This window comes from Acanthochromis polyacanthus, chromosome 4, assembly GCF_021347895.1.
Source record: "Acanthochromis polyacanthus isolate Apoly-LR-REF ecotype Palm Island chromosome 4, KAUST_Apoly_ChrSc, whole genome shotgun sequence".
NCBI classification, from domain to species: Eukaryota; Metazoa; Chordata; class Actinopteri; family Pomacentridae; genus Acanthochromis; species Acanthochromis polyacanthus.
Genome location: NC_067116.1, coordinates 43,429,866 through 43,668,170, shown reverse-complemented (window position 1 = coordinate 43,668,170; position 238,305 = coordinate 43,429,866). Strand labels below are relative to the sequence as shown.

Genomic DNA, 238,305 nt, shown 5'->3' with positions numbered 1-238,305 from the left:
AATTTGTTCTCTGGTGAAGTTGTATCAAGATGGAAGTCAAAAGAGTTGAGATATCTGCTCTCCTTCATGCTGGCCACAAGTCTGACAGAGCCAACCAGCTGAACATCAGCCGGATGACCGTCCACAGAGTCGTGGAGAGGCTCAAGAATGGTGAAGATCTTTCAGTGATCTATCAAGAATGGTGAAGACCTGAAAGATCTTCACCATTCTTTAGCCTCGCTGCAACTCTGTGGACGGTCATCCGGCTGATGTTCAGCACAAAGGAGAGCAGATATCTCAACTCTTTTGACTTCCATCTTGATACAACTTCACCGGAGAAAAAAAATTGTATTTATGACACCTGCCTATAAGGTAGAACTTTCAGTTTGTTTAATGGAATTTTTCACGCCGACATGTAAACGTCTCTAAAGATCATGAAACCGAGTGTAACAGAACTTTTGCAAAGCCCGGTATATGAAAACATGCAGCTCGGTCAAGAATGGTGTGCTGTGATTTTTTTTTGCAGCATTCTGTCTGATCCTTAAGTTTTTGTTTTTGTTTTTGTTTCTTTTTACAAAATTCTTTAAAAAACTCCCTTAAGGATCCCCATTGAAATGAATGGGAATCAGGCTGTGCAACTGCTAAAGCCAGCCATCTTTAGAACCCTGTAGCTTCAGCATATTTTACAGTAGAAGCTTCATTCAAAGTTTAAACGGGTCACAAGGCTCTGAATGTTGTTCATCTAAATCTGTGTTTTGATGTTTGCGGTTTTCATGCAGTTGCTGTTTAAATTTCCAGAATTGTTTTTGAGAATCCAAAATTCTTCTTAAGCTGAAGTGGATGCTGACGCTTCATGTGTTCTTTGACCATGTTCCATTCGCAGTAACATCAATTCTTTTTAACTTTTTGCTAATCAGTGCATTTGGACAGAAATTTTGAAAGGCTGATTCTTTAGCTCGCCTATCCTGACCTTTTACACGGCTCACTTTGACTTCAAAGCGGCTTTAAGCGAGGTTCCTGGGACCCCGTCCCAGACAAAAACAACCCGGCCAGACGTGGTCCTGATGTCTGGCGAGTTTCCTGGACGGACGATTCACAAGAGAGGAAGTCCGCTAACCGGGTGGCCGACTGACTGAGTTGACCCAAATGCAATGGTGAGAACAAAACCAGATGAGCTTCTAGTTTGTCGTCACTCAGCAAACTGCCAAAAATGCCGTATAAAGCTAAACAAAAGTGTTTATTAAATCACAATAGAAGGCTGTAGTGTGTCATTCAGTGGTTGTTGTGGATGGAAGGTGTGGTCTAGTGTGGCAAAAATGGCAAATATTCCAAACTCGGGTGGAGACTGAGGCTTTTATAGTTCCCTCCATGCTGCCAGGACCAAACTCAGACTCCCACACCTCCATTATGAAGATACAGACTGTGAGATATGAAATCCACCCAAATGTGGCCACAGGATTCCACTTCAGGGTCACAGTCTGGACCTAATTAAGGCTGGATGGAACTGACAGTGCAGGAGATGGGAGGGGTAAACACTGTGGCTTCTTTAACAATAGCCCACATCCGGATTCAGGACTTGTGGTTCGGCACTTGGCACTTTGTGGAGCTGCTTTGTTGGTTCCCTGGTAGAGGTGAGCTCATGAGATTAGATTCCCTGTAATGTGCGAGTGATACTGAGGAAAATGTGAGCGATGACTCAGAGGTATCCAGCTGAAGTGTCCACTTTCTTATTTTCTTTGTAAACAATGAAACAGCTGCACAAAATGGCAGGAAGGAGATTTTTCCTCTGATTTGGGTCCCCAGGAAAAACTTTTACATTTGAGAGAATTAAGCTGGTGGGGATGGTGAGTGAGCGCTGTTTCATGATAGATTCTTTTTTAAAACTCAGCACGAACAGCAGGCTTTCTCTCATGCAGATGAGGTTTGTGTCGCAAACAAAAGTCACACACTCTAATATTTCCGTGGACCACTTCTAGCTTTGAGAACGACACACATTCACGGTGACATCATTTCGATAAGCTCCTGCAGTGTCACAGCATTTATTTCTGTCCAGAGTTGCGTTAATTTTCTACCAAGACCTTGACTCGGACCACTGTGCAAAGCCTCCTCCAGAACATCCCAAAGATCCTCAGTGGTTCTGAGGTCTGGACTCTGTGGAGGACGATCCATCTCATGCTCCCTGATCCACTCATTCTCAGTGTGAGCCTCATGAATCCTGGCATCATCTTAAACATGTCCACATCATCGGTGAAGAAAAAGACCTGGTCCTTCAGTATCTTCAGGTATCAGCTGACCTCATTCTTTGGGAACAGAACGCTGCTGAACCTGACCAACCCCAGATCATAACCCTAACCCCCACAGTCTGGTAGGAACTAGCCATGATGAGTGCATCACTTCATCCACCTCTCTTCTTACCCTGATGCCCCCATCACTCTGGAACAGGGTAAATCTGGACTCATCAGACCACATGACCTCCTTCCATTGATCCATAGTTAAATCTTTATGCTACCTACCAAACTGGAGCCTTTTCTTTCTGATTGGCCTCACTGATCAGCTACAGCTGTTCAGTCCCAATCCTTTGAGTTCCCCTTGCATCATATGTGTGGAAATGTTCTTACTTTCACTATTAAACATAGCTGTGAGTTTTACTGTTGACTTTCTACGGTCATCTTAGAGTTTGTTTCGACCACATTTGTTCCTCAATGGTTCTCCACTATCCTTCAGGTTTTAATAATCCTTTGGACGGTTCTTAACCTGATTTTAGTCGTTTCATCTCCTTAGTTGTTTTCTTTGCTTGATGCAGGCCAATAATTTGACCCTTCAGAGACAGATTAACATCCTTTCTACGACCACAGGATATGTCTTCCAGCATTTAAGAAATGAGAAGCTCCTCACTGCACCAGCTAGGGTTAAAGAAGTTGCTGTCATCACTGCAGTAGTGCAAAAGAACGCCACTGCCAGCGATGTGGTTGGTTTCCTGTGTGGGCAGCAGAAAGGGAAGAATTCAATTTGTAATGCTCACAGATGGGACCGTCACATGATCTATAACTAATAAAGACTCTGTTTGCTACTCGTATGACTTTGTTCAAGAGATTCTGCAAGAAAGTCAGACATCTTCTCGTCTTTCTCCTCGTTCCTCAGAACTATTTGCGTGGGTTTAGTTTCAGAACTGGATGTTTATTTGCAAGCCAGAATTCCTGCATCACCTCTGCAACATGTGGATTTATTTGATTACATATAAGCAAGAAATGTGCTCTTTTCTCAGACATGATTGTGAATTTAAGTTTTTGTGAACTAAAACCATCTTGAATTATCATGCCAGTGTCTTTTCATCAGTATTATTCTGCATTTATCCCCAGTTTTTTTCTCTGGATTTCCTGAAGAGCTCAGAAATGAACCAGCCGCAAAACATTAGCACTGGATTTTTCAGAATGTGGAGTTTTTTTTAACTTCTCTAAGAATGTCTTAGCATTAAAAGTATAGATATATTTGGAGAGGAAAATGTGACAAACTAGTCCTGCATTTATGTAAAACAAAGCAAGTCTGAGTCTGAAATAAGGATAGAATGCGCCGACCAGACAAACCACTGACAGGTGGCGTTCATAGCACTGATTAGCTCGTTGCTGTGACACCTGTGAGTGGGCGGGATTTACCAGGAAACAGGTGAGCAGCTAAAGTTGGTGTGCTGGAAGCAGGAAATACAGGCAATGTGAGGATCTGAGGGCTGAATTCTGATGATTTAGTGAGAGAATCTTCAAAAGGCCGATCTTGTTGGGTGTTGGCAGAATGCAGCTGTTATCAGAAATCATGTGGACAGACAGGAGTGTGGTTTCCCAGAGGAAGGAACGGAGGCTGGATGGGAAGAAGGCAAGTCAGCAGAAACAGTCTGATGATTTGTTTCTGACACAATGAACTGCTTGTATTCTGTAATGTACATCTGGGGCATGTTTGCCAAAAAATCTGATGTGTTTCAGGTAGTCTTACTTCCATTTAGGTCATTTACTTTGTTCCTTAAAGCAAATTTACTCAATAAATGTATGTGTGGAAACAAACCTGCTTCAGATCAGCTTAACTATCAGTTTTAACCCAAGTTGTTGCTAAACCAGAGCTCCTGTGATACTGACATGACAGGAAAACCAAGTACTACACTGGGAAAAAATGCCCCTCTCAAAATAAGAAGAAAAAACTTATTTCAAGGAACTTTTACCTTGAAATAAGTGAAAAAAATCTGCCTGTAGAACAAGTGAAAAATGTCTTGGCGAGATTTCTTGAAATAAGATGTGATATTTAAACTACTGAGATCTTAAAATTTAGCTGGAAAAGCTGATTTTAAGCTTTATTTTAACAGGATTGTCAAGCTTAGGTGTCTTAACCCTCCTGTTGTCCTCATTTACGACAGCAAAAAATATTGTTCCTTTGTCTGAAAAAAATAAGACAGAAATCACCATAAAATTCCCCAAATTTCTAATATATATATATATATATATATATATATATATATTACAAAATCTTCAGGAAGAAAATTCCTTAAAAGTTTCCCTTAAAAATTTTTATTTTAAAAAAATCCCAAATTTGGCAAGAAATAAAAATAAATAATAAATAAATAAAATAAAAAAATCTAGACATCATAAATATTTTTTAAAAAATGAATAAAAATCTTTCAAAAAATCTTAAAAATATCTAAAGTGATTACATACATCAGTAAAAGTTCTATTTTCTTTAAGAACATTCAGAAAAAAATCAATTTTTTAATTTTTTTTCTGAATGTTCTTGAGAAACCTTTTTTTTTTTTTTATTCTTTTTTCCACCAATAACTGTACAAAAATTTCCCCCCAAAAAATGGAAAATGTGGAAGTTTTCTCTGTGAAATATATATATATTTTTCCACATTTCTAAACTTTAAACCAGATCAGTTTGACCCGCAGGACGACATGAGGGTTAAACTTATTTTGAGTTTTCTTTTTAAATACGACTCAAAGCAAGATCATTTCAAGATTGTTTGACTTAACAAGATATTTAAGATGCATTGTCTTAAAACAAGTCCCTCCATCTGCTGAAATGTGACTTGTTAAGTGAATTTATCTTAAATCAAGTGGGATGAGACATTTTGACTAAAAATAAGACAAATAGACTTGGTAAGATGTAGAGTTTTTGCAGTGTGAGGTTTAAGTCTAAAACCTGCTTTAGGATGACACCGTTGTTTCAACTATTTGAACCGATATCAAATATTTAACCTGACTGAGTGAACGTAAGGGCACAAAATACTCCATTAGTCGTGCATATGTTGAAATGACCTCGTTGTCTAGCATGTGTCAGACAAACAAAACCGTTTTTAAAGATTAGTTTTTGAATATAAGACTGCAAAGCTTACTCAACACCTATATTAGACTAATGCCTGACATCATCTACAGGCTCTGTGGCATTTTTCTGCCATAAGATTCGACTTTATTATCCAGTGTTGGTCCACAAATTGAAGTCTACAGAAAACAAACTTTAGAATAACATGATTAACTTGACAGCTTCAACCAATATTGAACGAGCCTCCTGTAAACTTGACTTAAGGGCAAAAAATATCTCATTTAATCCTAAATCACCTATAGCAGTGCACATATTGTGTACATGTAAAAATCACTTTGCTGTCTAGCATGTCAGACAAAAAAGAAACGTCTTTAAAGATTTGTTTTAGAATATAAGATTGCAAAACTTGGATAAGACTAATGCCTGACATTATGTACAGGCTCTGTGGTATTTTGCTGCCATAATATTTCACTTTATCATCCAGTATTGGTTCAAAAAATGAAGTCTACACAAAATAAACTCAAGAATGGCAAGATTATCTTGACAGCTTTTATTAATATTGACTGTAAACTTGACAAGCAGGCAAAAAAAAAAAAAAACCTCATTAAACCCTTCATTGCCTGCAGCAGAGCACATGTAGTGTTTCTGTTGTGGTCTAGCATGTGTCGGACAAACAAAACCATCTTTAAAGAGTTGTTTTTGAGCGTAAGCCTGCAACTCTTACACTGAATGTGACTATTGCCTGGCATTCTGTACAGGATTTGCAGCATCTCACTGCCATAATATTCAACTTTATTATCCAGTATCAGTTTTAAAAAAAATGCAGTGTACAAAAATGTTGAAAATGAGAATGTTAACAACTTTAACCAATATCGAACTAGCCTGACTGTAAACTTGACTGAAGGGCAAAAAACTCTCCATCCTCGTCTGATGAGTGCCGGACAAAACGAAGCCAGCTTTAGACATTCTGAAGCTCAGGGAAACCTTTGGTCCTGCATTCACGCTGCTCTGACACCTGCTTAAACACTGTTTTACATGAAGTCCACCCCCCTCATTATTGCCTCATATCCTCTTCCAGCAGGCTAAAAATAAACTTTCTACCACACCGCAAAAAGCTCTTCAGGAACAAATTAGAGGATATGACACAGAGCTGGGCCGTCCCGTGTGCTGTCACTATGGCGATTCCCCCTTTCACGCAGCTAACAGCTTACAGGAAGGCCTCGCCTCTCAAATGACACGATTTTAACCGTCTGCTGCCAACGTCTGGATGTCTGGTACCACCTTCAGATGGACCATCTCTGTTCCAGGTATGTTCTTTTTAATGTTGGAGTTTGTTGGAGATTTTTTTAAATGCATGTTTGAAGGATAAAACTCTGTAAACCAGTTGCAAAGACAACATTTTACACTCGGCTGCAAAAAAAAAATAGCTGACAATAACCTGCATGTGTTTCTATTAAAGATAAAGTCAATAAAGTGAAGAACGACCTTTTGCCCCTTTTTGTATAAACGTCAACAAAAAAACGGAACTTCGGTCTGAATTCTCATTTCAGGCTGAACTTCTTTCGTCATATTACAGACAGAAGACTCAAGATGCTTTGGTACTTTTAATATTTTTTCATTCACATTAAACAATTAGCAGCAAAATACAAGAGACACCACTCAATAAAATGCAGCAGAGCAGAGTTAATGAGGTTATAAAGTTCATAAAGACGGGATATATATAGTTTCAGATTCAATTCACAGTTTGTGTCTCAATAAGAGCAGTCTTCCTCGTTTTAGGTGATTAGGGGAATTGTTTTAAGAACGGAACCATCACAGCATCTGTTCAGTATTACTGTTCTCTTTTTTTTCTGCTGACAAAGTGGTTCATTTAGATTTTGCTTATTTGTGACTGTGGCCTCAATGCTCATTTTTTGCACAAACCACTTCACACATCCATGCACCGGCAAAAAAAAATAAACCAGAAAAATCCCCCAATACATTCTCAAATGAATCGGCGCACATGTTTTGTACTGTATGTGCTGATGCACAAAAAGAACCATAAATCCGCCTTAATCAGAGAGGAATCTCTTGCTCACTCGTCTGAATGTCTCTCCAACCAAAGTGGGTGGTGGAAGGTGCGAGCTTTGTGATTATGAGGGAATTCAAAGACGGTGCGGTTTATCAGGAAACCAGCAGATACTGAAGAGAACACACGGGAACAATCTGAGCATAAGACTGTAAAAAAAAAAACACACAGCTACTGCCCTACAAGGCGAACTAGCATCACTTAAAAGTTCCATCTTGTGACTTTCTTTTTAGCAAATTATTAAAAATCTCACATCCCCGAATTGTCTTTTAATTCTTCAGCTTAAAATACTGCAAAAATGGTTAGTTTCACCACAACTCTGTGTTTGTAGCTTTAAATGCAGCTGCACCGCTGCTGACCCCGCCCCCTTCAGGAAGAAGACTCTCTCTGTATGTGACAGGGCATGTGAAACTACCTCTGATTCTTCTCAGTTAGTGTAAGTGATTTTCTTCAGTTTTCCTTTTCAGAGCTCAGCGTTGAAGCGTTTGTGCTCCACTGCATTGGACAGTCTCTCCAGTTCCTGCTGAATCCCGATGTCGTCCTCATTTCCTCCTCATTTAGTTCAAACACCTGGAGATTCTCCTGAATGCACTGCGGCATGATTGGCTTTCAGCTCACGATCGTGTTTCTCTGGACCTGGTAGCGGATCAGGACCTGAGCAGGCGTCTTCTTGTATAAATACGCCTGAATTTACATCTGTTTTAGTTTGTCAGATGGCGTTCTGGTTGTAAAATCAGGGTTTTAGTAGGAAAAAGCAGCTTAGAGACGACTTCTGGTTAACAGTTAGTCTTAAATGGCTTTGTTTCAGTCACTGTTTCATCCTAGTTCTCTTGTTGGACAGCAAAAGTGTAAAATTATGTAAATGAAAGGAGCTCTATTGGGAATTCAACTGTATGAAAATACTGAGCACAGAGAGCAGGAGAGAAGCTAACGGAGGTAAACAACAGCAGAGTTTAGACTCGACTGAAGCTCAGAAGTCGACACTAACTCACACAAGTCCTTGTTTACTGCTTTAAATGAGTTTCCACCAGCTCTAAGCATCTCTGTGTTAGTTTCTTTTTCGTACCTGTGGGCAGATAAGCGAAGCTAGTGGTAGCTAGCAGCTCTACAAAGTAAGCTCTACAGAAGATCTACTTTAGAATAATCCAACTGTTTGAACCAATATCTAATTAGCCTGATTGTGTGAACTTAAGGGCAAAAAATGCTCCATTAGGACTGTATATGCTGAAATGGCTTTGATGTCTAGTGTGTGTCGGACAAACAAAAAGAGTTTTAAAGATTTGTTTTTGAATATAAGACTGCAGTAAGTGCACAAAACTTATTTAAGACTGTCTGACTTTATGGACAGAATCTGCAGCATCTTGCTGCGTAATATTTGACTTCATCATCCAGTATTGGTCCAAAAATTGAAGTGCACAGAAAACAAACTTTAGTAAAACGTGATTATTTCAACTATTTGAGCCAACGTTGCCTTAACCTGACTGTGTGAACTTGAACTGACTGATTTATTGGCTTCATTCAAGTCACGTTAGACTTAAAATCGCATTTTTTTTAATGGAACTGATGTTAAATAAACAAATTTGTCTCATATCTTTGTCCACTTGGACTCTAATAAAGACACAGAAGTGTCTGTTTGCACAATAAAAAGTGGATTCTTCTGTGTTTTGCAGGAAGGTGGACATGTAGCTGCAATAGTGAACATCCCTGAATGAGTGTGAACGCCATGTCTGCAGCTGTGGCACAATATACTCTAACTGGTGCTCATTTTGTTAGGTACGCCTCTAAAATGGAAAGCTAGTCAGCCGCCAATAGTTCTCTCAGATGAATGTTAATTTCCATGTTTACTATTGTGATCATAACACTGTGAGGGTTTTTTTTTAACACATTTCAATAGATTCAGTCCAACACAAATGTTCACATTATTATCACAATAATAAACATCTAGTGGAATGAAGTCAACAAAAAAAAGATTTTACAGGTGAAAAACGTCTCTAATGCACCGGATTGTCTTAAAACGTACGAGTGCATCAAACTGTTCTAATCATGGATGAACCAAGTGTTGTATTTCATTTGTGCTCTTCCAAATTAGCATTTTCACTCCTAAATCTGTTTGAATTTAAACCGTCTCTAACTGCAGGAGTATGTCAGAAAGGTTAAATGAAGCAAGGAATTTTAGAGAGTATAGAATAAAATATTAATGTTTGCAAAGCAGAAGCAGAATCCAGTTTCTTCTTTTTGTTCTTCCTCTTGCTTTAGTCTGTGAAGGAGAAAAAATAAAGAGTTTATGACTTTAATGTGACAAGAAAGGCAAAGTGAAGCTCCTAAAAGGTCAGATAAAACGGATTTATGTGAGAAATACACATTTTACAGTGGCACCAGGGCGGTCAAGACAAAAAAAAACCTGATGAGTTTATCACAAATCCAGACCTACATGGGGTTTAAAAATCTGCCTCCTCCTCCTCCTGAATTGGCATTTCCTTTCGGGGAACATACCCGCCCACAAAGTGATCCACGCTCCTCCCCACGCAGTCACACCAGGCCTCGGTATTAATGCTGTTTTTTGTTGCCCTTGTTTTGTTTTTGCGCCAATAAGACCCACTTTTACGCAGCAGGAGCGCACAGCAGCCGCGTTTTTATTTTGGCTCCGAGTAAGGAAATTAAAGATCCGCAGTTTAAAGGGTTAAAAGTCACGAAAATTCATTCAAACGTTCTGACAAGCGTCCATACAGACACATACGTGTTGTAGATTTATCAGCTCATTCTATTAAGATATTTAAAAGCATATGCTGTTTATACACAAGTGAAAGAATAAACTTAAAAATGACGACAAAACCCTAAAAAATGGATAAAAACTCAACAAATGATATTTAAAGACGGGAACAGGCTAAAAGTCTGCATAAAAACAATAAAATAAAGTAAGAAATGTCTTAAAAGTGACATTTGTTGATGTTTTTCTTTGTGACTTAAGGAGATATTTAAAACCATCTGCTGCTGTTTTCTGGCTTCAGCATGAAGAACGTTTGAGTGTTTTTAACGTTTTCTGTTCAACTCTGACGGATTTCCATTACTTTCTATTACTGCTATCGCTTTCTGCTTTCAAACTATTACTAGTTTACAGTATTACTACTCTTAAATTCTAGTAGTATTCCAAATTATTACTAGTTTGCAGTAGTCCTTTCTCGTAATTTTCAGTTTCAGTTCTGTATGCAATACTTCTTTATGACTTGCTTGGTGCAATATTACGTCACTACTTCAGTATCGATGCCGTTCTTCTTATTTTTCTGTTATTTATTTATTTATTTTTAGTCATTTCAAATCATTCCCACAGCGCATTTAAAGCAGCAGTATTTGTGCCGAAGAGATTCAGTGAAAATTTTAATGAATGACGTTTTTATAGAACCTAACAAGTGTAAATATTGAGGTTTAAAGTTATGTATTTTGTGAATTTAGCTGAATAATTTACATATTCACCATTTAAACCCTGCAAAATTCATATTAAACGGTGTGTTCCGTGACTCTGGGGCTGTCTTTCCTGCATTTATTCTCATTTTGGCACAAGAATTCCAGGATAATCTGGTATTTATTTTAATATATCTTGCAAACTTGTGTAAAACTGCCCATAGCGTATCTTTCTTAACACGTTCATTCTGCTCTTAAAGCTGTTCCTCTCAGACTTTTCCTTTGCTCTGCGCCTTTTTGCGCTTTCAAACAGCATTCCCTGGTTTTGTGCTGTTTGCTAACGACAAAAAAGTGTGTTTGATGTGATTTGATGGAAAAGCAGCAGGGAATTTGTATTAATAAATAATGATCTTTGACTGAAATGATTAAAAAAACAGCGCATTCTGGTTTATCTGTGATGCACTTTCAAATAGAAACATCAGAAATCAGCAGGAACTGAAAGCTTTGCTCCGGAAATAAACTCTCCCACGAGCATTATGGCTGGTAATATTCTCAATATAATAAATCTTTTCATGAGGTCAGTGCAACATCTGACTGCATGATTGCGTGCGCCCTGTACATGCGTTCCGGTGTTGTGCCAAAACAGACTAGAGCGTGTAGCGTCATGTTCCTGCCTCGTTTAACCAGTTCTGTGCCAGAAACCGATGTGGTGTTTACCGGCTTCATATCCGTCCACTGCTGCTTTCATCTGGCTCAAACGTGCAAAAAAAAAAAAAAAAGCGCATCATTTAATGTCTGTGGTCAGAGCAGAAGTGCGTCATATCACCAGGCCTGACATGTAGGTTGATTATGGACACTAATATAGTCAGTTGGGGCTTAGAATTGTCTAATATCCTTGTTTAAAATGAGGCTTTCATAAATATAAGTACAGAAACGATCTGTTTTGTAGCCATTCTTTAGGCTGTAAGCATTAAATATGAATGAATCCGTCACTTCAGTCACATTGTAGGAGCCTCACTCACTGTTTGGCAAGTGGGAAATTACATTATAGGAATAAAACTGGTCCTTTGAATCTAAAATCTGATAGCAGCCTGTAGGAAGAGATGCATTCTAAGTCTTTTCATGAAGTCACTGTGTGCTTGAATGTGTGGAAGGATCAGGATGAGTCTTTGGTGCGTTCCGGTGTTGTGACAAAAGCAGCATGGGAGCAAATATCGTTATGTTTCTGCCTCATTTTGAGTTCATTTTTCTTTGTCTTTATGTTGTTTTCGTGTCGAAAACCGATTATTCATGATACGGATGTGTTTCACGGTTTCATATCCGTCCACTTCTGCTTTTTTTTGGATCAAATGTGCATAAAAGGCGTATAATTTTATGTCTGTCTTCAGAGCAGAAGTGTTTTTTGTAAAACCTCGGCGGCGTCTAAACGTAGTATCGCCAGTCCTGATTTTCAGGTTGACTATGGACAGTAATATAGTTATTTTTCTGCTGTTGACGCTTGGAATGTTCAAATATCCTTGTTTAAAAGGAGGCTTAATACAGAAATAACATTTTTTGTAGCCATTCTTCCTCTGTAAGCATTAAATATGAATGGAATCACTCATTTTAGTCACATTGTAAGAGCTTCACTCATTGTTTAGTAAGTGAAAAATGGGAGTAGAGCTAGTGTTTTTAAACTAAAACCTGATGGCAGGGAGGAGGAGCAATCAGTGTGTCTCTGCTTCATTTCTGAGGCCTACATTATAACCAGTGCAGTCATTGTTCACCAGTTAGTGCTTCAAAAGAACCACTTGGACTTGTATAGTGCAGGTTTCTATTTGTCAAAAAGTGATAGTGATTAAAATGTTCTAAACGCATCAAGATAACTTCATTTTATTTACGAGGGTGACAGTTTAAAGAATATAGCTAGTAGGAATTTTTTGAGAAACTGTCAATTTCTGTCAATTTCTATTTAAAATCTGTCAGAAAATCAGGTTAATTAAAGTCCAAACAAGGAAATCCTACACGCCGAACACATAAACACCCCAAATAATGCTGCAGTATTAGCTGCCATCCTCCTAAATGCCAGATTTATTTGTATTTTTTGGTTACAAGGACAAAGACACGCTTGTACTTTGACCACAGACATAAAGTTGCGCGTATTTGCACATTGCAGCTGTAGTTGTTTATAAACGGTGCGCCGCAGCGCCGGGAAGCGCAATCAGCCTTTGGCACGACAGGTGTTCAGATATCTGCGCACGTCCGTTATCTCTGTTACCATGGCAACGACGAAGGCTGCGTGGGGTGTGGGTGGACTGAAGGAAAGCACACAGACAGAAATTAAAAAAAAATCCAACATGTCCTGGGCTTCGTGGAGGCGGATTGACTGAAGATGGCGCCGCGGCCTGCAGCGGCTTCAGTCTGTCCGTTAGTTCTGTAAATCCATGCTTTTAAATAGACGCTTCACCTTCATCTCATTCGGCCCTTTATGTTGTTACTGTCATGCATTCATCAGGTCAGACAGGTCAAGTTCATTTACCGAAACCAGGATGTCCGAGTGTCAGTGAATGCAGCTTTACAGATGATCACAGATGTGCGTCCAGACAGTAAACAGTTTGTGACTTCAACGCATGCAGGAACACAAAGGTCTGAAAACATTAGCAGGAACTGGATTTAATTTGTAGGAGTTTTCCCTCTGAGTTTAATAATAAATGCAGAATCACACAGCAGCGGATCCACAGGAGCCTGTCCGAAAGTGAGGAAGATGCGCGCATTACGCACAAAACAGCACAATGCTGACTTCATTTATGATTACAAACGATCCCCAGAAAGTAGACCTGATGGATCAGGATCAAATACTAATTCTTTAACTTTCCCTTACCTCAGACAGCTGAGCTGTCACACAGATTTGCAGTTTAAAATCTACAGTTTGCCACAGCTCGGCATTATTTTACTGTAAAAGTCTGATTTGTTTACTGAAATACACATACTTTTGTCATATTTTCCGTTTAGCAGCAGGATTTTTGAATCCTTGTGTACAGAACTTGAAGTTTCTAATCATTATACAGCTAAATATGGCAACGAATAGTTGAGTAACACACATGATAGATTCTAATCAAACGTGAACAGATTTTTCAGTGTTAAAATCAGAAGCAAAGCAGAATTTTGGCCTTGGCGTGAATGTCAGCGTCTCTTTTCCTGGACTAGTGTTCGTCATCATTCATGGCGCCGTGGCTTATTTGGCAAAACGCCTGCCAAAAACAGGAGATTCTGGGTTCGAATCGCTGCGGTACCTTTTATTTGTGACGAAGACCAAGGAGATGGTGGTGGACTTCAGGAGGAACAAGTCAGTCCAAGTCTAAATAACCAACACCTATTAGATAATTAATGGCATTAACCGTAAAATGAGATACAAGTCTTTCAATCTCAGTTTTAAACTCTTCCGCATCTCTTTTCTTGAGATATTTTGAGACGATAACCAAAAACGGACCAGTAATGTTACCTCTAAAAAGCAGAAATCTCAAAGTTCTGCAGTTCCCCAAGTGTCCACAGCAGCTTAATAGATAACATGTGGTTGTCAACACTCTGAATCCTCATTTGGTGGCTTTGAAAGTCTCCTCTCACTGAGTTTTATGAGGCTAAAGCAGAATTAAGACACCATCTCAGAGGAAGCGTTTGAAATTCACTGCAAAGCATATTTTTTTCAAAAATAGCGCCAAGTTGTCCTAACGCATCAATAGGCAACACCGAACCTGTTCTTCCAGCTTCCTTAAAATGTGGTTTTATTAATACATGCCCATTCATGCAAACGTTAGGGCTGTGACAAACAATGACAGGGTGGGGTAACATAAACCTCCTCCAAGAAAACCAGAGAGCCACACGAGTGCTGAAGCTCTGAGGTCAAAAGCAGTGTTCATCTGGAACCTGGAACAGCAGCAGCTCAAATGACAGAGGCCACACACTGTGAGAAGCAGAAGCTCGCTCAGTTTCATTTCTGATTCTCACACTGCAGCAGCTCAATGTTTTTTGAAACTGCAGAAAGAATGTTCTCATAACGCTTTTTAAAAATTATCCATCGTTTAAATAAATACATGGATTTATGGACAGGAATAGACTTTCAGTTCAGCCTTTTCACAGAGGAGGCCAAATGGGGCAACAGAAAACAAAATGCACAGCTGAGTTTCAGGGATTTTAAGCACAGAGTTGAGCTCAAAAGCGAGCCTCTAAGAAATCCCCCCCCCCCCCTTTACTATAACAGATGATGCTGTCATTCTACAACAACAGTTTATTGCTGGGAATAATACTACAGTGTTGTGTTGTTTGGAGTTTATGCTTTAAAAGTCTGTTGCACCAGTAGCTATCTTTTGTGACATTTTTGGGGGCATTTTTGATCATTTGCATTCCTGCCCTGACCACATCCATAAATCCAGCTGTTTTCTCAGCCCGTTGCCCACCATCACCTCAATCATGGTGACATCAGCCTGAAGGCGGTTTCTGATGAATCACGGTGAGAAACAAAAGGCCCACGTTTAACAGCAGCTGTGGGTGCCGGCCTGTATGTAAAACATGCAGTTTATTTATGATTTAAACACTGAAAATTCTGTCCATGATGCGAATTTATCAAACGTCAGCAACGCGCGGTGCTTTAAAATGTGTTTTTATGATAACGCGGATATCTGTTGCCATATTCTTTTAGATTTAATGACTAGAGAGGTCAGGTTCTGTGCACAATAATGTCATTTTTGCAAATATCATGCACTGAAATAATAATAATAAAAAGTTGATATGGCCGAAAAAAATGCATTTTTTCTTCCTTTTGTTGATGGGCCTCGCTGCTGATTGGCTGCTGCTCCACACCGTCGTCACCTAATGCTGCCTTCACGTGCGCTCGGACACTGTAGGTGCATTTCACAGAAACTTCGACACCGGATAAGCTACTCACTCTGGCCCAAATAGTCGTCTATGTACAGGGCAGTTTCCATCTTGCCGCTGCGCTCGGCGAGCTGCCGCGCGGTGAGGCCTTCTCCGTTGGCGGCCTCGGGGTCCGCGGTGAGTCCGATGATCCGCTGCACCACCTCCAGGTTGCCCTCCTGAGCGGCCAGGTGCAGGGGCAGGTTCCCCAGCTGGTCCACCGAGTTCACGTCCGCCCCGTAGTTCAGCAGCGCGCACACCGAATCCCCGAATCCCGCGCGTGCCGCGTCGTGCGTCACGGTGAGGTTTAAGACCGGGTCGCGCACGGTGACGTCCGCCCCAGCCCAGAGCAGGGCCTCCACCACCGGGGTGCAGCTCCACTTCACCACCTGAGAAACAGAAGGTGAAGAAGATAAATTACCCTATTACCCCCTGATAATCAATAATCAGACTAATCAATGACTAGAGCTACAGTATGAGCAAGAAAGTAGATTTACGGAGCAACTTATCACACCCAGAGGTTAGGCAAAGTGCTTTAGAGGCAAAAATAAAACATTAAAACATGCACGAGATTTTTTTAAAAAGTTAGAAAGAAATACATTTCAAAAAAGTTGTTGTAAAAAAAGTGCATTAAGAGTAGACCAGACTTTAGAAAATAAAAGTGATTAATTTCAAGCAGTGGAGAAATAGTTACTTTTTTAAAAAGGGCTGCAGTTTTCACAACATTAATACAATTTATTATTATTATTGTTAATTGTAGCAGTAGTAGTAGCAATAGTAATAACAGTACTACTACTAATAACAATAAGCCTCATGGGGTGTTAAAGGAACGTCTACTAACTCAAAAGCAGTTCCTGAAAGATTTTTAAAATGCATTTCTTTATTTATTTTGGTAGATTTAGATCTAAATGACACTTTACAGCTGCATGTGGAATTAATTCCACTAATTTTAATTCTTTTTACTTAAAAGAATTGAAATGAAATGTTTTCAAAAATTGAGCAATAGCTGGAAAATGAAATGATACAAATAAATTACAAGAACACAACCTCACCAGGTCAGTTTTGACCCACTTTTGCATCAAAGGGCTGAAGAGGAGTTCACTGACAGGAAATGAACACGAACTGCACTCTGAGGCTCAGTGTGGTGGAAAGGGGATTCCAGCAAACACATGCTGACTTACAGTGTTACTGCACCTAGAAACCACGTTATGCTCACATTATTATCCCAATAAAATAAGTTTAAAAGGGGGGAAACAAAAAAGAGCTGCTCTGCTGTTACAACAGTGAAGTCTCTGTTTTCAGTACACCTCAAACACACAGTTTGATTTTTAAAAAATACTTCAGTTTCACTTCTGCTCGTTTGAAATTCTGCCTCGAGTTCAGTGAGACATTTCTGAGTGTGTTTACTGCACTGCTGCTGTTATATGCAGTGATATCAGTAGTAGAACCACAATATGTGCTTTTAAAGGGAAATAATCAGCAAAAAATGTCACAGAGCCATTGGTTCTGCTGTTTAAAGGTCAGTTATTAGTTTTTATAATACGTAAGTCATCCACGTCTAATGCCTTTCTTTCTGTCCTTCCACTGAAAAGAAGCAGCTCCACCCAGAGAATTATGTGTCACAATCCAGTTAAGGAAAATTACAGCCGAGTGATTGAATCTGTCAGTTTTTGCTTCATATTTTAATTGTTTGTTCATTCTACCTTTAGCAGAGCGTTTTAATTGCTGCCAGTGTTTGGATTAAACAGTTTACTTTAAATTAAATAGAAAATCAGACGCAGCAGCAAAATTTTTAACAATCAAAATGCCAAAAGATGATATAATAATGCAATTTTAGTCACGAAAATCATTTTCCCAGTCTGTGATTATTTTACAGTATTAACAAAAACACAATGAATTATTATATAGACAAATACAGAACCCCATTACTGTCATGAGAATTACAGTATTTTATAAGTGCTGTGATTAAATACACAGAAAACATACACAGAGACTGCTAAACACACACAAGCACTAATTAAATGTGCACTAAAGTCACTTTTACACTGCTGCTACATTCTACTTTTACATGAATGACTCTGTTGCTGCTTTGGCCTGATTATTTTAACTTATTTTAACCTTTTATTTAATAATGATAAAGCTTCTAATTGTTAATTTTAATGATCAGAGATGAGCCAAGCAGAATTTCTTTATATCTGTGAGCAGAATTACAAAAGAGCTTATGCATTTATTCTTTCATTTTTAACTCGGGAGACTAAAAAGATGCAGCATTAGCAACAAAGCTAATCATTGTTGCTATTAGTAGCTTTATAAGCAAAGATGAGATGAACTATATTGCCTGCAGAGCAGCAATATTTATGAAAACTGGTCATTTAAATGCATCCAGGACACTGCAGAGCTTAAAGCCAGTTGCTTATTGTTTAGCTAAATGTATAGTTGGATATTCAAATAGAAATAAAAGTGCATGCACAGCCTCAGTTCCCCTCAATATAAACTATCAGTGCATTTTTTCATGTGCTGAGGAAACCTTTTAGTGTTAAATAATTTCTATAATCACTCCGGTGAAGAGAAAACGAGCTAAATTCCTCAGCATGTGTGATTACATGCAGGTTTCAGCAGCCTGCACTCCTTTCTCAGCCACCATTTCCTCATCAGCCCCACCATTTTCCTGCTTCTGTCTCTCTACTCAGTAGCCTCAGACATTACAACTGCTCTGCAACAAGCATTTCTTTCCTTACAACCCTTACAATTACAACAAAACCGGATTATTCTTTATTAACTCAGATTCTGTGAACCTTAGGCTCTAAAATAGAATTCATCACATGGCTGCAGAGCTGCTGAAACTGAAAGTGTTCAGAAAAGACACTGAATGCTCCATAAAAACACTCCAAAAACTAGAAATAGGCCAAGTGTTGTTATAAGCTAATGTTAAATAAATAATTCGAGCAAAATTACGACATTTTAAAGAACCGTTTGGCTATTTTCACCTACTTAGATAACATATGCTACAGTTAAACACACACACACACATTTATACACACACACACACACACACACAGGCACACAGGCACACAGGCACGCATCTGCCAACACGTGTCTTTATTTAAAAACATCAATTTATCTTTTTAGGACGATTTAGCATAAAGATGGACACAATCTGACAAACATTTAAAGACAGCACATGCTAAGGCCTTCTGCCTGCAGCAGCTCAGGCAAACAAGGAAGACAAACAAGCCACTTCAACAGACCAAAAAAACCGAATAAGTTCTACAAATTTCAAACGTTTTTCACCGACCTGCAATGGAGTTCTGCCGTATCTGTTACATCCATTGACATTTGCTCCGTTTTGCAGCAAAAACAAAACTGCTTGTAGGTCTCCAGTGGCTGAGGCATCACAGAGCTGGTCAGACAGAGACCTCTCAGCCATTCTTGTAACAAAAGAAAAAGAAAAATAGACTCAGGAATAAAGAATCCGGGACAATCAAGCGTTTCAGGGAGTATTAAGATGCTCCACAGTGGCAGAGGGTCCCTTATAGGCTTTCTCATGAGGCGCCTCCTTGCCATACCCCTCCCCTCCCTCTTGCATCATCTAAGCCTGGAACTGTACTTACTGCTCTGTTTTTCCTCCCACGGTTAAGACAATTAATTACAAAGTCAAGTCACCTGTTGACAGTGAATTTGGGGTTTTAAACATGTGACATTTGTCATTTTATTCCACATATTTCAGTGAGGAGGAGGAGTTTAAGAGCACTATCTTCCATAAGTGGTCATCACAACTCATACTTCCAGAGTTCTGCTTTTCTTCAGTGCAAATGCAATAAAAAAATAATAAATGAAGGTTCAAGATACATTTTTGCTTGTACTCATCCTCCACCAAGAACATGCAGGCATTAATTTTGCACAATTACAGGTGATTTCACTTGTACACATTCAGATTCTACTCGTTGCATCATTAATTTGAAATAAAACGTGCAGTAAAGCCCTACAGATCTGTCATCTGCACCGTTTACACCAAATTCAAATGATTCACTAAAGAAATGTCAGTTTTAAATGAATTTTATGTGTCAGTTGTGCAATCTTGCTCCTAAACATATCCTGCCACCCCGTGGAAACTGACCACACTCTGTGTTTCTGACTGATTCTGCTGCTCTTCATCGCTAATGCACTAAACAACATTATATTATGGTTCAAGATTCATTTTTAATCTCCTCCCCCAAGAACATGCAGGTAGCAATTTTGCACAATTGCAAGCAATTTAATGATATATTTTCACTTTTACACCTTCGTGTTGTCCCTACAGCATTTTATTTTGAAGTAAAATGTGCATTAAATCTCAACAGATCTGTCATCTGCACGCTTTACATTGAAATTCAAGTGATTTACTAAAAAAAATGGCAGTTTTTCAATGATTTTTATGTGTTAGTTTTGTTATCCTGCAGCAAAATGTATTCTGCTAACACTCTGTCAACTCTAATTCTGCTTCTCTTCCCTTCTAATACAGCAAAAGAATAACATACTATGGTGCAAGATTCATTTTTACTTTTGCTAATCATTCACTAAGAACATGCAAATATTAATTTTGCACAAGTACGTTGAATTTAATGATATATATTCCACTTTAACACATTCATAGTCTACTTATAGCATCATTAATTTGAAATAAAACGTGCAGTAAATGTCTACAGCTCTGTAATATGCACATTTTACATATAAATCCAAATTGCTCACTGAAATAATGACAGTCTTTTAGGAATTTTATGTGTCAGTTGTGCACTCCGGCTCCAAAACAAGTGTCACCATGTGGAAACTGACTGAACTCTGTGTGAGTAATTCTGCTTCTGTTCATTGTTAATACATCAAACAATAATATATCAAGCTGCAAGATTCATTTTCACTTTCACACATTCATAATCTACTTATAGCGTCATAATTTTGAAATAGAATGTGCATTAAATCTCTACAACACAGGAATATGCAGACTTTACATTCAAATTTAAATTATTCACTAAAATAATGACAGTTTTTAAATGATTTTTATTTGCTAGTTATGCAGTGTATCTGCAAAATAGATTCCACCTGCTCTTGGACTCTGCCGTAACTCTGTGTTTCTGACTAATTCTGCTTCTCTTCATCGCTAAAACATCAAACAATAAAGTATTATGGTGCAAGATTCATTTTCACTTTTGCTCATCATCCAGCCCATAATGTCACGGTTGACTGTGTCACAGTCAATAAAACAGAAATCTGCACAATTTCAGTAAAATTCTGATTATTTACTGAAAAAAATGAAAGTTTTTAATGAATTTTATGTGTTAGTTAAGCACTTCTGCTCTAAAACATAGACTGACTTTACCGTGTTTGACTGATTCTGCTTCTCTTCACTGCCAATACAGCAAACAATAATAACATATGGCTCAGTCTTCAGTTTTACTTTTGCTCATCCTCAACCAACAGAAAGCAGATATTAATTTTGCACAGGTACAGACAATTTATTGATTTATCTTCACTTTTACACCACCATAGTCTACTTATAGCATCATTATTTATGAAATAAAACGTGCAGTAAATCTCTACAGCTGAGATATTTGCACAATTTAAGTCAAAATTCAGATTATTTACTAAAAAAAAGTCCTTTTTAAAAACTGAATTCTCTGATTGAATTTTCACTTTTGCTCATCCAACATTTAAGAACCCAGACATGAATTTTGCACAATAATAGTCCACTTAATGATCTATTTTTACTTTTACACCTTCATATTCTTCATAAATTCAAAATAACACGTGCTATAAATCTCTAATTTAAGTCCAAATTCAAATAAATGACTAGAGAAATGACAGTTTAAGATTTTCTACTTGTTTGGTTGCACAATGCACCTGTAAAACCTATTCTACTCCCTCTGACAGACTCACATAAGCAGGTTTTATTCCCTTTTTTTGCACTCGAGGTCATAATTGCATGCAAAAAATGCAAAAACTACAATTATTTTTCCACCTGGCAGCTCTGTTGTCCTGTAAGTCGATGTTATTTGGTGCAAACGTTGAATTTAATCTAAAAATTGAAGACTTGTTGTTAAGATTTTAGCCCTGTTTGGTGTAGAGGCAGTTTATCTGCACCTGTAATAACTTCAATTTGATATTTAAACGGAGAAATAAGCAAGAAATAATAATAAAATAAACGTACCTATCTTAAAAGAGAGTCAAACACGAGCCTCCCTCCATGACAGTAGGTGTCATCCTCCTCCCGGAGCTGCACACGCATCAGTGACAATAAGAGTAAAAACGGCTGAAATGGAGGAATCAGCCAATAAAACGTGATATATTTCGAAACATGTGATGTCATTCACTGTGTATTCCCGCTCGTTTTTTAAAGAAATGTACCCAAATAAAAATAAAAAAAAGTGCGTCATTCCTCGCATCAGAGAGGAGAGTCGAGCTGCGCAAAAAGAGCGCTCCTTTCATTTTCAAAAAAACATCTTGACCTCGAAGATCCTCCACGAGCCGCCGCGACGCCACACTGATTTTGCCCTCCAATCTATTTTTAGTATTTTAGATAATACAAAAAACAAAAACTAAGCATCCGAGCTCAGAAAAAACATGTCCTCGGTGAAAATGCGTCCCGAAACAAACAAACAAAAAAGCAGGTTTGACGCACTGCGGCACAATTGGTGCCTGTCCGGCTCAGCTGACAGTTTAAATTTTTTGCCCAAAAAGATGCGCTGCTGTGATTGGTTGGACTGACAGTGACTACGTAGCTAACGGTGACAAGGTGCCGCTGAGAGACGGGGGCTGTGCCGGTTTCTGAGTTCTGCTCTATCGGCAGTTAAGGGGAAACCCGAGAGATAGAGCCACGTATGCTCTGATTTTTGTCACATTTAATGATGTAAGCAGTGTTTCAGTATTTCAGATAAAGCCTTAATACTCTATTCATACCCACTGTCACATGACAGCATGAAAAGCATTACTCCTGGATCGCATTAGAAACGGTCCAGATCAAAACCAACCACAGAAAAAAAATGTGGTCTGCACTGACGTACAAAAAACAGTTTCTGATTTATGAACCTTTTATGCTTGCCGCGAAAATGCAAAAAATAGGAGATCTCCCTTATTTTCCCCTTCACTACCGCATCGGAAGCAGCTTCAACGCCGTCATCATCTTGCTTTGCATAGGCGATATCCCTGTTCCCTCTCATATTCTGCCCTCTAGTGATGAGATTTCGTAACGCCTAAGCAGTCCCTGTTTGGTTCAGCAGCGTCGAGGTCATGGAGGCCCGGTCTGCTGTGCGCTCATGAAAGGCACACATGCGCCACTTTACGCACAGAAACCAAGAGAGCGCCTCCATCCATGACCACATAACGTATACACCAACCGTACATAGAGTTTTTAAATCGAGATTTTTAAAAAAAGAAGTTATATCAGGTCATATGAGGTGCTCTAATCAGTAGTCGGTCAATAGGATGTTTTAAGTACACAACATAGTGCGTAATGGCTGTGCGTAAAGACACAAAGGTTGGTTTTGCGCGTTTTCTGTGCCAAGGATCGAACTAGACTTGGTCCAATCAAGGAGAAGCAGGCACGTGTCGGAGTCAGAGTTACAGGACACCTCACGCCTGACAGTTCAGGACATCAATAATCTGACCTTTTATTTTCCTCGTTGGCTTTGCTCTTAACTCTAGTGTTTGTTTGTTTTTAACTCGATCCCCACATAAAGCCACCATTACTGTGAGACAATATATGGCGCAGGGCTTTGTGAATCTGGAATCAGCGCATTTTGGCACACTTTTGCGCACACATCATGTCCGCCACACTGTTGGTCCAGCGGTTTTGATTGTCAAAATTAAGATTAAGAGCTTCACTTTATGGACAAACTGAAACCCCAAGACCGTCCGGTGGGTTTGAAATGGAGGTCATCTTTTACACCATTTATCAGAGTCGGCGGGTATAAAAACTGAAAGGTTCGTTGGATTATCAACTTTCCCACAGTCCCTGAAGTGACCATCTGCGACGTTCAAGTCCGTTAGTAAACATATTAACATCTAAGTTTAAAATCTTGAAATTTCATCAAAATCACTCTTCTGTACAGGTCTCATTTTAAGATGTGTCATGAATACAGTATTTGTTCAAGGAAGATTCTGCCATAAACTAAAAATTCTGTGCTTCTCTGAGCAACCACGACGCCTCCAGTGATTCAGCAGAAACCAACAATCACGTGACAGAAATTCAGGGACTTTTCAGCTGAACTTCAGGCTGCGTTTAACAGAGCAGAGTGTTGGTGACACCTGTGGGCACTGTGAAAACTTACATGCTGATTCCATGTTTTTACATTTTTAAAAATAAATGGTCTCAAGAAATTCTGCTTTCTTTCTTTGATTTATGACAACTTAACTGTCATATTGACAAGTAGATCAAATAATTCTCAACAGAGCTTTAACTCCACTGAGCTGGTCTTCATTGTACTCATCAGACAGACATTAAAAATTTACTATTGACAGTTTTTTGTCTTTAACAGCCCTCAGGTCATGTGGAGTCCCACAGGGTTCAGTTCTTGGGCCTGTGTTGTTCTGTTTCTTTCTGTTGTGTTGATCTTTCCCTTTGTCCCACCACTAATGTGCTGATGACTCCCAGTTGTCTCCTGGATTCTCTGCAGTGCTGCTTTAATGAAATAAAGAGCTCTAATTTGCTACAACTTAATTCAGATAAAACGAATGTCTTGGTTATTGGCCTTGATTGTTTTTCAGTTATTGTATTGTCATTATTTATTGTTGGGTGTTTGATGTTGTTATAATTACTGTTTCCGTCTGTGATAGAATGACAAAGAGAAAAAAAAAATGCATATTTTAATGATTATTTATAGTTGTATTTTTTTATTTATTCATTCATTCATTCATTTCTTTATTTATATCTAGTTTTATTTTTTTTTCAAAAGTTCATAAAAAATGAAAACAAAATTCTAACTTTAATTTTGTTATATTATTGTTGTTGTTTTTACTTATTTATTTATTTATTGTTGTGTATTTGTTATTGTTGTAATTATTATTTCAAGCTGGGATAAAATGAAAAGGGAGACATATTTATAATGATCATTTATTGTCCTAATTAGTTGTTTTGTTTTTACAAAAATACATCTCTTCTTCTTCTTGATTATTGATGATGACAATAATAGTAAATCCAGTGACTATGAAATGAAAAAAATCAAGAAGAACAATAAAAAGAATATTTTATTTAATTGTTATTTTTGTTTTATTACTGTTGTTCTTTTCTCCAGGAAATTAATTTTCATTCTATTTATTATGTTGAATTTATTATTGTATATATTTTTTATATATGTATATATCTATTTATTTTTATTATTATTAGTAGTAGTGGTAGTATTTGTAGTAGTAGTAGTTATTTATTGTTGTGTCTTTGTTGTCATAATTGTTGTTTCCAGCTGTGATAAAATAAAGGGGAAAAAATAATTATTATTTTATCATTTATTGTTGTATAAATGTTTTTATTTTATATGTACATATCTATTGTTATTATTATTGTTATTAAATCCAGTGACTATAAAATTAAAAGGAAAAATGAAGACTATTTTATTTATTTGTATTATTTTTGTTTTCCAGGAAAATGATTATGCCTATTAGGTTATAATTTATTGTTGTATATATCTGTTTTTTATATGCATGTATCTTTTTATTAGTATCATTATTAAATTCAGTGGCTACAAAATGAAAATAATCATAAAGAAAAGTGAAAAGAATGTTTTATTTAATTGCATCATTTTTGTTTTTATTATTATTTTGAAGGAAGCTGATTTTGTTATTGTATTTATTGTTGTTTATTGTTTTATGTTTCTTCTTATCCTTAATTTTACTCTTCGAATTTTCCCCCAGTGGCAATAGAATGAAAAAGGAAAAAATAACTGCAAATAGATTTGTGAAGATAAAATAAATAACATTTTTTATTATGCATTATATGCTCATCATCATCATCATCATACTTATTATTATTATTATTATTATCATCATCATCATCATCATTATTATTATTGCTAACAGTATTAGTATTCTTTCCAGTGGGCGACAGAATAAAAATGGGGGAAAAAAGATTTTGGATCAACTTTACGTCCTCGCGTCGAGTGTTTTACGACAGCTGCAGCACTTTACGGCAGCAATGGACTAGCTGAGAATAATGATACGAGATAACTGAACACTGTAGCGCTACTTTACTGAATTCTGTCCACCTGAGGCCGTTGAATCCCGATAAAGTCAAACATTTCCAACTTGCCGGCCTTTCTCTCCGCGTCGCGTCTGAATAAACAGTTTTATTGATTCCCAGTGTCCTTCTGTGAGGCGAGAAAGCGACGAGAGCCAGTGGAAGAAGCATCGCTTTTAGCCAGTCATTGCCATGGCCTCCGAAAGCGGCGACAGCAACATGGACAGAGAGATGATTCTGGCTGACTTTCAGGTATGTCTCCTTCTCCTGTCTCTGTTATTATGCTCAGTAACATGCCGGTGATGGGCGAAGTTCTCCGGGCTGCTGTCAGCAACAGCTCACAGGACCCGGCTGCCGTCGTAAACAGCAGCTTTCTGGGGTTAGCACGGCGAGCTAACACACTGACAGCTCACCAAGTGACTCTGGACACACTTACTAGCTGCGACCTCGCTAACTAGATAACGGCCTCGCAAAGCTGCCGACATAAACTGCGGGTCAATCAGTGTTTTCCACCGGTTTCCAGTTTCATTGCTGGACAAACGGTTAGATAAAACAGAGCTACGTCGGCGCTCACGGTGACTGTCAGCTTGTTTACACGTCGTCTGTTGTTTTGTTCTAAAGCCTCATCAGAAACTGTGTCAGCCTCGAAGACAACAGGTTCTTTAACCCAGTTTGCAGTTCAATTCTGAAAATAATCCTCTCCGAAATAGCGGTAATTTAGCATCCTGTTCATTTGGTGTCTGCACTAAATCAAAATGTTCTCTTAATATACTGCTGGCCTCCTCTTTGGTGCATGTCATATTATTGTGGTTTTGTGTTTTCAACCAGTAACTTCACTCTAAGAACGTTTGACAACAGACTTAATAAGTAACCAAGCACAGGTTTTCCGCTATTAACTAGTTTGCATTTGATTTGAGAAGAGTTTGGATGCATAAAAAGGCTGCAACACTTCAGAGTTTTCTGATGGATATTGCAATTTCACTTTATTATGCAATGAGACACTATTGAAAGGAGGATGGCATGAATTTATAAGATAAAACCCTGGGTCAGACAGACTGCATAATTTATGAGGTGTGGCTATGAAATAATAAGACTGAGTAAGATTAAAGGTTGGCTGAGTAACATGAAATTCACCTTGGTTGGTACATGTCTTATGGGGTATATCATCATTATAGTAACTTATGCTGAAGCAGCTTATGTTTGAGATAAAATATCAGTGTATTTAGAAAGACAACCTACTGACCAGTTGGCTCACTTGGAAAATAATATGACTGTTCCTGGAAGATCCCATGGAGCTTGGTGCACAGATATATAGAGAGAAATGCAGAGTTTTTAGACTTGCAAAGCAATTTCAAGGCCGTTGTTTTATTTGTAGGGGCGCCGTCGGAAATGTTTTGTACGGGTGGACAGATGGGGCAACTGAAAATCTCTCAAAAACCAGAAGGTGTAACTGAATCTGAAGAGTCGTATTGTGCTCTTGTAGTGTAGAGGCTAGTTGAAAACAATGCCGGTAAGAGAGAGAAATGACAAACTGATGTACTGGGGGTTCTTATTTTATAGTGAAATTTACCTGTAAGCGAATGTGTGCGTGCACTTTTCAAAATACAAATTGCAAAAAAGATAAAACAGATATAAATTTATCAGATGTAAAATGCAGATGAAGCACAGTAAGGAGTGTAAAGCCAACGCAGTGTTAGAGAATGTAGAAAAATATGTTTTGAAAATAGCAGAAAATTCAGAAGAAATTATAACTGAAATAAAATCAGGGAAGATTCACCAATAAAAGTATGGCTGTGTTTGAATATCTGTAGAGGCTCAGCCGATGCTTGACGCCCCCGAGGCGCTTCATTCACCAGGAGGTAAATAATCGGCGTGCTGACAAACTTTTTCGTATCTGATGAAAAGAGCCTGCAGGCGTAACATCAAGCTTATTCATGATTTCAGTCGAGAAAATTCTGTCCTTATGTGATGACAGTTTGTTAAACTACAACTAGTTGTGGTGCAATAAGATGTGTTTTTGTTGTGACTCTGCCACTCATTGTCACATTTTGGTTGAATGATTAGAGAGGTCACGTTCCATAAATTTATCTATACACACAATAATGTCACTGCTGCAGATGGCAACACCCCCCCCCCCTTTAAACATAGCAGCAGTGTCACTAATGGCTAATGTCAGCCTTTGCAATTTGCTAAATGTTTTAAATTTTGAGGTGAAATCGATTAATTTTTCAGCAATATTATGTGAGTCATTCAGATTCAGACAAGCCACAGCAGATGCATTGTTGAATTAAAGTTAGGTGACATGGCATCAACACCTCGTCATTCTTTAAAAAGCCAGTTTATAGAGCTAAAACTGCAAAAAAAAGTATTTTTGTTTGTTAACACAACACTGGAATTGAGTTTCTGACGGCTGTAAAGGAGGCACCACACTTTAAAGTTGCCTTAAATCTCATGCATTATTACAGGGCTCAGACAACAAGGTAATATTTATAATTTTCTCAAATTGGAGCCAGTTATTTCCTCCTTGGTTGGATATTTCAACAGTTTTATATTGCTTCTTGGAATGTGGTTAAGAATTGGACCAGAGTTGTGCTACATGAACAGAACAGAACCTGCATTAAAATGGATAAATATTATTTTCTTATGAAGCATCAAGTACCTAAGACATAATTACAGGCCCTTTAAATGCCAGGCGAGCGTCTGAGCAGCATGTTTTCCCCTTCAGTGTGTAACCTACGTTTTATCTCTCTCCTTTGAATCAGCTATCAGTAAGAAACAGAAGCTTGTGGGTGTGATTTTAAAGTATTACAGACAACACCAGTGTCAGCAGTGGGGTTATTTTGGAGATGATGCAAGCTGTTTTCACCTCCAAAGGAAGAACTGAAATTCTTGTTTTACAGAGGGGTTTAAATAGGCACAATAACCCTGGTTTTGTGGAGCACTTGTTGCTTAAAGATGTCAAAAATTTAACTCAGTTTGCCAGGTTATCTACTGCTCTGTTTTACAATAAAAGCTGAAAACAATGAGAGCTTGGAGTCGTCAAAAGACTGATAAAACTACAGTTTCTGTACCTACATTTCAACATTTAATCTTTGTGTGATAAAAGTCCGTGTTGTTTACAGATATGGCCAATGTTGATTTTAAACTCTCGTTATCAAAGTTCTTGTGATTGCCTCCTTCTTTTGAGCTTTAACTGCGGCTGGAAGGGATGTTACTTTCCACTCCATTGCCTAAATTAAATCATCAAATCCTCAGCTTTAACATTGTCTGGCTTGATGAGTTCATGAAATCATCTTTTGCAGCTAAATAACAAAGTTGCCTTCCTTTAAAGTAAATCTACATCAACAGTATCCTTCAGGATTTGTCTGTTTCACTGCAGGCTAATTGTATACACTGTTAAAATAAAATAAAAAAACTCTTCTGGAACAACTGTGGCACAGGAGCACATGCATTTTTATCATTTGGAGTAAGGTTAAATGATTTAAAAGCTTACATCACCATCTTATCGTTCCCCTTTGACCAGCCTCTTGGAGGATTTTATGAACTGATCGAACACCGTTCAAGTACTTGCATGTTCTTGGTATTGATACAGAAAATGCTCTGCTATTTTCCTGAAGGTTCATCTTGCTTGAGGCTTTTTGACATTTCAATGAGTGATAGGTTTTTTTGTTTAGTGATGTTACAGCTCCAGTTTCTTGTCATGCGGTTTATGTGTTGCTTTGAATCTGAAGATGTGTTTTGATTCTGTTTTGGATCAGTCGGCCTCCCTTATTTTACATTTCAGGAAGAAAACAAACAGATAAAGCGAAGATATCATGAAAGCAGCAGTTGGTGTCGGTGTGCCCCGGTGCACTTTTGGCACTGTAATCCTGTTACGCTTTAAAGAATACACTTTGTTTAGCCCCTTATGCAAGCTTTAGAAGTTTAAGGTGTCTGTGTGTAAACAATACAGCTACCAGCCGCTGCTTGCTCACTACTTCTAGTATCAAAAATGAGTTTTCCTGAACCTTTTCGTGTTTCCTCTCTCCTAGAAAGTTCAGTGTTTGCAGAACTCGCTTTGATCGGACGCTGCTGAGTGTCAAAGCAGTCAAAACCCTCCTTTTGTTTTCATTCTGTCTCTTTCCTTTTGTTGTTGTGGAATGTATTTTTTTATGCAGCAGCAGATCATTTCATCTAATAAACTGCAGCAGAACGTCACACAGTAGTGCATTTTTCTTTTCTAATTCATTCTTTTGTTTTCTCCCCGCAGGCTTGCACAGGAATCGACAACATTGCAGAGGCGATCACTCTGTTAGAGCTTAATAACTGGGATTTAGTGGTAAGTTCATTATCTGCAAGCTTTGGGCCTTACTCTCGGACATGCAGGCTTAGTCCATCGAGTTCAGGAGGGAGGTTAACATCCAGTTGCACACACCTCAATTTTGCATTCATTTTATCCACTGGCTCTTATCAAGCATCGGGCCAAAAACGCCGCCCTTTACGGAGAATGTGTCCTGAGAGGCGTGGCTGAGTGTTTAGAGGGACACCATGAGAAGGATGTGTCCTGCCAGGTTCGTATTAATTCATGATGAGCCCCTCACAGCGGAGTGCGTATCAGAAGGGGTCAGTCTATATTTAGAAAGATGCTGGCAGGAGTTCAAAGCAGGCGGCGCAGCAGCAGCAGGACAGACGGCGAGGACTGGACCCGCTGCAGCTGTAAATCTGATGACTTGCAGTTCCTCCACAGCAGGTGTTAGGTTTTTGTAGAAACGGGTTGCTTGTGTATGCGAGTGGGACAGCAACAACAGAGCTGAAGGGACGCACCCCCCCCCAAAATCTGCAGCACTGTTTCCTCCAAAAAAATCTTTAGAAGTGCAGAAAATAGTTAACCTCCTCAAATCCTGACTCACCGCTTTTTATTTTAAAATCAATTTAGAAAGCAGATGATGCCCTCAACTAACAGATACTTGCATTAGATGTGGCATTTACCGTGTAAATTGCTGCTTTTGAGCTCCTTGATGCTAATATTTTATCTTTTATAAGGGAGGATGTGTTTTATTGCAGGCAAGAATTTAGAAATAAGCTCAATAATTGCAATAATAATCTTATTTTATAAAACAGACAAATACAATCATTAGAATTCACACAACATGATGCATAGAAAACCCAGGTAGTGATAGAAAATGTAAAAGAAAAAAAAAGTTGAACTGGACAGCATTTGAAGCTCTAAACACTGGCACCATGATCACTAGCCCTGGATTGGTTGAAACTGTCATATTAAAAACATAAAATGTAAGTTTGTAGATGAAATAAAGATCACAGTCAATGCAAGTCTAACTGGACAGAGATCTCCCATTGAAGAGTGCCGCTTTAAGTGCATTTATCCTGGAGTCTAAGGTTGCTGCATTCGTCCCAGCGTTCAATAAATTATTGATATTTCGGCGTTAAATGTGCCTGATTCGGTGGACAAACCTCTGCCTTATGGTTGCTAAAATATAAAGTGAGACATAGTGCTGGGAAGAGACGGCTTTGTATGACGGTGAAGAGGAAGAGTTGCATTTCCTTACTAGTCCTGTGCCCAGGTGTGATACAGGTGCCATGTATGTTTAAAAACAAAAAAATAAAAGTTAAAAAGCACTCAAAGAAATATTCAAACCACTCCTGAAGTATAATCCATTTCTCCACTGGCCGTCTTTATGGTCAGTGTGCTCAAAAATACCCCTATTTTTATGATAATATGGAGCCGAATACATCTACACCCCCTGTCAAAAGTTTTGAGACGAGTTCTCATTCATTTGAATGAGAACCCGGCTCAACACTTTTGACAGGGGGTGTATGTAGAGCCTACTTCATGCTATTTAAATGCCACTATTCTAGCTGTCATTAACCATATTTCTAAACCTACTTCAGTTGCTTTCTTTGCACTGAATCATTGTTGAGTACTGATGACAAACACCACTGCTCATCAAATTTACTTAAATTTTCACTTTCATTTTACTTATCTTTATGTGGTATTGTAAACTTGCATTTTCTGAAACAAATCCCAGACGACTACACCCTCTTTTCTCAGCTGAGAAGCAAAATATTAACTTTTAACGGGAACTTTACAGCTCTACAGTGACTGCAAGATAGACTTTTGACACTCTAAATTTATTTCAGCGGTTTGAGAGATAAACTAAGTGGTTTTCTTAAGCTTTCAGTGCCTGTCTGTACAAAATATCCTTGCTGCACAGCATACATGTTGATTAGTCATACAAGGAAAGGTGTATGCTGGTAATAGCATTAATAATAGCTCTTTTCTATTAAAGTGTCCTAATACATAGGGCTGGACCCAAATATCCGAATATTCGTTCGCCACTGCGGTATCCGGATTTTAATTTTGGTATACGAATATTTTTACCACCACCTGAATGGTCGGGTTGCTGCAGACTCTGACGTCACGCTTCACTTCGTTGCATAAACACAAGACAAGATGCTGAAGACCTCCGCTGTTTGGGAATTCTTCAGTTTAACTGAAAACGAAGGCAAAATTTGGACCCGGGAGACCAGACGAACGTATCCGAATATCCGGGCCGTCTCCGCCACAAGCCCCCCGCACCCCTGTCGGATGTTACGGGGCGAAACGAATATTCAGATATTCGTCTTTAATAGGGCCCGAATATTCGGAGGCCAGAAACCACTATTTGGGCCAGCCCTACTAATACACCAGGACAGTGTGACCCTACGTGCAAAATGCCAGAACCTCTCATTGATTTTTTTTTTGTTCTGTTTGTTTAAACCTGTGTGTTCTCCCTTGTGACATATCAAAGTGGTCTTTCATGAAGAAAAAGCCTCTCCTCTCTCTTAAAAAAAAAAAAAAAAAACCTATACCATTATGCATTGATTATCAACAGAAGCCACAGGACAGAAACTGGCTCATAATACAGAAGTGAGTTGAGAAACACAGGGACAGTTTTACCTTCAAAGCCACAGAATATTTACCCAAAGCAGATCAAAAAAGTGGAATGTTCAGTGATATGACAAAGACTCCTGTTCATGAGACTGTGTTTAGTCTGGTTGAGTAAGGAATGTTTGGCATTTGGTACACCGTAGACGTCAATCCGGTCAGAAGATAGTTCTGCATTAGAGGTCACCTCTAAGATGCTTTGCACTGTTGGGAGGATTGTTATTTAACTGGATCTTACTGTTTCTTGAACCCTTTCTTCACACACAGAGCAAGAACCATTATCTCGTTAAAAATTAGCCCCACAAGTATGAACGCTTTATTCATGCTGCAGATCGACCAACTGCCTGATTGACCAGAGAACCTGTTTTAATCGTAACTTTAACTCCACTGATGAGACATTTATTTGACGATCCCCAGCGCCTGGTGGTCAATCGTTGGCACCATGAATGCTGGTTTCATGTTGTCCTGTAATATGAATCACTAAAAGTTTTCCTCCAGCTGCTGCCTGTGAAAGTTTCTCTATAAAAACAAAAGCCAAAGAAAAGAAAAACTGCTATAATATCCATTAAAAGGCTGTTTAAATTGTTCATTGCTTTATTAATGCCAATGTGTGAACAGACTGTAACGTACACCACCGTTTAAAAGTATGGAGTCATCCAGAGAGTTCCATGTTTTCCATGAAAACTCCCACTTTTATCCATGTGCTAACAGAACTGCACAAGGGTTTTCTAATCATCAATGAGCCTTTCAACAGCATTAGCTAACACAATGTAGCATTAGAACACAGGAGTGATGGTTGCTGGAAACGTTCCTCTGTACCCCTATGGAGATATTCCATTAAAAATCAGCTGGAACATTCATTTACTACATTAACAATGTCTGCACTGGATTTCTGATTAATTTAAGGGGGAGTACACCTTATATGCCTTAAAAAAATGTCAAGTGCTTAAACTATTCATTAGGTATCAAAGAAATGTTTAGTTAGTGACGTACAACAGCTTGGCGAGTACTTGTGCATGGTTCACAATCTTTATCTGCCATTTTCTCAAAATCTGTATGTTTTGGGACAGGCGTTACATAAAACCTAATAACTTTTAAACTATTTGAGCAATCATGCTGATTTTTTTCACAGATAGTTCTTAAGACAGTACTTCTTAAAATAATGGATGCTTTTTTAAATGCTTTATAATCTGACCACTTAAGACCATTTTCATTCTGGGGTAAAGAGGTATTTATATTGAAATGGTTGCTGTGGCAATCAGAAAAAGAGTGATCCCCAAAGCACCCATTATTTGTTTTACAGTAGGTTACTCTATCAAAAGGTAGAATAGTCATTAACCCCAAATTTATGGACTCTGAGTAGATGGCATCTAAAGATGGGTCACCGGGAAATGTTTATTGGGATGTTTATGACAAGATTTTGTCCCCAGGGATCACTGCATGTAACTTCGAACTGTGAAAATGATAATTTGCAACTCTTACGCTTTAAAATGATGTACAGCATGTTAAATTGGGTCATATCAAACAATGTTAAGATACAATATAATGGCTTTGTGAACCTGTGAAATAAGGTGTACTCCCCCCTTAAGTTATCTTCATTTTTTTTTAAAGTGCTTTTCTTTCAACAATAAGGACATTTCTAAGTGACCCCAAACTTTTGAACGGTCGTGTAATTCTACAAACCCCAGGCAGCTTCTGGACCATTTTTTTTTTATCCTATCACATTTTTCTTCACTGTGGAATCCTCTTTTACTTCAGTATAGATCGCAGCAATGGAGTGAACAATAATGAGGAAGAGAATTACAAAGAGGAGGAAGAGGAGGTAGAGGAGGATACAGCTGGTGGAGACAAGGGAACCAATCAGAGGGCACAAATGAAGGACGAGCGTGAACATTGACCAGTTGCAGAGCTTTTTTTTGGCTGCCTATCGAATAAAAAAGGAATAAAATGAATAAAACCAGCCATCCATTCACAATTCCAGTTAGGAAAATCAGAATATCTTGCTTTGAAGATGGGGATGCTATTCCAAACGGTGTGGGGTTGGAACGGATCAGCTTACACTGTGGAAAAGGATACGACTTGTGGGGTGCAAAGGGGGTATATTCTGTATGCATTCTGCTGTTTCCATCGATTCCTGCACCTCTATGGAAACAGCATAAGCATAACTACAAGCGGAAAAAGCTCAGAAATGTCTTCAGTGCCGTATGACACAGTTACAATGCCAGAAATCTGAAAAAAATCAAAAGTTAAATTTCAGTTTTAACAGAAGACCTTTGTCTTTGCTTTTTGCCGTCCCATTTTTCCTTCATTCAACACAAAGCTAAACCTGGATACCAGCATACGTAACAACTAAATTCAGTTTGCTTGTTTTGCAGACTAGAATAACGAGTGTTCTGGAGAAAACCAGCCGATTGTCCATTCAGACAAAAGCTCACTGCACAGCTGACAGCAGCTGCATGTGTCAGTGCCGTCCTCTTTGTTCCCATCGGTCACTCTCCTTGAATAATCCAGCTCGGTCACGTTTTGACAGCGTTTGTTTGGAAACTTTGTGCAAGCACATGCCACAAAATCAGATGTTACATTTTTCTTAATACATGCAGATTTGCTGGTTGTCACTTTCAACTTTGCAGATAATCAGTCAACATTTATGTCCCTTATGCTGAAATATACGAAGTTTACGAACCACAAAAGGCACATTTTTAGGATCATATGACATCGTAGTAGCTAAAAGTCATCATTTGGGGATTGCTCACTGTTTTTAAGGTTGAGTTTTATGATTGGTTGTCCTGTTTAGGATGCAACTTTTAAGGAAAATGTTTGGTACAATATCTAGAATTCTGTAAGAAGCTTTCCAAATGAGTCTCTTTGAAACCTACTCCTTGTATATCAGCTGCTATGTTTTGTCATGGTGTTGTTTACTGATGTAGTTCTTATTATAATTTTACCACCTATTTAGAGATGCAGCAACAGCATCTTCGTACATCACGGTGTCTGCTTCTGCTTCCGTTACAGGCAGCCATCAACGGGGTGATACCACAGGAGAATGGCATCCTACAAAGGTAATAAAAACGCTGCTGCACGTTCAGATCACATTTGATCAGAGGAGATGTTTCCGCTGACGGTGGAAGGAATGTCACCTGACCACCATATCATGTCGGACTTTTCAATGCGCCGTTGTGCATTTGTCACGCTAGAATGACCTTGCAAAAAAAAAAAAAGCACAAGAAATATGAGTAGGTGGACATGGGGGGTGTCTGTCCTTTGTGCCGAACGGCTTCCAAAAATCCTGAAGTTTTAAGCAAGATGTCGTTGTATTACCAGTAAATTGAAATCCTCACCCAAGTAATGAACAAGCAGTGTTAACTTTGCACAGAACTGGTGAGAGAAATTTTCCATATCACCTGCTTTTTTTTGTTGAGGAATTTAGGATGTTAAATCTTAAACTAAATGTTGCTTTGTAGACATATGCATTCATATCCACTGCGTAACACTAACACAGAGTTGGGGTGTGTTGCTCCTGCTATGGTTTCTGTTCTGCTGTTTAATAGAGGAATGATATAAAAGACTGCAACTGCAAGGAAACTTTCTGCCAAGAATGGAGTTGTACACAGTTTCTGAATAGAAAAGGTTTCTTTAAGAGGCTTTGTGCCCTTCGCTTTCCCTCAACGGTTAGCTGACACTCGTGAATGCAGTGAGCTAATCTAAACCCTCTCAGAGTGGCGACGTTCTGTTAAACCGTTTCTTATTTTGTGTACACACTCGTGCGCATGTGTGCGCTTGCATGCATGTGCTGCGGTGTGGTTAGGGCCCTTGGGCCATGAGAATATCGCCGGTCTTTCTTGAGGGCACACATTGCTCTGAAAGGAGGCTGGCTGGCAGTGTGACCAGCAGCCAACACATTTACTAAATGGCTGGCATTGGTGTGAGTAGGCTGGCGTTGCCCAGTAAACAGACTCTGATGACGTGACCTGAGCTGGGGCCAGTTGGACGTTTCGCCAGCACTCCTGTCGCACATGCATTTCCCTCCTCCCTGGTGTCCTCTTCGCCAGGCAGAATTCTGAGAAGCTCGAATGTTGCAGAAAAAAAGGATTTCCTTGTGGAAGCTGATAGAAATCCTCTGAACTCTGGCGTAAGCAGATCGACAGGTGAAGGCCTCGACAGTTTCTCCTGCTTTGGGACACCTCATGTCGTACACGGGAGAAGAGCGCCATCTAGATGTTGGAAAGCTCACCACTGCACCCAAACAGCAACAACAGACGTTCTAACGGGTTTTAGTGTTACTGAGCCAAGTTTAGGTGAAAGTTCACTGTTTCAAAAGTTGGGGCAGGAACACATTTTTACAACATATTCAGGAATTCTAAGGATCATCTTGGTCAGATCTCTCACATTTGCCCTATTTTTTTTTTCCCTGTTGCTCAGTTTTCCTCGATTCTATGTCATCTTTATCTCACTGTCATTTACCAGAACATTAGTGACATGACAGCAGTCTCCTGCAATTACTACTACAGCCATTAAATCTATATTCCACTCATTAAAAAGAAGACTTTCATTGGTAAAATTTGTGTAATTGCATGCAGACGTACAAACGTCACACTTGTCTGATTATTTTATGTCACAAAGGTGGATTAACTCTAATTTTTACAAGCATTCATTGATACACACTTTTCCAATGTATATAATCTCAGAACGAATTGATCAACGTCAGCTTTTTGGAATTACCAGTTTTTCTGCATTATTTGGACATGTACTGTGATGTAATCTTCATCTATGTCACAAGTAAAGACACACATTTCATGCCTTTTTTGAGCACGCCTTGTTCTAAGATCTGACTCACTAATCCGGTCATCCGATTCTAATATTAGAACAAATGTAAATCTTTAAATAATCAGCGGTTTGAAGTTAGTTACTGGTGGAAGAGACGGTTATAGTGTGCTCCCGTAGAGTTGGGTTAATTTGCCTCCCTATTGGTGCAGCCTGTTTGTGGAGGTTTTGTGTCAGCCGACCTTCGCCTCAGGACAGTGACCTCACCAATGTTGTGGGCCAAATAAAATAGAGCCTTTGTCTCGACAGCCCGAGTTTGGCACTCAGCTCTTGCAAGACAGTTGCTGCTTACACTTCAGGGAACAAAGGGCACACTTTGTTCATGGTTACAAGGGGAAGAAAAGGCATTATTTGCTGTGTTGTGTGAAACATGGAGCATATGCTGAGAACAAAAGCGCGTGAGGGAGCGAGCCGTTTCTCAGTTTCCCGCTGGTTTCCGGCTTTTATCAAGCGTGATATTTTTAGTTGATCATATGAAGTCTGTACAGTCACACCATCAGTGACCTTTTCACCTGTGTGCAGTAACTTTTCCAGCGAGCCGAGCCAGGCCAGCATGTACGGACCTCCCAGCCACTCAGAAGCAGCCGATGCAGCAGCAGGAGGCGCGGTTCCTCCTCCCTCTTCTTCGTCTTCGTCCTCTTCCCCTCCGTCGTCCTCGACTTCAGCCTTCTGCCCCCTCAACTCCTCCTCCCGACACATCGTAGAGCGTCAGCCCCGGATGCTCAACTTCAGGGTGGAGTACCGGCAACGCACTGTAGAGCTGGTACTCGAGGAGGGCAGCACAGTCGGTGAGCTCGCCGATTAGTGTGATGTGCCCGCACTGTAACGCAGAACACGGCTTTCATCCTGCCTTTTAGCGCACTGAAAGTAAATGTTCCTCTGTGCTTTCTCTAATCCACCTCACAGGGGAAATCAAACAAATCCTCGAGACAGAGCTCGGTGTCCCAGTGTCCAAAATGCAGCTGAAGGGATGGAAGAGCGGCGACGCGTCTGATAGTGTGAGTTAATGGTGTTTATTTTTGTCACAAACGTGCAAATCAGAAAGCACGGTCGATATAAGCTATATCTTCTTTTGTTTTGGCAGTATTTCTTCGACTTTTAAGAAGCATATGTCGAATTCATGTCTGTAGCATTTGAATCCAAAACACACAAGTAGGGCTGCAACTAACGACGCGTCGACTAATCGTCTGAGCACGATACGTCATCAAAAGCTGAAGTTGGCGCGCAATGCAACAGAAATCACCATCCGACCGGAGCACGGACGGACATCGGCGCTGCATCGGTGCATATATTATGTATGCACGATGCAGCGTGGACATCCGCGATCTATCGTAAACACGAATGTCAGCGTTTACTATACAGCTGTATCTAAACGCGGACATCCATCGTGCATACATAATACATGCACGATGCAGCGCCCATGTCCGTCCGTGTTCCGCGCTCCGGTCGGACGCTGATTTCTGTCGCATTGCGCGCTCACTTCCGCTTTTGATGACGTATCGTGCTCAGACGATTAGTCGACGCGTCGTTAGTTGCAGCCCTACACACAAGCACCACAGCATCGACAACAGTGGACTTGCAGAGGAGTCTGTTAGCTAATTAACAGTATTTCTCTTTCCAGCCTTGTAGTGCAAATTAGAGGCTCCTCTCAGAATATTCATAAATGGACTTAGGACATCTAAATCCATCTAGACGGACTTAAGTGTGCTTTGTAATATGGTATTTTCAATTCTCCCAAAACTGTAAAAACAAAAACAAAACCTTCCTTTTGTGTCAGGCTTGGAAAACAAACGTCAAAACACTGCAGCTATTCACACCTATAACTATATGTGAAGGTGCCGTTAGAAATAGATTCAATTGTCTTTGAGTAACAGAGTAATATACGCTTTTAATCAGGTATGATCATACACTGAATAGAGAAATTAAGCCCTCCTTGCAGAGGTAAGTGTGTGCTTTTCACTCGCAAATTTTACAGATGTTTCTTCACTCGGACTACAGTTCATGTTGGCAAGCACAGAGCATTGTGGGAGTTTACCCGACAACAGGCACCATGACAAAGACTCCTGTGGTGGTTAATGACCTCCAACGTCGCTTAACTAAGACGAAAAGAGAGATAGTGTTGTCAGTGTACCTAATTAAAAAAACAAACTTATGTCCTAGGCACGATTTCCCTTGCTTCGCAGCGTATTGCCTTTACCGTTACGGTTCCTTTTGCAGGGAACGGAACTATTTTGATGTTTGTGTGTCTCTGTGTTTGTAATCAGACGGTGTTGAGAAGTTTACACCTGCCCAAGAACAACAGCCTGTATGTCCTGACCCCAGACATCGCCCCTACTGCCAGCACCAGCAAAAACAGGTATTCAGGCACTCCAGCTCTTCTTATTGTTTTTGTAGGTCATCACCATAATACAACACCTTCCTCTTCTTTTGCAAGTGCACATACTATCTCCCAACCTGACTGTGCACAAATTCATATACTTTCCTTCTAAATTTATAGTGTGCAGACAGTTGTGTTCATACTGCAACATCTCTGACTCGGTGTACACCACAAGACGGTCGCATTGTCCGTCACATCGAACACCGAAGGGCTGTGACTTTGCCCTTTTTTGCACTTTTTAGCAGCTTCTTAAAGGTTAAACAGCAGCATGAGTCAATGCGATTATTCCTGAGGTGTCCAGCACGGTGCACGGACATAACACAAGGTTTCTGGAGAATTAGTAACTTCCTACAATGTTTGGATGTGCATAAATTAAAGCACCTCCAAAGTCCAGTAGCCTTACAGCTCTTTTAGTTATCATTTTAAAAAATTGTGGAGGGTGGAGAATCTTCTTCTTCTCACACAGCTTCTCCTCATAACAAGCGTTTGTTGTAAGCAGCATTTGTTTTTCTGGCGCATGTGCACACAGTTTGTGTGGTCACAGATTTTGGACTGGGTACAGAGAGACTGGGATGAATGAGGAAACTTATTATTTATCCTCTTGTTTAACCTTACGGACACTGAAAGCATAAATTAGAGAAGGTTGGGTTGTCCTGCTGTTGAATCTTGAGGTAATTGCAGCATATCTGATTTCCATAAGTCCACTTTTCTGCAGACTTTAGCTGAGGGAATCACCCACACTTTATAGCATTGTGATGTCAAACACTGGGTTAGAAAGGGAAGAGTTTATAAAAGCTGATGGGAAGAAGCAACTATCCCAATATCATAAGAAAAAAAGGAAGCTTGCATCTGAGTATTAACGCATAGTTCACTGGCGGTTCATAGCCAGAACTGTGGCCAAATGAGGAACTCCAAATAAACTTTCCCTTATGATATAGAATGTCTCAAACCATAAAAGTATGAAGCGTGGACATCTCAAATGAAAGGGAAAAATTAGATAATTGTGGCAAGTTATAGATGTATGTGTGTTGGATGTTCAAAAAAAAGTATGAAGTGTGTCTTGGCATCATCAAGCATTTACACCCCCTGTCAAAAGTTTTGGGACAGGTTCTCATTGATTTGAATGAGAACCCGTTTTGACAGGGGTTGTATTTATAAGGCAGCAGATCATACTCGGAGCTTATTGAAACTGCTTTTAAAGCATTTATTTATTCATTATTGCAGAGGAAAATTCAATAAGAAAAGCAAACTTCATAGAGTAATTAAAACCAAAAAAGAAATGAAAACTTTAAATATGTGAATAATGAAATAGAAAGAAACTCTTATAATTATGTAAATAGAAGTGCACAGTACAAGTACTGGCAGTTTAGTCAAGATTCTAACTGAAACTGATTTATTAGCAACAGTAATTAAAGAACTGTCTGTATATTAATTTTTAAAATTGCAGAAGCAGACCAGACTTCAGTAGCATAACGACTAAACACCATGTTGCTGTGTCTGGTGTGAACTTCCAGGCTTCAGCCAACATATCTGTGCTGTATTTTATGTCCAGAGCATTCAGAGACTTGCAGACAATAAATAGGGCCTTACATTCAGTTTTATATTTATCTGGAAGCCAGTAGAGAGATCTAAGAATCCGAGTAATGAGGTCTCTCTCTTTTTTGGTGTAGCAGCATTTTGAACGAGCTGTAATTTTCTAATAGTCATGTGTTATAAAAACTATCCTAAAATCTTAATATTAGCCGTTTGCAATTAATCTATAGGTAGTGGCATGAGTGCAGTACCCTTGAGTGAACACCAGGTGGCGGTGTGTGTCCACATACAGAGAAGGAATCCAGCAAGTAGCTTTTTCATTGGTCTATTAAGACACATTGACCCGCTGGTGAACACTCATTTTCTCAGATCCATTGTGACATTTTGAGGAGAACGCCTGCTGCCACAATCTCTGTGTGTTGTGTAAATAATCATTTCCACCTGGCGTCTCTGTGTTTTTCAGCACGATATTGTTGCTTGCTGAAGGTTCTTTTACTTCTTCAGCGGTGGCCTCCATGATAAACGCGTCGTGTGTGTTTTATTCCTTTTCCTCCCGTCTACCACGTTAGTGACGCCGTCCGGTGATAATAGAGGCCTCGTGAAGCCGGCGTTCTCCGTCTAGAGGTTGTTCCGGTCGTCTTAGCGAATGCACGACAGCATTAGCAACCTTTCCCTCTGAAATGTCAGGCAGCTCGGTGCAAAGTCACAGCAGTAATTTAATCACAGGTGGCAGCTGAACATGGGATTGTCTTTTCATCAGTATCAGGTAAACATCATCCCGAGGAAGAACGTTTCTCCTCTCGTTTCACCTCCTGGACAGAATGCTGCAATGAATGAAGATAATTTCTGTGCACATGCGTTAATTTAATTCGGCATTTAGACGGTCGGACGGCTTGAATTTGTCGTGTTTTTATGGGAGTGTTTGCTTGTGTCACTGTATCTTCGGTTTGCAGACATTTCTAGGCCAAGTGAGGGTGATGAGGATGCACCGAGTGATTGTTAAACGGACGTATTTTTAGAAGCTTGTTTCTCCCGGGACGCAGTCTATGAGTCAATGAGCAATAAATGAATGAATTAAAGGGAATTAAGTAGTTTTATATTGCAAGCAGTGCCATTAAACGGTGGAATTATACACCGTAAAATTAATAAAGTGGAATTTTTTTTTTAAATTAATGTTTGATCTGTGTTGTTTCAGATCCTGTTTTCCTCTTAAAGCTGTTTTTCGAGCAAACGTCACCATTGTCGATCGTCTTCAAGGGCTTCTCTGCCGTATAAGTGGTTAGCTGTGAATCTCAAGTCTTAAAACATCTCTGCAATCCTCTTCTGTTCAGGAAAGTTATGAAGAAGAGAAAGAACACTCGGGGACACTTTTGGTCTAACATTCTGTGAGCCAGGTTTACTGTGTCTCACGGAGTTGTTTATTGAAATTTCCCACTTTATCAAAAAGAAAAGCAGACTTGATCTTTTGACAAATTCCAGCAGCCCTCCTTCGCAGATTCATGTGTTCAGGAGTTTTTCCTTTTGCGGTGTTACGTACAGTCGCCCCAGTTTGTTGACCGTGGATTGGAAATAAAGAATTGTACTCTAGCTCTCCCACCCCCGAACAAGCATCCACATGTCGGCAGAACACATGTAAAAGGAGTCATTTGGCAGTTTGCCGCTTCGCCTGCTAGTTAGGCTAAGTGGTAGTTATATTGTGTTGGCAGCTAATGGCCCTCATCTCCCCAGTCTTCCCTCCCCTGCTCTGCTCTCCTCTGCCTCCCCTCATCTTCTCACTCCCCCACTGACTGCTGTGTCTTTTTAGCAGCACCGTTGCCATTTCTCCAAGTGTCATCGATATCATTTTGGGTGTCGGGAGCTCATTATTCCGTGTGAGCTATTTCAGTGGTGGACAGTTGGGGCTGAAAGGAGTGGGTGGGCTCCTGGGTGTATGCACATGCATTTGTGTGTATGAATGTGTGTGTGTGTGTGTGCGGTGACTCTGCTGTCATACTGGGAGGGGATAGGTGACAGATCACAGAATACGAGGGGAGCGGTCCCCCCCGTAGCGAGACCAAACAAGCTGTTAGCTGGCAGTAAAAATAAACTGTGGTCGCACCGTTATACGTGCAGTTTGTGTGTAGTGTCTGCAGATTTGTTGCTGTAGACAGCGAAGGCATCCGCCCGAAGTTTGCAGGAAGCACACATTATCAGCAAAGCACCGACTCAAGGTACTAATGTGTTGTGATAGATCCGATCTGGTATCCCTGCCCTCTCATTTGATTAGTAGTACGGCCATAATTGAATTCCCCTAATGCTTCTTTTGTGCTCACTTTTAGAGTCTGTTTATGACATGCTTGTGATTTGTTGTCTCATTACTGCAAGAGTTGAGTAAGGTCGTATGTTTCTGGCGTCATTCCTGTCTTATTTGCTTATAATTGCAGCTACAGTTCTTACCCAGAATTAAATTTCTCCTCCTAAATTCTCTGCAGCTTTAATGCAACGTTGATGCTTGATTTTAATACATTTTGCTGCTTTAAGTGGAGTCTGTCACCCACATGGTTGTGATTTATTTTGTCTTTATGGGAGGAATTTATTAATTCCTTATATTTCGGGTATCACTACTGTCATATTTGCTTAATTCACAATTAGATTCAACTTCCTAAATTTCACTGTAACTTTAATGCAATGTACTTTTTAGAGTCCGTTTATGACATGGTTGTGATTTACTGTCTCTTTACTGCCAGAATTAAATCAGATCTTATGTTTCTGGTATAACTGCTCTCTTATTTGCTTATAGCTACAATTATTACCCAGAATTCAGTTTCTCTTCCTAAATTCCAACTTCAATGCAACTTAGATGCTCACTTTTTCCCCGTTTAGCTTCTCAGAATAGAGTCTGCCGCCCACGTTGTTGGGATTTATTGTCCTTTTAGAGCAAGAATTAAATTCTCTTTTGTTTCTAGTGTCGCTGCTCTCTTATTTGTTCAATATTACAAGCACAACTATTAACCTAAATGCCTACTTTAACTCAATTTATCTGCTGAAAGTAGAGTCTGTTACATGTAGTTGGTGATCTACTGTCTCTTTACTGCAACAATTACATAAATTTTTCTACTATCTTCAAACGCAGCTCCAAATATATGAAAATCTTGATTATTCTGTGCTTGAGTAAACCTGATCTGTCTCTTATTCATCACAACAACAACACAGCCGTGTATAGTATTGTGTGACTTTTAACTAGTAAAACACACTGCAACACTGCTGAAGTTCACATTAGGGCAGAGGCCAGATTTAATTAGTTTTTTGTCTGCGTTCCTTCGAGTTTCATGCGTGGACCAGTAAAACCTGCCTCTCAGCTTCTCCTCCCAGCTTGTGATGATCGTCGTCATCTAATTAACCACGATAAACCCAAATATAACAGAAAATCTAATTAGTAACATTTTATAAAACTAAGTTCATAATTTCCGTCTAAGTTGCCTGTTTGTTTGTCTTAACTTGGATGGATTTTGCACACTCCAAAGCCGTTTTCAAACACGCATCCGGCAACAATGTTTGCTTCAAATATCCACACGCTCAGTCGCCTCTTTATTAAGTGCACTTGTACAGTCTCATGCAATTTGGTGCGACAGCTCTGCCGTAAATTCTGCCTTTTATGAAGAGAGAATGATGATGGCGTTGTGTAAACTCATGCGTATGTTTGTTACTGAAGTCACAGTGAAAGGTGGAGACAGGTGGCTAAAATTTTTAATGACAGAATATTGGAAAACGACTAAAACATGATGCTGTTTAGTAGAACATTTCAGCTAATTATAAGTCACCACTAAACACCTGTGTTATTATCAGCATAAACTGAAAATTCTGTGATTAGAAAGGCCACTTTATGGCAGAGCAGTTGCATTAGATTGCATTGCATTTTGTAGGTGTGTGTGACAAAGCAACTCCGCATTCAAAATAAATCGTCAATTAAGAATATCATCTTCATCTTTCACTCAATTAAGACCAGTTTTGCTTTCAGGAATGCACATCAAGACACACCTGAGTGGGAAAATATCAATTATGCAACATTATAAATCTCTAATATGCGTTTTGTTTGATCCAACGAGCATTTTTTTTTTTACTTTAAATAAAGTAAAAACACTTTTAAAATAACATTTTGGTTCACATTTGTTTTGCTTGTTTGTTCCAGCTTTGTCCGTCTTTGCGGTTTTATCAAAAAGGCAGCAAAACGCACAGCAAAGTGCAACCTAAATATGACTCACAGAGACGTGAAGTTGCTTTTTGATGGTTAGAAATTGTGGTGCATGATCTACTTTTACTTACATTTGAATCTGTGGTTGACAATTGAGGATGAAGTGTGACTCTAGGAACATCATGGTAATTCTGTGTGTAAATATCTAAATTATTAATTGTGTTATTGTCCAATAATTTGATCCCTATTGTTGGATAAATGGGTTACCTTTAGTATGAGTGAAGCTAATGAAACAAGCACTTTCTCCTGAACTATATCTGCTGGTTTGTGGGAGACTCAAAAGAGAGCTATCCAGCCAAATTTAATTTCGCGATGCTTATTTGCTTCAAATTGTTGCTGAGTAAAAATGCAAATGTCCCATAAATGGTAATATCCCTGGCAATTACTTTGTAGAGCTTGGCTGATGCAGTGCACGGACCTAAACCAAACCGACTGATTAAATAGTGCTGCACCGTCATTATGATCCCGCTGAGCAAACTCCTCTTGGTTGCCTTGTTTGATTAGAAATAAATCTTGAGGCTTTGGGAGATTTTCCTTTGAGCACCAATCTATCTCCGGTAGTTATTTAGTTAGTGATGTGATGTGAAGTTAGTGCTGCAGTGTCAAAGCCTGGTCTGGAGAAGGTTTGTTTTTTTTTGTTTTTTCTGTGGCCATGTTGGTGACTGCCTGTGAATACAAGAGGGTGTTGAGGAGGAGCTAATCTCTTGCATAAATGATGAAGGCCTGATGAATATTTCACCGGAGCCTGTTTCCTTTCTTGTTTATTCTCCGCTCCAGCTCCCGGCAAGCATGTTTGCCAATGAAAGGTTATTTTAATTTGAACTCTTGACGAAATTTGAAATTGCAAAAATGATTCATTAGGTTTTGTGTGTGTTTTTTGTCTCCCTTCCCTCACCTCTCCCCCTCTGTGTGTCAGCCGAAACACAGATGCCTTCAGGGAGACGGTAGCTAGCCGGTTAGCTCAGAGCAAACCTGATGGGAGGACTCCAACAGTTAGCATGCTAATTAACTTTGGGACAAGATGGCAGACCAAAACAGAGCGGAGCCCGAACGGTTTCGCGTTTTTCTGCTTTGTTGTGGATGCAAAATGTGGAGGAGGTAAGGAGACCGTGTGTGTGCCACATGACCTCCTCTGTGCGTGTTAGAGGCGAGGTCAGTAGGCGTGTAATCTCCTGGTCAGCGTGCCTTCAAGTGTTCCAAGCAGTTAAAACACGCATTATGGTATATGTTGGGGAGCTTGTGTACGGGACAGTGTGTGCGTATGGGTATTTGTGTTTTGCAGGCACATGTCACATTGTGAGCGTGCGTGTGCATCTCTGTGTCTGGCAGTGCTAGTTTAATAAGGTCTAGAGTCTGCTCTGCGCCGCGGGGACTCGCAGCTTAGGCGATGGGCTTACCTCAGAATGAAACCAATCTGTTTAGCCTGCTCTTCTCCCCCTGCAGAACGCTCCGTTTTTGCTGTCCATAAAGTTAAATGACATTTTCCTCTCGGCACCCTTATGCCGTGTCAAGCGCCTCCAGAGATGTTGCGGGCCGACCTGGATGTCACCGAGTGTGTGTGTTGAGCGAGAAAGAGACCTCTGAAGGCGGAAGCAAACACTGAGACATCCACATTCAATCCCGTGCTGCTGGAGGGGCCTGCTCAGAAGGCAGCAGCTTTGAAAACACCAGTGGTGAAAGCGGTCCAGACAAAGGGATATTAGACTTGAAACATGGTTGTTCTGTTTATATATGAACCAGCAGGCCTCTTTAGACAGATGGGAAATGACAAGGAGATGACTCACTGTGAATGGCAGCTCTTCCCCCTCCGAGTGCATTTGATATTTTAAGTAGCTATATTTGTACTATAGAGCACAGCGAGTGATCTGATTTTCCAAAGTAAATCTTGAACAGAACTCCACCCACGCACACACCAAATGGCTCGTCGGCCTGCCATAAATGACTGATAAGATGTTCCTTCTTTGCTTGGAAGGACAGAGTAACACTTCCACTCAGTTTACCCTCTATCTCTGCCTATTTAGGAGTCCCGCTGCCTGCCAGCAGCAGCTCGGGACTGTGTCCAAACATAATCGTGATATTAGCTAGATCCTTATTTATGTGTCCCTACCCCTTCCATTTCTCTCTCCTCTCCCTCTCACGCATGCACACACATCTCCCTCATCCTTCTGCTCAGCCCCATTACATATGCATCCATCCTTCCCACTCCACACATTTCCAATCTTCTCCAGTTAGCTACAACAAACATTACATTTACATATTGATTTCGTAGTTTTAGTCAATGTAAATATGCTGTCATTACAGTAAATTTGAGCTTCTGTTAACATAAGCTCGTCCAGATCTGCGCAGATTAAGGGTGTGATTGCATAATTAATGTGTGCGCTACATATTAATTCCCTCATCCCTCTCTTTTCTCTCAACTCTTCCTCCTCTCCTTGGGTTCTGAGCCCTGATTAAGTGCCTGTTTCGGCCTTTAAGCCTCCCATTGCTATTCAGCCTCACAGACCCAGCGTTTGCTCAAAACGCTACTTAACCTCGCAGCTTATTGTAAATGAAGCTTCCAAAAGTTGATTCCCCCCCTCCTCTTCTCTGACACTGCTGTAAGTTACCGAGTGAGCTGCCGGTGTCGGTCCAGTAGCATCATGTTCGAGCAGTGGTTACCTGTAAACACCTTCTGTCTTAGTTTTTCTACTCGTGGTCATTGGTCAGGCTTTAAAGAGGAAAAAAATGCAAAATATTGCCATTTTATCAGATTATGACGGACTTGTGTATGTTGATTGTTAGTTCATCAGATTGTTCACTCATGAGATGTAATTTTTTTTCTATTAACAAAGCTTCCTTGAAAGTGTCTTTATTCAGTTTCCTTTTATATAATCTATTTATTGTGCTTCTTTGTGTTAATAGTTGTTTAAAAAAAAAAATAAAATTCATGGAATATTTTTGCTGAAATGCAAGCTGCACGACTGCCAAAAGTGGATCGGTTTTCAGTAGCCATGTCTGCATCATAGAGTGTATGAAAAAAGATAGATGTAGTGACCCGCTTTGAAACGTGAACCCAATTCCAAAATGTTTAAAAATGCAATACCACTTAGTGCCACTAGGCTGTAACGCTCCGAAAAACTCTGGCTCCCATAGACTGCCATTCAAAAATCATCACCAAAAGCTACATAAATTAATTTTTCCAGCAAGTCATTGTGATTTTTTAAAATTTTTTTGGTTTAAATGCTTCCTCCTTATCAGTCTTTCAGCAGTCCATCTGTAAATAATTCCAGCATTAAATGGGGAAAAAAAGGCTACAAAATGCCTGACATGTTAAGGTGTGTCCGGTTTAATGGTTACTGATTATTAGTTTTGCACGGCAGGATTCAGGCTGATATAATCTAGCAATTTCTTTTCCAAATATGGTCACTTCTGGCTCCAAAAAGATGACACCCAGGAAGTAGCACAGAAACCAGAGGGTGATGTCACAGTGGCTACGTCCATCTTTTATATCCAGTCTGTGGTCTGTATTGGCATGTTAAGGACTAAAATTTGCTGGCTGTGACACGACTGACTTTTTTTGTTCAGGAAAATGAACAATGTGAGCGTGGGACCCCTCTATAAGACAGGAGGGATGCAGCAATGCTTTCAGCCAGAAATCCACCTGACGAACTAATCATGAAGTTGTTGCTATTCAGGTGCAAATTTACTAAATCTCAGAGAGTTTGTGCAACTGTCTAGCAGTAAAATCCTGCTTGCATGTTTAGTTTTTGCAGTTGGGACGGTGCTGAAGGCTCTCCTGGGTCTCCATAGCCTCCAGGTTTGTTAGCAATCAGGCAGACTGATGGACTCCTTGCTGTTTTTGTGCAGGTGGTCATAGCTGTGGAGGCCTGCTGTGCTGAGTGCAGCTCTGGCCAGGCTTGTTAAGACACAACCAGTAAAGTGGGCGATGGCCCCCTGAGGAGGCACCCACCTCCCCGTGGGCCAGCAGGCTACCACTACTTGACAAGTTTCAGCTTGCCCTGTACTTGACTGTCTTAGTGATAATGTTTGTTGTGCGTGGCCCGATTCTTTTCGTCCTCTTGCGTCGTGATTACATGCCTGCATCAGTCTCTCTGGTTTTAATTTCCTTCACAGTGTTCATCCCTGTTTCTTACTGTGTTTAATTTTGTTCCCTCCTCATTTAGCGCTCTCCAAGAGTCGTTAAACCAGAACTTCCTGCTGGTCATCAGCCACCGTGAGGCTCAGAGGGACTACAACCTCAACTTCCCCGGCTCCAGAACCATACAGGAGGTATGACGCCGCCGCAGCATGTAAACACAGACCGTACAGTGCTTCACAAAGTCACTTTCTACGCACCGACTCGCACAGAAGCGCTGCACCTCCCAGACTCTACATAATATTACCGTACCTGATTCTGGTTTCCCATAGCACGGCTTTCATTCCATTGGCCAAACATTGCTAGTCTATCTCAGCCATCGATTCATTATTCATCACAAATGATCACATTTCAGAGCACATAATTACTCTCACAGCTGCGGTTTGGTACAACCCCCTCTTTTGCTTCCCACTCCCTCGATGCTGCGTCTTCCCCCCCTCCCGCTCTCCCAGTAGTCTGGAAGGCAGTTTAAATGACTGAACATTGTTTGATCTAGGAATGCGGGAGCCATGGAAAGAGACAGAGTCCATTCATTTTCGCCATCTGAAACTGAACAGTAGATTTGGTAGCATATGAAATATTTATAGTTACTCATCCTGGACCCGGAGTGGAGGCAGTGCACCGCTCTGTCCAATGGTTATTACTATCACAGCTGGAAATGGATTAAAGGTTAAGGAGCATAGAAATATAAGTGTGTGCTCGCTTGCCTATGCAGATGAGCGAGCTTGCGTGTGTCTGTGTCAATGTTTGGGCTCGTATGAGTTCAAAGCAGCGCTCGCCCACACAAAGACACATACATTACTGCCCTATGTTGTACGACTCTAACCCCCCATGAAGAGGGAGACCTGAGCAGGCGTCATTTATTATTCACAGCGTGTAGCCTGCTGTCACAGGTGACAGGAAATACACTCCCCAAAGACTGATCAGGTAGCATAGCAAAGCCCCTCAATCATACCTCACTGTGTCAGTTCAGACAAATTCAGGAGAAATGTTCCTGCACCGTATCATGTTTTGTTCAGTCTTACTGGGGCCAAGTTGTATAAAACATTTTGGCAGATTTTTGAGAATTACATATTTTTATACACCTGGGGAATTCTGTAATTCATATCAAAAGCCAGGGATGAGAGTTCAGTGTTTTTTTGGAAATAAAATTCATCAGTTACTCTGCTCAGTGTTAATTTAAAATACAAACAGGGAACTTTCAGTAAGGCTAAATGAGCCTTATATTTTTTTTAAATATCACCACAAAGTTAACATGGAAGCAGCTTTCGATTTTGCACATGTAACGACAATATATACACCCCCCTGTCAAACGTTTTGGGACGCTTTCTCATTCAAATAAATTAGAACTTGTCTCAAAACTTTTGACAGGGGGTGTAGACCTTGTTGCACACCGTTTTCTGTCCACATCTACATTTGTCGAAATAACGAAGAACTGGAACCTTTGCTTGCCGTACTGGCCACGCATCAAATCCAACTGATGTTAGAGGACTCAGAAGTTGGCGAAATGTCGACCAAACACTCCAGTTTTAGTAAGAAATGGGGATAAATCTGTATATAGATGCATTTACAGGAACTTTGTGCTTGTTTTCAAATGTTGTGCTTATTCCCATTGTCAGGGATGAGTTATTGAATATTCACTCCGCTGCTTTGATCTGCTGGAAACAGTTTTGTCTCAGTCAACAAATTGAGTGAACTGAATTACTGAACCCTTAAAATGGATTTTCATGGTGTTTTTGAGAAGGTAAAATACAGAAATTTCCAGCTCTATAAACTTTTCTATACAGAATATTCTCAAAATTGAACTAAATTATTTTACAGAAGTAACTCGTGGCTTCCAGTTACCTGATAATAAACTCTGAACTGAATCTCAGACAGTGCAGCAACGTCCCCATCTGACCTAACACAGACTGACTCCAGTGGCATAGTGAAGTAGTTATCATTTTCACTCGATGCATTGTCTGTCTCTGTCTTCAGTTGTTCTAATTCCTGAGGCATCTTAGCATCATTTTGATCTCTCGTCTTTTAGTTTGGCAGTTATTTTACATCAAGACCAATCATTTGCTCTCAGGCAACAGTAAAATGCATTTTTTCTCTCTGTCACTTACTGCAGCGGCCGTGGTTCGGTCCTTAGTGCGGGTGAAGATTACACTAATAATAATCAGGCTACTTGCAGGGCTTGTAATGGTGCTAATTGAACAGATTAGTACAACCAGCATCTGATCTGGAGGCTGCTCGCCTCCCTGGACGTCTCTTCTCTCCTTCCTCGCCCTCTCGTTTTCCTCCTCCCTCCGTCATCACTCCTTTTCCTCTCTCACTCTCTCCTCGGGCAGATGGTTTTGATGAGCGCCCACTGTGAACCTTAAGTGTTTCTGCTGGGATTACAAACACTGGGGAGGGGTCCCTGTGGTGTGGGAGGGAGGAACCATGGACACAGAAAGGAGGCAAAGGACTGTTGGCTTGGTGGGGGTGCTGCAAGAGGCCATAGGGGATAGACGGGGGACAATGTGGGCTTAAACAGGCCTCCATGTCGTGGTCTTTTCCTTACACATGCTTGTCTTTAGGCATCTCAAGGCCCCCTGCAGTGAAAATGAGACCCACAACTTTAACCTGCATATACCATATGCACACACCATGTTGGGACTGCCTCAAAAAAGTTTATTTTCCAGCTACAGGTGCCAGTAAAGTCATTAAAGTGAGTCGAATAGTTGCTGTGGATGACCAGAGCGGTGTTGCTTTGGGTTGAGAAATAAGATTTGGTAAAACGCTGACATAAATACAATAATAAAAGACACAGAGAAGAAGGGGAATGCATTTCTGTTAATTTAAAAAGACTTACGAATGCAACAAAGAAGTAACACCATATTCAGCCCGTCTGACTCCCTTTCTGCTCATACTGTGTCCACTCACACATATGGACTCCACTACAGAGCACCTTTCTCTCCCCATTCTCGCTTTTGTCTTAGGTGAAGACTAACCGATGGTCCCTGCTTGTGCATATCAATGGGGATAGAGTCTTGTCTTCTTGTTTGTCTTTGCCAAAGACTCTGGCTTTGCCTTGTGGCTCTCAGGGAACTGCCCTTACCCCTCCCTTTCTATCCCTTCATTCTCCATCGCTCTCTCCCAGTGCCCCTTTTCCACCTTCTTTCTTCTCCATCTCTAGAACTCAAGGCTGTGTAGACTCTGATTGGCATTACCAGACAAGAGTGTGGGGGTAAGTTGCTGGCTAGCTTCTGAGCTAAGCTGGAGAGCAAATGTTTGCCAGGGAAGTAGAGGGTAGAATAGGGATGGCTGCTGGGTCCTGCGTTGTCCGTGACCAGACCAGTTGTCCTGGGGATTTCCCTCGTCTACTGCCCCCCGGGGCTGGGCCTGGGCCCCATCCCTGCTCTGCAGCTGGGAGACATATAGGAACCGAATGCAGACAGGGGCTACAGAGCTGAGAAAAGGAAGGTTGGATCGAAAAGGGAATGAAAGAAAGGCATCTGGTGCCTCGGGGAGATGAAGAAAGAGAGCAAGAGAGAGAGAGCTTGTGACTGTTTAACGGAAACCTTTCCTTCTCTTTGATTTGCTTCCAGCCAGGGATTACAGGCAATTGGCATTTACAATGATTGGATCATTAATTTTGCCGTGAGGCGTATTGCCCAGCAGCTCAGCGCCACAGCCAGGCTCGCTAATGTTGTGTATAACTGGCTCATACACCCCTGCCTCATCTCAGCATGAGCAGCCACGCACGAATCAGCAGCACCCGTTTATTAGACTTTCATATAAATCCCACTCTGCTGTGTTAAAGACATCGCCTTTATATTTTAGCTTCTGTATGTACAAGTCAGCTTGGTGGATACTTTTCACGCTACTTTGTCACTGAAATACACTCCAACCGTTGTTTGAGGTAAAAAAAAAAAAAAGAGTTTAAAATTAAAAATGAGAGTTTGCGATTAAAATGTCGTACTCAGAGTCAAGGATTAGATCTGATTGTTTTAATTTGTTGCCATCTACCTTATTAGTGAGGTGTCTGTTCTGGTAGACAGGGGGCAGCATTAGACAGTATTGCTCCCTCTGTGGTGGCTGCTGTGGCCAACACATGCAATTCTTTATAACAGAGGGCTGCAACAAGAAAATTCAGCTACCTGGAGAAGTTATGGCGAAGCGTTTTTCTCACCCCGGTTTTGGGCCGCTTTGTGTTCTTTGTTTTTCTTTCATATGGCTTCATCAGATTCTCATAACGGCTCCATGTTTTTCACGTGTCCAGAGAGGCTCGGTGACTCTGCCGGTTGTAGTTTCAGGTGGGCAGGCCTGCCGTGTAGCTGTGTTTTCTTTCTGCGGTGAGATCACACGAGATTGTCCTCGGCCAGGTGTCTTTGGCTGTCTGTCCCCACTCTCCTCCTTCTCCACCTCTCACCTCCACTCTCTCTGTGGTGGGCGTTAGTTTGTTGTTTCTCTGATGCTGCTTTAACCTCTGACTGCAGCCTCTTCATTACTAGTGTTTATGCCTCTCCTTTCCTCCCTTTTCCCCTCTATTCATCGGTCGGCCAGCCGGTCAGTCAAATCCCTGTAGTCTGGCTGGTCAAACATAGATATTACACTCTGTAATAACACTGGCCACCCGCTTTGACCCCAGCCTGCTATCCTGGCCATAGCTTCTCCTCATAAGGATAGGCACCGAGCGGTGTGGTGTGGGATTTATGATAGAAAGACAAAGGATGGACTGTGCCACTCATTTATTATTGTTCTTTTATTTTTTTCTCTGCTTGTTTGCACTGTGAATTGCTTTGCTCTGCTAGGCCCAGCACAAATAAAATATAATTTCTGGATAGGGATTGATAACTTAGATAAAATATTTACAGTGTCCTTGATTTTTTTTAAAAAAAATAGAGGATGAATTTAAATGTAATTATTTCTGTTTGACAGCCACACGAGTACATCGAGTACATACAGACGCAAAGTGTGGTAATAAAGGAGTAAAGTCTGTCCTCCTAATCTTCACAGTTCGGCGTTTTGCAGATGCTTTCCTGCTTTGCCTGAGATTGGCTTTGACTTTGTGTTTGTAGCGTTCTTTAAGTTTCCACCTCCGTGATCAGCAGCCGTGAATATGTCCAAGGATCCATCTCTCCTCAGTGCTTTTTACAAAGACAGGATTTGTGCCGTGTATGGAGGGATCTCTGCTCCACAATGGACGGTTTTCTCAGCATCAGTGTCCAGCCCCGCGGGCCTGAACGGCGGATTTCTGCCGAACAAATGCGCTAGAATCCATGGCCGCCAGTGCTCAGACGCCGACGGGGCTTTGATCACCTTCGACTGGCGCACATCAGGCTGGCGTTAGGGCTTTAAACCAACAACCCGCTGGACGGTGTAACACGGCGCTTGGTGGGACAGGCGCTGCTGGCTGCTAACTGTTTAAAAGCGAGGAATGTTATTAAGTGATGCAGATACAGCGTCCGCGCATGAATGGGAGAAGAGAAATACTGTTCATTTCAGAGCGTGGGGCTGTTGTTGCTGGGAATTAGCCGTGGCATCTGAAGAATGCTGATAACCCTGGCTGTCTTTTTTATTTTTTTTCCTTCTCCTCCCTCCTTTTGACTCATGTCCTCCTTCATTCTCTGCCTCCATCCTTTGCGTCTGAATAGAAGATAACCACAGAAATTTACAACATTGTGTTTACTTCTACTGAAGCAGATGTGGAGTATTTTCACAGTGAAGCGATGATATTAGTCCTCCTAGTTGAGAGTTAGCTATTTGTGATTTTTATTTGCTTTCCTTACCTTGTTTCTATTGTAAAGACGCAGTCGTAATTTTGCTTTTCTGTTGTTCGCAGGTGAAAAGGAACGTTTCAGACTTGACCAACATCCCAGTCCGGCATCAGCAGTGGGAGGGATGGCCTGCATCAGCATCTGATGATTCTGTAAGAAGCACACAAACACTAAAATGGAATGAAAAATTCACACTTGTTGACAAATATCACCTCTCTTCCCTTTTCTTTTCTGCCTATTTTTTGCCTTCATTGCTTCTTTGACACAACACCGTGGCCTTAAAGATAATCACAGATTCAAGCAAAGAATTTACGCGTCATTAATTTACATTATTTTCATAATTGCGAGCTGCAGTGGAAACTGTTCCGCACCCTGTAAATCCGTGCCAGAACCATCTGTCAGAAGCCTGAGAGTAAGATGTTGAAGCTAATTAAGATGTCAAAGACGGTTCCCATCCTGTGTCCGCTATGTGTGGACTTTAAAGCTCACATCATTGAGTCCCGCTGACCTCTCCCATCCCAGGGTTGCTCTTCCCAGCCATTCACGCCGCACACAGTCAAGCTGATCAGAGGCGGCCCTCATACAGAACCTTGAGGAACCTCTGACCCCTTTTGTCTCACCCCTTCTTTGACAGCATATGTGTTCCCATGCTAATTGTTTGGGATGGTTTATCATGCTACATTGAGGAGCTGTTGGGCACACATTCTTGTGTTAACCCCCAGCTAACGTTTTCCTTTTTGATCTATGCCATTGTTGTTTAGTTTGAAGTACTGGTATTGACTTTGTTTCTCTTTTTTCATACACTGGACATGTGATTAATAAGGATAAACTGTTTTCTTTATGCTGTGCTACGATGGATACAGTCTATTATGTCCGTTACTCATATTTCAAAAATGAACGAACAAAAACTGCACCTGTTTTTACGAGTCCGAGTCAAGCTTTTAGGATTAGCAGTGAAAGCAAATACAATTTAGACATTAATGTGCATAAAGGGGCGCCGGATAAAAGGTTATGTATCCTTTTACGCTACAGAAGATTGTTTGCTTTATTTTGTTCCATGACAGCTCAGAGCAGCCAATTGTAAAGCCAGTAACCACCGAGCAAACCATACTGCTACGACGCAGATTTACCATTGTTAGCATTATCTTTGTAGACTTCCAATTATGTGATGAGTAAACAGCCTGGGATTGCCACAGAAATACAAATCTTACTGCAAATCTGAAAGCACATTGTGGGCATGTGGCGCAATGACTGACCCCAGTTTGGAGCGAATGAGCTCCCGTAGTACCGCAGCGAATGATTTACCCTTCAGGCTCCCAACCACAAGATCCAGCTTGTGCTTTATGACTTCCTTGTTCACACTCACAGAGGAAAAGAGCTAACCACAGACAGTTTTTACAAACTGTGTTCAGCATGTTAGGCGTGTCCTTCTGCAGTAGATTGAACTAAGAATTTATGGTTCTTCTGCAAAAAAAAGAGAGGAGAGGGAGCCAATCTTCACAGTTCATTCAATAACTAAGTACTTGTTGGGGGATTATACACTATGTGACCATCGCCTGAATACATTGTCACTTATTTTTTCTATTTATCTAACACTGATAAGGAAAGCGTTGCATCAAAATGTCAAAATATGTATAGAATTTTTGAGCTACATTGCCTTTTCCTTTATGCTTGTCTTTGAATATGATTAAATTTGCAAAAAAAAAACAGGTCATCTAACCACTTAAAGCTACCAGTGCATGCTTTATTGTGAATTCCATCACCAAGGAAGCCTCACCAATCTCAGTTTATTGTTGAGTTATATAGGGCTGGAACCGAATATCCTGAATATCCGAATATTCGTTCGCTACGGCGGTATCCGGATATTAATTTCGGTATCCGAATATTCACCCCCCAACACAAGACAAGATGCTGAAGACCTCCGCTGTTTGGGAATTCTTAAGTTTAACTGAAGACAAAACGAAACCAAAATTTGAACCCTGGAGACCAGAAGAAGGGATCCTAATATTCGGGCCGTCTCCACCACAAGCATGACCCCCCCCCCTCCCACACACACACACACACACACACACACACACACACACACACACACACACACACACACACACACACACACACACACACACACACACACACACACACACTCTTTGGGAGGTTACGGGGCGGAACGAATATTCGGATATTCGTCTTTAATAGGGCCCGAATATTCGGAGGCCAGAAACGACTATTCATGCCAGCCCTAGAGTTATATAAGAATAACTTATAAATTGTGATTTTTTTTTTCCTTTGCATTTTCATCATCTTGCTATCAGTGGGCCTCGGCTCGTCCCCAAAGGTTGCCGTGGATATGATGTCCAGGGCTCATGAATAGATTTCAGCTCATTGTGGCATCACAGACCCGGTCAGCCCTCGGCGAACACACATCTGCAGCGTCTGTGTTTCCTGTATGAGGAGATATTAAAAAGCATAGAGAAGAGACAGAAGTGTAATAATGGCCTCTGCACTCGCCATAGCCCTCTTATTGAAACGTCTGAAGGTATTAACAGAGAGAGCCCAAGTCTTGGCTGGCCTCGCGGGCGGCTAAGGGAGCCAGTGTTAGCGTCTAGCTCATTAGCCCAGCCTCATCTCCTGGGGTTTGGGCCAATAAACATGGCAGCCAGAGGCCCCAGATTACGTTTAGCTCCGCGCACTAGCCCACTTGCGGCTCAATCGATTACTACTTAACTCTGCTTTGCCTTCGAGTGTGTGATATCACTGTGTTTACCTGTGCATTTACGGTTGTGTGTGCGTATTTGCAAATGTGCCTGTCTTTTTGTACACACTCTGCAATACTTTAATACTTCCAGCTGTGTCCGTAGCACCAAATTTTAAAAACTTCGCATTGAGAATTGGCATTTTTCAATTGAATTCGTGGCGAAATTGTTAGTCTTGTGTTTTTTATGTCACATCTTTCCTCATATATGTCAGTTTTGTAAAATTTATTTAAGTAAAGCTCACAACGGCAAGCAGTGAACATATAAAAATAGATGTTTTGGTAGAAAATACGCCGAAACTCTGTGCTGATAGCAACCAGAACCTACTGCGACCCTGACGGTGTGTTCTAGTGCAGCTGCTGTAGCGGAGTTTGTAGCTTCTTCAGGCACTAAGAGTTCACGTTTTGTGTCATAAGTTCATCTAATTGCTCGACTAGCTCAGCGGATCGGTTTCTTCAGTTATTCTTGTGTTCTGAGAAAGTTATTCGAGTTGCTGCAATGTTAGTTCAATCACGTCACGTATTGTTGGAGTGTAAGAAAATAGTTTGTCAGGCAAAAATTCTCACCTTTCAGGGAAAGGCCGCCCTGATACCGTCCACTCATTGTGCGTCATTGTTTATTGTGTTGTGAATTATTTAAGGCCTTATGGAGAGTTGAAACTGGATCAGGATTTGTCATGGTTAAGTGAGAGCATACAGCAGGTCAGTTTATTCAGTGCTCTGTTATTGTGTGGAGTGTTAAAGAAGGTGAAAGGAAGTGGAAGTGGCACAAAGCAGTAGCAAAGTGAGGTGATGCTCATTTTATTGCAGGTAGATTTTGTTAACATAGTTCAGTAATTTGATGACTTGTTAGTGTTTATGCAGGGGATTTAAATCGGGATGCGCTAAACCAGGGGTCGGCAACCCGCGGCTCCGGAGCCGCATGCGGCTCTTTCAGCCCTCTGTTGTGGCTCCCTGTAACTTTGGAAAATAAATTGCTCTGCCTTTCAGGCGCGTTTCAATGCATTTTAATATAGAGCGTTTTATTGTGAAATTACCGCTCTTATTTTGACGCGTCACTCCACCGGATGTGCTGCTGGGGTTTTCCTCTGGCTGGGACATGACTATGCATGAGAGCGCAAGGTTGATGCAGAGGAGATGGAGAAGCAACACCTGCAGTTTCACATCGTTTTGTACTCAAGAATGGCAAGCCTGTATATTAAAGCTCCACTCCAAGAAAGACACGTCTTGTCTTTGATTCAAAAGTACTCGTGATAGGGTAATACACGTTACTCGCAAGAACACGGCAGCAGGTCAGAGAGTCAGAGTAGTGTCGTCTTGGAAAATAGGGCAGCGACTTACCGGAGTAAAATTATTAGCTTAAGATAAATAGATTTTACAAGTTAAATAGACATTCGCAAAATATTGATTTCCAGCTAACATTACGTAACATATGAGGTCCAGGAGCAAAAATGACATTAACCAGGTAAGATAAATATTAGTGGAAGGACACAATTAAAAAAATGAATCTAATTAGAGGCTTTGTAATTAATTAATCACGACTGATTAACAAGGGCATAGAGGTAAAAAAGCGATATATGCAGTGTTGTCTTCATTTTAAATGCCAAAAGGATTTTGCGGCTCCCAGTGTTTTCTTTTCTGTGGGAAACGGGTCGAAATGGCTCTTTGAGTGTTAAAGGTTGCCGACCCCTGCGCTAAACACTGTTAGCTTCAACAATGCTTTGTTCTGTGTTTCACTACATTTTATATTTAATAACTTCAGAACGAGTTGTGCTTTTGTTTTTTTAAGTGTAGCGTTAGATAAAATTCATGAAATGTTAAAAAAAAAGTTTCTATGTTTGCTTGAGATGGTTTTAGCCTGTTTAAAAAATAGTTTTGTTGAAAATAGCAACACTTTTTTCAATAAGTTGTGATGCAGCAAACCGTTACCGGACATAACTGATCAGTGTCTTGGGTTTTCTTTGAAAGAATAATTACAGCTTTCTCAGCTGGAAAAAAAATCCTGAACGTTTCTCTCCGTTTTTCACTCGTACACGACTTAAGTTTTGCTTGTTTCTTCTATTTCTACATCTTTTTTGTAGCGGTTGGCAAACAGTCGGGTTTGTTTCCGTCTTCTTCTGCTCCGTTAATTACAGCCATGCATAACACAAACCTATACGGCCATCTTCTGATGAAATTCAGTTTTTCTTTTTTTATAATTTTTAGCTTCATTTTAAAAGTTTGTTTTGAATTTGTTTAACAATTAAGTAGACTTCCTGCTACTGTGGCTGTCCAATGTAAACACCTTCATGTTTAAACCTGTAAAACAATCCCAATTCCAATTTTTGTTGTCTTGCTCGCTTAATATCTGTCTATTGTCTATTTTTAACTCTACTGACTCTATCATAGAGAGGCTTAAGTGGGGTACACTTTGCACAGATCCTCATTCTTTCGTAGGGCTCCTTGCTAAATGTTTTATAAATAATTTAAGTGTCCCAGTCCCTAGTGTGACATTTATCGAAAAGTGCAGCAGTCTGGGTTTTGACCCTGCGATTTTAATATACCTTATAGCTTTATGTTAATATATAATGCCAGAGTGGATTTTTTTATTTTTTTTTGTCTTAGCTTCTGTTGTGATTTTCTTCGGGTTCACTGCATCGCTCCAATCTTGGCAGTACTGTAAAAAGTTCCCAATCAGCAAGAAGTATGCTGGACTTTGCTATAGTTAAAACTTGATAGAATCCGTTTTACTCCAAGTAGATTAAAACAAATACTCTGGCATTATTTCCAAACACCATAGTCTGGCTCTGCCGTTCCTGATTCTTGTGGCTTTGGCAAAGCTGCTCCGAACAGCGCTGAGGATGATGGCAGAGGTCTTTGCAACAGTTGATTGAACAGGCCAACGGGACATTCGCTTCCTTTGCTGCCGGAAAGATCGAGCCTCCTTCCTTTTCACACCAGCGATTCAGCTCTCCGGAACGGACTCGTCTCATTGGAGCGGTTTCGATCGGCACTTCTTCCTGCACACCTGTTGGCGTGATTGACAGCCGGTGGGACATCCTTATTGCATCCCCCAGTCTCTGCACCCCTCCACCGCCCGCCCCGCCCCATCCGTCCTTCCTTCTAGCCAGTAATTGCTGACATTTATGCAGTGTTTCATGGTGTTTGCTAATGTATTAATGCCGCAGAGCCTCCGAGGTGCCTCGCCTTGTAGGGCAGCACCTCCCTCCATTTCCCAGCTGGCATTAATGGAATCCTCCTCTACCTGATAGGGGCCTATGCAACCAAGGGTTTATTGATGGTGGGGGGAGACGGAGGTGGCGGCATGGTTTCCATAGCAACGGGGCTCAGCAGTAAGCTCAGGCGGAGCCCCCTCCCTCGTACAACTGGCCTCCTTCAGGTGACATTCAGAACTGAGTCAGTCTGTCTTCTATTCTGTCTCTTATCTTTCTGTTATTTTTTTTTCTTTCCGTGAAGCTTTCGTCTCGCTGAAGATGTTTCTCTTCATTAACTTTTAGCTGCTGCAAAAGTAATGCCACTATACCCACGGCTACTCCATCCAGCAGTCATTTATTTAGCCTTTTGCTCTGTATTTATTTTTAAAGTACAATTGCTGTTGAGGATTGGGTTCATCCTGCGACTCTTCTTTTCTGGATTTCTTTTCCCTCTCAATGCTGCTTACACTTTTTCTCCAGAATATGATCTTTCACCTTCTGCTTGGACAGACCGGCCTTCTGTTGTTCACCGGTCTTCCTGCCTAACCTTCTTTTTGTTAATTTTTTTTTAATTCATCCTGTCTGTAAAACAATTTCGGAGCTTTGTTTTTTAAAAGTTGCTATGTAATTAAAGCTATTATTAGATAATTTAAGATAGGATACTACAAGACTTTATGGTTCCTGAAGGAAATTCTTGTGCCAGATGTTGCTCAAAAAACCCAAATTGGTATAACATTAGAATAAATGCAGTGCCTAGTAGAAAAGCAATAAGATATAAGTACGATACGTTACTGAAAAATAAGCTAAAACAGTACTATACTCGAAAAGTAAAAAGCAATGCTAATTGATTATGAGGTAATAAGTAATGCCACACGTGATAATGAAGTATTGCACCTGGAAAATGAAAAATTGCATGTTACAGTCACAATTTTGCACATGTGATCAAAATATTGCACATGAAAATGAAATGTAATGTTTCACAAACTACTGAGAAAAGTAATAATGCAAATAGTATTGATTTTATTGTTTAAGTCTGAGATGCTAATCCGTCATTCCTGCAGAAAGAGGAAAAGTTATACCCTTTCTTTGGCCGGTGGTAGAAAAGATCTGCTGTGCTGTTTCCTCTATGCTGCTCTTTTCCGTTTACGGTCTCATTTTCCTCCTCTAACTGTTCCTGCCGTCGCTCTATAAGTGACATAGCGGGGTAAGGCGGTTTACTGTGGTTGTGGTTGCCTTCAGTGCAGCTGTCAGTGGTAATTATCTCATACTCACAGCCAGACACCTAATCCAAACACTGCCTACACGAGAAAAGAAAAAAAATGAAACACAGAAAGAATGAAGAGAGAGAGAGAGAGAGAGGTAGAGGGAGAAAAAGAAGGCTGGAGAAGGGAGGAAGGGTTGAAGGGGAGGGAGAGAGAAAATTCTTTCCCTGTATCGGCCCCTGAATGCTCAGAGCCTCAATGCAAGTGTTAATTAAAAGAATCCAAAAAAGAGGAGCCAGTTCTTTTGTGTGGAGATGTGGGAGAGGGTCATTTGGGGGGGGGAGTTAACCTCATCCCCCCGGACCTCGTGCCCTGCGGCGCTTCAACCTTGTTTCCACGTTTTACCGCTGAGCCGCCAAGCTGCACTCATGTACCTCAACATCGGGAGAAGCCATCGGGTCAAAGCGAGGAAGAGGACTGAGAGGCACTCAACTCGGTCTTCTTTTTTTTCTTCTTCTTCTTCTTCTTCCTCCTCCTTTTCACCTCCCCTCCTTGCATCCATGTCAGCCCAAACCCCTCCAGGCTCTCTTTGACAGGGGAAGTGATCAACTTTATTTATACACTTATTAGGTCCTCAGACAAAAGCCACTCATTGTGAGTAGCGGGGGTAAAGGGTTTATGGGGATCCTCTCGGCGAGTCGCTGTTAAGATTCTCACGTTTGATTGCCACTCGATTGGAGGATTTGCAGAATAGACTCGGGGGCCATTCCTTCACATTCTTAAAGCTTAGACTCTGTATGTCTTTCTAAGGCTCAATACCTACAGCTTTTCTCTCAGGCCTTTCTCCAGCAGCAGAATATTTTTCTGTCTTTTGGTAGTATCGCACATTATTCTAGACTGAAATAAAATTCTCACTTCATATCCGCCTTTGGTAAGGTCTCCAGCAAAGGAGATTAAAGTTGGAACATCTTTAACACTAACTATGAACATTGTTTGTTATCCTTTCTTTTGTAATGTTCTGCTTCTCTGATGTTATTGACAGCTATTAAACAGTACCGCTGAGTGTTAAATTAATTGGAGTTGAGTTACATGAGGCAATTCAGTTAAGTGTTCTTCGTAGGTGTTCCTGGTGGACTCGGCTGTCCTCGACGTGACGCTTTTCATTGTCAAGAGTACACTTGCTACTAATTGCGAATACACAAGAAGGACAATCTGCTTCTTCTATAATCCCTGTGTCTGTTTGTGGCCTGTAAAAAGTACAGATCTTTCCTAAAGTGTGAGACGCTTTCGCAAACACACCTGGAGCGTCCCTTTGCGGTGAAGTCATCGCCGGTTCATGTGGATTCAGTATTGCGTGGCGATCCGGCCGCGGCTTTTTTGAGCTGTTTTCTGTGCTTAAAACAACACGGAGGAGGAACACTCGTCCGTCAGGGGAGATACCACGTTTCTCATATGTCCTCTCATCTGTTGCTGGAGCTTTAAACACAGTAGTCAGTATTATAAGTGGTTTCAGTATATCCCTTGTCAACTGTTTGAAAGCTGCAATTAATGGTTGTTGGCCTCCCGGGGATCAGTCAGAGGTAATTTTCTTCATTTAACAAAAAAAATCAATGTGTAAACAGCTCGTATAGTTTGAAATCTATAGAGGTGTGAATGGCCACTCCAAATGGACAAAAAGATTAATTGCATTAGAGTTGAGCAATGTGGATAAATAACTTAATTGTTGTAAATTTTATTTGACGTTGCAGCTTTTAAAAAAGTTCTAAATTATTGTATTTTTCTGGATAATCAAGTGACTGAGTTTTTTTTGGAGGCAGTAAGCAAAAAAATCTGGCTAATCTAGTGAATTAAACACTTATCGTTGATTCAAATTTAGAAAACTTTATTCGTCCCCAAGGGGCAATTAAAAAGTCACGTAGAGCAGTCGGTGCAACAATGACAAAGTGAAGAAATAGGGATAAATATATATAAAAATCTAGAGCGAGAAATAAGAATGAAAATAAAAACAAAAACAGAGAAATAAGACAAAAAATGCAGCTTAGTATTAAATTCCTATTTAATAGCGTAAAGCACTCAAATGCATTGATATGTAGCATTGCCCACAATGCTGAAAACCACTATATGGGAATTATTTACTACAGTATTCACAGCATATATTAATACAATTTCTGGTAGTGAATGTGTATTAAAATAATCTGTGCAGGTCGACCACTGTTATGCAGATATTGTGGTCCAAATATTTACATTTGTGGCTGCGGCACATTTACTTTCTAACACTCGAAAGATAAGAAAGTGTGAAAAGACAGACGTACAATAAACCGCTGGGTACTTTGTCCGATATTTATCAGTGCCAGGCAGCAGTAGACTAGCGAGTCCATGTTGCTGACAAGGTCTAGTGGTTCCACTGTTGTCTGCTGCTGTAGAAGCCGAGGCCAGCGTGAGGAACCGGCTCTATTTTAAGGGAGGCACAGAGAGAGAGAGAAACTCCCTTCAGTCTGTGCAGCCCTTTTCAGATTCAATTGGCGTTGCATGTAATCGTCTCTTGATTCAAACACGTCCAGCTGCTCTTTGTGCTTCTTAGCACCTGACAATGGAGCAGATCACAGGACCTCCGCGGGGGACGAGCAGCTTCTCGGTCTCTTATCACACCCAGCTTGCCCGCCCAGCCTCAGCCCTTGCTGTTTAGAGGTTCACTCTCCCAGAAAGGTATTTGCATCTGGGCTTTCTGCTGGACTCCTAACAATTAGCGTGCTGGTGAATTTATTGTTGAATTTTTGTCAAGTATCGCTACATAAAAAAAAAAGTGTCTTCACGCTGAGAAAATGTTGCAGTTTGACGTTATATTTACAGCTCCACATTATTGGTAATCAACCCACAACCTGGTACACCTCTCCGTAAAGAGCGAGGTATCTTTAGTTTCGCGTCTCCATCCTGCAACAGCCTTGCCTATATTGTTGATATCCCTCGGGGTCTGAGCCAGGAGACACCAGCTGTAATGAGTCCCCGCTGAACGCTGACATTTTCAGTCCAGGCTTTGGATTTGGGAGCTCATTAGTCAGGTGTTCTTTCACTGTGTACCCCCACCACCAACACACAAACGACCACTGCAGGTGTACAGAACGCTCACGGTCTCCCCTCATTAGAGAGCCTTTGTTCAAAAGTCAAGAAGTATCTCACGATGAGGGATAGGATCCTGCGCCGAGGGAAACCCGGCCCTAAATAGGCTAACTGAAGTGGGGACTGGTTGGACTTCTTGTCTTTGTCTGTTCAGCTCCTTTCAGTCTTCAAGTCAATTTAACTTGATGACAACTCTGAGACTTGAGCCAGTAATCACACATGATCACGCACAAGTAGACAAGATATGACATTATTGTTGCTCTTTTCTTATGTCTCCCGTTTCTAGATGACACTAGCTCTCTCCGGGATTAGCTACCCCTGCCATCACCTCAGTGTTTGTCGAAGGTCCTCACCAGCCAACGCCCAGGAACCCACAGAAGAGGTATTCAGGCCTACAGACATCAGAGCTGTACATTACTTCCTCCTGGGGCCTACTGTACATGCTATTTCATCAAAGGTGCTAAAGAAATGCTTCCTTTAATTGAAATGTACGTTTACAGTGCGCAGATGTCCATATGATCAGCGACAGCGAGGGGGATGACTATGAAGACGCGTCAGAATTCGGTGTGGACGATACAGAGATGTTCGGAATGGGCTCCTCAAGCTGTCGGAAATCACCCATGAGTGCGTAAAGTCAAGCAGTAGAATAATGTTAATTCAGAGCTCAGTTATAGCTCCGGACATAGTAATGTATTCCAGGTTTGCACACCCATCTTTTGACCGCGTGATGGTTTTCGTGCTTCTTGCAGTGCCAGAGAACAGCGAGAACGAAGCCGATGCCTTACTTCACTTTACTGCCGAATTTTCTTCAAGGTGAGCCATGTGTTCGGTTTTCATTCGAAGGGCTTTGAAATCATGCACAGCTGGAAGGTAGCAGTGTGTTGATGAACTGTTGTGCTTTTTTGTGTTCTTGTTTTTTTAGGTATGGAGAGACCCACCCGATGTTCTTCATCGGGTCTTTGGAGGCAGCATCTCAAGAGGCCTTCTACGGCAAAGCCAGAGATGTACGTACGCTTTCGGGCTGTTTAGGGCCTCACGGGGACGTTTTTATTTCACTGAGATACAGTGATGAGAAAAAAAATCCTTATTTTTCTGTCTGCCTTCATATATTTTCAGTTTCTTTGCGAAAGATACGAGTTATTAATGTTAACACTGATTTCATGTAGTCTAGTCGCTGCTTTTTTTGTGCTGTTTTCTTTGCTTAAGATAACACGGAGAAGGAACACAAACTGAGCAGGATATTATCCTTTCTCTATCTGTCATGGGAGAGCCTGCATTCCTTAATGTCTTTCCTTTCATTACTGAGCTGGTGGGAAGTTAAAACACAGTGGTCAGTATTATAACCGGTTTCTGTCGTCAGCTAGTCGAGGCTTTACAGGGCTGCAATAATGATAACGTCGTCATTCTGTATGAAATCAACCAGTTTTAAGAAAACTTCCCACCTGACCCTCTCAGATTTTGCTAAGTTTTTATGTACATTTAGTACATTATATATGATGGAAAATCCAAAATTTGAATGCTTTATTGTCATTAGTTTCAAAGTTATGGCCATTTGAAGTAGGTAGGGGGTTCGGATATCAGCATGTGGGATAGGTGGTATCAAAAAATAAAAGCCATCATGTGAAATTTCAGGAATTTCCCTAAATTTTGACACCAAGCACAACTTGCTTCTATAAACCCTTCTATGTTTAATGTCGACCTTTTAATCCGAAGGTCGGACCGATATTTTTGATTTTTAGCTGTTCATATTTCATGCATTACATACCATAGCACTTTCATTTTATACAGATCCAATCCTTAGATAGCCAAATTATACCACATAAAATCTCTAATGGATACGATGATTAGTTTTTGTGTAATGGGTGGACAAATGTAGCAGTTCAGAAGTTCCTGATGGATAAAATCGCAACTTTGTCATTCCCTGTAACATGCAATTATAAATATAAAGTAAATATTTTCACATTTCTGAGGGCTATAGGTCACTGTGAAATGATTCTGAAAATGTCAGATCTCTATCTTTTGTTGTTCAGAAGTTATAGAAGTCTGAAAATGGTCGAAAATTTCAAGTCTTAATTTTGGCTGCAATTTTAGGGTGCCCCCTACCTACTTCAAATGGCCATAACTTTGAAACTAATGACAATAAAGCATTCAAATTTTGGATTTTCCCATCATATATAATGTACGGGGGGGGGGGGCTTGTGGCGGAGACGGCCCGAATAGTCGGATCCGTTCGTCTGGTCTCCCGGGTCCAAATTTTGCCTTCGTTTTGTCTTCAGTTAAACTGAAGAATTCCCAAACAGCGGAGGTCTTCAGCATCTTGTCTTGTGTTTAAGCAACGAAGTGAAGCGTGAGGAGGGGGGGCGCGAATATTCGGATACCAAAATTAATATCCGGATACCGCCGTAGCGAACGAATGTTCGGGTCCAGCCCTATAGAGTACACAAAAAAGAATTGACAAAAAACTTCTATCCTACTTTCCTCAGCCCTTCTTTGTAACAGTGTTGGCACTGACGATGTAAGTTGAGGTCTTCTTTCTCATAGTGTTTACCGTGGATGAGCCTTTGCAGCGACACTGATATAATTTCATCAAAACCCTCATCAAATTTTCACCCTGACAGCTGAGGCTTTATTTTTAGCTGTCCACTTTCCCCCCTTGTTTTTCAGCTTTTTGTCCTTTTAAGGATGCTTGTATCAACTGACAGCTTGTGTGGATTACAGCCTTATTAGACTGTGAGGACACAGCAAGATGTTAGGGGGGTTCAGATCACCAGGCGCACCCAAGAGGGAGGGCGAAATGGGTACAGTGTGAAGAGCGTGGTCTGGAAAGAGAGGAAAGTGCAAAAAAAAAAGAGAGGGAGTTGGAAGAAGAAAGAAAGAAATCGAGGGGAAAAAGCTGGGAGGAATAAGAGCATATGAATTTGTGGGACGAGGGTAAGAGATGCTGAGAGTGTGAAGTAAACAGAGACGCACAAAAAAAAAAAAAAAACCTAAAGAGAAGCTTGGCGTCTTGCCTGCTTCCCAACTGATCTCCTCTCCTAAGCCAGCACAATATGGCTGATGTCTCTCTGGTGCTCACACACTCTGTACTGTACCACTGTGCTCTACGGAGCGCCGGGGCGAAATAGTATTCATTTTCACTGTATTTTGTTTTATTCTGGGTGAGCTTGATTTAGCCTGCCAACTGTGCCGCGGTTAAAATGGCTTTGAAGGAGCTGGATGCGCGCAAAGATGTTGCCTGAAAAACAGAAGCTATTTGATCTGTTCTGTGTTTGTCCTGTTTTGTCACGAGCATGCGAGACGGCAGGCCAAAACATGCTGCTTTTCATGGTGTCATTACACAGTAGCATATGCGCACAATTACACCATCCCGTCTTCCATCTATCCAGCCGTCCCATCCTTTGCTCTTTGCTTCCATTTGAAAAGGAATCTAGTTTTTGTGTCCTCATTGCAGAGGGGAGAAAAAAAGGCCCACTTCATTAAGAGGATATTAGAATAGGGCAGATTTGACTGAAGGGGGACTCTTCAGTGGGTTTATAAACAGAGGAATCAGTCTCACTCTCTCATAGCCTGGGAGAGGCTAATCACTAAGCAAAACACTACATTTGATGAAGTGTTTCTGAAGGTGTGTGTTGGGGGTGGGGGGGTGGGGGGGGACTGTTGAGATAGACTCAATCCATCCTTAATGAAAATGCTTTGGGCTGCAGAGCTGAGCTGAGCTGAGCTGAACCCTCTTGGGGATCAGTGGTTAGTCAGAGCGCACGGAGAGATAGGCCACCCATCACTAACCACGATCCTCGCTAAATCCCCATCAACGCAGTGGTTAATCACTCTAACCCCGCTCTCCTTCGCTTTCCACTCCTCTCTCCTGTCTGCCACACACAAAGACACATCAAAATTCATAGCCTTGCTGGAGAGGGGAGTTCAGGGATTTATCGCCGCCAAGTATCCGCTTTAGAACCCGCCGACAGCTTCGCAGAGTCAAGAGGAAGGAGCACCGGTCAATCGGAGCGGTGTATAAAACACGTGGATGTCCGTCACATCTGGAACTTTAAATGACAAGCAACACAGATCAATTAGAGACTGCACGTGGAGTGATTGCTGTGCTGCATAAATAGGATGTAATGATGCATACTTTCTGCATCTTATCCTAATTTATCAACCATCAGCAGCACAAATCGACCAATACGGGCGTTTATATTTTTAGGGCCGATACTAATACCGATTATTAACAATTAAGGAGGCAGATAACCGATATTTGGAGCTGATATGCATTAAATCTTATATAGTAAGTGCGTGTCATAGCACAGATCCTGTCATTCATAAGTCGACTTCTTTGTAAGCGAGGATTATTGTAGCTCAATTTGTAAAAATGCGACAGAAATGAGGGCGTTAATGCATCATGTGACCCCATGACGCTCTCGTCTGTTTACACGGAGATCAATAACCGTTTGTCTTCTCTTCTGCTGCAGTCATGCCTTCTGCTTTTCTCCATTTTCTTACTTTTTAGCTGCTTTGAAGGACATTACTTAAAGCACTATCACCGGTGGTTAATGTTTTCCAGACCGTGTCTTAGTCGCTAGCCACTAGCTTAGCTTTTACCTTTGTGAAAGTACCTACTTTCCTGCGATGATGTGATGGCTTCTGCTTCTTGTTCAGTTTTTGCAGGTTGCATCTTTGCTGGAAAGACATGATTGTCAGAACTGATTGCTAGAGTTAATATTTACTTTACAAAGATATCACTGTACTTCAGATAGTGTTTGCAACAGACCTGACAGCAAACCTTTTAGCGATAGCCTTAGCCTAGCGCCATCAGCAAAATATGTTCCAGTTACACTGAAACAAATAAGTTAATAATTTGGGCATTTTCAGTCAAACGGAGAAACGGGGAATGCTTGTGTAATATTGTGGTCTCTCAATCTGTATCACAAGAGCTTTCAGTGTTGACCGGTTATTACTAATGGCAAAAAAACAGTGCATTTAATTTGAATTGGGAAAAAAGCTCCGGTTGGGCCCAGATTACCAGTCGATGCCTAATCAGTAGACGATCAACGGTCCAATCTGTAAAACACCGGAAGAGGTTCACATTCTTTGTCCTTAAGGCTCTGTGCTTCAGAACATTCAATAAAAGTAGAATAAGTGGATGCTACATTAAAGTGTAACGTCTCAGCGTAAATTTGAGTAGATATTTGCCAGTATTGACAGAACTCTGTGTGTATAATATCACCCTTTTAACACATAAAACTGAGCTGGAGGTGTCTGTCAATATGAGGAATAGAGAGATGACTGAGAAATGAAGAAGTGAATAATGACTTCAAACAACTATAGATGACATTATCAAACTCTCAGAGTATTTATAACATATGCAGAAAGACCAGAGTGATGTTCAAGAGTGCATTCAAAAATAAACAGTGTTTTATTGACTAATAGAGCAAGAACATACTTCTATCAAAATAAGAAAAAAGGACGGTGTGGGGGAAAAAACGGGATGTCTCACATGTTACCTAAACATGGTGGTGGTCAGATTCAGCTAAGCCCTATAAGTCCCATGCTGTTATTTCTATATTGATGTAATTCTGCTCAAATGAAACCTCAGACTTTGCACTTTAATGCACTTTCCAATATTTTGTTTCAGATATCCTGCAGAGGGCTTGAGCGATTTAAAAAAAAAAAAAAAAAAAAGGTGATACGTACCAGCGATAGACACTTTCTGAATGGCAATAAGAAAATAGTTTGATCGATGTTCTTCAGTTTCACTTTACTGCCTTAGATGGAAAAGCACAAAGGATGACTTCATGAACGAACTCTAAGTGTGCTCCATCTGTATAACATAAACTATTTATCATATTCCTTGATGATGTCCTCTGTTGCTCTCCCTGTCGCCGTATTTATTTTATTTAAGCGTGTTTTTCATTGTTCTGTTAACAGTAAAATTATATAAGGTGTACACTAGTAAATAGGCTGCAGTTGTTAAAATACATCATGATTAATTCAGATATAACACCATATTAATACTGAAACCCGAAGAACCAAAACAAACAAACAAGAGAGTGGACAACCTCCCACGTAGCTGCTCACTGATCTGAATGTGTTTTCCCACAGTGAAGGCAGGATCATTTGAGCTCCTCATTTTGAGGTATGTCTGTTTTTCACTGGTCTGAACTGGCTTGGTTCATCAATAAAGGGCTTTTCTTGATGTTTTACGAACATCATCCACGGAAAAAGGTGTGATTGATGTAACAAAAAGGAAAAAGACACCATCTGAGTTCCCCTAAAGGAGCATCAAATTAGAAACTAACTTTTCTGCTCATACTGTTGCTTTAAATCTCTGCAGAATGACAGAGAGATGGAAGAAAGATAAGCCTCAACACTCAGAAAATGTTACTTAGGACTTAGACTTGAGTTGTACAGTATGCGCTGTGATATGAGAACAATACAATCTGGTATTTTGGTTTTATTAATGTAAGCTTTTCCTTCAGTGCAGGGTTCCTTTACCGGCTGAGAGTGTGACTTCATGTGGAATAAAACTTGGTATTTAGGGGTGCAGCGTGGGATTAGTTTGGTTGCATTGTGGGATTTTTAGCGGTAAGTAGCACCCTCACTGTGGGCGCTTTATTTTTCATTCCATTTTTTAAAAAAAGCACCATAAGGGCATGTAAATAAAATGGTTAAAGTCAATATACTACACCAGGGAGTAAATCTGGAGTGATTTCAGACACAGCCTGTAATACAGCACGCCTGCATGGAAAAATGTAATTTCACTCGTCGTCAGAAATGCAGTTATTTGAGATGCATTTCTTATTTTTCCTGTGCAGCCATTGGGATTTATGCTTACTTGGAAAAATGACATCATCACAGTTGTGAGTGTTTTAGACAGAGGGGTGAGAGACGGTGCTGCAGCAGCGAGCATGATGTGAAAAATAATGTTTGTTTTTTTACGTCAAAACACACAAACCCACTCTACTAGGAGTGATTAAGTTCAATTTTTAACCCATACATGAGCATAATTTTTATTTCAAAGAACAGGGATGATCGAAGGCTTCAGGGTGCGACTGAATTAAAGCACCAAATTCTTGTATTATGCAATCATAGAATCCATTAGAGCTGTGCTGTGTCTTCATTTGTCCAGTTCTACTTTAGTATTGGATGTAGACTGCAGGTATAATTGGTCGTATACTTTATGTGGCCTCCTTCTTTCCTTCTATCTGCACAGTTTTAAAATTTACTTTAATATGGAAAGCAACAGCAACAATGTCCAGCCCTGAGCTTTAAAGCTTTGCCCGTATTTTCCATCAGTTGTCCATTTTCATCACAGTTTTTGCCTCCTACATGCATGTTGTCAACCAAAGCAGTTCACTGGAAAAATATGCCACAGCTTCCCCCCCCCCCCCCCCCCCCCCCCCCTGTAGCAGAATAATAATGAAATGCAGCTAAACAAGCCACAATATAGTCCAATCCATAATTTGTTGCTCACAGATGCAGATTTATCCAGAGGCCATGTTTGAATATTCAGCTCCAGGCAGTGAGGGTTTGTTGGATGAGCCATAACAAAAAAAGTCAAGGTGCAAGAGTGTTTGTCTTTGTAATTTATTATGGAGTAAAAGGAGCAACAATGAATAATAAAGAAAAGAAATGCAGAGCGAATCGTTCAGCTTCAGGCTCGCTTTTAGAGGTCTGACCAAGATTCAAACAACAAATGCAAACTTATAATAGCGTCTTTCCTTCGCTCAGCACGGCTTCACCTTTCTCATGAACACCGATTCTCACGGTCTTGGTGTTTTTAGACCTCGGTGCTTGACGCAGAATCACACACCATAACAAAACAGGAGAAAATATGCAGTACTGTTCAAAAGTTTGGGGTCACTCAGACAATTTCATGTTTTCCGGTAGAACTCCCACTTTTATCCATGTGCTAACATAACTACACAAGGGTTTTCTAACCATCAATGAGCCTTTCAACAGCATTAGCTAACACAATGTAGCATTAGAACACAGGAGTGATGGTTGCTGGAAATGTTCCTCTGTACCCCTATGGAGATATTCCATGAAACATTTACAGCTAGAATAGTCATTTACCACATTAACTGTGTCTGCACTGGATTTCTGATGAGTTTAATGTCATGCTGATTGAATGCAACTGCTTTTCTTTGAAAAAATAAGGACATTTCTAAGTGACCCCCATCTTTTGATCATTAGTATATTCACGGTCAGGTCTATTATGTGCTCTGATTAACACTCATGCCCAGACTTGTTTGTGATCATCACATTACAGATACAGTTCATCCAAGTACAAATTAAATTTTGCTACATCAGTTTTCACTTTGCAAATGTTGATGAAAATTTGAGTTCATTTGCAAAAACAGGTGACTCCATTTTCAGAAAACTCATTTTTTTATTATTGTTTACTTGAGATAATAATAATAATAATAATAATAAGACTAATAATTTATTTTTCCTCTATTTTGTCATTTTTCTACTGAGTCAAATCCACTCAACTTCAGTTTGATTGATATTATCTCAAGTAAACAATAAAAAAAAAAGTTTTCCGAAAATGTATTAAAACGGAGTTATCCGTTTTTGCAAATAAACTCTTCATTTCTACATTTTTTCACTGTATATCTTTAAGTGTGATGATTTCTGTGACGCTCCCATCGATCTCCCCTCAGTGTAAGACGAGCGTTGGTTGTACAGACGCTGCAGCGCTATTCTCTAGTGTCACACACACACACACAAAGCGAGCTCAGATTTAAGCGAACAGGTGTGACGGAGGGCTATGGGGTCACTATCTCGCTCAGGTTGGACCCAGTAATTTAGCTGAACTGAGGGATTTGCTCCTCCCCGCTAAGAAAGCCAACACAAAGGATCTCACTTGAAAGCGGAGAGGGAACAGAGGGGTACGGACAGTTTAGCTAAGATGAAGGAGTTCAGTTGGCCAAAATGCCCACTTTGATTAGTCTTTACACTTGCTCTAATTGAGCATGCATGTGTGTGAGTATGAGTCCTCCACTTGTGGAGTTAAGTTTGCGCGGCTGTGGATGCGAGTTGGGGATGTCGGTTTTTGGAGTGTGTATCGGGGGTTTTGTTTTTTTTTTTTCTCCCCCCTTCATGTTGTAAAACTCTCCCTCTCCTCGCACTCATTCCTCTCTCAAGACTGAATTTGCTTGTCTTCTCAGCATGAGTGTTTAATCTTTTCAGGCTGTTGAATCGGCCCAGTGAATGAGTCCCCGGCTCCTTCTCTCTAGGAGCCCTGGAGATTATTCTAAAGCACTAATCGTTGAGCAAACACAGCAGTGCTCTCCCATTCCTATTCTACATGGGCCACAGTATAGCACAACTTCTTCTTTCACTCCCCCTCACGTTTTGAACGCCCTGTGTAGATTTTTTTTTTTTTTGCTTTTTGGCGCACGTAGCCTAGATTACTGTTCCTGAGAAACAGACCCCCTTAACTCCCCACTGCTACAGCCGCAGTTAGAAATGAACTAAGCGGAGAGTTTTTCTTAGTCTGTCTTTTATAGCAAGAGAAGTGACATGTAATTTAAAGAGCATTATTTCCAACAATGTCCCCTGGAACCTTTTATGTTTGTGGGTGTGTTTGTTTTTTAATTAGATTGTCAGTAGGGAGAATCTACCAGGCTTATATGATGGTGTCAATATCCTTGGATTTGGAGCTTCGTCAATATTGTCTGGCCCTGCCGCTACTAACCTGAACAGGCTGCTGGCATTTGGTGTAAAATAAATAGAGTGATTTGTCTGTTTTGTTTTCTCCATATATTCGTCGCCTCCCAGAGAAGTTTTATTTACACCGCTCTCCATTTGATTTTGCGTGGTATTTGCTTTTTCGCCAGTTATGGCCTCGCTGTGGTCTGTAGGAGTCATGCTAGCTCTGCACCCAGTGGTCTCTCGTGTCATTTTGTGTTCACGCAATGTGGAAGTGTCTCTCCGGTGATGGAACGCCCAGACGTTGCGGAGAAACTCGCGCAACAGATCTGAGAGCGGTGGGATTTTAAGATTCCGTTTTAGCGTCACTGATTTGACGTCAAACCGAAATCTAGAAGTTGCCTTCCTGAAATTTAACAAAATCTTTGCACCTCACAGCCAAGTCAGTTACTGTGAATTAACTAAAAAGCAACATAGAAGCCCAAAGAAAGCATCTCACTGGCCATCTCCTGAGAGAATTAATGGTGCTGTTTGCTCACAACTTTCCTTTCTCTACCTTGAATTCCCTCCACAGAGAAAGCTGCTCGCCATCTACCTCCACAATGACGACAGTGTTCTCAGCAACGTCTTCTGCTCCCAAATGATGTGCGCCGACTCCATTGTCTCCTACCTGAGCCAGAACTTCATCACATGGGCCTGGGACGTCACAAAAGAAGCTAACAAAGCCAGGTGCAGTGCGATCGTTTTATATTCCACGGAGTCGTTTCGCTGCATGAATGAGATGCGACTCAGCTGAATTCTGCTGCTTAATGACTGCATTACATGATTTAATTGCTTGTGAAAGTTAGAAAAGTCTTACCACATAGCACTGGATTTTATTACGCTTACATGGGACAGACACAAAAATAGAAACACCTGTGTCACGTTAGATGAATGCTACTTTTATGACGCATAATTGAACTTTTATTGAGGCAAGTACGGATTCATTTATGCAACATTTTTTAGTTGCAGTTTGTTGTACACCTCCATTGAATTGCGCTGCACTACACAGGTTTTCTGTAACTATATGAGCAGTTTTCTGTAACACCGGTTTCAGTTTAAAGCTGCAGCCGATGACCATTGAGTGATCAGACAGGCTTTAAAAAAGGAATTAAATCTAAATATACATATAAAATGAAATGTGTACATACTGTATAAATAGTCGCCCTTATCGTATGTTGCAATAACTCATTAATCCTTTTTGTGACGGTTAATCTACCCGTGTTAAATGGTCTCTTCGTCTCATGATGACGTGAGTGAAAAAATTGCTAATCGGCAAGAGTGATGGCCAAACCTCTGATATCCGATTTGTTAAAATGCAGTTTTACTAGGCTCTAAACACTGAGTTAATTCTCTGTAGATCCGATCAGAATCATGCTATGCTCGCTGTTTTGCCAACTGTAAAGTTTAGAAATGGAATAACTGAACCTCTATGCCCAGACTGCATCTTAATCCTTATGTTTTATTTATATACCATCCGGAGGATCTGCTGGACCATTTGCATAAACACTAAAGTGTGTCTAATAAAGAGGGTGTTTGAACGCAATTTCAGAGGGAGAGCAGAGTGTGCTGCTATGCTGTATCACTCTTTTAACTGCTCTCGTAGAGAAGGTTGAAGCAGTTTTAATCACTGGATTACTCCAACCTTCTGACGACACTCTAAAAATAATGTTTAGGCTCAATAAACAAAAAGTTAGCGCAGCAGTTTGCATTCGTCTTTTTGATTTACACCAGCTTGAATTACGGGAATCAACCTTTTTACAGTCGAAGCTATTTTTTCAATATGTTTATTCATTTTAGACTTAATAAACAAACAAACAGTAGCTCAACATCAGTCCAAGGATACACAATAGGTTTCAAAACTGGCACAGCTAGCAAATCTTACAGCCTTTCAAGTATGAAAGAGTCCATTTAAAAGCTGCTATATCTGATCTTACAGGGAGCGCCACAGCCTGAAATTGACAGTCCTGGTCCAAACTCTTCCAAGAATTCCCCAGTGCATCTCTGAAATCCCAATTGTCCACCGAAATGAGGGGAAAAACATGTTTCACGTCCTTCGGAGTGCAATCACTTCCACGGTTACGCAGAAGAAAAGTGCACACAAACAAGAAGGTTTCATAAAAACATTTTTGTTGTCAACTACCTAATTATAGTCTGCTAAAAGGACAAAAAACACACTCGTTTCCCTACTTGAGGGGAAGGGGGGAAGGAAGAGAGAAAAATAAATAAATAAAATAAATAAATTTTTTAAAAAAATCAGGTAAAGGGCTCTCAAGAATTGACAAAAGCACGATGCAAGATTGTTGACACATGACCCTGTGTATACTCCAGGAAGGGTTTCCAGGTTTGGTTGAATACATCAGTTTCCAAATGAACCAAGCACGTTAAATAGTCTAAAGGAATGTAATCAAAAATAAGTTTTCTCCATCCAGAGACAGTGGGAAAGCAGTTTTAATCACTGGATTACTCCAACCTCTGACGACACTCTAAAAATAATGTTTAGGCTCAATAAAGAAAAAAAGTTAGCGCAGTAGTTTGCATTAGTCTTTTTGAATTACGGGAATCAACCTTTTTACAGTCGAAGCTATTTTTAATTATGCGTCCAGTCTGAAATTGTGCAGGCGTGATGATCCTGAACTCAAGGTGAAGAAAAGTTCTCAAGCTCTTTTCGTTAAGGTACCTCAACTTGAATTTAGAAGTAACTCCGAAATTTGAGTTTAAATCACACACAATGTTAAGTTAATGCAGTTACCAATATCAATTTGTCAACCTTACCTATTAAAATAAAGTTTATCTTGTTTATCTAAATCAGTAAATTCGATATTTGTTTGAATCTTAAAATTCTACATTTAATTAGGCTGTGTTAAAATGCTTTTCAGTGACTGCTGTTGCTTTTTTTTATTGAATTTAAAGTCAGAATATCTTGAGCTTGAACAAAAGCTGAAAATTAGGCATTTTGTTCCGCCGTTTCAGCGCAGACAGGAAACATTTAGAATATAATCTAAAAACGCTATTGTAGACGGAAGCTCATTTGACACATGAACGGCATTTTAAAATCCATTTGACATGTCCTTAATTGCCGGCATTCAGCTCTCACTCGGTTGCCCACAGCCTGTATCTCTGTCTTCCCATTCTCCCTCCAGCTTCATTCTCTTTTTGAAGCTTGGAGGTTGCATGCTAACAAAAGGCGTTGTGTTTGCATGGTGAGGCCCCTGATTGGGCAATCTTGACTAAGCTGTCTGAATAGAGGGTCAGTGGGAGATGAAGGACTCCCTCTGAGTCCAAACATCTCTATCTCCCCATTTATCCTCAAAGTCTTAGCGTAGCTCCAGCGCACTGTGTTTTCAGTATGCTGGTTTGTGTAATGTGTGTTTATTACACAGTACTGAGATGGATGCTGCTCACCGGCGTGTAACATTAAATATATGTTCAGTTTTCAGTGTTTGACAGAAGAGCAGACGTCCTACAGGTGCTCATTAGCATCGTCCCAGTACCTCCCTTCATCTTTACGCTACATCTCTTCCTTTCCTCGTCTCCTTCCTGATCTTTCTTTATTTCCCTTCTGTTTATTTCACCACCTCAGCTCTCTCTCTCTCTCTCTCACCCACCAGAGTTAAGCCTGCCCTCTGGTAGCAGCCATTTAAGAAAGACTCGCACCCTGACCTCACCCCTCCATTATTTCTTTTAAGGAAATTCCCTCCTTCCTTCATTCCACTCTCCTTTCTCTCTCTCATTGGTCTCCTTTGCTTTTTGCCCCAGCTGGGCCTTTTTATTGCACATTAAAAGGGAGGCAACATCTGGAGCTTTTCATCACACACAGCTAGTCACAGCTTTGCTGCTAACGCATGCATGCACATGTGCACACTAACTCGCTCACACATCCACTGCAGCTCCGCATTCTCACGCTCTCTGGTTGATCCAACGTGACTGGTGATTGGCATCAGTCACACAGGCTGTTAGAAAGGTATCCTGGTTGTGTGTGTGTGTGTGTGTGTGTGTGTGTGTGTGTGTGTGTGTGTGTGTGTGTGTGTGTGTGTGTGTGTGTGTGTGTGTGTGTGTGTGTGTGTGTGTGTGTGTGTGTGTGTGTGTGTGTGTGTGTGTGTGTGTGTTAAACCTGCTGATATTGGAATGTGCCTGTTGCTTAGCTCGGTGTATTCTCACAGGCCTCCCAGTTAAATGATTAATTATGCATAAACGCAGTACTGGTGATTGGATGCCAGTGTAATTGTCGCTCATGGGAAATGAATCTGATATATCGTACAGGCTGTGCACTCGCATCGCACAAGGCAAATATTGAAACTATCGGTAAATAAACACATTGAAAGTAGATTATTTGTGTTTTGTGTGCATTGTGCCTCCTCAGGTGTATTATATTCCACACTAACATGTCTGTACAAGCACTTGGAGCAAAATAAGCTAAGGTGACTTTATGTTTATGCAAATTCTTTTGTAGTGATTTAGACAGATCAACAGTGTACGAGCGCCTCCATTATGAGCACCTGTACAGTGCAATGCATTCTAGTCCAAAAGGCAATAAAGGTGATTTTGTTATTAGTCTGCAAATGGCCTTTAAGTATAAACTGCTGAAGGCAAACGCGAAGCAACGTGCAAACCCGCTCCATACACTTGACTTCTCCTCTTGACATGCTCGCACCTGAAAACATGACAGGTTTGGAGGGAGAACAAAATGTCACTTTCAAATCAAAACATGTCCATGTTCACTCTGAAACAAAGTGTGTGTGACACAGTGAGCTATCGGAGCATCCGGTTCCCATAGCGCTTCCGTCCAGGTGGCTGGCAAAAATATTCCCTGCAGTGCTACTGTACTGGCCTGACTCATCAGCTGCTCAGCGGAGCAAATGCCAGGTCGAACCAGTCGACTCGCATCTCCACGCTGCGCCTTGACGTGAAGAAATGCGAGCTGACAGTCCAGGGAAACATTAACTGTTTTAGCTGTGTGGAAGTGCAGTGAGAAATAGAGATGGGATGGGTGACAAATTAGAAGCTGTCAGTCACATTAGCCACTGAAGCAGGAACTTATCGTGCACGAAGTTAGTTGCAAGTTGCATGCAGGTGTTTTATCTCTACATTTAGTTACCCTAAAGGTTTTTAAAGGCCGCGGGTCCGATTTGGACGAGGCTACATTCTTTACCATGTTATTTTATGGCTGGGTGAGACTGCTGAACTGTTCACCGCGGTTTCTGGAGAAGCTTGACTTCCTCCTGCCCTCAGTGTTGAGTCCATACTTGTTCTTCATATCCTGGTTGCACCTTTGGTCTCAGCCTGAGTGACAGTAGATACATAGTAGGTTGAGTGCATTTCTGTGATAATGATTTTCGCTGCGGTGGACCGACTTTCTCAGTTTTTGCGATAGAAACCTTGCTCTTGTGCTTGATGGGAGATTTGAGATTGGGTTACCCTTCAAGTTGGTGTCCATTGTTCGCTGGTCTTTCATTACGGGTTAAAGTTTCCTTGTGGGCCATTGTTATGGTCTCGCTGAGCCGAGGTCTGAACGGGGACAAATGTCAGAACAAAATGATCTGCGAGATTTAGGGGACCCAACTTTTTCATTGCAAGACGTGGGTCACTCAAAGTTCAGCGTTTGGAAAAGTTTCAAAGCAGTTTTCACTTATCTTTCGCTCTGATATCCATATTTTTAGCTTGCAGTGACTGGAGTCATTATTGATTCAAAAAAAAAATTACCACAGTGAGCTCAAGTGCGCGATTTCACAGTTTGAAAAGTCTGCAAGTGGCTCCCTCAGCTTTGGCTTCATCTTTTAATGAGTTACACCCCCTCTCAGGCAGCATCCCTTCTATCTATCTTCTTTCTCTGACCCGCTCTCTGTCCCTCCACCCATTCCATTACTTCTCTATTTTACCAGCCAGTTATTAAAGTAGATCTTATTAAAAGGCAGGAGAAAAAGCTAATCTATATTTGCATTCAGTCTATAGCAATTCATTAATATTATGACATTTACAGGGAGCTTGGCGAGGCCCCGGCTGCCTGCTACCCTTTTCCCTCTCTGAAATGTTAATTTAAAAAGTTCTGTCTTTGTAATGGAATAAGAAATCCTCTCTTGCCCTATCAATTCTGGGAGTCTGGTGAGGAATACTAATTCATCTGTGGTTCCAATTGAGATAGCATGTCACTCTGATGGAATAAGAAAATGCAGAATTGGTTTTAAATTCCTTAATGCCACGAGTTGTGTGTTTCTCTTTTCCGTATGCGCGTTCGTTTCCTTTCGTGGTGAAGATGTTTGTATGCAGACTTTGATGCTTTTTGTGTGTTTGTGCCTGTTTTTTTTTGTCTTGCATTTTTCTCCTAAAGCACAGGCTCCAAAATATGTGTTCATTTTCAATAGTTGCATTAAATATATTGAAGAAAAATGTATTTCTTTGTCTTCCAGACTACTCACCATGTGCACGAGGCACTTTGGCAGCGTGGTGACACAAACTATACGGACGTACAAGACAGACCAGTTCCCTCTGCTCCTTATAGTCATGGGAAAACGCACATCCAACGAAGTTCTAAATGTTATTCAAGGTAATAATTGCTTTATTAACCTCAATTAACAATATTACATAGATGTACAGTCCTTGTCTGCAAACACAAAGATTAAATTACATTCTGCAGATTTTCACTTTCATTGCTTTTTTTCTTCTTTCAGGCAATACGACAGTGGATGAGCTGATGATGAGGTTAATGGGAGCAATGGAGATCTTCACAGCACAACAGCAAGAGGACATCAAAGATGAGGTGAGGCTTGAGTGGAATCAGGAATTCTGTAACGGCAGAAAACACTAATGTCAAGCTCAGATTCTTACAGGCGCAGAAAAATGCTTCAGGTGAGTTTTTAAAGTAAATACCCGTGGTTTGCTCACGCGTGATGGAGCTTCAACCTTTTAAATACAAGAACGTGCTCATTTTCATAATAGAGACTTCGGTGGCCAGAAGAGTTAATTACAATTTGCTTCCATGTACCAGAGTTTGACAACGGCATAGAAAGTGGTGCACAGCATGCTTCTGTTGAATAAAATGGCCTGTTGTTTTACTGTGCACCAGGGCTGGACCCGAATATCCCGAATATCCGAATATTCGTTCGCTACGGCGGTATCTGGATATTAATTTTGGTATCTGAATATTCGTTCTCCCCCCTGGTCGGACGTTACCGGGCGGAACGAATATGAGGCGTTACTGTCTTTCCTCCGCCTTCGCCCCACTTCGGCTCATCCCACCAAGTTTGGCTCATCTCGGCTCGTCCATTCGTGTCTGTTACCACCACCTGAATTCTGACGTCACGCTTCACTTCGTTGGATAAACACAAGACAAGATGCTGAAGACCTCCGCTGTTTGGGAATACTTCAGTTTAACTGAAGACAAAACGAAGGCAAAATTTGAACCCGGGAGACCAGACGAACGGATCCGAATATTTGGGCCGTCTGCCACAAGCCCCGCCCCCTGTCGGATGTTACGGGGCGGAACGAATATCCGGATATTTGTCTTTAATAGGGCCCGAATATCCGGAGGCCAGAAACCACTATTCGGGCCAGCCCTACTGTGCACCATGATGTATAAATACCTACTGTGGCCTAAAGAGAGAAGTACATTGGAGTAATACCTCAACTAAAAACTCAGGTGTACATTTTCAGATATGGTCAAACATGAAGTCTGTGCAAGGACTTTCTAGTCTCTTCAGGTTTAGGTTTCTATTCAAAAACAATTAAACACACTGGGTTTGGATTAGTTCATCTTTTGGACACAGGAAGACGTCTAGTAAAAACTCAAACTACCGTGAGCTGCTCTCCTCGTTTTCCTGACTTACCAAGCTATCCAGTACCCCATTTCAGCTAGGGTAATCTGAATGATGATTCAGAGCTTAGGCTCAAACTGTCCTTTGCGTTTTGTCCACCCATGAACCGGCTTTCGACCAGGACAGCTGTTTTGACAGTGGATCCAACTAGGGATGTCCCAATACAGGTCATTTAATATTTACCATCAACCACTATCCCATACCATTTTCCTCCATAGTATACACAAGTATTGTAAATTAGCTGTAGTACCTTATTGTACCACCTGGTGGAGTATATTGTTTAATACTGTAGTGATCAGAGTAGACGAGCAGTTTGATATTGGCAAGAGGAGAGCAGTTTGAGGGTTTGGCTAGTAAAGGGGCACCATGACTAAGCCGTCTGTGACACTTAATGACCTCCAAACAGTGCTCATACATATTGTGTGTTTGTAACTGAAAACAGCAACATCAGAACAGAACAAATGTCCCATATTGATTCATAAGGCAGAGAAAGTTACTCAGATTTATGACACTTGTTTTGTGGCAGCAGATGTAAACAAAGAGCCTAGGTTTGTGCTGGTACCAGTCAGTTAAAAATGACTTTCATCAGCCCCTAATGCAGATCCTAAGATCAGTGCATTCAAAGCTCCAACCCTTTGTGGGTCTAGAACCAAGAATTTTCCACCTCAGGGGCTCAGAGTGGGAATATTTAGACCAACAGTAGCGACTATAACCTTGTGACTGTCATTTTAATAAAAATCTGAGCTAGTATGCCTAATCTAGAGACGAAGAAGAAAAGCCAGAGCTTCAGTTTGGGCGTGTAATCAGAACAACAGTATGTGGAAATCTGATGATGCATTTGTCTCTTTTCCTCTGCTGTTTATTATCACCAGTTAGTTTGTAAATGCTGCTACAAGCGCCGACACACACACACTGACTGCCGTTTGGAATAGCATTCATCCATTTCGTACGAGGTTTTAATATCATTAGCTGGTGTTTATGACTGACGATGCAAATTCAAAGACAGACTGCTGTTTGCAGTGTTTATTAATCGCCTCGCCGACCTTCTGTGGGAGAAACGAGTTTTCTCCTCGCACTGTGGTCCTTTACAGGAGTTCAGCATAAAACTAGAGGGAGTTTCAAGAATAAAACCTGTGTTCAAACAGATGTAGACAATGATGTGACGACATGACTTCGTTTTATTGTTTATTGGAAAGTTCGTCTGTTGCACCAACTCCAAACCAGCCTAAAACCAGCACCTGGTAGACGGAGGCGGTGGCCTTACTGGGGCAGTTGAGCAAATCTTTTACACTCTGCTTAACAGATAAATTGCAGCATGTTGGGACAAATCAGAAAACAATGGTAAACCATGGTGTACATGTAATGATGAGCAAAGAACCATTTAACCATATCTTTCCCCTTTAGCTGTCCTGCCAACCGTAGCCTTTGCTCTTTGAATATGTACAGGACTCGGATATGCCTCCATTCAGCCCAGTTTGTAGGCGGCACTGCGCTGTTACCCGTCTGTCGACTGCCTCTTTTGCTCCAATAGAAAGTGGACAAACACAACTAAAAGGTGCACTCCATAGAAGACAGCGATGGGAAAGAGGTGCGAGCCTTTCATGTCGTAGACAGGAATCTGGGATAGTATGACAGTCGGGACCTCTCATTGTCACAACACCTGACCTTCTTAACCACCTACATGTTTACCAAGTGACAGCAAACAAGAGAGAATGAATGACGCTCCAGATGTTTTTCTGTTAGTCATATAAATATCCTTTATTATTACAGTCTCTTTGGAGTGTAGCAAATGTGTATTTAAGCAACCAAACATTCGTCATCGTTAATAATCCTAATTTTTCTCTTTGCTATTTATCACATATGCAAATGTTATAAAGTTAATAATTGTTACCACACCGCTTTCCCGTCAGCCTCTCTAACACTGCTGTGCCTCTTTTTGTAACTACAGTATCTATGGATGACACATGTCAGGCTGCATTAGGTGCTTAACAGTTGAAGAGTCAGCCAACCAAACAGCCTCTCTAACTATGCCGTTGTGAAAGTCACAGCATCTCAGAAATGAAAATCACGGTAAAGGAATGAATCTTGCTTAAGACAAGCCCCGAGGGTGAGACTTCCTCAGGTGAGCTACTGAGTGGCAGCTATTCTCTCCGTCTTGTTATTATTTCTACAGCTTCTTTTGTGGATTTGTCACTCTTGGTCGCCGTTCAAACAGTCATCAATGACGGGATGTAACAAGAAGCATGCAGAGTATGTACATGCATTGTATTGTTGGCACACTCCGGGCATCATTAGGTTTTTTTTAACAATATTAGTGCCAGCACGGGTACAGATGCCAATGGGATGCTTTTCTTATTTTGATAAATATGCGCCGTGTTTTTCTAGAAAACCCAGTTTTTCATTAACATATAAGCCAAAGTCCTCAAATGTTAAATGTTGTCTAAACACAAGCTGCCGTACAAGAACTCTGTTGAAATTAAACACTCCAAAAATTGGCAAAATTTACATTTAAATCAGGACCTGGCTGATCAAAGAATGAGTAAATGAGAATTTTGATGCCAGCTTTCACACAGTTTCTCTTCTGACGATTTCTGCTATGTACACATTTCACTCGGTACCAAAAAGCTATGATTCAGCCCTATTCGCACTGCAAGACTGGTGTAATTGACTCCTTTACATTGTACATCCCCCTTAAAGTGTGTGTTTTCTGCATTATTTATACAGGCAGGCTCATTTTATTTGACTGTATTGCTTATTGACAGTACGGTAAAGCTGCTCTGAGAGGATATTAAGGCGTTTTAATTGCAAAAAGACAGTGTATGTAGTAATGAAAATATAATAAATGAGTGTGACTATGCATTATTAGTACGTTAACCTCAGGATTTGAGCGCATCCTGTAAATGACAGCACCGATCACATCTCTGGAGTGAACTCAACCTTGATGCTGCCTCTGAGCACTTCTAAATTTCCTCCTTTCAGTTTCTCCCTCCTGTTTTTTAATTTCTGTTTTTCACCTCACCTTCTCAAAGGCAAACTCAGACACGAATGCAGACGCCCAGCCAACCCCAGACATTCCACTTTGACACCAACTTATGTGTCTGTCTGGAAACGGAGCAGCTGGACGGCCACATTGTGACTTTAACCAACCTCGCTGACTCGCCAGCCATTCCGACGGTCGTCTGTGTTTTAGCTTTAGCAGTTAGTAATCAAATGACTACTCGCTGCAGGTTTTTGTGCCGTCTGTCGGCATCACGGTGCGTTTTTTTTGTCACGCCATTTCACATGCAGTTCATGTGAGGAGCAGCCAAAATTACCCAATGGGGATGAGCAAGTGTTTTTGAGTGTAAAAACAACATTGTGAGTCAAAGTTAAGAGCTCCAAATGCGTATATTCCACTGTCAGACTGTGAAGTGACGGCAAATAAATAATTCTAAATGAAAGTTGCCCCCGCTAAAACCCAAAATTAAACAGGAAATTAAAAAGAGCAATTAACAGCTCTATTATTTGTTATTTTTGAGCAAATATTAAATGTGCGACAGCTTGCTTTTTTGAACGCTAAGTGTATCTTCACCACTTGAAGTAGCCAAGTTGAACCGAAGCCAAAATATAGTTGTGGAAAATCTGTTTCTTTTCTTTTTTCTCCTGCAAAGTTAAGGCCCTTAAAATCACATGGTGTTTGAGCAGATATATGTCAAATTAATATTTAGTTCCATGCCTCTTTGTGTTAGGACAGTGAAGGAGAAGTCATGACTTTCTGGTCCCTTTGGGTTTAGGTTTCTTTAAAATAGTAACATTAGAAATGGGATGGGAGCAGTTTTGTTTTAGCATCTTGAAGACATCTAGCAAAAACTCAAACCGTCTTGATCTGTGCTCTTCATATTCTGGATTTGCGTACCTGTCCCCTAACCCTTTTCCACTGGTGTAGTTCAGAATTCCCGACCATGCTTCCCATTTCAACATTCAAAGAACCAGCTCAAGAAAACTGGTTCGAGAGTAATAGGTGAACAGAAATGTCCTGTTAGTTTGCCCCGAATCTGAGTCACAATTTGAACAGTAGCCAAATTTAACGCCTCTAAAATCACATGGTGTTTAAGCAGATATATGTCAGATTAATATTTAGTTCCCTGCCTCTTTGTGTTAGGACAGTGAAGTAGAAGTTACGACTTTCTGCTCCCTTTGTGTTTAGGTTTCTTTTGAAAACAACAAGAAGAAAAATCATATTGGAGCAGTTTTGTTTTGGAGCCATGAAGACCTCTACCGTCTTGATCTGTGCTCTTAATGTTCTGGATTTACCTAGCTGTCCCATACTTCTTTTGCACAGGGGTAATTCAGAACCACTGCCAGGTTCCAGACCATGCTTCCCATTTCAACAGCCAAGTAATAGGATAATCAGAATGTCCTGTTTAAATTGGCCCCCAATCTGAGTCACAACTAGCCTAGCTGTGCTAGACCCATGCTCTGAAGACGCAAGGGTCTAGGCACGCTCGACAGGGAGGGAGGCGGGCTAAAAGGTTGTCTGTCAAATCACTCTGCAGCAATTGGGTAGGTATACAACCAATCGGCACAACGAATAGGCTCCTAGAGCGCCGGAAATCAGAGGATGCGGTAGTTCGGTGAAGCCTTATTTATACAGTCAATGGGTGAAGCTCAAGTATATTACAGACATGCTAACAGAAAGATTATTCAGAGTCGGTGCTAATGGAGCTCAACGACTGTTGTCGTTTTTGTTGTCGACCCTGGCAGAGAATTAAATTCGTTGCCGTGGGTTGTCTAGCACGGCTAGGCTAGTTGTTTCCGGTTGTTTCTGTCAGAATCGTCGCGCCTCTGTCGTCACTTAGTTATGCCCGCCTTCTGACTCTACACTTCATGGTGATTCGTCGGCCAGTTTTAGGAGAATCCAGCCTCGAGCCTTATGGAGGGTAACTAGACCCACCCTGGCAGAGAATTAAATTCGTTGCCGTGGGTTGTCTAGCGCGGCTAGGCTAAGTCACAACTTCAACAGTATCCAAAATATAGTTGTGGAAAATCTGCTTCTTTTTTTTTTATCTCCTTCAAAGTTAAGACCCTTAAAATCATCGCATGGCCCAAATGCCCAAAAAGAAAGAAAATGTTTCCATTAACAAACATATTTGCTAAAAAATAAAGGACAATATTTCACAAATTTGGCCAGGGTATGTAAACTTATGAGGACAACTGTATATGTCAGATTAGTATTCATGTTCTTGCCTCTTCAATGCATTTGAAAACGTTTCCAAATGAGAATCAATAGCCGATGATACAAATGCCGGACCTTTCCTGCCTGTCCTCCCCCTGCTCCCTTCGTTGCACGATTTAAATAAAGGCAAAAAAAAAGAGAGACTCAAACATGAACTACTGTGTGACTTGTTTGCGTGACTCGGGGCCGGTCAATTGACGGTAGCCACTTTTGATGCTTTTGTCCGTCCCCTCCATTCTTTTACAGTTTCCTTTCAATGTTCGTCTATTATGCGGGCCAAAAGCACAAATGTATCTTTACATTTTCCAATTCAATGCGACAATACACACTGTCGTTTTGCTTAGCCATTGCCTAGCTTGCACAGTGGTCCTCTGATCGTCACAATGAGCTTACTTTGCCGTATCCGGCCCGGCACACAGCGTGGGCCTTCAGAAAACACAAAACTAATGGCTGTGCGGCGTTAGCACAATGGACACTCGTATTTAGTCCCGGTCTTTGTCGAACACTTTGTAGCCACAGCAGGTAGGAAGAGAAAGGCCGTCTGTCCCCTTCCCTCTGTACAAACAGGAAGAGAGAAGACAGAGCGAATAAAAGAGAAAGGGAGGGTGAAACTGAGATGAGGAAACATAAAAGAGGCTCAGGGTCTGGTAAATGGCGGCCCTGTTCACAATGAATTCCCCTCTGGTGCAACTCTTTCATACCTGGTGTTTGTACGTAACCACACTTGACATGCTGCATTTTCTTTTGCTCTCTTCTCTCTGGCTTCCACACCCACCACCTCGGCTTAGATGTTTTTGTCCTTGTGTATCCTTTATTGTGTTGTTGGTTAATGTGCCCGACTTTCTTCTTTCTTCCTTCCTCCCGTCCGTGCAGGACGAGCGCGAGGCAAGAGAGATGGTGAAGAGAGAACAGGACGAGGCCTACCGCTTGTCTTTAGAGGCTGACCGTAAGAAGGTACGAACAAGTAGTATCTTTTTCTGCAATTAAAGCCAAACTAAAACCTTGAAACATCAAGATTACTGAGTAACCTAAATATTCAATGTTTCTCCTGTTAATCCTGCATAGATAGTGCATTAATACTGTTTATGCTGCTCATGCCACCATTTATCTCTACCTGTGCATTGGGATTATCTACACCCCCTGTCAAAAGTTTTAGGACACTTTCTCATTCAAATGAATGAGGAAGTGTCTTAAAACTTTTGACAGGGGGTGTAGTTTTTATATCATATCCACATCATGCTAACCTGGCAATAGCCAGATTAATAATTGTGTAGTACTTGATAGTACTCCACAATATCAATCTGGGACCGCTCCATGTAAATCTGTTCGGAGGAAAGAGGCACGGATTGGACAATGCAACAGTATGTCCCGCCTCTGACAGATTTGTTTTTAGCCAATCGCGGCAAACAAAAACATCTTTACCATCCAGAAATGCGCAAAGCGCCTCTCGTTGTTCTTCCTTCAAAGAAGCGATAGGAGATTCAGCTAAAACTGACTTAATAGCAGCATCTACACGATCGTTGTCCTCCGTTGCCGTGTTTGTTTTGATCTACTGGCGCTTGGTGTCGTCTTCACACCCGGATATCCCGCCCCACACACGAATACTGCTGCGTGATTGGCCCAAACCAACTTGGTGCTGTACGAAAAGTGAATGCGGGAGCGGAGCAAGATGGTTTCTTGAGAGATTTGTGAACTCACAAATATCACGAGAAATCAACTTGCTGGCAAGGTTAACATCATGCAGTTTACACTATCACATTTAGTAAATAATACCCTTTCTTGCTGCTTTTGCACAGTTACGTTGGACGCTAAACTGCATTTCGTTGTCTTTGTGCTCCATGCAATGGCAGTAAATTTGAATCTAAACTCTACACAGAAGGACCATTCAAATAAATAAAAGTACAAATAATATGATGAAATGGGAAAAGAAATGTCACAAAATAGCTTAGTAGAACCTCAAGGTTGGTGTTTGTCTTCCTAATGCTCACATTCATCTACAGAATGGATAGAAAATTCACACGTGATGCTCGTATAGTTGTAATGCACACGTCCGATTTTCATTTTTTTTTTCCAACTTGTCCTGTTCAGTTTAATAGTAAAAGCAATTATTTACATCTTGAAGATGGAATTCTTGAAGAAATAATGTCAATCCAATCTTCTATTCTAGGTATTTCTGGTTTTTGCCACTTTATAGTAATGAAAAATCTGTAATAGATAACGTGAAACAGAGCTTTCTGATGACAGTACGCAAGTTTTAGGTACAACGACAAGTTCAAGCTAAGAAACACTATTACTTAGTTGGATTTCTTTTAATATTTAGTAAGAAAATGCTTTTTTGGTCTAGCTGCGTACAGACGGTCACCCTGCTATTATAGTTTTTAGGGTTTAACGCCATAAAATACCAAAAATGTGGAGCTAATATACAATAGGTGCACCTACAAATCAGTCCTTTTTAGCAGGAAATAAATGCTACAGCACTGAAATCATTTCTCTGTATAGATTCTTCGTCATCCAAATTAGGATTTCTTAGATTATATCATCATTAGTGTAGATTTAGAGACTTCGGCGGCTTGAAAAACAAGTTGTATGGATGGCTAATGACACGTAATTACTAAATCTTTAACGCCAAGTGACACCTTTGGATTGAAGTTGGTGTTTCAGTTCTGCTGTAACATTTGACTAAATGAATTTCCATCATTTTCAGAGAGAAGCCCAAGAAAGAGAAGAAGCCGAACAGGTTCGCCTGGAGCAGATGAGGAAGGAGCAGGAGGAGGAGAAGGAGGTGAGAACCAGCAGCCTCAAATTCACATTGTACAGATCTAGGGCTGGACCCGAATATCCCGAATATCCGAATATTTGTTCGCTACTGCGGTATCCAGATATTAATTTTGGTATCCGAATAATCGCAAACGAATATCAGGCGTTACTGTCTTCCCTTCGCCTTCGCCCCACTTTGGCTCATCCCGTCGTGTTCGGCTCATCTTGGCTCATCCATTCATGTTTCTTACCACCACCCAAATGTCCGGGTTGCTGCCGACTCTGACGTCACGCTTCACTTCGTTGCATAAACACAAGACAAGATGCTGAAGACCTCCACTGTTTGGGAATTCTTCAGTTTAACTGAAGACAAAACGAAGGCAAAATTTGGACCCGGGAAACCAGACGAACGGATCCGAATTTTCGGGCCGTCTCCGCCACAAGCCCCCTCCCCCAGTCAGACGTCACGGGGCGGAACGAATATTCGAATATTCGTCTTTAATAGGGCCCAAATATTCGGAGGCGAGAAACCACTATTCGGGCCAGTCCTATACAGATCACCCAAATTAATATTCCATTGTTGTCGGCGTAAAGCTGAGCAGCTCCATTATTTGCCAGCGTACTGTGATTGTGCCATTGTGCCGTCGTCTTTTTTTTTTTTCCCTTTTTCTTTTGCTCTCACATCACAATAATGACTCAATTAGATTGTGGTTTTGGTGAAACATGTGTAGTGTGGGTGCAACAGGCACGCAGCCATTTCAGAAGAATTAAATATCCTAATTACAGCGAAGCCAGTCGCTGTTAATGTCACCTTCCACGCACACAGTTATTGTTCTGTTTAACTGCTTCGTACTGGCGTCGCACACAAGCTCGCATTCAGGGGAACAAAAGACTGAGGCGATTCATGCACACGGACCTGTGCACAAACATACACACAACCTAAGCAAACATGCATATTCACTTGAAAACAATTATTGTCTGTGGAGTGGGGGGGCAAACACACACACACACACACACACACACACAGGCAGACACAATGTCACGCATACAGGAAAACAATAATTGTCTGTGAGGATGGCACCCATGCTGTAATACAGTCTATAGTAACACAGTGTGGTCCTGGCTGTTTACAGAGCAGCGAGCCCGAGGCCAGTGGCAGGTATTGGGTGACCCGGCTCGCTCAGATGATTTGTCACTTACGTTAAACACACGGCAACAAAAGAGTCCCCAAACCTGGCCGTCTTAATTATATCACTGTAGTCCACTAACCAAACTGTACGCACACGCCTCTGTATTTCAAACGACAATAGCCGTTATCCACCTGTTTCCTCCTTATATTAATTTTCGCTGCCACGGCTTAAAGGTTTCCATGGCGTCTCCTGAGCTAACATGCTGCGCTGTGCTACAGTCTAGGTGTTCATAAATATGAGAACCGGGAGCAGCTGCTGGACCTGGACAATGGCAACTTAGGTTTCTTAAAGGATAACTTAAAATGCATGCAGTTTAATCACAATGATGCACGTGGTTTTTATTATGTGTCGCTGCAGTTCTGATGAGCTTAAGCCCACATATGCTGACAGATAAGCAAGCTAAGAGTATATACAAGATTAGAGAAGATAAGATTAAACTTTATTAATCCCGAAGGAAATTCTTCTGCCAGATATTGCTGAGAAAGAACAAAATGACATAACATAAGATATGCAGTGCCTAAAAAGCAGAAAAAGCATTAAGATATAAGTGCAATACAATACTGAAATACAACAAATAAGCTAAAATAAGGCCAGAATAAAACAGTAGAACATAATGCGGGTGTGTGTATGCATTATTTCATCAGTTATTCTGCTTTTTCATTTGGTTCTCAGGCAATTCCTCTAAATATATGTATGGAAAAAGAACAGAATTAAGTTTTACAGCTCACAGAGGGAACCCCAAATGCTTAAATGCCATTAAATTAGTCATGAAGAAGTTCACAGTTTGTCACCTGGTGTTTGTAGCAGCTTGAATCTGACATTAAATCAGCATTTTCATGAATTTATTTAGGTTTTAGCAGCTACATTGCAGATTATGTTAGTTATCTTGCGTTTTTCCATATCTTAAATCTGCTTTGTTGTCCCCAAACTCTTTGATTTCAGAGCACCAAGAGCCTATCATGAAATCTGTTATAATTAGGATCATTTAGTTTAGTTGTTTGCAGTTTTTCAGTCGAGTCTTATGAGGCGTTTGACAGAAACTGCAGACACAACAAAAACACCAGTCGCCACCGGAGAGAGCACGATGCTAGTGGGAATGGTTTCTCCGTGATTTTGTGCCTTCGTGCAAAGAGACGGGAGGTGAAAGCAGTGAGCTGGTGGACTGGGCGTGGGGGGTTAGAGGGACAGTGTGTTTCATGTGCCTGTGTGAGCTGACATTATTATTTACCTCCTTCAGGGGGTCTTAGCATACACTTGTGTGGCTGTCAGGTGCACCTCCCCCCCCGCTGTCGTCATCTGTTTGCTTTCTGCGGTTAGCCGAGCGGAGCTGGACGGAGAGATGCTCCTGATTATTTGTGTGGAGCTTCCCAGGCCCGAGACTCGACCAGACGCGTGTCCCGTGGTTTCTTCGGGGACGCTACCTGTTTATGCTTGCGTCTGTGGTCTTGCATTTGTGCGTCCGCCGCCACGCACACGCCTGTCTTTTGTGTAGCTGCGTGCTGGTTTGTCCCCGGGGGCCCCTTTAACTCAGTCAGCATCAGCTCTTACACCTGAGGGAGCCGATGGCGGAGCGGCACGCGCCCTACCCTGCCCACCCAACACCAGAAGCTGCTAATGAGCTACTGTTGTACACTCTTATGAAATATAATTGCATTATGGTGTGTAAATAAAGCCGGGGCGTGTTGTCACAGCATATGCTCCCCGGCTGGCCAAACAGGAACAACAAGCCGGGGGAGGAGGAGGAGGAGGAGGTGAGGGGCAGCAGCAGAAAGAAGAGGGAGCAGCTTTAGCATGTTTTTTCTTGGAGCTCAGGAGAGTCAATTAGCTTCGATGCAGAAAATGACAGTTGATGGTTTGTCTTTATGCGAGATAAGCCGCCCTCGCTTTGTGTTGTAGACCGTTTACCATATTTAAAGTCTCCTCATCGCAGACACTGACACATTCAACAGGCTCAGTCTCAGGGTGACAGAAAACTGCACGATAGCCAGAAAGATGAAGACACTTGGCTGTTTGTAACGTACTGATATGCTACTTGGCAACCTCCTAAGCTACGCCGGGCTTTAGGGAACGGGGTGAGACACAGGGCAACTAATTTAATAACATTCTCAGGACAAGGAGATCGTTTAATTACCATGAAGCAACAATGCTGCAATCAGACTGCGGGGCTCGTCTTTCCTACGCGCTTGGATGGCGCGTCGTCGTCTTTATAGCTGCCAGTGTCACTGTGGAGTCTTTGGTTTAAGGTTACAATAAACACAGGCTGAGAGGAAGATTTTCTTCTTGTTTTGAAGAGGCCTTCTTCCACTGTGTGTCTTTTGACATTGTGATTAGATGTGCGAGATGCTAAATTAGAGAAAAATATGGGCTTTCCACTGCTTTTAAGAAATCTCAGCTAAGTTTGTAATGCTAAGATTTAACGTGTGAGGATAGAGGCTGCTTGTTGTGCTTCGTAAAAGATAAAATAAAAGTAGTGGAGCCCTCTCTGGGGATATTATCATGTTACAGCAGCTAGATACACATGAAACTCAGTAGGAAGCAAGAGAAGTGTTTTTGCTTTTGTCTTAATAGTGTACTTTGTTGGATTCAGTTAAGTTGAAATTACACTTCATTTCTATAAAACTGGTCTTCCAATTTGTTATGTTATGTTCACTGCTCCTTTAGCGTTCAAAATGTCTCTTCAAAATGTTCTCCTTTGACTCAGTACTGGTTTTTAATAGTAAAGTAAAGAAAGAAACGACAAGTGAGATTACAAAATCATGTTTTATGCTTGGGCAGACAAATACATAAGAAAAACTGGAAACTTCAAGTTGATTTTTTTCTGAAACTAAGTCGCAGAAATGCAAATTGTTAATTTGAGAGGCTACAAATCGCTCTGACTTAACTTGAATAAATTTAATTCCATTGCATGTTACCAGTTAAAGCAATCCATTTAAGTTGTAAAGATCGTTGCAGTGAATCTGTGATACTGAGCTGTATAACTACAACTGGCTTGAGTCGATTTGACTTGTCACAACATTACACACTGTAAAAATTAAACAAATACTGAAAAAAATACGCCTGGGCTTAGAAGAAAATTGGCAGCCCCGGTGACAACAGCTGCCTCTCACCTCCACCTGTATGCAAACACGTCCTCCTCAGTGAACTGTACTGACAAAAAAAATACCGCATGTTCTTTTTTTTTTTTTTATTCAGGCGATCCGCTTGTCACTGGAGCAGGCCCTACCTCCAGAGCCCGACGAAGAGTCAGGAGAGCAGATCAGCAAACTGAGAATCCGCACGCCCAGCGGGGAGTTTTTGGAAAGGCGCTTCCTGGGCAGCTGTAAGCTCCAGGTCCTCTTCGACTTCGTGGCCTCCAAGGGATACCCCTTCGACGAATTCAAGCTCCTCACCACCTTCCCCCGTAGAAATGTGAGTGCTCGCTTACAGACAAGTTAAAAAAACCACACATAACGGCATAGTTCTTCTGTTCACAAACGTTTACAGCACTGAGGAAGCAAAATTATGCCACAGATAGTTTTATTTATCAGTTAATTTTTATTGCAGAATGTAGTAAGTAGAAGCTACACAAATGACATCAACAGGTTTACTTCTACAACAGCGGGCTGGTACCGGGCCGCACAGAAAGAACAGAAACATTGTATTTTTTGTTTCATTTCCGGAGGAGTCTGCAGGGTGTTTTATTTGGAAAAATGACTGGATCGTCTCCCTGTCACTTCCGTCCATGCTTCTTCCCCTCACTTTTTTTTTTTTTTAATTATTATTTTAATATAACGGAACAACAGAAACAGGTGGTGATATCACAGGTGCATTAAAATACAAACAAGAATAACAAGAGTCTGAGTCACTTAAGATTGTCCAACATGCTAATAACTGGTTGCCAGAAATAATCGATTAGCCAACATGTATCTAATTTTCTCTAAGTGCAATACATTTCCCAATTCTGTTAGCCACATTTCAAAGGAAGGAGGTTTGTCAGACTTCCAGCACAATATCATCTTCCTGGCCAACAATGTACACAGTGATATAACTTGTGCTTCATACTTATTTCTTCCCCAGTCCAAGGCAGTCACACCAAACTAAACAGTGAGGGCAGTGCATGGTACACTCCTACCAATTACTTTAGTGAGGAAATCAAACAACCAGCTCCAGAATGGTTGTAATTTATGGCAAAAATAGAAAAGCTGAGACAATGTTCCTTGATCTGTTTTACATTTAATACACATATCTGAGGCATTCTGATAGATCTTTTTTTAACTTAGTGGGGGGGGAAATATAATCTATAAATCTTCCCCACACTTGACCGTCAGTTTTCATGTCCAGCCGTTAAATGAAGCCGTCAATCTGACCCCTGCCAAAGTTAATAAAAAGCGAACATCTCTGGAGAGCTTCTTTAAAAAGAGAGGCGGGCTTGATGCTGGGACAGAAGAAATGAATTTTATTGTGTAGCTGTATGTTCAGAGCTGTTGACCTGCTGATCATTTAGATGCCGCCTTAGTGGTACTGACTGATGGATGAGAATCTGAACACCTGACGTTTCCGTTGCATTTGCACAGTATAAATGCTTAAAAAAAAAACAATCTTTATTTACATATTATGGATGTCTTTTCTATGTGCGGTCTGGTTTCATAGATGCAGCATTGGTGAAGGTTTAATCTGAATTTCCTGCAGTGTTGGACGATAAAGTGAATCTTAATTTCACGAGTGGAAAACAAAGGACTCTGCCCGCACATGAAGCGTTACATTTGTCCTTCTAGCAGCAGGTTGTACAGTGTTCTCAGCCGCCGCTAACATCTCTGCTGGAGAGCTCCACAGCTGTAATTGGCCTGTCCGTTTGGGCCTCAGCTGAACCTCAGAGCAGCAGGGACCTTAGCTGTCTGCTGTGGCTGACTCATGATTTAGCTCTTCTTGCTTTTTTATCATTATTGCTTTTACCAAGCCTGTGTGCCGCCGCTTCACCGCCTTTGTTTACTCGCACCTGTGACGGGGAAAGTTAAGCCGGCTGTTTATCCGTCCACCTGCGCACGCGTATTATTCTGTGAATATTAATTAGTATCAGTCCGTTGTGAATACAGTACACTATGACTGTGTTAGGATACAGTTGTCAGCACTAACAGTAGTATCCTCTGCGGCTCCTCTGCTGACGCCCAGCAGCACCGAGCATCATTAGAGGGCCCGGCCGCCGCATTCTGTGCTAGCAAGCTAATGAGCACTGTTTTAACTACCGGTTTAATTAGCCATGCTGCTGGAAACAAAACGGGATTTCCATTAATCAAGTGCATGTGGAGGGGTGGTGGTGGTTGTATGGAGGTGTGTGTGTGTGTGTGTGTGTGTGTGTGTGTGTGTGTGTGTGTGTAGGCTTGCCCAGGCAGTGTGCCATCGCAGTCTGTAGAGACCGCCGGGGCACAAACACCTCCAAGTAACACACACATTAACGCGTAGCTCACACTCTCCGTTTCGTCACAATCGCACACTTCAACACATGCACAAATATTTTCAAGCAAACACATGCCCCGCTCACAACTTTGTCACTTAAAGGATTCACAGTTGTCTCTTTATAATCAAGAGTAAACATGTGTTTGAGACAGAGATAAAGATGTGTCTGCATCGCAGATGAAATTCCGGCAAAAACAGGATGGGAGGATTAGAGGGGGAGAGAAGCGAGGAGAGGATGGTGACTGCAGAACTAGTCAAAAAGGGAACAGAGAAGACAAAAGCTTAAACAAAGAAAAGATTTAATCAGAGAAACAGTCTGAAAGAGAAAAGGATAGAGAAGACAAGTGGAGAAGATATTAAAAAGAAGAAGATGGGAGATAATTCCAGAAAACAGAAAGGCGAGAGATTTGGGGAAATAGAGGAGGGAAGCAGCTCAGTGGTAGTGCCAGTATGAGGCTGTGAACACAGGCCCCTGTCTAATCCTGCAGCTCTGTGTTGTAATTAAATGAGAGAGAGCATAGAAAGCCTCCATCCCGTCCAGACGCTCTCACTGTTGCTCTGCCAGGATCAGAGGATAGAGGATAGACCACTATTGCATTTGTAATACTGCACAACTGTTGAAACCTCTTTTCCCTTTTCTAGTTTTCGGCGGCTTTGTGCAGTGTCACTCTTTCTTTTGCTATTACCCTCCTCGTCAGTCTGCTTTATGTCACTCGCTTTCACTCAGCTGTAGCACAGATCAGTGGATCTACTCAATCCGACTCGGGAAGACGAAGTGAAGCCGGATCTAATAGTTTTGGTCATAACGTGCAGAATTACTCCCTCGGATGAAGAGCCGTGTTGTGAATTAGTAAATCTGCAAACACATGCTTATTCCCATTTGTAAACTTCAACTTCCACCACTTTGGAGGTTCAGATGTGTCTGATTCATGCCTTCGCCACCTTCCTGTATCGTCGCCAATAAGTGTCTATTAGTCTCCACTTTTTGGACTCAGTCTCTTCCTCAACATTTGGTATCAGTGGCTTATCTCTTCAGCACTACAGCAGGCCTTACACTGGCATCATTTGTACTAGGCTTAGCCGTGCTCAAGGAACTAACCCTTTCTCCGTTTCTATGACTGTCAGCGAGTTTGAGGAAGAGGAGGGGGACTTTTAGTGTTTCAGTTTTCGGCTTTCCATTCAAGAATTTCCTCCCTCTTCTTTGATACTTGTTGAACACAAACCTCTGTTGAAAGGCTTGCGGTCTTCTTCCTTCATCGCGCGGTGAATATGTTTAGACTGCCGTTATAATAATTTGCAATAGGCTCTTCCTGCCCGACTGCTCGTAGATACCAAAACACTGTCGGACCAGTGGATCGGTTTCCTCGCTGTGATACTGTTCTCTGTTTCACCTCCTGCTAATCCCTCTTCCAGCTCCATCAGTGAATTTGCCCAAATGATTCTTAGACAAAACCTGAGATGCAGAAAAAATAAACAGCGGCACAGAAGAAGCTGTGTTTCTGTACTGAAATAGATTTTACATCTGCTGTACCGCCGTGTTTTGTTTTTCTTGTCCTGATATGTGAAAGAGTCGTAGGAGGACTCGCAGGAAGTTCAGCAGCAGTTTATTATGAAAGTAGTTTCACTGCGAGTTTCTTCCTCAGGACTTCTTTTCATATTTTCCCCTTATAAGAGAAACCACAGAGCTTTTTCTGTGAACACAGGTATAAAGTGTGGAGGTCAGGGAGGTGTACGATGAAGTGAGATTAATGGGCTAGTGAGGTATGTTGAGCCTGAATGTCTCTTTTAACCTGATGGATCGCCATGGTAACTGATGCTGCACGGCTAACCTGCTCTAAAGGAGGTTCTGTTCAGAGTTCGGGACCTAAATCTACTGTAAGAAGCATCATCCTTTGACCAGCTTTTCTCCTGACCATGTTCTCTCTGAGTAATACAGACTCTCAACTAGGGCTGGCCGATAAATCAAATTAATTCAATTAATTCGCCTTTTTAAAACCTGACGATTTGAAAATTTGCCAAATCGTAAAATCGAGGCGAGCTTAAATATATAACAATACAGATTCTTCTTCTGCCTTTCACGACTTGTGCACTGGCGTTTGCTTCCGCCTCTCATCTCCTTCCGCCAAAACACTCACCCCCCATCATGGCGGACAGAACAGCAGACGAAGAGTTGGTCGCGAGAAAAGGGCCTCATGTTACATCGATTATATGGAAGTGGTTCGGCTTTGACTAGACTGACACAAAGCAAACTACAGTCATGTGCAAGGTTTGCAAAAGTACTGTGAAAACGAAGAGTAGCAGCACAACTAACCTCTTTCAGCACCTCCAGCAGAGGCATCCTAAAGAATGGGAAGAGTGCTGCAGCTACGGGAGTGCAGCATGGCTAGCACTAGCCATAGCAAACAGACCGCAAAGAAACAACAAAAAAACCATTAAAATCGTAATCGTCCAAGACGACTAAAAAAAATCGAGATTTTATTTTTTGGCCGTATCGCCCAGCCCTACTCTCAACAGTGTTTTTTTAATTTATCCTCAAACCTGTTGAGCTGTGTATTACTAATCTAAGGAACACAGTCGTGCAGCTACAGTAGTGCAAACTGTGTGCATCACATTGGCAGAGGAACCTGCATGGATTCATTTAAAGATGCAGAAAACGCGTAAATATGTTCATATCTTCAGTCTTTGTCCATTTTACACTGTTGATGTTACAGCTAACAAAATGCAAACGAGAAAATTGAGTAGTTAATTAGTATTTGACAGAGAATGTTACATTAATGGCATCGTTTCACAAAAACTGCATCGTCTTCATAATGCGTCCGACCTAAATTCACTTCTCGATTGTAACGTTTAAACTAATCAAATTTGAATTTTCAGAGCTGTGATGTGCGGACAAACCAACTGCATTTCGTGCACTAAACGCGTATATGAGCCGACACATTTCACTGTTTTCCACCAGCATTCCTGTCCTGCATTGTTTGCAGTCACAGTGATGCTAATTTATCATCATAGATTTGTGTTTTTTCATAGTTCTGTTTTAACAGCCTGTTTGTCTAGGACTAAAGTAGACAGAAAGCGTCTCTCCGTTTTGTGCCGAAGAGTCAAATTACGCATCAAACATCCCCTTATATGATGAAGAAGACATTGTTTGAACATAACAATGACAAATAGAAACATAGAAACACAGATATAATCTCTTTTTGTTGTTTTTTGCTTCTTGTAACGTCACCTAGATGTTTTTTCCTTCACAGTGCAGGATGATCTATCTGTGGACTGTTTTACTTTTGCTGCTGAAGGAGGAAACTTTCTCTGATTTAGATTCATGTCCAGCACGCGGTATCATGAGGGAGGCGTCCGATTGGTCCAAAATATAGCGTGACAGGAAGCAAACGCGCAGCCAAAGTCATAAAAACCTTCAATAAGAACAGGGAGTCCTGCGACAGATGGTGGCCTCCTCAGAGCCCTGACCTCAACATCATCAACTCAGTCCGGGATTAGATGAGGAGACAGAAGCAACCGAGGCAGCCTAAACCCACAGCAGGACTGTGGCGCATTCTCCAAGATGCTAAGTACCTCGAAAAACCGTGAAGAAGTGGAAGGCAAAGGGTGGTCACACCAAATATTGATAGGATTTCTGCTTATTGCGTTTTTTTCAATTAGAAAACGTCCCGAATTTGCACAGCACAGTATATAAAAGCTTGGTTTTATGGAATAATTGTGGTTATTCAGGTTTAATGTAGAAACTTCTTTGTGCACATATGATGAAAACGTAGCTTTCAGTGGTGCACTACTACTTTTACATTCACAGATTCTTGGTTTTTCAAAGATCTGGAAGGACGAGATGTCATTTTCGGAATTTGTAGCTCAGTTATTGAAGTATTTTGTGACTATTTTATGTCTGAAAACTCGTCTACAGAGAAGCTTTAGCATTAAAAGCCCAGTTTTACCTCCTGAATCTCACCCCCTCATCAGCTACAACCTCCTCCTCCTCTTCCTTCCTCCTTTCCCTCCCTCTGCCTCCCTTTTCCCTCCTCTTTCCTTCTTCTCCCTCTTCCCAGCTTTTGTAATTACACTTTTTGCTCTCCAGCCTTTGGATCTTTCCCTATTTGCATTTTCCATCTTATCTCAAATCCAGCTCCTTTTTTCGCCCTTAAAACAGCCATGCCAATATATATGTTTTAGCACAAACTAGTCTTAATTTCCTCTCACTTTCCCTGCGCTCTCGTTTTCTTCTCTCCCTCCTTTTTTCCTCCTTCAGTCCTCTCCCCCCCCCGTCCAGGCTGTGCGGTGCGTTTCTCCCTTTGAAGTGTCGTATTCTGCTCTGTTCTTTTCTGTTCACGCCCCGGCGCTACGTGTTGTCAACGCTCCTGGCAGCGGATAATGATCTCCCACTGCTTTTGTAATTGGCCAAATAAACACTTGACAACACTAGTTTAAAACAGACAAGTTATTTGGTTTTAATTAACATAGCGGGGCCTGTAATGGCTTCATTAAAAATGCGTTATTTCAGCTGCACGTTTGATTATGTTGGAAACGGACATCTTGAGGGCCTGTGTTTATTTTCCCTTTCTTTTCTTTCACGGCTGAGCGTTGCTTAGTGTCGCCTCCTCTGTTATCAGTGTGTTTTATTCATTTGAATCAAGTGACTTACAACTGTGCTATTTATTTTAAACTTCACATTTAGTGCTAATTGCACTTTGTGTTTTGAAATATGTCGTTATTTTATGTCATATAGTTTTAGTTGCCTGTGTTCTGGTGAGGATTCACTAGTTATTACATTCTCTGTTTAGATTTAGCTTCAGCCGGACAGCTTACTACTTATTCTGTTGATTTATGTCACTTTAATTAACAACTGGAAACCATTTTCCCAAGTTGCTCATTAGTTTCGGTTGTAATTTTTAAAAGAAATGCTTTATAGAAAGTAATTTCATCTTTTAAATTAGTCAGTCGCTTCCCTAATTCGGCCGATTGATTTAATCTGAATCGGCTGCTGGAAATTCTATTGACTCAAGGTTAAAAACAAACTGCAAAGCAGAGAGCTAGATTGTGTCTGTCTTATGTATGTATGTATGTATGTATGCATGGCTGTGTAGGCACAGGAGGAGAGAATATGGCTTAGGCAGAGCAGAGGAAAAACAACAGCTTTGTTTGTTGACAGATGCCTCCATGCTTATGGTCTGTTAATTGGATAACAATGTAAACAATCACCGATGGCGCCCGTCTCCTGTGTCAGTGTGGCATCTTGTTTCCCTACTTTCTTTTTCAGAGTCAGATGCTGCTCTCCCCCCGTCGCCGCTCCCTGGTGCACCACGAGCTCAAACTCTCATCCCGATTTCACTGCGAGCGTGCACACTTATACGGCGCCTACACACACACACCTGCTCCACCCCGACGCCTCATTTACTCCTACCTGATGCTGTGGTGTCACAACAGCCTGTCGGGTTCATTAGCATGTCAGCCATTTGTGACGCGCCGCTCCCGAGGTGGGGAAAAGGAGCACAGCAGCCCGTTTCGGTCGCTTTTCCCCCACCGTTGGGATGGAATACGGCGCGCACGTGCACCCTCTGCACGCGCATGCCGCCTCTGCTCGCAGCATCTCGTTCCCCGCGGCGCCGCCAGGCAGTTGCCTAGGTGAGGTGAAGCCCCTCCCTGAGCGCCGCAGGCTGCCCAGGACCCCACGGAGAAGTCAAGAGTCTAAATGACACATTGAGATGAAAGGCTCGGAGTCAAACCCCTGCACGCACACGGTGTGACATTTCCCAACACCCACGGGAGACGGAGAGGTGGTCCGACTCTGATATGTCCTCCTCGCCATCCCCTAATTTACCTGCTCAAACATGGGCAAATATTGTGCTCAGTAGAGTTTCTTTATTTCCTCTTCTCTGGGTCCTCCAAACTCATGTAATCTATCAGATTTTGTAGCTGATGCTAGTCTAACTGTGCACATACATGAGTAGGATTTCTTCTTTTGTCTGTCTTCCATGATCATCTCTCATTTCAGATTTATATTTACCACGCTTAAATGGATGCATAGACAGGTGCAGTTTCTTTATTTCTGCTCTGAATCTTTAAATATCCTTCGTTTCAAGTTTTGTATTTGATGCTAGTTTAGATGCGTACACAGAGAAGATTAGACTGTCTTAGATTCTTCTTTTGAGTCATTAAAGTCAAATATTGAAGATTTTTCTTGAATTCTTCCATCAAACACTGTCAAATGCGCACATAAACAAAAGTAGATTTCTTTAATTCTTCTTTTCTGGGTGCTTCAACTTCATCTAAATTTCAGTTTATGTTTTAATGTGCTTAGTATTTCTTTATTTTTTCTTTTCTCGATCATCAAACACCCTCTGATATTTCAGATCGTCTAATTATCACATTTAAATGTGCACAGATGAGTAGAGTTGCTTTAATGCTTTTTTAAATCCTCCAAAACCAGTTAGACGTGTAGAATCTCTCATTCTTCTCTGGATCTTTAAATATCGTGTCATGTTTCAAGTTTTGCATTTGTTCTGAGTTTAAATGCGTACATCGACAAGAGTGGACTTTCTTAGATTCCTTTTTTGAGTGTTTTATATCAAATATTTTAGATTTTGAAGTCAACACTTGTTATTGTCTTTTATTCTGAGTCCTCAAACATTGTCTTATGTGGTTCATACTTGCTCAAACGTCCACATAGATGAGTAGAACTTCTTTAATGCTTCTCATTTGAATCCACGAACATTGTCCTAATGTTTCAAATTTTGTAGCCAGCACTTGCTGCTTAAAAGTGTGCACAGACAAGTCCTTGAATATCATCTAATTTTTCAGATTTTGTAGTTAACAAATGGTTAAATATGCACATGCATGAGTGGAATTTCTTCAGGACTTCTTCAGTTAAAAAAAAAATCCCAATTCAAGGTTCTCCTTGGACTATAAAGATGCAGCTATTAGGATTAAGATCTGCACATTTTTAAATGCTAGATGGTTACAGCGGGGTCATTCCAGGTGAAATGACCAGATATTCCTTGGGGGTGTTGCCGCACCATTTTCAAATTAGTCCTAAATTTGCATGCCATTAGACAGTCACAAAAGTACTTTCTATGCAAAATTGTAGGCCTGTAGCTCAAATAGTTTCTGAGTTGTGGGGGTCTGAAATTTTCAGAATTTGGGCTATGAAAAGCCTCACCAGCATTTTTTGCATCTTTAAGTGGTTATTTCTCAGCCTCTAGACATACCAGAGAGCTGTGAGTTGGTAAACAAGGCCTCTGCATGTAGCTAGTGCCCCACAAACATCTCCAGGTGTTTCCCTACACTCTGCAGGCCGTGGGGGCTTGCTAAAAATGCTAAAAAAATTAAGAAAAACCTACTCGCGAGTGGGGTTTGGGACCTTAAAAGTACTAGAAATACTGCACAGAAGTGTTCTAACACCCCTGGGTTCCATTCTACACAAACTTGTGTGATAACTTAGCAAACTGGAGCTTTCTAGGTACCTCAGTTTGGAAAATATGAGCTCCCAAAGTTGGACGAGATTTTTAATTGGCTATTTTTGGTGGCAAAAATCTCAGTGTGGGACAGGTACCAGAGACCCCAAATTTTTCTACAGGACAGTTCCATTTGTCTTCTATCACTGTACAAAAAAGCAGCAGGGTTATATTTGTAGTTACTGAGATATTCTTACTCAAAATGCCATGGGTGATGTCAAAATCATTTTTTACTTTTCACTACTTTAAATTGGGATACAAGTATTAGTAATCATTCCAATGGTAGTATTATGTATGTTTTGTTCTTTTTGAAATGTTAGTTGTTAAAGGTGACTACCTTCTTTTTTTGTCTGCATTTATTCTCATTGTTTAACTCCATGGAAGGGGTGTCAACACTTTATGAGATTAATGCATATTTTAGTCTTGCAGCCAAATATCTTATTATTTAGTGCATGCGTGTGACCATCACCAGCCCTCCCTGAAAGCTAAGCTGACACTCTTTATTACATTTCCCTGTTAAGAGCCAGGGAGGGCAGTGCTACACCTCAGCGGTGATGTGAGGGGAAACAAAGGGTGGACAGGACGAGAGGGGACGGACAGGGACGGACAGGGACTAGCAAGCGGTGACTACCTTCAAAAAGCGTAATGCCCTTTTTGTGTCACAAGGTCTAGTTTAGAGCCATACCTGTAGATATCATGACATGTTGACACCCATTTGCAATGCATACATGTAATTATAACTTACACATACAAATTACTAACTTGAATTCAGGGAGCTCTGTAGTAGTTTATGGTTGATTAATTTAAAAATAACAGTGCAGTGGGATTAAATATGTTAAATTTAATTGTACAATGTCATGTTACAAGCAAAATAACCTATACCTAAGGATACGACCTTATCTAACAGACGCTAATATGAATCGTTTATCTACTCTGCTGAACGTGGGAGTCGTGGTTCAGTTCACGGTCAGAGTTCACGTTTCGTTCTCTCGCAGACCCGTCGCTGTGCTCGTTGTGAGGCCGACCTTTAGCTTTGCCCTCCGACCTTCTCCGGCAGGTACAGCGAGGCGTCTAATTATCCCAGAACAGGATCCTAATCAGAGGGGCTGATGCAGCAGTCAGCAGATAAGCCCCGGACACATCTCGGTGTCGCACCAGTCGGCCCAGGTGTTAGATTGGCCCGATGTAACACAACCCCTCCTGTGATTAGCTCACATAAGCTAAGAGGCCCGCAGGGGTGGCGGGTGTCAGAGAGTCGGATTGTCCTGTTTTAAAAAACATGGCTCAGGCCTCTTTCATGTCGGCTAACTCGATCAGCCCCGTTGTGGGTGGTGCTGCTTTATTTCTCTGCTTTTAGACAATTGCTGCTGTGTTTCTGTTTGTGTCGGCTGAAATCAAAAACACCTACAATCCTCATCTCAAGCCTGCTCTCTCTTCTGTCTTGTAGACTTCATCAGTTCGCTCTGAATGGGAGCCTTTCTCTAAGAAAAACAAACCCCATGGTCCTCTTAGGGAAACAGATTTATGCTGCTCAGATTACAGCTTCGACTTTTCACAAACACGATGTTAGAATAATACACACTGTCTTAAATAAATGCGGCGTTAAAGCTACGCCGTTCTGCAGCCTCAGTCAGAGATGTGTGAGGAGACGGTCACAGAGGGATTTCTCTGAATGTGGATGAATGTGAAAAAGCTATTTAAACGGTTTAGATACTGCGGTTAAAGTGGCTTAAAGCTGGGTCTGACTGCTGGTCCGCTCTAGTTCAGGTTTGTTTTTAAAGTGGGAGGTCAGTGCAGATGTGCAGAAACAATTAGTCGTTTAATTAACTGCATTTGTAGAAAATCGCTGAAAAAATGCCCCTCTCAAAACAAGGGGAAAAACTTATTTCAAGGAACTTTACCTTGAAATAAGTGAAAAAATCTGCCAATAGAACACGTGAAAAACGGTTTGATGAGATTGCTTGAAATAAGATATTATATTTAGAATATTAAGATCTTAAAATTAGCTGGTAAAAGCTGTATTTTACCAGGGTTGTCAAGCTTCTCCCTCCTGTTGTCCTCATTTACGGCACCAAAAAATATTGTTCCCTTGTCTGGAAAAAAAATCAAAAAAGTCAGCAAAAAAATCCCCCCCCCCCCAAAAAAAAAAAAATAAAAAAAAAAATAAAAAATTTGCAAAATCTTTAGGAAGAAAAAGTTTTATGTAAATAAAATCCCCAAATTTGGCAAGAAATAAAAAATTTTAAAAAATCAAAATTCTAAATATTTTCAAAAAATGAATAAAAATCTTCCCAAAAAATCCTAAATATATCTAAAGTGATTATATATATATCAGTAAAACTACTATTCAGAAAAAAAATCAACCAAAATCCAGCAAAATTTGCTGGATTTTGGTTCATGTCACTCACAGCTTCATCTAAACCGGTTTCGTTTTTCTTGTTTGTGAGCAGCTTTTGTGAACTCTGGAGATTAGATTCCCCGTGGCCTGCCTGGTTTTTATGAACTATCTCTGCATTCTCTGACAGATCAGCTGAAAAAAGAGCTGAGGTTTGATCCAGAATCAGTGGAAACCGATGCTGGTGTCTAACTGACAGCTGTTAAACTTTAAACCTTAAAACCTTCGCTGGATTTTGGTTGATTTTTTTTTTTTTTTCTGAATGTTCTTAAAGAAATATTTTTTAAAAATATTTCTTTTTTTCCAGAACGTGTTTTTTACTAAATGCTCAAAACTTTAACAAAAATGTTGAAAATGTGGACATCAGAAGTTTCACTGTGAAAATATGTGTATTTTCCACATTTTCAGGATAACACGAGCATTTAAACAAGATAATTTCAAGATTGTTTGACTTTACAAGATATTTAAGATGCGTTGTCTTAAAACAAGTCCCTCCATCTTTTGCTGAAATGTCTCTTGTTAAGTGAATTTATCTTAAATCAAGTGGGATGAGACATTTTAACTAAAAGTATGACAAATAGACTTGGTAAGATTTGGAGTTTTTGCAGTGTAAACATCTCCACAGATTACAAACTTCACCTCAGTGCACAGAACACCCTGTCAGTTTTACATTTTGCTTGATTCTAGTCTATAAAAGCCGGATTTCTGTATTTTTATCCGACGTGCTTCACACATAATGCTTTTGATCAAATCTCACTGTTCCGCTTTCTTGTCAGGAATGAATTCTTTGCAAATGAATAAATATGTGATGTACTGCTACAAAGAATTTTAATTCTACAGTATGTAAGCAAACAGTTTAAGAGTAATAAAAATAAATTCGGTCTACCAGCGAGACCTTCAGGTGTTTTGCAGGGAGAAGTTTTGCTCAGGTACACTAACAAGTCATGAAAACTTTTGAGAAAAGGAGTTATAAAGTCAATATTTTATCCGGTTTCTGCTGAATGAAGGGTGTTTTTTAAAATATTTATCTCGACTGCAGCAATGATAAGGAATTTGCCGTTTTTCTTGCTTTTCAGCATTGAATCATGGTCAGTTAATTTGGCTTTTTTGGCAAGAACAAACTCTGTTGTTAACAGACTTCAGGCTTTTTATTGTGCTTAATAATTATTAGAGATTCTTGAATGTCTCGACCCAATAAGAAGATGAGAACCGAGGGAGTACGAATGGAAAAAGGCAGGAAAGGCGAAGAAAAATCATCTTTTTGTTGATTTAATTTAGTAGAATAGCAAAAAAAGTTCTTTTTTAGCTTTTGTTGTGTGCGGATTGCATCTTTACAGAAAATGTTGTCATTTTTTATGTTAAAAAAAACACACTGTTCAAAGCCCTGCAGACATCTGTAAGCATCTCACAGACAGTTTTAACTTGATTTGTGAGCAAGAAGACAGACTTTAGAGTTTTTACTTTGCTTAAAAATTATTACAGAGAACTGACTCTCTTCTGTTTTTCTGCGGTGATGATTAGCTTTATGCTAGAAGTTGCAAAAACTGGAATATCTAGTCACCATATCAAGATGCGTAGTATTTTATATCAGTCTGTGGTTCATGGTAAAAGGCAGGAAAAGCATCTTTTGGTTGATATGATTTTACAGTAGAATAGCAAACTAAAGTACTTCATAGCTGCTGTTGTGTGAGGATCGAGTCTTTGCAGGAAATCGAGCAAGAAAATTTGTCATTTCGGGGTGGAAAAACGCTATCCAAAGCCCTGCAGACATCTGTAAACATCTCACATGCACTTTAAGCTTTATTTCTCAACAAGAACACAGGTTTTGAACTTTTTATTTTGCTTAATGTTTCTTCGATAGTGTTGAATCTCTTCTGTTTTCCTGCAGTATCTAGTCCCAATATCAGAATTATATGGTTTTAAATCAAACCCGGGGAGTATTAATGGCAAAATAACGGAAAAAATCCGACTTTATTAAAGAGTTTATTCATCTTCTGAGCCACATTTACCAGCTATGGAATCTCTAAACTGAACCAGACTCAGTTTTCTGCCTGACCATGAAAATACTGGTTAATTTCAGTGATTAGCGTCAATAAATCTTTGGTTATTGACCGCGTTGGTGTGCTTTCCTCTCTTCACAGATCACCCAGATGGATCCAGGGTCGACCCTGCTGGAGGCCAAGCTGTTCCCACAGGAGACGCTTTTCCTGGAGGCTAAAGAATAAGAATCCGGCCCGACTGACAGACTGATGAACTGGCTGGACACACACTAGTCACCGAGCATGGCCCCCCCGACCTCCCAGTGTGGGCCTACAGTACACACACACACACACACACACACACACACACACACACACACACACACACACACACACACACACACACACACACACACACACGCCCACACGCCCAGAACCACAACTCACTCTCAGACGTACATGAACACACTGGCATGCACGTCCAGTGACACACCAAGTGCAAGTAAGCTTCTCTGCCCTCGGCCTGGTCGTGGTACATGAATGCCTAGAGGTGTACACGTGTTGCACAGAGGAGCAAAGACAGTATCACAAGCACACAGCCAAACATTCACCTCCCCGAAAACCCTCCCCTCCCTCCTCCTCCTCTCTCTTTCTTCGACTCCTCTCGCACTCTTCACAAACGTCACCAAACTGCTGGTTTTCTGTCACGACACGGATCAAAAACGGCATCGAGAGACTGAGTAGACAAATCTTTGTCACAATTAAAAAAAATAAATGAATAAAAACAACAAAAAAAAAAAACAAGAAAAAACAAAGACTTGTTCCCTCCCCCTCATTACACACACACCGAGGCTGCTTTTTTAGAACATGGGTTTTGTGTTTGAAATTTAAGAAAAATGTTTAAAAAAATAATAAAAATGTAATAAAGAAGATGAGATGTCGCCCTGTGAAGCCCGGGCTGTCTCCTCTCCACCTGTATTGACCCCCGTTAACCTTCCCCACTCTCCTCACCTTCCAGCCCTTCCCTCCCGTCCGCCTCCCACGTTCTCCTCCCACGTCCTCCTCCCCCTGTATCCCCTCCATCCTCCTCCCCCTGCATCCCCTCCGTCCTCCTCCCCCTGTATCCCCTCCATCCTCCTCCCCCTGCATCCCCTCCATCCTCCTCCCCCTGTATCCCCTCCGTCCTCCTCCCCCTGTATCCCCTCCGTCCTCCTCCCCCTGTATCCCCTCCGTCCTCCTCCCCCTGTATCCCCTCCATCCTCCTCCCCCTGCATCCCCTCCGTCCTCCTCCCCTGCATCCCCTCCGTCCTCCTCCCCCTGTATCCCCTCCGTCCTCCTCCCCCTGCATCCCCTCCGTCCTCCTCCTACGTCCTCCTCCCCTGCATCCCCTCCGTCCTCCTCTCACGTCCTCCTCCCCCTGTATCCTCTCCATCCTCCTCCCCCTGCATCCCCCAAGTCCTCCTCCCCCTGCATCCCCCAAGTCCTCCTCCCAAGTCCTCCTCCCCCTGCATCCCCTCCGTCCTCCTCCTACGTCCTCCTCCCCCTGTATCCTCTCCATCCTCCTCCCCCTGCATCCCCCAAGTCCTCCTCCCCCTGCATCCCCCAAGTCCTCCTCCCCCTGCATCCCCCAAGTCCTCCTCCCACGTCCTCCTCCCCCTGCATCCCCTCCGTCCTCCTCCCCCTGCATCCCCTCCGTCCTCCTCCCCCTGCATCCCCTCCGTCCTCCTCCCACGTCCTCCTCCCCCTGCATCCCCTCCGTCCTCCTCCCCCTGTATCCCCTCCGTCCTCCTCTCACGTCCTCCTCCCCCTGCATCCCCTCCGTCCTCCTCCCACGTCCTCCTCCCCCTGCATCCCCTCCGTCCTCCTCCCACGTCCTCCTCCCCCTGCATCCCCTCCGTCCTCCTCCCCCTGCATCCCCTCCGTCCTCCTCCCCCTGCATCCCCTCCGTCCTCCTCTCACGTCCTCCTCCCCCTGCATCCCCTCCGTCCTCCTCCCCCTGCATCCCCTCCGTCCTCCTCTCACGTCCTCCTCCCCCTGCATCCCCTCCGTCCTCCTCCCCCTGCATCCCCTCCGTCCTCCTCTCACGTCCTCCTCCCCCTGCATCCCCTCCGTCCTCCTCTCACGTCCTCCTCCCCCTGCATCCCCTCCGTCCTCCTCCCCCTGCATCCCCTCCGTCCTCCTCCCACGTCCTCCTCCCCCTGCATCCCCTCCGTCCTCCTCCCACGTCCTCCTCCCCTGCATCCCCTCCGTCCTCCTCCCCCTGCATCCCCTCCGTCCTCCTCCCCCTGCATCCCCTCCATCCTCCTCCCCCTGCATCCCCTCCGTCCGCTGTCCGATGTGTGGACGGAGGCCTGATGGGACCCCAGCAGCGTCCCGTCAGCCTCCGCTCCTCCTGGTTTTAACATCCACTGCTCCACAAGCCAATAGATTGCTCAGTTTTCTTTTTTTTTCCCCCTTCTTTTTTTTCTTTTCTTTTTCCTCTTGATCCTTTTTAAGTTTGATGCTGTATTAGGTTTAGTTTGATATACATTATATAAAATATATGAATATGAACATCAATTCGTCTCAGCCGGAAATCTGTTGAAGCACGCACACGGGTGTCTCTTCCTTCTTCAAATGATTTATTCTTATTAGATGTGCAAAGACGGCATATAAAATCTTTATTTCAACGATTGCAGAGTAAAACCATGCACCTTAGTTTCTGCAATATGCAAAGAAAAATATTATTATTTTGGTTTGTATGATTCTTACCAATTTTTTAAATCTTCTGAGCGTTGTTTGCTGCCCGTAAAATCTATAAACTTTAAAAGTTTTTAGCCGACAAACACCGAAAGCAAAGAAAGTCTGATTCAAAGGTAAATTCTTCTCAGTGTGAACTTAAAGACCAAATATTCATAGTTTTTAAAAAGAGAAAGTTTTTTTAGCTGTTGTTATCCGAGGATTGTGTCTCTAAGGAAAATTTTCCTAGAAAGCTGTCATTTTGTATAAAAAAAAAAAACAAACACTGCAAACATCTGGAAACATCTTACGGACATTTTTCACTTAATTTGTTCGCAGTGTCACAGAATTTAGGCTTTTTATCATACTTAACAGCACTTATACGGTCATTAGAGGGCATTAAATTTCTCCTGTTCTGCAAAATGATAGAAATAGCAGCATTTGGAATATTTAGTCACAATATTAAGATAAGAAATAAACATCAAACCAGAGGGGTAATAATGGATTGAAGTAGGCAAAACAAAGAAAATTTTATGTATTTTGGTTTATATGATGTGTTACCAGTTTTCTCCATCATCTGAGCTTAATATATGAGCTCTGAAATCTATAAACTGTGAGAGTTTTTTGTTTCAAGCCGAGAAACACCAGAAAATAGTCAAAAAAAAAAAAAAAAAGCAAATCACACATTCTAACCAGTGTGGAATTAAATTGTCAGTTAGTTTGTAGCTGTTTCTGGCCGTTGTTAGATGAAGATTGTAAGTCTTTAAAGAAAATTTCCCCAAAAACATTCATTTTGGAGTAAAACACTTTAACCCAAAGTGCTGCAAACATCTGTCAACATTTTTTTTTTTACTAAATATCTTATTGTAAGACCAACTTTGGCACTTTGGGCATTTTAATTTACCTTAAAATGATCAGAGATCCTTAAATCTCTCCTGTTTAGCTACAGTGATGATTAGTTTTATGCTACAAATGGCAAAAATAGAAAATAAAGTCACAAAATGATTAAAAATACCAACCTTACAGTATATATTTTTGATTTCTTTCAAGGATTCTCTTACAAAGATGTCAGAAATGCAGTCTTTAAAATCAGTTATCACAGTGAACTTGAGCACTGTGCTTTTGTAAGTCCTTTAAATAACTTTTTAAATATTATTATGGCAGCAGAATATCCTAGTCCGACTTCTCACATTGCAAAGAAGAGCTCTGTCTCTGCTGGAAATATATGGTCTTATATCAAATCTTAGTTTTTTTTGTTCTGACACTCCTCTGGTGGGCAGGAAAAGTGAAGAAAAATATATAAATATGTTGGTTTACATGATTTTAGCACCAAATTTATCCATTTTCCAAACTTTTCAATCTATAAATTGCCAGATTTGTTTCCTTTAAGCCGAAAAACTGAGTGAAAATGAGTCATTCACGCCCTCCATCATGTCCGTTTACATCTGAAATAACCTGAACTTGATGTTGCCTCCGACTGTCCGGACACCAAAGTTCACACGCTTCTTCTCCCGCTGTCGAACCTTTTGCATGCTTCTCCTAACAAATGCTTCAACATCCTCGCTCTAACACCACCTGGTAATATCAGCTACACCGCCGCTAATTTCCTGCCTCCAGCGAGGAGAGATCACGCAGGCTTAGCCCTCCATCTGCAGCGGGGCTCCTCTGTCAGCTGAAGGCAAAGTTTGTGGAACCTCGGCAGAGACAAAGTGCCGCTTCCTCATCGGTGAACCGTCAGACCTGGACTCGCGGCGGCACGTACGTAATGAGACCGGACAGCCAGTGAAATGCACAGAATTGCCCTTTCGCACACTATATTTGACATTTTCTCTCTTTTAACCTTGACAGTGTACGGCAGAGAGAGATAGAGGGATAGCATGCAAATTGAAGCGCCTAAGTGCTTCTTCAGACAGATCGAGTGTAGCAGCTGCACAGGTGATGAACAGGTATGAAGAGCTGCACCACAGCAAACATTAGTCTGAGTGGGAACTGCCATTTTAATGTCAATTACAGTTTGTACAAGAGAATAACAGGAAAAAATGAGGTCGTTTTAGCTGTTGTGGTGTGAATACTGAAGACAAAAATGTGCTAGAAAGTTGTGATTTTGCAGTAAAAACATTAATCCAAAAGCTTTTTAGGATGCTTTAATATGCCTAAACCTCACCTGTTTTGCTAGAATAATGAAAAATATCTTCAAATATGATGAGTTATGCAGATTAAACCCCTTAAGGCACAACTCTGGTCATTTTGCAGAGGTGAGTAGTTGCACAACAATGAACATTCTGAGGAGAAACCCCCATGTTAATGTGAATTAATAATATAGTTTTACCAAGAGAAAAGCAGATCTAAGGCTTTTATAGCTGTTATTGAAGAAAAAAGTGCTGGAAAATTGTGACTTTGGAGGAAAAAAAACTCATCCAAGAGCTTTTTAATATACGGAAATATCACCTGTTTTGCTAAAAGGATGTGGTAAAATATGTTGCAATATTAAAAGTTACACAGATTAAACCTCCTGTTGTGCAACTTTCACGACATCATTTATCTGTAGAAGCATTTCAGCTTCAGGAATGATGCAGGAATGAAGAGTTGCACCGCAGCAAACGTTCTGCGGAGAAGGGAATAGCAGATCTGAGGTAGCTTTAGCTTTTTGGTGTGAAGATTGAAGAAAATAAGTGATAGAAAATTGGTTTTGGAATAAAAGACATTAATCCAAAGTACTGCAAACATCTCACAGACATTTTCAACTTGATTTATTTGAGTTTAGGCTTTTTTTTTTATATACACCCCCTGTCAAAAGTTTTGAGACGGGTTCTAATTTATTTGAATGAGAAAGCGTCTCAAAACTTTTGACAGGGGGTGTACTTTAGGATACCTAAATCTCATCTATTTTGCTAAAGTAATGAAAAAATATAAAAATCAGCCATATAACCCTAACCTCCTAATGTGCAGCCTTCATCATTGTTCAGCTGGAGGATGGATGTGTCGGTGTGAGTAGTTCCAAGACAATAAACATTCTGGAAAGGCTCTCCCATGTTAATGTTATTAATAATGCAGTTTTAAGAACAGAACAGCAAATCATAAACATCTGGAAACATCTGACATTTCTAGCTCCATTTGCTCCCAAAAAACCGAGATATTCCTGAGGAGTAATCGATTAAATTAGACAAAACAAAGAAAATATATGTATTTTGGTTTATATCATTCTGTTACCAGTTTTCTCCATCATCTGAGCTTAATATATGAGCTCTGAAATCTATAAACTGTCAGAGTTTTTTGTTTTAAGCCGAGAAACACCAGAAAATAGTCAAAAAAAATTTAAAAAAAAAAGTAAATCACACATTCTAACCAGTGTGGAATTAAATTGTCATTTAGTTTGTAGCTGTTTCTGGCCGTTGTTAGATGAAGATTGTAAGTCTTTAAAGAAAATTTCCCCAGAAACATTCATTTTGGAGTAAAACACTTTAACCCAAAGCGCTGTAAACATCTGTAAACATTTTTTTTTTTTACTAAATATCTTATTGTAAGACCAACTTTGGCACTTTGGGCATTTTAATTTACCTTAAAATGATCAGAGATCCTTAAATCTCTCCTGTTTAGCTGCAGTGATGATTAGTTTTATGCTACAAATGGCAAAAATAGGAATATAAAGTCACAAAATGATTAAAAATACCAACCTTAGAGCTATTCCTGAGGGTTGGACAGCCCCAAATCTGACCTGTTTTTCTAAAATGATTTAAAAAAGAAGCAAAATATGGTCAAATATGACAAGTTTTACAGATTAAACTCCCTAACGAGCAACTTTCAGACGTCATTAAGAAGAAACACCTGACAGACGTGTTTAATTTTATTATCAATGTCACAAAGTTTAGGCTTTTTTATGTACTTAAAGATTGCCGAGAGCCTTGAATCTCACCTGGAATGATGGAAAAATGTGCAAAAAAATGTTAAAAAATACTGACCTTAGAGTATGTGTTTCTGATTTTTTTTCTGAGGATAATGTCAAAATAATCTTTTTAGTAGGTTTCATGGTTTGGATTCAATCTTAAAAAAGATTATTAGCAGCAATTAAAGTAAAATAAAGACGTATAAATGGGAAATATTCCTTAGTTTACATAATATCCCACTTCACTGGGAGGTATTACTAGAAAAAATAAAGAACCATCTTATTTTATCTGATTTTATGCTAGAATAGCAGACTGGAATCATTTTAAACTCTTGCTGTGTGGAGATTTTAAATACATTTGTTCTAGAAAATGTGTTTTTTGGACTAAACATCAACACAACTTCATTTGCTCCCAATAAGATGGACTGCTTTGCTCACTAATTATCCGTGAGCTCGATAATGTTCAAAAATATCATACATGTGGTTGTTTTAGTTGATGTCAGGGTTTGGATTCAATCTTGAAATAGATTTCTCTTGAATTGCTGTTAAAGTTAATATTACAGAAGTCTAATTTCTCACTCTGTCTCTTTGGGGGGGACTTTCATGAGATCTCATTTAGTCTCAGGAGTCGTTTAAATCTTCTTTATGAACTGGATCGGATTAATCTGGCATAAGTGAGCGGTCTGTTTGAGCTGTTTTGAGTTGGTTTACTTTCAAATGGGAGTTCTGCAGGATTCAGCTTAATCCTTGTGGGTGAAATAGACAATTATCTAGCGCACCGATCACATCCTGCAGCGTTTGTTGTCGGAAAAGAGGAGCCTCGAAATGTCTTATCGGGTCGTTTCGTGCTGTGTCTCTTGCTTTGCGAGCTGTGCTTGCGTTGAGAAACTCTTGGGTGAGTATATCGCACAGGAATCCTCTCGTGTTCGCCAGTTCCTCTGCGGTTGTCTTCGTTTCTCACGCAACCCATGAGTCGCCTTAATGCGCTCGTTCAGCCTCACTTCCACGGGTCTGACCAGACAGGAGATGTTGCTGAAGGCTGCAGAGGGAAAGCAAATCCTCCTCGCTCTGTTTATTTCTCACTTCTCAGCCAATATATTGCGACAGAAGACGAGGCTGGTGGTGAAATATCCCAATTTCAAAGCAGCTGTTTCTGTTTTTGTTAGAGTTGAGTTGAATTTCACTCTTCTGCTTCATTAAATCATCACAATTCATCATTTGGTCGGCAAAATTCGGTGCAGGTGCTTTTTAATTTCAGAAGAATAGCTCTGGAGCATCACCTGTTTTGCTAAAATGATGAAAAATGTGCAAAATGTGTTCACATTAGACGAGCTCTGCAGACCTGTTTTAAAAGAGAACAGCAGATCTAAGGCTGTTTTAACTGTTCTGGTGTGAATATTAAAGAAAAAAACTGGCAGATGAAGACAATAAATAAAAAGATAAATGGCATTAACTAAATAAATTATCAATGCTATCTTTCTTTCCCCCTTGAAAAACATCTTACGGATCTAATTAATCAAGAAAATAGTCTGAAAATGCAATATTTGGTGTTCTTTTGGCTGCAAAATCTGATTTTTGTGGTAAATTTAAGGCTCTTCTTCTAACTCAGACTCATCTCACCCCACCGTCTCCTATTGAGAAATAATAATTATTTGGATGAAAATGTCTGGAAACCAATAAATTTAGTTCTGGTTTCTGTTGGAAACGACTAAACTTGTGTTAAAAGCTTTATATTATTGGTCAAATATGTCCGTAAGAAAACCCTGTGTTGAAAAATTGTGCTGCAGCTGAAGAGTTCCAGTTATGAAGTGAACAAATGTTTAATTTAGATCAGTTTTACATCCCGTTCCTGAATGTGAGCGATGGAAGCAGGAGCTCTGAGGGCAGAAGGTAAGTCTGACATTTGTAGGACTGAGATGTGAGTTTGGTGTTTTGCTGCTCAGACTAAATTAGCAAATGTACACCCTATGTCAAAAGGTTTAGGACGCTTTCTCATTCAAATGAATAAGAAAGTAGGCAAAACTTAAAACTTTTGACGGGGTGTACTTGAAACTGATCAGCAATGCTGATGAAAATGTGGCTAGTTACTGCATCCAAGACACTCCAGCTAGACAAGTAAAGGTCTGAAAAGTAGCGAATTCATTGATGGTAGGTCATTCCGTATGAAATCAACCAATTTTAAGAAAACTTCCCACCTGACCCTCTCAGATTTTGCTAAGTTTTTATGTACATTTAGTACATTATATATGATGGGAAAATCCAAAATTTGAATGCTTTATTGTCATTAGTTTTAGGAGCCTATTCGTTGCGCTGATTGGTTGTATACCTACCCAATTGCTGCAGAGTGATTTGATAGACAACCTTTTAGCCCGCCTCCCTCCCTGTCGAGCGGTCCTAGACCCTTGCGTCTTCAGAGCTGGGTCTAGCATGGCTAGGCTAGGGTACCCTATTATTGCAGCCAAAATTAAGACTTGAAATTTTCGACCATTTTCAGACTTCTATAACTTCTGAACAACAAAAGATAGAGATCTGAATTTTTCAGAATCATTTCACAGTGACCTATAGCCCTCAGAAATGTGAAAATATTTACTTTATATTTATAATTGCATGCTACAGAGAATGACAAAGTTGCGATTTCATCCATCACGAACTTCTAAATTGCTACATTTGGCCACCCATTACACAAAAACTAATCATCATATCCATTAGAGATTTTATGTGGTATAATTTGACTATCTAAGGATTGGATCTGTTTAAAATGAAAGTGCTATGGTATGTAATGCATGAAATATGAACAGCTAAAAATAAAAAATATCTGTCCGACCTTCGGATTCAAAGGTCAATATCAGCATGTGGGATAGGTGGTATCAAAAAATGACATCATGTGAAGTTACAGGAATTTCCCTAAATGATATGGTTGAAATATGACATGACCCAGTTTCATTTGGAAAGGACTGAATTTGTTAAAAGATTATTGGTCAGACATGTTCCAAAGAAAATCCTGCGTTGAAAAACTGCCATAGCTAAAGAGTTTCAGCTCCAAAGTGCACAAATGTTAGTTTAAAGCAGTGTTGCCTCCAATTCTTCCAAACTTAAAGGTCAGCGTGGAGTTCCTGAATGTGGAAGCAGGAGCTCTGAGGGCAGAAGGTAAAAGTCTGACATTCGTATGACTGAGGTGTGAGTTTGGTGTTTTGCTGCTCAGACTCGTGCAGCTGGAGGCGAAGGCGAGGTCGAGACGAGGTGAGGAGCTCAGTGAGCGTGAAAGAGACCGACAGGTGCATCGCTGCTCGGCCTCCTCGGGGAACGCCGCATACTGCAGGTCCTCTCAACTGTGAGATTACAGTTTCTATCGTGCGGCTTTCACGTGCACGAGCATGTCCGCCAGCTGATGATGGTGATGGAGTCGGAAACGCCGATGAGACTTAATGATATTCCTCCATCATACCTGAGCAAACTTGTCATCAGTTATTGCTGTCCTGCTGGAACCTCGTGTTCAGAGAGAAGCAGCTTTGACGGTTGTGTAACAGGGTTTGTCAACAGTCAAGAGAAATCAGTCATTTATTGGTATAATGGAGTTTGCGGATCGACAGCAGCCTCCAGGCCTCTTTACATAACGAAGGAGACACGACTGATTTATTTCAAATGGACACATTCGATGCCTTTATTGGAATCAAACTGATTTTGCTTCATCTGAAATGTTTTATTAAACTTAAAATCTCCTCAGAAATCATTTGTCAGTTGACAGAAACTGCTCAGCAAATGTTTTGTCAGTGAGTTTTCAAGGAAAAGTGTCAAACATTTCTCATTTTCAGCTTCTCGGATGTCACATTTTGCTGTAGTTAGGCGGATAAGACCGGAATTTGGGGTCGATAGTTCACTTTTTCAGGAAAGCATCAAATTTGGTACAGACATAGTATATGACCTTACAATTGATTTAAGGGGAGTACCCCAAAAATCTAAGCCCCCTGGTGGCCGCCATCTTGAATTCAAATATGGCCGCCTTGCTAAACCTATTTATGTAATATCTCCCTTAATACGGCAGATACAAAGTTACTTTCCAGATCTACCCCCATTGTTTAAGGGTCTGCGGATTCAATAAAGCCATTTATAACAGTGTTATATATAACAGCCACCAGGGGGCTTAGATTTTTGGGGTACTCCTCTTAAATCAATTGTATGGTCATATACTATGTCTGTACCAAATTTGGTGCTTTCCTGAAAAAGTGAACTATCATTTGACTTATCCGCCTAACTACTGCTTTTCTTTGTCATGTGACAGAAAATTGAACATGTTTAGGTTTGGGCCTTTTAGGTTTGAAAAAACTTAAGGAGACATTGTGGAAGTTGTCATTTTTCCATTAAAAAACTTTATTATATACGTCATTAAGCAAGATAGTATTCTTTAAATGGAAGTTTAAAGAATTTTTGGCATTCATTTGGTCTTTGTTACTTGAAAAAGGAAAGTGTTCACTGCACCAAAAATGGTTCTTTGCAGTGACGCCATCAAAGAACAATTAAGAACTTTAGCAAAAATGGTTCGTTAAGGAACTAATTTCAAGATAGATCTTTGAGGACTCACTTGATTTAGTTCATTTTCCAAAATAAATGCACATTTTAGTAATTCTAAGCGTCATTTCCCCCTTTTTATTAATTATACAGGCCTAATTAAGTACGGAAATATTCATAAAAGTGATTAGTGATGAAAATATTGCCTTGCTGCTCTTCCAGACACTCCAGCTACACATTTTCTTTCCTTTTATTGGTGAAAAAATGCAATTTGCTGTGGAAGTCAGTTGGTTTATTGTTTGCTAATTTGTGTTCCATTTCAGTCACGCTAAGACAAACACTTCTTTGCAGCGTAGAAGAACCATTTTTGGTTCCACAAAGAGCCTTTTAGCAAGAAGTCCATTAAAGAATCATTTCTGCCAACAGAGCCTCCAAAGAAGCATCAAAACATGATTAGTTTAGGCCCTGAAAATGTTGCTTCAAAGAACTTTAGCAAAAATCGACTCTTTCAGGAACTAATTTCAAGCTAGAACTTTGTGCAGCAAATGTTTTTCACCCTTGAGAAACATTAAATATTGCTTTTTAAAAAAAAATTAAGTCAGGAAATATTTGTAAAATTGATCAATCATGAAAATGTTGGCTGTTTACTGCCTCCAAGACACCGCAAGCTGTTAGTTTTTACCGTGTTTTAAGGAAGAAATGAGCACATTTATCTGTGTCATATCGAGTTTTTAAAACTTTTATCTGATATTTTTGTGTCATCTCAGTCAGACTGTGGCTGGATGTCTTAATCAGTGTCTGTCTGAGGGGAACAGAGAGAATCTGTGTCGTAATGAGCTTATTCTGCCGCCACAGATTCACTGAAGCCAACATCAGGTTTCTGTCCTGATTCTCCGGCTACAAAAGAGGAAAGCGTCCGTGATGTTTAACCAGCTCCGCCGGGGTCAAGAATGCAGAAGACTGGCGAGAGAACAGAATTCCCGACACAAGCGATGTCTCCTCCCTCCTTTTGAAGTGGGACCCGCTGAGATCTCTGAGCTCGGCGGCTTCTTGAGTCGCAGGATCTTCGCCTGCATCCCAGACCGGCCTAAACCTGGAAGGTCAACCCAAGTTTACTTTCTCAGACACGCGGGCCCAAAGAAACAGAATCCGTGCAGCTTAAACTGTTGGGTTTGCACAGAGGGAGGGTCATCTCTGGCTCTGCTGTTTGTTAACGACACAATGGGCGCGTAAAGACTTTGGTTTTTATCTCCAAAGACAAAACACTTCTTCTTTCTGCAGCCATGTAACCAGTCTGGTGCTAAAAGATGGCTTTGAAGCGGCTCTAAGTTCTGAAACAGTCAAGGCTCCGATGCTTTTTCTAGTCTTTTCAATCGTGGGTTTATTTCAAGAGAGCTGCTTTTTTTTCTCATGCAAAGTTTAATTCAATTTACTCAGCAGCTATTTGGTGAAATCGGGCGTAATTAAATCAACTTATCGACAAATAACCGGGAAAGTGTGTTCGACAAGTTGGCAAATACATAAATGGATTTAATTCTGCCTTCTTTTCTAGTCACTTTTTCAGTTCCAAAGCCACATGATCTCGTTTCATTTAGAGACTTTTACTGCAATTTTTACTACAAGATTTTATTCACTTTTGTCGAACGTCACATCAGGATTTTCAGCATATTCACCTGAACTTTCATTTTTTCCTCCCATAAATCACATTTTACACATATAGACCAATAGCACAGGCTATGCGGAAGAACTTAACTTTTAATTTTTAGTGTTTTTTTAATCCTAAGAGTTGGTTTTAATTGACATAATAAGATCATGGCTCCATCTCTGTGGCAAATAAACTTGACTGAATGTTAAGCAGCAGTTCTTCTTCTCTTCTATTAAAACCCCCAAATATGACATTTAATTTTCCTTTCTAAAACATTGGAGATTTTTTGTTAACCCTTTTTTGTGCTGCTGTTGTGCAGACAGCATCGTAACACAATTTATTTTATATTTAACTCAAACTAACAGCCAGTTAGCATCGTTTATTTGTGACACTAACAGGAAATATTCCTCAGACTCAGGTCAGAAATGTACTGATTGTTTTCAGTAGTTCATGAATTTGTTGAATTGGTTGGATTTTGAATTAATTCTACCGAGCTGAAGGCACATTTTCACCCTGCAGTGAGTTTTTGTTTTGCTTGTTTCTTAGTGTTAAAGGGGCACCGAGGAAGATTTTTATGCTCCTAACAGTCTCATATTAATGTGGATGAATCTTCGTTATTTACACTTATTAACGCCCCCATTGTTGATTCATGAATCATTTTGGTTTTGTAAATATTTGTATTTTATTAATTTTTTGTCGACTCGTCTAGAATTTCCTGTGAGAGACGGATCGATTTACAGCAAATACGGTGCGCGTGCACCGACGGAGCGTAGCAGAGCGGAGCTAGTTGTTTTTAGCAGTAGCAGAGCGGAGAGTTGGTTGAGAAGACGGCAAACATGGAGCGCAAAAGGAAGCAAACGGAGCAAAGTCTGCAAGCAGAAAGGTTGTCAGATCGACAACGAGGCAAAAGAAAAGTTCATCTTGGACAGGCATTTCAGAGGTGGAGAGAAAAAGGAATCAAAACGGATGCCGAGCTGGCTGTGCTTCTCCTAGACAGGTACATAACTTTAGCTCTTTGTAAGTTTGATACAATTCTTTTGTCTTTTGTGTGTGTTGCTTGCGATGTGTGGTTAGTAGAGTATGGGATTAGTTTGACTGTGACTGGTTTAGTTGACTAACTTTGTGGCAAAAACACTGTGTGGGTATTTGCTAATGTAACATTAGCTCGGAGCTACCGAACGTTAGCTCCAAGCTAACGTTAGCTCGGAGCTACCGAACGTTAGCTCCAAGCTAACGTTCGGTTAACTCCGTAGCTCGTAGCAGCTTTGACAACTCGGTTTTACAACATTAGACCGCGGAGTCATTTACACACGTTATTGTTCAACTATGATTTCAACTCCACCGGCTTTCCTGAGGCTCACTCGCTCGTTTACAACGGTTTGCCACAGTGCGCGCCGAGGCTCACGGGAAATGTAGGCAACGCTACATTTCCTCGGTGCCCCTTTAAAGTGTCATTTGAAGTGTAGCGGCTGTTTTCAGTGCATACTGTAGGGGGCGCTGTTCATACTGCAACGATGGAGGAAAACTTCAGGTCTGAGCAAAGTTTCAATGTGGCTTCTGGAAAGTTTGAAAACCGAATTAATTAAATCTAACATCCTTTTAAAATATTCTAAATCCTGAAAACTGTTAGTCTGTCGATTAATTCACTTTTTTAGCCAACAGATGTATTTTAACTGTTTAATTTTTCAACCCTGAATGTTAAAATATCAAATTTGGGCAGAAAATACATTAATAGTTGATAGAAAAAGGTGGAACCAAAACATTTTCTTTCATAGTGATGCCATTTTTAGTAACAGTTCATTAAAATGTTCAGTTTAATCATCAGAAAACTGTGAGAAATGTTCCCCAAACCCCAAATTTGCATCTTCTAATATGTTGTTCTGTCTGTAAATGTAAGAATTTGCAGCATTTCTGAGCCTTCTCTTATCATACATTTAGTATTTTGGTTCTTGGTCAGACAGAACATGTTCCTAAATGTCATGTTGCATTTCTCACTGTTTTCTGATGATTAACGGAGAAAATAATCTGCAGATTAATGAAAATGAATCAATGGTTGCTTTAATTTTGTGCTATTACCTGCCATTAAACAACACAGACCTCTTAAACTTTCCGTTAACTTGTGGATCGAAACTAAAAATCTAGAAACATTGAATGTATTTGACAGCAAGAGACACACCAAAAAATGTTAATTTAAGAATTTTCAGCATTTCTGGGTCTTGTTTTATAAAAGATTCAATGTTTTAGGCTCCTGGGTCAGACAGAATGACATATTTGATGATCATTTTTCACTGTTTTCTGATGATTAGTTGATAAATTATTTACTTCTTGTTTTTTTTAAGGTTTTTAGGTAGAGATCTGTGTTATTTAGTGGCTTATTTTCTCATTTAATCAACTTAACATCAGAAAACAGGGAGAAATCTGGAGCTGCATCTTAAAACATGTTGTTCTGTCTCACCAACAAACTAGAACCTGAACATTTTTGATGTAATATAACAGAGAGAACATAAAAATGCATTTTTAAGGAGAAAATTTCACCTTGAGGTTAATATCCATAGCTGTCAAAAACATTAATTCTTGGTTTTCTGTTTGGATCCACACGTTTATTTTAAGGTTTTATGGGTCTGTGCTATTTGGTGCCAAGTAATGGCGTTAAATTAGAGCAACTAATGATTATTTTTTAGTAATCTGCAGGGTTTTTTTCTCAATGAATCATCAGAAAACAGTGAGAAATGCATCATAACCTGTACATCTGCAGCTGTTATCTTGTGACCTGTTGGTCTGTTCGACTAAGAACATAAAATGTTAAATGTTTTATAAGTAGAGACCCAGAAATGCTGCAAATTCTTCACATTCACAGACAGAACAACATATTGGAAGATGAAAATTTGGGATTTACTGAACATTTCTTACTGTTTTCTGATGTTTAATAGCCCTTACCCTCCAGAAAAATAACAAAAACTGAACAACCTTTAAAGCAGGTCTTTATTTCAAACCATCAACTTCATATAGAGGGTCTTTAATTGGAAAAAAAATCGAATTTAATATCAATTAATGCATTAATAAAGGCCTTTTAACTAGTCAGGCCTCGTTTTTTGACTAAATCTAAATTTCACAGTCATTAATTGCAGTTAAATTCCTTAAATCAGCTTCTTCCTCATTATTAATCGGTTGTCGTGTCTCGTCGCTGCTCAGTTTATTTCCAGCAGCTTCATGTTCTTCTGGTCCGGATCTGCTGAGGCCTGATTCCTCCGAATAAAAACCTGAGCTGTGCGGATTATCAAAGCAATAAATGGGCGGTGGGCTCCTGAATGGGCGCAGCGGCGTGAAGGGGAGTAATTACAGCTTCATATTAATTGTGTTTTTCTTTTTCTTTTTTTTTTACCTTCTTTCCGCGCACTGGAGGCGGTGGTGACATCTAGGAGGGCCAAGTCTTTGTGCCGAACACTTCAAGTTTCAAAAACAAGGCCAATTGAAGCGGCGCAGCTCAAAGCCGGCGCCATTGTAGGCGAACACATTGAGTTTTGATTGGGGACAATGGTGTTTCTCAAATTTCTCGCAAAGAGAAAGCCATACTCCATCTGTGATCTCAATGAGCGCCTATTCAGGGGCTTCCCTTCCTTTCTGCGCCGCTCGAAAAGGAGGCAGATGTGGAGGGATCGAGCAGGGGAGAGTGCATTTTAATTGGCTGCAGTGTGTGTAGTGTGTTGTTTTACGCACGCGCACGCGGTGTGGAGTTATAGCCACTATAGGCTGCGCAATAATCTCGCCGTGTTGATGAATACTTGTAGCCCATTCATTAAACAAAGATAATCCCTGCCAACCTACCTCGGGGGCACAAAAACGTATTTCGTGTGTGTGTGTGTGTGTGTGTGTGTGTGTGTGTGTGTGTGTGTGTGTGTGTGTGTGTGTGTGTGTGTGTGTGTGTGTGTGTGTGTGTGTGTGTGTGTGTGTGTGTGTGTGTGTGTGTGTGTGTGTGTGTGTGTGTGTGTGTGTGTGTGGAGGCGGTGGGGGGGTGTATTGCCTGAGCGCCGGCCAACAGCTTTGGCAGACAGGGACCCTTCAAATCTTTGAAATATTCATACGCCACTGCAGGGTTATCCCCCATTTACAAATAAGTGTTATTCTAGCGGCTGAGGGAGTGATGCTGGGAGACCTCTGCTGCCTCTTCAGCTCAAGAGGCTCCTCCAGCAGCCAATCCCGGGCAAAATTTAGCCCTATATGTTTGACTTTCTGCAGGGCTGGCTGCTGCAGGCAAATACACCACTCACTGCTGAATTCTTCTCTTCTTAAAAATGTTTGCTCAGTGTTTTTGCAGTTTAATCTCCTGCAGAGCTGCATGTTGCAAATAGAAAAATATTGGGTTTTTTTTTTTACTCACCTGCATTTGCCCAGATGATGGATCTTTAACTCAAATATCCAAAATCACGTCATAGCAATAAAGCGCTCCTAAAATGCTGCTAAATTTTAGATCTTTTCTTTACATCTACTTCCTGATAGTGCATGGTTGCAAGGTAAACATGTTTTTTTTTTTTATTTAATGTGCTGCGCTTTCACAATAATTTTGCATCATCTTAACATTGTGTGATTTAAACTCAATTTTTTTTTGCATTTGTTGATGTCTGACAAGATTTAAGTTGAACTAATTTAATTAAATCGACTTTTTTTAAAAGCATTTTTGTAGACTGAACGAATACAAAGCAAAGGACAGTGCAGGTGAGAATCAAGTCTTGTATAAATGCAAATGAATTTCTTGGCAAATAATATTGCATCAACTTAATATGTGTAACTTAAACTCAAATCCATGCCTTTGTTGATTTATGACACGTTTTAAGTTGAGCTAACTTAATTAAATTGGCTTGATAACCTTTTTAGGCTGGACAAATATTACACAAAGGACAATTAAAGGTGAGTTTCATGTTTTCTGTAAATGCAAACATTATTTCAATGAGTTGTCTTGACATAATAATGTTGTGTCAGCTTAACATTGTGAGTAATTTAAACTCAAATTCACACATCTGTTGATTTCTAACTGGATTTAAATTGAGCTAACTTAATTAAATTGGCTTGATAACCTACATTTTTTGTCCTATGCTAAACAAATATAACACCAAAGAGAAGTAAATGTGAATATTTTGTCTTCTATAAATGCCAACATTATTTCAATGAGTTGTCTTGACAAAATAATGAATATTGTGTGTGATTTAAATCTTAAAACAAGATTTAAGTTGAGCTAACTTAATAATGAAATTGACTTGATGGTACACATGGTACACTGAATACTTTAATACAAAAGGACAAATGAGTATCATGTCTTGTACAAGTGCAAACATTATTTCAATGAGTTGTCTTAACATAATAATGATAGTAATTGGATCAACTTAATATTGGGTGAAATTTTAACTCAAATTTATGCATTCGTTGCATTCATTGGCTTGAAAACCTTTTATGTCGGCACAAAGTCCAATTAAAGATGAGTATCATGTCTTCTATAAATGCAAACATTATTTCAATGAGTTTTATTGACATAATAATGTTACAACAGCTTAAAATTGTGTAATTTCAATTTTATTCATTTGTTGATTTATGACTAGATTTAAGTTGAGCCAACTTAATTAAATTGGCTTTATTATTGATTTTTTTGTGGTTGTAGGCTGAACAAATATGGCACAAAGGACAATTAAAGGTGAGTGTCGTGTCTTCTATAAATGCAAACTTTATTTTAATAAATTGTCTTGACATAATAATGTTGCATCAACTTAATATTGTGTGTAAGTTGAGCTAACTTAATTAAATTGGCTTGACGACCTGTTTTTTGTTGTTGTTAGTTTCAGGCTGAACAAACAGGACAATTAAAGGTGAGTATCATGTTTTCTTGACATATTGCTGTTGCATCAGTTTCATATTTTGTGTAAACTCAAATTCATGCGTTTGTTGAATTATAAGACTGAAGTTAAGCTAACTTAATTAAATTGGCTTGACAACCCGCTTGTTTGTTTATTTAATTTGCAGTGAACAGTTTTAATACAAAGGACAATTAAAAGTGAGAATCATGTCCTCTATACGTGCAAACATGATTCCAGTGAGTCGGACTGATTTAATAACGTTGCATCAACTTAATATCGTTTGAAATTCAAATTTATGTGTTTGTTTCTATCCAGATTTATGTTGAGCTAACTTAATGAAATTGGCTTGATATGCTTTTTATTTTTTTTTAATTTTGCAGACCAAACAGCTATAACACAGAGAGCGATTAAAGGTGAATATCATGTCTTCTGTGAATAAATTAAGTGATGAATTTGACCATCAGTGGATTCTTGTATCGAGTTTATGCTTCACCTGCTGATTCAGTTGATGGGAAATGATGTTGTGCTGCACGCGGCTAATGCTAGTCACATTTAGCAGTGATATTTAACCATCCTGCTCTTTAGTTTAGTGTAGCAGACTATAGTAAATGAGAGTGATAAATGATTCTGGAACAAATCTGCTCAGTCCAAGAGGGCTTTTCTTTTTCAAGTGTAGCTGTCTTTGTAAAACCTGACGTATGTTTGCACCAACTCTTATCATTTGGTTTAACATTTATAATAGTAATCATAATAATAACACAACAATTGTTATGGAAGTTGTAATGACAAATGCATTTAATTGAGGAAAAGATTAATACTTTAATTTACTGGAGTTTGTTGGTTGGACATAATTTTATTAGAAATTGTCATAACTCAGCTTTTTTAGGTTGTTTTTAGTGTGTCCTTTACTGCACTTTGTACAGGTAAAAGGAAACATATTGAGCTTTTCTGCCATTACAATTAATCTGACCGCTAGTTTATTTACTATTTAGTTTATATAATAGCACAGACGATGGATTTTCAGAGATTTATGTCAACAAAAGTCTGCAAAATTAGCTCCATCTTGACCAAGAACTTAACTAAAATGCTGCTTTGGAATGAAAGAATAATTTCTGGATGTTTCCAAGCACATGCTGGTTTTACTTAAATAACATATTGTGTGATGTGAAACAAATATTTAGATTCAGAAACAAAAAAACTGTTCATTTCACATCAATCTTTCTGAGTTATGACAATTTCTATTGTAATTATGTTAAACCAACAAACTGTGATTAGTTAAATTAATCCGCTTTTCTTTTACAATCACTACTTATTTAATTATTGGTGGAATAATCACATATTAAGTTGTTCAAATTTAAATAAGTGCAATTAGTTTAAACAATATGTAGTTTTTTTAAGATGATAAAGGTTCAAATAATTCTGTTATTTCATTTAGTTCCTTGCTCTTGTAGCTCCTCCCCTTCATTGAACAACATTAGCTTCAGGATGCAGTTTGGAAATAAAGATAGATTCAAGACTTCATGTTATCATAACTGAAAATATCCCTACCTTCAGTTATTTTAGTAGATTTCATTATAATAGAATTGATACGTACCTTGTATTGTGATTGCAGCCTACAGATCCTCTAGCACACAGTTTTCTGAAATGATCCAGACATGTTTAGGGGAGAGGATGGAATCTGGAGCTCAGGTTGAAGGAAAAAAAGCCAATTTTATGGAGTTACCTCAACTTTTCAAACAACCAAGACAGGATTTAGAGTTTTACCAACATTATTATTAACACAGCACATCAGAATCATGTTTGCAGCTTAAATGGAACAGATTTGTGTTTAATGTGACTGAGTTGTTGGATGGGGGCTCTGATTGAAGAGTGTTTCCATGCAGTCAGGTGAATTTGACCTCTTGGAAAATGGCGTCCATCAGGTGATGACGTTAGCAGGTATTTGGTTCGAACATAAACGTAATTATTTGCAGAATCTTCCACGCTGGCTTCCACGTCATGAACTTGCGTGTTACTGTTGTTTATGAGCGTGAAGTGCGGGTTGTAAACTCCCCGCTGCTCCCCTGACTCCCTGCGCCTTTAACGGAATGCGCTCAGCCCGGTCCCGGTCCGTGTCCCCGGAGCTGGTGTGAAGCGGCAGGTTAGCAGCCTCTTGTCTGGCCTTCTCTGCAGCGCCCTTCAAGCGTGTAAATACTTGTGTGAAAAACCCCGCGCGTTTCTTTTCTCCGCGGCCCCTTGTCTAACTGCTACTCTAACCTCTGCCTCTGTGTGACGGAGCCCCGGCTGCTGCAGCGGGAGAGCGCGGGGAGGGGATCCGGGCCCGGGCGGGCTGCGGGCGGAGCGGCGGCGGTGGGAGAGGCCGCTAGGAGAAAGCCGCGCCGGGGTGCGGGGGGCAGCGGAAACATGCTGCTACATATGTCGGGTCAAGCATGGCCTTTGTTGTCATCTTAAAAGGGTGTTAAAAACCCACTCGTCTGTAGCCTCGCTCAAAGCAGTGAAAGCATCGCGTGGTTTTTCTGATGCACGGGCCTAATGAAGTGGTTAAAAGAATGCTGGGTTTTCTAAGTGCTCACAGTCACTTTTAATTGCGCGGGGGGCATTTTTAATTGGGCCGGCGGGAATAATAGTGAACCTAATCCTCATCATAAAAGCATATTTCTCAGGAACTTTCCGTTTGGCTCAGCGGAACCGAAACGAGCCAAAACGTGGTGCGTAAAATTTAACCAGAGGCGCTGATGGTTTGGGTCTTTGCAATGAATTCACTCATAATAAAGAGCGCAGAAGCTCTCTGTATGGACAAATATAGCTCAATAAACACGTGTCAAGTTCAAGTACTGTCCCCTGAATTCTGCCAGCAGCAGTGAGGACTGAGGAGGAGAAACTTTGCGCTTTGTTTCCACGCAGCGAATAGAAGTGCAGCCTGGTTTATGCACATATATAAATAAATATACATATAAATTTAAATCACTCATCCCTGTGTGGCCTGTAATCTCTCCTCTGAGCGCCCAGGGCCTCCTCTGCTGTTTGCAACTATCACTTTATAGCTTGCAGGACGGGCACTTCTCATCCGAGCGAGACCGTCGCCCATGCAGATAATTACTTTGAATGTCAAAAAGATGTAGTTTTAATATCGTCTCTATTAGCCTGTTGGCTAGGTAATTAAGGTGCAGATGACAGCGGCGAGGGAAACAGATGGCATTTGCTTACAGTGATTCAGAAAGTAAACAATGAGCCTGGGAGGGGAGAGAGGCAGGGCTGCGCTCTGTGCTGCGCGCCGAGCAGCCATTTCTCTCCGCTTAGACTTGTTGTTGTTGATCACTAAGACTGTTGTCATCCTCCAAGGTGCTGACAATTGTTGATTTAAAAAAAAAAAGAAGAAGCAAAAGACAACAACATTTCCCCCTTAATTTGAATTGCAGTAGCTGCGTGAATTCTGTGCTGAGTGAACAGGTGAGGCAGCAGGTGGCTCAGTGCGCGGTGCCCTTTTGGAGCTCCGCGCGTCCCGGACTTCTTAAGACTCTGGAAGCGTTTGTCAGTTGATGGAGGGTCGATGGGAGGAAAACACAGCAGCCAGGGATGTTAGAGAGGTTATGAGAAAGAGTGGAAAATACGTAGTTAATTGTGATTTTTAAAATGCTTCACATAAAGCAGAAAAAAAAGAGTGAGGATGAGGAGAAAACAGGAAATAATAAACCTTTTCTTTAGTCTCACATGAATTTAAAATGCTTTAAAATAATTACAAATAAAGTTTATTAATAATTATGTCAACGCAATTTAGCAAAAATATGTCTATGTATTATTTATATGTGTTAATGTAATTATATTTGCTGTTTTTCTAGCTATTTTAATTATATTACACTCAATGTGACGATTATCTATGACAGTAATTCATTTAAAAATAAAGAAAAACGTCTTTATTAATCAAACTGAACACGCTAACCTAAATATAATTAATGCATTTTGGGCTAATAATGAATAACGTTAATGTGCAAATAAATGATCATGTTAACTGTTTAGCAATATAAAACAATAAGTAGAAATTTAAAGTGGCTTTCATAACCACAAATCAGGATAAATAGAAATTTATATTTATAAAAACGAAATGCTTTGCTATAATAAACTATAAAATGAGCAAAATCGATGCAATCAATGTTTAAAAGCATAAAAAATACATTTTCAAAGCATTCTTTTAAACAGCAGAACAAAGTACAAAGCCAGCAATTAAAAACTAACGACTCAATAATTTAACTTTGAGTTATGTTTACAGTTTTAAACGAAAAAAAGCAAAAAAAAAAAAAATATCGCAGAAAAACTGTTGTCAGGCGCATTTAATCCAAAACAATAAAACACAGCTGAATTAATTCACTTCTGTCTGCAGGCTAGTCTACAAATAAATGCTGTTTTTGTTACAACAGTTTTTTTTCTTTCTTGAATTGACCTCATGAAGCAGATATTCAGTAGAAGTTTCTGGTTGCAGGCAGCAGAGATGTGAACACTCCCTGCTTTTCCTGTTGGCACTGAACCGTGAATTCTCCCTTCACTAATATTCATCCGCTGCAGTCGATAATTCAGACCTTTTTCCCCCACATGCCAAACCTTCCTGAACCAAAAAAAGAAAAAAAAATCAAAGATACTTACCTTACAGAGGAGACAACAGTCAGGCAGCTTCTTTAGCTTTAAATAATCTGTAATTTGGAGCTTAAATGAGACAGAATATTTCTTGAAACACACAGAAAGCTCTTTGAAGGGATGAAAATGTTCCTTCATTTCAGGGTCATTATTGTGCTCCTGTTTAAATGCAATAAGGCGTTCTATTGTTTTAAATCTATAAAACTCTTTTTTGTGAAATACACTGCATCGATTTGAGCTTTCCGGGAACTCCCTTCACATTCTTAACACTTGATATTTGGGGAAAAAAAGGAACTCAGGTGGACACAGTTGAAAAAAGAGGCAAGCCAATCAGATTGCGCCTTCCCCCTTTGGCCAATGACAGACGCCACATTGTTGTCAAATTTGTCTAATGAAAACGTAGGAGCAACAATAGAGAGAGGAGAGAGGGATCTGTATCCACTGACAATCTCTGGAGGAAGTTAGTGTCTCAGGCTGCGGCGCGTAACCAGCTCAGCTCCTCCCGGACACACTCGCTTCATCTCGGGGAGGAATGGTCGCTCTGCTCGGATTTAAAGTCGTCTGCTTCTAGTCACACTTTGGTTTCTGCTGCACGCCACTTCTGGGACAGTTTCAATCCGATTTTTTTGTTTTCTTACTAGAAATCAATGAGTTCACCTGCAGCCCAGAGATGTTGAGCCTCGCGGAGCAGATGTGATCAGCTCAGCAGCACTTCCACCGAAACAGATCGTTCGCTAAACGCCGTTTTCTTCTTTAAAGTTTTAGTTCTGTCAGCGAGGAACGCGGAAATGGATCTGAGACCGGAGCTCCCCACCGTCTCCTCGGCCTCTCAAGTCCACCCCGGAGCGGCAGCAGCGGCCGCGGCAGCCTCCATCCCGGTGTCCATGGCCGGGAACCTGCTGCGCGGCCCTCCGCTCATCCTGCGCGCCGCGGACAAGTACCCGCGCACTCCCAAGTGTGCGCGCTGCAGGAACCACGGCGTGGTGTCCGCGCTGAAGGGCCACAAGCGCTACTGCCGCTGGAAGGACTGTATGTGCGCAAAGTGCACCCTGATCGCGGAGAGGCAGCGGGTGATGGCGGCCCAGGTGGCGCTGAGGCGGCAGCAGGCGCAGGAGGAGAACGAAGCCCGGGAGCTGCAGCTGCTGTACGGCACCGCGGAGGGGCTGGCCCTGGCCGCCGCCAACGGAATCATCCCGCCGCGTCCCAACTACGAGGTGTTCGGTTCCGTCAACAGCGAGAGCAACTCAGGTGAGAAGAGCAGCAGTGATCAGGTGTTCCAGACTGAGGTGTATTCAGGATTTAACTGTTCATGAAATGACATAGTCTGTCTTTTCAGTCCGCACTACAGGAGCAGCACTGTGGGCAAAATGTTGGAGATGTTGGAGTTTAGTAAAATGTGGTGTCTTAATAATTTAGGCCCAAATTAGACTCATGATTGGGTTCATTTAGCCTTTACTGACCTGTCAGGCCCAGAGAATGACGCTGCTAAACACCACAGCTACTAATAAAATGAGATTTAGTTGTAAAGATGGATTGTTGTAAATGATAGTTTACATTTGGACGCAGTGAAAGCTGTTCTTGAGGGGTTTGACTGTTTATGTAGAACTGGCACACTGCTCTTTAAATGCCTCTAAAATAACCACAGTTTATTTCTTTTCGCATAAATCAGTCCCTCTGATTAATTTATGACCTGTGCTTTCTTGTAACATTCATACATTATCATGCTGTGTCTCTCCTCTCACGCCGTGTTGTTCTGTTTGTGTTCACAGATTCAAGCATCCAGAAGTATGATCTGTTTCCAAAGAGCCAGCTGTCCGGCTCCGCCACCCCGCAGCAGTCCGCGGGCAAACCGGCGTCCACCGAGAGTGACTCCGCTCCGGGCATCTCCTCCCCGGACGGCAGGCACGGAGGCTCGGGCTCTGAGAACGGAGACAGCGAGTCGTTCATCAGCTCTCCGGTGTCGAAGCCGTTAAAGGACGGAGAGGAGACTCCCGGCTCCGTCAGCTCCCTCGGCTCGGACTCCGGCTCCGAGACCGACAAAGACGAGCAGGAGCCGTCTCCTTCCTCCGCGGCCTCCCGCCACATGAACGCCATCGACATCCTGACCCGAGTGTTTCCGAGCCACAAGCGCAGCGTGCTGGAGCTCGTCCTGCAGGGCTGCGGCAAAGACGTGGTTCAGGCCATCGAGCAGATCCTCAACAACAGCGGCGCTCAGGGCGCCAGCAAGGCCGGGCCGGAGGAGACGTGGACGGCGGAGAGGATGCTCCAAAACGCGCAGCAGCCTCCTCCGTCCTCCGCCACCACCACCGCCCCGACTAGGCCCATGCTGCCCGGAGCCATGACGCTGAGTAACCGCTCTGCGTTCTCCCCCCTGCAGCCAAACGCCCCGCACTTCGGCGCAGACCCCAGTACCTACCCCCTGGGCACCCACCTGGGACTGAACCCGCTGCGGCTGGCCTACTCAGCGCACAGCCGGGGACTGGCTTTCATGACGCCCTACTCCACCACCGGCCTGATGCCCACCCTGGGCTTCAGACCCCCGATGGACTACGCGTTTAGCGACCTGATAAGGGACAGGACGATGTTGCACAAGGAGCAGGGCTACGCCAGCGGCCTGTACGGGCCTCTGGTGAACAACACGCCGGACAAACAGTGAGGCGGGCCGGCTGCGCACAGAGACACATTCCATTGTATTTGTAGCCACAAGTGTTGAAAATCTGTGACGTGTTTTGGCTACAAGCTGCTGTACATAATAGGATTATCTGGCTTGTAGTCAAATGGTCTGAGAGGGGAAAAAAAGCTAAACTCACTGATGTGTAATTTTCAAAAATAATTTTATATGTTAGGCTGCAAAAAAGTTTGGATGACACCCCCCATGTATCAATAAAATAACCGAAATTTATTTATAGAATCCAGAAATAAATCACCATCAATCTGGGGAAATAAAAAATGAAACCCAGAAAAAAGGATAAAAACTACACACATGATTTTATGACAGATTTCTGTCAAATCTGTTGCCAAGAAATTATTTATCAGAGGGGTTTGACTGTTTAAAGCCCTTTAAATTTTGCAGCTGGTTGGTAAATCCCTTTTCTTCTCTCTCTCTCTCACACACACACACGGGATATTAAACACAGAAAATTAAGTTATTAAATAAAACATGTAGCTTCTAAGGATGTTAACCTCATTCCCTGCTGTAAAAGTTGAACTAATGATGTGTAAATGCCATTCATTTTTTCCTTATGTATTTTTTCCAGTTATCTCACTCTTTTTTTTAGTTTTTTTCCAGCTTGCCTGTATTATATATTGCATTTGGTAATATGAAATGCTATGCTCTATTTGACTTTTCATTTATCCGTTAGTCAGCTCCAATATTTTGTGACAACGTGCTGGATCGAGTCAGTTCCTCTTCAAATGTTACAAGCTGTGCTGTCACATTGTATGAATATGCTGAAAATAAATGTTATTTTAAAGAAAACGGTGGAAACCCATGAACACTGGTCGTTTTTTGGCTGATTAAAGTCCGTGCGTAAAAGCTGAGGATGCGTAAAGACGCACCGTTTGGCTGGAAGCTGCGTGAAGGTGTGAAATATTTAGATCACCTTGAGGGTAAAATTCTTGTTTGGATACTTTCTGGAGGAGAAAAAAAAGCACATATCACAATCCCAAGAGCGTAAATTCAGATAATTAAATAATTATGATGTTTGAGAAGCAGATAGACGGATTGATTAGTTTTTTTAAAAGCAAAAATGTTAATTTACTGATTGCGGTTGTAGTTTAAGGCTATTTTTGCAAGCTTAAATATTCTAGATAATCCAAATAAAATAATGAAGCAGATAAAAATATTATCCATAACCCTTGGTGGTGCAGTTTTCTCTGACATTACGCACGTTGCTGTGAGAACTCGAAGGAAACGTCTCATTGCGCATAAAATATTTCGTAGAAAAACTGTCCATTAACTGCAGAATTTATTTATTTTTCTCATTTAAAATATTTTTTTAAAGGCTGGGCAGATAGAGAGACAGACAGGGGGTCAGTATGTTTTGTTTTTCCTCTTAATTAACCAGCCTCGTGCTAATTACTGCACACACACACACACTGTAAACGCAGATTATTAATATCAAAGTTGAAAAGAGAAGCTACGAAGGAGTAATGCAATATTAACATTTAATTATGAGTTTTTACATTTTAAAAACGAACCAAATGGCCAAATTCAGTTAATGGACATCCTAAAGTTGGCGCCTTTATTAATCATTCCTCATTAAATCCAGTTATGAGATAAAATATCTGTTATTAAATTTTAAAAAAAGTAACTACGCTATTTATTTCAGTGACTAAATGTGCAGATTAATAGCTACAATAACGCAATAAACATCCCAAAAAGAGAAAAAATGTACAATTAATTACTTATCAGTGTAAGAAATTAGGAGAGTGTAGTTTAATTTATTTTGCATTGAAAATATATTTTTTATCACATAATCAAATCTAATTATTAAAAAGCAGCAATATTGTATGTTATAGTCAAAGCTTTGATCGATTTTGATTAAAAAGAAATAAACCAGGCCTTGTTTTAAAGAAAAGAAACCAATTAATCTGCTCTGATTATTCTTCCAGTAAACCTTTAAATGAGCATGAATGTTTCTGATCTGAAGTCAGACTGGAGGCCACAGTTCTGGTTTCTATGGAGGCCATACGACCCACTCAGCTGAGCCTCTGCCAACACGTTCTCCACCCACTCAGTTATTTTTTACTGCAGCCACAGAAGTCAGACCGTTTCCAAATCCAATGGCGCCACCTGCAGGTCGGTTTATGTCAGCGTTAGAAGATGACTGCTTGAGCAAAAGCAGCAAGAAACTGTGGAGTGGCACAAAAACTGAAGTCCATAGCTGGATTTTAGGTGTCGCTTTATGCTGTTAAAGTTCAGAGAAAATGTGAACACTTTGTCAGTGTTCATAATTATCTCACATGCACAGAAAAATGTAGGTTTTTAGTCAACAGCTGAGCACCAAAGATGCTTTAATGTGTTTGATTGAGGGGAAAAAAATCACTTACAGGCAAAACATCCAGTTTATTTCTGGTTTTAATATAGAAAGTTCTGTCCATATGTGATAATATTTTACCTTATTCCAGCCAAACATACCACAATAAAATGTGTTTTCATTGTTCCTGGGTTAGTAATTGTGCAGATTTTTAATGATAAGAGAGGTCACGATCTTTATCCTGCCATGAAATGTTAAAATCCACCTCAGAACAAAACCTGATATGACAGAAAAATACTCTGACTTTAATCCAGACATAAGACTTTTACAGTAAATATATTTTTTAAAAAAAATTCAGCTCAGGATAAAAACTTTAGAAAATGTTGTCAAATGCAGCTGATAAACTGTAGCTTTGTCTGAGGTGAATAAAAGTTTAGTTTTATTTCATAAAGTGAGATCCTGATCCATTCTGTCTGCATGTCAGGGATCATTTATAATTATGGAGAATTTAAAAAGCTGCTGCTGTGCTGTGTTTGTGCATAGACAGCTCTTTTGCTCTGGAGATGCTCATATGGATCCTCATGCTGTAGAACTCAGAGGGAAAAAAAACTACAAACAGACAGAAGCAACAAACTGAACTTCCTTTCAGGTCTGTGTTCACATGTCAGCTAAAATCAGGAACTGTGTCTTTGGCTCTCTGTGCTGTTTATGGACTAGAAGCAGGCTGATATGAGCACAATCTGCTGTCGCTACAGCTGAGAAGACGACAGAAATCCAGAAGTTGTTGGTTTATGAAGCAGTTTATTGATTAGTGATATAAGAACAGGGGTGATAGTAGAAAGAAAAACTCAAAGAACCAATTAAAGCCAAAATGAAGGCTAACAGAGTTGTAACACAAATCTAATCCAGCCAAACTTAGAGACATAATAGTGACTGATAAAAGTAATTCACAAATTTGTTGTGCTTCAAAACACTTCACACAAAACACCAATAGCTTCTAACTTACTTAAACAATCTGATAACAGAAGTTATTTCTCTACATGAAACACAAAGATGCACTAAGATGAGCTGCTCGTGTTAAACCGCAGCCTCCATGACTGTGAGTTCAGCTGCAGATTTAAACTCCAGGTGTGGTGATCCTGCAGTCTGATTGGTGGAGGGAACTGGATGGAGGTCCAATCAGGTGCAGCAGTAGGCGGGGAGAAGAAAGAAGGCTTCAGAGCAGGTCAGGAGCTCCAAGCTAATGATCCAAAATGGTGAACAGGTGGGTTCTGGAGCCTGCTGTAGTCAACAGTCTCCCCACACAGAAGCCACAACGGATCCAGCTCATGAATGAATGAAGCTCACAGACACCTGAGGCTAAAACACGCTGAGCTTTGGAAACATCCAGAGTGAGTATTTTTCTAAGCCTACGTTGTCTCAGAGGCTTTTTTCCAACAAAAATGAGACTTCATTGTCCTTCACAGCATGGAACATGAGGCGCTCAGGCCTCAGCCCTAGAAAAACAGTAATAAGAATCATGATGACGTAAACTGTAGCCTGCTGACCGAGAGATAAACAAAAGTTATATAAAACTAACAAAAACCTATATACAAATAAAAGAAATGGTGAGATAAATGGTAGCCTATTCACCTAAAGAAAATAAAAATTAAATATGTAGTATTAGCATAAATCTATTTAGAACTCATAAAAAATCTCTATAAAATTACTAAAAATGAGATAACCTATTAAAAACTAATAATCAAAAGAATGAGATAAATAGTGGCCTTTTCAATAAGAAAATAAAAATTAAATATGTAGTATGAGCATAAAACTATTTAGAACGAATAAAAAATCAATATAAATTAATAAAAATGAGATGACTAAAAAAACCTATTAAAAACTAATAATCCAAAGAATGAGATAAACAGTGGCCTTTTCACTAAAGAAAATAAAAAAACATATAAAACTAACAAAAATCTACTTAAAATGAATTTAGAAAACACTCAAAACTAAAATCTATAAAAAAAACTAATAACATCTATTTGAAAGTAATAAAAGCCTATTTAAAACTAATAAAAAATTGATTGTATAAAAATTTTAAAAAATCTATGTAAAACTAACAAAAACCTACATAAAACTAGCAAAAAGCTATTTAAAACTAATAGAACCCTATTTAAAATTGATTAAAAATATATAAAATGAATAAACGCCTATTTAAACTAATCAAAAACCTGTGTTAAAACAAATACTTCCCTTGTAAAATGATTTTTGTGCGCAGCTGAAAGTTTCTGTGCCTCTCTCAGACCTTCCTAGAATAATATAATTTTCTGTTTCTGATCGCCTGCTGTCTTCTGCTGAGTTTAAGGTCACTAAAGGTCATCTCAGGGCTCAAAAGAAAACCGATAAAAGATGAAGAAAATGTGGGATTAATATAGAACATGTGGAATAATTCTATGGTTTGTTTAGACCCTTTAAAAAAATCAATACACTGGAAAAGAGACCAGTTTAACCTTGATATAAACCATCCCATAATGCCTCATATCAGAGCTGCTGTGTTACACAAACTCCACCACTAGATGTCACTCTCGTCTAACTAATAGTATCTGTAGTCCTCCTGTAAAATGTTTTACAGAAAAAAATGTTAAAATGGTCCCATATGTGCACTATAACTGTTAAATTACCACCTGGTGTTTCACAATAGTTTTACAGAGCTACTATTGGAATGTATTGATTATAATTCTGTACAGTACAATATGATGTTTGCTGTTTAATACTATGACTAGATTTTCCACTAATGTGCTGTTTTTATATTGTGTTTCCAGGATAGTCAGAATGAACTGTAAATGGAAATAGCTGCAAAATATAACTTTTTCTTCCTTGAAAATGTAAAACTACCTTAAATAATGATGCATCTTTGAGCTTTAATAAGCAGAATTAAGATCTTCCAACTCTGTTTAACATAAAGAAATGCATATAGCACGGAAAATATCACAAAATCATAAGACAAAGGAGATGGGCCAGTCACATTTTTATGGCTCTATTTCATTTACGGCATCAGTTTAAAGTGATCAATAGCATCCTTAGCTTCCTAGATCAAATCAACAGTCTACATGGTACTTTGGGAGCTCAAAATCAAACAACAAAGCATCAGATTTTACACATTTTAACTGTATTTGACTGCATTTTTAGTCATTTATTACAGTATACTTAAAAAAAATCACCCTACTGCATGTATTAATGGTATACTACTGCAAAATCTAAAGTACTACACATAACTGTAATCTACACAGGTTGTATATTTAATTTAAAAATCAGTTTTCTTGCAGTCTGATGTGAATTAATTTGGACAAAAGCCTGACGAACAGGACGACATCTTCTAAAAATGACAAAAAGAGTTTAGCTTTCACTGTCAGATTATGGCTATGATGTCAAAAATACCCAACATCCAGCAAAGTGTTTTATCTTTAAATCTCTCCTTGAGCCTTAGATGCATAAGTGGGTCAAAAATGACCCGGTGAGGTCGTTTTCTTACAATATCTTTGCAAAAAAAAGTTTTTATCCTTTCATTTTGCAGTTATTCCTCAAAAATGATGTTTTTGATATAATCCCATTTCAATTTTTTTAGCTACCTTTTATACTTTTGGAGAAATTGCAATATCTGTATTACTGCCCCCAGCTCTTTATCACTGATAATATCATAGAAGAAGTGATGCACAAATTTGAAGGAATGGAGGGCAGAAGGAGGAAAAAGAGTGGGGAAAAAATGTCAACAAGACAGATGTTTGCATTCTTTTGTTGCTGTTCTGTGTAAAAATGTCATCTTTTTCAACTAGCAAAATGTTCAAAATCTGATATAAAGTGGAAAATAAACATCTTTTAAACATGAAATCATTCTTATATGGACACAAATATCATACAAATGATTATTCTTAATCAAAATGGCATAAAAACGCATCACACATCATTTCTGACCCACTTATGGAAGAGTGTAGGGTCCAAGCACTCATGCATTTAAGGGTTTAATTCAGTTTTTCAGTGACAGTGTTCCTCTTTGACACACTGGAGCTGCTGGTTTGTGTTTAGTTTGCAGCTACACTGCTTACAGCGCCCTCTGCTGGCCACCTGTCTGCACAGCACTGAGCAGAAACATGCCAAACAGCAACAGGATTAGTTCTGTTGCAACCTAATTAAGATGATTTTACCGGGAAAGATTAGTGTTTTCTGCTCAGTAACAGGTGACTTCTGCCTCTGTGTGGTCAAAAACCAGCAGCAGGCGCCTCGCACGCCATCGTATTGGTGATGCTTCGCGGATTTCTTTGTGATTTCACTGCACCTGCAACACACAGAATCATTCCAGATGTTGGATTTGTGCCTCCAGAGTGTGAAAACCCAGAAACAGCGAGCTGCAGAATTATGTAAAGGAGGAAGCAGCAGCAGCATCAGTTTGTGCAGGATCTGCTACAGTGAGTGCACAGCTCTATTTTCTGTGCTGCTTTCTCTGTGTTCACTAATGAATAATTAGACACAGGCAGATAAATAGCCACAGGCTCCCTGAGCGCTGCACAGACAGAGAGGGAGAAGGAAATCCATTTAGGTTATTACTCCATACATAAAACCCATTTTCATTTTCAGAGACGCTGTTTGGTTTACTGTCAGAATAACAAATAGATAACAGCAAAACAAACCGACGCTGAGACGGAAAACAATCGTGCACATTCTGCACTGAATTTAGTGTCCTGACTCGTACAGCTCAATAAACTGGCAGTGAAAGAGATAAAGAAGGAGAGAAATGAAGTATTTCTGGGCTTCAGCATGCACTGAGATGTTTCACAGCTTTACTGAAGCACCAACGATGCTGCAGCTGCGATGCAAATAACTAAAATCCTTGTTTGTATCTGCACTTTAATCCACCGTTCTATAGATGAATAAAACCTCCTGAATATGTTTGTTGTTCTATGACAAGGCAGGTTTTAGTTTTAAGTCCTGATTTAGTGTTGGGCTTAATCAGGCTTTGGATTGATTAGTTTTTCTTTAATTTTCATTATTTTCAGAACAAATTTTATTCATTAAATTCTCATTTATCTCTTCAGTGTATTGTTTGTTGCTTCATTTTTAAATGATCTTTTTCTGTTTTTATGAGTTTTTGCTTTAAATCAATCTTTATTTCTTTTATTTACAGACATATTTAACTTTAATTAAAACTTGAATTTTCTTGGATTAAAAAAATATTATTGGTATTAATTTTAGAGGTTTATTTCACCTTAAATTATATTTTCTGTCCAAATGCTTGTCGTTTTAAAGGTTTATTCCACTCAAAATGCCATTTTTTTTGTCCAAGTACATGTAGTTTTAAAAGTTCATTCCACCCAAACAAAACCGTGTCCAAAAACTTGTTTTAAAAGCTGATTCCCTTCAAAATACTATTTTATGTGCGATTACCTGGAGTTTAAAAGTATTGTTCCACTCAAAATATATTCTGTTTTCTGTGTAGCTACTTGCAATTTTAAAGGTTTATTCCACTTCATTGTTACTTTCTGACTTACAAGGTATGGTTTTAAAGGTTTATTCCAGCTAAAATACTACTTTCTGTCAAAGTATTTGTAGTTTTAAAGGTTTTTTTTCCCACCAAAATACTGCTTACTGTTCATGTACCTGTAGTTTAATTTTGTCTTTTACATTCAAAATACTGGTTTCCGTCCTGGTACTTGTTCTTTTTGAAGTTTGTTCCATTTATAAATGATATGTTCTGTCCAAATACTTAGAGTTTTAAAGGTTTATTCGACTCAAAATACCACTTTTTGTCCAAGTACACGTAACGGAATGGGTCATTGCACCCATTCTAAATTATTATTCCTTTCAAAATACTGTTTTATGTGCAACTACGTGTGGTTTTAATTGTTTGTTCTACTTCTATATTACTTTCTAACTAACAGAATATGATTTTAAAGGTTTATTCCACCTAAAATACTACTTCCTGTCCAAGTGCTTGTCATTTTAAAGGCTTATTCCCTTCAAAATATGATTTTATGTGTAACTACTTGTAGCTTTAAAAGTTTGTTCCACCTGGATTTTACTTTCTAACAAACAGAATATGATTTTAAAGGTTTATTCCACCTAGAATACTACTTTCTGTCCAAGTATATGTAATTTAAAATATTCATTAAACCCAATTAATACTGCTTCCTGTTCAAGTGCTTATCATTTTAAAGGCTTATTCCCTTCAAAATACGATTGTATGTGCAACTACTTGTAGTTTTAAAGGTTTATTCCACTCAAAATACCACTTTTTGTCCAAATGCTCACCATTTTAAAGGCTTATTCCCTTCAAAACATTATTTTATGTGCAGCTATTTGTAGTTTTAAAGGTCCATTCCATCTAAAAATTACTTTCTAACTGACAAGGTATGGGTTTAAAGGTTTATTCCACTCAAAATACCACTTTTTGTCCAAATGCTCACCATTTTAAAGGCGTTTTCCCTTCAAAACATTATTTTATGTGCAGCTATTTGTAGTTTTAAAGGTTCATTCCATCTAAAAATTACTTTCTAACTGACAAGGTATGGGTTTAAAGGTTTATTCCACCCAAAATACTACTTCCTAAGTAGTTTAAATTTTTTATTTTTTTTTACATTCACAATATTACTTTCTGTGCAGGTACTTAAAATTTAAAGGTTTATTCCAGATAAAATTATATCTTCTATTCCATATATGACATTTTATTGGTTTATTCCACCCAAAACGCTACTTTATTCCACTCAGAACTGTACATAGTTCAAGAAGAAAAATATAGCACCTGTTTTGAAGTAAACCAGGAAAGTTAATCATGAACTTGTCGTGCTGCAGACACAAACTATTCCTAAACTGGTAGTACTTTTATTTAGCTTGTCTGGACGGCACAAACATGACGGCACATTTGCCTGACTGATGCACTCCAGAGTGATTGGCTTTTTGCTAAGTACTGCCTTCATTATTTGCTGGTAGCTGGCAGGAGTATTTCTGTGGTCACCGCGAACCAAGTGGATTATCGTCTTTGGCACAAGTTCGAAAGTTTGCCTTTTGAAGAAAACCTGCAGATTAAACGCCTGAGCGCTCACCAGCCGTGGATATTGTCATAAACCAAAGTGCCGGCTCTCGTGCTTCCCGTGTACGTTATTCAGAGGGGATGCTACCTGGTCAAGAACAGGCTTTTAGGATCTCATCCAATTTTCTGAGAGGATTACCAAACATGAAAGCAGCAGGAGCATCTAGACACAGCGCTGACATTAGGCCGGCAAATAGAGCCGCCCATCCAAAGCAGCTGGTGCACCGTTTATTTCCTCCCTGAAAAAAAAATAAAAATCCACTGCTTCCATCACATGTGTGCCCGTTTTCTGGTGCATGTATATATACTAGGTGTAAATGGATCAACACAAGCTGGGCACACAGAGCTGCTCAGGGTCTGGTTTTGGTGTAATTTTGAAATTCAAATCATAGAGAACAGAAAAGAAATGACATTTCTCAGGATTCGTTTGAGCATATCTGCATTTTTGACGTCTTATCACAACAAGTCCATTATTCTGTTTTAGTTTTGGATGAAAAAAAATGCAGTTTTAAAGGTTTGTTGCACTCAAAATACTATTTTCTGTCTAAGTATTTGTAGTTTTAAAGGTTTATTCAACTCAAAATTCTCACTTTTTTGCAAAAAAAACCCCAAAACAAAATAAATCCAGGTTATTTTAAAAAAAACATCTAAACATATTTTTCTGTTTTACCCTCCATTCTGGAACTGATTTGACACACTGTGATGAGGAGGAAGCTGAGGAGTGAAACCTGTTTTGAAGAAAAGGCTGCAGCTGAATGTGGAGAAATGCTCGCTTGCCATCTATGCAGAACAGTCGAATAAATCTGGGACACCAAAATCATGCAATTCTAGCAAACAGTCGAGCCAGAATCTTGCAACTTGTGCCTCATGATACTTGAGAATCTGCAATGCAAAGGACCATTTACCGACAGGAAACTTAATCTATTATAATGTCGGAACAGATTCTCAGTCATCTAAAGAGCCTCAGTGGAAAAAATAAATGGTTTTGAAGGTTTATTTGTGAATACAGCTGAGAAAACTACCTGAAAATGTCTATTTAGTTGCTTTAAAAACACCAGAAATCTCCATAATGGATGCGTTTCTTAACTGGGGATGGACAGACTTATACAAAATAAGTTCGTTTAATGGTTCTTGAAGACGTTTCATCTCTTATCCTCACATCTTCAGGTCTGAACTGAAGAAGGCTTTTTGAATAAGAGGTGGAACGTCTTAAAGAGGTCCAGTTGTTAACTAAAGCTGTTTGGATTACATCTGGTGCTGCTAACAGGAGCAGAGTCTTCAACTAAATTGACCCAAAATTTGCAACTCGTAGTCTTAGTGAAGTTGGACGGCCAATTCTACCACTGGTTTAATGTATTAGGCTGCAGTTGCGTCCAAGTTTCTATTAAGCGCAGTGCAAAAACCGAACTATCCGTGACTGATTGAGGGCATTTCAAAAAGTTGTCAACCTTATTAGAAAGCATCACAGGAGAAAGATTGTTCTTACATTATTTTTAAACCCCTTAAACTTCAATGACTGTGGTCCACAGATCTTCAAGTTTTACTATCCCTTCACGAAACAAGGTCACATGTTGAGCCTCCAGATTCTCCTCAGCAGCTTCATCGGCACTCTGAAAGTGACAGCTATGTAAGTGGGATTTCAAATAAGGTTCATGGAGCAACAGTTGGAAGTCACATTTGGCTGCTTCTTCCTCCTACGCTGTGTGGATGGATGCATTGTCCTGAAGCAACATCGACCGCTTGATGCTTTACGTATTTCTTTGACTGCTTCAGACATTTCAGTCATGATATAAGGCTTTTTAATATACGAGTCTTTCCAAAATGGGAGTTATGCTTCTTGTTTCTGGGTGAAGTCAGGAACTTTTTGAAATACCCCAAAAACCAAAACATAAATACTACCTGACGCTGGATTTTACAGTCGAACAAAAGAAATGTAGAGCTATTTACAACCCTAAAACCTCATCTCTGTGGATTGAAATTACATATTTAGACATTTGTTCATGTGAAAATGGTCCCATCGTGCCTTAGAATTCCTTAAATGTAACCATAGCTTTGTTATGTAGAATGCTTTAGATGTCTGAATCCATTTTTGAAAATGTTATCAGTACAATTTTGCTGTGTTGACCGATGAGTTTGCGAATTTTGTGTTCCAGCATGTAAAAAAACATCAAATAGGCATGACAACAAGGTAAAAAAAAAAAAAAAAAAAATTACCTAATGGAGTCTTTAAACCCAACATTTTAGTTATATTTATTAACCACGCCCGACGGGTACGTCGGCGGGGTTATTGCATTTGGTGCGGTATCTGGCTGGGTAAGTATGTATGTATGTGACTATGTCCGGTCCGATATCTCTGCAACCGCTGAAGTCAGGATAATCAAACTTGGCACTGAAGATCAGTCTAAGGTCCCCTGCTCAGTTGTGGAGTTACAGGTCAGCAGATCAAGTAGGAAGGGAGATACGTACGATGATCAAAATTGATACATATTGCATCAGTTGTACAGGGAGGACAGGGTTTTCACCAGCAGAGGGCGTGGTTCTGCCCTCTACTGAGGGCTCATCTAGTTCTTTATGTTTTGGCAAATCTGCACCATCTCAAATTAGCTGTTGTCTCAGGAAAAAAAAATCTTCAACCTTAACCACAAAAAAGACATACATCTGGGTTTATTTAACTATATTTTGCTCTAAAGACAGAGCCAAAAGATGACCTAAGTGAGATCCAGGTGATATTGAACCTCAGTGCAGCAAATTACCAAATAAATTAAAAACTAGTCAAACTACAGAAAAGCCACCTGGATCTCACTGATCTGCCCACAGCTTCTGATGGCTGATCGTTTTCTCACATTTTGACCGTCTGAAGCCAGAAAACATGAAAGTAAACCAACATTCAGCTTCTACCAGCCAGACAAGTCGAGCTGAGATGTTTTTTTCCCCCATACTTTTGATGCATCAAACCAAACTGCACACATAGATTCACAGTTTGCGTCACGAGTCCTTCTTCTGGAGCCACTTTGACCCTCTCATTTGCTCTTTAGGCTGTAAAAAAAAAAAAAAAAAAAAAAAAGCAAAAAATGAGTGATATACTGATGCTACCAGGCATGAAGAGGCACAGTGAGCAGTTGCCAGCGAGTTATCTGTACCCTGCAAGTGCCCAGATGGCCTGTGTGTATTAATAGTGTGTTGGTTAAATCTGCTGCTGTTGGAACCACAAACGTCACAGGCTCCATCTCTCTGTGTGGCAATTAAACAGCACACAACTGATGCTGGATGAAAAACACATACCTAGAATGCGTTTTAATAGCTCAGAAAAGAATCCTCATTTCCTGAAACCCGGTTTTAATGGTCCCAGCGGTCCCAAAATTAACTCTGAGCACAAATGACCATGTAAACCCTCTCTGTTATGCTCATTTCCAGCTCTGTGTTTTTATTCTGGGACTCCAGTTGAGCAGCTTTGCATGATTCACAATTCAAATAGTCTTTTTTAAAAATCTTATACTAGTGCTTTATGAACCCCCTCAGCTAATTTTCTGCTGTCTCTTTAAGACTGCACTCATAAAAGACACTTCTTTCTGATTGGCCGACTTCTGGAAGCCTTGTGAGCATCACTTCCTGTTTATGTTGGGGTCTGTTTTACGTCTTACTTTTCAGTTTAGCCTTATTTTTTTAGTTTGCTTTTTTGTGTTTTTAGGAATGTGTCATGCACGAATCTTGTTGCTTTTCTACTATGAGCTGCATTTATTCATTTATGTCATTTTTTTGGAGAAATATCTGGCGTTTGGGATTGAAAATCTTATTTTATCTTACAAAGCCTGCAGGTGATGACCATGTGAAGAAATCCATGATAATCTGAAGGCAACTCATCTCAAAAGGAGAAGAAATGGTAGGAAAACTCATGTTTTGAGCAGTCGGAAGCCGGAACAGGACTTTTATACACTTTTACGTACTTCAATATCCAAAGCTTTCCCTTCGTTTAATGTGAACATCTAACATTGTAGCTAACGAGATCCTGATCGCGTTTGTTTGCCTCCAATCTGATTGGCCTCACTTCATGTTTGGTATCCCAATCTGATGCTGTTTTCCTGCGTAATGCACACTTCAAGTACACTGAAGTTATTTCAGTCCAGTGTAGATACTTGATGACTGGAAATCTCTGCAATGCTTTACCATGATTTGCTCTAACAAAGGCAGGAAGCTTGACTCGCACTGCATTTCTCTTTATCGTTACGTTGCTGCGAGTCCAGTGAGTTTTTTCATAGATTTTCCAGATAGTTTAGCTCACGAGCTTGTCAGTTCAGAATGGAATTAGCTTTTGGAGGGCAGAGTTAGGAAGTCAAGTGGGCGATATATGTGAGGTGTTGAGACATACAGAAGTGAAGGATTGGTGAGGAGTGGGTCTTCTTCGATGGGGTTTTACGGCTGAATAACAAATAACTTCTGCATGAAAGCTGGTTCTAAATGTTCTGTAGGTGGTCATGAACTTCGTTGTAAAGCGCAGTTTACTGTCTGAAAAGTAGAGTTAGAGGGTAGAAAGATCTACTGTGGCTCCACAAGCTGAATTCTCTGCCACAGAGATTCAGTTTTCTTCTCCAGTTAAAGTAGTTCAGCTTGTGTTGCTTCAGTGCAGTCTTTGTCTGAATTAACTCATGTTTACGTTTTAGGTGCCGTATCATATTGGTAGTACTGAATGCGGCTCTGTTACCACAGTATCTTCAAATACTTACATTGCAGATAATAAAAGTGGTTGTTGGACTGTTTTTATTTTAAGGCTACGTTTATACGAGGACCATCTTAACAGAAAACGCAAAAGCGGCGTCTTGTCTTCACTTTTTATTTCGTTTAGACGAGCGATTTTGAAGGAAATCTGCGTATATACGGTGACTCTATAGTGTGTGGAATTCGATTGGATATGCATGCCAGGCAGCTAGGTGGCGCTGTGATAAAACTCCGCCATGTCTACGCGCATGCGTACTATCTCCCTTTTCGGATCTCCGCCGCGGTTAATGTTCATGAATGGAATCTGTACAGATTCTGTACGTTTGTTGCTACGACTCCTGTAGTGTACATAGAGCTGCCAGAGTTGCTTGAAGGTACAAAGGATGGAAATAATCACACATCTTTGTTTACTTCCTTGTATCGGCCGGCAAACCAAAGCACGTATGTGACGTAAGTTTTTTTTAGTTTTAGTTTTTTTAGTTTTAGTTTATTTAACGCAAAACTTTTCCGGCAAAGTTTTGCGTTTTGCTGTTTAGACGGAAGCGTAACGGCGGAGAGTTTTCAACGTTTCAACTCTGGAGGCCGGTTTCAAATTTTTGCGTTTTTAAGCCCCCAAAACGCTGTCCTTGTATAAACGATAGGGTGTTTTGTTGAAATAATTTGACGTTTTTACCTGCAAGTGTCCTCGTGTAAACAGGGCCTCAATTTTAAAATATTTCCACAATGCAGACATTTTGACTGCAACAAACTGCACCCTCTGTCCACACTCCAGTCCAGTAGGTGGAGGTAATGAGCGTTAAAACCGTTTGAAAACCACCAATGAGACTAAAATAGTTAAAGAGGAAACAGAAGAACAAGAGGAACTGTGCTCTTCCAACACAACACCTGTAGGATGTAAAACAACGGATCTAAGTTTGGGTTCAATAAAACCAAATCAGCTAGATATGCCTTAATGGGCCCTGATCCCAATCGTTGAGATCAGACCAGGTCATCCCTGATTGTAACATTACACACGTTTTTCATAAATCCCTTTTTAGAAATATAATAAACCACTACAGCCGCTATTCTTTCTGTTTTTCCTTTCTCCAGTGACAGCAGTGATCTTAATGTAGTCTGTGTGTACAGTGAAAGAGTGGGGAGCGTGCATGCAGTGGGAGGTGTGTGCACGTTGGTTGGCAAGGAGCTCCCGGAGACGCTTCATATGAGTTTTAAGGATAAATGGACGTCAAGCTGTGCAGACACAGCGTGAGCACACTTAATCTCCTCAAGTGGAGAGTGTCAGTCAACACTGCTGGGGCAGATAAGGTGTGCTGCAATGTGACGGTGTGTGCGCATGTGTGTTATTTGTCATTTCTGTGTGTGTGTATAAGTCTACAGAAGATGCTGTCTTTCTTATCTAACATTCTCCAAACTTTTCACAAATGTCCAAACAAAAACAAACACACAAAATGTTGTGTTTCCATCGATTCTGAGGCCATTACAGCGACTTGCATTCATCCTGGGGGGTCATTCTATGGAAAATCAGTCGGTACCTCCCAGTTGACTCCCACAGAATCAGCTGATTTTTTTTTTAATGTACAATAACTTTAGTATATTTATTGAAGTCACGCAAAATTTTACCTTCATAGTGTAAATATTTTCAGAGTTACAGGTGTGCTTTTTCCAGCTTTTCTAAGCATCGTAGCTCCATAAGTACAGACAGACATGAAATTTTCAGGACTGAAAACTCAAAAATAAAATGTTAGAATACAGCCATGGCCATAAGTTTGGACACAAGTACCATGACGCTTGTGAATCTTAGAAAATACCACAAAATTGTCACTTACAATACAGTACACAACTCCTGAGAACTATATTAAGTTTCATATTTTAAAAAAACATCAAAAGAGTTTGGTGTCATTTTGTTATTCTTACCAAATTCGGTTGTGAAAGTACTGCATTTTTTTTGTTATTTTCTTCTAATATTATGTTTTGGGAACAAAGTTGTTCCAATTGTTGGAATTTATTGATAATATTATATCCCTTGTTGATTTGTTAACTAATTAAACTGGTGCTGTCAAAAAATGTTAGTTATGTTCTGTCATAGACATCAAAACAGACATAGGAAGTCATGCTGTGTCCAAACTTATGGCCATGGCTGTATTAGAAGATGAATATAAAATGTTGGTAAAAAATGAACCTTTCAATGTCTAGAACTTTCTCTGATCGACCACCTGTCTCACATGCTGTTATAAGCCTGGACAGTTTACCCAGAATGCACTTTTTGAAATTTTCTTTGGTAAATTATCAGTAAACAGAAACACATCCAGGGCAGCAATGATTGTTTCTATGACTCCATGTCATAGAGATTAAACTGCTGCAGTTTAACTGTTCAAGCTATGGCACATCCCATAATACTGATGCTCAAAGTCAAATAAAATCGTGCTGAACAGAAATACGACATTGGCTTTTGATTGTGACACCTGAAGTGGATGTAAAATTTGATTTGGTTGCAGTTTTTAACAGAGCCCTCATGTGTTTTTCAGTCACTAAAACTTCATGCGTCTGTCTGGTTGTACTGATGAAGTTATGAGGCTCAGAAATGATGCAAAAAATAAGAAATTATGAAGCCTGAAATGTCCACTGCACCTCTATGCTTTAAGGGCTTCTAACTCTGACAGTATTTATAGCATGAAGGTACTAAAGTTGTTGTTTGTAAGAACTCAGCTGACTTTGAGGGGGTCAGGTGGGAACTTTAATCAGATTTGGTTGGTTTTATATGGAATGATTAATATTATCTTCCTTCAACCTCACTGTAGCCCAACTTTCACTTTTAAATTTGGTTGTTTTTTTGCACAAAAGAGAGAGATGTTCCCTCAATATGACTTTATAAATCCACTAATATATTCCCACATTATGAGTAATACAAGTGGACAAAGTCACTGGACGCTTTGTGTGTAGAAGTTTGTGTAAATTTGTGTGTCTGTGTGTGTGTGCTGCCCACTTGAGACACTACATTTCTTTCTTTCGTAGCAGCTCAACCAAGTCGGCTGTGTCATTAACTTCACACACATGTTCTGATGAGTGGACTGGACTCATGTGAGTGAGAGTTCCTGGTCTGTGAAAGGAAAAAAAAAAAAACCCCAAAGGGACACGAAGAGCCGCTGAAACTTTAATGAGCTGGTCACGTATCAGCTGAAGCTCACTGCAGCTACTGCTCTGTCTCTGTCTCTGATTCTGTCTTTGTTTCAGTTTCTGCTCTGAAACCATAAACTTCTCTTTCTGAACCCACTGACAAAGAAACTCAACAGTAAGACGATGTTTTCTACAGCAGATTATGAACTCCTCTTCCTAAATGCCCTTAAGAGACCTGGTATTTGGCATCTGAATGACAGTTTTTACTCTAGATGATGTGCAACAGGCCAGTGTAATCAGTATGACGTACACTGTAAAAACATTCCGTTTAAAAAAAAAAGTGAAAATTTGACAGCAAAGATGGAAAATTAATATGCAAAAAAAAAGGTGGAATACTGTAACATTGAAGAAATGTAAAAATGATGAGAATAACAGCAAATATCTGTAGAATAGCAATATTTTACAGTTCGAAATCCAGCATTTATTTATTTATTATTTAAAAGTCAACATGTTAATTTATGCTTTTTAATTGTGCATGTTTCTATATATTGTCTGTAATTTACAGGAAGAAACAGGAACAATCTCTAAAAAAAATTAAAGTAAAAAAATTATTTACCATTCACTGATCTAAAATGTATGGAGATTATATTTATAATATTGACACTTATCTGTATAATAATGATATTTTGATGATTTTCTTAATTTAAAATGGTACAAAAACAGCAATTCTACCATAAAACATAATTAAGGAACAAATTGCTATTTGTTAAAAATGACAAGTATTTTATTTACTTCAAAAGTCAGTATGCTGATGCTTTTATAAAATGTTACTTTTCTATATAATACCTTTTAATACTAATTTGCAGAATTAGAATTACAGAATTAGCGGAAAATTAAATTAACAGTATTGGAGGAGTATGACATGTTTTGATCTTTAATATATACAATTTTTCTCACTTTAAATCATCTTTCTGTGATGGTAAAGATTAAACTGTTTGATCCTGAAATTATTTTTTTATTCTGAAACACATGATTTTCAATATTTTTTATTTTCAGAATATGGCTGTAATTATTATCAGTCATTCCATACAAAAAAATCAGAGAAACTGTTCAAAATTCCTCCTTAATCCCCTCAGAATCTGCTGATTTTTAATCTGCAGTAACTTCAGCAAAGTTTTGCCTTCATACTATTGAATATTTTCAGAGTTACAGGCCCTTGAAGTACATAAAATTTTGTGCTTTTTCCCATCAGTTCTGAGCCTCATAACTTAATCGGTTCAGCAGATACACATACGAAAGTTTCAGGGTTGAAAAACACATCTGAGTTCTGTTAAAAACGGCTACCAGATCAGTTTTACATCCACTAAAGGTGTCACAGTCTCAAGACTAAACCTGTTTTTTTGCTCAGTTTTCTCTAGAACCAACTGTGAGCATCAACATTATGGGATGTATCAAAGTTTGAACAGCAAAACTGCAGCAGTTTATTGCAATCGCTGGTGTCCTGGATGTGTTTTCTGTCGCGTTTGTTGAAAATGACGGAAGAAAAACGTCCAAAATGGGTCATAAATTGTCTAAAATACATTCAGCTTCCCTGAAATTGCCTTGAAATTTCTACTGGGTGGGTTTTCCTGACGAATCGGTACCACAAAATAGCCACGACTGCATAAAATATAACGTCTTTCCCTGAATATACATTTATTATGAGCTGCTCTGTGTTCAGCAGCTTATCTGGATTATTGCAGAGTAACACAAGCCCCACCTACTTATCTGGAATTTCATGCAGATTAAGAAAAAAAAACTAAGAAGCGTTTTGCAAATATTTAACCTGCAGGTCTTATAATGTGGTTACAGTCGCCAAAAAAAACCTCTCCTCATTCTCTCCCTCCCACCTCATATGTGATATACGTACAGCGTACTATATGCGATATGCTAATAAATTCTGAACACACGTTGGGAAGATGCCCGCCGCTCCCAGAGCCCCCGTTCTCGCTGTTCCTCATCAATGCTTTCTGCTGAAACGTACGATTTGCAATATGCAGTTAATGAGTTGTTGAAGGCTGAGAATGAATCCCATTCTAGCCGTAATTGTGGAAGGTTTCCCGAGGGGCAACTGTGTGTGTGTGTGTGCGTGTATGAACATTTTTGCATGTGTACTTAACCATGCATGTGTGTGTGTCTATACTGTACTGGTGTGTGTGTGGTTGTCAGTGAAAACAGAAGCGTCTTTAATCTTCATTTGATGACTCCCACTCAGAGCAGGGAGGCTCAAAACATTGCAAGGAAGAAAAAGAAGTAAATGGGGAAAAGGGTGAGAACAATAGACGACACACTGGGTGAGACAGGAACACACCGAGAACGGAGAGGAAGAGGAGTGAAATATTAGCAAAAATAAAGCTCCGGATTTGCGAGGAAGAGGAGGAGATCTCACCAGGAAGCGAGCCAGAGAAGGAGAAAAGCTCTTTTCAGTCAGATCTTCTTCTGTCAGTCAGTCGAATGTCGCCACACATGCTGCAGTAATACGCAGCAAACGACAACAAACGGCAGATTTAAACTGTGGGCTTTGTGTGTGGGAGTGCAGATCTAACAATTCCTGGAAGGAGTCTCCAGATTTAGCATTTTGCACTCTAACAATGACGTCTAAACACACTTAAACACGTCATGCGTCAGGCACCGAGGCGTTTTTTTTTTTCTTTCAGTAAAATGTGACTGCACAGATGAGTCAGAGTCCTGAATTAGACCACCTTTTCTTACTGCCGTTTAAAGTGAAGAATGGAGGTTTGATGGGTTAACTGCACTGTTAGAGCAGCTTTTATTCTCCACCAGGTGAGAGAATAAACCACAGCAGGATGTACTTTTTACCTGCAAACGCCTACTCGGTGTCAGACCTCAAATATCTGACTGCAGCACGAGGTTTATGAGAGAAACTTGAGCTTTAGAGGAACCAAGATCCACTCAGGACAAATAGAATCGTGAAATACAATGAAGTTTCCCATTAACACAGAAATCTGAGTTTAAAATACACACATTTACTTGCATTATGTCAACACGACTCATCACAACAGGGTTTGCAATTAAAAAGTTCAAATAGAGCAATGAAATTTGATTATTTTTTTTTGGTCTTGCAATCAAGATGTACCTTCAATAATAGCTGGACAGGGACTACATATATCCACTAATTCTAGAATAAGCAATGGTGTAAAGCCACATCTAAACAAGGAGTGAAATGACTATTTTCAAGGAAAAAATGTCTAAATATAAAGCTTTGATGCACAGACTGGAGTTTTTAGGGGTTGAATCAGTGACAAGAGAGAATTTAGCACGCTAAGCTAACATGGGAACAATACTTGCTTTCACTTAGGACAAACAGAACTGTGAACTACAGCAAAACCGAGGATTCCCTTGCGATAAATGCAGACATCTGAGTTTAAATTACACACAATATTAAGTTGATGCAACAACCAACATTATTATGTCAACACAACTCATTAAATAATATATCAATAGATCAATAAATGAGCTGTTTTTGTCTTGTAATCATACCTTTAAGTTGTACCTTGAAATAACGACACGCAGTAGCTACATATACACCCCCTGTCAAAAGTTTTAGGACACTGTCTCATTCAAATAAAGTAGAACCTGTCCTACAACTTTTGACAGGGGGTGTATTTCATCACGTGGATGTGATCAGGGCAGGACTCTGATCATACATGTAAAGTTTCAGGCAGATTGGAGCATGTTCAGGACATTTACACAGCATTTGAAATTTCATGGCGAAGGATCAAAATTCCAGAGGCCGCCACGGACACGCCCTTTGACTTTGGAAAAAGATTTTAATAACTTTGGATCATTAAGGCCTCCTGTATGTACTGGCCCAATTTGAGGTGAATTGGAGTTTCCCCCTAGGAGGAATTCGCTCATGAAAAAAATGAAAAATGGGCAAAATCTGACATTCAACGCAAAATAGCTCACTTCCTGTTGGCTTTGGAATGTGGCTGTCACTGACTTTTTTGTTCAGCCTGATGTGCTGCATATGTGTAACAAATTTGGTAGATACACCCCCATGTCAAAAGTTGTAGGACAGGTTCTACTTTATTTGAATGAGAAAGTGTCCTAAAACTTTTGACAGAGGGTGTATTTCCAGATTCTAAAATTATTGACGTCTAAGCTGTTACTAAATATCGCATGAAAATTGACAGGAAGAAAAAATTTTAGTTTTTAGGGGTTAAAACGGTGACAGCAGAGACTTTAAAATGCTAAACTAAGACGGGAAACATACCTGCTTTGCACTTCAGACATAACAAATGAGTAAATCAGAGGATTTTTTTGTGCTGGTTTCTAGTTTATCGGTATTTGTTAGTAGCTGATTGTGATGCTGCATCATGTGAATAATTTCCCATCCAGTGACAGATGAATGCCGTGATGTTTTTGCACCGTTCTTGTCCCCTCAGGCCACCAGTTCAAACTTCAGTCTATTTGAAGAAAGCCTCGGGTTAAAATCAACATTTCTTACCTTGTTAAAATGTCCATATGTTGTTGTTTTACATGCTTGTAGATGCATAATGATCAAAATAAGCCGTTAACACCACGACTGAGCATTTCCACCCTGAAGCTGCAGTGTAAAGATGACAGTCTGTCGTGGTTTTGGGTTTTGGTTGCTAGTTTTGTTTTATTGTTGTCATTCATTCCTGTGTTTTCCTTTTCTGTCTCTGTTTTTCCTCAATGTGTAGGATTTGTGTCCATTTTCACTTGCTTCCTGTTTTATTTTGAAATTTTCTTTCCTCGTCTTTTCCCTCCCTTTTATTGCCCCCATTGGTTTCTCCTGTGTCTTGTTCTTCCATTTAGTTCTCGGCGTATAAATAGTCTCGTCTTTTCCTCTGTGTTTGCTGCTTCGTCCTGTTCGTGTTTTACTTTTGGATTATTGGATTTTCTTTGGTTGTGTGTTCTTATATACACCTGGACCTCAGTTTAGACTTTTCCTGGGACTCCAGCCATCTTGAGTTTGCTCCACACTGTTTGTTTAGTGAGTTTTTGTTTGATTCCGGTTTTCTCTTTTCTTTCTTGCTTTCTAAAGTATATCCACCTGGGTTTTTCACCAGAAAACTTCATGACGGTGTCCCAGAAACACAGGTTCAGACTTACAGGGTTCGCATGGAACAAACACAAGGAACCAATCCTGTCAACTCATTACTGTTTTTCAGAATAAGTTTCCTGTTTAAACACGTGTGGCTGAATGACTCCAATTTTACAAATCCATCATGCAGCACAGGGTAGTTTTGTAATGTTTGACCAAAGCTGTAGATAAGCTGTTGTGCTCATGACTTTAAAAATGTTGGGAAAGAAAAAAGAAATCTTTTCAAGTGAAGACAACTTTTGATCAAATTATAGTCAACCAACAAACTATGTGGATTTGTGTATTTGATCTAAGGCCATATTTGTCTTGGGAAATGTGATGCTAAAATGTCTTTGTATCATATTAGTTTAACCAAGAGTTTTAAGAATCCATTTTAACCATCCATTTATAAATTCATCCCGGCATGTTAGGTAGGCAGGAAATGTGAAATCCTGAAGTCTGGAAGAAGAGAAATGAGGTTGTCATGACGGTTTCATGACCTTAGCACAACTTGAGTTTGTTTTTTTTAATCAATTAACGTACAAATTTGAGTTTAAATTATGCTGAAGTAATTACCAACTTTATTATCAACACATCAAAATAAGTCGGGTCAATCAGGGTTCTCACCAGCGCATTTCAGCGTAACGGGCCGTTACGCTGCCAGTTTAAAAGATTACGCTGCGATTAGGGGCGCTACGCTGCCTTTCAAGTTGTGGTATTGTGTTTTGAGCGCATTTGCTTGCGTAATATTTCCATATTTATGTGAGAAAACTTCTTTATTGGGGCAGTTGGTGCTGTGAAAGAGAGTTGTGTTGACAGATAACGCCATGTGCGTTTGTTTTCATCGACTGGGTGCCTATCTAGGTTAATTTATGTCTCCCCACCTCAGCCGTACTTTCCTGTCGATTGACCCGTTCCTGTCTAAAATTAAGAGTCTCTTCCAATCTCGGGGTTACAATTAGCACGTCTCTGTTGTTTCCGTGATGCCATATATGGTGAATAGTGACCTGAATCACGAGCATTTGGAGCATCTACGTGACACTCATTGGCTGACATTTGGGCCGGCCGCTCACGAGATTTAATGAAGGCTATTGCGCGTGCGCATAGTGTCGGGCCGTCCCGACCTGCCGTTACGCTGTAAAAAAATCCTGGTGAGAACCCTGGGTCAATATGTTAGATTTCTTTCAATCATGCCTTTTAATTAAGCTGTGGGAACTCGTATTCTGAATTTCTTTTTAAGGTGAAGGTGCAGTGAGCGAAAGGATGATTAAGGAGTCACATCTGAGCCACTTTAAGGCATAAGAGACTAATTTAATGTAAAGAAACCTTCTAAATATTTACCTCTGGCACACAGAGATGAGTTTTTCGGTATTTTAAGAAGCTAAACTAAGATGGAGAACATACTCACTTTCCTAGAAACACTTCAGCTTTGTAACTGCACACGTTAGGATGCTGCTGTTAGCCTTTATAGGATGCTAACATCTGTATAGGATAGGCAAAATAAGCTTCGACTTCTGCCTATTCCTCTTTCGGTTACAGAACTTGTAAAAGACTATTTTTGTGTATATATATATATATATATATATATATATATATGTATGTTCTGGAGGTTTTGTTTTTTTCTTTTTGTTTGTTTGTTTCTTTTTTCATCTTTTTGTAAGAGGAGTAGGGGAGGAGGAAAGAGAGAGAAGATAAGATAGACTTCATTGATCTCACAAAGGAGAAATTTACTGTTACAGAGCTCTTAGGAACAAAAAACAGAGGAGTGCAAAAAGTCACGAAAGAAAAGGTGGGAAAGGAAAAAATTTTTACTCTAATTTTTGCAGTCGAAAAAAACCCCAAAACATTTAGCTAAAGGTGCAGCTGTGCAGCCTCAAAGAAGCAGGTTTGATACATCCAGGCTCTTTTGTGTGTGTTACCTGGCTTAAATAAACCTAAAACCCAAATCACATATGATAAAAACGGGGTGTTTAGTGCATCATGTGACAGATTGTTCTAATAGAGAACTGTGCAGCATCAGTTACCATGGTGACCCAGCAGGTTAAAAGAGAACCACCTTCATGACACTGTAAACTCTGACTGTGTCCTCATTAATCTCCCTTCATAGTGCATCTCTCTGCTCGTACAGCTGTAAACTCTGTCAGTGGAGGAGAATCAGATCATTTATCACAGAAAACCCGCTTCACTCAGAAAATATCCTGAAGTTGCAAATGAGGCAAGTTTTCTGCCAAACTGGCAAATAAGAAAAAAAAAAAAAATCAAAATGTATGGATCTGTTTTCATAATTACCGGATCAATGAAAACAAAAACACTTTTAGTTTCAGCTCGAGCAAATTGCTGTTATCACAGTTTGTACTTTTTAAGCTACGGTGTAAATTATGATGCTGGAAAACTTCCTTTTTCTTGGCGAGCTCAGTGCAACGTCTCACTGATGCTTCGTTTGTAGAGCAGTTTACTGAAACATTAACACTCAGGAATGCTTGTTTAATTTGGATGAACTTAATTCGATTCTACCAACTCCAGCCGATCATTTACTAATGTGCTTTTTCCTTTAAGCTGTCAATTTCAATGTATGTTTATTTTTTAATCAAGAATTAATTAAACAAACATGTATATTTCTCACCTTTGCAGGGCATCTCAATACATTTCAGCTCATTTGTTTTGGTTTCTAAACATGCAAATTCCTTTCTCTCAGTGCTCTTGTGACATTTTATAGATGCTAATGTGCAAAGTGCATCGTGTTTTGGAAAACAATAACACAGTAAAATTCCCTTAAAGCTGCTATAATCAATATATTAATGTGTTTATTAAGTGTGGATCAAAAAACTAAGTGTTGGTTGCAGCTGTATTGTGTAAATAACTCTTTGTACTTTTAAATTCCCAGAGCAAAATGGATCTAAAAGGAGAGTCCAACTTGCACTTGCATGCACCAAATAACAAGAAACAAGATTCCAATACTAATATCCATATAGATAATGCTGCTCAATGTCTGTTGGATTGTAAAGAAACACTCTCAACTTGAGTACGAGTCATGTATTATATTCTACCTACATGTGGCCAGCAAAGCTACAGAAGTAGGATTAAAACAGATTTAAAAGCTAATTTAAACAGACAAGACAAGGTGACTCACAGAGGTTTACAAGATGATAATTATTTTCATTTTGGCACATGATGCAGGAGGTAAAGTGTGATGTTGTGCCAAACGGATACAAAAATAAAGCAAATCTTGAACTTTTATGCACAAGAATGACCAGAAACGTGACTCCAGTAATAATACACGAATGATGCACTGACATTAACGCTCACTAATGTTCTGGATCAGAGTGGAGGACAAACTTTAAGCCCACAAACCTGAAAGAAGCACACATACAGACACACTAAGGTGGAGTAGAAGAAGAAGAAGAGGAGGAGGAGTGATGAATTATGTTGTTGTGGATCTTTGTAAATTGAATCGAGAAGAATGAGGATAGCTGGAGAAGTGAGAGGAAGGGTGGGGGGGGAAGAGAGGGAAACTGGGTCAGGCAGGAGAGTGGAGGTGGGGGAGGACTGGACTGGAGAAACATTATTGACACCCCCTTTCCTCCTTCCCCGCCTCCCCCCTCCATCCTCTGACCAGCAATTACACCCCTCCAAATTATGATCTATACCGGCAGAGTGGAGCTGACCGCGGATGGAGATAGATTGAGCTCTATCTCCCTCTTTCTTTCTTTCTTGCCCCCCCCCCCCCCCCTCTCTCCCCCTTCCAGGTTTGCCAATGGAGACAGATGGCGCCGGGCCCCTTGGCCTTGGCCCCTGCAGATTGATTATTGATCAGGAGGACAGAGATGGATCGAGGGGTGGAGAGGATGCCGGGGAGCGAGGTGAGGGTTGCCGAGTTGAGGTGGAGAAGTGGGAGGATTTCAAGGAATTTATGCTTAAAGAGTGAGGGAGGAGGGCGAGGCGGAGGATGTGGCCACGGCGAAAGGTTTTCTTTAGCTCAGCCATCACCTTGAGAGGGAGCTATTGACTAAACTTCAGATTTATGGCCAAAAATCTGAAGTGTTTTGGATTCTGTTCAGAACTCCTCCAAGTTATAGCTCATTTTTTTTGTCAATGAACGTCTCAGACTCACTATAGATGTTAATCAGAGCTGCTGGTGCACACGCTGCATATCTGCGCTGTGCATGAATGAAGAAAAAAAAACAACTTTATGCTGAGTCTTGGCAGCCACAGGATTCACTTTGCAGATAAAGAATTATCTAAGCTTTCTTCTACAGCACTCGCAATACCTTGTTTTTAACATTACTTATTATCTGTGAGCTAATTTTACGTGCCCTTGTGTTGGTGCTGATGTGTTGGGAAGGAGAAGCTGCCTCTCCTCGCCAGACAGATGGCTATCAGCAAGGCTCCTGAGAGTGAGTGCTGCTTTACAGCCGAGCCAAGAGGTTAAGCTGCAATCTCCACTGTCTCTCTCTTATTTTTCCCTCCTCAGTCGCTGCACCTTTCATCTCCTCTCTGCGCATTTCTGTGTGTGTGTGCGCGCTCGTTTGCTCCCTTTTGCAGGGCTATGTGTGAATATCAGTGTGCGTGATAAAGGAACAGAAGGAGGCTGTTGGCTGGTTGGCGTCAGTGTGCTGGAGGCAGATACTGCAGGAAATAAACGACGTGCAGGCAGCTGCCCGCTCTCAGTTTACACTGGGCACCATCACTGATGGCAACTCCCCACTGTGTGTCCTCCCAAAGTCATTATTCAACTTAAAATGACCAAAATTCATTTTTCTGTAATTACCAAAGCACTCACACAGCCTGAGAAATGCTAGTTTTGTGTAAACAGACTTCTTCTGTCCTTGTGTCCCCGGTGGAGGCATCTCTGTGGGCTTCAGGCGGTGGGAGGATTGGACGGATGCAGGATGCTGCTCTCAGTTTGTCCCTGAAGGCTTTATTTAGACACTTAGAGCCTCAAGGAGAGCTGCTAATTTAAGAACTGCTTGTGCACGTCTATTTTTGTGTAAGAGGCTTTGATTATGAAATGCCTTCACTGTAAAGAAGACTGTACTGTACACAGGAAGCACTTTATAGAGGTTGGTGTGCAAAGCTGGTTCACGCTTACACTGTAGAAAGTGTAGATGAGCTGAAGTTGAAGTAAAGTGCTGTTTTAAAATCATCTATCATTATCTATACTGCTAAATCTAAGTTAGAATCACAAGAGAACTGGAGCCTATCCCAGCTGACTTACAGAGACAATCACATTCACACCTACAATTTAAAATCGCCAGTTAATCTGAGCTTGTTTTTGGACTGTGGGAGGAAGCCGGAGTACCCGGAGAAAACCCACGCATGCACAGGGAGAACATGCAAACTCCATGCAGAAAGATCCAGAAAGACCACGATGTGAACCGGGGATTTCTAGCTGCAAAGTGAAAGTGTTAAGCACCATGCCACTGTGCATCCTTAAATTCATCTAATTTTTTTTTTTTGCTTTAGTGATGGCAGCTTATTTTTGTGGATTTTATCAACTTGAAATTGACTCCTGCACACTAACATGCAAAAACACATTCATTGGTGCAGTGTTTCAGTGCTAAACCTTAATCAGGCAAATCGTTAGCTGTCTTTATTAGGGATGGCTCTGACTCTGCCAGGCAGATGTTGTATCGATAAATGCATCTTTAGAAAGTTAAGACAGTTTGCAGGAGTCTGGTTGAATCTTTTTGGATTTGCTCATGCCTCTCCTTTGCACCTGCCTCATGAAATTAATGTGCAAAGTGCTCCTCTGGATGTAAATCGACTTGAAATTATTCAATTTGTGCGTATAAACAGGTGTTTTAAAGTGAGTAAATTAGGTTCAGTGCTCCTATAATGTTGCTGGTCCACATGTGAGAGTGCTTGTGTGTCTGTATGTGTCGTCCTGTGATGGACTGTTACCTGTCCAGGTGTATGCTGCCTTCACCCTCAGTCAGCTTTGATAGACTCCAGCCCCCTGTGAACCTAATGAGGATTAAGCGGTGTATAGAGAATGGATGGATGAATTCTACTGGCGTTTTCATTGACTAGGATTATAGGAGTAAAGAAAAAGAACATTCATTTGAAGCAGTACTTCACTTCAAATGCAGCTCAACTACGCTTTTTACAGTGCAGTGTTACATAGCTTTGCACGCTAACATCTAGTATAAAATACTTCCTACATATATAATACAATATCCTGCGTAATCTAAGCATGTATCCTGATGAAACTCTTCCATGGATGTAGGAATGTGTGTGTCTTTACTCTCATTTTCCTGCTCTGACTGATTGCATTTTCTCCAAATACTGGTGAGACAGCAGCTGAATGTGAGCGGCCACGTCTTGTCGTTTATGCAGGACTCCCCCACTGTTTGTTGACACTCAGACAGAGCACCAGCCATCTCCCGCTCCACTAGATAATTCTCCTCTGTGGCATAGCAGAGAGAAACTTCATTAACCCCACTGCCACGCAGCCGGTCCTGGAGATGTGCACGTGTAATGTGGCTGAAAGCGGCCTTTTAACGCTGTAAACACTAACTCGCTGAACGTCAGGATGTATTACACACTCCGGCTAAATCGTCGAGAGCCGCTCCACCAGCTTGTGCTTCATGGGCTGTGGATAAGTCTAAAAATTATGTAATAAATATTATATGAATGCAGACATGCAGTTTCAGCAACAGTGAACCCACATTACACGGCCCCATGAAACACTTGTGTATTTAATTTATGTTAATATGACACTTTACACGAGTGCTGGAAGCCGGCATCATGTGACGAAGTGAAAGCTAAGGCCATCTCCATCATTGTTATCATCTTGTAAACCTGAAAGTCGTCTTGTCTTGTTGGTTCAGATTAGTTTTTAAATCTGTTTCAAACTTGCCTCAGTGGATTTTTTGGCCACATGGGGGCGACAGAAGAAGCAGGAAATAAATATTACATGTATCGGTGTTTGCGTGAGTGGACATGGTGAAATATTTAGTAAAGAATGTTTCCTTCCAATCCAACAAACAAGGAGCAGCAAGGAATCCAGATGTTTCTGGTCATTCTTGTGCGTGCAGGTACAAGATTTGTTTCTCTTCTAGGTCCATTCTTCCCTTCAGCAGCTTCTGGGGGAATCTGGTGCCGGCGAAGCAGCATAAAAGGACTTTTTCAAGGAAAACAAGTAAGACGGACGCTAAAAGAGTGCTGAGAGAAATTCAGCGTAGCAAACTGGTAGGTCAAAAAACCAAAACAAATGAGCTGAGAAATGCTAAAATGTCCTGCAGAAGTGAGCAACTGAAATGACACTAAGCTTTTTTTTAAAAAATTGTGTTGATAATAAATAAATATAGAGTTATTGTTTTTGAAAAAACTAATGCAGCTTTGCACATTAGCATCCATAAAATGCTAAACCAAAACAAGTGAGCTTAAAGACACTAAAATGTCCTACAGAAGACAGCAGTTAAAATTCCACTTTGTTTTTTGTATCTGTTGTTAATAAGTAAATAAGTAGATAAATAGCTATTGTTTTTGAGAAAACCTAATTCAGCTTTGTACGTTTACATCTATGGAATGCTAAACCAAAAAAAGTAACGCATGAAAGACACTAAAACTTCCTGACGCTTTAATGAGCAATTTAGTTTTTAAGTGTGTATTTATATGTATATAGATACACACACTTATTTATTATCAACAGTAGGTCAAAAAACTATGTGTTTCATATTGTACATAGACTTCATTTGTACATAAAGTCTCAGGGTGTCACGTGAGTGCAAAGATGCACAAAATTTGGAGAACTGCAATCAACAACAAAGGTCTATTTTAAGGGAAAAAAACGTGTTTTAAATAAAACATTTATTATCCCAAACATAACATCATGAGTCATTTACCCTTTTATATTAGAAACGGTTTTATATAAGCAAGTATTAGGCTTTCCCCACATAGCAAACATACAAACTGTTCGCATGAGGCTCGAGCTTCACACAATAGGAGGCTACATAAAAGACCGACACCCTGTTTTCCACGATCGTTTCACTTCATTGCACCGTCTTCTTCAATGCAGCAGTCAAGTATCGACCAAATGACAAAACCAAAGCAAGACTGTTTTTAGACATTCAAAAATGGCATAAATCTTATTTTCTAAAAAAAAAAAGAATGTGATACCATAGTGTTGAGATGCTTGAGAAAAAATGTTTTAGTTAGCGTGATTCTAGCATTATTTTAGAAAAAAGTAATGCAGCTTTATACATTAACATCGATGAAATGCTAAACCAAAACAAATGAGCTGAAAGACACTAAAATGGCAAAACACTTAAGAGAGAGTGAAGATGAGCAACACCAGAAGCGCTCATGCATCCCCAAACCATGATACTGCCTCCACCGTGCTTGACAGTAGATGCTGTACATGGAGATGATGCTTCTCCTGGTCTTCTGCGTACCCTCACATTAGCAGGAGGAAGATAAAGCTGGAAACTGGACACATCAGGACAGAGCTCTTTATTGTCCTGAAGGAAATTTGTTTTCACAAGCTGTCATGTCACAACATCATAACATACATACAAAGACAAAATTCACAAAATCCACAATATGAGACACAAAAATTAAGTTCAAGTTAAGCGCGGTGGCTTATTAAGGATGACGATAGCTGATGGAATAAAACTTCTGTTGTAACGGACATAATGCCATCTTAGTGCTCAAAATCTGCGTTCAGAGGGGAGGACCACAGAATCTTCTTCCAGTTCCTCCCTGTCCAGTTCTTGTGCACTTGGGTCCAACAACGCTGGGCTAACCTCCGTCTCTCATTGATCAGGGGCTTCTTGACAGCCTTGTAGGACCTTCAGCCATCATCTAGAAGTCGTCCACGTGCAGTGTGGGTGAGCTCCTGTGACGTCGTTCAGCGGTTTTCCTGCACATGCGGATCAGAATGCAGTCATTTCTTGCTGATGGAGCCCTTGGATGTCCAGATCTCGGTTTGTCTTCCAAGCTGTTGTCTGTATTTCTGCAGAGTGGATCCAACTGCTGAAGGACTGCATCTGCACTTCCTGGCTGGGAATCTGTATCTTCAGGTGTGTTTCCTGTGCTAGGTTCCTTAGTTTTTTTTTGCCTCTGAAGAACTTTTAAGTGTGCTGCTCTATATAGACACGAAGCACTGCAACAAAAACCGTCTTTTAGTAAAAAAAATATGACCATCATTAGTGGATCTCTGCTACCAAAATCACCCAATACTTAAAATTTCTTCAGTATTTTTATGGAACCAATCAATTTAAAGTTTTTAATGGCTTTTTTAGGATTTGTTTAGTATTTTGGCTGTAACTACTAAAAGAAATTGCACATGAAGACCTAAGAGTGATTCTTAATGCAACATTTCACAAATGCATGGGGAACCCGAAAACTTCTTTCCACCACTGTATATACTGTAGGTATTTGTAAAAAACTAACGCAGCTTAGCACATTAACTTCTAAAACATGCTAAAACATGGCAGTAAACTCATCACGGAAGCGTTTCACCAGGAGATGTGCGCAAACACACCAGACAAACAACTTTAGCTGGCCGGCTTATGAAAAGCGCCCCCATCCCTCAGATCACAGCAGGAGGTTTGTAAATTCTCCCCGAGTCAACTAAGGATGTAGGCAAATTAGGTAAAGAGAAGAAAAGGATGTGAGAGAGTTCAGCGCAGACGACAAGTATAAAAGAAGAGTCAAACATCCTGCAGGCCTCCTGGTGAATCAAAGAGCACGACCAGCCGCGTGTTTACCGCCGTCGACTACAACACCTCTTAGTTAATAAATAAAGACATCGCTCCTCCGTCTCACATTTCAATTTCTGCTGCTTTTAGTGCATATAGAAATATGAAATGGAGAGAAATTCATAAATATGTTCTGTGTGTTTGTTTTGAGAGAAATGTTTTATTCGTTTTCCTGATACCTGAGAAAGCTTTTATTTCTTCCTGTTTGCAGAGAGACAACAAGCCTGACCTGAATGAGACGAGCTCAGACAGTAAACGTCTGAAGCCGAGAACATAATGACGGACAACGTGGAAGGACTCTGGCTGCAGGTTTGTGTGTCTGTGTGCGACTCTACCTGCCTGTAGAGGTGTGTTTGTGTGTGACAGATCCTTTTAAAGTCCTCTCAGCGGGTGGATGGAGGGGTTTGCCGGGCTGCAGAGTGTGTGAGGCTAAAGTGTGGCACCTTATGCTTCATGCGTGTTCTTGCGGATCACTTGCTCTTGCAGCTGCCCATCTGAAAAGACGAGTGCTTTTTCTCTTTTCTTGCTGAGGGGGACACATCGCACACACACAATAAGACACAGCATAAAATTAGCAAAGAAATCTTCTCATATAACGACATTTTATTCCACAGTCTGTACATAGGAATAAATAGGATGATACGGTGATACAGAGTTGGGTTTTTCTTTTTAGACAAGATGAGATGTTTGAGAAATTAATGCAATGATCAGAGGTAAAATTGTGTTTTTCTGACATGCAGGAATCAAACTTGTAATAATGTTTGGCTTCAGCAACAAGAAACATATTCAATGAAAAAGTTTGCATCTGTCTTTTTGAGTCATTCCATTCTCTATACACCACTTTATCCTCACTGGGGTCACAGGGGGTGCTGGAGCCTATTCCAGCTGACTCGGGCAAAGGCAGGGGACACCCAGGCGTGAACTAACCGTGACGTCACCCGTTGGTTTCAACGCCGAGAAAATGAAGCCCGGATTTTGCTACTTCCTGGTCGCCGTTTTGGATTTTTTGGAGCCAGTGACGTAAAAAGCGTCATCAAACAGACTGGACCGGAGAGCAACTAGGGGCAGGATTGGCTGAGGACTCTCTTATCCCGCCCATGTTTTACCACAGAGGCTTCTGTTGCTGTCTATCAAGTATAGCCACGCCCCCTGGCTCCGCCAACTTTAACGATTTATTTAAAGTTCAGTATTGATTTATTTTAAGATTGGCCACCTGATCTCTCATTTTGACCATGAAAACTAACGGGAAAAAATCCTGAGCTGTAGAACATCAGTCTATCAAATTTTATTTTTTCCAAAAATAAATTGGGGTCTATGGAGAAAAAGCTTTTTGGAGCCAACCCTAGCGGACGGCGGGATATTGCAAGTTTTTGACACTTCCGGGTGGGCTTCAATTCTGGAGCCAGATGCTACGTCCATCTTTATATACAGTCTATGGGGACACCCTGGACAGGTCCCCAGTCTGTCACAGGGCTACATATACAGACTCACATTCACACCTACAGACAATTTAGAGTAACCAATTAACCTCAGCATATTTTTGGACTGTGGGAGGAAGCCGGAGTACCCGGAGAAAATCCACGCATGCACAGGGAGAACATGCAGACTCCATGCAGAAAGATCCCAGGCCGGGACTCAAACCAGGGATCTTCTTGCTGCAAGGTGACAGTACTAACCAGTACTAACCACTACTCCACTGTGCAGCCCCTTTTTAGTCAAGGCAACTTTTAATAAAATAATGTTCAATCTAAAAACTGCAAAAAAATTGTGGAGGTTATTTTTAATTACCAATAAAACAAATCTAGAAGCTGCTACTCAAAAGCAAATTGTGACAGCTAGTGTTTTCACAATATTTCAAAACAGTTTTTTGCATGATGCCAACTTGAAGCACGATGATGAAAGCAAATTTTAAATATGATAACTTAAACTTGCGCTAATTACATTGTCAGCCATTGTATTGTTTTTTCATGTTTGCGTTCATGTTTTTAAAGAAATCATGATTCAGCTGTTTGTAAAAACTGTAATTTCACATTTCTTCCATGTTAACTGTAAAAAAAATAGAAAGAAAGTCCAAAATTGTAAATAATATAAAAAATACAGACATTTTAAAATGATAATGTGTTCTTTTACAACAGTGAATTTGCATTTAGTGGATATTTGCTGTTATTTGAAAGTAAAAGTTTAAATATTAATCATGAAAAATGGTAAATAATGCTGGTTCTATTGCAGTGCCTCTCCCCGGAGCTCATTTTCAAAAAGTGAACTTCTACTTTATGCAAATTCGATGCGGCGTGTGGTGGTCTGACACGTCGCGAAATTTTTGTCAAACATCTAAACTAGCCACTGCTGAACTAAAACAAGGACAGATTCAGCTACTGCACAGGTTGTTCTTCGTGTCAGATGCTTTCAGAAATACATCTGCCAGACTCGAGCTGAAAGCGCTGTCATGTGACCACGTAATGTCCCACTAGTGACCGCCTACTGAGTGGGTGTTTTTCAGATGCAACGCGTTTACATGTGGGAAAAACAGATCAAGTGGACATGTAACTTGGAAAGAAAACCAATCAAGGCAATGCAGAAATTAAACCCTCCAGAAAAGCGTGGGCTAAAATCCTTGATGATGCCAATAAATATGCAGGGTTTTTATGCCATTTTATGCGGGGAAATTGCGGAAAGTTGCAAAGTACGCGAATAGTTGTGAAATATGCAAAAAGATGCCAAATATGTAAGAACTGAGGAAACAAAGGTGATTCTTCTCCTACATCCTGTTACTAGGCTACCACTGAATGAAAAAGAGCAATATAAAGATAAACAGACAAACTACATGCAAAACACATCACAGTAAGAGCTGCCAATGTTTCATTTATTATCAGCTTAAGCAGGACTTAAACATTCCTCACTCACAAATTTCTCAGAAATAAAACATTCTTTCTGCTTAGTTCTACTTTGAGGCAGAGCAAACTACCTGCAACACGGTTGATTTTCTTCAGTGCTCCAGAACGATGCTGCACGGGGGGCAAAAAAGTTTCCCCCCCACTTCCGTGCAGTAAATCTGGGTACTGTTTTGCCCGGTCTCTGGCTGAAATATTCGTAGGTAAACGTGATCTTTCAGCATTCGCCATTCTTGTTTTTCATCTCTGAGCGCCGCGCTCCGCATCAGCTCGTGCTTCTAGTGTGTGTGTGAATGAACTGATGACGTCAGGCCGGGCGTCACATAAAAACTCACTCACAACTCCATTTATATCGGTTATAGTTTTCTCATTTTATGTGGAAATTGTAAAAACAAGGGGGACCCGCATATTTTTCTTTTTTTTTTCGTGGAAATGTGAGATTGTTGCGGGAATTATGCGCTGTTTTGGGAAATAATTGACCCCCGCATAATCAGCGGTATTTTAGTGATTAATGTGGGAATTCATGCGATCGCATAATCGCGGTTTCCAGAGGGTCTAAGAAATGTAAATCTTGAGCCGAAGAATTACCCAACATCCTCAAACATCATTGCCAGTATCCGCCGGTGGTTTACGGTGTTGACAATCGAAGTATAACTTTCTCATTTAGCTTCTCCTCTGAAAAAGACAAATAGTTTTTGTCTTTCCTTGTGGCTCCTCACAAACACATTTCAGACACTGTGATGAAACAGCGATTCACAGAAAAGTCCTGATGCAAAACTCTCTCTGCATCCATTAAAAAAAAAATCAATCTCACCCCGTATTCCATCATTCAGCGTATCTAAAAAATACAGATGATCCCTTCAGTCAAAGTGATTTTGTTTTTGCACACCAAGGACTCGGGTTGATGTTTCTGACCGCGCCGTCATTTGTAAGCATCAGCGGTGAACAGCAAACATGGCCGGATGTATTAAGATGCATTATGTGGTGAGAGGAGGTGTAAACACATATTTATAAGTATAGGCGTCTCTTTTGTCAATCTGTGATGAATAGTTGACATTTCCCGATAGAATAAAACCTTTCTGGTTATTGCTCTGTGCAGGAACCACAACAAATATCAGGAGAAGCGTTCTGCCCCCAAAGATCCACCCAATGCCACGCCGCCCACAGCAACACGAAGGCAATTTGTCGGAGCTGCTCGATGCATTAGAGGCTCCTTTAGCCTTGGCAAACATGTAGATGTAGGTTCAGCTCACTCAGATGTTAATGCAAAATATGCCGCTTTTATCACCGGAACAAAAAGTTGACGGTGTTGAACGTCCTCAATGGAAGTGAGCGTCGCCTCACACCGAGCACGTGTCAATACTGAAACGGGAAGACGAGTCCATCCTCTCGGTTTGTCTCCTTCTTTCTGTTTTTCCTCGCTGTATCTCTTTCTGTGCTCTTTTTATTTTGTCTCCCACACAGGGGGGAGATGAGGGGAGGACTGGAAGGTGCAGATGCTCCCGTGAATAAGAATTTAGGAGGAGCTCGATATTGTCTGTGAGGCTGATGAAAGGCGGGAGAAGAAAAGGCCGAGGGAATAACCGAAAGGGTGAACAGAATAGAAGAAAGGGGGTAAAAATAAATTGTGAATAATGTATATTGCCGGCCTTCCTAATGCTTCGCTGTTTAATACGGGCCTAAATCCCTCAACTTCTCGTAAAAACTTCAACAATTTCGCAGTCGAGTAATCTTCCGATTTAATAACCTTAAGCTTCCCTAGCTCCATAAATCTGACGTTCTTACGCCTTCCCTCCCCACAACCTCGGCCTCCCCTCCTCGTCCTCCCCTCCTTCCTCCCTCATTCCGAGCCTCTGTGCATTTTATCTCCATAATAGCACAAAGCGGAGCGAGCTGCCTCGGTGGGAGAGATAAGGGAAATTCCTGCCCGTATTTTAATAGCTTCGCTCAGCTATCTCTTCCTACCAACTCCTCAGGAGCTGCCAGCCGGCGCACTCACCTTGGACACAGCACCCAGAGGAGAATCCTACAGAAAGGCATGACTGCTGAACGCCTGGGGTGTGTGTGTGTGCGTGCGTGTGACAAAGAGAGTGTTGGCATTTGTGTGCTCGAGTATTCGTGTGTGTGTGTGTGTGTCATAAATGCATCTGAATTTGTGCCCGTGTATACAGTAGATGTGTGTTGTTTACAGTGCAGGATACAGATGTTGCAGCTGCAGCAAAATGCAGCTAAAACATTTGGTTACAGTCAGGATAAGATCATCTTCGTAGGCGAATATGTAAGAAGTGAGACTAATTTTGGGCTGATATCAAACTTGCATGTTTGTTTTTTACGTGTAAACAGCAACAGGGATTAGACGTATTAAAAAAAAAAAAAGAGCTGTGAACACAACTAACGTTTGATTTATGTTCAGTTACAGAACTGTGAAATCCAAAAAAGCCAACAGGTGACTTCAGATGTTGCATCATTTCCTGCAGACAGTGTCATGTTGCTTTGAAAAGACAACAAACAGCGTTAACTTTATCTATGAAACATCAATCAAACCCAAAATTCTACCATGTCTAGCTTCTTGGATGGTGCCTTTTTCTCATGGTTTCCATTTTGTATCATGAAAATAACAAAAAAATGACCAGTTTACAGGACTGAGCATGCAGCTAATCAGAGCAACAGTACATCTGATGAACGTCCTCTGCAGGATGGCAAGGTAGGACCTGTTATTACGGAATATTTTCGGGTTTTAATGTTTGAATGGTGTAAATTTGGAATAAACAGAACGCTAGTTTACGTCAAATGTAAATCTGTAGGGTTACGGCTCGGCTAAATGTTTCATTGAGCTTTGAAAAGATAACTAACAGACTTAATTTTATCCATGAAACATCAGTCACACCAAAAATGCTTCACTTCTTAGATGGTGTCACTGTTTTCTTTTTCTCATGGTTCCCATTTTCCATGATGAAAATAGCAACAAAGAAAAAAAAATACTACTCTACAGGATGAGAGGTGCAGCTAATCAGAGCAACAGTACATTTGACGAGTGTCCTCTGCAGAATTGCAACTTGCAATCTGATAATACAGGATAATTAGCTTTTGTGTTTGAATGGCTTGAATTTGGAATAAACAGAAAAAAACAGAGTTACATCATGTGTAAGTTCTGTTTAAATAGCTACATTGTTTCCCTCATTCTGTACGTACGATGATACACACTCTAAAAAGTAATTCAAGACTTCCATTAAATTAAATGTGTTGTTGCAAAATGACACATCTAATTCACTGATTTAGAGAAACAGTTTCTATGGGTTGCCATAATAAGGATGAATAATAAAGTTGACTTGATAACGTCATTTTTTTTCTCCTCTCCCCTCCTGACTTAACACTGGAGCAACTGAATTTTTCAAGCTGGTTAGCTTAAAAATATTCATATGTTTTTAGAATTATTGTAATTAAATCCATACCACTTTAGAATCCCATTTCAGTAACATGGAAACACGAGGTGGACCAGCAGCTAGTGAGGGCGTTTAATGTTTAGGTATGTTTTGTGGGGGAATTTAAAAATGTGTGCAGCTTTAGCTTTTAAGATTTAAATCTCTTAACACATAATAGCAGCTTAAAATCATAAAAAGTAGTTAATTACCAACAAATTTATAGTGGAATTAATTAATTTCTTCAAAACTACATGAAAAAGTCCAAAAAAACTAGTGAAGAAAATCAAACTGAATCAAACAGTCTGTCAATTTTAACATTTGTTTGCATAATTATGGTAATTAAGTGGGTGATATGTGAAAATTCCTTTAAAATAATGTGGAATTATTTGCTTAAAGAGCTTAATTTTCATGAGTTTATGCTACCAAATAAGTTGTAAATTAAAACTTCTTTCAGGTTGAGTAGAAAAGCTAATTCCTTTAAGTCAGACTAGTTTGTTGGATGAACATAGTTTTATTAGAAGTCGTCATAACTCAAAGAAGATTGATGCAAACTGTTGCGTACGTGTTTTTTTCCACCCCAGATGTTTCTATTTAGAGTCCAGTGTTAAAGATTTGTGTTTTTTCTGTTTAAACATTGATATCTTACATTTCCTGCCAATCTTGTACCTGTCAAAGCAAAAAAATAAATAAAATACTTGTTTTGATGCATTAGATAGATACAAATAACAATTTCAGAAAGAAAACCAAATAAGGTCATGCAGAAATGTGCAGATTTTTCCAGTATCCTCAGTACATTCTTGCCCTTGTCCCTGGTTTTTCCCCATCAGTGGCTAATTTCCTCTCATCCGTCTCCAGCTGCTCTTTTCCACTCATCCTGGTTGATGTAACTGTGAAGGTAAAGAACAAGCAGAGATCTGAGCTCCCCTGAACGATGCCCTGAGCAGCCAGTAAGAGTCACTAGTGAGAGCAGCGAGCAGAAAATGAGCCCTCAGTGGCTTCACACTTACAATGCTAATTGTCTTTGATTGAGCGCTGAGCCGAGCCGGCAGCACCAGGGAGCGATACGTTTTAGAGTCAAGGGCAGGAATAGCGGCGCCTCCGTTTTTATTTTGGCCGAGCCGGGACGGAAAGAAGAAGTATTTGGTCCCCACAGAACGGACCACTAATGGCACTGCTGCCTTCAGGGACCACTTATAGTAAAACCAGCACCTGTTTGAGAGTCCCGGAACTTAATTCAATTTAATCTCTCGCACTAAGAAATTAATGAAATCATCAGAGACAAAACTGTGCTTTCCATTTTAGGGCCTGCAGCTGATGTCATTGTCCTGAGTGCCTTTCCAGAAGAATGTGAGTGGCTGAAGGAGACTCAAGACAAACGGCTGGAAAATGTGGGAATCGAACCTACGGCTGCTGGTACAAACTGACACTCTAAAATATGCAGTTTATTTTAACTAACTTCTCTGAAGTTCTACATGAACAAAACCTATAGAAAATTTAATTCAAAAAATTTAAGTTCATTTATGATTTGTTTGCCAACTTAAGACTTTGTATTGTGCAATCAGCTGCATTAATATTTCTCTTTGTTGAACCATTGTTTATTTGGGGGGGGGGAACTTAAAATCTCAAAGTTTGGTTATCAAGCTAATTTCATTGGACTTTGTTTGAAGTGCACTAAAATAGATATTTGAGCTTAAGTTACGACACTAAATTAAGTTGGAGTAATTAGCAACCGTACAAAGTCAATGCCACTGGTTTAGGTTAGATGTACTGAAATCACTTAGTTCCTCTTAAAGGAACAGTTTGCATTGCGACAGCTTCATTTTAAGGAAAGTCACCTGAAGTTTCCAGTTTTTTCGACTGAAGTAGTCGCTTTAGCCAAAAATAAAATGTAAAGCATGATTTTGTTTTGGGATTTGCATTACTGTTCTTTTATTTTCTTTATTCTGTAATCTTGCCTGAGGAAAATGCAGATGCTGAATACTAATGGACCAAAAAATCCAATTTTTGTACTTTCACTGAAATTAAAGTACAAGTTTAGAGAGACAAAATGTAATTTCAAGTTGACAGAATCCACAGGAGTAAACCGTCTTTGCCAAAGCGCAAAGGTAAATAAGATTAATTGGAGACAGTACTTCATCTTAACTACAGCTCAAAAACACTTTTTTACAGTGTACTTATGAACACAGTGTTTTAAGTTGATAGCTTGATCCAACAAGAGCAATCCAAAATTTCTGACCTCCGCCAAAGGAAGATGATACGAAGCTGGAAAATCTAAGTCCGGATCCAGAATCCAGATCCTTAACCGGATCAACACAAAATTTGAATGGATTCTTCCCAGGACCAAGATCCACCTCTGGTGAGAATTTCACGACGATCCGACAAGTAGTTTCCGAGAAATCCTGTCCACAGACACGTACACAGACAGACAAATAAATAAACGGACCCGATCGCATAACCTCTTTGGCGGAGGTAATTAGTTGTTCTTCACCGGTGTTTGACATTTTTCATGCAGCAGTTTTAAAGAAAATAATTCCTGTAATTAACTTTTTTTATTTTGTACTGCAACGATTAACACACTATGTTTAAAATCTTTAAAGCAAAAACAACACAAAATGTCCCACAAACTAACAATAAATTTTCTAGCTGAGTGAATTCTCAAATAAAATTTTATGATGCTTATCCACTAGTCTGCTAACCAAATTTGTAGGACGGCCAAATTTAAGTGCTAAATTTGACTAGCATTAGCTACATGCAGTCACACAGCATATTCAGTCAGGTATTTTAGTAAGTTTACCCTTACTACTGTACAAAAGTCCACTGTTGCTCATATCGCAACTGAAAACATTCCTGAAGTCAAGATGTTTAACTTGAAATGTCCTTTGTATCATATTTGTTTTTGGAAAATCAAGTTATCAGCCAGTTTACTTTAACGTAAATTCAGGTTTAAATGATCTAACACAGAAATTTGAGCTTAAATTAGACACAATATTAAGTCGAATGCAATATCAACCCAACAAAACAATGTAACTGAGAGGTTTATTTAAATCATTACATTACAATTTTGATCTTGCAATTCTGAATTTAACAGAGTGATGGGAATAGGAACCTTTTAGATTGAATGCACTATATATTATAAATAAAGAGCTCTTGATTCAAACTTGTACACAGAGTCCACAAAAGGTCGGGATTTGTTTTTTATTAAGCACTACCTGACTGACAGAGAGCGTCTGACTGTTTCCAACCGCTGTGGCTTTATGTACTGTAGGTGATATGGATTCTATTTACCTATACTAATTACCACTTCAAAGGGAGATTTTAAATTTGCATTTCACTGTCAGGAAATCCTATTACATTGTTTTGATGTGGGGCTGCCAAAAGTGAGCTCGACGCACAAAAAGCCCACATGTTCTAATGACTTCTAATCCATCTGAGTCAATAGACATCAAGGTGCTTACGAATATTAGCATCGTCTGTCGGAGAAATTCCTGACACTACTATTCCTGACTGGATTTTTTGGAAGTGAAAAAGAAAAAAAAAAAATGGAGGAACAGGCTCAATTCCATCACACCAGGAAGTGTGGGCTGCTGCGTTCTGATAGGCCGGCTGCCAGCGATGCAGAGTGACAGAGTGTGGCGCTCACACACTGTGATGACACTGTAGAGATGCTGTGGGATCACTGACACAGCGTGTGCGACCGTGTTTTTTTTTTTTGTCCATGCGGGAGTGTGTGTGTCTGTGTGAAGATGCATTTTCTGCCTGTTTGCTTGTTTATTACAGTGAAGCAACCCTCAAATTTGTTTTTATTGTATTAACGAAAGCAAGTGTAAGCAAGTGCATATGATGTTATTAATATTTTCATCCCTTGTGTGTTCTTATTCCAGCACAACTCCACAAGGAAATGCGCACAAACACACACACGTCTAACGCAGCTCGTACACAATTTAAACGTTTAGCCGTTTGCCCAGAACTGGAGGGAAAATCCAAAGAAACACAGAAGCCGAAGAAACAAACACAGATTTGGCGTCTGCAGGGAAGCCAGATTTTAAAGCAGGCTGACCGCCACTACACACACACACACACACACACACACACACACACACACACACACACACACACACACACACACACACACACAGACACACCCCCACAAAGACACACAGGCACACTCTCACAGGGACACGCACTCTTTACGACCAGTTTACATCCTCATATCAAAAAAACGGATGAAGCAGCTTTGACAAGATGCTTCTTCAAGCATTTTGTAGAGATGAAACAAGGATGTGTGTTGTTTTCGGATACGTGTGTGCTTATATGTGTGTGTGTGTGTTGCTGTGGGTGGGGCAGGGGGGTTTTCAAGGTCTAAACAGTGAAAAAGAAAGCAGTGAAAGGGAAAAAAACTGGGAGCCGGGTTGGGATTAAATGCTGACATTCTGCAGTTCTCAGCGCCCAAAAATACACCATCTCCCTCTCCCTGGTTTGGCAGTCTGCTCTGGCAGTTTTGGGGTAGAGAGGATTTGCCTGTAAGTCACTCAGCTTTTATGTAATAGCCGTTTGCAGCGTTCCAAGAAGGCATCTGCGGAGATGTGACTGAATCAAGAAGGGAGTCGGGCCGATCCTCCAGGCTGCAGCTGCCGGAGGATTGTTTCAGGAAGAAGTGGGAGAGATGGGAAGAAAGAAAGCTGGAGAGAGAGAAGCAAAAGACTGTGGAAAAACCCAAATTTCAAAGAGGAAGACTTACTGGGAAACCATCCTGTGGCTACAGACTGCAGCCTTAATGGATGCTAGATCGAGGTCTTCTAATCTTCCTCACAGGGCCGGAGTGGGACTCATTTTCAGCCCTGGACTTTCATGCCTCAGACCGTCCTACTTTAGATCATGCCCTATTACTGTTAAAATCGTGTAATTCTAGCCTTGCATGTTCAGTCTACAATAGCGCACTGTTCTACAAAGTCTTGTAATTCAGTGTGCTTTTCTAAAATATTTCCAATTCAGTACAAGTAAGGGTTGCTTCACAATGAGGATTTATTTTAACATGAGTGCACATCTCCAACATTATTCTTTACAACAATATCAGAATCTATATTCTGTTCAAATAACTGTGGCTAAAGAACCACATTTACCAAGACAACTATCCAGTACAAAGCTCTAAAACCCACCAAGAAACACATTAAAGAGGATTTTACTGCTGGAAGCTGCAAGCCAACGCCTAAAGAACAAACTAAAGCAACAGAGCCAAACCCGGTTCAGTGAAGAGAAGCAGAGGAAATGTTTGACTGCAGACATAAAGCAGGAAGACACTGAGCTGCTCAGGTGTTCCTGATGACACCAAGCAGCCACCTGGACAGCCAATAGGAACACAGCTTACTGGAAGTCCAGAGGGCTGGCTTAGTGAAGGACATTTAGTTTAAACAACGGCTAACCTGTTCCTTCCATACTGACAGCATTAATCCCCTCATCACTGCTGGCTCTGCCTCTGACACTAAATCACATTTTTAAAATGGACACAATTGTCAACACAAATCACTTTTTACAAAGCCATCAGGTCAGTTTCATTAATGTAGAGCTGAATCATCAGGCATCTCAGGGCTCTTCTCATACAGAGCAGGTCGACACCATACTCTTTATTATATTAATTCTAATAATATTAACTCTGGACTTGTGGCTCTTGGCTGCTGCTTGGTTCTGGATCTTTCTTCTGACTCTGAGGGGCTACAGGACAAAGTTTCCCAGCTATGTGGTCGCATCATACTATTATTTAAATTATATAACGTCATGTTTTACGCCACAATTAATCGACTTGATAATTAACTTGAACAGTGGTTTGCAAAGTTCAACAAAGTCCGTAACCATTTCCTCGTCATCATTTGTCGTTTCAAACTGCGAACTTTCGTGAAAATGTTGCAAATTTCTGCACATTTGTCTACGTCTGTGTCCCGGTCCTCCCGATGAGCCACCCCGGGCCTGCTTCCTCGCCTCCTGTCTAGCCAGCAGTGCTGCTCTAAGCCGCCGTGGTCGGATCTAAATAGGTGAATCGTCGCCTTTCTCTCTCTTTGTGCGACCTGTTGTAGATGGGATGTAATCCACGACTCATTTTATCACCAACCAGAACAAAACAGGTTTCTGCTGTAGTCTGGGTGGAAGTAAAGGCTTTATTCACAGCTGCAGTTTGACGATGTTGAAATACAAACACATTAAATTGCGTTGATTTACACTGATCTGTCAGTTAAAACACACAAAAATAAAATTTACAAGCTTCTTTCATAGACGATCAATTTGTGTGTCTGCAGCTGAGGAGGCTATGTATTTGGGACTGTTTCTAGTAGCCTTTTAACGGGTAAAATGAGAGGAAAGTTAGCTTCTCTAGGCTACAAACACTGACAAAGAATTTATTTTGTACAGTTATGGGCGGAGTAAACCTTAAAGACCATAACTTAGGTAGCTAGAAAGTAATATTTGAGGGGAGTGTACCTTGAAAGCTATAAATACTTCAACAGAATGTCATATTTTGGATGGAACAAACCTTTACTTCTAACTGAGAAAGTAATATTTGGTTGGAATAAAGCTGTAAAACTGTAAATACTTGGACAAAAACATAATACTTTGGGCTGAATAAACCCTCAAAACTATGACTTACTCATTGGAAAGCACATGTGAGCGGAAAAAACGTTAAAAACTATAAATACTTGGACAGAAAGTAGTATTTTGGGTGAAATAAACCTTTTAGAACCATAAGTTGTGCAGTTTAGTGATCATCCCGGTAAGTAGGTGGTCATGACAAACCAGGTTCCTAAAAGTAGAGTCCTACAACTGCAGTCCTGAAACTGTATATTTGGGTGGAATGCACCTTTAAAACCATCAATACCTCAACAAAATGTTGCATTTTGTTGGAACAAACCTTATTAGAAAGTACCATTTGGTGCAAACATGCCTTAAAGACTATAAATACTTGGACAGACGAGTATTTTGGGTGCAACAAACGTTCAAAACCATAACTAGATGAGCCCTCAGTAGAGGGCAGAATCACGCCCTCTGCTGGCGAAAACCCTGCCCTCCCTATACAACTGATGCAATATGTATCAATTTTGATCATCGTACGTATCTCCCTACTTGATCTGCTGACCTGTAAATCCACAAGTGAGCAGGGGACCTTAGACTGATCTTCAGTGCCAAGTTTGATTATCCTGACTTCAGCGGTTGCAGAGATATCGGACCGGACATAGCCACATACATACATACATACTTATCCAGCCAGATACCGCACCGAATGCAATAACCCCGCCGACGTACCCGTCGGGCGTGGTTAAAAGAAAGTAGTATTTGATTGGAATTAACCTTTAAAACTATAAATGCTTGGACAGAAAATAATGTTTTGGGTGGAATAAACCTTAAAGACTCTAAATATATGAAGAAAACATCTGTGCAGATATTTCAAGCCTCACACTCTGGTCTTTCTACTGAATTTGACTATTTACCAGTGTTTTAAATGTATTTTTGTCATTACGGATGAACAGATCTGCTCAACTGATTTATAAACTTACTTAAAAGATGCTGATTTACATTAGAATTCGTGTAAAATGGAGGTTGAACCATGAACAGAGATCACAGATCGTCTCTGTAGCGTCTTAATGGGCTCCTCTGTCACAATTAAGGCTCTCAGAGACAAACTGCTGTATGTGTCTGATGGCGTTTTAATAAATGTGTTCGTTTCTGTAACTTCTTTTACAGACTGAAGGCTGCTGGAGACTCTTCTAACAGCGACCTCCTGCTGCTGCCGCCTGCTCCCGTCCATTTTCCAGGCGAGGAGCAGTTCGTCTCGAATCAGCCTAATGCCATAGCTGTGTTTTAAAGGCATTAACAGCAGCTCGGTTGAAGAGGGAATGCGGTTTTGCACATCTAAAGGAGCAGAAGTAATCAACCCCCGTACATCAAACAGAAATACTCTAAAATATTATACATAAATCATTTTTTGTCCCCCACTGGTTGCTGGTGACTCTAACCATCAGTTTCAGTCCCTGTAATACCTCACTTGTCCACTAGTTGGCTTCACTGTTTCCTCTCCTCTGCTGTCACCTGCCTCCACACCTGATCCTAATTGGTCATTAGCCCTCAGTTCATGTAGAGTTCCAGGTTCCTTTGCTCAGATGCAGAGTTGTTTGTAACTGTGTGGGATGTTCTTTAACTTCTACCTGCCTGAAACCCTCTCGGATTCGTTTGCCTGCTTCGACACTTCCGTGAAGTGTAAGTCTGTTTATTGAGCTTTAAGCTGCCTTTAACTCTGCTTCTCTGTAGAAATGGGCTTTGTTAGATGGTTTTACTAGAGAAGTGGCAATCTCATCATACTGTGAGCATATTTTTACCTCAAAGGCGAACTATCTTTTGAAGGAACTCTCAGGCAATTGTGAATTACACAACAGTTTAACTTTGGTGTCTGTAGCTGTAATATTTTGACAAATTATGACACACAACATATTGGGGATTAAAACATTCCCATATTTTTTTTCTTCAGTTCGTCTTTTTTTCAGCTCATGTCTCATCTTTCAAGTCTACTGACGGTGAGTGTTTAATACTACGGTTTTATCTGTGACGTATTTATAGTTTTTGGATTTTTGGGATGCTGCACTGTAAATAAGTTTCAGTTAATTCAGTCAGAAACAGAAAATGAGACTTAACTGCAGTTTAAAGTCGTTTTATTGGCGATAAAAGTGTAAATGTAGCTGATTTAATTTCCTGAATGGGAGAAAACAAGCTGAAAAACTTCATATCTTAAGATGAATGAGGATTTAAATCGACAACAGTTGCTGACAGACTTTCTCTTTCACATTTTTTAATTTTTAGAGAGTTTCTTCTTCATTTACCTCTCTGAGAACTTATAACTGCAGCTGTTGAAGCCATTTCGTGTCCGTATAAAAACAATGTGTGCTGCTTCTCCGTGCTACAACGACATAAATGATAAATCTACAGAAGCAAAGACTGAGTTCAGTACTAACTTTTGTCATGGTTGGATTTATTTTTTAGATTATTATTATGAAATGAAGCAACCATAATCTAACAAAGAGACACCTCAAATTTCTATCAGGTGTGTTTTCTTTAACTCTAAAAATAACAATGCATTATGGGAGGTCTGCCTTTATGCTGGTTTGCTTCTTCTAAACTTAATTTAATGAGTTGAGTGAACTCTAAGTGGTTTATTCATTCAACTCATTTTAAGTCCAAATGCCTCCAGCTGTGAGAATGTTTCTGAAGGAGTTTTGAAAATATAATGAGATATTTCAAATTCAATTCCCTGGAATTTAGAAAACCTCATGTTTACATGAAATAAATTAGAAAAGATGGGGTGGTTTGACTACATTTCTTTGATTTAGCATGTGCTAGCTAGCATGCTGTGTGCTAAAGTGTTAGCATGGAGTATTTAGTGGTACAGATGTAGGATTCTGTAGTCAAGATTTTTCCCTTTTTAAAGCTAATTTGGACAAAAGAGATGTTTTTATGCTTATGCATTTTCCACCAAGCTGATCACAAACTGCATTTTCAAAGTCTGTAAATTTACTCTGCTTGGAAACTGTGCTTCATGTTGCTGTTTGTTGTTGCAGCGCTGATGTGTTTTTAGACTGAATCCACTGCTACAGATACTGCAACAGGACATAAATTAAGGCTTCTTAAGTTGCTGTTCCTGCTGAGATTTCTACCCTTTCTGTCTTCAGTCTGAATCGGCTTTTATGTTTAAGAGATCACAGTATATTAACTCTAAATTTCCATTCATCAGGAAAGCTTTGCTGTAATCCACTGGCTGTCTTTGAGTTTAAAGCGCTGAAATTTAAAGACACTTGTTTGAAAAGGAATATGTTGTTCTTCCGTTTGTCCTCTGACCTCCAGTGTGGACGGATTCGGGCTGAACTCCAGAATCCCTCTGGCTTGTGTAAACTTGACGTGAACTCAGTCACAGGGGATGCGGACCCTCGGCCCGGCTAATTGCTGGTTAATTACATCCTCAGACACAGGTCATAGCCAGAGCCGGAGCCAAACGGCGGCTCAAAGCTGACAAATACTGAACAAGGCCGCGACTTTAAGGACTTCAGTGAACTTAATCAAAGACGTTTCAGTTGATTTTGGTGGATTTCTCTGTGTTTTATGTCGGCTTTTCTGTGTCAAATGCTTTTCCTTTTTTGTTCACAATCCTCAAAATATTCACGCTTTTCTATCCAGCCTGAGCATGGGAGCAGAAACTCTTTCTATACATCTTTTTGGTTCTTATATTTCCATGTAGGTGTTTTGCAGTTGTACAGTTTTCTAAAGAAAATGCAGATTTCCAGCTGCTTGACGTAAAAAAAAAAAAAACTTTACAGAAAGTGCTGTCAAAGTCAGTAAAGGTGTAACTGATGCTAACAACAGGATTATTTTTTAGTCACTCTGCATTAACTGGTGGAAAAAAGCCGCAGTGTGTTTTTCAGTGGTTCATATTCCGTCCCCGGTGTGCTTCTGTGACTGTTTACTGTTGCCTGATATTGTGTTTTTTCTGACAAGTCTACATTTGTTTACCGCTGACTTTGTTGCCGAGTTTTAATTAACAAGATTAATTAGGCAGCTAGCAGTCACAGTGTGACTTGCACGTCAGAGATATTTGACAAGAACATTAATGGATTTAGCCGCGTTTAATCCCCGGAGGATGAAATATATGGCTGCTATTTCTTAAAAGTAGTTTGCTTTTCTGTAGGATCTCCAGAGTAAACCTGCAGTGAGAGTCTGCAGACACATTTCTGCTTGTTAGCAGCTCATCGCTTTGGAACGTCAAACATCGTGGTTTCACTGTGATATAAATTCTCGAAGATTTATTGTCATTTGTCAGTTCCTATTTGACTGACAAGATCCATTTGGTAAATTACTTGATTTTAATGTCGTCGTAGAAAGGTATTTGGTTGTAATGCAGACTTGGTTTCAATTCAGTGTACTTTTTTTTGGCATGATAATAAATATAAAGGATGGTCTAACTAAGCGGAAAAGACGCGAGACAATTAAAAGAAGCAATTCATTCAGAGGAATTAAGAAAATTAATAACAGGATTTTAAAAAAAAGAGCAAGACAATGACAAAAATAAGCAAAAAAACCAGCAAATATGTAGTGTGTGTGCCATGTGTATGCTATATGTGATGTCATTTTCAGTGATGTTTGACGTATTGGAAGTTCCTCTCCTCCTCTGTTGCTTTTCATTTCTGCTCAGTTCTGTGACGTTTGAGATTTATGAGTCAAACTTTGTAAAGAATTTGTCTGTTATATCCTTGAATTTGTGACATTTTGAGGAGAAATGCATCTTCGTCTGTACGTCGCCTGTCGCGCATCAACAACAGACTCTCACAACTTCTTGTGTCCTCTTTTCTTTCTCCGTATTTCGGCTTCGGTCCCCGAATCTGTATTTGGTCTCTGATTCTGTATTTATTTTTAATAACTGCATTTTCCTCCCCTTAAACTTTAGTTGACTTTTGTTTTGGAGTGGAGCTATGCTTTATTTTAAATAAACTCTTTTACACACTGTTGTAGCTTTAGATGGTTATTAAGCTTTCATTTTCATTCTGTAACCTTTTGTCCTTGTTGATTTTTGGATTGGCACTTTGAGGGGAATACACGACTTCTAGTTTCTAGCATATTCGGATTGTAAAGCGACATCCAATTTATAGTCAATATTTAGGGCCAGGGAACAATGAAGTAGATTATGTTCATTTTGTCATTAGCAATTCTTTTTATCCGACAGAGTTAGTGAGGGTGATTGTTTTACCTTCCTGACATGTTTCCACTCCGTCTGCAGTCCTCCTCAGAGCATCATCCAACGTGTCCTTGAGGAAGACTGCAGACGGAGTTGAAACATGTCAGGAAGGTCAAGCAAACACCCTTAATAACTGTCGGATAAAAAGAATTGCTAATCAAAAAGGCAGCAATAAAGTTTGAGATTTGGTTTGATTAGCTTAAGTGTTCTAGCTAAGCAGCTTTTGTAAGTTTATTCTTGTTGTTACACAGTGAATCTTATTTTTTCTTCTATTTTTTTCTATTATACTAATATTTTTGTAATTACTATTTTTTTGGGATGACTTTGTCCCTCACGTATACCTAAAATATTCAGTTTCTGGGCATCAATTATTCTCATTAGAATCCCCTTTCAGATAAGATGTTGGATGTTTGGTGGGGCTTTTTGTGGAAGAAGTGTGCCAGAAATACGGCCATTTTTCTTTCACTGTGGGACATGACTGTTACTGATGTACAGCTTTAGATCAAAACTACCATCCATTGCATGGACATAGGTGTTTTAAGTATTGGATGGCTTCAGTCAATTCATTTGCGCTACTTGGACATTTTGATGCACCAATTTCTGCAGCAATTTACAGTGGAAAGGTCTTTCAGGAGCCATGGATCTATTGAGCCTTTCCACTAAATATTCAGTGTTTGTATGAGCTCAGAATCTGTATTTTAAGAGTTAAAAAGTACTGAAAAAAACCAGGCTCCTATCTGAGGTATTGATTCCATTGGTATTAATGATGCTGTATGCTGCTAATCGAGCAGCATGTTGTACTTATGCTGCTAACCAAGAGGGCTGCTAAACTGCCTTTCATTGTTGTTTAATAACGACAATAAGGATCTATTCTATTCTAAATGCAATAATTTGGCTGGCTGATTATCAGTGCTGGTCTGAGGTTGATTGGTGTTGGGTAATATTGGCTCAATAAGTCTCAAGACCTTCTGACAGAAGCGACTTTTTTTTTTTTTTGAGGATTCAGGCATGTCTGAACTTTCAGCGCGTCTTCTATTTTCAGGGTGTTTTTCAGTCTCTTAAACTAGAATATGTAGTTCTGCTTCAGAGGCATAAATCACAAATGACTTCACTTTTGAGAAATGCTTCATTCATATTAATTTTAACATGCAAAATAAATGGCCGTCTCCAGTCACGTGCTGATTCAGACTTCTATGATGTCCAGTCTGTTGTTGCATTTAGTGCAGAACTCGGCCTGTACAAGCTCTGTTTATGAGGGTAGTAGCTCAGCGTTTGTGACGGTTATCATGTGAATGTTTCTGTGGTCTTTGCAGCCTTTTTAATAGACTATTAATGAGGAAGTACCACAGTGTGCATGACTGCTGAAACGCCAACAGTGCTCTGAGTCGCCAGTGAGGGGAGCTCCACCTCAGTTCCTCACTGTCAAGACTTAAACATTCATTCATACGTGTGCTCAACTCTTCTGTCCTGCAGCCTGTAAAAGCTGCTCGTTTGTGGTTTTATAGACGAGCGGCGACGGAGTGTGTTGTCACTTTGATTTGCTAAATGTGCTGCATAAACGCTGCTGAACAAGACGCAGAAGAACGTCACGTGAAATCCGTGTTCAGCTGCTGCTTTGGGTGCAAGTTAGAAAATGTGTTCAGCAGAAAATAACATGAAGGACACAGTGCAGGCGTCATGACAGTCACGTTAGCGTGGCCTGTGACCTGTCAGTCTAAATAAGATGGATTGCCTGACGAAAAGCGGGAAAAGAATACATATGAAAGCTCATTGTGCACATATGGTCCATTAAGCACTTCCCTGCTTGTTTTTATGGCTGGTTTAATCTTTTTTAATCTGTCAGAAAATCAATTTGTTCACGTCGCTGCCAGGTTGCGGAGTGGAACACTCCATCACACATCCGCAGACCTTGCCTGCCTGAGCAAGGCATTGTGCTGGATGCTAGTCATCAGAAAACTGCTATACAGAGATAAATGAACGCGCTGATGGATGGATCGGGGAGGAGAAGATTGAAAGGGACTGAGAAAGTACAAGAAAGTTAATGTGAAGAGTGGAAAGATATACGGGACTCGCAAAGGGCAGACAAATTACCTGATTTTCTGTATCTAGAGAAGCGCCAGCGGCTAATAAAGTGAACAAAATGTATGTAAAATGTAAATAAGGTTTAAGTTTGACACACAAAGAAAGTCTGTAAATGAACTAGGATGAAAATGGATCACAAGGAGATTTTTATCAGCGTTTCTAAGAAGCACAATGTAGTTTTAGCAGAGTTATGTTTAACGTGCAACAGTTTAAAGTAAAATATAAAGATAATGTTCTCACAGGATGCAGGTATACTGAGTGTGACAGTCACTGGGTGTACAGAGGTTACTGTTAATTATTTCTTTAATGATTTGTTTTCATCATTAGTTGGGTCTTTCTGTTGTGTTTTGCTATTGTTAGGTCATTTTGTCTTGGTCCTATTGTATAAATGTAGATGGACATATTTGTGTAGATTTACTATAAATCATGTTCACTATTATTATTTATAAATGGTCGTATTTTGAAGAAGCAGGAAGAATGGATTTGCAATTATTTGTATAAGGAGAAGGGGTGGGATTAGACAAATTTCCTTTTTGAGCAAATAATTCATTTTCTTTTGTTTTTCTGTTTGTTGAAATGTTGAAAATATACTTTCAAAAAACAGTCACTTTTAATATATTAAAAAGATATATTAAAGTCTAGTTTGACGTTTTTATACTCAAAATTTTGCTGTTAAACTTCAGTTAAGTGTTCATATTTCCATCTTTCGGTTTCCTACACCAGAAAGTTATTCAAAGCACCCATTTCATTACTTCACTGCATGATTGCAAGATGTAAAGTCTAATTTACTCCTTTAGCAAAACTTTACAAACATCGGTTTGACGTTTTTAGTTGACATAATCATGTTGCTATTGCATCAGCTTAATATGTGTAATTTAAACTTTTAATGTTAGTTCTAGAAAATTTATTGGTGTCAGTTCAGATTTGACTGAAAAGATCCATTTGAAAAAGTATTTGAAATAAATATTATTATAGAATGGTCTTTGTAACGAAGACTGCCGCTCAAATCTGAGGTTCCCAATTTCGTACAAATACATGATTGCAAGATACAAAATCCTAAACATCATTTTGAAGTTTAGAGACAATCATGTTGCTAATTACATCAACTTAATAATATGAGTAGTTTCAACTCAAGTTTCTGTGTTGAATTGATTTAATATGAAATTTAAATTGAAGTAGCTTAATAAAATTGGCTTGATAACATAATTATTCTTCAGTTTGGCTTCAGGATTTCCCCTTTATCCTAACTTTACTGAACAATTTCAGACATTTAAGAATAATTCAGAAGTTCCTTTGATTGTGGTGACAGAGCTCATTTCCTGAACTCAATGTAGGTTGTTGGTTGGACATATTTTCATTAGAAGTCGTCAAAGCTCAATAAAAAAAGATGCAAACTGTTATTTTATGAGCCTTTAACTTGAATTCATATTGTCCCACATGCAAAAAGAAATCTTGTGCATACAATAGTAAAATATTGAGTAAATGTGCACGCCAAAATAAAACTGTAAAGTCCTCGTTTTTAGTCTCAGAAAGCTCAGTAATTTAACTGCATGTCTGCAAGCTTTTAGTAACGGGATCTATCTGCAAAAAGGAGAAATTTTATATTCAGCGAGATAGACAGGGAAAAAAGAAAGAGGGGTAGATAGATGGAGCTCCATTTTTAAAAGCCCCAAGTCTAAAAACCCCACAGTGAACCGGTGATTATCCTACATTCAGCAAAAACCAAATAAGTCCTGTAATTCCTCCAAAGGGCCGGGATGCTAAGAGAGCTAATTTGACGGAACAAGTATAAGAGAGAAAAAGTATTTTCCGTAATAATCTGTGGATTTAGTGGGAGAAAGGGAGGATACCTGGGATAAAGCAGGGGCTTGGCTGAATCCATTACACCACTGCTATGGGATTATTAACACAGCCAGGAGTCACTGGGGCTGATAAATACCCATATGAAGACATTGCAGGGGCAGTGAAATGTGTCATTTCCACTCCCGACAGCACGGAAAGGAAGAAAAACCATTAAAATTGCATGCAATTTATTTGTCAGCTTAGAAAGGAGGGGGGAAAAAGTCTGTATCTCGTAAAAGTTTTTTTTTTTCCCCTCAAAGCAGGAAGGCTATTTTCCCCTTGAGCTGCTCGGAAAAGGAATACGCCTTATTAGCCTCTGCGACACACAGAGCGTTATTTGGTTATGCAGTGAAGCCTAAAACAGAGTCTGCGTTTAAAGCTGCTTCGTCCCTCCATCTCACTGAGTGATTACCTCTGTCAGGCCTTCAGCAGACCAACACACACAAACAGCAGCACACACACACCGTTAGCAAACTGGTGCACACACTGAACATAAAACACCTGTCCCCTAAAACGCCCGAGAGCTCTCATCCGGCTTCTCTGCCACACCTCGATGTGCAGTAATTCTGGAAAAGGGCCTCTTTAAGATTCGCCGCCATAAAAGCCAGACGCAGTTAAATGGCTGCTGGGATGCATCTGCAGCTCCGAGCAAGAAAAAAACATTCCTCCACCATCAGTCCAGCACTCAGATCTGCAGACGACACCTGCTGAACCGTGCTTCGATGCTTTGTGATGCTAATTGTTTAATATTTAAACAATATTTTTCAGTCCTTCATATAGATAATCCTCCAAGTCATGGCAAATAGCTGTAAAATAACAATATTTCTATTCGTTTAAATACAAAAATAATATTGTATCATGGACAAATGTAAAAGAATGAATGAGCATTTAGTAATCAGTAAACAAAAAAGGTAATTTTACTAGATATCTGGACCAAAACTGGAAGAAAATCTGTAAAATAAGTTTTAAAAAATCTAAATTCTTTCAAATAACAGCATCTATCTGTAAAATAATGATAGTTAACCCCTTGATGCCCATTATCCTGAATTTGCATCACACCACTTTCATTCAGACTGCAGCCCTGATGGAGTATCCGTTCATCCAATGCCGGTTTGAGCACATTCAATACGTACATAGGAACCTTTGCAAGCACTGGTTTCTGGCAGAACTGGTCAGAGTAGGACCTAATGTCTGTTATTATGTATCTATGTTGTATGTGTAATAGATAAATTAACACTCTCCACTTACTTTTGCATTAGCTGGAAAGGAAAAACACAAAAATGTTTTTAATTTAATTGTAAATAAATTCAGGCATTCAGGGGTCACCTATGAAAACTGTCATGCTTTCTGATTAAAATTAATTGAAATTTAATAAAACCAGGAAAACCTAGTCGGACAGTTTTTAAAATGTATTTATTTTTGCATTTATTTACATCTTCATACATTTATTTAACATTTTCAGTCAATATGGATAATCTTTCCTTAAGAAGGGGGAAAATCACTGTCAAATAAGCTTTTTTATTTTTCATTTTTGCTGATTTTGAATGCATAAAAACAGTAATTTTACAGTCAAAGATTGGAAAAGAACACATTTCCATTTGCCCAAATAGTTATTAATGTAAACATTTACATGTGATCTTTAAAAAAATATGGCTAACTATGTAAATTTGATGTAATTTATCAATATGGGGATAATCTATAATTAGAATATTACAATTACAATAATTATTTTCCAATTTTCAGTCCCTAACATGCATGATTTTTCTTCTAATTAATGGCAAAAATAAAAGCAGCATATTAACATTTTTGTGAAAATACAGGTATTTTATATGGACATGTAAATTGCTATTTTTTGTGTGTTTACTAGTCATTAATTGTAATTGAAAAAACTGAACATTTGTAAGATAAAAAAAAATGTACACATTTGTTTACTGTTTCCTATTATATATCATCAGTCTTTAATATGCAAAATGTTTCTTTTAAACGGCACCACAAATTTGGAAAATTATCTGTATTTTTGCTGAATTAAATATAACGTGTAATTTTACATTTAAACATCCCAAAGGACATTATTTACAGCTTTAGCGAGCACATACTTTTATATTTTTTCTGTCATTTTACTTGATATTATTTGTCAGTTAACAAAATTGGGAGAAAATTTAAATAACTTTTTAAAAATTATTTACCTTTTCCACCACTAAATATTCTAAATTATTCAGACGTTACGAAGCGGACTAATATTCAGATATTTGTCATTAATCAGGGCGAATATCCAGACCCCAGAAAGTGCTATTCAGGCCAGCCCCAGTAATTTTTTATTTTTACTTCTTGTTTAAGTGTAAGAAATAGTGCAGCTGTTTTGATCAAACACTGTAAAAGAAAAAAATAATATTCATAAAATACTGATTTTAATGTGGATGTTATTTCCAGTCAACATGTAAAAATACTTTTTTTTTTAGATATTAACTTATTAACTATAAAAAATTTCAGTCATCTATTTTTCTCAAATATCAGTAAACTACTACTATTTATTTGTTTTTGCTCAATTTCATAAACCTTGTCTTTGTTCTGCTGATGCTGGGTTCCTTTTTTTCATTTTTGTCTCTATTAAATTATCCATACTTGCTTCTAACTGTTGTATTCCTTTGATAGTTTACTGTTTGGGCAGAAAAAACTTAAACTTACTACATTTATAAATTGCTTTCAGTTTAAAAAAAAAAAATCTTGTTCTTGTTTTGGAAAAAAGACGGAAAACACACCTCAATGTGCAGAGATTCTGGAAAAGGGCTTCTTTAAAAGTCAGTTTAGTTGCTACTGGGATGCAGGAATCATTCCTCCACTATTAGGCCAACACTCAGATCTGTAGTCTATGGAACTGTTTTTGCGCTTTGTGATGCTAATGTAGTAAATGAAAGGGCGTGGGTGAGAGACACTCGACTAAAGTTGCTTCCACAGTGAATGGAAACGACTAACAGCATCTTTAATGGGGAATTAAGCTGAGGAAGTAGGCAGCACTTGGCTCGTCGTCCCTCACCAGCCGGCCTCCTCCTCCTCGGCCTCTCCTTGATCAAACTCAGGAGGACGACGAGCGACTGAAGCCAGCTCTGGTGGACGCTGACGTTCTGTTTAACCCTGTCTTAATTAAAAACATGAAAAGGAGAGGAAACGCCGCCTCGCTGTTCTCCCAGAGCCCTTTCCAAGGACTCCCTCTACATGTTGATGTGGCTGCAGACGGAGACGTTATCAGTGTGACGGAGGCGTCTCGGCCTGAAGGACCAGACAGACGGAAACAGAGTTGGAGTGAGAGGAAGCATCATGACTGTAGATGGAGAAAGATGGAGACAAAACAAAGGCGATGCAGTCAGACGGGTTTCCAGTTTAGTGCAGACCAGCGTCTCCTCATCTGACCATCGTCTGAATGTTTGCTGAGTTTAATGAACAAGAGAAACAGAAGTACACTGCAATAAAAAGTAAAGTACCCAGATTCTGTTAAAAACAAAGAACTCTATAGAATGTGACCTAAACGTGAAGCCATTGGTGACTTGGTTGTGACCAACAGTCATTTGACAACATTTCAGGGAGTTTTTGGTTGAACTGCAGGCTGTGTAACGCAAACAATGCAAACCAGAGGAAAATATATTAAAATGTCGCATACGCTGATATTTTATGATGATGGCAGTTTCTACGCGTGCAAAGATCACTGGGAAGGGGGGGGTGGATGTCCGGCGACAGGCTCGGTGGTGGCTGTAGAGGCCTATTCTAGACTTGCAGACCCTCGAGCACTGTGGGCACACGTATGTGGTGTCAGATGGCGCCTGGCTTGCTGAGTCTTTTCGTCATTGACGTTTCTCTGCCGCCGCTGCTTTCCTGTCCACCTCAAAGTTTTCTGCCGCTGACTTGATGGTTGCTCTCCATTCTGTTCTGTTTTCAGCCAGTTGCTAGCACTCACTAGGGTTTCTGCCCCGTAGAGAAGAGTGGTGACGACCGCAGACTGTTGAAATACAGTGAACCCTCGTTTATCACGGGGGTTACGTTCCTAAAAGAACCCGCGATAGGAGAAATCCGTGAAGTAGTCAGCTTTATTTTTTACAGTTATTATACAATACTGCACTTGGGGGAGCGGTGCAGCTGCAGCCAGGTGGACGCCGCAGCGGTACTCTTGCCTCAGAGAGCGGGCCGGCTGAATCAATCGGAGCAGTCGGGGGTGGGGAAGGCTCACGCCAGTGCTCTTCTCCTGGGGAGCGCGGCTGCGGTGGCCAGAGATGGCTGGGGACCACGTCCACTGTCCGGTTGACGGCGGGGGAAAAGAAGGCTGCTCTGTCGGCTCCGTCTTTCAGGATGTCTCACTACAAGGAGAGAAATGATCCAGCGCTCCACAGCAGGCAGCGCTGGCCTGTATGGCAGAGGAGACCAGGCACGGAGACTGTTCACGTTGGTCAGTCCCTGAGCCAATCAGGATGCAGAACACAATGCGCTGTTTAAAAAAAGCATAAAAAAACTGCCCTAAAAAAATCCGTGAAACAGCGAAGCCGTGAAAGGTGAACCGCGTTATAGCGAGGGTTCACTGTAATGGAAAATCACTAAAAACTATATACTAGTGAAATATATGCAGTAAAATGGTAATTTTACAATCACGCTGTAATACAACAAATTACATATTTTTTTAAATGATAATGGTAACGTCCTCCTGTTAATTAGGATAAAGTTCATTACCATTTGGAAAAGTAACAATGTTGACATTATTTACGGTTTTGGCCCGTTTTTTTTGTTTGCGGTTTTTTTGTCTTCTAAAAAAGAACTGCAGTCACAATGTACACATGTACATCTTAACCTAATGCTGGGCTTCCTATTTTCTTCTGAGTTTTGTGACAGTCGGTGTTGGTTTGTCTGTGAGTGTGTCTGTTGACAATTAGTCAAAAACAGACAAATGGATTTGGATGAGGTTTTCAGGGAAGGTCAGAAATGACAAAAGGACTGATTAGATTTTGTAAGTGATGTGTGGATCCATGGATTTGTGAAAGATTTCTGTGTCATTAGCTGCGTTTCCATTACCCTTAGATATGCGCAAAATGTAAATAGCGCAATAAAAAACTGGTAATGGAAACACCTGAATTTCAAAAAAGGACAAAAATATTGCAAAAAAGTTTTTACGCTCTCATGAGGTGGCTTTTCAGACGTTTCGATATTGAAAAATATCGCAAAAGTGCAATGGAAACACTTTTTCAGCAATTATACGTCACCGGACGTGACGTACCTGGTCACATGACCAGTTCTCTCGGAGTAAACATGACGCGGTACGTGTGGACAGAAGAGGAGATCGAGACTTTTCTTGCCGTTATTCTTGACAAAAACATCACTGCCATACTAGACAGCAAACAGAGGAATGCAGAGTGTTAGAAGATAGAAACAGGTTTTGGGCGTCCATCTTCCTGCAGTGAAATCTCGCGGGATGATATTTTACGAGAGTTACGATGCTTCTGCCCAGAACAACCTTCAATGGAAACACGTTCAAATCGCAAATATACTTTGTCGAAATTTTAGGAATACCGCTTTTCTTTTTCGAAAAACTGTAATGGAAACCCAAATAGGGTGAGATAGCGTCACTGTAACCATGACAACAAATGAACACTATGTGAGCCTCCTGCTGACGATCACATGACTGTGATCCTACTACAAATCCACCGCTGCGGACTTATCGGGACTTATCCGTTCGGGACTGATTAAATTGTGGGGATGTTTCCAAGTCCCATCAATTCCCGCCGCCTGCTACATATTTAGGTCACACGATTTGGTATCCGCACGTAATGTACACATGCATAAGCCTGTGATCATTTTGTTTGAGAGTACTACATTGAGTAACCACACTCTATGTTGCCGTGATTTCTGATCGTCAATAACAAACAAACGCTGCATTTCTGACAATGTCATGTGTGGGAATGGACAGCCTTGGAGGAGTACTGTGCTCTGAGTGCTTTCTAGTTTTCCATATTGCCTGTGTTATTACGCTCATTTGCTTCAAATTTTTCTCTTGGATGTTTACATTTTGAACAAGGAAAAAAAAAGTCAGAATTCTGAATGTCTTTATTTAAGCTTGGTGTTGTTAAAATGCTCTGCAAATTTGAAGTCGTAAGATTGGTGATAAAAGGTGGAATTATGAGGAAGTTGCACTAATTTCTGGGTTTTTCCAGCTCGGCTTCTATGCATCTGTATATCCACTGAGCGGTGGACATTCAGAAATGTTGTAAATGGATAAATGTACCATCTATTGTGGCAGATTTTTCATTCGTTTAAGAGTTCATTCTTAATTAAAATTCGGAAAACGGTGACGTTTCGTTCCCCTCTTTTAGAGCACATTGTTGTTTCCCTTCACACTAAAGCCTCATTGGAATCTATTGTAGTGAACTCTGAGCTGTGGAGAGCAAAAGGTGTCTCAGGTGAGAGTGAAACTAAGCTGAAAGCGGCGCCGTCATTACCTGTCAGATGGAGGAGATTGTTCCTTTGAAACAGGAACTACTACTCCAAATGACTTCTGCTTATTTGCACCCTCATATTCCTCCCAATTCATCCATCTCCTCCTCTCTCTCCAGTCGACTTCCTCCAGGCGTACATTCTCTCCTCTCCATTCAGATGTCAGTTCCTCCCTCCGCAATCCCCCCCCCCCCTCCTTTGCAGATTTATTCAGGAATACGAAATGAAATCCTCTCGCACTTTTGACTCGTATTAAACGCCTTCATTCAAAACGAGGCTTGTGAAAATGACTTCCGCCGAGGCTGTTAACATGCAAACTTAGCCTCCTCCTGCTCCAACGACATGCAACGTGACCCGACCTGTCAGACGGTGGGGTAAACAAAATGAAAAGGAGGTTAAGGAGGCCGATATTAATCCTGGAGATGATAAAAAAAGGAGCTGCCAGCGAAGCCATTAAAACACCACCAGCCCGTCTCCGTCTATTACGGGTCACATTCACCCTCTCTACCTCGGCATCACTGTAAACTTGGAGCGAGTTTTTTAAGTTTGAGTATTGAGACACTAAAATGAAATGTCTGCAATTTCCTCCCCTCATGGGGGAATTTACATGAGGCTGAGTGTCCTTCAGAGCCAGTCCTTCAGTGGCAGTGGAGCCAAATCATGATTAAAGGTGCAGTCATCAATCGAGCTGCACCGGAGCAACGCCGTCTCCCCTCTCGTCATTTTTAAACCTCTCCGTCGCTGTTATTTATGAATATATACGCTCAGATTAGCCATTTTGCAGCCGTCTTCATGCCGAATGATTGACATTGTATTAAAGTCGCCCCTCGGTGCGTCTCTGAAACAGCTGACTGCGACTTTAAGACGAGGTGTGTTGGGGAGACTGATGAATCAGCGTTGCATTCAGCAGCCAAACAGATGTTGTTCCCCTCCTGTTAGCAGAGAAATGCCTACGGTGTCCTGCACGGGACATTTGGCACCCTGATGTCTGTCATTATTCATCGTGAGAGGGTTTCCAATAACAAGGGCAGACAGGGGGCATTTTTTGAGCACATTATCCTCCGAGAAACGATGCACGGTGCCGCCATGGGGCCACTCCAGGCACCGAGGGGCCCCTGCTCGGTGTGAACTCGCCCGGGCAGCTGAGCCAAGGTGCCAAAGAAATTGTGAAGGATTGAACGGGAGTCCTTGGACAGAGAAAGTGTTTGGATGCTGATGCACAAAGTTAGAATGAGACCTGTGGGTCGTGGATGTCATGTTGTGTGACAGAGTTTAGAGCTGAGAGGTTTGGAGTTGTTGCTCTAAATACAAGCAGAATAAACTCCATTGAAGGGTTATAAAGATAAACTGATAAAACAAAGTGATAGAAAATCTAAAGGTGCTAGAAAAAAATACTGTATTTAATGGTAAAGTACTGTAACATTGTAAAACTAAAATGTAATGGCAATTATCTGTAAAATAATTACATATATATAAGCTCATTTATACAGCAAAGTACAAAGACAACAAAATTGTGTAATTTTATGGTCACACATTGTGACAAGACATTTGACTTTTTGTAAAAATACACATTTTTAAAGTGGATATTGTGTATATTTTGGTCTTTTATAAATTATTGTTTTTTGGACAGTTGATGTGTAAATGAATGCTTTTTCTGTCATTTTTAATAAAACAGGGAGATTCTAGCCTAGCCGCGCTAGACAACCCACGGCAACGAATTTAATTCTCTGCCAGGGTGGGTCTAGTTACCCTCCATAAGGCTCGAGGTTGGATTCTCCTAAAACTGGCCGGACCAATCACCATGAAGTGTAGAGTCAGAAGGCGGGCGTAACGAAGTGACGACAGAGGCGTGACGATTCTGACAGAAACAACCGGCGCACAATAAACGGTTATCTTTCCACTCGGCTTTGGCCACAGCCCTTAAAGATTTGAAGCTAAAATTCAACTTGAAAGATAAACAAAGGACGGCACTGAAGTGTTTCATTGAGAAGAAAGACGTATTTGGACTTATGTCGACGGGATATGGCAAATCCTTAATATACCAGTTGGCTCTGCTGGTTGGGAAGCTAATGGGACTTAGCCACAATCCGCCGGTGCTCTCGGAACCACGTCAGCCTATTCGTTGCGTTGATTGGTTGTATACCTACCCAATTGCTGCAGAGGGATTTGATAGACTACCTTTTAGCCCGCCTCCCTCCCTGTCAAGCTTCCCCAGACCCTTGTGCCTTCAGAAACACGGGTGTAGCATGGCTAGGCTAGGGAGATTCTGCAAACGAAGACAAATTATACAAAATTCTGTTTGAGAAAAATCACAAATCTGTAAAAAAAAAAAAAAAAATTACGCTTTCAGAGGATCCAGATACAATAAAACTGTATTCTTTCATTGCACATTGTAGAAGAACAAATGATCATTGGTAAAAATACCGATCTGGCATGAACTTGTACAAATAATTCTGTGATTATTCGATAAAAGTGCCTTCCTTTGTCGTCTCTACAGCTGTAGCAGACGTTCGCTGCAAATTGTGCAGCAATAATTAACTTTTTTTATATGCAGGGGAGTGACGTCAATAGGGGAGAAAAAATAAAAAATGGAGCAGTGCACGAAAAGGGAAAAGATGGATCGACAGAATGAAGGCATCAGCTCTTTAGCGGCGTCCTCCCGTGGGAATATGTAAATCCTTTCACTTAAGTGCTTGAACTGAAAGAGATGACAGTGGAAGTGCTGCTAGCAGGGAATAGCTGGTGAAAACTGCATCCATTTTTATTTCCATGTTCTTAAAGAATGCACAGAATAAACCTCAGAGAAAGACGGTCATGTGACTCCTGTGGCGCTCACATTTTTAATTAAGATTTATGTTCGTAGAGGTTTAATTTTGTCATTGAGGGAAAGTTTGTGCAGCTCGGGTGACTTTCTGAGACATTTTTCGATGTGCTTAGTGTTAATATTCTCAGCTTCTTTGCAGGAAGAGGCGAAACTATTTGGATCACAGTTGGATTTGGAAACTATTATCTATCTGTGCACCTTGTCTATATTATTTTTAATTTGTTTTCTCCTCCTCCTGCCTCCTTGTCAGCGCTGTGACAGAGTTTTGATGGCTCTGCTCAGCATGCGTGGCTTCCTGGTGTTGCCCAATAAAAAAAAACAAAAAACACGGGAATAAAAATAAAGACGCTTTCAGGTGTTTCATTAGGAAATATGTGTTCAGATTCAACACGCACAAGTAAAACTGTGTCTGTCTGCTTTTTTAATTAGCCCATCTCCATCTGTTTATCTGTCTACCCCTGTGTTTGCCTCCACCTCTGGAGCGCCTTATTTCCATTTTTATGTCAAATCTAATCTTTTCTACTCTACTTTTTGTCTTAAAACTCAGCATTCACTTTGAGTAGTGAGAGTCTGTCTGGTTCTGGAGATGCCTGCCTCCTCTGCTTCCTCTTCCTCGTCATGTTTGACCTACTGGAGGTTTTGTCGGTTCAGAACCAGGACTTTCTTTCTGCCGTGGAAAGTCTCTCGGCTCATCTGCTGTTCGGTATGGCCCCGGGCAACCTTGATCCGACTGCTTTCAGCGATCCGCCCATCCTGCTGAGCTGTTTGGGGAAATTTCCTTTTCACCTTTTGGGACCGGAGAGAGTTTTCCAGTTTTTCCAAGAGGATTAAGCGAGTTCTTCTCTGCCTTCCAGCAAAAGGTTTTATCTCAAGGCTGCTCTTCTCTCGGAGCAGTAAAAGTTTTTCCTTCCCACAAATCCATACCAAAAGGCCATGTAAATACTTTATCAATGAGATGCTGGAGTATCCTTGAATACAACATCAGGAAGAGTAGTCCAGACCAACATAACTTTAGCTCTACCTGTACTACTTCACCGTATTTCAAAACCAAATACTGTAAACCCTCTGAACCCATTCATTTGTTTGAAAGTCATTCTGTCATGGAAAAATCTTTAAAATTACACCATTTATCAGAACAAGAAGTGGTAAAAAGTGAAAAAATTCAGCAATTCTGGAATTAATCACCTATTAAATGCAGTTCTATCAGTAACATTAATATAAGCTTAAAATAATAATAAAATAATATTTAACTCATTTGATTCTATGTGTCTCATTTTAAAAAATCACCAAAAATAAAGTGTTTGCTCTTGCCACATTCTATAAAAAAACAAAAAATTCTGCAAAGCTTGGCGTAAACATGAAGCCATTTGTGACTCTGTTGTGACCAACGATCATTTTGACAAAATTTAATTGACTTTTGATTTTTTTTTTTTGGTTAACTGCTGGCTGTGTAACGCAAAGCCGTCTGCTCACAGGAAACATGTTAACTGTTAATAAATGTAAAAGTTGTGAGAATAACAGCAAATATCACTAACATTATATTCTAATGGATTACATACAACAAAATTGGAATAAAATTGGAGTATTATGATCATACACGGTAAAACATCACACATTTGTAAAAAATTGTGATTCTGAAAGATGTTTGAAGTTTCTTTTAATTTTGCTTTTATAATTTTACTAAATGTTATCTGTAGTTTAGCAAAACGGGTAAAAATCTATAAAATCTTTGTAACAGCAGCTAGCTCTAAAATGTTTTTTTTTCTCATTTAAAAAAAATGCTTTTGTACAGGCTAAAGTTGTGAAAGAATCAATGTTGACATTATTTCCAGTTTTGATCTTCTGTGTTTGGTCCAACCAGATTCTGTAAAAAGGAAAAAAAACAAACTACAAATTCTACAAAACAATATTTGTATAACAAATTTCAGGGACTGTTCGGCTGAACTGCAGGCTGCGCACCACAAAACGGAACAGATACAAATGCAAAAAAAACAATTAAAAATCTAAGTAGTGAAATATCTGTAGCATGTAGAGCCACTATTTTTTCGCAACACTTGTTTGCACTTGGAAAAACACTCAAGTTGATTCCAGCTTCATTTTTGCAAAATTATTTTTCAAATATTTTTTATGATTCTAGCATCATACCTGTTATTCTGCACTAAAAGATATTTTTGAGTTCGCTCTACTTCTGACCATGTTTCTGTTGTTTGCAGAAAGAAAATGTCAAACTACTAGTTGGAGTTTATAGGATTAAATCTAAGCTAAAACATGTCTGTTCTCATGCACCTGTGGATGAAATCTGCACAATATCGTTTAACTATCTGCACCTCGCTGTAATGCTCTTAATGTTTTATGTAAAGCACTTTGAATTGTCTTGGACATGAAGGGCGCTATACAAACTAGAAAAGCACTCGGAGAGCACATACCTCCGCCATGCTGTTTGTCTGTCTGTCCGTCTGTGTCTGTTTGTCTGTCTGTCTGTTAACAGCATAACTCAAAAAGTCATGGACGGATTTTCACCAAATTTTTACAGGATGTCTGGAAGAGCAAAAGTAACAATCTATTGGTCCAATTGAGACCAACAGATTGCTCTCAATTGTCCTTCGACCTTCAAAAACATCCTAGATCCAGACGGTGATCCGGATCACCTCCAAAATCTAATCGATTGTTACTTTTGCTCTTCCGGACATCCTGTAAAAATTTGGTGAAAATCCGTCCATGACTTTTTGAGTTATGCTGTTAACAGACAAACAGACACATACACACACACACAGACGGACAGACAGACAAACAAACTCCAGTGATTACATAACCTCCTGGCGGAGGTAATAAACTGGCCTTAAATTTTAAGGAACTTTACTGAAATTTGACAAAAACATTCACTTTTGTTCTTGATGCCTGTGTAAACTCAGAGTAAAACCATAAAGTACCCACTAGAGTAGAAGTATTTTGTCCTGGCTAACAGTTCCACTCACCGCATCATCACTTCACCTATTATTGAAGTAATTATTGGGACCCTGTAAGGTCAGCAATGTGCCTTATTAGCTTTCACTGCAACTCCAAGACTTTGTGTCCAGCTGCCTTTAATATTATGCATGCAAAGCTAAATGTAGCATTAGCGGAGCCCCAGAGAGCGAGGTTTGACATTGATGACTTTGTTAAGGGGAGCATATGTTTGAACAGATCGCCCCCTCTATAAATATAGGCTGCGTTCAATCCCCATGGCCTGAAGGCTGGCGGCAATGTATGTCTGCTTGACATTATACAGAACGAGAGAAAAGGTGAGGGAGGGAGGCAGGATGGGGGAGGGAGAGTCATTGTGTAGTTTTTGTTTCGCTCTGTTGTTTTTAAATCCTAAAATGTTTCCCATAAAAGGCAAAACGTGCACACTTGTGACCTACACCAGGCAGTGACTTTGAATGCCCCCGCGTGTTCTTCTAATTTTGATCAAAAATCACATTAAAGGCATAATTGATTATTGATTACCGCAGGAATAATGGGTGCAAACTGGCTGTTGAGCTAACCTTGGCACAGTGTTGATTAATGAGCACTGCTCCTGATAAACTGATGAGTAAAGATATCAGAATACATTGAGAAAGCAATATTCAATAAATTGTTTAGCAGTACAGCTGCACATACAGACACATCCCATGTCAGAGTAAACTGAACATAAAATCCGCTCTTTTTAGTTTGGTAAAGGTATTTATTGCTTCGTATGATGAAATAGGGTAGGTTTGAGAATCTTAAAGTTAATTATGGTACTGTAATTAGCAAAGGAAGCAAAGCAGCAAGGAAAACTGAAAGAAAATCAAATAAGAGACAACAGTTATTGCAAATTGTTATCAAGAAATTAGGTGAAATGAAAAAATAGTTCAGCTGCTTGCACTGAAGCATAATGAATCCAGTCTGACTATTGGCTCAGAGAGCGTGGTAATTAGAAATACATGTGGTTATAGAAAACAAAATAATAACTCTGCTACCACAGATTTGTTTCTTAATAGACGTTACCATAACGCAAAAAGATTGATGCAAACTGCTGTTGTTCTTGAGCTCACACGCTTGTTTTTAAAGTGTAATTTGCAGTTTTGCCAGTTTTTGGTGTTTTCTGTGTCAACAAATAAGTTCTCTATGCAAGAAATATGTGACTCTCCTCTGGTTCAGCGCTGCCTCTTTCACGTAAACACGCACCATTGATTTTAAAATCTTTCGTCGTTGGTCGTTAGGTTAAATGAAGATAAGTAGGTAGTGTTGAACTTTCTTCATACTGCATTTCCTTGGTCAGGAGTGGACACAAACCAGATTACACCACAAAGCCACAGCGCCTCAACCCTCCTGTTATCTGCAGTTACAGTCAACAAAAAATATTGATTCCTTCTCTGGGGGGAAAAAAAAAATCCAAAAATTCAGCAAAAAATATAACCCAAATTTTTAAAAAATTTGCAGCACCTTCAGGAAAAAATTTCCAATAATTCCTTAAAAATTTCCCTTAAGTTTTATTTAAAAAAATCCCCAAATTAAGCAAGAAACTTATTGTAAATATTTTCAAAAAAATTGTAAAAATCTTCAAAAATCCTAAAAATATTTAAAATCATTAAATATGTATCGGTAAAACTTGTAATATTTTCTTTAAGAACATTTACAAAAAAGCAACCAAAATCCAGCGAATTTTGCTGGATTTTGGTTGATTTTTTTTGTAAATGTTCTTAAAGAAACACTTTTCAAAATAAATTTACTTTTTCACCCAAAAAAATGTTCAAAAATTTCCCAAAACTGTTGAAAATGTGGACATCAGAAGTTTCACTGTAAATTTTTTTATTTATTTTTTTACACATTTTCAAACTTTAAAACGGTTGCCTGGAAAATCCAGACTGACTTTATTTATGTATTAATATAAATACAAATAAAGGCAGTCTGGCATTGTGATGACAGGAGAGGATTTCAAAAAGGAGGGGCTAACGAATGCAGCTTGAACGAGAAAGAACCAATCAGCGTAACACGGATGTGACGCACAAACAAATCGACCTTGAAGTCCATGTAGTCCAAACAACAATGGCATGCAGCCGAGAAAGCGTCGCGGTGAACGATTACTGCCGTTTTTGTCACAAAAATCTGCGAATACATGGGGTGCTCTCAAGTACAACACTTATTTTTGAAAAGGCTACGCAACAAAAGACTCCTTCCGAACGATTAGCGGTGTTAGGAATAACTTTAAATCGGAGCCAAACCAAGTCGGTGCGTATGTGTAAAAGTTGCTTAAATTTACTCACACGTTTGGAACGGGATTTTCCTCTGTACAAACAATGGCAAGAAGCCGAAAGTAACGAGCCATCCACTGCCTCCTCATCGTCGGAAACGTCAAGTGAAAAGAGGCGACGACTAACGCCATCCAAAACGCCAAGAGACCACAAAAAGATTCGCTTTGGCCCCCCTCCTCCTCCTCCTCCAGCATCATCTTCGAGGCGCTGAAGATGACGCAGCATCAACTCCCGCCTCCCGTGCTATGATTGGTCATACCAAACTGTACCGGGAGGGAAACGCGATTCAGTTCGCCCAATGCCAAACTGACTCTCCTGTATCTCCTAACATGGAGACAGGAGATTACATGGAGATTCAGTTTGGATTTTCCAAGCTATTAAAACGGATCACTTTGACCCACAGGACGACACGAGGGTTAACGGACAACTGCAGCACACATTTGCACAATATGGAAGAAACGACGCACACTTCCGAACGTCAACGCTCTTCCTTCCTCCCTGACACACCAACACACAAACACTTATAGCCTTTCCGAAGCTTCTCCTCGGCTCCAATTCTAACACATTTTAATCGGCTCTGTGCTTTTCCGGCCCTTTTTCTTGCGAGTCGGTTTGTGAGCGGCGGGTAAATGAAGACCATTCTGCAGTGTGAGCAGATGGTGAGCATTGAAGTGCCTGTTGACAGGTAGCCTATAGCTTGTTGTCTGAGCTGGCGTCATCACACACGCAGCAAGACACGCACAAACACAGGAAAAAAAAGAGACACACACCTATGCACACACGTACACACTGCAGCAGCTTTGAGGCCTAATTGGTACCCAGAAGGGTTTGATGGAGAGAGAGAGAGATGGAGAGGCAGAGAGAGACTGATCTGAAAGAGGAAACGAACATCAAAAAACGCAGACCAGCTGGTCAACTATTTACCTCCAAAGCAGCGGAGGAAAGAATTGACATTTAATGTGGAGTTGGAGGGGTTTTTTTTGCTATTGAAATGGAATCCGGACTAAATTAATGAAGTAAGCAAACATGTGAATTGCTGTGTGAAGTATCAGCTCTGCACCCCTGAGATATTAAGACAACAGAAGCCTTGTTGTTGATGACAGCTGTCATGGAATCACAGATATCCGTCTGTGTGTTGGTCTGTCAAACATCTTTTCCAAAACGTCTTCTTCAAAGCGATAAGCAACAAATACATTGCTAGTATAATTTAGTGACATCCTCTGCAATAATTGGATGCTGCTGAGGTGTTCCTGTCGTGTGTCCCAGTGAGGGAGTCTGTCAGTCAAGCCGGAGAGGACGACGCCGGTTTCCTTTCTGGTGTTTCAGCGGGGATCCTTCTCTGTTGCGTGTCTTTATGGTGGCATTTGCTGCTTAAGCTAACCAACCAACCACTTCTCCTCCAGTCAGAGATGACTCAGAAGGACTTCCTCGCTCAGTAACTGGAGAGTCGAATGCTCGGTAACGGTGCGTTTAATGGTGCCGGAGGCGATCCAGCAACCAGACTAATGTGGGAGCTGCTGTATGATGTGGGAGCACTGACTGTTCTCAGTGTAGTGGTGGCTGAGGTTCATGCAGAAGAAGGAATATCACGACAGAAAGACTGAACACTGAAATGACACATAGAACAGCAGATTTTTAAGTTTGGCTCGATTCAGTTCAGTTTTATTAACCACGCCCGACGGGTACGTTGGCGGGGTTATTGCATTCGGTGCGGTATCTGGCTGGGTATGTATGTATGTGGCTATGTCCGGTCCGATATCTCTGCAACCGCTGAAGTCAGGATAATCAAACTTGGCACTGAAGATCAGTCTAAGGTCCCCTGCTCAGTTGTGGAGTTACAGGTCAGCAGATCAAGTAGGGAGGGAGATACGTATGATGATCAAAATTGATACATATTGCATCAGTTGTATAGGGAGGACAGGGTTTTCGCCAGCAGAGGGCGTGGTTCTGCCCTCTACTGAGGGCTCATCTAGTTCATATAGCGCTAATTCACAGCATGCTATCTCACAGCGGGTAGATTAGTAAGGTACAGACATTACGAATTATAAACAGAACAGAAAAGTCAATCCAAAGCTGCCCTTGGATTCCTAATGAACGATGGTGGGAAGGATGGAAAAAAAACTCTGGGATAGAGAGTCAGGATATCCAGAGTGTGTGATGTAATAGTGTCAAAAGTTCAACCTTTGTTTTTCCTAAAATTACCCCCTCCTCTCCTTCCACAACCATCCCTGGTGGTTTAGAGTAAATGAATTCAGATAACAAGTCACACTGTTTGCACTGGAGTCTGATATAAACATCCTATTTTCCTAGTTTTAACATTTGTTCCGTCTCAAAATGCCACAACACAACTGAGGTTTTGGCGTTCAGTTCTGATTACACTCGCTGATGGCCTGACCTTGAATTAAACCACATCTTTTAGTTTACAGTCGTGCAACAGAGAGCTGTTCTGAGAAGGACAAATTAAGTTTCTTGACATGTGCTTGACCTGTTTGTGTGTTCTCGGCTCAGAATGACCTCCACACCTGTCTGCTGACCTCACAGGTACCTTAGCGTGTTGGAGGTCTGTTTAACCGTGACCCCTCCCACTGTTTGACCTTTGCCAGCCCATTTTCAGTGTTACTGTGCACGTGTACACCACTTCTGAGTTTGTGGACAAAATGACCAGCGTGAAGTTTTGTGCAGAGCAGTGGGTGTGTGAGTGAGTGTGTGGGGTTGTTTGTGTGTGTTTGTGTGCTGCACAGCCTCACAATCCAAGCAGTGGTCGCAGGCCAAATGGTGCATGGAGAAGCTTCATCTGTGTAAGTGGCCACTGGGGGCAGTGTTAAGTGTCCTGGAGGGTCTCCAAGGTCAGTACACACACACGCAAACACACAAACCCACGCACACTCTCTTGCACAAATTCTGAAATGAGTGTGTGTCCTGGAGGGACTGTGGGGTCGTTACCCTACTAATGGGGCCATATGGTCACAAAACAAACACAAACTGTTCTTCCTCTCCGCCTGTAATAAGGTCATGAAGATGCTGGTCTCATTCTGATGGAGGAACCAGCTGAAGAAAATGTGCCAGAGGATGTGGACTGAACTCACAGGGAGGAGGGTCAACAACCTGCAGCGCCTCTTCTCCACAGCAGCCGTGAATGTGAGCCTGTCGAGCAACGCCACACAAAGATGTGGCCTCCAGAGCGGATCGATACGCCGTCATTTGATGGTTGTGACTTTTTCCTGGTCGTCCACAGTGTCTGCTTTAAGGAAGTACGCTACGTTACTGTAGCCTCTGGTTTAGCTTAGCCTGTGGAGAAAACACGAGTCTGTTCCAAGAAACTTCACTGCTTTATCTTCTGCACTCAGAAACATAAAAGTTCTAACTGGAACCAATCACGGTTCTTTACAGTGATGCTATGAAAGAATTATCTTTTAAAAAATATTTTTTTTAAAGAGCTCATAGCGGTTGTTCAAAAGAAAAAAAAAATGTACCTTTAGGCACCATATATGCCAGTAAATAAAAATAGGTTTTTTTTTTTTTTTTTTTTTAAGAAACCATGTTTAAGATGGCTCATTGTGGACCCTCTTGGTTCTATTTTAATAACAGGCTTGACAGATTTCTACCTCATTTTTCAGCAAGAAAAGTCAAGGATTTTGGCATCTGAACTGTTATATCAACCTTTTTTTGGTATTTAGGAAACTTCAATGAACATTTTTGACTGTTTTCTTGCATTTCATAGGCCAAAAAGTTTTATTCTTAATAAGGAAACTAATCATCAATTTAATAATTAAAACATGAGCTGCAGCACTAATTTCTTGCTAATACCTGCCACCAAATTACTTATATCCAATAAAAAAAAGAAGAAACTTCAAAGATCCACATATAGTATGTGAATAAGTACCCCCGAAATTCTAACTTTCTTTAAGTGGTGATGCTGCTTTGAAGGACCACAGAGCTTCTGTAGAATCATTTTAGAACCAAAGCTTCTCTGAAAGTGGTTAACATGGGAAAAAAATAAGTGTAAACAGTCTGTTAAGCTACAGCTGTGCCCTAGCTGAAACCACCTTTATTTCCAGTTAGATCTAAAATATGTAACGTGTTCATACTTTAAAAATAACCAAAGCAAGCGTTGTTGACATCCACCATTGTCCCCCAATGTAATGCTTGCAAAAATTTAAAACGGATTAAAAAGATGGTATTTGCATAACAAAGACAAGCACATAAGCAGGAACACTTTTAAAGTCCTTTGATTTGGCTGGTTAGCATCTGTCAGTGCACATGTTGCATCGCTTTCTGCTAGAACAAAAGAGTGAAGTAAAATTTTGCTCGTTTCAGCTGCAGCACACCGAACCACAGAGGGTCTCCGTACACGGGAAAGACGCTGAAAGAAAAGCAGTGTTCATTTTTCAGATTATAAATCAGAAAGTTAACTCCATAATTTCCCTGTAGCCTCTCGGAACAGAGCGGAGAAATTTGTGGAGCAATCTGACGGTTATCAACGACCCGCTGAACTCCTAAGCAATCAGCTGCACTGAGAGACGAGTGGATTTACTAACCATCTGCAGCTTTAATAGCACATCGCTGTCATCTCACCACAGTATCCAAGAGGAGCATCGTGACCCAGAATCTCTGCATTGTCGCCGCTGGATAGAACATTTCATCTGATGAGGCTGATAGACTCTGAGGACTTGATTGATCTGTTTGCACACAAAAGGTGGAGAAAGAAGCTTGTTCTGTGTTTAAACCTGCGTTCCATCACTGCAGCTCTGGAGTTGGTTCCAGTTTGGTGATTGCGTGTTTGTCCACGGCGGCAGAGTTTGTTGTTTGGCCTGTTTGTGATGCCGGTTTCTTTCGTGTCATCTGTGTGAAACCGTTTTTGCAAACTGCAGTTTACGCCGCCATCACCATCATCGTATATTCCGCCCCTCAGTGGTTGGTATGATTGCTCTTTGACAGCCAGTTATGTGTGCTGAGAGTGGAGCTGTGCTGTTTAAGGTGCCGGAGCGGTCGTAAGGAGAACTTAAATCTGCCATCGAAGCCTCCTCTGCACCAGTTTTACATTTAGACTGATAGTAGTCTGACTGTTGGATCCTCTAGTGATGTCTGTTTGTGCAGACAGTCAATATTGCATCATATTGTGTAAATCAAGGTCTCCTTAAAGATCATTGCTTGATTTTCTGACCGAGCTTTATAAAAATATTGAAAACTTCCTTTGCTAATGGCTCGTACTCTCTTCAGAATTTGATTCCACAGAGGACAACAATAGATTGACCATTTTGCCGTCGAACTAAAAGGCTTTGAGAGCGAATATTAAATTTAATCCTCTTAAAGCAGCCCGGATTTCTTTCATTCAACAGTTAAATGTTTTTCTTTTTTATCGATTCAAGTCTGAGCCACATGTACTCGATATTCTTTTTTAGTTAACTTGTCACTGTGGGCATGATTCAGCCTGTAAATACAGTTCTATAACATCTTCAGAATTTCCAAAGTCAAGGTAAAAATAACCCATGATCAGGTCATGACTTTTCTCAGTTTGGATTCAAAGCTGCACTACAAACTGGGTTCATGGATGTTTGCCAGCCGGTGAGGGTCCAATGAAAAGAAGCCACTGAGTGCATCGAATGAAGGATCCAGTAGTTTTCTATTTTGACCCATAAAAGAGAGAAGTCAGGACAAGTTGTCTTCTGCCGCTTTGATTTTCAGTGTTCTTTTGAAACTATGTCTCTTGTGAATCTCTAACTTTTCTGAAGTGCGGGACTATTTTAAGAGCACCTGTGAACCTGATGAGATCTCGGTGTGCAGTTGGTGAGTCCATTGTTTCACTGATTCAATTCTTTCCTTTAAGTTTGACTTCTTGAGGGTTTTGCAGATGCTGCACTCGAAAAAAATGCCTCTCTATAAACAAGAAAAAAAACTTGCTTCAAGGAACTTTTTTCCTTGGAATAAGTGAAAAAATCTGCCAGTAGAACAAGTGAAAAATGGCTTGGTAAGACTTCTTGAAATAGATATATTTAGAATATTGAGATGTTAAAATTAGCTGGGAAAACTTATTTTAAGCTATGTTTTACCAGGATTGTCAAGCTTAGGTGTCTTAACCCTCCTGTTGTCTTTATTTAAAGCACCAAAAAATATTGTGGCTTTGTCTGAGAAAATCTGCAAAAAATTCCCCAAATTTATTTAAAAAAATTTGCAAAAATATTCAAGAAGAAAATTCCTTAAAAGTTTCTCTTAAAAGTTTCATTTAAAAAAAATCCCAAATTTGGCAAGAAATAAAACTCAGGGAAAAAAAATCTAAAAATTGTAAATAATTTCAAAAACTGAATAAAAATCTTCCAAAAAAAACAAATTCTAAAAATATCTAAAGTGATTCCATATATATCAGTAAAAGTTATATTTACGAGCATTCAGAAAAAATAAACTAAAATTTTGGTTGATTATTTTGTGTGAATGTTCTTTAAGAAACACTTTAACATTTCTTTTTTTTCCCCCTACAAAAAAAAGTTCAAAAAATTCCAAAAAAATGTTACTGTGAAAATATTTTTTTCCCCCCACATTTTTACACTTTAAAACGGGTCAATTTGACCCACAGGACGACTCGAAGGTTAAAACAAGGTAATTTCAGGATTGTTTGACTTAACCAGATAATTTAGATGCACTGTCTTAAAACAAGTCACTTCATCTTGCTGTAATATCTCTTGTTAAGTGAATTTATCTTAAATCTCGTGGGATGACATTTTGACCAAAAATAAGACAAATAAACTTGGTAAGATTTGGAGTTTTTGCAGTGTGTTGTTGGGCAAAACTTGAGCTTTAACCTCTTGTATAGGTAGTGGAGGTAGTTCCAGGAGGAGCGTGGCCTAATAACGGCCATGTGCGGTGTTAAACCTCACATGTTTAAAGCACCTTCATGATGGCACAAACACATCCTTGAGTTTTGTGATGGTAAATCACCTGCATGCCTCCAAAGAGCGCAGGGTTGGGCTCCAGTCTGCTGGGAGCGCAGATCCCTTGTAAGACGAGCATCCGAGGTAAATGACAAAATATAAGTGAACAGAATAACCACCCGAGTGAATAATTCATGAGATCACATCAAACTCTATTACTCTTTGTGGGAGGAGATGTGAAAGATTAAAATGGGAATGTGATTCTGGTGAAAATGTTCCTCCTTTCCCCAAGGACTGAAAATATGGCCTCTCTGTCATTCATATTGTACTTCTAATACTTTTAAGTTACTTTACAAACTTCGTGAGGCATTTTTTTTTCCAGGTATCAGTAAGTTATGCTTTGTATAATGTGCAATATATATTTTCTTCTTCATGTTTTATTCACTATTGTTTCACAAAACCGTTAACAGGCTTCAAATGCTAAATCTAATTGCCATTTTTTTTATCAACCAAAGCAACCAAAGCTTTGGTTTAATTTGCTATTCATCAATCTCTCCGTCTGCTATTGTCTGCTTCCTGCCTCCTGAGGTTTATCCACATTATTAATCGCTAATATTTATGAATTCCTGATTTATTTGGAGAGTAAATGAGGCCCGAGCAGATGTTTGGGAATAGATATGACACACCTGACCACTTGGTGGGGTTGTTAGTCCAGCTATCTCGTGGCAGGTGAAAGGGCAATATGGCATTTGGTGCAGATGTGCCCACGGACTACACAGTCAGAGTTGACATGTGGATGGAAAACGGTTGCATGTATGGAAACTCGGCATGAGAATTTCTGTAATTTGTCTTTCATCGCTGGGTTTAGTCTCCAGAAGCGAACCACAGACGCAGAAACCGACTTTCCCCTGCTGAATTACTTTGTTTTAGCAAATCCCCAGACATGAAAACCAAATCACGTCAGTTCATGTATATTAGGGCTTTTTTGCATCACCGAAACAACAGGAACATCCTCTCAGGAATAATTATTTAACAGCGCTTTGATACCATCTGTTTCTGAAAACAAGGTGAGAACGTCCAAAAAGGACACATGAATACATTTAATATCAGTCATGGAGATTAGTCGTGATTAATGTGTGGTGACAGGAGATAATCATGTCAATATTTCTCTATTCATATTCAGATTTTGTACCGTTCCAGCCCAGGAAAAACAAAGTGACTAATCATAATAATGTCATAGACAGACTTTAATAGATGCATTAGGATTGATATACCCCTGGGGTGAATGGGTTATTGCTCATAAAGCAGGATCATCTGCACTGACAATTAAATCAGATAGCATTATGGGTTCATTTAAGAGACTTCCAGATAATGCAGGCATAGAGAAAACGGTCAAATGCGTGGTAATTGCGACAAATTTAAGAGTTTGAGCAAGAATACGTTTAAGAGATTATCGGAGAGGTCCCTGTCTGGAGCGGGAGTGACACGGAAGCCTGCAACTTTAGGGGCAATTCTTTCGTTTTCATTATTATTTCATGCACAGACAAGACGACGGTGAGGAGTATGACCCAAAATAACACCGTTGTTTAGTCTTAGGAGAGGATTAGGAGAAGATTTGTTCGTTTTCATTCGCAACAAATTCTATGAAAAGACTTCTCGGCTTTGTCTGCAAGGTCCAAACCCATGTGGCCGAATTAAAGCTTTAAAAAAGTAGGTAAAATATACTTTAGCTTTTTTTAGGGAAAAGTCCTAAACCATCGGGTGCTTTAGCCTTCAGCCAACACTAGTGAAATGGGAGCAAATAGAGGAACAATTTTGTACTTTGATGCATATTTTGTCATTTCGTGCTTTAAGTAAACGGTTTGCTGTCATGGAGCATGCTTAAATCTGTTCAATATTCTATTCATGATTAGTGTATAATCATGTTTAAGTTTTTTGTCAGCTTAAAATGAAGCCTTTTATTTGTACAGGGGGAGTGAGCCCTCGTCTATGGAGCCACCATGTTGCCCTGTTATGTTTCTAGTCAAACCAAACTCTGGCTCTAAAGTGGGTTTTGCATTTTTATCAACCACGCTGGGTTTCTCCTCATATTCTTTTTCCTATTGTGCTATACCAGATTTGACAGACTATGTACTATTTCATGCGGCATGCACAGAATTGGGACATATTGTTTAACCATAATGCGTCTTTAACTTTTATTGCCGCAGTCTGCTGCATAAAGTGAGCCGTCATCTCTCTGTACGCTCTCTGACAAACGGAAGCTTGTTTAGACTTGTACAAGACACGGTGACATATATGACGTAACCGTGCAAAGGATTGTGGGCCAGAAGGGTCAGAAAAGCTTGCTGACTAGCAAAGTGCAGAATCTGACCAGACATCCTGTTTTTTTTGTTGTTGTTTTTTGGCTGCAAACTGCATTTGATTCAGCTATGTATTGGGCCATAGTGAATCTTTTTCTAGCCCACTAACATAGTTCTGTGCAGTAGATAATACAAGACACCCAACCTGCATTCTTTCTAGCAGCCAGCAGGGGGCGACTCTTCTGGTTGGGAAAAAAAGACGAATTGTATTAAAGTCTATGAGAAAATGATCCAATCTTTCACTTGATTTGTTACCTCAGTAAACCTTTTCCTTGTGATTTTATGGTCTCAGTTGCTAGTTCCAAGATTTCTTTAATACAGAATGTTCATTTAGCAAATTATTGTCCTATTTTCAATAAAATAGACGTTAAAGCTCGGGGTGTTTCACAACGTGGTTACGCTGAGACTGGCAAGTCCACTACCACGTTAGCGTAGCGTCCTCGAGTTTTCAGTCACGCTTTAAAACAGTAGATCACAATTAAAGGAGGACATCAAGAAGTGAGAGTATTCAGCTGGTTCTCCTCTAGGTGTCACTCAATCCAGCACACTGGACCTTAATGTAACTATTTGCAACACAGTTATGTTTCATCGGAGATTAATTACCTTCGTCAAAGTTAGGGGCAGAGTTATGACGATCGGTGGTGTCTGCACAACATTACTCAAAAACGGATTACCAGATTTGGATGAAATTTACAGGGAAGGTCAGAAATGAAAGCAAGGACCAAGTGATTAGATTTTGACAGTGATGCAGCTTATAGTCTGGATCCATGGATTTGTTAAAGATTTTCCAGCATCACTGTAACCATGACAACAAGTAAACGCTATGTCAGCTGCCTGCAGACGATCATGTGATTGTGATCCTACTACAAATCCACCACTGCAGACTTATCAGGACGTATCCACTGGAAATGATACAAGGAACAATTGATTAAATTGTTGAGGTGTTTGAGTCCCATCAATTCCAGTTGCCTGCTAGCCTAGCCGCGCTAGACCCAGCTCTGAAGACGCAAGGTCTAGTTACCTCGAGGTAAGCCTCGAGGTTGGTTGCTCCTAAAATTGGCCAACGAATCACCATGAAGTGTAGAGTCAGAAGGCGGGCGTAACTAAGTGACGACAGAGGCGCGACGATTCTGACAGAAACAACCGGAAACAACTAGCCTAGCCGCGCTAGACAACCACGGCAACGAATTTAATTCTCCTGCCAAGGTCGACAACAAAAACGACAACAGTCGTTGAGCTCCATTAGCACCGACTCTGAATAATCTTTTCTCTGTTAACATGTCTGTAATATACTTGAGCTTCACCCATTGACTGTATAAATAAGGCTTCACGAACTCCAGCATCCTCTGATTTTCCGGCGCTCTAGGAACTACGTCAGCCTATTCGTTGCGCTGATTGTTTGTATACCTCCCCAATTGCTGCAGAGTGATTTGAAAGACAACCTTTTAGCCCGCCTCCCTCCCTGTTGAGAGTTCCTAGACCTTTGCGTCTTCAGAGCTGGGTCTAGCGCGGCTAGGCTAGTTGTCTGCTGCATATTTAGGTCATGCGATTTGATATCCATTCATAACGTATACATGCAAAATACACGTACATGCTCAGTGCAAGGTCATTTTGTTTGTTAGTACATCTATATTAAATGGTCACATTCAATGTTGCCATGATTTCCAATCATCAACTAATAAACAAATGCTGCATTTCTGAAAAACAATGCTGCATTTCTGACAATGTCATATGGGGGAATGAACAACCTTGACGGAGTTCTGAGCTGTGTTCTCTAATTCATTATGTTTTTGTTCTTTAAATGCATTTTTGTTTACTTTAAAGATTCTTTAATTGGAGGAAAATTGAAGTTTCCGAACACCATGCAATATTTTTGTTAATAGAAGTGGGAGTTCATCATATACAAAGGGGGGCCGGCATGGCTCAGTGGGTAGAGTGGCCGTCTTGTAACTGGAAGGTTGCCGGTTCGATCCTTGGCCCATTGAGCTCATGTCGAGGTGTCCCTGAGTGAGACACCGAACCCTAATTGCTCCTGGTGGGTTTGTGGTTAGCGCCTGCATGGCAGCTCCCACCATCAGTGTGTGAATGGGTGAATGTGACGTATCATGTAAAGCGCTTTGGATAAAAGCGGTATATAAATACAACCATTTACAGATTTTAAACTGACATGTTTGTTGTATTATTGGTCGACATGTTAATATATTTACCTTTCAACACACACTAAACAGGTTAACTTTGTGGAAACTCGTCCTTATTGGACCTGGTGCGGAGACGACTGCTGGTCGTTAACCACCAGTGAGTGTGTTTGTGTGAGGGGAAGGAGAAGCTGCGAGACAGAAATGGAGAAAGGCTTATTGTATGTATTTTGTACATATTTATCACGGTGAAGAGTAAATGTTGAAATCCACCGCTGGCGTGTGTTGTCTATGTGCGCTCCCAGCTGCTGTTTCACGGCAGATTAAAGCCTCCTGTGGTCAATTTGCTCTCCCTAATGTCAGGTCCCCTCCAAAGACTTGAAACACTGGTAGCCTAGCAACCGTGGCCACAGCTAAGGCAAGCGCAGCCATGCATGCAAAATTCCACCTGCTTAGGTGTGTGTGCGCGCCTATATATTCTGTACGGGTGTTCGTATGCACGCTTCAGTCAGTTTCGTGTGTGCAAATGCTGGTCTGTCTTTTTTTAACCGTGTGGATGCATGTGTTTCACTCCTGATATGATCATACATGTCGAAACAGATATTCCTCCTCTCCTCTCTTCCAGTTTAAATCTGCACCTAAACTCCTTCCTCCATATTTCACCTCCACGATCCTCCTATTTTCTTCACCCAACTGGATCCACAAGCACTGTGGCTCTCCGGGGGGAACCAGCCAGAGCTGCTAGGAGGGCCGGGTTTGGTGCTTTGTGGCTGGGCAGCAGCAAACGTTCTCCGGCCTCCGTGGTTAGGATCTCTGTTTTCTGGGACCTGGCCTGACTTATAGATTGGACTGCTGGATAGCTTCAGGCAAGAAATGGTGATACATATTCCCCAGATAGCGGAGTGAATCAGGAATGAGAGAGCAGGAGGGGAGCGAGAGCTTCAGCACCACAACCACAAACCAGCTGGTCACCCACTTAAATATAAAGCAGATGGGATGTCTTATTTCAGGCAGGATTTGCTCAAACACCGGAGACCTCGCTGTAAATCTTTTGTTTATCATTAAGAAACAAACGGAAAGACAAGAAAAGAAACCAGTGCGAGTATGAAACAACCAAAGCGGAGCAGGTTAGTGTGAATATGCAAATTGCAGTAGCCTTATTTGTTTAGCATTTTCCTAAAATGCGGACAAAATGCTGCACAATGAGAGAAACAAAACACAAGAAAAAAAAGGATGTATGCAAGTGCAGTAGAGGTAAGATTAAAGTAGCTGTTCTGTGGGGCATGATCGCTGAAATTGTGAGTATTTTTGGTAGCAAAAGCTGATCTTAAACGCTTTGTTGGTTTTGTAATCTGTGTATTTATACTTTAATCACAACATTCATGAATTGAACCAACAATTTTCCACATGTTGACCTTTTTATGAAGCAGGAGGGAAGACGTCTTCGTTAGCAGCTAGCATTGAGGGATTTTCGGTGCGTTTTGTTGAATAAAGAAGCAAATTTCTAATCGGTTAATTGCCCACAATCTGAGACTGGCTAACATTTGCAAACGTGTATGACGGGATGTGCTTAATTACAAAAAAAAAGAAGAAGGGGGGAGACTGAGAACGAGAGACAGAGCAGCGCAGCAGCTCTAGATTACATTAGCAAGGCATGAGGCAGCGAGGAAGGTCAGTGAATCAGATACTGGTTCAATATAGCAGCACAGCTCTGAGGGCAGGAGCTGAGCTGGTCTGCTCTCCATGCGGATTGCTGAGGAAGCCTTGTCTTTGCGTTTAAGGAATTTGACCATGCTGAGAACGGACAGAAGAGCTGACTCCAGGAAATGGCAGCGCGTCCGCTTCGTCGGCGAGGGAGGAAGAACTTTAGTTGCTGAGTGGATGCGTATTAACAATACAGAAGTCTGCTGTTTTCATTACTTCCCTTTACATAAAACAAATTACACCTGCGCGCCGTCTGTGTTCCTATAGATGTTTGTGGTATTTTGCTGATCTTGTAAGATGCTCACGCAGCCTTCGTGGAAAACCGATGAACGACTCACATTTGATTGATTGCGATATCAAAGCAAAATGATCCCCTACAGTAAATCCTGCACTTTTTTTTTTTTTTTTGCTGCACTACAATTTGTTTAAAAAGAGGGAAAAAAAATCAATTACAACTACATCTATCCATGAGCTGTGCTGTGAATGAATCTAAATTCTGAGTGGCTATTAAGTCTCTCATAGATCATATTGACTTAGATATGGTCCCTCTAACTTTTAATGGCCGGCACTTACAGTAGATGAGTAGTTCAGCACTCTTAGCCCATTATACTGTTAGTGGACACACAGTGCATACAGGAGGGTCAAAGATTTTAGTGTGCTCCATCAGTGAAGTGCACCATCGGTTGGATTCTAATTGACCTGCTGTATAAGGAGTGGACAAGCTAGGCCTCTCCCAGTAAAAAATAATGAACTGCTAAATTGTCAAATCCGCCAGAAGGGGAACCGTATTCCAGCGATGGTCATTTTTGCTTACAGATGTTCCAAATCAGTCACCGGTAAATATGTTTAAGATGCTGCATGACATGAATTTAGCAGAAAATAAATAGGAGAAACAGAAAATGTAAAAGTATGAAGATGAGCATTAAATGAGGTTTCACTTTTAGCAATTGAATACATTAATGATGGCCCGTATGAGTGAAATATTATCACCAGAACAAGCTAATGAATGCGGTATATATGTAAATGAAAAGATCTTCAGAGAGACGTGCATTGCAACAAAACATGCCGGCTCGATTCAACAAAACATCTTGTATTCTGCAAATCTGAGAATTTAAGAGAATAACTTTAGCATAAAAAGCTGAAAGTGAGATTTTCTTTAGTTTGAACATTAAACGTAGAAGGGTTTATAGAAGCAAGCTGTGCTTGGTGTCAAAATTTAGGGAAATTCCTGAAATTTCACATGATGTCTTTTATGTTTGATACCACCTATCCCACATGCTGATACTGACCTTTGAATCCGAAGGTCGGACAGATATTTTGATTTTTAGTGTTCATATTTCATGCATTACATACCATAGCACTTTTCATTTTATACAGATCCAGTCCTTAGATAGCCAATTATACCACATAAAATCTTCAATGGATATGATGATAGTTTTTGTGTAATGGGTGGACAAATGTAGCAGTTTAGAAGTTCCTCATGGATAAAATCGCAACTTTGCCATTCTCTGTAACATGCAATTATAATATAAAGTAAATATTTTCACATTTTCTGAGGGCTATAGTCACTGTGAATGATTCTGAAAATTCAGATCTTTATCTTTTGTTGTTCAGAAGTTATAGAAGTCTGAAAATGGTCGAAAATTTCAAGTCTTAATTTGGCTGCAATAATAGGGTACCCCCTACCTACCTTCAAATGGCCATAACTTTGAAACTAATGACAATAAAGCATTTCAAATTTTGGATTTTCCCATCATATATAATGTACTAAATGTATGTAAAAAACTTAGCAAATCTGAGAGGGTCAGGTGGGAAGTTTTCTTAAAATTGATTTCATTACCGAATGACCCTTCTGCATTTTGCTGTAAAGGCTGGAAATGCCCTCACATCATCAACTGACAGACCCTGTGGCTTCAAACGAGAAATGAGAATCCCTTAGTGTTTCTCAGTGTATTATACTTAAAAGTTCAATAAATGTGCAGACAATATTTCAATGCAAACCCCACTCTGTTATGAACCTTCGTGGAATTTTCAGGGTGTTGAATCGACCCATTGCAGATGACTCAAATTTTTATTAGCCAATGGGAACTTCAGCTCTGGGAAGAAAAGGCCCCGCCCACACAGGATAGTTTGTGACAAAAGTCAGACAGCAGAAGCAAAAGTGCTGCCAGGGTTACTCTAAAACCCTGACAGTGAAGGCGAAAGGGTGATCAGTGAGACCTTATTAGAAAAAATATTTTATTATCTGTTAGTTTTGTTCTCTGAAATTCTTATGTTGGCTCATATTTTAGGAGTTTTGTTGGATTATATTGATTATTATCTGAGGCACAGTGAGATGAGACACGAATCACTGCTGAGGTTTAGTAACAGAATGATGTAGAGCATATTTTAACAAAATGTTAAGTCAGTGTTGCTTGTTTTGCTGTTTAAGTTTCGCTGAATTTAAACTAATTGTGACATTTTACAGCTTATTTATACTGGACTTTGACTCAGTTTTCTTTTATTATTTGTATTTAATTGCAAAGTTTTTAGGAATTTCCATTAGTTCAAGGATTTGATCACTTGGCGAACGCAGTTTTCTGTATCTTCAAATGATAATGGAATAAACAAAAATAATATAGCAGATTACTACAAAAACAACATTTCTGGTGACATGCAAGGTTCCTCTGGAGTTCACTGGATCGGCCTCAGCTCGCCTGTGTGGATTATACAGGGTCTGGACGTCGGAATCTCGGGGGATGATAATCCTTATCAAGCCATTGAGCGAGCACTCATGCCCTGCAGACCGGAGCACTGTGACCACTGCAATTGGTTTTGTATTTAGTCACATTTTGTGTCCTTTAAGCAGAGCGGTGGGCCTAAACCATGCAAGGAAAATTCACCCCGGCACAATTTTCTGCTTGTTTAGAACAGAGTGAAGGATGACCAGAGAAGGTCACAGTCTGCGTCGCTGGACAGCTCCACTTTCAAGAGAACATTGAAGCTTATAAAGGGGAGCTACTGCTTTTTACTGCTCGTGTGCGGTGATTTCATTTATTTTCCCATCACTTCCTTTCAGTGCTCAGACTATCTTAACTCATAAATGTAGTTTTTCAGATCAGAAACTACTCTTAAACAGCAGTGGTTGTTAAAGCAGACAGCTTGATGTGATGGTGGAATCTGGTTAAAAGAAAAGAGAAAGAAAAGGACTTTGTGCATCAACAGGATTAGAAAATAACAGTACAGCGCATTATTAAAAAGATCTCTCCAGCAGAAGCTACAAATCATTACCACTCTACACTCTGCTGCTGCTGTGCAAACACAGGTCACAAAATGTGTGCACCAGTTCAAGAATTACCGTCACTGCTCATTTTGTTTTTATTCACACATTTACATTTATCTGTGATTTTAGAGCATCACCAGGTCATCGAGTGTATGTAAATACACAGAATACCGACATTTTGAAATTGGCACAATTTTGAAGCTGCATGAAAGGGAAAAAAACGACATTTCTGAGCAAAAAGTTGCTCTATGGCCCAGTACTGTCAGTTTTGCATTGAACAGGAGCTACATAATACATACTTGTGACCTCAAGGAGATGAAAGTAGAAACAAAATTCACTGAGGTCTTTTGAGCAGCAGGGTCAGATCTTTCACTACTCAATAATGTCTTTTTAACTCAGTAAAAATCTGTAAAAGATGTTTAAAAAATATGGCAAAGATGCGGTCCTCAAATGATGTCTTTGTCACATCTTTTTTTAACTTAAGCCAGAATTTAACTGCAGTTTTCAGCACCATAACTGACATTATACACATTCATGCATCTACATTTAACCAGAATTTTCAGATATTATAAGAGGACAAATCAGCTAACATTGAATTTCTGATCTGTGAGTGTTACTCAGGATCCTGCTGTCAAGCCTCCATTATTGTGTCTCTCCTTGAACTACTCGCCGTCCTTTAAATAGAAACGGTGACGGGACTAACCTGCCTGCTCTCCTTTGAATTAAGAAACGCCGAGGAGAGCGGACAAGTGGTTCTCCTTTTTCAAGAAATATGCACCAGGCAGAGATTTCTTATTTCCTCTCTAAAGAAATACTGGAGTCTTTGTCCACCTTTTGTTTCTCATCTGTGGACCAAAGTGATTCGCCGCGGTGAGCTTGGTGCTTTTCCATTACTGCTTTTCACCTTTTGTGGATTTGTGGATCTGTTCCCATTTGGTGAGATCAGCGGGGGCTGGAGGAGTCGCAGACATTATCCTTTTGTTGCTGCTATAGTTAACACCCTGTAGGCTCGGATGTTGAGGATTGTGCAGCTTAAAGGCGATATATGGAAGAAATATAGTGCAAAAAAAAAAATCTAAAATTCCCTTAAAATTATCAACGGATTGTGAAGAAATGACAGTTTTGACATTAGCATTAAGCTAGCATGCCAACCTGCAAGGTCACTGTAGTGTAAAGTCTTCTCTTGGTCCGACGTGGAAGGTGAATCAGATGTACTGATGTTTTTTGGACAATTTTTGGTGCAGTTACCACAAATGCATTGATGTATGGTTTTGCTGTGGCTGTTTTCATGCTACAACACTTTTGCTCGAACGGAGTTGAATCTTAAATCAACCTTTGTCATTTAGCTGTGCATACAACCGTAGTGCAGGCAAAATGAGAGGGTGTTTCTCTTGGAATCCAATAAAACAGAAGAAAGACACACATTCCCTGACACACATTGCAGCTGAAATGAAATTGAAATTGTCTATTTCAACTGTCCATAGTAGCAGCCTGTGGTTAAAGTGTCAGTTAAAACACACAGTTTTAAGTTTTCCAGTCCAGCTCTTAATTTTTGCCATTTGATCATGTGATACTTCCAAGATGCTGAAGTTATTTGTTCCCCTTACAAACTGTTAGCTCTGTGCTCCATGAACACCCCCTGGCTATTTAACCCTCATGTTGCCTTAACATCCTGAACACTCCCTTTGTCCGAAGGGTCAGAAACGACACTGAGCCTCTAAACCAGAGCAGCTTAATTTGAATTTACAACCCAAAATCTATTTTACATGAAGAAAACAGCCTATAATGCAGCACACTCTTTGTGGATGTCTGGGTTTTCCCTATTCAGACCAGTAGACACCACATCACACGTGTTATAACTGTTTTCTTTACTAAAGTAGAGGTTTATAATCACTATTATTGCAGCTAGAGGTACTGCATAGGTGTAGACATTATTTGTTTAGCTAGAGATAGTACTTCTATATCTAAGAAGAGCCAGAAATGTGAAAGTAGCTTTACACGAGCTTTGACAGTTTCTTGATTGCGCCATTTTAGACATGACTGTTTCTTAATCTGCTTCTAAACTATTGTTAGTGTGGATGCTCTTTACCTCACTGTGCTTTAACATTGACCAGACAGTGGTTCAAATTTATTAAAACCTTAAATTGCAGCGTAATAATGGCAAACCAAGAACATTGGATGAGATGGCCTTTTAGTCCAACAGTGATTTACTATAACTCCTGGAGGTACAAAGGGGTCTCATGCTCTACATTAAAATACTTAAAGCACCAATGAAAATGTTCATACCTCTTATAAGTTCTCCAGTTTTATTGGTTTTCAGCTTTGACACATGGTCTTTGACTGGTGAAGAAAAGGCAACAGTTGCTATATGCTCAATCTGCCCATGTCAGCCTTCAGAGGGACTCATAGCTGTCTTGGTGGCCTCCTTTACTTGTGGTTTTCTTGCATTTTTGTGCAGTATTTGAGGACGGCCTGCTCTAGGCAGATTTGCCATATCCCCGCTATTCTAAAATTATGGATTTAACTGTACTATAAATGATGTATCATCCCCTGACTGATGCTTTTCAATAACCTTTTTCACAGAGTTCCTCAGTGTTTTTTAGTCTCATGGCGTAGTTCTGTCCAGGAGTACTGATCCGCCAATGATAGGACTTTCTAGATACAGAAGTCTTGATACTACAATCACTGAGAGAGACATTCACTGCACTCAGAGCTTTAAAGGGGGTGGAACTTATGCAGTTGTTTATATTCCACTGTTTTCTTGACATGGAAGAGTCTTTTTTTGTAGATTCCTATCAAAAAGCTCAATTAAATGAATAATGACTCAATGTTTATCAGCAGTAAAGGGGAGCATTTTAAAGGGTGAATACTTTCTATAAACACTGTACATATAGGTCCATTAGCAGCTATGGAACTGGTCAACATCTTTTGTCTTGTAAAAGAACAAAATACTTCATAACTACTGGCTTCAGCTTGACATGAATTCAGTCGTGGATATGAACAGCTTTGTTTCCTCAGCCCTCGATGGCTGCTTGTTTTGACAACACGGACAGATCCATCTTTTCAAAGTCAAATTATTGTATTCAGGACTTTGGAGACACAGCATGTAATATACACATCTTTCTGTCAAGCCATGTTTTCTAAACTTAAAGCTCTGAGGACAAAATGAGGCATTATTGAAGTGAATGATGTGGCTAATATGAAAGATAATGAGGAGGAGAGGAATGGAAAATGGAAGGTATAGAAGCTTCTGGATGCTCAGTGCAGCAGGACCAGAGGTCTTTTATGGAACATTTCAAGGCCTTTCAAGTCTTTACAGCTTGGCTGCCGCTAACGAAATGATTGTCTTTTCTTTAACTGTGAATAGGTTAATAATTTAAAGGTCCCATATTTGGCCCACGTCTCTATAAAAAGGTTAATAAGAGTCAAAACCAGCCTTGCATAACGGATCTCAATCCATGTGGCACATTGTGGATGGCACGTTAGCATGTGTGTAAATGCTGATCTCATTTGAATCTTAATTGGATTTTGTTGATAGAGATAAGTAACATTATTTATAATATTACATATTATTCATGTAATGTACATGGAAAACAGGACTGAACACTTAGAAGATAAAAATTCATTGCAACACTTTAAACCTGCAGCCTTTGTTGTTCTTTGCTTGAATCTTTGACATTTTAAAACTGTAAAACATAAAGGTAATTTATGGATTTTTTTCCCTTTGGTTCTTTCCATATGTTTGAAATGCACAAAAATATCAATGAAAAGAGAAAAAAAGAGCTTGTGAATCCACATTTCATGTGTCGATTTGATGAATAGTCTTAAAATTTCAAGATTTTTAAACAAAAATTGACTTTTTTTGACAAATGTATTGGAATTTTACAAACACTTACAAAATTATTTAATAGATAAAACTGTGAAATTCACGTCCAATGCTGTAAAAATGATTCAGAACCAAAGAATTGGTTCTACAATTTCACATTGAACTCGCCCTATTAACTCAACAAATGTCTGCTCAAAATAAACAAATTAAATAAATAAATAAATACATTTTCTTGTTACAGAAGAAAAATCTGGTATAATTGTAGCTATTTCACCACAAAAAAGTTGAATGAATGCATATTTATTTAAGCATCGATGATTTGCCAAAAATGTTTTCTGTTTAATAGCTAAATTAATTTTCACACATGTAAAGATCTGTCATTGAACCCACAAAATATTTTACTGTATTTTTAACTAGTTTTATTATTTAACAGTATTTTTAAGCATCCCAGCTGCCACGATATTAGTCCAATGGCAAGGAACAATTTTGTATTTTTACAGCCGATATTTAAACATCACAGTTTAAAACACCAACAACAACAACAACAACAACAAAAACACAATATGAGGCCTTTAAATTCTGACATGGTTGAGATTTGTGAGAGGCTGATAGTGGAAGCAAGAATAATTCTCAATTATTCAAACACACAACTTCTTTTCAACATCCAAGTCCAGAGAGTGTTTTTGGAGAAATGCTGAGATATTAGCATTTGAAATTGAGATTTAATCCTCTTAAGAAGTGAGACAAGTGTTTGTATTATTCTAAACATCCCATGGGAGGAAGTGATTCCAGGACAGTGGTAGTCATTTCCTGAAACTTGATCGGTCTTTCACAAATTATTTCAAACGCAACGCTGAATTTTTCCCCAAAGAGACACCGGCACGGATGTTGACAAAATAATAAATCCATATTTCTAGCTTTGAAGTAAATTATGAGCACAGCCGGCATGGCAGTAAAAAAACAACTGGACAGAAAAATGTTGGAGAAATTCTGAAATGTGTGTTGGATCTTTGGACATTTGAGGTTTGCTTGAACTGTGCTCTGCTGTGTTCTGCATGCATACGTGAAAGGCATTGTCAACAGTTTGTTTCACTCAGTGTTGTAGGTGGTTTTGCTTCCTTTCCTCCAGCAGTTTTTGACAGCTGCTGCCATTTCTGGTCAGCTCCATCCAAATCACAAACTGCTGCTGTTCTGTTCTGTGGCTGTGTGTTTTGACATACTGTATATATTGAAGTTCCTGCCGGTTCACACTTGAACTCTGAATGCTCTTGTCACCCCACATAAAATGCAACAAGGCTTAACCTCATGAGATGAACTCCGCAGAAACAGAAAAGTTAAGAAAAATAACTCAAAGTATAAGTGATGGTGGAGTACAAGGAAACTGTGGTGAATTACGTGGGCTTCATTGTCATAGCTCCTGCCATCTGTTTTATTGCCAAGTTAGCTGCTGAGATCTTCTGATGCAGAGACATTTCTGAAATTATGTCCAATGGAGCAACAAAACAGAGCGTTCAGGCGATCATGCAAGTTGCCAGATTCACCCGTCATGCCGCTCTGTTAAAGGTGCCATATGGTGAAAATCCTTTTTTTTTATTGAGTTTTGTGGTTGTTACAAACTTAGAAGTGTTAAAATAAAAGCTGTTGAGACATAAAGAAGTTTACTTCTGCCGTTCTTTAGCCTTTGAGCAATTAGTTAGCTTCCTAGGTTTATGAGCGAGTAAGAATTTGACCCAGGTGCTGTTTAACACCCAACTAATCAGGAGTTGTTGAGTGTAATCCTGCGTCGTTATTGCTTCCAGGTGAGCTGCCTCAAGCTAGCATCTTTCTACAGGAAAACCAACCAAACTGCCCTTGAAGGTCCCTGTGAAGTCAAACCGTGAGGCACGGCGGTGGATTTACAGCGTCTTCAGATCGTTCTGACCTGGGTCCAACTGGTTTTTGTTTTATTTTTTACTCCAGATTAGCTTATCTTACTCATCTGGTGAACTGAAGGAGGAACGGGAGGTTTGAGGAGAATTAAAGGGTGATTTTCATGAAGGTCTCACAGTGCAGAAACAAGCCTCCCTCAGGAAAAACCACCACGAGCTGGAATCATCGACACTGACGGACCTTATCTGGTCAAAATAAGAAGTCCTTGAAGGTGAGAATAAATAAGCGGAAGAGACAAAATGTTTAGTGTTTTTAAACTGCTCCTGCTGCTCCTCGCCAAAAAAAAAAAAAAGCCTCTGATTGGTTGGAGGTAGGATGTGGGAGGAGTCAATCACCAGGTTTATTTACTTTCTGGAGCTTCTTCTGCTAATTGTAAAATGTCTCAACCACAAGCAAGAACTCAGCACATGTTCACTCCAAGAGTTTTCATGCACCTCCGACATCTGAAGAACTGAGGTTCCACTGGATTTCTTTTCTTCATGATGGCACTGTCGCCACAACAATCAGAAAATCCTGTGTGTTAGCACATTGTGTGGCTAATGTTGCTAATGCTACTATTAGCTTTGATGGTCTGCCTGCAGGTCAGAGCTCTGGAACCTGTATTGCTGAGGGACATTCAGAGATGGTGGAAACATTTATTTGAAACCAGTAAAGAATGACGGGGTTGGTTATCGTGTTTTCATGTCCCCTGTTGTGCTTCAACCTAAATTCAGTTGCCGTTTACGTCACTTAGCTTCTCTCCTGCTCTCTGTGCTCACATTAACTGCAATTTCATACAGCTGAATTCCCAATATAACTGCTCTTATCTACTTTTTTCAGTTTGTCAAACAATAGAACAAGTATGAAATGGTGACTGAAATGCAGCTCAGTAAGGCTACATGCTAACTGGCAGTCACTCTGCAGCACTAAACTGCTAATTTTATAACTGCAGTATCGTCTGACGTTCACACCAAACCAGTCTTAAAAACAACTGTCATGTGAATTTTGTGTTATTTCCGTGTAAGATGGTTGCTGAAAGGGGAAGTTGGAATAAGCTTTCATCCACTTTTCCTGGTGTTGGCAGCAGTGAGGTCAGCCGTTTCCTCCATGCTGTCGGTCACAGATGCAGAGAGAGTTTTATTCCTGAACAGCAGCTGTTCATTGGCTTTCAAAGTGAAACGACCAGGCATTACAGCCATAGTGAAATGAACCATATCTGCAGCATTCTGAGCCGAAAAACTGATAGATATGTTCTAAGGGCATGTGATTCTTTCATTAATTTGCTGTGAAGTTCACAATTTGGGACCTTTAAAGCTCCAGGCAGGAGACAGTTATCTTTTCTTAGCATTGGGGCTGGAAATGGGGAATTTATTTCTACAATCCAAAATGCTGATTCGAGAATAGATTACTTAACATGAAATACACGCCAGTCTATGTTAGTTCTGCCGAAAAACTATTCAGCTGATGGCGCAACTGTTGCTCTGAACTATCAAACAAGCAGCTACTTGGATGTGAGATGAAAGCCAGATTTTCTCCAGTGAGGGAAAAGGGTCTTAGCAGTTTTCAAGGCAATCGTCTCTGTAATTGTTAAGTTTGTGTGTGTGTGTATGTGTGTTCCTGCTGATAGGAGCATGTGGCAGACGTTGTCATTGTTTGTGTGTGAATGTGTATTTGGCGTGCCGGACCACCGTTGGAAAGCAGAGCGAGCATCCTAGAAGCTGTTGGAAGGAGATGATTGGCTTGAGAATGCGGTGGCCCCTTTGTGACAGATGGTTGGGTGCTGGGCTTGCAGAGCCGAAATCACCCACTCACACATATGTGGACTTGCACAAGCCTGCACACACACACACACACACACAAACACTTGCATTCAGGACACAGCATTTGAAAATGCCCACACATACACCAACATACATGTTTGCATGTGGAGATGGGAGTGTGTGTGTGCTCACTATCTATATTCATATCTGTGGTAATAGCAACAGGAAAGCCAACCAGGAACACTGCATATTTACAAAAGCTTTGAAATACATAAGCATGGCATAATGACACTCGACAACAAAAAAAGAGGCAAATAAATAGACACAGCCTGACAGCAAGACAGATGCACAGACAAACATTCAGGCATACGGGCATGAATTTGGAAAATGGCATGAAAACAATATGCGCTCCAACCAGTGCCAGTGTTTTGGTTTTACTGGGGGTTTGCAGCCTTGGGTTGAACACAATAAAGCTTTGCTGTGTGTCTCTCTGAACAAACAGGAGGGGATCTGGTGCCTGCTGCTTCTGCTAGCCAATACTGCTCTCACTGTCACCGCCACCATCATCACAGCCATCAGCGCCGTAGCAACAAATAACACCACTCTGCTTGCCATAGAAGTGCACACCGTTAGCGGTGCCAAAACCAAACATCCAGAGAGAGCTGGAGAGGCAGAGCAAGCACAGGTATTTGTAGTCACGAGGGGCAGTGCAGTTATAGTGTATATATAACCCAGGGCAGGGGCTCAATTAAACACAAAAACAATCCTCGAGATCCCTTCAACAGAAATACAGCTGATGTCGAGGCATTGCTGTTGTGGAACCAAATGCCTTTTGGGAGGCCTTAAGAACATTGTGAAGCTGCAGATGTATTCCTTTTAGGCGTTAGTGATTTTAAAATGCTAACAGTCATATTTCTGATAAAACATAAGCTGTTGTAAACTAGTCGTACATTAACACAGTTAACAGGAGACATGCAAGGTGCACAAAGCACACACACATACACTGGATGCACAAATTCCTATGACCTTTCCAGTTTTTTTTTGTTTTTTTTTGCGTTTTTTTGGAACCATAAGGAGCTGGCCCACTGTTAAACAATCTGGATGGAGGCCACGTTGCTCTTATTGCACCAGTTGGAAGCTCTTTTCCAGCACCCTGGTGTAAAACCTTACCTTGGAGGATGAGAAGGCTGGAAGTTGGAGTACACTGCGGGTACTTGGCTTTTTTTTCTTTAAAAATCGAAGCCAAAATCTCCAGTCTGCCAGTATGAGCACCGAATTTGACCTATACAAGCAGAGACAAGCCCTGATCCTCTCGGGGTGATTCTCATCAGTGCCTCGCCTCTGTGGAAGATCTTGTGGCATTCGTCTCATTGAGGAATTTACCATTAAACCCTCAAAATGCAATGCTTTTTTTCTATTTGGCACCGTGATGATTGAAGTTTGGATAGGATTGTTTGTCGAAAGGTCATAATTGTGGAGGAAACTGTGGTTGTGCCGAGCAAGCCTTTATGCTTTCAGTCAAATACCGAGTCCAAATCCGATACAATTTTCCTGCATAATACACATTTCAAGTATTGTAATTTACCTGTAGTACCTGGTTGTGGCCAGAGAAGGTTGGCTGTTCTGTGTAGGTAAGCAGAGAGCATTGTGGGAGTTTAGCTAGTAAGGGGCACCATGACAAAGTCTTTAGTGGTGCATTATGCCCTCCAACCAAACACATATTTTGATTCAAGTCATGATCAGCCTTTCGATATCTTATGCATCTGTGACTTAGAGCCACAATATCAGAACATTATAGACAACCAGTTTACTAAACTACAATACACATTAATCAATTAAAGTTTGATAATGCTGCATTTAATCAGATTGTTTTTGCATTTACGACACCTGCCTTTAGAGTTGTCTTATTGAGCCCCGTAGTTAAAACAAACTGCTGTCGTCTTTCTGCTAAAGGAATGGAAGTCTCCTCTGTATTATATCTCCCAAAAAAAGCATCGAAACTGCTTCTGATCCAATGCTGTCTCACAAAAGTTGTTACTATGCAACAAAACTGCATTCCCCTTCCATTCTCCTTGCTGTTTGGTTAGACATAGGCACCAAAACTGCTCAATTAGGTTAGGCAAAAATCATGCTCTGACTTAAAATGTGATAATTTAACAACATGTTTTAAGATTTTCCATCAATTTCTGGGTTGCCAGGGTGACTTGATAGAAAAGGAGTGACAGTAAATAAATGCTTTTTGCTTAGAAATTTAATTGTGATGCATGACAGGAGAAACATAATCTGGGGGGGAAAAAAAACTCCTCAAAATGTACTTGAAGTTGCAGGCAGGGCTGTACAATCCGTTCGTGGTGCTACAGTATATTGTCAAAGTGCAGATTTTCAATATTAAAGCTTGTGGGAGCTGAATTAAGAGCTTCATTTACCATTAGACTACTCAACTACTTTATACAGTTCTCTACACCAGCAGACTGATTGATGAGAAGCATTTAAGAGCTGAACAGTCATACAGTATCACCTCAGGTCTAGGTAAATATGCAAACCTATTAAGGCTGCTGAGTAAATCACCTGCAGACTGATGGAGTGGTTCTACATTGTGTGTTCATTCACACACACAGAGAAAGATGTTGCACAGGGACCAACGCCGAGTTCCCTGTGAACTCAATCACTTAAAGGAATTAAAGCTGACAGTGAAGATGATTACATCATTGCTTATTAAACAGGAGCTTAACAGCTTTAACTTCTTTACATTATTTACATTGTGGGAACAGCAGCAGCAGCAGCAAAAGCAATGAAACTGCCATTAGTTATAATGTGGATTTTTGAGCACGTCAGCCAAAGACCGCATAGGGACAGTGGCTCAGCCCAATAAAATACACATAAATCATAATCACTTGCAGCCAGTTGTTGTTCTGATTGCACTTTTGCTCTTTATGCTCTTCTGTCTACTTTGCAGTCTGTACGCCTGCTATCAAGTGTCATTTTCGCATGTTTGCCAATCATCATCTCTGCAGAAAACAATACGGCTCCTCTTGCCTTTAGAAAAGCGGCCAGTGTGTCATCTAATCTTTCCAGCCACTGCCATCGCCAACATTATCACAGCCGTCATCGCCGCAGAAAAAACATCACTGCATTTGCCAGAACAATCAGCGAACTCCACGCAAACAATACCTTCATTTCTGCACACTGCCAGTAACCACAATCATCATTACTGATCTCAAATCTTGTTGTCTTTCCTCCCACAACAGTCACAGTTATCGAAACACTGCTTGTCGGTGTCACTGCCGAAGCTGTTGAAAGGATGCTGGGATTTCCAAATCCACAGTTTTCCCATCCACGCAAGCTCTCGTCAAGGCCAGAACTCGCAGTCAAACACGAGAGCCCATCTACTGCGGTTACAGCCTGCAGTGAGCCGCTAGGATCTAGTTAGCGGGTATAAAGGGAGAGAACACGAGCGCGAAAGAGTCGAGGATGTCATTCTTGCTTCCACTATCTGTCCTGGCGGTTTGCTTTATTGGGAAACCACACTGACTGGAGAATGCCCTCGTGATGACAAAAATCTACCCAGATGAAGTGCCCTTGAGAAAGACATTGAATCCCTGCCAGCTCCAGGCAGCAGGAGTGTTGTTCTGCAACTGCGAGTCTGTTCCCTTTGGAGCACAGCAAGTGAAAGGAGTTTTTTTTTTCTTTTTTAACCAGGTGTTGCCATGTAAATAAAACAACAAAAAAATGTGAAAAGCTGAAAAATGTTTAAAAAACAATGCTGAAAAACTGGAGTAAAGTCTGCACCCCCATGCAAAGTAAACAAGGATAAATAGCACTGGATGTCAACTATCTTCACTTTTTGTACGTGTGGAGGGTGACGAGCGACACAGTTTTGTGCACCAAATGCTTAATAATTTGTAAATGCTGCCGTCATGCTGGTCAGCATCCGTGCGTCCCATTTGTTTATCATTTAGAGTGTTTTACTTTCCATCAAATCAACGTCATGGTTTAGCCTTCATCATTATAAGGGTCACTTTGTGTAACGGAGAGGGGTTGGTGCATCAAACCCAACCGAGGCGGACTCAGATGTTCCCATGAGACCACGTGCATTATTTACACACCATCTGCTGGTCCAGTCATCGGCGGATGAAGTCCTGTCCTGTTTGTCTCTGCTGCATTATGTACAAAACAGCTCAGTTAATTTGACGTAGCTGTTTTGCTACATGCAAATGAGAAGAGTAAGTAAAGATGGATGGTCTATATAGTATCATCTTCATTCTTTTCTGTTTCTTTAAGTAGCCTGTCTGGGGAAATTGTTAAACTGGATGAAAAATTTATACTGTCCATTATATCGGGCATGCTTGAAGTATTACGATCCATTATTAGACATGAAAGTATGCGCGGACTAATTGTGGGGTATTAGGTCATTATGATGCAGCTGTTGGCGAGTTGCTGCATTAGAAATCAGCCCTTCCTTTAGCTGCCTCCTTCAGCTCTCTGCCACCCACTTATCTTCAGAGGGCACTGTCGCTGTAAACAGTGCAGCAGTCAGTATATGCTTAATGTATACTGTAATGCTACATTAACCTCAGCAGTCAGCATTTACCCTCCAGTGTTACAGAGCTTGAGGATATAATATCTTTAGTCCAGTGTTTTGAAATCATTTAATAAAGAGTTTTCATAGATAAGACATGAATATGTCTCAGTAAATTATATCAAGACCACAGATATCTTCATTTCTTTATACAGTAAATATGTATAACATAACATTGATTAATAAGCACAAATTAAGACCAAGTATAGCTTTAGCTTCAAGATAATACACAACCCATATCTGTAGTCTCCTTTATCCAGGTCTCTCTGTAGTACTTTATATTCTGACTGCACTTTACTGCTGTGGGGGGGAACGCTCTGGATGTTTGTGTTTCTTTGAATATGACTTCCGTGTTCCCTCAGAATAGCAGTGGGTGGAATTGTTTTGGTGGAACTTTTGTGCTGTCATTAAAATTGATAACTGAATGAAAATAATAGCTGGGCTACCGTATTACACAATCCGAATCCTGGCAAAACTTGAAACTTCCTAGTTGGTTGCCGTTGTTCCCTGTAGTGAAGTGGATTTGAAAATGATGACACACAAACAGCAGAAGGAGAGGACAAAGCCGCCTGAAATGAGTGGCTCATACCCACAGCTTACATCCGGTGAGTCAGCCACCTAAATCGGCAACGACTTCAGTAATGTTAAGGAAGATGGGTGCTGGACTCCACTGCAGTCGCCCCTTGTCTCTGATCCTGTTTGTAATATTCGTGGACAGGATCTAAAGGCGAAACTAGGGTGAAGATGAGATTTGGAGACTTCTGTTTGTCTATTTTTTGCCGATGATGTGGTCCTGTTAGCTTCTTCAGACAGTGACCTTCAGTATTAGATTCCATGGTTCCTTGCTGGAAACCAGTGAACTCATCCTTCTGGATTGGGGATGAGTTGCTGCCCCAAATGAAGGAATTAATCGTCTTGGGATTTTGTTTGAGTGACAGGAATATGGAGCATTAGGTGAATAGACCATCAGCGGTAATGCAAGTGTTGTACTGAACTGTCATGGTGAAGAAGGAGCTGAGCTGGAAGGCTAAACTCTGGATTTACCAGATGGTCTATGCTGCAACTCTTACTTATGGTCACATCTCTGGTTAGTGATTGAAGGAAGGAGATACAAGAGGCCAAAATGTGTTTCCTCCACAGAGTTGCTAGACTCTGCCTTAGAGATTGGGTGAGGAACTTGAAAATCTGGAGAGAGCTCAGAGTAGAGTCGCTGTCCCCGAAAGGTGCCAGATGAGGTGGTTTGGGTGTCTTCTTTTGGAGGTTCTCTAGGCAACTGGAAAGAGACTCCAGGGCAGACCCTACAACTTTTGAACTCGGTGCATCTCTATAATATACACCCCCTGTCAAAAGTTTTAGGACACTGTCTCATTCAAATAAAGTAGAACCTGTCCTACAACTTCTGACAGGGGGTGTATTTCATCATATGGATGTGATCAGGGCAGGACTCTGATCATACATGTAAAGTTTCAGGCAGATTGGAGCATGTTCAGGGCATTTACACAGCATTTGAAATTTCATGGCGAAGGATCAAAATTCCAGAGGCCGCCACGGACACGCCCTTTGACTTTGGAAAAAGATTTTAATATCTTTGGATCATTAAGGCCTCCTGTATGTACTGGCCCAATTTGAGGTGAATTGGAGTTTCCCCCTAGGAGGAGTTCACTCTAGAAAAAAAATGAAAAATGGGCAAAATCTGACATTCAACGCAAAATAGCTCACTTCCTGTTGGCTTTGGAATGTGGCTGTCACTGACTTTTTTGTTCAGCATGATGTGCTGCATATGTGTACCAAATTTGGTAGATACAACCCCTGTCAAAAGTTGTAGGACAAGTTCTACTTTATTTGAATGAGAAAGTGTCCTAAAACTTTTGACAGAGGGTGAATCTGGCCTGGGAATACCTTGAGATCCTCCAGGAGGAACTAGAAATCAATCTAGACTGTTGCTTTCACACCACAGTGAATATATTAGCAGAAGAATGCTGAGTTTTGAACTGCCAGGCAGGAGGCCTAGAGGAAGACCAAAGAGGAGGTTTATGGATGTAGCGAAAGAAGACATGAAGTTGGTGTGAGAGGAGAGGATGCAGAGGATAGGGTGGGATGGAAGCAGATGATTCACTGTGGTGGTCCCTGAAGGAAAAAGCCCGAAAGAAAAGAAAATGATCAAGTCAACTTATTTTAGCCACGATGAAAACTTCTACAGGCCAGTTCCGTTCTCAAATATCACATTTTAGCATCATTTATAGTCTGGAAGGAGTCCTGAACACATTTTCGTAAATAGTGAAATTTCCTTCAGCTCTTATTTGTTGATCACAGTTGAGAATGATTTACAGTCTAAGAGGAGGACTGAATATTTTTTTAATAGATACTGAACTCTACTTCACCTCTTAGTTGTGCTTTACAGCAGGATAGGACACAACATGGGTGTTTTCTCTGCAATGACACAAAATCTCTAAGTTGACTTTAAATTTGGCGAACCCCCCGCTGAGGTTGCTCTGCAGCGCTCAAGCTGGGAGCAGAGTGAGGAATGATTCGCTTTATTCAGTGATGTACAGGAAAAGCCTCCACAGAAAATAACATTACATGTGAATATCTCCCCAGGCATTCGTCCTCACCAGCTGGGCTTTGTGTGGAAGCTTTAGGGCCGAGTTCACCTGTATTTTCTTCTGCATGCGGTTGGCCGAGCATCTCAATATAGCATCGCATTAGTGAGCTGTGCGTTAATGTGATGCCACGACTTACGTCACAACATGGCGACAGATTGTGTGTACATGAAAAGGCTGCCTCTGAGCAAGAACAGTGTGATCCCATGGTGCTGGAAATATTGCATTGAAATTAAGAGGCTTCACAGGAGAGCAGATTGCAAGTTGAGCCCTCGGGGACTGAAACTTCCTGAATGAGATCCAGAGCTTTATTAGACCCCAGTGAGTGTCACTGGCTCTCTGAGGGAGTACCAGCACTGACGGCACCATCACGGTTACACGTTTTACTCTTACACTGAGGGATACAAATCTGCCAGGGCATTTATTTAACTTTCAAACACGGCATCAAGTGACCTGCAGAGGATAGGGAACCTAAGTGGGCAGCAAATGTGGGAAATCCTGAGTTGTGACTTGTGATCCCAACAAAAAAAAGACAGATTTGTACGGAGGAAGTTCATGCTTACTCGCTGTCAATGGTTGTAGTTGAAATTTTCATGCTAATTTGTCAGTAAAAGTACTAATCGGATCAGATATGGTTGGGAAGTAAGGAAGAAATATCAAGGCTTGATTCTCGTTGGGAGAACAGTTAAAATACACCAGTTTCCGAGAATTAAAGAGACTGTAGCTATAGTTGATGCCACTAAATGCAAGATACATTGGTTGAGATGTTGATTATCCACCGTTGGAAGAACTTTGTCAGTAAAAATTATGTATTATATAGAAACATATTATCTATGAAGTACCAAAGCTAAAAACAATCCCCAAGAATGCATTTGGTTAAACTAAAGAATACAAATCTGCAGTGCCATCCAAGCAGTTTAGCATCCAAACAACATGAAGTGACCTGCAGAGGAGAAGCAAGCAAGTGGGCAGCAAATGAGTGGTGACTTCTGATCTTAGCAAAAAGAGACTGGATCTGTATGGAGGAAGTTCATGCATGTTCATGAAAACTGCAAACGGCTCCCTGTCGGTGGTTGTGGTTGATTTTTTTTTTCCATGGTAATTTCTCAGTAAAAGTACTAATCTGTTAAAGTAAGGAGAATTGTTCAGGCTCAATTCTTGTTGGGAAAACCGTTCATTTACATCAGTTTTGGGGACTTTATGAAATGGCAGGTGGAGAAACTATGGCTGTAGCTAATGTTGATGTCACTAAATGTAGGATATTGGTTTGCTGAGATGTAGATTACCCACCGTGGGAGGACATTTCCTACCAAAGATCATCATGTGTTATATAAAAATACCACTGATCAAGTTCCAAAACTAACAACAATCCCCTAGAAACTCTTTGGTTTAAACTAAAGAATACAAATCTGCAGGGGCATCCAAGCAGTTTAGCATCCAAACACGACATCGAGTGACCTGCAGAGGAGAAGCAACCTAAGTGGGCAGCACATGTGGGAAAGCTTGAGTGGTGACTTTTGATCTTAGCAAAAAGAGACTGGATTCGTATGGGGGAAGTTCATACTCACTCTGACTGATTTTGGTTGATTCTTTTCATGCCAAGTTGTCGGTAAAAGTGCTAATCAGATCAGCTGAAGTAAGGAAGAGGTGTAAAGGCTCAGCTGTTGTTGGGAAAACAGTTAATTTACACCAATTTCAGAGACTTTAAGAAAAGGCAGTCAGACAAAATACTGTAGATGAGACGAAATGCAAGATTTTGTATGGCTGAGTTGTTTGTTCACCGTGAGTAAAAACCATCATGTGTTCTGTAAAAATTCCACCTATCAAGTACCAAAACTAAAAAAAATCATCTTCAAAGGTTTCATAATAAGGTTTGTCATAACACTATCACAGCTGGAGTCGTGGGCAAAGAGGAAGTGAAACTTTAAGGAAGGCGTAAAAAATGGCAAAATGGATTAGAGGTGAAGAAGGCAACGGCTGCTGCAATCTTGATGTCTGAACTGCTGGCAGGAGAAATGGCTCTTAAAATCACTTTTCTGAAGAACGTGTAGCAGAGTTCTCAGTATGGAAGCAGAAGCTGTTTTCAAACACTAACTCGATATCACATGCTGCAAAGTAACACATACGACAAACTTTCTAATTAAACAGACGGTCCAATCAGCCTGATGAGCGCTTTAATGCCAAAACGGAAAATGAAGTGGACGGCATTCATCTGAGTGCAGCTCGGCTAATAAATAACGCACAGCGAAGCCGAGTCTCTTTTGATTAGGCGGCGTGAAATCTGTAGAGCGGACAAAGGGTTGAGGAGAGGTATCCCATTAATGTCAGAGTGTGTTCCAAGGAGAGCTAGAGGGCAACAACAGCTCCCCCACCGCACAGATTTGACTACGGAAGATTTGTCAAAGACAAGTAGCTCCTTATGAAATAATATGCTTCCGACTGCGAGGCTCATGCTTGTCATTTGGCAGAACTGCCTTCTACATCACAGCACGGCAGGATGCTGACATTCACACCATGGAGTGAGTGTGATCAGCTCTCACCCAGGCAGATGAAAAGTGGTTTATATAGAAACTGAGAGGCAGTATCATATGGTTGCACCTGGTGACAGACTATGGTGAGAACTGAGCCGTATTAAACCCAACAACTCTCCGTAACGAGGAGCACTTTGGCTTCCTTTTTGCAATTTAAACATCTTGTTTGCATCAGATATCTTCCAATCACGCTGTATTTGGTCTTTATCCGAATAACAAATAGAGCAAATCTGTTGACTCCTTCACAAAAAACAAAAAACAAAAAAACCCACAACGAAGTTAAAATCGTCAACAGTTGTTCAGGCTTTTGAACCCCCAAGAAGTCGGTTCAAAAGGAAACTTAAGAGCACATGCTGACTCATGCCGTCCCCATCTACTCTGGCCTTGATGAGAGTGGAGGATCATTAAGCTGCTAACAACAGGAGAGGGAAGACAAGAGTGGCTGAGCATATCACCGTCTAACTACCATCATCTCCTCCACAGCCGCTGTAATGCTCTTTGGTGTGATTTTGATTATAAAGCCGGGTTCGCA

The 238,305-nt window shown here is 40.3% G+C and overlaps 3 protein-coding genes and 1 non-coding gene across 4 annotated transcripts; 3 read left to right on the top strand and 1 right to left on the bottom strand.

The window, feature by feature from the left end:
* Positions 1 to 6,867: 6,867 nt before the first annotated feature.
* cdkn2c (cyclin-dependent kinase inhibitor 2C (p18, inhibits CDK4)) lies at positions 6,868 to 22,781 on the bottom strand. Its single transcript, XM_022199571.2, has 4 exons — positions 21,816 to 22,781; positions 18,930 to 19,062; positions 15,666 to 16,023; positions 6,868 to 9,602 (listed from the first exon to the last, which is right to left on the bottom strand). Exons 2-4 carry the CDS (start codon positions 19,059 to 19,061, stop codon positions 9,598 to 9,600), a joined length of 495 nt encoding a protein of 164 aa, XP_022055263.2. The 5' UTR covers position 19,062; positions 21,816 to 22,781; the 3' UTR covers positions 6,868 to 9,597.
* A 2,981-nt stretch (positions 22,782 to 25,762) lies between these two features.
* faf1 (Fas (TNFRSF6) associated factor 1) lies at positions 25,763 to 110,737 on the top strand. Its single transcript, XM_051947364.1, has 19 exons — positions 25,763 to 26,084; positions 30,082 to 30,150; positions 35,770 to 35,816; positions 38,101 to 38,366; positions 38,485 to 38,576; positions 39,843 to 39,934; positions 49,883 to 49,988; positions 55,667 to 55,753; positions 66,153 to 66,248; positions 66,367 to 66,490; positions 66,616 to 66,679; positions 66,789 to 66,870; positions 76,095 to 76,249; positions 81,967 to 82,103; positions 82,228 to 82,316; positions 89,459 to 89,539; positions 91,290 to 91,367; positions 95,725 to 95,940; positions 109,959 to 110,737. The coding sequence occupies exons 1-19, from the start codon at positions 26,025 to 26,027 to the stop codon at positions 110,040 to 110,042; spliced, it is 2,025 nt and encodes a 674-aa protein (XP_051803324.1). The 5' UTR covers positions 25,763 to 26,024; the 3' UTR covers positions 110,043 to 110,737.
* A 15,811-nt stretch (positions 110,738 to 126,548) lies between these two features.
* On the top strand, positions 126,549 to 128,403 carry LOC110954850 (DMRT-like family A2). The gene is made up of 3 exons (XR_007941449.1): positions 126,549 to 127,453; positions 128,199 to 128,231; positions 128,374 to 128,403. It is a non-coding gene; the product is annotated as a DMRT-like family A2 (transcript).
* Positions 128,404 to 133,415: 5,012 nt separating this feature from the next.
* dmrta2 (DMRT-like family A2) lies at positions 133,416 to 136,511 on the top strand. The gene is made up of 2 exons (XM_051947377.1): positions 133,416 to 134,268; positions 134,790 to 136,511. Exons 1-2 carry the CDS (start codon positions 133,809 to 133,811, stop codon positions 135,674 to 135,676), a joined length of 1,347 nt encoding a protein of 448 aa, XP_051803337.1. The 5' UTR covers positions 133,416 to 133,808; the 3' UTR covers positions 135,677 to 136,511.
* The last annotated feature ends 101,794 nt before the right edge of the window (positions 136,512 to 238,305 follow it).

Coding starts and splice junctions, on each gene's coding strand:
- dmrta2 (XM_051947377.1), top strand. CDS start 133,809: ATGGATCTGAGACCGGAGCTCCCCACCGTCTCCTCGGCCTCTCAAGTC. Junction 134,269..134,789: donor CAACAGCGAGAGCAACTCAG/GTGAGAAGAGCA, acceptor TTGTGTTCACAG/ATTCAAGCATCCAGAAGTAT.
- cdkn2c (XM_022199571.2), bottom strand. CDS start 19,061: ATGGCTGAGAGGTCTCTGTCTGACCAGCTCTGTGATGCCTCAGCCACT. Junction 16,024..18,929: donor ACGGCAGAACTCCATTGCAG/GTCGGTGAAAAA, acceptor TCTGTTTCTCAG/GTGGTGAAGTGGAGCTGCAC.
- faf1 (XM_051947364.1), top strand. CDS start 26,025: ATGGCCTCCGAAAGCGGCGACAGCAACATGGACAGAGAGATGATTCTG. Junction 26,085..30,081: donor TGATTCTGGCTGACTTTCAG/GTATGTCTCCTT, acceptor TTCTCCCCGCAG/GCTTGCACAGGAATCGACAA. Junction 66,249..66,366: donor CCCAGGAACCCACAGAAGAG/GTATTCAGGCCT, acceptor GTACGTTTACAG/TGCGCAGATGTCCATATGAT.